General features: G+C 41.6%; 2 protein-coding genes across 3 annotated transcripts; both read right to left on the bottom strand.

Moving 5' to 3' along the window:
• Positions 1-1,858: 1,858 nt before the first annotated feature.
• CYRIB (CYFIP related Rac1 interactor B) lies at positions 1,859-78,781 on the bottom strand (the record flags this gene model as incomplete). The annotated part of the gene is given in 15 exon segments (XM_084279706.1): positions 1,859-2,613; positions 4,055-4,125; positions 4,753-4,879; positions 6,021-6,100; positions 7,187-7,303; positions 7,412-7,489; positions 8,094-8,230; positions 9,675-9,780; positions 11,439-11,560; positions 30,538-30,574; positions 42,854-42,894; positions 42,897-42,932; positions 78,470-78,569; positions 78,571-78,724; positions 78,726-78,781. Coding segments are annotated over 15 exon segments (1,326 nt in total). The 3' UTR covers positions 1,859-2,549.
• Positions 78,782-108,828: 30,047 nt separating this feature from the next.
• ASAP1 (ArfGAP with SH3 domain, ankyrin repeat and PH domain 1) lies at positions 108,829-244,433 on the bottom strand (the record flags this gene model as incomplete). 2 transcript variants are annotated; one of them, XM_084280031.1, is made up of 29 exons in its annotated part: positions 108,829-109,166; positions 111,035-111,157; positions 115,797-116,299; positions 116,810-116,868; positions 119,635-119,701; positions 122,528-122,689; positions 132,154-132,382; positions 133,719-133,826; positions 136,169-136,236; positions 138,479-138,594; positions 140,682-140,767; positions 141,750-141,936; positions 142,701-142,792; positions 143,837-143,970; positions 145,496-145,659; positions 151,231-151,279; positions 152,368-152,455; positions 154,703-154,772; positions 155,185-155,285; positions 162,140-162,226; positions 163,717-163,792; positions 164,556-164,641; positions 165,361-165,490; positions 167,776-167,825; positions 168,191-168,265; positions 174,946-175,091; positions 183,730-183,802; positions 233,735-233,864; positions 244,375-244,433. In XM_084280031.1, 29 exons carry the CDS (start codon positions 244,431-244,433, stop codon positions 109,092-109,094), a joined length of 3,393 nt encoding a protein of 1,130 aa, XP_084136157.1. In that variant the 3' UTR covers positions 108,829-109,091. The 2 variants fall into 2 exon arrangements, with proteins under 2 accessions (XP_084136157.1, XP_084136158.1); XM_084280032.1 differs by lacking the exon at positions 122,528-122,689.
• Between the last annotated feature and the right edge of the window lie 43,925 nt (positions 244,434-288,358).

Genomic DNA, 288,358 nt, shown 5'->3' with positions numbered 1-288,358 from the left:
ATTTTCTTCCCTTGGGAAGCTCATGAGCAAGGAAACTAGTGGAGTTGTGGGCCAGCCAACCCGAAGGCACGCCAGCCCTCGTCTCCTTTCCTGATGTGTCCACAGAGAAACTGTGGAACAGAAATGCCAGACAGAAGGAAAAATAAATAATAATGAAATCTCCAATTAGTCTCAGACCATAAGAACAATGTTTACAAGCAGAAAGGAAGAGCTGTCTGCAACAGCCAACTGAAGAAACTGTTGTTTCAGTCAGCACCCACAGAGGCAAAGAAAACCAGCTATACGGCTCCTTCTTCCAAAACCCCACCCAGGCTGGATTTACCGTTTCAACTGTTTTCTAATGAAGCTCAGAAACAAAACCTGTCAAATACCCAAGTCATGCTTAAAGCCTGTTCTCTGTCAATCAGGTTTCCTCTAGAAAGCTTTGCTTCCAAAACATAACCCTGGACAGGAGTCCGATTTGCCCCTCCTGTGATTACTGTTTGATGCCTGTGTTCACAGTAGCAAAGCTGAGGTGAAATGGATTTTTAACTTGGGGAGGGGTGAGGGGAGGATAAGGAAATCGTGAGTGTCACCCTGTCACACACATGTGGAATGGCTGGTTGGGTACAGTTCCTAACACTCCTACAACTCTGTGAAAGATTTAAAAAAACAAAACCAAAACCAAACCCCAAATCACATTTTGTCCTTTCTCAGCAGGATTCAACTGTGATGCTGCCAAAAGGCCTAGAGAGCGGTGTCGTGTCAAGATAAGAATACTTCATTCCTACAGACAGCACAGCACATGGTTTCCCTTCTCTGCAGCAAGACCCTCTGCTAAGCATTCCAAACGGTAGTTATCCTGCCTAACCGAGAAGGATGTACAGGTACCAGCAACACCAGTGCCTCTGTCAAACTCTGCCTCAAGTGTCACAATTTAAAATTCTCCAGATCTTTTTTCCAACAATAGAGCATCTTTCCTGATGGTGCAGAAGAGGGGTGTCCTCAAGAAATGCAGCACGGTCCCAGCAGGATGTTGTATTTGGAGACAGCGCCCTATGCAAAGTTACAAAGTGTTATTTGCCCAGCAAGGGAAGCTGAGGGTGTCCACTCTCACCTGCACATTTCAAATCTCCTTTCTGGAATGCTGGCAACTCATTTTAGGCATAATCACAACAGCACCATACACGAGGTGTGCTAATGTTAGCCCACTGATGCAAGACGTGCCATTTCTCAGAGCTGTTCTTTCTAGTAATTCTCAATTCTTCTCCTTTTCAACTCTTTTCCTCCCAAAATATCTTCCTCAACCACCTATAGAAGTGTAACACTCGCTCTGGTAAAACACTAGCCAGACAGCAAACATTTAGTATGCCATGGCTGCTTGGATTTTACACAGTTACAGAGATACAGACACACAAGAGCACACGCTGACACAGAGCGGGGAGAGCCTGTCCCCCCACCTTCCTCATGGAAGGAACCAAGCTTGGCAGCCTGATCTGGAGGGTCATTTCTGATGAATCTGCTGAGATTTCAACGTGGATAGTCACAATGCAGGTTCTTCAGCAGCGTCCACCAAGATCTACTTATGCCAAGCAAAATTCTTCCTCCAAATCCCATGTAAATAATATTTCTGGTGACAGGAAAGCAGCAGAGAGTGGAGAGCAGGAACCCTGAGAGACACCAGGCTTAAATCAGTGGATTAGACTAGTGGTTACTGGCAAAGAAACAGCAGAATTTTCACTATATAAAATTTATAAATTTATTATTTTTTCTTTTTTGTAAAAATCCAAAGAGCACGAAGACATCTCACTCAAAATACTGGTAAATCAAACCACACTTAGAAAAATGAAAGCTGATTTTTATTATCTTAACAGCCAATCATTTGACATGAACATGCATACGTAATTTGCTACGCACACACCACAGTTCAACGTTAGTTATTAAAGGTTAAACATACAACATACATCCTTACAAAAATGAGTCAAAATGCAAACGTAACTTTTAAACAAAACAGTTTTTACTCATTTAAAAAAAAAAACAACCTTTTTGTGGGGTACCATTTTGTACAAACACAGTTAATTTAAACAAATCTGGTTTTACCTTCCTCATGGTTGCACATGAAAATAAGCTGCAATAGAAAATGAAGTCATCAAGGGATTTTTAAATAGCAGAAGTAGGCAGTCTTGCCATGCAGAAGAAGCAATATTAAATATTAGTTTTTCAAAAAAAAGAAAAAACCACAAGTTTAAAAATATTTAGTTCAAGTCACAAATCTTTCCCCAGTACAGAGAAATCCAAATGCAACGCATAATTAGCTGCCACTTAGGATGGCTATTCCGAAAAGTAGAAACACTTTCCAGAACTGATAATTTTCATTGATTTGGCACAGAAAAGAAGTCTGAGCTTACTTAAGAACAGGAAAGTGATTAAAAAAAAAAAGGGTAAACAGGAAGAGAGAAAATAAAAAGCAAGAATGAACAAGATAGTAGTTGCAATCACTAAAAAAAAAATCTGTGCATCTCAGTCATTGCAGAATACTGTCTACAGCAGGTGCGAATTCCAGGTAACTGTTATTGCAACATGGATTTAATTTGCTTGGAGGTAGTCTCATCATTCAAATGCTTTGTTGTGTACCTAAACACAGAAATAGAAGTCAGGTTGAGAAAAGCACCGATGCCATTTTCCTTTGGTACAGGTAGGCTGAGCCATAAACAAAGAAATTATGTGTTTGTTAAGCCAGAGTAAAGCCTTTAGTAACTGATGAGCAGCCACTCCACGGTTTGCTTCTGTCCTCAACAGGCCATTTCATCGTAAACACACCTTACCCTCGTGGCCTGCTGATGAGTGAGAATCACTCTGAGGTCTTTGTCCACAGGCAACATCTTCAGCTCATATATAACTACAGAAACTTTTCTTCCTAACTTCCAGTGACCAAACCTTTCTAAGACCTTTCTTGATGAGAATGGATTTAATCACTTTTCAGCCTAATTGCCTAGTTAGCTGAGTAACTGTGCTGCCAAACTGAAGAGTACATGCATGTGTATTTCCCCCCTTCAAAATTCCTTAGGGCATCAGAACATTTTTTGATCCCTACAAAAACCTTGGACACCTCTAAGTACTTCTGAGGGAAAGTTCTGTATCCTCAGGCTTCTTCATGATTCCTTTCCCCAATCTTCCTGCCCTGACTAATCTAAAAGCAAGTAAAAACTTATTCTGCAATCAAAATTTAACACGTTAAATTATCATTTTGATTGTCATGAACAAGTGCAGTGATTTTTTAATGGTTTGCTTAAAGAATACATACTGACTTTCTGTTTTGGTAATTAGTATCAATACAAATTTCAGCACAGTTTGGTAACCTATCTTTTCCCCAAACGAAGCCTTCATCTGCCTGTCATGCTCTGGTACTTCTTGCCACCCCTCTGATGCTCAACACCCACATCAAGAACACCTTACTGACTACACTTACAGCTTTATGACCTGAAGTAGCAGGTTTTAGATTTCTATACAGAATTATTTTTCCTTTACCTCTGCAATTAACTTGGCAATTTCTCATCTATTCTACAGGAAAAACACTGAAACTCTTGCCTTAAGTACCTCCCTATAAATAATTTGTGAAATAGGAACAATTTCTAGTTATATAGCAAAAAACTGCCTCACATGCCTGAAGCTATCTGTGCAACACAAAAATCATGTGAACCTACTCCTGCATTGTACCACTAATATATAAAATCATTAAGCCACAGTCAAACCACACACAGCTGAGGATATGGCCAACATAAACTAGCCCAGCTGTTTCTTTGGGAAGCTGGCACATATCACAGCACACATCTTGCAGCTGCTCAGTTGCTTGTTTGGTAGTGCAGTCAGCAGGTATGATCAGTTAACTTTTAGCTTGCTTTTTGTATGCAAATCTGTCTTTTAAAGCACAGTAGCATCAGTGGAAATCAAGGCTGCAATAACCATATTCACCTTTTACCTGTAACACTGACAATAGTTTGCTACTGGAAAAAATACACCAGATGATTTTTGAAAATTCACATAAGAAATATTTCAGATAAAAGAATAAAAGTACCTGAGAGCATTTAGAAGGCCTTCTACACTGTTAGGAGGCTGGTCTTTAAGAACTTTGATGCATCCTTTCATCTAGGAATTAAAAAAAAATATATACTTTTTTAAGCTAAGTTTACATAGGTGTTTTATATTCAGTTGGTCAGAAGAAAAAAACATTTTAAAATTGCAGCAGTGTAAAGCTATTTTCTTGATATAAGAAAGGAATTAAGCTTTCAGTATTACATACTCCTGTAACAGAATGGCTTAACTTGCTATCCTTAGTCAATCTAACTTGATGTCAAGCTCTGCTTTACCAGCCTTAAAACAACCAAACTGGAAACAAAAATCTTGCTCGTCATCAATCCATTATGGATTATTACATCCAGCCAGTGAAATAATGACAAATCATAGCTAATACAAAGAGGTAGAAACTATCAGGAAACTATCAGGATGCAGCATACATCCCATCTGGCTCGTTCAACACAACCCCTGCTCACAAATGTATCAAGGCACTACCTAAATTCCACCAAACTGGTTTTTCATGACCTAACAGTTACCACTGATGTGTCTGAAGACCTACTTTGTGTTTCTCACTACAGCTACTGCAGTCCATTTAGCATCAATACAGATCACACACCTGTTACTTAAATGTGGAGAACAGAAATGGAGCCAACACACAATTTAAGCACTCAAAAGATTATTTAATACCAATAAACTTACATCAATTTTTGAAGTTTTGGCAAAAGCGCCCACTGGATGCACGTGGTCATAGAGTATGATGACACCCACCATTACCCTCAGACAGAATGATACTGTTTCCTCATTTGTAAACCTGCTTCTATATTCACTGTAATTCAAAAACACAGATTATTATTTATCAAACATAAGAGTACATACCAGTGATGCCCAAAGTAAGATTGCATAGAAAAATCCCACTACAAATCCTCAGAGCGGCAGAAACCAATCCTACCAACCCCACAAGATTTTGACAGTTTTCTGTCTTCCTTTCAGTAACCCACCTACAAGTCAGACCAGTACTTACAATGAGTTATATTGAGAATAACAGATTCTCAAACCTAAAATAGCACCCTGCTGATAGACAGCACACCATTCCAGGGGGAGCATGTGTGTGTGTATATTTGTTTTTTTGGGGGGGGGGGGGGGGGAAGAGATGAAACCGATACATACTACCTTTGCTTTCAGTGTTTCCTATAGTTTTCCCCTCCACCCTCTAGTATACACCCAACTCAAACTTCCAACTCATGGAGAAGAAAGCAAGCAAAAAGAAGCAAGCTTAATGACCAACACTTAACTACTTTCTTGAATGGGACAAACCGAATAGAAATGCTTGAAGCTCTTCATGTGCTCCAAAACAAACGTACTGCTGGATTTGGGCAGGAACTTACTTAAATACGACACACCTCATGCCTGAGTAATTTTATCAATGGGAAAATACTTAGATCCCAGCAGAAAGAGATAAGCCCCCCCAAAGTTTAACATGACTTTGTTCACACTCCCGGTGCCTCTCAAAAGTACAACGGATGTGCCTAAACATCATCCTGTAACTGCCCAGGCAGGGGTGCTGTAAATTTGTGAGTCATCAGCCAAGCCAGCTTGTGAGGAAGGACCATCCAAGGCATTGCCCACAGCCCCTCTTTCAGGAGGCCCTAGGCAGTCATGCTCAAATTGTCTATTTCCCTGAATTATACATGAGAAGACCATTTATGAAGAGTGCCACGAGGTTGCCTAGCTTCCATAGCCAGTCTATTTTTAATTATTAATGTGTTCAGGAAAGTAGACCACGTGATTTGCATGCCCAGCAAAATGAGACAAGTTACCTCCACGTCGAGGTAAACAACTAAGTTGGCAAAAGAAAACACCATCGATCCTAATTACCCCAAGCACATCTGGTTCACCTTAACACATCACAAGCCATGTCTTACACACAGAGACGATTCGCACACAGTACAAGCGGTGTTTATACTCACGGGGTTTCCAGCATGACCCTGCACACACTAGCCATGGTGCTTAAGCAATCTGTAGTATTCTCTATCGGTAAGTTTTTATTCTGCAGGAGATATAAACAAATTCCAATTCGATTAGTGTGAAATATTACACTCCAAAGCCTAAATCAAATCAGGGATTTGCTGACACGGCCATGTGGATAAATTAAAAACATCAACACAACTATGGTAAGTCAGGCAGCCTTGCACTGGTCTTTAAAAATGTTAAGAGTATGGATTAGTGACAGAAAGAGCAGAGTTCACCTTGTGGGTTTTGCTGGCTTGTTTGTAGTTAAAGAAATAACACCATTGACACTACTGACTTTTGGGAAATTTTAAAGGAATTGTCTACCACACTCTTTAAAGACAAGAATTTCTACAGCCAAACACCTACACCTCCTGCAATAGGAAGACTTTGAAATTGTTGCAGACAAACCTCTCAAAGAAATATAAAATAGAAGGCCTTTTTTCTCAGAGCATGCCAATTGTAAAGCAGAACACAAGAAAAATGTTCTATTCTCTCATTGTGTAACGTACAATTATTTTTCATGCATTTTTTGCATGTAAAACTGAAACCATCACAGTTATCAGAAGTCAAACACAATACTTGCAGTAATTGGATTTGATCTCTAGTATTTATTTAGGTAGCCACGAATAAATAGGGACGTGTCAAACTATCAGAACACTTTTCCAGTTCAGGTTCCTCTCCTCACCTGTAATCCTGTAAGGGTATCTGACTTCACATGGCAAAACAAAAGCATCATGGGAAGGAAAAAAGGAAGCTACACTCTTCTCTTCCCTGTCTGAAGCACAGAGAATCAAGCTGTTTCCCTCTCAATTTTCTGAAGCTTTCATTCTAAACCACCACCAAAACACCAGCAACAATACTTACTGTTCCCACCTCCCTCCTTGAGGAAAGCTATCACTACCAATGTTGCAGGGCTCTCCAACTTTTTGTGAGGCATCCACAAGGTGGCTAGCTGAACTTGCTCTACCTCTTATGGCATCTGAGAAAGATACTTTGTCTTCTAAGCCTCCAAGAAACAAGTATGCCAGATTATGCCTGGTAGAAGAGTTTTGTCTTATAAAACGATGTCTGGCCATGTAGTACTTCGAAGTACAGTATCCAAGCTGTAAATTTATATTCTTACCTCTGACACAAACTTCGTTGTAGCATCACTTAAGGTTTTCAACATTGGCGTTGCTTCAGCATAAAATAAAGACATTCGGTTTGCCAACTCATTATTTACTTCATTTTCCCCCTCTGCCTATATAACAGAAGGAAAAAAGAATTTAGTTGTTCTATACATGAAAATAGATAAGTGATAGCATAAGATTACATTTAATTTCATTAATTACATCTAAGGGTTACCTACTGGGACATTGTTAATCCTCATACGGCTCAGAGTTCTTCTATAGTAGCTGAAGTCATTCTGTATAGCAGGATTTGTCATCTGTACAGACAAGGAAGCAAAAAAGTTGACAAACTCCTCAAGAAAAATATAGGAACAAGTTTCCATGAAGTGTAATTTGAGAATAAGAAAATATTCAGCCTTCTGAAGTAGAAAGGCCTGTGATACATTGAAGTGATCCACAGAACATAAAAGAACATAAGGCTTTCTGGTTAAATTTTCAGATTTTTCAGAACAAGATCTAAACAACCAGACAAGGAGAAGTACAGGTATGAGATCAGGTTGCAAGAACACGGCTTTGCTAGTTTGACTCCAATGATTGTTCATACCAGCAAGTTAATATAATTTCATCTTAGTCCTTTGACCATTAACAAGAAAATAGCTCGACTATGGATGCACACAGACTAAAATCAGCAACAGCATTATCTCATGAGATATGCCAAATTTAACTGAAGAAACATGATTAATACAAACTGAAATATAGCAAGTGCCTACAGCTAATGTGGTATTTCATCTGCTTTAATAGGTATCTGAGAATCCACTTCGTGCTCTATTCTATTGAAGGATACAACCCAGATTGCTTCAGTAAATGAGAGTTCTCTTTTTTTCTGGACTTGATGCTTACAGAAATGTAAGTAGTTCTTACCTTGAGCTCATCAAAACGGAGTGTAAAGTGAAGAATTTCTGCAAACTGCTTAGCAAGAGCCTGCTCTCGCTCCAGGTGTTGCGTTGGTGAATATGGAGTGCTTGTCAGGGCTCCCAACAGACCTCGCAATCCTGCCTCTTAAATGAGGAGAGTATTTATTAATGTAACTGCACCTGCCTCTTGCATCTCCACTGACTGATGCTCTATGCTAGACTTAAAATATACACATGCCAAAATACATAGTTATAAAAAAAGGGGCTTGATTAATTACTTCTGTGAGCTGCTGCTGTCATTTACTCATGAACTGCCATAAACACTAGCTCTAATCAGCACTTACAGCCACGAAAAACTTCTTGAGAAGTGTTACTCAAGCTTTGTGCACTTTTGAGTAAAACAAATGACCTGTTAGCAGACTGCTGCCTTGAAGGCAACGCAGAATTCAAGAGGTATAGAACTATGAGCAGAAGTCATGCTGTATTTGTTAAGATAAACTTATAACCCAACTTCCTGCTCACCATCTTGAGAAACACACCTCACCTCTGTAGCAAAGCATAACTTGCCTGCAAAAAGCTTCCACTTTTTGGACAACAAACTTTTCTTTGTGAGTTGTGCTAGTGTCCTGGTTTTGGCTAGGGTAGAGTTAATTCTCTTTCTAGCAGCCAATGGAACACCACGTTTGTGAGTCAGGATCAGAGCAATGCTGATAAACAAACTGATGCTTTCAGCTTTTGCCAAGCAGTCAAGGAATTTTCAGTTGTTCATATTGCCCTGCTGTAATGAGAAAGAGGGGACCACACAAGGGGCTGGGAGAGGACACAGCCAGGACAGGTGAAACTGGCCAAAGAGGTTATTCCATGCCAATTACATTGTGCTCAGCATAAAGAGGGGCTGGTGAAGCGAGGAGTGCACAGCTCCAGGACATGCAGTTTTGGGGATGGTCAGGTTCCGGGACAGCTCTGAGCTGTACGGTCTGATCTGTGCGGTTCAGTGAGAAGCTGCATCATGTGTCATCAATTCTGTATATTTTGCTATGAAGTCCTGTTACTGTTACCTCACTCTCTCTGCTGTCTCAGTAAACTGTCCTTATCCCAACTCACAAGGTTAGTTTTTTGGTTTACTTTTCCCTCCCTTCCCCACCCCCCTTTATTAAAAGTGGCTGCGTGGTGGTGCTCAGCACTCAGCTTGGGCAAAACCATGACAGTGAGTAACTGTCTAAAAGTGAGGTCACAACAAAGAGTTTGTGAAAAAACAAATCAAGTCTAATAGCTTTATCAGCTTAGAACCAGTATCAGTCAAGTTGCTTAAGAGGCATGTAATTTCCATAATTACTAAGGGGGTAAAGATGGTAAGTATGCTCTGTCCTCTCCCTTCTCAGGTATCAACCACAGCAAGTTTGCTTTCACATGAAAGGAGGCAGCAGGCAGATATAAATGAGATCCAATCCAGTGTATGGAAGGAATCTATGCAATATGAACTTATCATATACTAACGCAGGCTTGACTTAGATGTCATCATATCTGATTATGTCAAATGTACTAACTAATAAAGACAACCCCCCCAAGTTAATAGTATTCCACTTACCTAGTCTTTGAGAAAATTCATAGAATTTCTTTAGTTTGCCTACTAGTGGAACAACTGCACCCCATGCCTTTTCTTGCAGCTTCTCGTCATTGGGATGCTGTATTGCCTTAAATTAGAAAGAGGAAAAAAAGCATCCTTAGATTAAGAGTAACTCATGCACTACCAGGGGTAAAAAAACCAAACCCAAATTAATCTGTGCAGGGCAATTTAATGAGGAACTAATAATTAAAAATTCTACGTACTGACAGGTTTCCATTTGGGAGATAAGCCTGTACTAACCCATGTCTGTTCCAAAAATAGGTCTAAATACTTGTGCTGAAAATAAGTATCCTGAATAAGAAAACAACTTGGAGTATAAAGAAATTGTTAAAAATAAATATAGTAAAATAAGAAAATTTACATAATTTTAATTAACTAGATCTGGTTAACAACTTTATTGGGTTATCTCCAACCAAAAAGGTTTAGTGATCAAAGCCCCATCCTAATGCCATTACCCATTTCTGAAGAAAAAAATCCCATCAAACCAATTCAGGCTAAATAGTACAGTAGAAACATTTAAGCATAATCAACAACAAGCACCACCAAGACATGGTGTGCACCAGAGCTTTGAGGTATATAAGCACAGGCCTTGTCTTTGCAGTAAGCTTCCCAGACAGATAAAGCTTTAAGCTCACTGTCTCCAGGTGTTCAAGACAGAAACTAGACTACTTAGCAACTGAAAATTACTAAGAAAACAGAAATAAAAATGCTCATAACTATTCTGCTGCATCTTCAGAGTCAGCTCCTTGAATCCAAAATCCATTTCAGTCAGCCTGGGTCTGCGAGCTGCAGCACACTGCTCTCTGGTCCCCAGGAAGTTTTCTTCCTGTCATGCCTACCTCCTCTCAGGAGCATGTCTCTTCCGTCTTCCTGGGAGCTGCAGGCTTCATTGCTGGGACACATACTCCTGCCAGACCCTACAGCCTCCCTGCAAATATGCTCCTTTCTTGGAGGACAAATAAGCTATCTCCGCTCCTAAGGGGTCTAGGTGAGACAGTTACCCTCCTTAAACCTACCTTGTGAATTCAACTGAGACCAGAGAAAAACTCATGGTACTTTAAAGCCGAACAGCTGCGAAGAACTCAAATTCATCTAGAGCGATCAGAGACTCCCTCTTACACACCAGCATTTCTTAAGAGTTTGTTATACAAACTCCTCACTCCAGGAGCAAAGGGAGGATGTAGGGAAAGGGATTGAGAGTCTTTATTCCACACTTTCTTAAAGGTAAAGCAAAAACGGAGTAACTTCTCTTCTGTACCAAACATCTACTTGAGTAAATAAAAGCCAATTAAAAGGGATTAAAAATGAGACTACTTTTGTGTTTGGATTACCACACATCAGAATTCTCCAATTAATGTAGAAAAAGATGTTGACACAACTCAATATTGCCCTGTAGTCACACCACGCTCTTTCCAAATTCACCACTAACTCAAGAAGAGCTTATGTGGGAATATAAAGAAAAAAAATCAATACCAACAATTCCATAAAAAGTTTGAGCAGCATCATTTGCTGATACATATGTGCATTAATATTATTGAAACGAGTGACATCTGTTTCGCTGTTAAAAAGGAACATTCCAGAACAGAAATTCAAGACAGCAGTTTTAATAGACAACATGCTCTGCCAAAACAGCTCCTGCAAGCAAAGTTAAAATCCAGCAGTATTTGGTTAGGATCAGACAATGAACAACCACAGGTTGTGCACAATCATAATGCTCTAGCTCACCTCTCGTATTTCATGGCCAGCTCCTCTATATGACTGCAAGTCTTCCAGTATTCCTTCTGCATCCTTTAACACTACATTCACCTGATTATAAATTTCCTTTTCAGATTCTGTAGGTTGGGCATCTAAACAGTAGAACATATTAAATATATATATATTTTTAACAACAGTATGGAATTCAGTAGGCACACCACCACCTATGGGACAAATTCTTCATGCAGTAACTCATCAAGAATTTTCATTCTCTGAAGAGCTACTACAGCATATGATGAACTCAAAAAAAGTAACCCAATTCATTTTAGTAGCCTTTTAGCTTCATTTAACATCCCAAAAATTCACCTGGAATCAGTTCATCCTGACTTATTTATAACTGAGTCAGGAGAAGCAGCCATGACAATTCATCTTAATGACTATTCTACCAATCTCACCTGCCGAGTGCAGTACAAGCTCAATGAAGATGATTTAGGTAAGCACTCAAAAGACACCCTCCCCATAGGCACTACAGGGGATGGCTCACGCCCACTGCTATCCAGAATCACTACATCAGATTATTTTCCATCTTCCCTGCCTCCCATTTTCCTGGTTGAGAAAGGAAATGTATCTTTTCCTTTTAAATATAGCTAATTCTCAAAACATATTCTTTATTACACTACTTGCAAAAATCAGAGTTGAGAACAAAAGGACTTAGTGTTAACTTGTTCTCTTTCTTCTTTCCCTTCACCCCTCTTTTAAGGATATATACCATCTCCCAGATTTTCTGCCAACGAAGACTTTCAAGAGTGTATTTAATCATAATTTCAAAAGCAAGCTACACATATCTCTTTCAAATGATGTCATTCGGTAAGAAGTATGTTTTGAGAAGAACTGAAAAGGCTTTAACCTTTAAAAGTAACCACCTAGTATCTCAGACCTGGTTTACTTGATATCAGATTAATTCTTACTTGAAATTTCTGGTGGAAGCTAAACTATGAGTTTAGTTCCTTCTAGACTGATTAAAAAACAGTAACTGAGCTGCTGCTGAAGGTTTTACAAAAAAAGCCCACACATTTCTCTGTTTACACGGGCAAAAAACATTGTGAAATAATCAGGATATTTTAATCCAGGATTTCCAATGCCAAAAGTCAGGGTTATAACAATAAATTTGTTTTTATAGACAAACAAAAGCTATCTACGGATGGTATGTTGTCCAGATGGTTGTGCAGTTTAAAGGGTCTGGAAGGTCTTATTAAAAGTGCTTTTTCCATGATCCAGACGTATAACTTCCACTAATGATGGAAGTTAGATACACACTATTAAAAAGAAAAAACCCCTAAGAATCACAATATGCTAGTGTTACACGCTAGAAAAAACAAACACACGCTAAAAAACAGCTTGTATGAGGAGAAAATAAGTTGCACCATGCATTGCCTGTCTGGATTTTGCTGTAAGTTTTTCATAATATTTCTTATTTTTATGGTTTGACACAGAGAGAGTGGGCGTTATTAGCAAATATGCCTGTATGTAGACCTTGCAACAGTTTAACTGTGATAATTTGAGAATCATCAAAAATTAGCATAGGTAAAGAAAGCTGGTCACTCCTTCTTTATTAAGAAAAAATGTTTAAGAGCACCACATTGATTAGGCATCGAGTAAAAGCGGCCAGTGCTTTTCAGATCACCACAAAGGTCACATTTATAATTTTGAAAGCTGCTGAAGACTGCTGTAAGAAATGAAGACAAAAAAAATGAGGGAAAAGAGCAGACAGATAAGCACCAGTCGACTGGCAGCACTTCATGCACAAACATGAAATGCTATAGTGAAATACAGACTGAAACGTGAAGCTCTGTAGCATTCCAGATTGTGTTGTTAAATAATGCAATCAAGACTTGCCACTTGGATCGTCTCGCACAAGGCACATCTCTTGCCTGTTTAATTTTTCATGGCATTATTTCTTTACCTTCTAGTAAGGAGAGTTCATTTTTCAACAGAGGGCTGGGGAAGGGATGGCACAGCAGAAGGGCCCCCAACAACTCCTCCTCCTCCTCATCTCAAACCCCTCTGACAAGCAGAACAGATGTAGTACTGTGACCTTCTGAGTTTAGAAATGAAAATCATCTTCCAGATACGAATTAAGTGGACTTCACTGAACAGCTGCCTATGTACATCAACACCTTCAACACCTCTGTTAGTGTGATCACTTAGGGTGTGATCAGCCAACTACTGTATTTCATCTCCCCAAGATGTTCCAGGAAACCTCAAACAACTGTTTATACTTAACCCATTGGGGGGTGGTGGATTTTTTTGTTGTTGTTTTCTTATTTGTTTTGATTCTAACAAACTTAGAAATAGACACATTTTAAAATCCAGTAGGCACTGGATTATTTCTTTTGGTATGTATTTCGTTTTGGTGCACCTAGTCCTCCTCAGTAGAAGAAAGCTGTAAACCTGATTTGTCCAAATTAAATTCCTCTCCCAGCTGTAATTCTTCAGCATCTATAAAAGAGCTCAAATTTTAAAAAGTAAATCTTAAGTTCTGTTATATTCACTTCACTATATATTTAAGATGTATTAGGGTAGATTTTAAAGAAGCCTAGTACCAACTTGGTCAGAGAAATTGATTTATTTGCTTCTCAGGGCAGGCTAGAGCATTGTATTCTGGAAGATGGGGATGAAGGGAAAAGTTCCTCTTCCTAAGCATCACTGCAATGTTCAATAGACAGGAGGCAGCATTGCCACACTGCAGCATGTACCTGGGATAATATGGGACTTTCACTGGAGAATCACTAATTGTGGAACTCATCATCCTCAATGTGGAGTGCACAGAGCAGGACAAGGAGTCTACTTCTGGAGTTAAGTCTTGACAACCAAGAAAAAGCAACGCCAGGCATCCAAACAGCAGAGTGAAGGAGGGACAATGTCAGGGATTTCCCCTTTCCCTGGATGCAAGTTCTTGCTACAACTTTACGGCAAGGCTTTGCTGCTAACAGGCAGTGTTTTCCACAGAAAGAACAAGAACAGTAAGCACAGCCCACTGAAATGTTCTGGGGTTTCAGGCCAGCTTTCCCACGTTTAAATCCAATAGTAAGAAAAGCAAAGACTGAGGTCCCTCAGGTAAATGGGGAATTAATCTTTAAATTAATTTTAAATTTAATCAGAACATTAGTGCACTAGATACAAGATACATTTAGAGTTCAGAAAGTTCACAAGATAACGTGTTGAAGACAAAAGAGTAGACTTGAAACAGTATACAAACGCTGTTAGGTGAACTAAACGCTGTGGAAGTAGGACAACAAACTGCATGCGGGGAAACACACACATTTAGGGACTGTTTAAAAATATTTGTCTAGCTTACAGAACTGGTAAGGAAGAAATTTGGGGTTAAAAGTTTATAGCGCACAGCAAACTATTTAAACAGAGATTTTTCCCAGGGAAGAACTCATCAAGTAATCTGAAACTGGCTGGGACAAAACTCACAAGCAAGGGAGAGAAAAATCCCAGACTGCTAGAGATGAAATAATTTATTTATCTCTATCATCATCACTATGGAGAATGCTATCTTTGTGGCTCCTCTGAAACCTAGCCAAGTTCCTTGGAGGTAATGCAGAATACTTCCAGCCCTAGCTGGAGATCCCCATCTGCAACCAAAAGTACTCTGCATTTTAGCTACTATTCAAATCAGTAAATTTGGAAAGCATTTGCACCATGACAGCAATGACACCAACATAAAAGTTGAGCTGTGAGTTTCCCACGTTGTAGGTGGCTGGTTTATGTTACAATATTGTCCTTACAAAGCTGTGCATTTTCCTCTGCTAATGTTAATGTAGCACTGCAGACTTCAGCAGAATGCTTCTGTCAGCTATTTGTTTAATATACATCAGGTGAATGACAAAAGAAACGTAAGCTTAACTGTGTTATGGCAAGGAAAAGCCAAAATCACGTTATGTCATTTATTGGAACAGTTTTTTGCATGTACTCTGGTAGTCAATCACTGGAATCACCAAGATACATCTCTTGGAAAAAAAAAATAATTGTAGAAACCAGTCTAAAACCTTTCTAAATTGGGAGTTTGTATCTCTATAAAGCTTTATGGACATGGAATTTTTAGCTCTCTATGGCATTGTGCAAGAAACTTAACTTTGGACTGAGCAAGCTAGTTATGTAGGGATTTAGCAACAAAAGACTTCAAACTGTGTATTACTGGGCCAGGCGTAACATAGAATTGGCAAATTTGTTTTTAATACAGAGCTTACTTGCTCTTCCACATAAAACCACACCGTTAAGTATCACAAGATTAAGTGCCAAGTCTTGAAGAAAGATCTTGACTATGTCAGAGCCAAGATCCTGTCAAGGCAAGCTATCTGAAACAAGAGTACAAAGAAGCACAGATACACAGTATAGCAGCAGAAACAAACGCAGGACAGGGTCCAAAATGAATAAAGAACAGTCTAACAATTCAGCCATAATGTAAGTCACTTAATTTGACTGCGTATGTAAACATTTCATGTCAGCAACCTGCTTACTCTCATGCCAAATCTTGTTCATGCTCAAAACATGCACTTTAAACCAAAAGTGATAGCGAAACAATCACTATTTTTAAAAATAGCAGCAATTTTTATTGCAATTGATTTTACAATTGAGCCTCTGGTATCCAGTTAACCTGAAGTTAATTTAGTCCAATTAAATGGTCAGCATTTGCACATTAAGCTGGAGCTTCGTAACTCCAATATTGTCCCACATCAGTTCTCCCTGCTTCCCTAGGCTGAACCTCTTCCAATGATATGAGATCTGAAGTGTTTTTAAATATGTTTTGCTTTCTGACTTTTGAATGCAGCCCTTGATTGTCTTCTATTTATGACTAATTTGTGTGGCTATCATCTTATCCAGTAACAACAGAATCAGAAGAGACAACTGATAAAAATCAACAGCACAGTTGGATTTACACTTTAAATGTCACTAAAGCAAAAACATTCCTCCAAGCATTTGCTTTCACGTAAGAACTAATAATAACCAATTGCTAGTTTCATGAAAACACGACTGAGAGATAATTTGGGGGGGGGGGAAGATACAGTGAGTCTCAGATTATCTATATCACAATACTGCATTAATTTGTTATGCTATTCCACTGTATTTTATTACATGGTCAAAATGTACTTGAACATTAGTTTTCTTATTTTACGCTCAGTGATGTGCAGCTGAGTAAAGCAATAGCGTATCCCAAAAGAAAGTAATTAAACATGCATAGCAGCAGCCAACACTTACCTGCCATTCTTAGGCTGTATTATATCATGCAACAAAAACTAAAAGCAAGAAATACTAAGAATATGTGAACCTTCCAGAATGCTTGGCATTGATCAGACGAGCTATCTGTGTCTCCTTAGCAAAAGCAATTTCACCTCTATACCCTCTGAGCCCCCTTTTTAAGGAAGGATGAGGTTAACTGTCAAATTTCAATGCCAAATCAAATAAGGTTCACATATACACCTTGAACGTGGTGATGCTGGAGAGCTATGAATAGCTGTTGTGAGACAATCAGTATATGCAGCATTATTCAGCACACAGTGGCACACTGGAAGAAAAGCGTGTCAGGTTTCAAATTCAGCCCTTCCTTTCAGGTGTGTGGATCTCCTTGCAGTTTATTCTTCAAATAATTAAAACTCTTTAAGCAGGTTTGACTAAAAACTGACAAGAGTTTTAAATGAAAACAAGAGCTATATCAGATTTCAATGGCAAAATATAATTTGAAAGTCCTCTCTGAAGATTTTAGAAATGGAGGGTATTTTAAAGCAATTATTGCTTTTTACAAAAGTCTGCTAAACAATTATCCATAGCTCAGGCATGCAAAGCTGTTTAGAAGGATGGCAAAGTGAAAACATACATTTAATACATGACAAATGCAGTCTACTGCAGGCAAAGAGTAATAGATATATAAAATCATCTTCTCACTTTCAAAATCAAGGAAAAAATTTGGCCCCTGCTCAAGGTCTGTGCATGTCAAAACTTTTAGAAGGTTCCCCATGTTAAGGTACCTGCCAAGACAAGAATGAGAGAAAAGAAAATTTTCTTTTTATAGGAAGGAACAGCCCAAATATAGTTGATTGAAGCAGTGGGGAAAGAAGACCAGAGAGTTCCATCAGGCACGAACCCGTCCTTCAGGCTGCCGCCCCGAGGGGTGGAGGGAGACCCCCACCTCGAGGCCGTACAGCTGATGATCTCAGAGATGCAATGCAGCGTTCCTGTAAGAAGTGACTGTGTCACCAACATCTTCACAGCCTCTCCTTTGAGAAAGAGCAGAAGTCCGACTGAAGGCATCGCCAGTGACTAATTCTGTCCTGGTACACCCTAGCACCAGTGTCCTGAGCAGGAGTACCACCACATTGAGGGCTAAGTATTGTGTTTGCAACACGAACAGGGTAGACATGCTACAGATTTTTACCTGATGGGACACAAAGAAGGGAAAAGCTTTAATTTTGTCAGCCCATGTAATTTTGTCAGAAAGCCATCGTAGAAAATCACATCAAGATACATCATTCCAGTGTGCAGAAAATGCTAACACAGGTGTGCCACAGATCTTTCACACATGTTGCCCAAAACATTTGTGAAGCTCACACAATTCCACTTGGGACATCTGGATGTACAAAATGCACATTGACTGCACCATGAATGACCAAACCAGGATCAGGAATGATTTAGTACTCCCTGTGTAAGATAGGATTACAGCGAACAACTGCTCAGCACAGATTACTAAGGCATCCTGACAGAATTTTTTGTTTCATGATTACTTGATTTGCAGGCAGATGGATGGACATCACTGACCACAGAGACCCAAAATGACTAAGCACAAGGAAAGAAAATTTACACAGCAGCATGATGGTGGCTGGGCTACTACTGGAGGGGAGGGAAAAAAAATAAAGGAACAGGAAAAAAACTGCATGCAACTCTTTTGCAACTTGCAGATTTGCAACTGAGTCCCCTAGCCTTCACTGCAGCAGGTGTAAGCAACCCTACTTCTACCATGTCAAACACACCAGCTGTGAAGGGCCAAAAGACTTACTTTCAAAATCCAAGAAAAAATGTGCTGCATTGTGGTCTATGTCCCTGGTTAGCACCTTAATGAGATTACCCATGCCAGCAAACCTAAAAATAAAAATGGCAAAATAATTTAGTTCCAGCAACCATTTCCTGTTTTAAGTACACGCCTGGGGCTCACCAGAGCAGGGCTCCCGTCGGGTTCTGCACATTGGATTCATCACCTTCTGGTGGGAGGTAGAAAAAGTGCACTGTACAGCACATTTCCACTCCCCTTCTCCTCAAGAAGTGATTATTGAAAAAAACAAACACCTAAATGGTTACAGCTTTGACAAAAATGAAGATCTGAAATACTGGGTCTCTTTCACCTTTGTCTTAATTCATTTAAAGAATTATGTTACCTCTAAGCCTGAGGAATTGTTAAAGCCACTGTTACATAGGACAGAAGCAACCCAAAATGAAACGGATTTTTACTCTCCATAATTCAAACCAAATTTCATCAAGCCTCTTAGTAGTAGTCATCTGTGGCCAATGAACAGCTTTCCCCTTCAGATCACACAAAGTGATGAGTTAAACACAAGTTACACTTTTCCAAAACCAGGAGATAACCAAGTTGCAACAGTTCTTACTTTTGCTGTTACATCCCAGCTAAAAGAAATGGTAAGTGAAAGAAAACTGAATAGTTATTAGATTACTTGAGGTCAGATAAATTAATGGAACAGTTTCAAGCATTACCATAAATTTCAGAAATCAGTACCTCCAGCAGGACTATGAAAGCTGCTCTGCAGAACAAGGCAGCCTTTTCAAGGACCCTCCCATGTTTTACAGAGGCTGAAAACACACTTAAGAACTAGAATTCCTGGTATTTCAGGGCATATCGGAGCTGCTGCAAGGCAAAACAGAAGGCACTACTTGAAAAAATCCAATTTGAAATTAATGAAGTCATCAGTGGTTGGACATCCGCATTCCAACCTAAGATCTAAAAATCAAGTTTTGAATTTGAGCAACTCACCAACCTACCAGCGCACACCCTTCCTCCCTAACCCACCCCTATTTCTACCGTTACTGAAGACTGGTATTTACTCGGAAGGAGACAGCATGACAGTAAGAATCATTAATTTATTAGGAATCAAGGAAACTAAAGCAGTACAGAGGCAAAACAAATTGTCTAGAAAAACACATTTTCAGAACCTGTATTGCCAGATTTCTCCAGTTACTTAAGAGAAATGCAACAGGTGTGCAAGGGAAAAGCAAGCTAGAGAACAGCACAAAATTTATTTTTTATGATCTGCAAAATTCAGCAATAGCTCACAGAATCCACAGCAGCTAGAGAAAGAAGAGGGAATTAATCCCAGATTGTTGAAAACTACTCAGTCTTTCCTCCAGCAGCTAATTAAATTAAGCTTCACTTTTCTGTCCTAAGGAACCCGCTTTGACAAAGGGGTTGGACTTGCTCTCTTGAGACACCTTCCAAGCCCTACAATTCGTAGAATCATAGAATTGTAGGGGTTGGAAGGGACCTCGAGAGATCGAGTCCAACCCCCCTGCCAAAGCAGCTCCCTAGGACATATCACTCAGATAGGTGTCCAGACGGGTCTTGAATATCTCCAGAGAAGGAGACTCCACCACCTCCCTGGGCAGCCTGTCCCAGGGCTCTGTCACCCTCACTGTGGGTTGCAAGTATGTTTGGAAACAGGACCAAAAAAGCCTCTTAAATCCACTCCCCAACAACAAGGACATTCATAACCTGGAAAAAGCTGAAGTACAGAGGCATTCTTCAACAGGTATTTTCAAGAAGGGCGATAAAGAGCCAGAAATGCAAGCTGCCTAATGCTGATTGAGTCTGGACATTCAGATTTGAAAGCCAAACCTCCATCTCGTAAGTGTGGCCTTTGCAATTCCGATGTTAGCAAATGGCAAATGTGTAGCAGTGAATGGTGTTAACCACCTAAAGAGACCTCTAACTTACCTACAACTCTTGCTATGCTTCAACTCTAGCTCCACCATCCCCTCCTCCACTGAAACAGTTTCAATACCTCAAGTAAAGTTTTGCCTTTGATTTGGTATTAACCAGTCTCCTATAAGTTTACAGGGTCATGCCTGTGGTTTAAAAATTGGATGATGTCACTTCTAAAGGTCAGAGTAAGGTCAAACTTATACAGCTGAAATATTTTGAAGGTAAGTTCACAGAAGAACATCTAGCCCCTGCAGAACATGGTTCATTGAATCCCTACCACTTGCTAAAACAAGAAAGGGGTGGGGACTCAATTTTGCAACCCAAATACCTGAAATTCAGGCCTTCAACCCTCAGAGAAGTTTGCCATTAAGATAAAATTACTCCCAGAAAACAAACTGTAAGAAAGAGAGAAGCACAGTTAAAGGTTTGGCAGTACAATGAAACAGTAGATCTGGAACAAATTCAAGCAGAAGATGCCAGTGACCTAATAGTAACAGTTCAGTGAACAGCCTCTCAGAAAAGGAGAGAAACTGAAGATGATTGGAATGGATAAATTGAACTACGACAGCAACAAGATGACAACATGTGATATAGGAATACATTTCAACTCGCATCAACACAAAGCTGCATGAGCACTTGTTCATAAAGTTTGTAACAGACCCATTCCCTCGTGCATTTGGCACACTGAAAAAGTCTGGATAAACTGGAGTCATGTCACAGTTTTGTGTACAAGATAAGAGATCTCATTTGCTTTCTCAGCAGCAAGCATGTACTCAGTTTATATGGAGTGAACATAAATCGAGCAGAAGCTGGTCAAACAAAAGATTTTTGAAACTTCCAGCAAGATGAATTTTAACGGTTACTCCAGGATTTCAAGGATTCCAGAAGGTCTGCCATGTTTTAAGAACTGTGAGAATGACCATTCCTCTGAGTTGTAATCCAAAACGACTTTGAAGAAGAGGAGCTTGAAAACTCAATTTCAACAAAAGTTGAGAAGATACAATTGATCTAGCATTTCTTGGGAGGAAACTTTCTCTCTCTTTAGCATTCAAGGTGAAGAACGCAAGACCCAACAGATAGGAAGGAATTTTCTCTTCTGGTGAGGCTGAACACCTGCTTCTCGAGCTCTGAAATGGCCTTCTAGAAATGAGGCCATGGGGTCGCAGTGAGGAACTCAAGATGCATGGAAGCAGCTGCAGGACAACATGCCATGGCTCAACTTGGATGCCTTTACACTTCTGTATGTTATTTTGCTTTAAAAGGTATAGCTAAACAGCAAGAAGAGCTGACCTGTTGCCCTCAGAGGGAACCCTATAGAGGGGAAAATGAAAAGCCTCTTGGAAAGGTCAGCAACCTATGTATTCTGCTGATACAAAATCTAGAGTAAAGCAACATAGCTCAGAGATGCCTCTGGCTCCTGAGAGACCCAGATTTAGTAGAGGTCCTTGTTTTGGTCAAGATGGGTCATCGTTTATACTTCTCAGCCAAAATCACATTAAAATAGGTCCACTATTGGCTGTAACATTAAACAGGACGACAATCTTCACGTAAAAAAACAAAGAAAAAAACAGTCTACAAAGCCCAGCCTTTCGTTATCTTCAGGGACACCATCTGCTATTTGATGCCCTTTAATAGCATCACCAGCACAGAAGATTTTGGTGGTTGGTGACTAACCACCACAGTGGCATGCTCAGTCAGTACTGACTTGCCAAGCACCCTTTCAATTTCCTTGAAAGTCCACAATTTCAGCTGAAATAAGTAGAATTAATGTTTTAGAAAGTCAAATGTGGCTCCAACTAGCCCTGATGCTGAGCTATCATTATAATAGAATTAAGGTTGGAAAAGACCTCTTAAGATCAAGTCCAACTGCCAACCCAACACCACCATGTCTACTAAACCGTATCCCAAAGTGCCACGTCCAACATTTTTTGAACCCCTTCAGGGATGGTGACTCTACCACCTCTCCAGGCAGCCTGTTCCAATGCCTGACCATTCTTTCAGCTTAGAGATTTGCTGTCTAGTCAAGGATGTCTTCCAGCACTGACAGAATCCTTGAGCATGCTGCCATACCTGTCAGCTCCAACGCAAACAAGATTTGAGCCTGTCTAAGACCAAAGCTAATAGTCAGAACTTCTAATGACTGAGCTTTACACACTATAGTTGGGCTTTGTCCCAGAGCAAAAAAAAGCCAACTCGCAACATTGACTGGAGGTGACTTTTGTGGGTGGTAACACAGCTTCTGACCCACAATTGTTTTAGTGTCACTGGAACAACATCCACACTGAAGCTGTAAACCTTATCAGGAAGAATTATGCATATTGAAATCATCATCAAAATATTAACATCCCCAGGCTTAGGTGTAGTTTAGGTCACTACCTATTTGATCTTAAGAGGCTTCAAACTGTAAACCTCTGCCCAAATTTATCTGTCATTCTCACTCAGAATATAGTACACTTCCAAGCTTGCAAATTGCTTTTTTTCTCCCAGGGGTCTTAGTGATTTAAAGATTTTATTGTGCAGTGTCCAAAGGCAACTCATAAGGCAGACTGGCAGCATAACATTCAGTAAAAGCAACTTCAGAATCACTGAAATTTTCTCTTGCTATGAATCCAACATCATAAAATCATAATAGGAAAACAGACACCAGCCTCTGTCCAAAAACTGACTAGCCCTGTGAAGCTGCCCAGAATCCCTCCTGGCATGCTCTGCACTCCAGCACAATACTCGAGCCACGTGGAGCAGGTTATGGGAAATCAGAGTGCGAGCCAAGAACATGGTTTAAACTTGACCTACTTGCAGGGGAAGACATACGGAATGCCACATCTGATTACCATGATTTGGCCCATTACAGCCTTATGGGGTTGTATGATGTTGCGTGTGGTGTCATGATCAGACAAGCGGAAAGCAAAGGCATATTTTCAAAACAAGTCTTGCACGCATGCCCTTCATGCTGAAAACATCCCTGACACGTTTCAATTCCCCTCCACCCCCCAAGCTAAGCCCAAGGGAAATTTAATAGAAATATATGGTGCAGCTAAATTCAGTCCAGCACCAAAGGACCCTCTCACACCTGAAAGAGGAACTGTACATCAACAAGGATTTTGCTTGTAACTGGTGAACAGCTGGAAAGCTCATTCTTGTTAAAGTAGCAAAAAGACATTGGTGATTTGCTTTGTTCTATTGGAAGAATAGTAGGCTTTCAAACTCATTTAAACAAATAAATAGATGAAAAAAAAACATGCTTGTGACCACTGAAGAACAACTGCTTCAAGAAAATAACAGCTCACCTTTCGAAAAACCTAATCCCAAGAGTGCTTCTGTCGAAGCTCAGGACTGAACAGGATTATCCAGAGTATGAAAACAGCACTCCACAAAACCTCACATCCTTGCTCTGGAGTCTGGAGGAGAAAGTTAAGCCCAACACTGTATGGAAAGCACATCTAATGAAAGAGCTAACTTTCTCTTCCAGCGATAGAGTTCTGAATTTTCAATTGGTCCCATACATGTGGCATAAGCCTCCGATTCAGAGGTATTTTGGTAAAACAGTAAGTGAAAAACACTTACAGCATTTAAAGGCTAACATAGCACAATACTACAGTGCTGTAAAACAGAGTACTACTATGTAAACAAAAACCTAGTTGAATGTCTCCCTACACTGTTTCTTTAGAACCATAATCCTTTCAGTCTGGCAATCATTTCCAGGCTTACTGAACATTTTCTGCCTACAGTATCCAGCCAGCACCGGGAAGAAAGAAGAGCAAAACACAAACAAACAAACAAAAAGACAGTCAATAGGTGGCTCCCCACATCAGCCAAATCCAAGGACATCCTTAGCAACAGCTTTTTATGGAGCAGACAGCCTGTTGGATTCAGATTTAGTGTGGTTTGCTCTCCCAATCCAGCAGTATAGAATATATCTATCTAGAGGAAAAGAATATTGCTGCCCTCAACCTTAAAAGCTACAGAGTGCTGCAGAGACAGAAGCAGGCTCATAAGCGACACAAGAGTGTCTTAACGTTTTCCTTGGATATAAACATGTTTTCTGAGTCTAATGTACATTTGATGTATAATGTCTTCCTATAGCAGTGGAAAAGCATAGATACCCTCTCACACATTCTATTCCTACCACTGATATTACTGGTTTTTAAATTACTAAAAATATGCCAGTAAACAAAATCCCAATGTAATAAAATGCATTGTCCAGACAAGACATAGTTACAGGCAATAGTAAAAAAATAGGGGGGAAAAAATCGTTTTCAGCTTTATAATTAGGAATGAGAAGCTTAGTACCATTAACTTAAAACAAGTTAGACTGAGTAATCTGGTTTCATTTTCGGGACTCTCCATAGCTGAAGTAGCACTATGAATACAAAAGGTATCAGTTCAGATACCGACATCCAACTGCTGAACCAAAGCAAGAGAGGAAGTGGCACACCAGCCACCAGTTGTGCTTGAACCATGTGATTCCATTCATTGTTGAGCCTTTTGTTCCAGCAAAGATAAGCTTCCATCAGTTCATATGACACACTTTTAGGAAGGCCGGTGCACTGCTTTCCACTCCTGACATCTAGCGGCTACTCTTCCGCCCATCAGCTCATGAAGGATGAAAGATATGCAAGAAAATATCTATGTAGCTCAACTCCAGAGGCTTCACTCATCGATATTGTGTCTAAAAAGTGGGAAAAAACAGTTTATGGTGCCAGATAGAAAAAGGTTTTGTACTGGAAAGCAAGTATTCAGGCTTCTTAAAAGCCGTTTGAAGCTGATGTCAGTCCTTTTAGATAAACTGACTCTGACACAACAAACTGTTTCAGTTGAAATTGTACTGCCTTTGGGGTTTTTTTGAGATCACACACCATCAATAAAGTCTCCTTTCTGAACAAAACTGAATTCAAAACTTGTCATATCAGGAAAATGGAGGCATGCCAGGGAAAACAGTCTAGTGAAAAAAAGGCTCACATTCTTCAAAACCAGAATTGTAAAGCACGGTCAGGTCAGTGTTTATTCAGTCCATTTTTCCACTTAGAGGAAATCAAGGGAAAGGCACTGAAGAATCCAGTTCCTTTAGAAGAGGCAGTCTTAAAGCCTTGTTAATTTGGGAATATTTTAGTAGCACAGCTGACACTGAATAACTCATTTGACAGGAGCTACAATAAAATAACTAAGCATGCCCACACAAGTCTGGAATAAAACCCAATTTGTCTGGAAGGATTAGGCTTATTTTGAAAACAGAACTTGTATTGAGAAGGGGAGAGACTGTGCTCCAAAACCCTGCTCTGATTTATCCTTCAACAAGTAAGTGCATAGTTCCTCCAAGAGTGAATCTGAGGCTAAAGAATATATTAGATTGCATTCACCTTTTCTAAGTGACACAAGCTTATCATGCCTTCTAACTAAATTCTGCATAATGCTCTTTTTAATTCAATTACATTCCAACCATCAGAAAATAAAAAACAAACCCAAAACTTCTTTTAGTTCTGGGACATTTACATTTGAATTCTATCTGCACTTTGCTTTCTGCTCCAGTTTGAAGCCTTAAAAGGCTCTTGCAGTGCTTCAGCTCCTCCAATAGAGGTCAACACCCTCCACTCTGATCTCCCACAGAAAGGGAAGCTTGGAACCGGGCTGTTCAAGCTACCTTTGAGCTCTGGGAGCCAGCAGTTCCCTTCCAGCCCAAATAATGCATTTAGACGTGGACACTGTCAGGTAAACGGTAGTTGATCTTCAAGTCTGTCTTTTTTCAAAGCTAGCTGACAACGATCTATTCTTATCAGGTAAAGTAAGATGCAAAAAAGCATTTAACAGGAGATGAAGTAGATTTATAGACTGCTGCTTTATTATTTTACAGAAAGAGTTTTTTTACTCTACAAAAGATGGCATGCCTGTTTAAACTGTACTACCATGTTACTAAGAAAGCGTCTTATTCCAAGGATGTCAGCCTGTAATTTAACAGCTGCCAAGCTCCCATTTCCAAAAAAAGTCCCTAACAACAACAATAATTTGTGTAAGTCCTCCTCCTGCCAGGTTGAGTTTTCATATCAGTGTAAAGGAAAAAACAACCAACCATCCAACCCCCAAAAACAGAACAAAACCCCTCAAACCTTCAAGTGTTATCTAACTGCTAGGAGGAAAAACAATATCTCAGCCCCAAACTTCACTACAGTGTCCAGTTCAATTGATCTGCCACATTTTTAATTGGTATGTCATTTCTCTTCAAGTTTGTTTTATTTGCAAACGTGATTTTGTTTAAAATAGCTGAGTTCCCATCTCTAAGATCAGACTGCTGTATGTTTCAGTACCCAAGCTGGGCGAAGCTTGACTGCGGCTGTGACAAACAGCCAGGGTAATACTGCCATCTAATGTACTGGGATAAGGAGTACAATCCTCTGCACCACTCTTCAATACTCAAATTAAATGCTTTCTTTTAGTTTGACTCAAAACTGTTGCACCCCTTTAGTGTCTTGCCCTGAAAACCCCACATTGTCAATATTATGACAAATTATACAGTCATCAAGAAGCTGATGGATATAAATACTCATTGACATATTCTACCTCAAGGGATCTTTCTGACATGTCATAGCACTAAACCACAACCCCTGTGTGTATGAACCTGATGGACTGTCCATCTGTGAGTTCAGTTCTGTGACACAACAGCTCTGAACTACCAAGGAGGAAGGGAAGTCCCATGGCCTTCCAAATCTCATAGCTGGAAGGGAAGTTTTCCTTATTTCAGGACAGATTTCTGATTATTCTGCAGAGTTTCCTTTTTCCAAGGCACTGGTCAGACAGACCCAGACTACGGTTGCAGAACACGGAAGAGTAATGAAACACATCCAGTTACTGATGGTACAACTGAACCACACTCCTTCCCAATTCATCCACTTTCAGAAACAGTAACAAGAGAAGCATTAGGCAGGAGCATAACATTGGTCTCTACATGGTTGCTTGCTTCTTTAAAACTTTCACAGGAGTTTTCTTGAGAGACCAAGGTTCTACAGCTGTCTGTTATTTCCAGTTTCTTCTTCACACAGCCTCATGAAGCACACGAACAACTATTTTTATCACATCTGCATAGTTTTTCTTGTTAGAAAGCAAGAATAAAACCAAAGAGAACCCCCTCAGACCACACTTGTCTAGACTCCTTTAGCTGTGTTAAATCTGATTATCTTCATTTCATCTTCCATCCCTCCCCATGTATCTCAAGTTTGGGGTTTTTTTTTAGTCTAGTTTTAAAGTGTCCTGTAAGATCTAAACCTATCTATTTTTATCCACCTACTGGAAGTATGGAGGAACATTTGCTAATCTCCAGTGATATTATACAATCTAGAATTTGTAAAGATTAGTATTTCCAGCACAGTTATGATTCCCTGCACTAGTCCATCTGTGAATTCTACAAGTCCCTCTCCTCTTGTCTCACAAGGAGTTTACAGCAGTTCTTGGGGGAAAACAGGTACATACGTGGAGTAGGAAATAATTAAAGAATAGTGAATGTTTAAAAAAAGAAAAAAAAAATCACATCTGTCTCAGAAAAACCTGACCTGAAAATAGTTACAAGAGTAGAACCATGAAATATGCTCTCTCTGTTCCTGCTCTTCCCTTAGTATCTGCTCACATTTGAAGGTTCAGGTTACACTGGACTTTAGAGCTTTTTTTTCCCCAGGTTTTAACCTTATTCAGAAAGCAATAGCTAGTTCAGTTTGGCCCATTCTGTGAAGCTTAACTAAAGTTTCTGATAGCCTCCAGATCTTTACCATTTTAGCTTACTGGTGCTTCCCCACTGGAAGTGCTGCCTGGGCAGGGCTGCTGCCAGCCCCTCCAAGCTCTTCACACTGGCAATGCCCAGCTGGCTTAAGACGCTGCAAAGGATTTGGCAGCTACTTTGTCTCAGCACAGATGGAAACAGTGAAAGCATCTGCACCTAAACTTTAGTGGATACCATCACCTTGGTTTATCAACATTTTCCCCCCGGTACCTGAACACTGCTGATTTGACGCTTTCATCATCAGCTGTAGCTGTTGACTGGGCAGCCTTCGTCCTTCTGCAGGCACCACCATTCCCAGCAACGCCCCTTGAGCTTTGCTGGGTGACTCACCTTCCTGAGCAGAAGCAGCACTGTTTTTAGTAGAGTAGTAAGAGGGGGGCGTGGGGTGTGTGTATGTGAAAGGATGAGTAAAACCAACTGCACGCACGCAGAGGGAAGACAGTGATTCCTAGAGACTGTACTTGGTGAGTGTCCAGGTTTCGGTCAGGATGGAGTTAACTTCTTTTGTAGCAGTGGATGGAATGCTGTGTTTGAGAGTTAAAATGAAAGCAGTGCTGATAACACCCTGATGTTTTTAGTTGTGGTCAAGCAGCCAAGGACTTCTTCAGCTCTTCATATTTCTCCATTAATGAGAAAGGAGGGGCGAATCCAGGACAGGTGACCCAAACTGGCCAAAGAGAGTATTCCATGCCAATTACGTCATGCTCAGTATAAAGGGGGGCTGATGGGAGGAGGAGCAGGAGGCTCCAGGAGGCGTGGATTTTGGGGGACGGTCAGGTTCCGGGACGGCTCTGGGTGGCACAGCCTGAGCTGTGGGTTTGGTGAGAAACTGCATTGTGTATCAACAGCTTCATATATTTTTTGCTCTAAAGTCCTGTTAGCATTGTTAGATTTTATCTTTCTGCTATTTTAGTAAACTATCCTTACCCCAACCCACGGGCTTTTGGTTTCTTGGCTTTGAGGGTGTTATTTGCCCCTTCCTTTTCCCTTCCCTTGCCTCACACACACACACACACACACACCCTTCTCCCCCTCCTCTTTAAAGAGCAGGCAGCTGTGTGTATCTCGGCTCTCAGCTGGGGTGAAACCACGACAGTGAGGCAGCCCCATGGTCTGACTCCGGTTAGTCTGACACTGTACCCTTTGCAAACGCACACAAGGGCATCAATAAAAGTGCACTAGTCACATACACTTGCCCATTACTTTGGAAGCAAAGGCTAGCACTAAATGAAAAAAGTACCACCACTGATGGCACAGGATGTTTTTCTATTGTTGTAGCTTTGGAAAATATTGCTGTATGCTCACCCAGTTCCTTGACTCATTCCATAACACTCGAGAGGCAAGGCAGTAGGCTAAAAGGACTGTTGGTCTGGCCCAGCATTGCCATAACCTCTCCTAAGAATGACAAAAATGCAGTATGATTCTCATCAAAACCAGTGATTCTCTGAAAGAAGTTTTTTTAATACATCAATCATGCACTAAAATACAGGTCAATTATTTTAGTAACACATTTACAAGGTCATATATTCTCAATTCCTGAATGGAGCATTCAAATAGCTTTGGACACCACACTTGGAAATGTTTTCCACTACTGTCAACAAAACTGATGACCAACCAATTTAATCAGCTCCTTGGAATTCAAAGGGCTTTTTGATAACTAATCAGAAATAGAAGAAAAAAAAATCCTACCTCACATCAAGTGGCCTTACCCGCCCAGTCTGATGGCAGAGAGTTAGCTATGCTGGTGCAGCACAGTAAACATGAAGTATAGCACACCCACGCTAGGCTGTAGCTTAGGTGACAAGTAGCAGGTTATAGAACTAAAAGCTAAAAACCTTCACTTGAGCACATGCTACCTCTTCAGTCTTACAAGCTGGTCCAAAACACTGGTTTCTGGTGTAAGGCATCTAGCTGAGAAAAGAACTGAAATTACACAGTAACTTTAGTAAAGAGACTAAGAAAATAAGACTATCAGAACATTCTCTCCCCATTCAAATCTTCCAAGAAGTTTAAGCGCAACCTTCCAGGATAAATTCTTAAATCTGGCCAAAGTACTGTAACTCCATGCATGCTAAAGATGCCTTTATGGAAACAACAGGACTTCATGTTGCTACAGTGAAGCTTCCAAAATCATTACCATACTCACAACCTGGTTAGTTAAAGCATCTTTAACAACAGAACAGCATAAATTAGGTTATAAATCAGGACTTACTAGTGAATACTAGACTTTTCAGAAGTTGTAGAAGCAAATGGGGGAAAAGGAGTTCTTGAGAAAACTGTGTATTCAACACAGTCCCATCCTCTGCCCTTTAATATACTAGAATTTTGTCTCTTGTATGTCAAGGGAGTTTGCAAGCAGGTTAAGTTTCAGTTCTTACCTACAGCCAGTGCTGCACTCTGTTCCTGGCCTCCAGTCTGTTTTAAAAGAAAAAGAGATTATGAAAATTCATTCTTTTGCACCAAAAGTTTCAAACATAACATTACGTGACCTTGCAAAAGCAAACACACATCTATCTGTTCCACACATGGTACTATTTTTGTGGATCTACTTCATAAACACAGTTCTGGATCTACATGCCACTGGGGCTTTTAAAAGTGTGTTAAAACACAGAATATGGAAAACTGTGTTTTATCTATAGGTGTATAAATAGAGAACACAATTCTTTGGCAAGAAATGTGTTTCTAGGGAAAAAGGCTGCTGGTGTTAGATAATCCAAGAACACACATCCTGTAAGACACCTAATTACTAAAGATTCAAAGCTGCAGTAAAATACCAGTGGCAAATTTTTCCACTTGCTTTTCCATTTGCAGACACAAACCTGAAAGAGTAACACAAGATTCTTAATTCAGTGACAGATACTAGCTCCTCAAAAATGTCATGGCTTGCATGCTGACCTTCACAGAAGGCGCTGTTAAATCACCACTGAAAACCATTTGCTTCACAAAGGCGACGAGCCCTTGGCCAGCCTGCCGTTCACATTATTAACCACCATCTTAAGGCTGGTGAAATAATTACGTTGATAGCACAGTTTAAAGGAGCAGATAGGATGCACTGCAGTATCTCATAAAGCTTCACAGGAAATAATAGCCTAACATCAGTTCTAAGATCTACAGCACCACAGGCAAAGCAGCAGAGGGGAGACCCGAGTGAGGATGACTCTTCCCAGCCCGCAGAACGGAGTGTAAGCAAAAGATGACTGCCAGACACTGTTACAACTGCAGAAATTTCTATCTCCATTCTTCCCAGCATACACATCTCCCTCAAAGAGGCTTCCTCCTTGGTTAGGATTTGAGTAGCACCTACTTTTTCTCTGCCAGTTCACTTCAGCTCCCCTTGACTCTCTCAGCAGTAAGCAACAGTTAGTAAGTACTTCAGGACAACTGCATCTCCACAAGTCAAAAAGATGGTTAACAGCACTATCTTTGTAAGAGCTCTTGCAACTTCCCTAAAACTCACCCACTCTCACTAGGCATATTTTAAATACTTTAATTTTCTCCCCCTCCTCGTGACTACTGACTGCTTAATTGGTGCTTTGAGATAAAGCCACAAAAAATCAAATGCTGCCTGGAAAATGCTGGTTACCTGCAACCAACGGTCAGGGATGAATGTAACTGACATTGCAAATAGAGAAACTGAAACTAAAGACAGACCCAACATCACTTTAAAAAGCTAGTCCTGAAAAAAGTGAAGCAAAAAAAAATCAAGTAGGAAAAAACATTTAAAATTTCTAAGAAATTCTACCTAAAACCACACATTTTGGGAGGGTGGGTGGAGGGGGTGGGGTAGTCAAGAGATCTGGTTAAGATGATTTCGGGTGAGAGTATCACTAGGCTTAAAAAAAAAAAAAAAAAGAGAAGTTCAAATTCATTAGAATAACGAAACTGTAGAAATAAATATAGAAGTAACAGGGAAAAAGACCAAACCCAAACAACAACAACACCAACCGTGTATAGCAGCAAAGCTAAGAGCTTGCTAAAAAAAGTTTCCTATCTAACAGAACTAGTTCATTACTCAACAGAAATATCTACATTTCCAACCAATAAAATAATTAGGAAAAAAAAAAACCAAAACCTTGAATTGCTCAACTCTTTACATCTTTCTGGACAGAACGCTCAGCTTCTTACATCTTTCCAGACAGGGTACTATGCCCATAACCACAAGCACTTACCACCTGCAAGAACAGCATGCTGACACAAAAGGCTTCGATGAATGACTGAATGGCCTCCTAGAGCCACTGAGCAACCAGGAAAGCTGAGAACTACAGGTCATTTGGGCTGTCATTGCTAACAGGCCAAGAGATGTCTGCACAGGAATCCATTGACTGGATTCCCATGGTTCAGCACTGATGAACACGCCTTCATGCAAAATGGATCAATCAGAACATTTGATGCTATCGACTTGGTCTACACTGACAAGCTGACAGGTATTTGATGTTTGCAGTGTGCCTCCACATCACAAGGTAGTTTAAAATTTAGAAGTTAGCACTATGTGATACAATAAAGCATTGTCTAAATAAATAAAAACTGAGTTGCTGATCTCTAGTACTTGGTGGGAAATATCAGTGAGCATCCATTAGAAATGGCCAGACATGAAATTAATGGCATGATGGGTTTCTTTACACACTTCACTTTTGCACTTCCAGATACACTTAATTCAGAAACAAGAGTATCTGAATGAGTAATTGGCTGTTGTCAGGTTCAAGTGCATTACTTGGGTTCTCCTGGTTAGTACAGAAGATCTGCAAAACATCTGAGCTTCCTTCTGACTGATTCTCAAGGTTCAGATCTGCAGATTAGAACAGAAAGAATACCTACAGGCACAAGACAAGACATGTATACTATATAATCTAGTAAGATGTGAACATGGGATAATAGAGCCAAGCGTTTTTTCAATTGCTTCTGATTCCGAGGCAGCCAAGTATTGAAGAAGATCACAGAGAATGGCAGCTCTGGGCAGGAAAATTACTTTTTATTCAATGGATTAACAGCTCACAGACTGTGTTCAGCCCTTTTATTTTTTGTAATATACTATTTTATGAGTCAAACAGCAGAAAGATCAATGAAACCCATTCTAGGACTAACTATTGTAGTCTGGATGCCTATCTGTGAGATCTGTCCTAAGGAACCTGCTTCGGCAGGGGGATTGGACTAGATCTCTTGAGGTCCCTTCCAACCCCTATAATTCTGTGATTCTGATTATATACAACCCCTCTCCTTGACCTGCAGCCCAACTTCACAGCAGAGAAAGGTCAAAGCACAAACTAACATCTCAGGCCAACGACAACAGAAATCCAAAGAATTGTCACAACAGTTGAGAACAAACATGGAAGAACATCTACAGCCATCAGAGAGGGACAGTGGATCATCTAAACTGCAGCTATTCACTTTCAGAAGAAAACAAACCCAAGCATCACTCAGTATGTTGGAGGAAAAGCCTGTAGCTGACACAAGCCAAATGGTACACAAATATAAAAACTACACTAGGAGACTTGAAAAAAATCAGTAACTGGGTAACCACTAAGCCCTGTGTTTTGGGCATCCATCCACCTCATACTGAGTCAATGCTGCTAAACTCGGCCATACATGAAAGCAGATTTCAGAAAAAAAATGCTAACCATTAACTTCCACTATGAAACCAATGTCTTCTGCCCAACCCTGAGTGAACTAATTAAAAAAGCTTCTATGCACAAGCACACACTTGTCAGCAACTGTCAGTCAAGACCTGTTACAAGAATGGAAAGCCTCAAAAATCACCAACATTCAGGGTTTTTTCTGCCTACTAAGAACTGAAAACACTGAGTAGTAAGAAAAAACTGACAGCTACTTTGGATTAAGATGCTACATTACATGCTGTGTACTCAACTGGTACCTCAGCTCACCAGGGGACTTCAGAAAGAATTACTTCCTAAAGGTTACAACAGTTCTTAAAGAAAGCTTGTGCAGGATGAATGCACTCCATGTGCACTCCGAATGCCTTCACAGTGGTCTTCAAAACACAATCCCTTCTGCTGCGTTCACCAAGCAAGTGTTTACATTACTTGTTTGAAGCTTGCACTCAGGTAAGCATCACCAATCTGAAATCCATGCAAGCCAGAGGTGGACTATGGTGCAGATGTTCTCTACTGCCCTTTGCACATTGCTGGAGGGAACAGGACCTGGCTCAAGGACTGCACTGCTCTGGCCATTTCTTAGACAGTCCTGTTCTCTGCTTCAGTTACAGACCTGAAGTGCAAGGAAACCACTCTGATAACTGGTCACTCTTAGAAGCACACATTACAACATAAAATTCAAGCCCAGTCCAAAGCAGATCCACAAGTCAAATATATCCCACGTCTCATGGGTAATAAAAAAAGAATGTGAAGAAACATTTAGTAATAATGTTTGATTTTTACTTCAGTAAGAGACAGGTAAGCTATTAAAGAATCGTGTTTCAAGGGAAGTTTCAGGGCACCTACAGATGAAACCATGGTTCAAATGCTAAACAGATGAGGACTCCAATGTTAACATCAGTGATTCAACAAGTAAATCAGTGTATATCTGTATGGCAATCAAACATTAGATTAAGTCTACGCAAACGTAGTCTCTCACTACTGCAAAATGACCTTTATAAGAAAGCAAACCTACTTATCACTTGTTATTAAACCATCTTTTTGACTTCTGGCTGTAGAAAGCTCCAGCTCAAATCTTTCTTCTCTATTCATTTTTTTCTATCCTTCTGAAGCTAAATTGTACCTTAGAAGTCCACACATTACACTGAGCCTTTCCCTGTCCTCTAGGGTTGCTCAGTGATGTCTTACCATGTCTCGTATTACTTGCTACACACAAGCACATTTGTAATTTAGATAGAAATGGTGATCTGACACGAAAGCTTTCTTCACAGTTCTCAACCTCAGACACATGCCAAAAGCGCATGTTATGCTTTCCTTTATTGAGAGATAATAATGCATTTATGCCAATATAACTCATTCTATGCAGGTATAATGGCATGCAAGTCTTCATACAGAATCACAAGGCTGGAAAAGGCCTCTGAGATCATCAAGTCCAACCATTCCCATCCTATGCTAAACCATATCCCTAAGTACCTCATCTACCCTTTTATCAAACACATCCAGGGATGGTGTCTCAACCCCCTCCCTGGGCAACCTGTTCCAGGCCCTGACAACTCCTCCCATGAATTTTTTTTTTCCTAACACCTAATCTGAACCTGCCCTGGGACAGCTTTGTGCCATTCCCCCTTGTCCTATCTCCTGTCACCTGAAGAGACCATCACCCACCGCTCTACAACCTCCCTTCAGGTAATTCTATGCGGTGATCAGATCTCCCCTCAGCCTCCTTTTCTCAAGGTTAAACATCCCCAGCTCCCTCAGCCGCTCCTCATAAGATTTGCCCTCCAGGCCCTTCAGCAGCCTGGTTGCCCTTCTCTGGACTTGTTTGAGGACCTCAGTGTCCTTTTCATGGTGAGGAGCCCAGAACTGGACACAGTACTCGAGGTGTGGCGTCACCAATGCTGAGTACAGGGGCACAATCACCTCCCTAAACCTACTGGCCACACTATTTTTGTTACAAGCCAGGATGCCATTGGCCTTGCTGGCCACCTGGGTACACTGCTGGCTCACATTCAGCCTGCTGTCAACCAACACCCCAAGGTCCTTCTCTTCCTGACAGCTCTCCAGCCAGTCTCCCCCAGGCACTGCATGGGGTTGTTGTGTCCCACGTGCAGCACACTGCACTTGGTGTCATTAAACCTCATCCCATCGGCCCAATCTGTTCAGGTCTCTCGCATACCACGCACACAAACATCTGATGGCACTCTCAGCTCTGTGTGGTAAGTTAGGAACGCAGCTAATTGCTGGGCAAACTTCAAGTGAGGTCCACAAAGTGCTTTCTGCTTCTTTAAAGCTTAGCCTTAAGATCTGTCAAAAAGCCATCAAGTTTGCTTTGAAGAAAATACTTCAAGGAAGTTTAGGTGCTTCACTACAGATTAACAAGAGGAGGGCAAGATTATGTACATATAACCCTTTAGCATTAAAGCAAAAAGGGAAAACACACAGAGAACTGAGAAGCTTGTATGGCATAAGAGGATATTCACATGGATCCAAGTCTCATATTCAGCATTAAGAGTCACATTTCACCCACTTACAGGTATGTTTTCCACAACGAATCATTATTTTGCCTTAGCAGAACAGTGAAATGAACTATCACAGTCCTCAGTTTTCACTTCATCAAAGCTTTACATAGAAAAAAAAAAAGCTTCAAGTTGAAAACAAAGTACAAGGAAATTTTTAAACCAAATCAGAAAATTTAAATATTTTCAGATACATTTTTTTACTTTTCAAAGCAAGTGAGAATAGTAAATGTTGGGTGAGCAGAAGAGAAACAACGTCTTTTAAGATAACAGAGGTGGGACCTTCTTGGGTTGTTTTATTTGGGGTTGGCTGGATGGGGTTTTTTTGTCTGTGGTGGTTGTTCTTTGGCAGTGGGGTGGAGAGTAGAACTGTGGTATTTTAGTCCAAGCTACACAACTTCCTGTTTTACTGGAAGAAAAAAAAATAATTAAGAAAGCCTACAAGAATTATTGACGCATGTTGGTTGTTTAACAGTCAATTAATGAACCAAACTTGCTGTTTCTGGTAGCATATTATCTCCTGTATTTCTTTTGAACCTCCAGAAACCAAAATCCTGAGTGATTTAGTACCAGCTATGTAACATGAGCAGAACTTTGAAGCACTCTAGCGTTCACGCTTTCACTCCTCAAAAACGTATTTACGTATTTCTAAGCTAGGAAGAGATATTGGATTCCTCTACAGTATTAAATGATACTGCCATTTGCTATTTATGGCATGTTTAATTTCCCTATGACTACTCTGCTTTGCCATTTTTCTGCAGTTGATGCTCCCTTTGATGTTACGTTGTTAACACCCAGTTGTGAAGTGTTTCTGAATACCAAACAAGTGATTCAACAGCTTTTCTTACTTCAGTTGTACAAATGATCTAGTTTTAGGAATTTAAGAGTTTAAGTCAAGGTTCTGACTCAGTATCAGCATAGCAGAAATGAAACCAGACCCTGTCCCAGGAAGTTTTGAGCAATACTCATCGACTTGCGTAATAAAAACAGTTAGACAAGAAAAGGTCAAAAGGGCTTTCCCATTCAACATTATTAGCAGTGTATTATCAGCTCTGAACAACCCAAGACCTGTTGCCTTAGTAACACTTAAACAGATGAGTCCTTATTTCTTATAACCCAATTTCTATGCTCAAAGCAAACCAGTTTCCTCAGGTCCACAGTAGGTGATGTGAACAGAACTATCATTTATAGCCACAAAGATGATCAAGGGACTGGATCACCTCTATGAAGACAGGTTGTGAGAGCTGGGCCTGTCCAGTCTGGAGAGGAGAAGGCTCTGGGGAGATCTAATTGCAGCCTACCAATACTCAAAGGGACCCTACAGGAAAGTGTGAGAGGGTCTGTTCACTGAAGAGTGTAGTGATAGGACAAGGGGCAATGGCTTCAAGCTGAAAGAGAGCAGATTTGGGCTAGACATTAGGAAGAAGTTTACTATGAGGGTGGTGAGGCCCTGGCACAGGTTGCCCAGAGATGCTGTGGATGCCCCATCCCTGAGGGTGTTTAAGACCAAGTTAGATGGGACTTTGGGCAAGCTGGGCTACCAAGGGTGTCCCTCCCCATGGCAGAGGGTTGGAACTAGATGATCTCTGAGGTCCATTCCAACTCAAAGCATTCTATGACTATGATCATGAAAAGAAAACCAACCAGAGAGTAACTTCACAACTATACCACCATTTTACTAGTTTTAGTGAGTTTTAACTATAAACAACTGGTTCCTCAACAGTACCAGATATTGAGAGCTGAAGTCAGAGTTAATGCCTGACAGCTGAAACTGCAACATGAATCTAGAGCTAGGCTGATTAGGCTACAGCTACACTGCTCAGGGGCAGTGGATTTTTTTATTCCAAATTTCAAACAACACAGACTACCTTCTAAACATCCTAAAAATCCCCTCCTATGGAAACCAGTAAGCTCTGCCACATGCTCTCACAGACTGGGGGGCTGAGAGGTTAGAGGGGATACCTAAGCAGTGTGTTTTAAAGCTCCTTCTCCCAAAGGTCCCTAGTACTGTCACACTACACAAATCTTATCAGAGGCAGCTCCTCTGTAGTTATAACTCATGCAGAAGCCAGCAAGCAACGCTGTGCAAGAGCAACCTCATGACAGAGCCTTGAATGAGCAGTAATTTCTGCTGAGAAAGCCAGGAAAGTTCTGTTCTGGCCAGAGTAACTTGTCAAATAGTGCCGAGACTCTTCAAAATGCCCCCAGCTTGACCAGGAGTACATTGAGCATCAGCTACACAGCTACATAGAAAAGTCTGTAATAATTGTTTCAAGTAAAATTTAAGAAGGGAATCTTTTCAGATCAGTTGGGCACTAACAGTCCAGTGACAGAAGTTCAAGATAATTATAATACAAAACCCCCATGGGTGATTACATCCCAGTACAAATTACAAACAAGAACACTCCAGACAATCATATCAATCACTAGCTCTCCAGAAAGGAAGAATCTAACCATGTTATTTTAACCTGTGGCCTCAAATGTTTATTAGGCAGCATTTAAGATGTAAGCATGCATAAAAGTTAGGAGTACCAAACATTGAAAGACAATGTGGGAACACCTGGGCCAGCTCCTAGGGACCACTGTGTGTATTCAGCAGCTTTGTCTAACAGTCAGGAAAAAAAAAAAAACAGGAACCATAAAACAAGGTCTGAATTCCTGCATTGTAATTTAGTGACACCGAGTCTCAACAGCATCACAGTATTTCTGCTCAATAATTTCCAAAATAAATTCCACAATGAGCTAAGAGGAGGGGCAAGCTGCATCGGGAGGAAGGTCCTAGTTCAGACTGGACATTAGGAAAAGCTTTTTCAGTGAGAGGGTGGTTGGTCCCTGGAACAGCCTCCCAGGGAAGCAGTTACAGCACCGAGCTTGCCAGAGTTCATGGAGCATCTGGATGATGCTCTGAGTTGTACAGTTGAGTGTTAGGTAGCCCTGCAGGGAGCTGGACTCAATGATCCTGTTGGGTTCCTTCCAACTTAAGCTATTCTATGCTTCTAAATAATAAAATTGTAGTTATGTGGTCAAGCAGTAAGCTGAGCATGAACCAGGTCTTGAAAGACTACACATTAATAGCTCAAGTCCCTACAGAGATTTTTTTTTTTAAAAGCCAGAAAAATCCTCTCATAAAACCTAGGAACATCCTTCAACAAGCATTTAAGAGTCCTTCTGTCAGGAAGTGAAAGAAGCAACATCTTACATTAACCTTAAAGAACCAACCACATAAAGCTTAATACTTAAGGCCAGTCACCTGTCTGAACAAGCACAGCTTTCCAAGTCAAATGTCTTTCTGATGAGAAAAGTTTACATATTTTGCTGGTCTGTTTAAAAGTGACTTTTCAAAAACTCAAAACAACCCTTAAATTAATGTCTTTGGTTTGAAGGCTCATTGGACAAACAGAATTAAACAGTTCATGTTGTCCTGAGCAATTATTTACAGGTGAAGAAAAATAGCAGCTTTACCTCCATAAACAAATCAGCATGGCCGAAGTCTCAAGCAGAACAGAGTTTATTAAGTGAGACATTAAACAAGATTCATCACTCCTTTTCTTAAACTTACTCGACCAACTGCAACAGTAGGACTACTACATATAAAGGGAAGTGTTTTGGAAGAGCTCTAAGACCAAATCCTGTTTGGTTAGACTGAAAAAACGAACCAGTCCCTGATAATTTGTAGATGACCACCTTCATTTAAGGTCTTAACTTTTATGTCTACTGCAGGAGAAAAGGTACCACATTACATTGCATCAGCACAGGCAGATTATTTACACTCATTGTTGATATGTAGATTTAAAACACAAAAACACAAAAAAACACCCCCAAAAAACCCCAAAAGATTGCACAAAAGCTTTTAGCCCCTTGATCTAATCTCATGCTACTGTGGCCAGCCACATTAAACAAAGCCCAAGATAAAATACAGCTAATTCCTCTTTCTTGCCAGCACTAACACTAGCACCAGTACCACTTTCTTGCCAGCACTAACACTAGCACCAGTACCACTTTCTTGCCAGCACTAACACAGAACAAACACGTGCTGGTAGAACATCAGTAACACGATCAGAATTTCCACCAGAATATTTTATAGCGAGTGTCAAAGCACACAAGAGTACTTAACCTCCCCATGCTAAGAACCATTTCAACAAACCCCCTTTCACAGGGACGACAAATCAATTCCAGCAGCTCTGCTGAACTGCGAACAGGATTTACAGGCAAAGCTAGAGCAATGTATTCAACTGCCAAAGGAGATTGTTTCTAATGTGTGGCATGGGCACAAATGGGAAGTCAAAGTGGTTTCAGTTGTCAGAAAGACACTCACTTTTCTTCATGTACTTACAGTAGAAAGCCTCACAGTGATGGATTGTTCTTTAACCCCAACGGTTCCCACATTGCCCTACTGGTGTTATCTGGTAGGTTCTGTGGTGAAAGCTCCACAAGTTGCTGAGGAGCATTCGTAACTTCACCACTGTCTACAATGGTTACACAGGTTTCCCCAAATGAAAAAAAAAAAAACAATCCTTGTGAAAGCACACAATAACACTGTGTATTTTTAACATCTATTTCCTCCTTGAACAGAAGAAACATTTAGCACTGAGCAAACAAAACAGAACTTTGCTTTCTATTTCTTGCAGCGTGTCTGACTTTATATAAACTTCCCAGACAACCAAAGCCGTACAGAAGTCCGTAACACAGGCAATATTGCCTTCACACAGTGTCTCTTCTGAACCAGGTCCTTCAGTTGGGGGCATGCAGCTATGGGGACAGCTAGAAACAGACTTTTCTACTCATTTTAAGTTTAGCACATTTTAAAGGACTTGCACTGAAAGACTGAAATCGATGCTGAAGTGGTTTTAAAAATTCTCCTCAGAAGGAAGCAGAGCATTTAAAAAATGTGTCAGCCAGAAACATGCTGACCTTATAAGAGCTATAAAAGCCACAACAAAGCAGTCTCAAAATTAAGAGGAAAGTGACAGGTATGCATTTGCTTCCGGTTTGCAAACGTAATGCTGAAGGTGTTTTCATATCCATTAAAATTAGCACAAAATGCAAAACCTGTTAATCTACAAACACTGCACTATCAGTGCTAGAACAGGGACTCCACAGCATGTTAATCAGTTTGCTCGGAGCATCTACCCATCATCATTACAGAGGAACAATTCTAAATGGCATGAAAAGATTTTTTAAATCTTCAAGCATGCAGACAAGTTCAAGCTGCATATGAGAGATAAAGCTATAAATAAGAATGAATAAGATATTTACACAAAAGCAGGAGATAGGTATCAAGATCTTTTCTGAATGACTGATACTCTGGAAAAATAATTCCATACAAGCAAGTTAACCTAATAAAAAGAAAAGCTAACACAAGAAAAATAGAATAAACGCTAAAATATATCCTCCAGAGTCCGTACTAATGGACACCTGAAACACCATAACCAACCCCCCCACCCCTGGATAAGTTAGGCACACATCCTACACAACCACCAGGGCAAGCCTGCACCACACCAATGTCCATCTGGCTTAAAATTTCTCTCTTGGCATCAGTCACAGAAGACTCAGACACACTCTGTCCTGAGGGATGTGGTTACATGGTGCATTCTCTTTCAGCGACTGAGCTGAGACCTGGGTTGACTCTAAAATATGGTAAAGCTCAGTAGGGTCTCGACTGATGTCTTCCCAGACCAAAGTTATTGCTGGAAACAATGAAATCAAATTTGTGCAGTGCTACCCTCAAGCTAAGAACCACTTCTTGGTCCTAAAGGAAATGTTGAATTAAGAAAAAGAGCTACTTTCTAGCATCACCCAGTTTCATCCATCATGGCTATCCTGTTAAACTCTGAGAGAAGATGTGGGGATGATGGGGTGGGAAGGGAAGATGAAGACAGATGAAGACAGGGAAGATGAGACAGAGGACGTCTCTCTGAGTAATGAGCTTTTCATTTTTCATTATGGGGCAAACTATGCACTCAAATTGAGTGACAGACATAGATTATTTATGCATATCACATATGATCAGAATAATCCAAAATTAACCTAAAATTGCTATCAGATAATTACAATATGGTTCAAAGCCTGTGCTGGTAATACAGTGCTTTGGCACCTCAAATTGTGACATAACACACACCAGTGGTCCTTTCTCCTGCACATGCATTTTCAAATGGTATTTGGGAAGTTCAACTTCTAAATTAGATTTGTTATAGTTTCCTTTCTTGTCTGTAGCTAGGTTGTGAAGCATAAGATTTGAACTTGCAGTGTTTGTGCCACCAAACTTCATATAGTCTTCATGTAAGTGGTGCAGGCATGTTGCATTAGTCTCAGTGGAAAAGGTGAACAGGCAACGTTTAACATCCCACTACAGAAAACTTAATCACTTCGTATTCCAATATAAATACCCACATGTTATTCAGTGATATTAAGCCTTTTGTCTGTACACTACAGATAATTACAAACACATAAAAAATGCATTAACCACCTCTTGCTTTCAATAGATAAAAATACTTTGTACCCCGTGGCCTAAAACGTTGTGGAAAGCAATGAAACATTCTATAAGCAAAGACACCTAAGGAAACGTTTACCAGTTGGTAGTATCTTCTTGCAGTCTTAGCAGAGAACTCCCTTCCTCAGATTGCTGGTGAAGCAGCTCGTCTTCAGAACCTGAACAAACAGAAGAATCTCATTAAACGCAACAATACACAGTATTCCAATTAAATAAACCAATGGGGCTAAATCAAAGTTAATCCTGCAGTGCCGAGGAACCGACATAATTCTTTAAGAATGCAAATAGAACATGCTCGTTTCCAAAACACTTGAAATTTTATGCAAGTGACATTAGAAGCAAATGGAGAGGCAACCTAACAAACTCCTCTATGAGTCAGTAAGGCAATTAGCTATCCACGATCACAAGCATCAGAAATAGAACATTGCATCTCTGCATTACTGAGCTAAGTTACAGAGTTACAGTAAGAGGACGCCAAAAAAAACCCCACCATGTTTCAGTTCAAGTTTTATTTACAGAGCAATGCCCATCATCAATACAGGCTAGGAGGTGATGTGATAGAGAGCAGCCTTGCAGAGAAAGACTTGGGGGTGCTGGTGGATAAAAAGTTCGACATGAGCCAACAATATGTGCTCACAGCCCAGGTGGTCAACTGTATCCTGGGCTGTATCAGAAGTAGGGTGACCAGCAGGTTGAGGGAAGTTGATTCTGCCCCTCTCTACTCTGCTCTTGTGAGAGCCCATCTGGAACACTACTACATCCAAGACAAGACAGACATGTAACTGTTGGAATGGGTCCAGAGGAGGCCATAAAGATGATAAGAGGGCTGGATCACCTCTCCTATGAGGACAGACTGAAAGAGTTGTGCTTGTTCAGCCTGAAGAAGAGAAGGCTCCAGGGATGCCTTATAGCATCCTTCCAGTACCTGAAGGGTCTTACAGGAAAGCTGGGAAGGAACTGCTACAAAGGCATGGAGCGATAGAACAAGGGGGAATGGTTTTAAATTGGAAGGGGGTAAATTTAGATTGTGTATTAGGAAGAAATTCTTCACTATAAAGGTGGTGAGACACTGGCACAGGTCGCCCAGGGAGGTGGTGGCTGTTCCCTCCCTGGAGGTGTTCAAGGCCAGGTTGGATGGGGTCTTGAGCAGCCTGGGCTAGTGAGAGGTGTCCCTGCCCATGGGTTGATCTTTAAGGTCCCTTCCAAGCCAAACCATTCAGTGATTCTGATTTTATATTGTGCATAGGGAAAAAATGCCTCATTGCTACAGGTTTCATGAATTAAAGGCAAATTTAGCCAACGACAATTTTTACCTCTGTGAGCTCACAGTAGGATTACTTAAGATTTCTTGAGTCAAGAATAAGTTTCTGATGTAGAAAAGCAGTATTTCTCTAGCCAGACGGAAATGTGGCACTGAGATCTAGTGAAAGCATTCTAAGAGTCTTTAAGTTCATTTGGAGTAGGTTTATGCTGCAGACAGTCAAATTTTTTTAGCACAGTAACTGGATGATGAACTAGCCAAACCCAGCAACCTTTCTGTTGTGGTGAGAGGCTCCTAACACTTCTCCATTTGGGGTTTTGTAGGCTGCATCTGTTTCAGGGGTAGAAATACTTGAGTGCCATCAATTAACCTGTCTCCAGTAAAGCTACTGTTTCTCCTACTTCAGGTATTGTTTCTGGTAACAGAATCCACCCTGTCACGATGTCACATCTCAAGGTTCTCTGTAGACCCATCTTCCCATTTCATACTACAATTCTCTTTCTGCTTCTACAGCAAAGTCAACCACATTCTGCAAAGCAGAAACTTGCTTTAGAAATACAAAATCCCTGTCATGCCATTGCAAATCCAGCTGGAGAGGCATGAAATATTCAGCATTAATTTGTATTTAATCAGCTATCAGCAGCTTCTCTTACATAAGATAATCCTGATTAACAAGCATTTAACAAAAAATATGCTGCTCTGCAGTGAAATTTATAATCACAAATGCTGTAGTATTACAAATTTATCCCAGCTTGAGAAGCATGGAGGGAAGAGGAAGAGCTATGCAATACTGAGACTGAGAGATGATTTTAAAGTGAAAACTACAATGGAAAGATACCATCCATTCCCTTCTCCCTTCCCTGCCACAGACAACCTTGTCATCTGCACAGCACAGCTAGAAGAGGAGTAGGCAAGCTCTCCCCCTTCCAAGTGCTGATTAACGAAGCACTATTCCTCTCTCCTGCAGAGAGGCCAAACTAAAACACATCCAAGACACCTTATGCACTTTGTTAAAGCACAAGCTTTGTTTTAACAACTGCTCCCCTACCCTTTTCCACTCCCTTTCCTTCAGGGTCCTGTTGCCAAGCAGCTGTATAAAGCTGAGGACTTGGTGCAAGACTTGCAAATGGCAGCAGCAAGGTCCCTCACACTAACACCCTGCCTGGTAGGTCTCTGGGCAGGGCAGCACAGTCACTGTCTACAGCCCAGTAACGGGATTGTTTCCTTCAACACACTCCGCAAAAACAGTCCTTCTACCCTGCCACACTACAGTATGCAAAGCTCCCTGTCCAGTACCAGAGAATTGGGTTTTTCCAAGCATGACCAACCATTTCAAATGGAAAAGCTAGGATTACACTTCAACTGGACCAACTCACACATCTCTGCATTGCCAAATGCAAGTGTTCAAACTTCCTAATGACCACCTGAAGCAGCACACAGGGGTTTGTTTTACTGAAGGCAATTACCTAAGCCTGCTGGATACTCTTTGACCCCTCCACAACAACCTTCCCCCTGACTGGTCTTCAGGTGAGAAAAGGAAGCAAGTGCCAGCAGCTCCAGCAGCACAGCAATTCTGGGTGGGAAAGGATAATGTGGAGGAACAACAGTAGGTACAGTGGACTGGAGGGATCACAGAAACATCTGCATGCAGAGGAACTATGTAATCTGTCTGTGCTGAGCAAAGAATAAGGTCTGGTGTGGTAGGGGAGGTGAAAGGCAAGAGGCATGCTGGCCAGGAGAAGCTGGGCAGCATGGTATGCCAAAAGGAGAGGGTGCTCAAGTGGGGACATGCACTGAAAGTTGCAGACATGCAGTTGGTCCCTTTGGAAGTCCTTCCCAGATTTCAAGGAAACCGAATCCTTACATGTGATCTAGATTAATTTGGTTCCATTGATTACAGGAAAAACTTTCAACAGGTTGTTGGTTTTTCTTCTTTTTAAATAATGATCCCCAAACTGCAACCTGTGGTATAAATAGCACAAACGAGAAAAACTAAGCTGCCATGTTAGCTTTCAGTCAATATTTGGTAAAAAATTATTTTTCTTTACTTCAGTAGACCTTTGTGGAGTAAGTTAACACTGTTTCTTTGACAGAGTAATGAGAATGGCAGCTGAAAAACAAAACAAGAAGCTCGTTCTCAGAGGACAACCTTGCTTGCCCTCCACACACTGTGCTGGCAGGGCTTTGTAGGATGATGAGTTCAAAAGGAGGAAGAAAACTATCAACCCACTTGTTCCTGGTAAATTAGGGATACTTCACTTATCCAAGCCACCATCCCTTCATTAGTTTTGTCACTTATGGGGAAGGTGGAATTAAACTTGGAAGCACAACACCTGATTTAATCTTGTTCACACAAATTTTATGCCCAACAGAACTATAGAGCATAAAGATGCAAAGTCTGTGAAAATTGCTCTGTGTTCATCCTCTGCCACACACCTTTCAATGGACAGGATCACAGCCACTGCTTCCCAAGCCTCAACATTTTGCACTCACTGGGGCTACAAGGAAGAACACCTCTGAGATGTTTTTTAGTGGCCACATTCTCAGGAGAAATGGTAAGGCCACCAGCACTGGGGTTAAAAGTTTTACTGAAAGATGCAGAGTACTCTATGCAAGATGGTTTGCTGAAACACCAGCTAAACATAAACAGATCCTTACTGCCAGGTCCCATGCTGGAGCTGGCTGTAAGTCTTCACAAGCAGGTAACAGTGATGACTCTGGGCTGAGATGCAGAGGGAAGCAGAGGTCAAAGCATTACCTTAAATTCTGCACAAACCCTTGATTGCTGACCCAATAACCTGAGCTCCAGTTCTCTGCCTTGCTCAAGTCAAATACTCACCTCCCTGGGATACTACCAAAATGACCATCTGGGGTGGTCTGAGATGCCATATCATTCCCCCTGTGACGTGGCATCCTCAGAAGTCCAGACAAACACAGATTTCACAACTTAATATGCACGTTATTTCAAGGAAAAAGCTTTGTCTAAAGTAGATTTTGGAATAACTCCCCCTAGCATTAGCCTGTATACCCAACATAAACCACATTTAAAAGTCATGTTACACACATGCCAATGCTTGACTTTGCTTAACTCAAAACACAGAAAGCACAGAGACAGCAACAGGGGTTTGAGATGATGCATCCTCACCAGCACAGATCTCAAGACTGCTAGTGACAACAGCTCATCAACAGATTAAGACATATCTGAAGAGCAGAGTATACAAAATGAATTTTAAAAAAATCAGAAAGATCCATAAAGATAGCTAAGTGTCAGAAGGCTGATGGCTCCTTATAAAGAATTCTGTTGCCAGACATAAAACAGCATGCAAATTGAGCAGTCAAAATAATCCCCGCAGAGCTTTTGACAGATTATTCCTCACAGTAAGACAGCTATGAGAAAAGAGGCAGAAAGCAAAGCATAGTGTCCTACAGAAATAGGAAAACCTATAAATATTAGTATTCACAAAATTGTTGGACATTTTATCCCTCACTAGAATAATATGGACTACTTTTTTTTCCTCCTCACCAACATCTGTTGCCAAAACTTTAATTTTCAGTTCAAAGAGGTAATTCTCCTGTGATTTGACAAATCAGTGGTTAAAGAACTATGAAAAAATACCAGTAGTTTACTTCTAAGACAGCTGAAAGTTCTCATGCCTTTATTTTCAGGACAGCAATGAAACAGTGTGTTTAAGATCAAAATAATGATACTAAAACTCAATAGCTTGAGCTTCAACTGTACATCATAAAGGTAATAACAATTATGCCACAACACATTATAAACTTAAGACTATTTGCTTCCAGATGCTTGCCAGCTCTACTTCTGTGTTACACCACAGTACTCGAGAGACACCCTGACCATTTTCAACACCAAGTTACTGCCTGCCTTCATTTAACAGAGTAACATCAGGCACAGGATTTTCAAATTACTTTCCCTGCAGGTTTGAGCTGGAAAACATCAAAACATTCACACATTGTAAGTTAATTCTGTGCATAAATGGAGACTGTCCACTTAATTCAGGGGTTGCAAAATACAGGTTTTCAGAACAATTCTAAGTATTACAGTGGGAATGAATCTTACAACGACTACCCCTGTAAGCTTTTTTAAGTCATTTATTGATTGGGAATAGTGTATGCTCCAGATCCAGGGGAGTCTGCTCATGCTTTGGAAGTTCTGACTACTATCAGACTATGTCTTACCTTCAAGCCCTCATTCACTCAGCCTGTCGGAGCTCAGGAACCTAGACCTATATTTACAGTAAATGTGGCAGTAGGAAGAACGTCTCTCACCTAAAAGAGAAAACCCAAACTGCTAGATACCTATTCCGTTAAACCATACGATGACCATATTCCTCTGCTCAAAGACCAACGTGGAAATGCAAGTGCAACTGTACTGATCATTATCATTTCAATACTCTAAAGTACGATAAACTTGTTTGACTAAGGGCAGCCAAGAATCTATGAGGCAGGACTTGAAAAACAAACGTAACCAATATTTTCTTCATTTCCCCTTCAAAACAGAGCTACTCCTTAAACAGCAACTCAAGTCTCAGAGTGACTCAAATCAGAGATGAAGAGGCAGTACACAGATTATGTCCTCCAGATTAGTATGGCACAGGTTTCCAGAGCAGGGTGAAAAGGGCAGGTACACACAGTCACATGCAGACTGACATAGGAGTAATCTTTTCCTGCGACTGGTGTGGGTATGTTCTTGATAAAATACAAAGGAGGAAGACAATTAAGTTTAGACTGCGTAACAGAAAAAGTTGGTCAGAAATGCACAATCCGTGCAAAAGCTCTGGTAATTCTGCCAATCAGGTGAGGAGCAAGTTAGTGCTAGGTAAGCTTTAAATGGTAAACTTTTAGACACATAGAGAAAAAGACACAACAGATTTCTTCCTTCTGAAGTATAAAAGCCATGCATCTTCTGACCCTAGATCTCAGTTAACATATGCTTGCTCCTTGGATACACCACACCTGACCAAGGGATTGCATTACATTGTAGAAAGCAGAAATGAACCTAAGGAATAAACCCCACAGCAGCTCTAATGTTTCTACTCTCTAAAGAAGCACACTACAGAAGAATGACACTCTGACCAGAACCAGCAGACCCGTAGGACTGCTTTCAAAGAGTCTACTTGATGTAGATTGCTCGTACCTTTAACCATTAAACTCTTTCAAACATTAAGGCCTGTATCAAGGATAGAAGCTGCATATCCCCCAGCTCCAAGAACAGGCTTCCACTGATCTAAGATGTACTGTAAGCAAAGACTGCACCCATGGACTTTCTCATCCCATAAAAAAATTCCTTCCCACCAGGTTCTGCTGTGCTTAGTCTTTCCTGGATACACCCCTTAAATCCCTATTCATAGTGTCCCAGCTTCAGCTGAGTGAGGTTGGCTCACGAGCAGACACAGAAATCAAGACTCCTCAAATAGAGGTTAGTTAGGTTTCCCTTGTGCTACAATCAGTAGGTTATTATGCAAAAGAGTCTGCCATTCAGAAGCTCTGAAGGGGGGGTGGGAGGAGAGATGCTACAAAGCCGTAGATCAAGATGGTTGGTCTATATATCCTTTTCTTCCTGTCGCCTGATCAGCTGGATTTAGACAAGCTTGTTATCTAGTCTAGATAGAGGCAGGTATTCCTTCCAGCTCTGAGCCATGTTTACAACACCTTTCTCTATCTGATGTGTAAATAGTTTAAGCTCTGAGCTTAAACACTCGGAATGATCTTTTTAGGATCAGATATTTACTTTAAAAAAAAAAAAATTACTAAAGAGCTCATGTCTGAGACCTGAGTAGGAAGTCTCACCCTCTGAAGGTTGTCTGCAGACTATCGCAGCTTTTACATCCGCTTCTCACTAGTGACATTAAAGGCAACTGGACTCCTATTTCTGAACAGGAAATCTGACGAACTTTAAGCTGTTCTTACACTCCCACATCCTCCCATTTAGGTCTGCACAAGATCTTTGTTCAAAGTGTACTTGCAGATGCCATCATCTCCAGAGGCATTTTTCCTACTGTTAATGTGCGTGTTACAACCTCAATCAAATCAGGAGAGCAACAATTTTTCTAGGTTACCCTGTGTTTGGAGTAACAAAGGAAGCATTTAAGAACAAGTCGTCTATTTTTCAGCTGAACTGAAATAACAAACGCGAACATTCAACGAGTCACAAACATGTTCTAAAGACTGCAACAAGAGTCAGTTCATCCTTTTCAAATAAAACTTTACCCTGGAACAGCATATAAGTAAAAAAAAAAACAACAACCAAAACCCAACCACCACCATCACCACCCCAAAAAACCCAAAAACAAATAAACAAAGAAACCCACAACAAAACAAAGCCTCCCCCCAAAACCAAACCTACTTTTATTTAGAGACTGGTCACACTGTTAAAGATATTTTGCTATTATGAATCCAAAAAGACTTAACTTGAAGATAAACAGATTCTGAGGTACAGTTTTTCATGAAGAAATACAGCCAGAGAACTGAGGTGAAACAAACATAACATAAAATATACATTTGTAGAGTTATGCCCAGCAGAATTCCAGTAGAGTTGCTGCACCTAAGTACAACTCCAACAAGAGAGATGCACACAGGCAGAGTTGCTGCACCTAAGTACAACTCCAACAAGAGAGATGCACACATCGCAGTTTCCCCTCAGCCACTTACCATGAAGTTTGCGAGCGAATGCAGGCACATAGGACAGTATCACCAGTACAAGCACTGCACACAGGTGCAGGCATTGAGACAAAGTCCTGGGACCACGCATTTCAAGAGTAACAGACTAACAGATAAGTGGTACTAATAAGTATAACTACACATGAAATTAAGATGCCTGGCTGCTACGATCTCTAAATTTAGATCGGCGACTCCATCTGCAAAGTGCTGTCAAACCACGTGAGGAGAGAGAGCTGCTCTACAGGTGGAACGTGCTTTAGGCTGCTCCTTCACGAGAAACCCACAGGGCCCTTACTTACCACATGGTGCAACCTGAGCATAGGCAGTGCCACATGGGGGGTTTCTGTTCAACAAAGCAAGAATCCGAGACTCCTGAGCTCTCCAGAAACACAGCATCCAGAAAAAAGCTACTTGACTCCTGTAACAGGAGCCCAGAAGCAAGCTCCAGCTTGGCAAGAGGTATAAATGAAAGTGCACACACACACCCCCTGTAGATGCGTGCCTTTAAGGAAGAAGCTGGATCTATCACGTGGTGCTGTAGTACTCATCTGTTCAAGGACTTATGATTCAGCGCCTAGAGAGCTGTACAGGGACTATGATTCAGTGCCTACAGGGCTCGTTGGATGCAATACAGATGCACAGATGAGCTGTACACCACATAGATGTCTGGATGTCGACAGGGAAAGGCTAAGCACATGCAATTAAATGCACTTGGAGAAGTCAAATCACCTGCTGTAACAGGATTGATTAAAACCTTCTTGGCCTTCAGATTCACTCAGTGCAACTACAGCAATCTTCTGTAGTAAGTATTCTCAGAATAAGTTAGTTAATTTTCACGATAGACAGGGTTTAGTTTGAGACTCGTCATGCCTGGTGTGGGGTAGAACAAACATTACCTACTATAGAAATATTTGCATTGCCATTCATGAAGTTACACAATTTATCAGGGCCATCTCAAGCAGCAAAGACACTGCCAAAGAACTGGATGATTTATGGGTGTTCTTATACCAGCACGTCCTATAGCAGGAACTTTCCAACACGGCAGATGTTTGCCAGCAATCTCTGAATATTGGAATATGACAAAAACAAGACAGAGGAAGTGGGAAGATTTACATGACTGTAAGTCTTACTAATAAAGATACCCGCACCACTGTAGTTAAGCTATAAAATTGCCTTATGGTACTGTCACAGCAAGCACACTAAAAGAGAAAGCCAATTTCATGAAGAACAATGCAAAACCCCTTGGGCTATCAAGCACCTCTCAGTAGCTTTTTTTTTTTTTTCCTTCAGCCTTTCAATAAAAGTTAATCTGGTTTTCAAAGGTTTAATAACAAAATTAGTATTAACTTACTGGATGTTTTATCTGAATTTAGAAATGGGTGGCAAACTTCTAGGCCTCCTCCTCCCCCCACACTTTTTCTGAAATTCAGTTATTTGCTTAGAAATACAAATATCAACAAAAATAGTATAAAAAGACACCTGTGACTGAGATCTACCAGATCTGAAAGAATGAAAGGGTTTCACTCGGATATACTTTCAGTCTCTGTATGCAAAGAAACTCAGGGAGTTTCAGAGGGCATTACTAACCTTGCTCCTATCTCATAAACACGTTTTATTAGAAGATACTCAGATACAGAGACTCAGTCTCATGCTGTAAGTACAGAAACATGCATTTGATCCCAGGAGTTAAGCACAGACTTCGTATTTGCTTTCAGGTAATTAACACTGCTGTTACCTCAGTTCCTTATCTGTTAAGAGGCAAAACATACAATACTAAGCATAGCAGGACTTTAACCAGGTGTGTAGTCTTTGAATTCTGCCACAGCAAGAGTTGATAAGGGCAGCACTGGATGAATCTTGAAGGGGACAGACACAGAAGAGGCTGTTTAGTGAGCCTTAAGGCAGTCAGTGATGATACAATGGCTAAAGCACACAGGTGGAATACCTCTGAAACCTCTGCTCTACTTCACATTGCAAACAGAAATTGCTGAAGCAGTGCAGACTCAAAAAATCAGATACAACACTCATATCTAGCAAATACATTCATGTCAAACCCATGCATCATCCTGAAAAATAGCGGAAGTTACTGGGTTATCACTGAAAACTTAAGCTTCTTAACCTCTTGCTGTCTGTAAGGTCTAACTATATGAGACATAATCCTGGACGTTACAAACAATAACTTCAATTTTATATGCCCATAAAATCAGTGAATCACAGAATGTTAGGGGTTGGAAGGGACCTTGAAAGATCATCTAGTCCACCCCCCACCCACCAGAGCAGGATCACCTGTATTAGGTCATACAAGAACATGTCTAGGAAAAAAAAAACATCACGCAGGTGTCTCGAATTGCTGATCAAGCTATCCTTTCACAGCAATTACAAATAAACATAATAAATTTTGCATAAATATGCATAAACACAACAAGCTTGAGGAAAGAAGTTTCATCCAGTCAATTGCAATACTGCTTATTACTGGATTATTACAGAGAAGTGTCATAGGATGCAATGTACTTAGAATGTACTTATTATATAGTAAGACTGAACTTAGATTAGGACAACTTTCTAAGATAAAAAAATGAGTGTAAGAGAGCACATTTATTTCTACTAGATGTACTTAAATACAATTCATAGAAAAAACTGCTCCCACAGGGAAGCCTTAGATTTCAAAGATAAATTTGTGGTCTTGATGACAGACAATGCAGATCTAGAGTCAAACCACAAGCTGGATCCACAAATTTTATATACTAAGAGTCTGAAGAATAAACCATCCTGGAAAAGTACCACCACCTTTTTGATCTGTCAGTCCGTGTATGCTCCAAGATCACAAACACCACAGTTAAAACAGAGAACACATACAATAACAGAAGTTACTGAGCAGTACAAGGAAACATGGAAAAAATTCTTTTCTCAAGAATCCGGATAGGGAAACAAGGCTTGTTCAGAATGATGATATCTAACTCTGGGTTCCATGTCATTCCCAACAGACAGCGGAGACCGTTAGCAGCTGCACTTTCTCTGACAACTATGAAACCCGAAAATGAAACTTTGACACTCTGACAAAAAGTGGCTTCAAAAGCAGGAAGTTCAGGCATGCAGAACTTTCCATAGATGTTATCACATCCTACCAATACTGGAAAACAGCAAACATGAAGGACATTTACAAAAGCTAAAGCACTAGCTGGGAGAAACCCCAAACTTGTAAGGCAGTTTCTCAAAACTCACTGCCTGCCTTTGCACACATACACAGCACTACAGAAGGAAGGCACAGTGGGAAAGTAAATTATGAGGAAGCAACTTTTCACTACCATAAGCCCCTGTATACACAAGGCTATCAAAGTTTTGATTATCGTAAGGAATTATCAAACTATTTTACAGACATTTAGTTTCTGCCATGAGCACTCTGTAATGGGGAAGAGCTGCTTCAGCACTCCCTTACGTCAAGGATCACTGTTCCAAAAAGGTACATTGGGGTGGTGTGAGGCCAGGCATATTTATGTCAGAAAACACAATTATAGCCTTTCTACTAGTCAATAGAAGCTAGTACCTAAAGGTAGTGACTCAACTTCCTCCCAACTGCAGCTTTCTACTTTCTGTTATAAACTCCGTAAGGCCAGAGGCAGAATATTTATTTCACTTCCTTTGAGATCAGGTAAAGAGCAGAAGGGACCATCCCCCAGCACCCAAACTCAAGCAGAACTAAGGCACGCTTATGAAAAATGACATGGACATTCAAAAAAACCACACAAGGCGAAAAGAAGAATTGTACCTAAACCCAGAGCAGAACAAAAACCCCAAACCACGAGTCCCTCATGGACATACCTGTTCTATTCTATGCTACTGACTTCTTCTGTCAATGAAAAGGTATTTCAATCTCCAGTCAGTGCACTCTAGAGTCCCCTGAGCTCCCACAAAGCTGCTGTCTCACACACACACACAAGATGAGCTATAAAATTTAAATTGGTTAAACTGAACTAATACTTCATGCTACACATTTTATGTGTAGCAAAGTTCAGTTTGTGGCCTAGCAAGCAAATATAATATTAAAGTATGTGACGTGGATTTCACATCTTACACCACTTAAGATACTTCCAATGGGGGAAAAACGGTGAAGCAAAGAACCCTGAAAAACTCACACTCTTCTAAATTTCACTCAGTCACATCAATACCCTTCACAAGCTGAGTCAGAAACGTGTTCTACAAGACAACAATGTTTAGCATTAAGAAGAATTTATCAATACATATTATCAGAAATCCAAGGTCCCCCAAGGTTTTAACAATAAAATGTTTAAAAAAAACTTAAGAATTACCTGATTTTAGTAAGTTATATTGTGTCACTGTTCATGATTTTTAATGCCAACAGTGAATTTCATCTGCCATCCAGCTGCATGCCTACTCCCCCTCAGCAGGCGTCTCTGATGTGCAAGCATTGTTATCAGAAAGATTCAAATCAGGAAAGGGGTTGCGACACAGTTCAAAGTCGCTACTACAAATACCGACCCCACCATGCAAATTTGTAGCTTTCAGCTTTCTCCCTAGCCTGCAGCCCTGTGCTGAAGAATAAAACCTCATTTCAGGCCTGTTTACACTTTAAAACTGACTCACTGGGTATTTTAAGGAAAAAATGAGCACTTCTGAGGTGACTGACATTTCAGTCTTGGTTAGAATTTTTGAAGTCAGAAACAAAGTCTACTTTTCCTCTAATTGCAAAATAGATACTCAGAGGCTAAAAGGGACACTGTTCTAAGTTAGAAAAACCAAAACCTGTCCACATGCATAGTTCTTTTCCCCCACTTCTGAAGGCAGAGAGCAAGCAGTTCCAGATGCTCAGCTTAGTTTGGAGAGACAGAAAAGGACAAGTCCTACAATTATTTGAGGAAAAGAGACCAGGCCAGAAAACTACAGTTCTGGGAGAAATCTCTGCACATGGAAACAAATTCTTGTCCGAAGTTTCACAGGAAAATTATTCAAATACGAGGTCAACTTTGAAGTAACCTGAGGCACTAGAGAGAATGAAGTATCTGCAGCTACCAGCCTTGTTCTTACAGATCTCAACTCAGAACTCTTAAAACCTTTAATTTATATGGCTGTATTGTATTAAAGTTAAGTGCAGACAGACTTTCAGCCTACCATTGCTACTTGACAAAAAGGGGAAGTTAAACAAGACCTAATATCTGCTCCATCAGCCTAGAACAATATGCTTCTGATTTTAAAGCACTTTAATTTACACTGTCCCTACACAGCTATACTCCAAGAAATGCAGAACAGCATTCTTTACTGGCAGAAAAGTCTTGGCAGCTTGGTCCTTGCTGTGGCAGAAAGGAGATAAAAATCAAGGAACATCAATCCTGGTTGCTTGCAATGTTAAGATAGCATCCCAACTGTAAAAGCAATCTTGTACATATAAGAACTGCAAAGGAAAACAGTGAGTTAAGTATCTCCTCACAGGTAAGAGGAGTTCCCATTATATCCTAATACATCCACAAACTTAAACTGGCCCAAATGCTCAGAATTTGAAGGCAGGCATGGAGGCAATGAATCCCACATTACTTCTGAATTCAGACAGTGGAGATTGCTTGTGACACAGACCACAGGATTAAGTTATCTCCAAACTTTTATTTAAAGCATTTACCTTCACAACTTCGATAGGAGGACATCCTTCAAAAGGGATTCACAAGACACTAAGTGGTTCCTAGCTTAAAGACCTGTTCTGTTATCAGACCTGAAAATGGCTGTTTTCCCTCCCCACAAAAGATCAGATGGCCTGAATTACCAACTCTTTTCCCTTAGAAGCCATCTAAAAGCAGGAAGGATGCTGGAATTTCATAAGACAGTTAGAGACATGACCCCTCCAGGCCCCATAGTATCTTGTCAGTGACACCAGTTTATCGAAGTTGGATTGGGAAGAATTACTGCTGCTTCTTTAGAAGCCTGATACCATCAGAAGAAAAGCCATGAGATACACAGAGTTAACCTCAAACTGAAAATGAACATAATGACCTATGAATGTTGACAAGATTTGCTACAAGTTTATTTAAGCTTAGGAGCTACTAGACAGAGGTAGCAGTAGGAGGTGCTGATAACTACTTTATCACCTGTCCCCATTATCTCCCAGGGCAGACAGGAAGACAGCTCTTTTCTTGCTATAGAACACAGAAAGGTTAGCTGTGAGAAAGAGCAGGAAATTAAAAAAAAAGTTAACTGGGAGGAGGGGGAAGTGGTGTCCTGCCAGGAAGAGCCATGCTATAAATGAGAATTATAACTGGTTCCAATAAAGGAGCTGTTAAGTTATGGTTTGGTAGCACCCTGTCTTTTTACTGGAGTCAAACTTTCATCAACTCCTATGCTACAACAGGGGAGTTCTGCCTGTCAGGCACACTTCCAGAAGTTAGTATCTGTATACACCTACAGCTTCCCTCCATTAAAAACAATCCCAACTTTCTCATCCACTATTAGAATAAAAACTGTGACTCTCATCAGCCTTCTTTTATTGCAAATGCTTTAACATTTTCACAGATAACCATGCTTCAGAGTAACTCCAATTCCAAGAACACAAAGCTCTCAACTCAAAATGTGTGAGTCAGCCAAAACATTGCTGTTACGTACTCTAACAAGTTGCAGTTCTACTCTGCATGTTTACTCAATAGAATTCCACCCAATAATAAACCAGGATTTCTCTCCCCTTTTCCTTCCTCTTTAAAGACTGGACAAGAAGAAAAGTTTCTTTAAGTATGTCATTGATAAGAGGACAACGAGGGAAAACATGGGTCCCTTTTGGAATGAAACAGGAGACCTGGTTACCCAGGATATGAAGACAGGTGAGGGACTCACTGAACTTTCTTACTTCAGTCTTTCCCTGCATGGGCTCTAGTCACACTGCCCAGGACACAGGAGGCAAAGGAAGGGACTGGATGAATGAAGAACCCCCCACTGTAGGAGAAGATCAGTTCTGAGAACATCTTAGGATGTTCAAGGTACACAAACCCACAGGACCCAACAAGACGCATCTTCAGGTCTGGAGGTAACTGGCAGATGAAGCACCTAAGCCACTCTCCATCATATTTGAGACATCGTGGCAGTCCAGTGAGGTTCCACTGACTGGAAGAAGGGAAACACAACCCCCATTTTTCAACAGGGAAAAAGGAAGACCTGGGGACTACAGGCTGGTCAGTCTCACCTCTCTGCCTGTAAAGATCCTGGAGCAGATCCTCCTAGAAATTATGCTCAGGTACATGGAAAATAAGGACATGTTTGGTGACAGCCAACATGGCTTCAGTAAAGGGCAAATTGCAAATGACAAAGAATGGAGACAGGTGTCATCTACGTGGACTTGCAAAAAACATGTGACACTGTGCCACCTATTATCCTTGCCTCTAAATTGGGAGGCATGGATCTGACAGATGGACCACTTGGTGGATAACGAATTGATGGGACAGTCATACTCAGAGTTGCAATCAATGGCTCGATGTCCAAGCAAAGACAAGTGGCATTCCTAAGGGCTCAGTACTGGGACCAGCACTGCTTAACATCTTTGTGGGAGACACGGACAGTGGGGTCAAGTGCAGCCTCAGCAAGTTTAACAATGACACCAAGATGTGAGGTGACACACTGGAGGGATGACACCCTGCAAACTGAATGAAGTTCAGCAAGGTCAAGTGCAGGTCCTGCACACAGGTTGGTGCAATCCCAAGCACAACTGCAGGCTGGGCAGAGAATGGATTGAGTGCAGCCCTGAAGAGAAGGACTTGGGGGATGTTAGTTGAGGAATAGCTCAACATGAACCAGCAATGCAGGCTCAGTTCAGAAAGCCAACCATATCCTGGGCTGCATCAAAAGCAGCCTAACCAGCAGGTCACAGGAAGGGATTGTGCCCCTTCGCTCTGCCCTGGTGAGACCCCCTCCTGCAGTATTGTCTGGGCTCCTCCGTACAAAAGAGACAGAGCTGTTAGAGAGTCCAGAGAAGGCCACAAAGGTGGTCAGAGGGCTGGTGCAGCCCTGATATGGAGACAGGCAGAGAGTTGGGCTTGTTCAGCCTGGAGAAGGCTCCATGGAGACCTTATCGCAGCCTTCCAGTACCTAAAGAGGCTATGGGGAACCTAGAGAGGGACTGTCTGCAAGGGCACGGAACAACAGGGCAAGGGGTAATGGCCTTAATCTAAAGGAGGGGAGATTTAGATTAGACATTAGGAAAAAATTTCTCCCCTGTGAGGGAGGTGAGGCCCTGGCACAGGTTTCACAGAGAACCTGTGGCTGCCCCCTCCATGGCAGTGTTCAAGGGCAGGTTGGATGGGGCTTTGGATGTCCCTGCCCATGGCAGGAGAGTTGGAATTAGACAAGCTTAGAGATCCCTTCCAACACAAACCACTCTGTGATTCTATGACTGCAACAGCACAGAGGCTGTTAATCACCCAGATGTTCCCAAGAAAGCTCCATTCTACCACCATGAATTTTAAGTTTATGAAGCACAACCATATTATCATCTGAGTTTATTAGCAGTGAGTTTTGGGTTGGCTTCTCGTTGTTGTTTTAACCGTCCACCCTTTCATACAGCTAAGCTTGGCACTTCTACTTTACACAGCTTACTTTACAGCTATATAACGGGAAGAAAATAAATACCATTCACTCTCATGAGATTGTTTTAGATGCAGCCATCTAAAGTTGCATCTAATCAAAAAGTGCTTAAGGAATACAGAGATTTAAGAGACACTGTCAGTGGAACAGAGGTAACAGCAATAAGAATTTGCTGGAATACAAAAAACTTTTTGCATTTCCCCAGACACTGTTTATAGCACTATGCCAGTTATTTTAACAGCAGCCAGCACAACGCTTCGCCGTACAGTTGGAACGGCATCACTTCCGGCTCATCTTTACACACACACACACACAAATTGCTGCTGCAACCAAACCCTTTTTAGTTGTAAAGAAGTCATTAACAAGTACTTCCTTTGCCAAACTACCATTTCAGTTACATACACAATTTCTTTCAGTTTTATACTAGGATATTAGCCTTTAGTTTGGGTTCTTTACATAGGAAGCCACTACAAAGATTTGTCTTCCAATTATCTTTAAATAAGACAGTATTTCAGAACCATCTGGGGAGGCTGGTGCTTATCTGAAGCTTGCTTTGAGACAACAGGTTAGTAAAACAAGCTCTTAAATAATGGCCACCATGCAGAAACAAGTCACATTTGGAAGAGATTTCTGAAAGCATCAGGATGGCCATGTGAGTTTGAAACAAACAGAACATCCTTTCAGGTTCAGATTTAACTTCCTGGCAGGGCTCACATCTAACTTAAATCTAAGTCAGCAAAATTTTGGAGCTTTAAGACAGCCTTGTGATGACCTTCAGATTAGGACAGACTGTTAGTAGATTTTGCTAGAAAAAAAGTTAAATTCATTTCAACTTTGCAGTTTAGGCAGGTTGAACTATGTGGTTGTGAAACTGCTCCTTTACTGATGCTGAAGGACACCAAAAGTTGTGTGATTAAAATACAAGTCCAAAAATTGACCTGTCACGAGTTATCGTTCTGACTCTGATAAACTCCTCATCCTTAACAGAACAAAAGCAATGCAATTAAGACCAGGAATGCATAATGCAAAATCAATGCAAATCACAGGATCAGAAAAGCATCTGAAAACAGGTCTTCCCAACACATCACCTATTGCTCAGAATCACGGAACGGTTTGGACTGGAAGGAATCTTAAAGGTGATCTAGTCCCAACCCCGCTGCCATGGGCTGGGACACCCTCCACTAGACCTGCTTGCCCAAAGCCCCATCCAACCTGGCCGTGACTGTTTCCAGGGCCAGAACATCTAACAGCTCTCTAGTCAATGTGTCCCAGTGCCTCATCACCCTCAGAGTAAAAAAAATCACCATCTTTATACCTAGTCTGAAGCTACACCATTTTAGTATAAGCCCACTACCCTTTGTCCTATTGCTACAGGCCCTTCTAAAAAGTCAATCCCTGTCTTTCTTAGAAGGCCCCTTTCAGTATTGAAAGGCTGCAATAAGGTCTCCCTGAAACCTTCTCTTCTCCAGGCTTAACATGCCCAATTCTATCAGCCTGTCTTCACAGAAGAGATGCTCCAGCTGTCTGACCATCTTCGTGGCCTCCTCTGGACTTTGTTTCAACAGCTCAGTATCTTTCCTGTACTAGGGGCCCCTGAGCTGGACACTGTACTCCAGGTAGGTATCAACTAACATCCCCAAGTCCTGCTCAGGGTTGCTCCCAATCCATTCATCTCCTCCCAGACTGTATACCAGGGATTGCCCTGACTCACGTGCAGGACCCAGCACTTGGTCTTGTTGAACCCCAGGAGGTTCATATGGGCCCAGTCTAAAGCTTGTCCAGGTCCCTCTGAATGACATCCCATCCCTCACGTGTATCAAATGTACCCACTCAGGTTGGTGTCATCTCCAAATCTGCTGAGGGTGCAGATTACAGTCACTGAATATAATAAACAGTACTGGTCCTGATACAGACCCCTGTGGGTCAGCACTCACTGATCTCCATTCAGACATTGAGACATAACAGTCTCTCAAGACATACAGTGTGACACCTCCACCTTGCCTGCCCTGCCTATCCCTCCTGAACAGCCTGTAGCCCTCCATCCCAGCACTCTGGCCCTGGGACTCATTCCACCAAGCCTTACTGGTACCAATGGTTTCAGAGCTCTGGGAGAAGAGACCCACACCCAGCTTGCCACAACCTCCTCTCAGCTGAAGAGAGCCACTTTTGAGATGTCTCCCCTTGGCCTCCTTTTCTCCAGCCTAAACAATGCCAGTTCCCCCAGCTGCTCCTCTTAACACTTGTGGTCTAGACCCTTCACCAGCTTTGTTGCTCCTCACTGGATAGAGTACAACATCTCAGTGTCCTTCTTGTAGTGAAGGGCCCAAAACTCAACACAGCACTCAAGCCGTGGCCTCACCAATGCCAAATACAAGGGGACAATCACTTCCCTGGTCCTGCTGGCCACATTGTTTCTGATACTTGGGGACATCTCTCCTATTTCACCCTGTAAGTCTCCTCTCCAGTTTTGCAACCTGTCCCTACAGCACAGCAGCTCACCCGGTGGCTCTGACAACCACAGCAGCTGTTAATCAGCAAGTGCATCCTTCCTTCCCTTCTCTCTCCACACCCACCCCTCCCATACACACCTTTTAGCACCAGTAGTAGCTTCATACTAACAAAAGGAGAACTTGCTTCTTTTCCATTCAGTATGTTAACCTGTTTCCTTTGCTGTACACAATAGTAAAAAAGACTCTAACTGAAGCTTAACTCAGGTACTGAATTTGGGTTTGCAGAGCAAGAGATACCTGCATCAGTCTGCTAGTTAGCATGCAAACTATGGGGGGTGGAGATCTATTAAGGGCACCACATCAGCAGCTTTACAAAGTCACCTTCCACACAGAATAGTGATACATGAATAATCATTCAGCATGTTTAATAACAGAGACCACCACAGGAAGGACACTGGATCCTGATTTAGGACTTCAGAAGCAAGTCTCAAGGTGCAGCATGTCATATCTAGTAGCCTTGATCAAGAGACGGTATCACAACCAGCACTACCACAAACTTTAAATACACTGATTTTCAGCACTGACACAAAAACAGGCACACATGTTCCTACTTCTACAGAACTTATGAACTCAACTGTTACTAAAAACTCATCATCCTCTTTGCAACATTTTGTAACAGAAACCTTTTTTCTTTGCCTTTATACTTGCTAAAATCCAAGGACAAGCAAAACCCCCTTAATCTTCTCCTTAAAGGATCTTGATGCGAACTGCAGGCCATCATCCACTACACAGGTTTACTGAATCCAGATGGGTGTTTTCTGGCAAGGAACAAAGAGCCAAATGATTCACCCAAATGCTCCCTCAGTCCAGTAGCAGGTATTTAGGGAAATATTCTCAGGACCACTTCAAAGGGAGGGCAGAGACTGCCCAGGCTGGAAGTCACACCCGCACATTTGACAGCTATGCACATCTTCAGCCTCGTCACCAACGCTGACAGCAAGTGCCACCATCCAATTAGGTATGGTGTAGGGAAAAACAAAAGCCTGGTTTTGTTTATTTTAGTACCACTTGCTGCCTTGTCATCAACTTCAGGGGCCATGAAAAAAAAAAAAAAGTTCCTCATTCCCTGTTAGCCTGTGCTTTATCATTTATTTCATGTACTTTTATCACACTGCCTGCCAACTTCCTTAAAAACCAAGGCCTAAGATACTCAGGTTAGTAGCCTATCTTAATATTCCAAGATTTTCAATCACACAGTTTGGTCTATGACCAGATTTTACAGGAAGCAGGCATGAGTATCAAGAACTAGGTCAACTGTTTCCTGGAATCCAGGCAGATTCAATCACAGAATATTAGGAGCTGAAAGGGACCTTGAAAGATCACCAAGTCCAACCCCCCTGCCAGAGCAGGATCACCTAGACTAAATCACACAGGAATGCATCAAGGCAGGGTTTGAATGTGTCCAGGGAAGGAGACTCCACAACCTCTCTGGGCAGCCCATCCCAGTGCTAAGAGCTTCCTTGCCAAGTAGCAGAAAAAGATAATGATGGGATGGTGAGCAGTTTTTAACACTTCAGCCTTTATGACAGCAAGACTGCTGTCAAGAAGCTTCTTGATTTTTCTTTAATCTCTTGCCAATGTTTAGCGCTCTGGCTGCCTGTAATCTGACAGTGGCACCTGAACAGATCATTACCCCACTATCAAGCCAACAGGGCTGGACCTTTAAGAAAGTCCATCTTTTGACACTTGTTCTCCTTTCATCTCTTCTCAAAGGTCTCCCTCTCTTCACTTACTATATTATTCAAACCATAGATGTATCAGGGAGCACAACAATCAACAGTAAGCATGTACAGCAGAAGTCTTGGATCTAGTCATCAATCATGTCTCGATCACATCACAGTGTTTTGGTCCTACTGCCAAGTACTGGGAACCTCCAACCTTCTTCGCTGCAATGAATGCCAAGAGAACTGTTGGTATGATTGTCCAACTGTGCATTGTGGGGTGCGTGTCAGTTTTGGGGGGTTGTTTGGATTTTTGTTGTTGTTGTTGGGTTTATTTATTATAAAACATACTTTAGTACACTGTCCATGATTGAGCCTGGGGGAAAAAAATACCCTTACAATATTATGAAGAAGATATCATTGCATGAATATAGAAAGCCCATTCAGCACTAACTGTATTATAAATGGAATGAAGGACAAAAACGTTTGTGTCCTGCATCTTCTCTTCCTTAGCCAGCACAGTATTTTTAGACTAAAATGTCTACCATAAAACAAGAAATATAATGTTGATGCTCACCACTTCGGCTTCTAAACTTCTAGTGAGCACAAACGCAATCTGGATCAACAGATGAAAGGAATCATCATATTCAGACTTAAAATTGACAAAATGATTCAAGCATCTACAAAAACTGACAACTGGCAGAATTACTGTCCTCCTGTCCACACTTCACTTGTTTGTACACCAGTTTGTAGGTAAGCCTGAATCCACCATCTCAAACTCATCTTGTACCAACAAGGGGGAACGAAATCCTATGCAAAGGGGGAAGGGAAGAACAGGGCTTCACAGTCCTTTGGACTGTGAATATTTAAATTAGGGGATAGGTTGCTTTTTGTTTTACTTAAATGCAAGATGTCATTAACCACAATGTCTTTTTCATAAAGCCAAGAGCACTCACACATAACTACACTTTCCCTATTTTCTACATTTACTTAGCAACAATACTAAGCCCTCTGCAAAGGTCTGCTGTAGGTTCAGAACACAACAGCCTATGTTTCACGTTTCCTTCCTTGTGCAAGGTTGAGTCACATCCTTAGGTCTCCCCTTTTAGAAGCCAACAACCCAAAAGAAAATCTTGAACGGAGAATCCTAGATTGCAAGATAGCATACTGCACTGACACTGGCCACAGTTCAATTCTTTGGCTCATTTGCTGCAGTGACACAGACAAGAAAACTACACGTGTTTTTTCCTGCTAGAAGCAAAATCTGGTGCTCTTCGCAGCCTGGCAACTTCATCGAAGGATTAGAGAGATAAATGAAAGGCTTTAACACTTAAGAGAAAGAGTGCAAAAACATTACTTGAAATCACTGTATTAAAAAGCCCAAACAAACCAATAACCCCCACATACGGGAGAAAGCAGAAAGAGCAACTACACTGAAAGACAACAGAACGTTTTCCCAAAGAGCAAGTTCAGTATGAAGTTAGGATCTGGGTTTGTTCCCTTCAGCCTCTTTGACACTTCAAATCAAATAAAGCTTTTATTCTATTGTATTGTAAGTCATGACTAGGCTACCAGCAGAGAAATGGTTCTTACCTTATTTCTTCCATTGTACCAACACACAGGGGTAAGTTCCCCAGTTAAAATCAGTGTAACCTGACAAGTTTTTGGTTTGAAGTCTGGACCCATTTCCCACATCTGTTTAGCACAGCCCAACCAGTACGCGGGGAAGCAACGCTGCTAGCTCAAAACAGGTCAAATCAAGCTTAAAATAACTATTTCTGTTTATGCAGTGTAATACTACAGTTCATCACACTGAAATGGAAGGATCTTCTCAAACCACCTACCTCACACACTTGCGTGATCAGAACAATTAGGCAATTGGGATTAGAGCACCTCAGCCAGAGGTAATGAAGTAACACCCCAGATCTGCTGGCATGATTGTTTCTGTCAGAACAACTTTCAACTGCATATTCTACCAGATTCAAAAACAAAGTTACAGATGTCATGTTATTTAATATTGTGTGTTTATATATATTTATATTGATATACTTTAAATAGCTTGGTTATATATATATATTACACATTAGATTATGCATTACTCTCCACTCCCTCCAGCGAGTCAGAACCTGGGCAATGAGACACATCTATTTCTTATGTCATTTTCTTACAATTGTGATAAACTGACAGAACTGTCCCCTCTTAGGAGACACACAGGCACCATGTTTCCATCCCTTCTGCTCTGGACAGGCTAAAGACCCTGATACAGTCTTTCAGTCCCGATGTCTACTGTAGTTTTCTATAAACTCAGGTTTAGATAAACCTAATGCGTGCAAGCCAACTGTAAAAGGTTCAAGCCACATGAAGCATAGCACAATTCTGGGGCAGTAGCTTTTAGAAATATTTTCCTAACTAATTTCTTTGAAGTCTCTCTAGCTGTTATACCAAACATGTAGCATATTTAAAAACCATGACCACGCTATTTCTATTTAAAGGTTGTATCAGCTCCGTTTTGCAAGGTACACAGAGACAACTATTTGGAGCAGGTGCTACAGCAAAGGAGGAACTAATCGCTGTTTCTGGGCTGAGTACATGCCTGCTGTGTCAGCAACAAACTTCCCCAAAAGCTCTTCTTTTTCATAATTAACCTACCAAATGGAAGGAGGCAGAGGGGGGTGATGACAGGATGGGCAGACATCATCACAATCAACCTGAGTTTGGGTAGGAAGAGACCTCAAAACTTATCTAGTTCCAACCCCCTGCCATGGGCAGTGACACCCTCCACTAGCCCAGGTTGCCCAAAGCCCCATCCAACCCAGCTGTGCACACTGCCAGGGAGGGGGCTGCCACAGCTTCCTCTCCAAAACTTGTTCCAGGGCCTCACCTCCCTCACAGGGAAAAATTTCGTCCTAACCTCTGATCGAAATCTGTCCTTTAGCTTAAGGCCATTACCCCTTGTCCTGTCAACCAATTCCCTTGTAAACAGTCCCTCTACAGCTTTCCTGTAGGAAAGGTACTGGAAGGCTGCAATAAGGTCTCCCCAGAGCCTTCTTTTCTCTAGGCTGAACAAGCCCAACTCTCTCAACATGTCTTCATAGGAGAGGTGATTCAGCCCTGTGATCAGCTTTGTGGGTCCCCTCTGGACTTGCTCCAATAGCTCCATGTCCTCCTTATGTTGGGTGCCCCAGAGCTGTTGAAGAACTGATCACCTTTTCCAAGTTTGCTGAAGACAAACTACAAAAGCCTACTGGTTTTTCAGAATCACTCCCATATAAGTACAAAATTTATGCCCTTGTAAATTCTCAGGCAATAGCAGACACTGACAAACGATTGCATCTTTCAACAGGTAGTATCTACAGCCTGTAATAAATGCTATTTAGTCTAGATAATGAAAAATAGAAGATCGTGAATTTATGATTGCTGGAAAAGCTTTTAGTATTGACTCTAAAGATCAGTTTTATCCAAGAGTGAGAATTTTACCCTTTTTTTTTTTCCTGGAATCACTGTTTTGGAAAGGGTAAAAGCAGTGCTCATGGCTCTTCACAAAGAATAAAGATTTGCTTCTGCACTAAACTTTACTCAGACCCAAAAGGACTGTTTGTCAGAAAACCACACTACTACGAGCACAGTCTGCCCCAATTACAAGTACTGAGACACCTCGAGAACCAGAGTGTTAAGAATAAAAAAAGAAAGCCATGTCCTGTTCCCACCAGCTGTCCCCAGTTCCGAAGCACAGTTAAAACGAAACTAGTGCGGACTTCTGGCCTGACTGCCCTGCATTAAGAGCTAAAAACCACCCCCTGAAGAGCATAGTTCCAGGTTCCCTGAACCTGCTCAGTCAGAAGGAGGGGGAAAAGGAAGGGTGGGGCAGGGGATAAGTTCAAACAATTTCCTTTACAAGCAGTAAAGGCTGTATTAATATTTAATATTTACATTAATAAGTATTAATGATAGTAAATGAAAGAAACACTAAGCTCAGAACCAGAGTTAACATACTATTGAATTAGACAGTACCAATAGCAGGTACTCTAAACATTTTGTTTTTACCAGTATTCAGGGGAGAACAAAGCAGAAAACAACATGCTTGGTCAAAGCAGAACAAAACACAAAGAATGTTACCTATGTCAGATATTTCCTCAAGTATGAGCAAGAGCTTAGTATACAAATGCCAACTAAAACAGGATTAGAAAGGACAGAGGAGTAAGAGTGAAACTATCTAATCAGATGCAAGGCAAGAGCACGAACCCTACCCTCCAGTTACTTCTACCAGTGTTCCCAGGCAGGACAGAGCCCCACTTCGTGTTTCCGTTCCAGGCCTATCCTCTAACAGCAGTCTCAGCAATTTATGAAGCACAGCACAGCTGACAGTAGTAAGGAAGAGATGATGTTACACACATTAACTGGTTGATAAGAGGGAAAAAAAAATGCTTTTATGAGATGCCCTCCTTCAGCGAAGGGCACCAGATGAAGTGTAGAAATCCATACTCTGGGACCTTCTTTCTTCCCCTTGCCTTAGGGGAATACCTTAACTAAAGCAGCTTTAAATCAAACAAATAAAAAAGCCTACACAAGAGCATCAAAATGCGCTTTAAAGAATTAGAGTGTTTATGAAATAAGATGACTATTCAGACATAGCTAACAGTGCTTTCACTCACTGCCTTTTTTTCTTTCTTTCTCTGAACTCCCAAAGGTGAGTTGTAACACCAGCTCTAATTAACATTGAAAACTGTCCTTGAAAAAGAGACACTCAAGTGCCAACATAAAATAGCTTACTTTTCTTATGATTATGCTATTAAGAAATACCTTGAACCTTTAAATCAAATCTGTGCTCGTGTAGAACACGACAAAAATGGAACACCCGATCCTTTTGCCAAGAACAGAATTTTACCAGGGCTAAAGTAAATACATGCAGTTGTTTTTTTGAAGGCTCTGACTCAGAACCAGGAGACAGATCAATTCTAAGCACAACAATTGTGATTTTCATTTTAAAGAAAGCATTTAGCTTTCAATTATTTTTTTTAAACATGCAAAAACACTAAGACCAAAAACAACATCTTCTCTGAGGAAGTTAAAGCCACACAGTTGTGGAAGCTAAATGCAAACTGCTTGAAGAAGTGACTTTTAGTTCTTTTTCTGAAGCTACTGCGTATATACATCAACACCACAAAATTAAGCAGCGCTGAATTATCCTGGCAGTGCTGTTCAGCCAACACATTGTGAGAACTCAACTATCCTGTATCCGGTATTTTTTATTTCCTGACAACTGTCAGCAGCGCTCAGCACACCCCGATGAGCGGGCGCACGCAGGCTCGTCTCCTGGCAGCGGGATCTGTCCCCAACAGATGGGCCAAGAGCACAGGCAAAGCCCCTATCACTGGTGTACCAAAATAAAGGCTTGAAAATCACTTCAGTGTTTTGTCCAGCAATTAAAATACTGGTTTCCTAAATACATACATGGGCTCCACATCAGCTTGTGATACAAACTGCCTTACCCGAGTAACGATACCAAACAGCGTGTGGACACACACATACAAGAAACATCTATACACACAGAGTAGCTTTAAGATACAAACTATAACTTATTGTGCTCCTATCCTCTGGAGACAGATGGTTGTTGGTTTGCTGGTTTGTTTTTGTATTTTTTTTCCCTTTTAAACAGTTTTACCATGACTGTACTTCCTTTTCTTTTTTAGTGCTGCTACTCCAGCCCTCTCCTGATTCACCCACACAATAGCTATGCTTCAGCATGTTGCACTTCATGTTCTTTTATAAAGTGTCACTACAATTCTTATTTGAACTGAAGATATTTTAAATGCAGAAATCCACCCACAGAGGTAAAGGTGGGCAGAGCTGACAGATCACGTTAACTAAACACACAAAAAGCCTACATAAGGGCAGAAAATGGCACCCGAGGTTCTCAGTTTAAAATCTTTATTTATGTGTCCTTTCCCACACAGAAGTATCTCAAGTTTGAAAAGTAATATTTGTCACACACCCAGTATCACATCAGCAGCCAGATGTGCTTCTAAGAAACCCAGAGTAGACTGAGTTTTCAGATCAGAAATACTCCTGTCATCAATTCCCTCCCTAACAGAGGGGAAAAATCTCTACCTTTAGACCTGAAAAGGGATTTGCTACCAGGGAATGCAAAGCTTTAAAGAGAAATCAAGTTTGCACCGAATTTAATCTACAGCAAAAGTGTTCCTAGTCCTGCTAGCTGCAAAGCTGATCAGCCAAATATTAACTGAACATGAGCCAACACAGTAGGCCTGGCAAGAAAAGGCAGAAAACCACAGCTCCATCAGCAGAGGCTGCTGTTCTTTTCTTTACCCAGGAGTAAACACACTTTTCTTTTTAAATAGCACTGAGTTTCCTAACCACCACCAGCCTCATTTGTAGTATTTCACTTAAACAGAAGCTCCCAAAAAAACCTGAGTGATGAGCCTGTAAGGAGATCATAACAAAAAAAGCACCCAAAACCCAACAGAGTGGAAACTGCAGATTTATACTTTTTATACTTCTTGCATTGTTTGATACGGCTTCTCTTCTAAAAAGAAACTTGAGAACCCACAGGGCTCCACAAAACAGAAAGAGATTATAGTTCCTCCCTTCCAGTGATTAGAGTAGGACAGAACTGTCCATCAAATTAAACAGCTAAGCAGAGCCATGTGGACATTTGAGAGTCCCAGTTGAAAAATAAAAACCAGCTCATTCCTCCTTATTTTCATCATCAAGGAGAGAAAAAAATTCATTGTCCACAATTCTGATAAGCTGCACTACTGTTTTGACTTCTGTGTAACTTTTAAACACTAGAGATAGGTGTCTTCTTGCAGCATCGGCAGTTACACCCTTTGAGTTGGTCCCTAAAGCTGTGTGAATGCAGCACAGCTAAAGAATGTACCAATCTGCATCAATACCAGAAGTTTGTGGGAGTCACGTACACCAGAGCATGAGTTCTTGAGAGTCACACAATGCCAGAATTAATCCTGCCTCCTATCTCTGACCAAGCAACGTATTCGCACTGGAAGAAACTAGGAATAACTTGTGCCTTTTTGACAGGAACGAAGCAGCCATGTTCTGCTGCTGCGATAAACAGAGAGACCTCAAGTGCTGCCGTGTTCCCCAATTCGGCTGTGTCAGCTACGCGGCCAAAGAGGCTGCAGAGCAACGCAAGAAACAACTGGCAGGTTAGAATACAGGTCTGAAGTGCAATCACAGTAAGCAAGAAGTGGGGAGCTTGACAGGGATGTGGCTGCAATATGTAAACTACTCTATAAAGACTCAGGTTCCAGTCATTTCTAGCCATGTAAAAGTAGCTGAACTTCTCCTCTTCGTGCCTTTGCTCCTCCTGTAAAAGAGGAAGCAAACCACTTCCTCATCTCACCAGACCATTCGGATAATATGTAACTGTTCAGAAAGCAGCACCAGAATATCCAAGAGGAAATTAATTCCATCTCTGGAGCAATCTAGCAAGAGCATGGTAAGGTATTAAGCAATGAACACAATAGTATTGAGCACCCGTTCACTAAACTAGCACCAGCCACTTCAACCTGGGGATAAAGCAAGGGTCCTAGCAGAAAAAAACAGCATACAGCTATGTATTCAAGGTTGCTTACTTTCCTTTTCAGCACTGTTTTGTGATACAACAGAAAAGACAAAGTATAAATTCTTAACTAGGAGACAAACACTGAAACTTCATCCTGAATGGATGAATACGTGGCACGTCACCTGAATTGGAACCATACGCTCACAACACAGATTTCTACCACTTATATCTTTTAAGTGACGACTACTAGTGGCAAAGGACAAAACTCTGTGTTTGCTTTCATGTAGTTCCTTCTTCACAGGTTTTGACTCTACTTTTTCCCTCCCAATTTCCTTGTCCAACAGGTCTATTTACCTTCTTTACAAAATTCCATCTTCGACTCTTCTCCTTTCCAGCTTTCTATCAGTCAACTCTCTCTTCTGTATCTTCATTGTCCAGCAAGTCCCCATTTCCCTTGAAGTCCCAAGATGCAGGGTGCTGGCAGCATCACACCTCTCCACACAGTCAATACACTCCCAACCCAACCTCTGCCAGTTTTTCTAACTTGTCCCCAAACTCAGTCCCCTGCTTCCATCTCAAAGTAAGCTCCTCCTCCTTAACTGGCATCACTCCTCACCCTCAGCTGTCCTCTCCATCCCAACCCATTTTTCTCCCATGCTGCCCAGCTGGATACATGTTTATTAGAGCATGAGTTTTCACAGGACTGTAATGGGATCAAACTGAGGCCAGTTCTGGGCTAGGGACAGGGAGAGAAGCAAAGCAAGAGGCATAAGCCCTGCAAAAACACTACACTGTAAAGCCGAGATACACCACAGCTATTTGAAGAGCTGTCAAAAAACGTTAAGACTACAGTTACAACATCTGTTCCCAAGCCACAGTTTTGGCAGCTACTGAAGTAGTTTGACTGAAATTCCTTTGAAAACCTGACACAATATTAACATCAATATTATATGATATGATTTGCTCCAATTATTAGGTCTTAATCAATAGTTTCTTAAATTGCTTTACAGCTAGTCCCACCTACATTAAGTTCCCTACCTCATGCTTATTAGGAACCCATTGCTACAAAACCACAGACAGTTTTTCCATACCAGGTTTGAACATTGCTAAAACCAGGAATTTCAGAAAATACAAGAACATGGGTTTTGTTATGCTAGTTGAAAGCTCCTACAAGATCATCCTCCAAACTTTAAGCTAGGAGAGATCAGCTAGGTCTTGTTATTCTGCTACTACTGCTAAGATATTAATTCACCTCTGAACTCTGAGAGGTAAAGATAAGAACAGTTACAGCATTTAAAGCATTATTTTAGCTCTAAAGAAAATATCACTTTAGCCTGTCACACATGGGAACAAGCAGCAAGTAAACTTCTACAAGAAGTACCGAGAATTTCAAAACTCTCATTACAATTCAATTTCCTGTTCAGCTGACGAATCCACATCCCCCCCACATAAGACTTCCACACACAAGCAGAAACTCTAAACTCTAAATCAATTAACTGTTATCCATAAGCAGTCCTTACATAGCGCTCTGCCTTGTCCGTATGATCTTCATTCATATAAAAGGTCAGCAATTTTATCTCTGAGATGAAGCCCCATGAAGTCTGGTGGTTACATATTTCACTTCCACATTAAGAAGGAACAGTTTCAAATAACCGTATGTCTCAGCACATCAAAGGTGCAAATGCAACAAAAAGAAACGAACTGGCTTTTGTGCCCGGAATTCACTTTGCCTGAGAAGTTTCACTTTCAGGGACACTGAACAGGAAGGTTTTGCATTTAGAAAAGCAAGAGCAACTTACTTTTTCAAAACTAGCAGTGCTAGAATTCAGAAAAAAAGCCACGCTGCTTTCCCCCCTCCCCTCGGGTACAAACGTCAAACTGATTTGTGCATCAGAACCCGAAACAAACACCTTCACTGTCCAACACAAAAAGACAAGAAATCCCTTCCCCTGTGAAGATGTCACCCTCAGGACTGCTGTAGTAAAAAGGAGAACCAGCCATCATCCAGTGCCACGCCTGACTGGAAGCATATGCAATTAGATGTAACTTTTGAAGTTATACAACTGCTAGAGCCACTAGTCACAGAAACAGGGCTTTCCTGTCAGCTAATTTACAACTCAGGCTCCTAGGAACTCATCTACTACCTTGTACGGTACACCAGAAAAAGTTACTCACGCTAATGCTCCATTTAATTTAATCATCTGGTACTGAAGGAGAACCAGAATTGCCTCATGGCTGAATTCGAGTCTTTTGAACTATGCCAGTTACACAGAATTCACTTGCTGAACAGCCTGCTGCTATGGGGGAAGGGTTTAAGCCCTGTAGTTTGAAGTTAAAAGTGCTTTTTAAGATGTATCTAGGACAGTGTTCTGCTGCACTTTCTTACACATAAAGTGATTACTGATACAAACCTTTTTTTTTTTTGCCCAGTGGTCATCAATTCAGGTGAAGTGCCTGCTGATGGGAATCAGCCTCCCAGACAAACGTATTAACTGCCTACAGGATCAAGCCCTGGTTTTTGGTGTGGGTGGCAGGCAGAAGCCCTGTTTTGCAAGGCAGGCTATTTTTGTAGCTACAGCCACACCAGCCCAAACGCACTTAATCTCACAAGCTAAGCTATCCCAGACCCAATTATATTATTTGCACGAGGACCACCTGGGAATCCCAAATGCTGTAGAGGTAAGCCAGAGAATCAGCCAAACACTCAGTACAAGAGACCACAAATCATACAGCATTTCCACTCCACAGGAATAAGAGAAATACGTCCATACAAACATTATTAGAGGAAACTAGTTTTACAGACTTGAAGATTGTTTCAAAGATATTTAGTCTCCAATTTTTCCTACAGTCCCACAACTACTTCTAGTAGTAAAAAAAACAAACCCCTGGGTTTGGCCAGTCATACATCACTCTCCAAATGTAACACCTAAACTTTAGCCTAGTGCAAATAAGGCAAATAAACTGTCCTGATACACACCAATTGGCCAATACTTGTGTAGGTACTAGAAACATAAAAATGCTTTTTCTAGGTGCAGAAGAGAGTAGTGTTAAAGAACACACAAAAAAATGCATTAACCAGTATTAACGTTTCCAGAGGGAAGCAGAAAAACATTACTAAACCTTTCACCAAGACCACCTGATTCAGCAGCCACAGTTAACGAGGATGGCAGCATTACCAGATGACAAAGGTCATAACAAAAGTTACGAGTTCATAAACCACATACAGACACATGGAGCAGGACACTGTCTGTCTGCTACAACTACCTTACAACTACCCTGAAATCAAATTATGATGAGTGAAAGGCAAAGGGACGCAGCACCGTTTCACTTGCACCTTTCCAGCTTCACAATCTCCACAGTAGGAGGTATCCTCTGGGCATGAGGCCTTCTCATGACAGAGAAGATGAAGTACCATTTCTAAAAAGGAGATGGAGAACATGGGAGAACGTACTGCAACTAAAAATACTTTCAGCTTCACCTAGTCAATTCTAAAATTGCCCAATGTTTATTGTTGGTTTCTGCTAAGCTCTTCTATTTACCTAATTTTGGTATGTGTGCCTCCAGGAAGCAGTGGAAGGCAAATGTAAAACAGCACCCATACGAGAGCTGTTCCTCTTAGTAAATTTTAGACTGTTTGATACACCCTGCCAGCTGCAGCAGCCAACTTGGGGCACTAGAGAGAACCCTCCTCAATCACAGAAGGGAGGAAACTGAAGTGAATTTATAAGAGATCATTAAATTAAAGGCAATCAAGCAAACCCTCATGTTCATACACCTGAAGAGAAAAGGAGAGTTCTCCACACTGGGTAGTTAGAGGTGTTACATTTTCCACCATGACAAATAAAAAAAAAAACTACTAATAATAAAAATGCTAATAATAAACTAGTAAAGTTTATCTGTCCATAGAGCAATATTAAAGGAAGACTTACGAGATATGCAAGAGAACCATCTGTTTATTTGGAAATGATATGCAAATAAATGGGAATAGAAGAGATACCAAAAGGTACATACAACTGGCTCTCATTTACAGCTGGAAAATTATTTGAAATAAATCTTACCCTGCCCAATTGATGCACATATTTCAGGTGCCACAGCTAGTAAGCACTGCCAATGCTTCACATTCCCCAGCACTTCACTCTTTCCAATCACAGCTTCCTAAATAGCCCCAGTCCCCTCGTTCTCACCACCGCTGAGAGCCACGCGGATAGGCTTGAAGGATTCCCCCGGAGCAAACCACAGCCAGGATGGACTCTCTGTGCCCCGGCACTAAGCGCAGAAGCGTGGCACTGACATTCAAACCTTGTGTGGATTCAGCACATTTATTCACTCGGGCTGCATACCTCGCCTGTAGCACATTTGCTTGACAGCTGATGCGTCCGTGAGATGCAATTTGACAACGCTCAAAATATTTCAGCTTTGAAGACGCATTTTCAAACATCTTTACGATGAGTAAGTCTCATAAAATTGATTTGTAATATACTTCAGGGTAGTTAACATTACCTTAACAGACAGGAGTCATCCTTCTCGACTTCAGCCCATCTACATCAATGACTAAAACTCTCGGAGCAATTAGAACAAGCTTTTACGAAGGCCAGGCAAAGGTTGATTTACACTAGGGCCTTTATTTCTTAATAAAAACCCAAACCCCAAGCAAACCCAAACCCAACCAAAAAGTCACAAAAACACCCCACATAAACCTGACTGCTTTAAAATACAAATCCGACATCATGCACACAAGCTTTAATTTTGCCTCTCTCTACTACAGCGTGTGCATTATTTCCACCTATGACACCAGCTGCCAGGCAATAAAAAAAAAAAAAGGAACTTCAGGCTGTTTGTTTATCTGTTATCTCCTAGGTAATAAAGAAGGGGAAAAAAACCCACATTTACCATGCCTAAGCAGCCACAGAAATCCAAAGTGGCCCCTAAATATGCTTTTTAAAATGTCAGAGCCAATTTCTGGTACTATAGTATTCAATAATTCAGTAGTAGGTAGCAACACAAACACTCCCCACCCTTCTGTCTCCTTACAGTAGTAATTCCTAGGAAGCACAGTTAGAAGTCTGGTGACGGACACCTTGAACTAAGGTCCCCAGATAACTGTCCCTAAATAATTTTAGCTATTACATTCTATTGTTGTCAAAATTGGTTAACTCTGCTGAGATTTATAACTATTGAAAGACACGATAAAACTGTTTTCCTTCTCCTCTTTATCCAGGCATTAAGAACCCCAGCAAGTCTCAGATAAGGTGAGAAGACATTTATGCAGGCAAGAACAGAAACAGGTAGCATCACGTTTCTACAGTCAGCAAGGTTCCCCACAAGAGAGGTTTCATATGAAGAGGCAGAACATTTCAGAAGACAGTCTCTTCAATAATCCGTCACCTCAGGTGGCCCCAGCTAAACTGCAAACAATAAAGAAAATCTAGAGCACCTGATGACAAATGGAAGTTGTGCAATAGATCAAATTCCTTCCTTACTTTCAGAAAACCATGGTACTTCTTCACAAGGATATTTTAAAACAGACTCGGGGATCACTTCTTTCTACAGCTCTTACTCTGACAGCCAATATAGACAGTAAGAAACCTGACCATTGGACTTTGCTAAAAAGCTACCTACTCTTCTACTGAAACTTTCTGTTTCAACAATGGAACACTCTCTGTATGCCAGACCAAAACCATTCCTACGTCATAGAACAGAGGCATCTTCTTCATGTAGTTTAGGACTTTGCTGTAAACTTGTCACACAGAACTGAAGGCAAATTTTGCAGAACACCACACCTTGCTAAACAAAGCTGTCTGTCAGGTGGAACCCTCCAAGTCAGGATTCATGTTCCAAACCCAAAACCAGTAACTTCAGGCTAATTGCTGCATGTATGCTTGTCCAGTACCCCTTCTGTCACAACCTACTACAGGAAGCGCTCTTTAACTTAAAGGTTATTTAAAGTCTGAGCACAAGGAAAGAAAATGGTTTGTATCGGGGGGGGGTGTGTGTGTGGAAGTTTAAGCAAAACAGACTTTGCAATTTAACAACAGAAACTGAAATAAGGACACAGATTATTTGATCAATCTAGAAAATGATCTAGTGCCTTAAGGATTAACATACATGCTAATCAACACTTGCATTTCCATAGTACCTTATCAGGAATTCAGAAGGACAGATTTGAAATGTTAATAAGACTCCACTATCACATCAGAAAGACAGCTGTCATACCGTCGCTGACATTTGGATCCAGGATGCCAATGCAATGGAACAGAACAAGAAAAAGGAAACCTTTCAAGTACCTTCGTAACACCCAGTCTCTTGATCTCTCTGGTATCTGAAATGTTTCTGTGAAGAAACTTCTTGTAGTTTATTACCACGAAAGGCATGATATCAGATTAAGGATTAACACACTAGAACTGAGTTGCACGTGCCTTTATTCTTGAATCACACAGGAAAGAATTAAAATCCAATTAAATTTTGATTTTATCAGCTATGTAATGAATACACCAGAAACTACACCCTCCTGCAACAGCTTCTTAAAACGCCGTAACCCCACCTGGAATTCCAGCCTCAGCATCACAACTCCTGCACGCAGAACTGCAGAACAGGCTCCAACTAGGGCAAATTCTCAACAATTTCCGTACCCTGCTTAACTCGCCGCTCGTTTCAGCTACAGCTCGAAAGACCGCAGATGGCCCTAGAAGAGGTCCCCTCCTCCTGGTTAACCATTAACACTGTCACTCCACTGCCCCGCATCCCGCAGCGCTGCCTGCATCCCGCCGGGGCTGGGCGCGGGGCTGCACCGCGCCAGGCAGGCTGAAGGCCGCCGGGGAGGACGCGCTCCTCAGGCGACCGCCACAAGCCGGCCGAGCCGCGGTGGCCCGCGGAGCTGCCCGCACTTGCACCGCGGAGAAAACCGGGTCCTCTGCCTCCGACCCGGCGCGGCTTTAAAGGGAGGGAGCCCCGCCGGAGCGCAGGGGAAACCCAGAGGAGGGTTACTGAGCACAGGACAGGTCCCCGGCAATTAGCGTGGTTTCCCCAGGCGAGGGAGGTAGCGGCCGCCGCTTCTCTCCTCGCCCCGAGGCGGGAGGCCCCGGCGGGCGGGCGGGCAGCCCCCTCCTCGCCCTGCCGGGAGCCCCCGGGCAGAGAGGGGACGACGCCGAGGGGGCGAAAGGGCGGCGGAACGTGGAGGGGAGAGACGCGGGGAAGTTGCGGAGGGTTGAGGGGAGACGGGCTGGGTCCGGGGAGGGGGGAGAGCAACAGATGGGAGCCGGGGCAGCGGGCGGGGAAAGGGGGGGTGGGGGGGGGGGCGAGTCGCGTCCCCTCAGGGGCAGGCCGGGGGCCGGCGGGAACGCAGGGGGGAACGAAGGTGGGGGGTGGGGAGAGCGCTCGCCGCCGGGACCGAGGGGAACGCGGGGGACGAAGCGAGGCGCCCCGCCCGGCCCCCCGCCTTGCACGCCGCTGACACTCACCGAGCCGCCCCGCGGACGGCGACGCGGACGGGAGCGGGAGCCGGAGCCGCCGCCTCCCCCCGCTGGGCCGGAGGCAGCGACAGCAGCAGCGTGGCCGGAGCCCCGCGCAGGGGAGGGCGCGGATGGCGACAGCGCCGGAGCCGCCCGCGCTGGGGGGAGGGGGGAAGGAGGGGGAGGGGGAGCGAGCTGCACAGCACCGCGGGGGACCGGCCGTGCGGGCGGGCGTGTGGTGACCCGGATGTACCGGCGGGGAAGTGGGGAAGCGGGGGGGGGGGCAGCGACCAGCAGGTGACTGCGCAAGCGCGCCAGGCTGCCAGCGCACTGCGCATGCACCTGCTTCGACTCCGAGTGTCTTGGGCAGGGGCGGGGGAACGAAAGAGAGGCGGGCGGGCAGGAGAGGCTGCGAGCGGGTCAACCTCCTTAAAGGGGCCGCCGCGCAGCCTGGCGCCCGGGGCGGCTTGGGGAGGGGCAGCCATCTTCCCGCCGCCCTCCGGCTGCGGGGCCGGGACTCCTCGCCGCGTGCTTCGCCTCCACCGGCGGCTTATTAAAGCCGCTAACGTAACGTAACGTTATGTAGCATTGCCTGAGCCAGCTGAGTGACTTCGGTGATGCTTTAAGGCCCGAGTCAGGGGTTTGACATGTTTGCGGTTGGCAAAGACGTGATGGGAGAGAAAATAAGGCTCCTTCTTTGCGAAAGGCAGGGTTCTGGCAGCGAATCGTGCATAGGTATCTTCCCAGGTGGATCATGTGGTCAGATCTAAGCAAAAACGAAGTGGGAAGTTAATCCCTTGGTGAGGTCTGGGCTGCCACAACATCCTGCTGCGCCGCGGCCGGTGCCGAACCGCTCTCCGTCTCCCCTTAAATGTCAAATATACGCAAAATGTGTTAAAAGCCACAAAAATATATCTTAAGGACATTTCATGGGATGTATTGTGCACACACCTCCTCCTGACGGTTCCTTGCCTGTTAGCCTAACTGGCAGGTTTTTGGTGTGGTCACACTGGCATGTCACACCCCCCCCAACTGCTTCTGGTACGGGTTCATTTGCCAAAGCAGAGGGGCAGCACAAATACCCTGTGATGGGTCTTAACTTCTTTAGTAAAATTATACATACACACAAAGAAAACGCTCTACTTGCTTGGGTTTTTTGTTTTTTTTTTTTCTTTTTAAAGTAACGATTTTCAACATGTTGCCCTGAAGTCTCATTTGGCTTCGCGTTGAGAGGATCTTCTGAAGCCAAGGAGCAGCTCCCACCCCTTTGGTGGGGCTGCACTAGGAGTGGGACCAGCAGGGCAGGAGCATACGGAACATGGCCAAGACAAAACTCTTTGCAGCCTCAAACATTAGACCATCGTCACTGGCAAAGGCGACTATTCAATCTGAAAGAGGCAAACAAACCACCTGAAAGTTGCTGCGTTCTCTTCAGAAGCAGAATACCAGTTTGATAATTGCCCAATATTAGTGAATGCCAAGTTCCTCCAAAACCACTTTGAGAAAGAATGAAAATGGAGAGGACCTCAGAGGTTTATAAATTACATTTATCTTTTTATTTTTATGTTTGACTGAAACAGATAAACTTAGTTTCCCTTTTAACTTGGTAGGATTGAAAATCTATGGATTCCCTACACTAATAACCTCAAAGTATTCTAGATAAAAGAGTATCTTGGGATATCAAGGAAGCCACTGTTGAGCATAGTTCTGCTCCAGAACCTGCTGATAAACGCAAAAGAAATCACTGTACTGGAAACTTTATCCTTGGGTACTACTTGGACAACCCAGGGCTGGTGACCACACACGCGACTGTCCACTGCCTTCACTGAAGCAGGGAAGGGGAGTGCTCAGGCAAGCCTTAGAGGCTCTTGGAGGTTAGTGTAGATGTGAGCAAACTGGGGAGATACCCGGGGAGATACCCAGGAAGATAAGAAATGAGATTTTAACAGAAGCAACTTATGGGCAGAATTGGCAAAAGAAGGGAAGTCCCATTTCTCCTTGTGCTTGATCTATGTAAGTGGGTAAGCTGAATTAAGTGATTTACATCACTTTTCACTTCTGCTACAGGAAGGACTTTTTGCAACAAGCAGATACAAGTCTTGAACTGTGGATGGATGCACCCTCCCTCTGAGATGGTGGTAGGTCACTGCCACATCTCCTCCTTCTCTGAAGGTGCAGACCTTTGAAAGCTGGTGTGCCAGGCAGGATGCGATCCCAGTCCCACTGAATTCAAGGGAAGCAGAATCCCACTCAGGGTTCATGCTGGACTCATTGTCATATGGGCTTAACATAAACCCAGGGGAGGGTCTCACCTCTCATACTACAGAACTTTGTTCTGTTGCACAGAGCTACAACCAGCTGTGGGGATGAATGATTTTTTGATGTTTAAGTTAAAAAATGTTGGGGGGGGGGGAAATCCTAGTGGAACCATGAACAGGTTTATAATAATATTTACTCTCTAGAGTCCTCCAAAATTTTAAACTACCTTGGATTTAGACCTCTCATCTTCCAGAATTAAAGAATGCCCTGAGCATCACGAATACTTCAACAGCAGCTGCGTACTGAGACAACCACATCCCACGTAATAACTGAAGCATAAAAAATTATTGAACACTCTGGGAAATGTTGCATGACTAAAGAAAAAAACCCACCAAATTTCTATTAGCACTGCCCTCGCTTTTAATTTCTTAATTGCTTCTTCAGAATAGAAAATTATGTTACCAGGTTATGACTGCAATAAATATAAAACCAAAATTAGTGATTGTAGTTGCCAGACAGTATTGTAAAATAAAGGAGTGGTAACAGACCCTAACTGCTGTTACGCTGCAAAATGCCTGTGGATTGTTTTGCTAGTAGGAGTACTGCTGCCAGGTAGGTGTAACTGACACACAGGAAAGAAAACGGGTCAGAGCAATTTTATAGAGCAAAGATTATTAAGCTCCAAATATACTGTGAGATCTGTATGTACTGGATACATGCACATATGTACCAGTGATAAAAGATTATTTTACATATAGATGGCCAGGCAGGTAAATAAAACTACAGAAGCAAAAACCTGCCCTTAGGTGCCACACACAGTGAAAATACTTTGGCTATTTTTAAGCTTAACAGTAGCCTAGGGGAGTCATCCTCATCCTCATCCTGTCCCATTTGTATTCAGCAGGAGCAAGAGAGCACACTGACAGCAGCCTGGTTTGTCTTGGGACAAAGGGGAAGGACACCAGTAACTTCCAGTACATGGATGAAAACAGAAAGTAAGGGTCTGATAAGCAAAGCTTTATGATTTTCATTTTTAAAGAGAGGAGCAAAATTTCAAGCAGGGAGAAAAGAGGCAGCTTTGCAGAGCTCCCTTGTTATGCTGTTGTGGTTCAGAGCACCTTTCAGTTTGGATAACACTAACATCAGGTTTGCCCTCCCCCTTCCAGATCTCTCCACCTCCTCAAGCCCACGGCTAGCAGATGAGGGACTGCAGAAGCAGTCACATTCACACTACGCTGTCCTTTAGGCCTTTCATTCTGGATAGTACAAATCCTCTGATATAAATGTAGCTCTTCAGAAACATAAACAGTGGCAGCAAAATATGAGTGATCTACATAAATTCTGAAAAGCGCAGACAAAACAAAAAGCCAAGGTCAAATCACTGGATGCTTGCAAGGACGCCTGAAGTGCTTCCAGATACTGTAAAGCCAAACAATTGCAATGTTTTATGGGCACAGTCACAATGCCTTCCCCCCTAAAAAAAAACCCCAAACCCGTCATTTTGATATTTAGGTGGCAAGTGGGGAAACTGAGGTGCTTCAGGAGGTCATTTATTTTTACTTTGAGAAACCTGGTGATAAATGTCTCCTTGTGCTGTGCCCCAGTCACTTCACGTGACTAATTACATTAGTCATCTCCTCTTCTGCCACTACAAAGTCTGAGATTATTTTCAAGTTCGCTCATCTGTTGATGCAATTGCTGCCTGCAGTCAGCACGGCCGCTTTGTACGGGGAGCGTCAGCTAACAGATACGGAACACTCTCCAGTAATGAACACTTCTTTGAGTCAAATGACGTAGGAGGGTTCGGCATTGGACCGGGATCAAAGATAATGGTGATTTTATGATACAAAGCTCTTTTGTTTTCATGTTTTGCTTCCTTTCCTCAACAGTCACAGAATCACAGAATCACAGAATCGTAGGGGTTGGAATGGACCTTGAGAGATCATCGAGTCCAACCCCCCCTGCCAAAGCAGCTCCCCAGCTCATATTGCACAGATAGGCGTCCAGACGGGTCTTGAATATCTCCAGAGATGGAGACTCCACCACCTCCCTGGGCAGCCTGTCCCAGGGCTCTGGCACCCTCACTGTGAAAAAGTTCTTCCGCATGTTGGTGCGGAACTTCCTGTGCTCCAACTTGCAGCCATTGCCCCTTGTCCTGTCTCCACAGGCCACTGAAAAGGGGCTGGCCAATCCCCCCTGCATCCCATACTTAAGATATTTATAAACATTAATAAGATTCCCCCCTTAGTCTTCTTTCCTCTAGACTGAACAGTCCCAGCTCACTCAGCCTTTCCTCATAGGGGAGATGTTCCAGGCCCTTAATCATCTTTGTAGCCCTTCTCTGGACTCTCTCAAGGAGATCCCTGTCCTTTTTATACCAAGGAGCCCAGAACTGGACACAATACTCCAGGTGGGGCCTGACCAGGGCAGAGTAGAGGGGGGAGGATCACCTCCTTAGACCTGCTGGCCACATTCTTCCTGTGCTCACCTATAAGAGACAGGGAAGCAAAACAAGGAATACAGAGAAAGCGGCAGGTGTTAAACCTGCGTTAGAAAGAATATTGTAGACCAGTAAAGCATTAGGGAAGGTGGAAGGTGGAACTGCAGCAATTTTAATCACATTTTATCTCTACTGGAAAACAGATCAATTAGGGTAGTCGACATACAACATGGTATTAAGACACCGAGATCTTTAAGCCACTTATTGAAGTCTGTGAAATACAGAATGTCTCCAGTGACCACTGCACAGACACCTTTTCACTGCAGAGTTCTTGGAGCAACTGCAGCAGCGATACCCATGTTGCTAGCAAACAGGTGAGCTGGCCAACAAGAGAAGAGGCCTACAAAGCAATCCAGGTAATCCAGCATTACCAAGTTCATGAGGTCATGGCCCCAGGCTGAATTTATGGCAGTCGGGTGAGGAGAAACCAGAGATAGACCTGCTCTTGGGCAGAGGTTTGCTTGGTGTAGTAGAAAATCTACCATCACTTCAACAGGTCAGCACCTCTGATCGTACAAAGGGCATCTTTCTTCAGCAAAGCACCTAAATGTCACTGGATTTATTCACTCTGGGTAGTAGCTAGTGCCTTTAAGTGCTTCACTAAGTCAGGGGAGGCTGCTGAATGGAGGCGATGTAGGGTGGCAGGCCTTCCACTTGACCTCCTGGTAGCTCTCGGTCAAGCCAGTTTATAAAACAAAGGAAGCCACCAGGACCACGGTAGGAAACAAACTGTATATCTGAACTGGAACTTTCTCACAATCCTCTTCCCCCCACAATGTTTCAGATCAATCAGCAGTGAAATAGTATTCCAGTTAATGGACAGAATCAATGTTTCAGAGACCAGGAAAGGCAGTATTTAAGAGGGCTAGACTGTTTTATTACTCTCTGGAAGAGAGCACATTTTTTTTGTTTGTTTTTGTTTTGGTTTTTTTGAGTAAACACAATTGTGCTGCCCTGACAGAAACAAATATTCATCGATTTCATTGAGAATTCTGCCTACCTCAGGAGCATGAGACTGGTATTTTACTTTGATCGCATCCTTTGTAGTGATGTAATCACTGGAAGGTTTGTGGGGTTTTTTTATTGCTTATTTTTTCCTTTTCCCCACAGTGCTTAATTCATTTCTTATTAGAAACCCTCAGAATAGCATTTGGCTCCTAAGTGGGTTTTGGGCTGTGTCTAGGTGTTGCCAAGGGACACTGTCAAGAGACCATTTCACTTTGTCTCAGCTGTTTCCTTTGCTACAGCAGTACTTAGTTTCCTCTCTGGATCACAGGGGATGTTGCAATCTTTTGGTGGGGAAATAGGTAAGTTAATTAAAGCACCTCAGGGACAGGCTCTGGAGAGTGTCAGTGTCAGGGGACAATTTCAAAATTCAGTGAACAAACAACTTCACAGAACAACACTGTTAAATATTGCAGGGCAAGACATGAGCAAGGACACACTGAGACTTCAGGCTGCATCCCATAGGATGTGTTCCTCAATCTCCAGTGGCACAACCAAATGCTGAGGGTGCTCAGCACCCCATGGGGCTGCTGTGTCACTGCCACTGTTCTGTCCTTCTGCCACTAGTTCGGTTTGAAAGAACCTGGCTGTTTAGTTCCATCTGAAAAGAATTCAATTCAGCTGATCAAAACCTGGACTGGTTTTGCAGCATTCACTTGAACTAGTATAAACCAAATTCATCTTGGCTTATGATCTAAGTGATGTCAAGTATAAGGCTACCAAATAATGAGAAAAAAATACTCTGATTTAGTTATTGGCTCACCAGCTGTATCTACCTCTTTTAAATAACACGGTCATCTGCTGCATCCCATTATACTGTTACCTTCATGCCATCCCATCAATATGCTCCAAAGAGCAGTAGACATTAAAATAATTTTAGTGCACCCCCTTGCTGCATGTAAACAGCTCTGAAGAAACCCTTTCCCCATCAGTACACACGTCATTGCAGACCAGTGACCCCATATGAAGCTGGCAGATAGCACTCTTTTTCTGTGGAATAAGAAATTCCCAGTCACCCAGATGGTTTTCAAAATAGAGCCTGGGTAGCTCCAAGGACAGAAACAGAGTCCTTACTGCTCACACAAGCGGAATTCCTTCTAACTGCAGCGTATGCTAGCAGAGGAAATGGGAAGCCAGGGCTTTCCCCTGTACATTAATCTGTGAGGGGCAGGCTGGGTGCGGATGAAGGCTGCCATAGAACCAGCATTTAGGCATGCACAGAAACACTTCCTTTGCTGAGCAACTGAACAACTGCACGCAGGCATCTTTCTCTTCCTTCTTCCTGAGCCAGAGGATGGCACCTCGGGTTAAATCTAGCACCAGATGCAGCTGTTTAATATTCAGTTAGCAAGAAACAGGAGTGAAGCTGATAGTGCACATTGCAATTACTTAAACCTACTCTGATCTTACCCAACTGATGGAAAGATAGTATTTATGTCCAGCTGATAAACCCCACACACAAGCTGGGAAACATTCTGTGCTTGTTTATACCAACCTGGATGCAGTCCCATTTGAGACATCTGGGATCCTGAAGCCACAGCTTACGTGCATCATACTATGTTAATGATTGGACTAGAACAAGCAGCGTCCCAGCGTGACCACGCTGCCTGTACAGGAATGCATCACAAACCAGTGGGTTGGTTTTAAAACACATGGTCATATACCTCTGATTCTAAATGATTCCTCTCTCAGGCAAGGAACAAGCTAAAAAGTGGAAAGCAGCAAAATAGTCTCGTCAGATACTAGGCTGCAATGACTCAGAGAAGCTCAGGCCATGTTTTTGTCCTTGGACTTCTTGTATGATGTTAAGCAAGAAGACTAGGTAGCCTGTCAGTGGTACTTCCCAGTCTGTTAATTCTTGGGTGCCTACAGTGATAATGCTAAACTTCAGTAACTTCTTAGGTAAAAAAATAAGTTGGAAAGATTTGTGTGGTGGTTTCCAGAAACACTGGTGCAATTCCTGCTCCAAGCAGCTCACAGCCTGACAAAGACAGAGGAAAACACCAGTACTAGTTGTACCCAGTGGGTTTCTACTGCTGTAGCAAGGTGCCTCCACGTGGCAAAATCCAATGTCCTGCAGCAATCACCAAGCTAGTCCTAAGCCAACTAACCTGAGCACAAAAGACAGAGCAGTACTGCATCTCTACTACATGCTTCCCAGCGAGGGTCATCATTCAGAGCTGGCTCTAGCTTGCTGGTGAGCCCTTGGCCTGTGCCAGGTAGCAATAGTCTCTGTCCCAGGCTACAGGGCCCGCTTTCCCCTGGAAACCTGGTTTATGATGCTGGACACTAAACCACACGTGTATACTGCCCAGTCAACCTGTGCATGCCATCTGTCCTCCGGTTGAGGGGGTAACTGCAGGGGAGGCACTGTGAACGTGATGGAGGAGAGCTGGGGACAGGGATGAGCCCAGAGGTTTTGCAGCGAGAAAACTCCAGTGGAAAATGCAGGGCATACAGATCCCAAAACACAAGAGAATTATTTATAGAGAGCCCCGTGAGCAGTGTTTTCCAGTTATATCTTACGCTTTTCTAAGAAAAGGCACATGGCTCTGGTTTATGCTTCCATTATTATTTTAATCCTAAACATTTTGCTATTGAATTTTACTTCCAAAGGATGATAGGGCCTGATGTAGAGAATATACCGTTTCTATGGCTTGCTCAAAGAAGACCAGCTTCAGTATGGATGTGAAAGGGCCTCAAGGACCACGTGGGAGCAGAAACATAAGGGCGACGAGGCAATCCTAAGTATGCATGCTCCTGAATGGCTTTAATGGGGTCAACGTCTGTCCTAAGGCGGAACGCAGCGCTGTTTGGATGGCAGCCTCCCTCCCTGAGCCCGTGAAAGGCTTTGCAGATGAGCGTGACAAGCCTGGGGTTTGCACAGAGGGGACTGCGCTCAGAGGACCTGCAGGCAGCCAGATGGCAAAGAGAGGACATGAGTCCCCACCGCAAGACCGACCATCTTCCATGAGATAAGGCAGAGGGCAGGAGGCTGCAGCACAGGGACAGACCTCGTGTCCGACTGAGACTCGGGAGAAGGTTTTGGAGCAAATGGATGGGTTTGGAAAGATTGCAAAGGGATGAAATCACACCATAATGGGTGTCAGTGAGAACAAATACCTGCAGGTTTATTCTGCAATGAACCTTTAATTTGCTCAATGCAAAACATCTTAAAACCTTCCCCATCCTCCAGAAGTACAGCTGTCCCACCCAATGATTCTGTCTTCTCTTTTCAATGTTACAGGCTTCTGTTCTAGCAGAGAAAATGAAAATATTCTTTGCAATCAGGAAACTGCAGTTGGGTAGATTGTGAACAACACAGGGCCATTCAACCACATAGCAGTTTGGAACTGTCCTTGTTTAGAGCCTTTATAAGAAAGGTACCTGTCCAAGCCTGTTCTCTATGTGCTACCGCCCTCCAGGCCACAAGAAATCACAGGCAGCCCCAAGAGGATTTTGTTAGAATTAATCACTGATTGAATTCTTGTAGAGGCTTTATTTAATTCAGAAAGGTGCTAAGAGAAATGCACAAACATACATCCATCCAGAGCTTTAGGATAAAAGAATTAAAAGTATGGTCATCATGAGCTTCTCTCTCCAGAGGAAGAATACTATAGACATTTACTAGTCAATAAAGAGGTTTGGGGTGTTTGGTGGTGTGTTTTGTCTGTTTCCTTGTTTTAATCCTTAAAAATGCTTAATACATTGCTTGGGAGCTGCATGTTTCACTTTAATGCAGAGTTAACCATTGCAATTCATTAATTGACTTTTATGTTGCCATTAAATGTTGCAATCAATCCAGTCTCAATATTCTACACTTTTATCTCTGCTATAAAAAAAGCTTTATTAGCTTTGCTTGGCTAAAAAACAACACAGTGAACTACCCTTAATTATTAATAATCTGTTTCCCCTTCAACAAAGCTTTTTGGACCTTTACTACAGTCTGATGATCTATTTGGTGTGTAGGGTTCAGAGCAATACAGTGCACTCTCTCTGGGAAACAGCCCAAAAATAACTATCGACTTGATATCAACCCAAGGGATTTCCTAAGGCAACGAGAGTATCATTTCAGGGCAGGTCATCAGTGGTTTAGGGAAATTAGACAAATCTGCGTCTGGGGAACAGATGCCTCAGGGTTTGTAAATGTGTGAGAGAACCTTTACCCTCACGGTCACCAGCTCAGGTTCATCCAGCACAGCAGTTACTGGAAGCTGTTAAACATCTAATGAACTTCTGGGGCCTCCTGAAACAAAGGGTGGCACTCCTAACAGACACATCTTTACAAGTGAGAGCCGCTCCTACTCAAACTGCAGTCTCAGGAGTAATACATAGACTGGGAATAAGCACAGTAGAGCGAAGATCATATTAACTCCTAAATGCAGGAAGTAGGCTGCTTCTGGCCTGGCAGCCCAGCTTTAGATTTACTACTGGCCCTTTCTTGTTCTTTAGAAGAAACTAACATACTACAAAGCACTTTGTTATATAGCCATTCCTCACAAACTCCAGCAAAAGGGCCCAGAAGACTTGCAAGCCCACACTTGCAGCGTCTCAGACCTTGGGGACAATAAAGGAGTAAAGAAGGTTTTGATTTCATGCTTGGAGGCCATTTCTAGGAGCCCTGGGACTCCCAAACTGCTACAAGCTGCACATCTAGCTTTGATGCAGGTCTGCTAGGAGGCAGCAAATGCCGACCATTGCATCCACAAACCACAGCTGTCAATGGGAATTGGCAAGAGACCAGGGAATGCCGGGAAACATCAATGGCCTGCAGCAGAAGGTAGGGCTGAGCAGGGCTCTCTGACACTTGAGCTTTTTTTTCAGCTCCTGGTGCTTTTCTACCCTGGCATCCGGTTTCTGTGATAGCACGAGGGAAGGTCGGTATGGTGCAGTTTTATGGCATGTTCTCCTAGGTCATGCTGGCACTTCCTCAGGTAAACATTCCTTAGCACGGGCTTGGGTTCCCCATGCCCCTGTGCTCAAATTATTTGCAGCTATACCGTCTGCTTTTAGCTTGCTGATCCAGTTTTTCACCTATTTTATTTGAGGAAGAAGGGGTAGAGGCTCGCTATAGCTCAGGACTGAGCCATGCTGAGGAGCAGAGACAACCTGTGGCAAAGCCCTGCCTGTCGACATAGCTGCAACCAGAGGAGCCTGTCATGGGGCTCACAGCTCTGTGGTCCAGCGCAGGACCCAGTGATGCTGGAGTCAGGCTTTGCAACTGCTCCTCAGCCACCAGACCTTGGATTTACCCTGCTGTTCCCATTTCTTCATGCTTTATCTGCTTCTATAGTACGTGATTAAACTTTGTCCAAATTCAGGCAGGGGCTTCTGAATAGTACAGTAATATAAACTGCAACGAGCATGCAAGTTTTGATGGCAGAAAAAGGAGGGGGGGGGAAGAAAAAATAGGAAAGGCTTTCTGTAATAGGATCTGCTGCCCACCCGCTTTTGTCACCAGCATGTGCAAATCTAGCTATTCCAGTCCATTATATTCAACAATCTCACACTCGGTGGCAGGTGAAATGTCATACCTCAGGGTAAATTTTCACTGCAGTAGGCAGAGAATTTGTCCTTTAAACACCCTTAGTATTAATGGGAAATTGATCCAGCAATTTAAAGTCCAAGAGATACAAATGTCTCATGTGGGACCATTTTCAAATGTGTTGACATTTTGATTCACAAAATGAGACACTTTTAGAAACAAATGGAAATTCATTTCATTCAGGATTTGAGGTCAGCTGGATACTGGAAGAGAAATGTGCAATGAATGTTTAGTATGCTCATCAAGTATCTTTTAATCTCTGCACACTCAAGAGTCTAAAGTGACAGCGGAAATCTGAAGTCTCTACATTAACTAGTACATCCCCTCATGGGGCTGGAACCTAAATTCACCGATTACACTTGCAACAACAGTGTCTAGGGCAAAAGGAGGCTTTGGGATAAGGGACCTCTGAAAACATCTTTCACACTAACATCGGATATGTTTTCATCTCCAAAGAGCCTGATCCTGCTGAACTCCACCTGAGGGAGTTGGGTTTTTACTGATGTCAATGACATTCACGCCAGGACTGGAGCCCGACAAAACAGGGCAGGAAATAAAGCAAAACACACCAGGATGAGGTAGATTGCCTGGATCCCAGGCAGAGCCTCTGGCTACTCTTCCAGCTCAGAAATTATTCAGCACACTGGGAGAAAAACAGTCTAAACAAATGTTTAGAACACTTCCACGACTGTCTCACATAATGAGGTCAAACCTTAACGAAACCATACGAGAGAGATCGGGGCATGCCGAACACATGGGTGGTGATGTGGAGGGGGAATGTTAGTATTACACAGGGGGATTTCACAGGAAGCCTGTAGCACCTCTTGAGTGGACATGAGCATCTCTCACTGCAGAAACACCAGCTGGTCAATGTTGCATGGCAGGGGCAGCACGAGGACTCTGATCATCGGCATGAGGAACCGGGGAGGAGAACAAACACAGAGGAAGTTCCTCGCAGAGGTCCCCTGGCAGAGCAGTCTCTGCCCTTCCCCAGCAGGGCTGCCAGAGCGGGGGTTGCATTTCTGGGAGCCACTGCCCAGGGGAAGTTACACAAATTTGGGCACCGACTTGAGAACGTTACTTCCCTCACAGACGCACACACAACGGTGCCCAGCAGAGTTAAGAGGAAGAGGAAAAGCCCCGAACGCTGTGCAATATGCAAACGACCAAGTTCAGCTCTATGAAAACAGCTGCCCAGGAACAGCTCCAAACCTGCACAGCACTGGGCTGAGAAGCCACAGTCTTTTCAGTGGCCTTGTGTCAGCTGGTTCTCTCCAAGGGCTCTGGATAAGTGCTCCAGCCTGCCAGCAGCATCAGTGTTATCAGGATCAGTCTTTTCCTACAGCTCACTCAAACGTAGCATTTTCCTTCCAGGCTCCCACTCTCTTGCTCCCTGAGACTGATGTGCTGCAGGAGTCGGGGGGGAAAGGTTGGGAGGAAGGAGAATATACTGGCCCTGTACCAGCTACATGATCTCTCAGGAGCGCCATGCAAAAGCATGCAAGGGTTCACTATCTCCACCCCGAATGTTCTGAATACATCCACCATCAAGTCATTTATTGTTCAGGAAAAGATGACCAACCAACAGAACTTTAATAAGCTTAAAAGGGTTTGGGTTTGGTTTTTTTTTTTGTTTTTTTTTTCCTTATGAACAGCAGCTATACAGCTCCTAGGAGTAATCATACCTCAAATAGGTAAATGCATTTTAGAGATGAGATTTGTGTTATGTCCAGGGATACAGCTGGGTAGCAGCAGATCTAGAACACATGGATCTGAAGCAATTCTAACTCATAAAGGCAGTTATAATAATGCCAGTAATCAGGATGGCTGATTAGCTATGGATATGGACCCTGAGCACAAGAAGTCCTGGTAGAAGTTTTGCCATTCCTAAAACAAACAATCTCCTTCCAAAGCAGTAATCCTGGGAAAGAAACTTGGTCTCAACCCTTAAATAGAGATGTGAGTGGCTTCCTCCTTCACAGGGAATCCTACCAGTGCTCTCATTTGACATATTATTGTAGGCCATTGCGATACCCAGAGTACACAAGCATGAGAGCACTGCTGCATACAGTAAATATTTTTTAAGGCCTCATCATAAGCAGGATGCCAGACAGACCTACTAATGCACAGAAGATCATATTTGGTCATGCAGTGAGTCCTTCAGAGAGAGACAGGATTCACTGGCAGAAGCATCCACCCTCCTCAGTTCTGGGACTGGCAGAATAGTGTTGGGAATGGGGGTCCTATTTTTTCCCTTAAAGTTTTGTTGAACAGTGCAGACCCATCACCAAGAAAACCCTAATCGTCCCTGGAGCTTGCAGGCTGCAGACATACTCCCCATCACAGTATCTCCGTGTCTCTGGCAAGATGGGGAATTGGGGGGAGACATAAATAATCCATCACGTAACTCTACCCCAATGGCAGCAGCTGTTCACAGTCAGGAACACGCTGCTGGATGATGCCTACAGAGACAAGCTCCAGTTGTCCCTCCATGGGGCAGCTCAAAGAAGGCACGGCCCTGGGAAACAAGCCAACTCCAGGTTCTCTGCCGGCTGCTGCGGTCCTCCAGAGAATAAGCCTGTTCCTCTTTTGAGTTGGTGCCTCTGTGCTGCTCCTTGCCTGCAGCAGCCCAGGCACCTCACACGCTTCCTTCCAGCAGGATCCCTGCCGGAAGCTGCTGGGCAGCAAGATGCCCAACCCAGTGCAGCCCTCCCAAGGTGTCTGACCCAGCGCAGCCCTCCCAAGGTATCTGACCCAGCGCAGCCCTCCCTGCCTTTGCACCCTGGGAGCTCAAGGTGAGAGGGGCAGGAATCCAGCCCCACCACCTAAGATGAAGCTCTGCAGTCACCGCCAGCTGCTGACAGCCAAACCAGAGCCCTCTCTCTTAGAGCAGTTACAGCAGGGGGGTCATCAGTTTAACCACACTGGAGCAACGCCAGCCCTTTGAGTAAACTTTTCAAAGCTGTGCTGAGGCATTGTTTAATTTTGACTTCCAAGTGAGATCCAACTCCTCTGGATATGCGAGGGGAGGAGGAACACTCAGTCCCAGGAGTTTATCTCCAGCGGTGGGCACAGGGCCCAGTACAGCAGTTGCTAGGGGAGGGGGAAGAGAGGCAACGGCTCTTACTGTTCTGCCCCCAGTCAAGCACATCATCCCCCCCAGAGATGAGCAGTTGGATGTCACCTCTGCCAGCAGCACCAAACAACCCAACCACCCCTCCCACAACTCCTTTCCCTAGCATATAAAGATCCTTTTCTCACATGATTTGCCCTCTCACCAGCAAGTTTCCACCGCTTCCAACCAGTCCACTGCCTGCTTTAACTTGTGCAAATAAACTTGCTTGCATGGGTCATGCTGCAAAGGAAAATGATGCTGGGGTGTAAAATGAAAAATGGACCTGCAAGAGAACCAAACCGACCGAGAGTTATTCTTTGATGTGAATTACTTCACTGCCTGGTTTATAGTTAGAGCTCCATTAGCAGCAACACAATTACAGCAGAGGAAAGCAAACCACAGCTGGGGAGAGGAAACAACAGGTTTCTTGGGGGCATCCAGCTTGCGGAGGAAACAGTGAGTGGACCTGGGCCCACAGTGTGGGACGTGGTCCACATCCAGGGCTCCGACAGTGAGTGACCTTAGCATGATGGATCCAAAGCTGCACGCAGAGCTGCTGAGCAGAGGAATCAAAGGAGAGCAGGACAAACACTCCAGCTATTGTTAACATTTCACAGTGGTGAAGGTAGCATTGGTACTGGCACAAGGTGAGCAGCATCTGTACAGCTCTGCCAACTAGTGACTGGGCCCTACAGGGAAGAGAAACTGCAAGGATAGGAGTGGGACAAGGCCAGTATAGGAGTATAGGAAGTTCCACCTAAACAAGAGGAGGCACTTTTTCACTGAGGGTGGCAGAGCCCTCAGACAAACTGCCCAGAGAGGTTGTGGAGTCTCCTCTGAAGACATTCAAAACCCACCTGGATGCGTTCCTGTGTGATTTAGTCTAGGTGATCCTGCTCTGGCAGGGGGGTTGGACTAGATGATCTCCAGAGGTCCCTGCCAATTCCCAACGAATTTGTGGATCTGTGATTCCGTGAAGGCAATGGAAGCTGCAAACCTCTGCTTGCCTTGGTCAGCATCAGGTGAGTATTAATTCTGTGCTGGTTTGCACAGCCCCAGATAGGCCCATTCTTACTAATTTTAGCCTATGACCAATTTAAAACAACAGACGTGCTGTTTGCATGGTGATTTTTGTCCTCTTTTTAACACGTTGTAAGCTGCCAGATGCACCCTGTGTGGTTCAAGAACTGCTGCTGTCCAAGAGGGAGACAGGAGACCTTTGTTAGAAATAAGCAGCAGATACAAAACCCACTGCACATCAAAACATGCTATTAAGCTCCAGGAACAAGTCCTGCAGGCAGACCAGCCTGCCGGTGCGGGCCAAGGGAGGGAGGCAGGGAGCCTCTAGCCCGGCCACATCCAGGTCAGGAGCACACACCTTCCTCTAACCCTGCACATGCGCAGCCCTTCGCGCCCTGCTGCCTCCCTGCTGTGCACACACAGGCATCTCACTGCACCCCATCCTTCAGCACACATATAACCACCCACCCTTCTTCTACCTTCGCTCTCTCTGCCCTTTCTTTCAAGCCTTTGCTCCTCTTCCTCAAAATACACCCACGCCCAGACCCGTCTGCCTGTGGCTGCACCTCTTCCCCTACACACACATCCAAGCACCTTGTCCTGCCTCCACTTCCCCTCTCCCACACCGATCTGTCGCCCATCTCCCTCAGAGGGGAACGGCAGACGAAGCGCTCCGGCTGCCCGCAAAGGGCGGTCACCCTGCCCATGAAACGCGTGTGAAAAGCAGCGAAGTGAGGAAATGTTTGTGAGAGGAAGTGAGTGGGTGGAGGGAAAAGCCTGTAGCGAACAAAAAAACCCAAAATCAACAAATAGCACATTGAGAACTTGAGTGTTGAGCGCCCAGCATGGGTAAGAAGACATCAAGTTTGCAAAGCACCACACAAATGCGTGTGTTTTTCATCCAGCATACACCTAATGTATGCTAGGGAACAGGAGGCAGACAAGAACTGAGAATACAGAGGAGGCTCAAAGTAAAAAGTGTGTGAGCTAATGCCTTAACAGCAGCACAGGTAGCTCCTGTGAGGGTCAGCAGGGAAGGCATCAGACCAGAGATTATGACCTCAGTTTGAACATGCAGCTTACTGGGACCCAAAAACCCAGCTAGGCACCCGGAGGCTTTCAAACCCCAAGCAGAGAGACGGGATCTCACCAAGACATAGACTGCAGCAGTTACTAGTAGGCTGCGAGCTCCTGCACATTTTAATTTAGTACTTTCAAGTAAAGCACGTTAAAGATAATGCTGTTTGAAAAAAAGGAAGTGCTGTTTCTAAAACAATCAAACCGGAAGCCCAGCTCTGCTATCCGTTTCTTACAGCGCCATAGTTCCTCAGTTACAACTTCTCCCAGTCAGATGCAGCACTGCAGGGACCCAGGCATATGACACCCAGTGTTCCAGCCAATTATTTGTGCATTCCTGACCTGTAAAACCTTCCTTCCTTCTCCAGCCTTGCAGAGCAAGATGGGCAGCACTATGGGTTGTTTCAGTAACACAACATGAAAGATCTCGGGTTTGGGTTTTTTTCCCCTTAAAGGACAACAAACCTGTCTCAAAGGGGCCATAGCAACGTTGCCCTCTGTGAATTAGCCCATGAAACCTCAGCACACACCGATGCCAAGCGACTTAAGACAAGTCACTCCTTTAACCACTCACCCAGCGAGCTGGTTGTGTCCAAGCTGCTGCCACAGACCAGGTGAGTGAGCAATTAACAGGTAAACAGCTATCTAAATGCTGAGAAAATCGCCCAGTTTCAGTTGCATCTCATTTTCCTTCCCACACGTTTCGACCCAGCCTGTTCCGCAGGGATCGCCCGCAGAGGAGGCTCACTTCCACGCGTGGTAAGGCTGCCCCGGCCACTTTCATTTTAAAAGAATGACAAAAGTGATGAGAGAGTTGTCTGCGTATTATTCCCCAAATTTGGCAGCAGTGGAGCCCAAACGTACACACTCGAGGTGACACCGCTCCCTCCGAGGCTACGACAAGCGAGCGCTCTTGGAAAGCAGGCAGCGCATCCCTGCCACGGGTTACAGTGATTGCTACTGACAGGTTCTTCATGGTATCACAACAAATTAGGTCACAGATTAGATTTTCATAGCACAGATTACAACTTGCATCTATATATTTTTTCTTGAATAGAGAAGGTTGAGGCCAGGAGGTTTGAGCTCAAGACTGGGAGCAAGGCGGATGCTGAGGGGGGATGATATTCCTAATTCTGGCTGAGAAAAAGACTGTTTGAGAGACTGAGATAAAATTCCTAGTTTTCTGTTACAGTGAGATTTGATGTTTTTCCATTTCTATCCAGCAAGTCTTTGAGAAATAGAGAGTTGCCCCACTAGATACCCTGAAGCAGATCTTACAGCATTTCTGCAAAGCAGATTCCAAACTCAGCATTTTTTAAAAACTGTGTTTTTGAGGACAGAAAAGCATCTTGCACCATGTCAAAAACTGCTGGGAATGGACACCAAAGGTAGACTTATTAGCCTTATCCCACGTAATACCACAAGGTCACACATACACAACACCTCTGGCATAGAAAGATTGTAAGGCAATAAATTAACGTATGCAGTATTCAAAAACCAACCCAGAACACTGCATGGGGGGGAATTTAAAATATACCAAGCAAGGGCAGAAGGAGAACTCAGGCAAAGAAAGAAAATCCAAGTTACATCAAGCTCCACGTAGAGCAGCGCAGAACAAAGGTTTCCAACAGCTCAGCAACTGCAGATGCCACGCAAAGTGCTTTCCACCCATGGCGAGGTACAGCCTGGCTGCCGATCTGAAACCCTGGGGTTCCAGCAGACTGCCAGCCCTGCGCTCAGCCCCCGGAGCCGTGCTGACACAGGGAAAAGCCAGCGCCTTGGGAGCCCCATGGAGCCCTGGGTGGCACTGTGCCTGTCTGCATGAGGGTAGTGATTCAGCAGCTAAGCAAGGTCCCAGGCACAGCAAGCACTAAAGGAAAACCTAAACTGGAGGATAAGGAAGATAGGTCCTGGACCGAGTTCACCTCAGAAACAAGCCTTTCTAAGTCAAGGTTGAGAGAGCACTGCTGGAACGACCTTCAGCTTACAGCAGTAAGTGATAGCAGTCCTAATATCTGCAGTGGGATCGCAGCCCTGCATCTGCTTTGCTTGGGTGGCCAAGACGCCCACGCTGGCTCTCAGCTGAGCCTCTGAAGCACGCATTTAGTCAGTCAGGGCCGGACAGTTTATTTATACCTCCCAACACACCAATCTGTGGTCCCTAATCAAGCTCTGGAGGCTGCATGCAGGCAGAGAACACCGTCTCTCTTCCTGTTCCCTGCAAAGCAAGAAGAGCCCATGGTGCTGTGCCTGCTCCCCAGGGCAGGTTGGGTGCCCTCTGCTCTACCTTGGACCAGCTTGGCCAGCCCCATCCAGGGGCCAGCCCGAACCACCACAGCTGTGACTCCAGCTCTGAAACAGTCTCACCCTTCACTTCAGCAAAAGTTTCGCAGGAAATAAGCTTTTACTTTCAAAATACTTTTGGCCTTGTTCTTCTCCAACAAGCACAGGAAGGATCTCAGTCAAACACCAGCCTTTATTCTCGTGAGCTACTATTTATCCTCTGACACCTCCGAATAAAAAGAAATAGCAGTTGAGAGTGGCCGTGCCCTCCCACCCTCTACAAGCAGCACTAAGCTTTTAACCACCCTCAGTGCATCAGTTGCTTCCACTGCTCTTAGTGAGCACACTCACATTTAGAGGCACAGAATGACGCCTAATTATTTTTTCCTCAAACCCGAGCTGTGCTGTGCAGATTATTGAAAATCCATCGCACACGCTCCTTGCTGAGCAGTCTGAACTATTGATCCCAGTTACAGACACAGAGGCTCTAGACTTCACTGGAAATATTTTTTTAAAAGAAGCCCCGTTGGCATGACTTGCTCCTGCTGGATCTAAGCACTTCCTTGTCTCCGTGCAAAGCATCAGACCTGCTCAGAAACTCCAGCGTGACGGGGTGCTTCTCCTGCTGAGCCATGGAGGAAACCAAGGCACCGACCTCTGCTGCGCCCTAGGTCAGCAAGTGGTGACAACTGTCGGAAAAACGCGCTAATGAGGCCTCTCGGTTTGACCGCTGCTCGGAGCGAGCAAGACCAAAGCCGCAGGTAGGAACTGTCACCTGCACCGGCAGCCTGAGAGCATCCTGCTGCCCAGACAGTGTCCCAGTCTCGGCTGAGAGGGGAACGCAGCAGCAGCCACGTAGCACCAGGCTGCCTCTCACTAAGGCAAGATGCCCCCGAGCAGCTCTGCCATGCAGGGTTGAGCACCAAAATGACCCAGGGTATCTGTGTGCAACCAGGAGTGCTCCTCAGAGCTCATGTAGGTGCCCCAAATGCTTCTGCACTCCCAGTAGCACTGGCATCCTCAGCATTAAACAGGCAGCCGCAGAACTGCCACCAGGTTTGGTTTCAGTCAACCACTGCAACAAAGACAACGCTGCACTTCCAACCAAATCCACATCTCTTCCAAACACTTCTTGGCTCCCGGTGAAGACGTAGGGTTCACACTGTTTGAAAAAAAGACCCTCTCTACTGTTTTAATCACACACCTAAGAACAGGCTCAAGGAACAGCAGCATACCCTTCATGGCTTTCTGGGTCATGCCTATTAAAGAACGATTATTAGGAGTAAGAGTTCATCTTTACATGGCAAAAGGGTAGTATTGCTCTAAACCATGCAGACAGTTCATCTTCATGGTTTGGGGGTTGCTGTGTGCTATTTCCTCTCTGTTGCACCACTAATCCTTTTGAAACGTTAACAAGAGGGGTAGCTTTCACACAGTCACGATCACAACCACACCGCTGTCCCTGCCCAGACGAGGAAGTACCGGATCCCCCAAAGCAGAAGTGCTCGCCCCTTCGCCGGCCCATCCGGTGCATTTCTGGCTGCCGGGCTGAACTTTTTACATGTTTAGTCAGTAGCAGGTGCAAGATTTGCATGAACAATGACTGGGAAGTCTCCAGGCTACCACCTGCCCTGCCCTAGCAGCAGGGGACAGTCAAACACATCGCACCCAGCTCAGTGCAAGAAGCTGCGGGACAACATTGTCACCCAGGTCGCAGTACCCATCGTGCACAGGACGCGGTAACAAACTCTGGCTTCCTCCTGAAGCCGAGCACCCCACAGCTCGCTGCTGGTTTCAGCCCGGCGGTTGCTGGGGGTCCGTGTTCGCTGGCGCAAGGGCGGTGACACCACTCGCCGCATCGGTCACCTGCCCTGCCCGGTCTCAGGGCATCCCCCGTCCCAGCCCCTCACCCCGTCCCCGGCAGCCGCTGGCTGGGGCAGCCTCGCAGCCCCGCGCACTGAGGGAAACTGAGGCGGCGGCTCCGGCCTTCGGGCCGACACGGGGCTGGGCTGCCACCGGCTGCCCTTGATGCTGGCTCTGCCCGCGGCCTGACGGCGCCCGGCGCTGCGGGTGGGACACCGGGAAGGGGCAGCGCTGCCCCGGTGGGCTGCGATCGCCCACCGCCGGCCCCGCGGGGCTGCGCCTTCCCGCCCAGGGTGGGGCGCGGGGCGGGGGCGAGCCTCTCCCGGCCCCGCAAACCGCCGGCTCCCCCTCGACTTCTCCTCGGCTTCCCTCCGGTCCCCCCCAACCCTCCTGCTCGGCTCTTCCCGGCTCCCGCCGCAGGCGCCCATCCCTCGGCTGCCCTCGGACGATCCCACGCTCCCCACAGGTGCCCGCCCCCGGCTCCCGTCAGGCGATTGCTCGCTGCCCTCAGGCCATAACCCCCAGCTCCCCTCAGGCGACGCCCCCGCCCCGCTCCCCTCGGCTGCCGAGGCGGGAGGGCGCCCGCCAGCAGCCGCCCCGCTCCCACCGAGCCGCGCCCCTCCCCTCCCCGCTCCGCCCGCGGCGGGGGGCGCGGGCAGCCTACCTGGGCGGCGGGGCAGCCCGGGGCGCAGCCTGGCCTTCCGGGTTGCCGGGCGGCGCGTCACGGCCGCAGGTTGGCTGCCGGCGGCGGGCGGCGGGCGCGGTGCCGCATCGCTATAAAAGGAAGCGGCGCGGGGGGAGGGAGAGGCGGCCCCGGCACCTTCGTCGCGCCCGGCCCCGATCTCCGCCGCACACCCACCCACCCACCCACCCACCCAGCCTCCCGCCGCGGGCAGCCGCGGCTTGCCCCGGGCATGCCCAGCGGGGCGGGTGTCGCTCGGGTGGGGTGTCCCAGCCCGATTCTCCGCAGCCGCGGAGGAACGCCCGTCTGGCCGTGGTGGGACCGAGAGCAGGCCGGCGCCCTCCGCCTCACACCCTACCCCCCAGGCCGGGGGTCTGCGGCCACGTCCCAGGGGCGAGCAGGGACTCTCCGGGAGGAACCAGCCGTGTCCTGCGGCCAGGGGACCCTCCCTCGGGAGCGCCGCCCTGGGCAAGCGGCACGGAGGAGACGGGCGAGGCTTGGCGGAAGGTGTGCGGGACCGCCTGGCCGGCTCTGGGGGCCGCGCACGCCAAGCCGTCTCGCCAGCCTGCGGGCTGGGGCTGGCGGCAGGAAGGGCATCCCAGGGGCCAGGCCTGGGCACGGGGCCGTTGGCAACCCCAGATGCAGGAGGTGGTCCCTGCCATGGCCGCAGCCTGGGTATCCGACCTGGCAGCCCAAGCAGGTCAGTGACACATTGACTTGATAACTGACCCAGACAAACTAAAGAAAAGACTCGACATTCCCTTCAAACCCCAGCAGTCCCTTCAGTCTCTGGGGCCATGCTTTGAGAGGGCCGCAGGTGTGACACCCCTGAGGCACCTTCATAGAATCATAGGCTCATAGAATGGTCTGGGTTGGAAGGGACCCCAAGGATCATAGAGCCCCAACCCCCCTGCCACAGGCAGCGACACCAGTCTCCAGGCCTGGATCTACACAAGGCTGCCCAGGGCCCATCCAACCTGGCCTTGAACACCTCCAGGGATGGGGCATCCACCTTCTCTGAGCAGCCTGTTCCAGCATCTTACCACTCTCTCTGAGCCTCCCTTTCTCAATGTCTCTCTGAGGCACCTTGTCTCCTCCATCTCATGCCACTGACCGACAGCATCTCGGTCGCAGGAGGTGTGAGGGCATCCACCTCCCCATCTGCCCAGCAGGAAGGTCTCCCCCCAGCAACTGGTGCTTTTGTTCCCCTGCACCATCGATCCCTTTGAGGGATGGACAGGAATTAGTCAGCATTGTAAGGTAACTTCTTTAAATGGTGTTTTTGTGCCTGGCTTTACTATTGGTTGCTGGCAGAGACCTGTGATGCTTCAGCTCACTCTGCAGCTCCAGAGGCCCCGTGCCACCACACGTGTCTTGCTGCGATGGCCACAGCGGCTGCAGGTCTGGTCTTTGGCCCAAAGTGACTGGAGATGCAGGCAGGGGTGAGGTTTGGGCTCTGAGAAGCCACGTGGGTAATGGGACCCCTACGCAGAGGTACTACACTCAGTGCAACCTTTTATATTCCATCAGGCAAGCAGCTAAAGTTCTACATCGTGGGCAGAGCAGGCTTTTGCTATACAGAGAGGGGAACAATGACACCAAGGCAGACCCTGGTCTAAGCAAACACTACGAGGGGTGGAATGGGTGGAAATGATTTAAGCAGAACAGTGCCATGGGCAAGTGAGGGGAAAAACGTCCTGGTCTCAAGGGTTTCAAAGTGGAAAGTATTTTTCCAAGCTCAGATTAAATATTTTCTCCATCTAGACTCTCTGCACCCCAGGATATTTTCTCCATCTAGACTCTCTGCACCCCAGGAAGGAAGGGGCAGGAGAAGGAGCTTTTCTGCGGCACTTGGCAGCACCTCACTCAGACAGACCTGGTAGGAACACAGGTTCTCAGATAAACACTGATGCTAAGCAAAATCCATCCCTAAGCAAGGTGATCGATCTGCCTCTAAGGAGGCAGTGAAGGTAGCAGAACCACGTCTGAGGTGGACCTGGGCCCTGCCTGGGGCTGCTGCCAGGAGCTGGTCTGGTGACAGCAGAACCTTCTTGATTACAGAAATGCTCCTGTTCACTGGATCTTGGGCACAGACACTGCCTGCACATCTGGTGCCTTCTGCGTCTTCACAGGGCCCAACTGCTATGGCAGCGCTGACCAGATGGCATGACTGTCCCGCTGCCCTCCCTCCTCTATTCATGTGCTAAGATCTTGTTTCTTCTGGACAAGGGACCTTCCCTTCTTCATATCACTTAAATCTCTGCAGTACGGTGAGCTTTGAGGTGAGTATACAGCCCACCAAAGTCAGGCATTAATGCCCAGATGCCTGCATGGATGAACAAGGAACTCTTGAGCAAAGTCAAACAGAAAAGGAAGCCTGCAGAGGGTAAAAGGAAGGGCAGGAAGCCTGGGAGGAATGTAGAGAAACCGTCCAAGCAGCCAAGGATGTTAGGAAAGCTAAAGCTCTGATAACATTAAATCTGTCCAGGGATATCAAGGGCAACAAGAGAAGTTTCTGTATGTTAGTGATAAAAGGACGATGAAGGAAAATGTGGCCCCCCTCCAGAACAAAACAGGAGACCTGGTTACCCAGGATGACAGCTGAGGTACTCAATGACTTTTTTGCCTCAGTCTTCCCCAGTAAGGGCTCTAGTCACACTGCTCAGGACACAGAAGACAAAGGAAGGGACTGGGAGAATGAAGAACCTGCCACTGTAGGAAAAAGATCAGGTTTGAGAATATCTAAGGATGTTCAAGGTACACAAGGCCATGGGACCCAACAAGATGCATCCACAGGTTCTGAAGGAACTGGCAGATGAAGCACCTAAGCCACTCTCCATCGTATTAGAGACATCGTAGCAGTCCAGTGAAGTTCCACTGACTGGAAGAAGGGAAACACAACCCCCATTTTTAGACAGGGAAAAAGTAAGACCTGGGAAACTACAGGCCGGTCAGTCTGGAGCAGATCCTTCTCGAAACTATGGACATGTTTGGTGACAGCCAACATGGCTTCAGTAAAGGGCAAATCACGAATTACAAATTTGGTGGCCTTCTATGACAAGCTTAAGCACTGGTGGGCAAGGGAGGAAAGACAGGTGTCATCTACCTGGACTTGCAAAAAGCACGTGACACTGTCCCACATATTATCCTTGTCTCTAAATTGGAGGCATGGATCTGACAGATGGACCACTCGGTGGATAACAAATTGGCTGGACAGTCATACTCAAAGAGTTGCAATTGATGGCTCAATGTCCAAGCAAAGACAACTGACAAATGGCTACTTAAGAGTTGTCAGGGCCTGGAACAGGCTGCCCAGGGAGGTGGTTGAGTCACCATCTCTGGATGTGTTTTAAAAAAGGGTAGATGAAGCACTTAGGGATATGGTTTAGCTTAGGATGGAAACGTTTGGACTTGATGATCTTAAAGGTCTTTTCCAATCTGTGATTCTGTGACACTGGCATCCCCAGGTCACTAAGGAAAGCTGCAAACTTCCAACAGAAAACCACCGCACAAGCCCCGCTTAACAAACTGCTGCTGACCTCTGCTGCCCACGTTCAGCTAAGAGGTGGCTTGTCCTTCTTCAGGCTGCAGTCCAGGAGTGCCTTTCAATCCTGTTTGTAAGGTTTTGATTTTTATTTAACCTCCAGCTCAGGGCATGTTGCCACCTTGTACCGTAGCAGGGACATGGGAGCAGGGAGATGAAAAACATGACTTTACAAAGCCAGGTCAGAGAGCTGCTTCAGACTTAAGCTGTTGCATGCTGCTTCTTACTCCTGTGAGTCTGCAGGCAGCTGTGGAAGTTCTTCCTGCAGTATTCCCTGTGGAAGAGACTGGGGCAATTCATTTAGTCACCAAAACCCCCCAAGCCTGATGCTATCACTTTGAACTGAGCCAGGGTAAACGCAATGAAGCACAAGAAATATCTTCAAGCCTTGGAGAAAAAACAAATGCCACGGGGAAAAGGGACCTCGTCTGACATCACCTTTCAGTGAAAAGCAGAGTGGATGTTTCTGCTCAGGCACTACAAGAACTGAGACCAACCTGGGAGGAACTACAGGCTGGCATTAACTCTGGGTTTAAACTTCCAGGTAAGCTTAAAGCTGTTTGAAACATTCTTCAGGTGGTACATACAGCAAGCGACCGATGAGCTTCTCCTCTGCTCTGATGTGGTTAGCAGATGCGACAGCTGTCACAGACTGCTTGTCCCCTGCCCCTGCTATTATAAGAAGCAACTGGAGCAGACATCCGCCTCGCTGCAGACGGGAGGATCTGTTCTGAAATTTACAGAGGAACAAGGCAAAGCCTGTACTGGACACACTGTCATTCTTAGTGTCACTCCAACAGCAGCTGGTGAGCACGAGCCAAGGCGCGCAGGTCCCGGGCGCACCGCAGCACGGGGTAAGCTCCAGCCCAAGCTAACCAACAGCACTTGGTTTATCTCACAAGGAAACTCGAGCGCTCTTCCAGCAGGTGATTGAGCTGTAAATCATGTTATGTGTAGCCCTACAAGTATCTTTAGGACAACTTGAAATAGTTTGCTTTAGATAAGAACATTTTTGGCTGGTAGCTAATGGAGATGAAAACCACTCGCAGTCCTGTGTGCAGTCTGTGTCCATCTGAAAAGCCTCCAGACGTGGGTTAGAAGGGCTAAACTGTCTCATAAAAACCGCCTTAACCGCCTTAAACTCAAGACTAAGTTGACTCGTGTGTAAGCATTTAAGGTCTGAAGCTGAACTTCATTTACTCGGCTTCATTTGCTCCTCTGCCCTGTCTGGTTTCTTGGCATAGGAGGGTCTCTGGCATAGGGCATGACTGGCGTCAAATGATGTCACAGGGTTGTGAGTGGGGACAGTAACTTTTTTTCTTGATGCTCAGGTGAACTGTCACACAAATACCAAGTTTGGGGACAGGGGAAGCATCAGTTAAATCACATCAGGGTGTCTGGGGTATTGTTGGCCAGGGGGGAGCTCTTTTTGAGTTTCACTGATCAGTGTGGAAGATCTGCACCTTTTTCACTGGTTTTGATGACCAGTCTTCAACCACAGGCTCTAAGTTTGCCAGGAAAGAGGTAAGCAGGCTGAAACTTGAACAAGGGAGTTCTCTGGGCAGTTATTTATCTCAGGGTCTTCTGCCCCAAACAGCATGAGATATCCACCTTGCTGTTCACTTGCAGAAGGAAACCAAGACTTGTTGCTGTAGACCTCACCTGGAATACTGCGTCCAGCTTTGAAGCCCTCAGCTCAAGGGCATGGGCCTCTTGGACAGGGTCCAGAGGAGGCCATGAGGATGATCAGAGTGCTGGAGCACCTCTCCTATGAAAACAGGCTAAGAGAGTTGGCCTTGTTCAGCCTGGAGAAGGCTTGAGGGGGACCTTACGGGGGCCTTCCAGTACCTGAAGGGCATACAAGAAAGCTGGGGAGGGACTGTTTGTCAGGGCATGTAGCGATAGGAGGAGGGGTAATAGTTTTAAACTGGAGCAGGGTAGGTTTAGATTAGACATTAGGAAGAAGTTTTTCACTCAGGTTGGTGGATCACTGGCACTGGTTGCCCAGAGAGGTGTTGGAGGCCCCACCCCTGAAGACATTCAAGGTCAGGCTTGATGAAGCTCTGAGCAACCTGATCTAATTAAAGGTGTCCCTGCTTACTCAGGTGGGGTGGACTAATGACCATTAGAGGTCCTGTCCAGCCTAATGCATTCTGTGATTCTATGATTCCAAATGCACACAATACAAGCAGGGCTGAGAAACGAGGATACGGGAACCAGCAGGTCTGAGTGCTGTTATCCAAAACGGTGGGGCAAGGTGGAAACTGAGTGAGAGCAGAATATTTAACCAGACTGCTTCCCCTGCCCCGTGACCATATGTCACACACCCCTCACCCCATACTGAACTTAAAAAGCCCAAGATGAACTCAGCAGAGTATTCTGCAACAACCCCAGGCACAGGTCAGCATTGAAGCAGTGACCTTCCCACAGGAGTGGCCTTTCCACAGGAGTCTCCAGAGCCCTGTGCCGTTGCCATTACTATTTTGGATACAAACCACACCTGGTAACTCCACACTCCAACTTTTTTTCTGCCTAAAGGATGTTGCCATTGCATTCCAGCAACTTCAAGTGACTTGTTCTTTCTGGAGAAGTTTTCAGTGGTGAAGATCTTAAATGAAAAACTTCTAAGAACTGAGGCAGGGAGGGTAATAAATAACCTCCGGGAGCTGGGTCGGAGCTGGAATTCTAAGTAGCAACGTCACTCCACCCAGGCAAGGTTTGAGAGCTGCTGTTGGGTTTGGTAATACTGCCCAGGGGCAGAGGAAGGTGTCATACAGGACACAGGGCTGTGCTGAGAGGTTTTCAACCCGGAGGGCTGGCTGCAGAACACAGGGCACTGGGCTGGCTGCAGAACACAAGGCACAGGGCTGGCTTTCTGTAGAGCCTACTGAAGGCACAAAGAAAACAATCGAAACTCGGGGACAAAGTCAGTGTTTTGATGCTAACTTTAGTAAGTAAAGTTTTCCAGATAAAGGCAATTGCATCCATATTTAACAGCTGTTAGAGATACACATTGAATTGCATTATATAAGGGGTGCTTTATATTCAAGAGGAAACATTTCAAGTGGTTTAGTTCTACCTGTTTGGAATCCAGACTTTCTCCCTAGAAGATATTCCAGTTGACAAAAGGGCCTTGTTCAGATATCTGGGATCAACTGAATACATTTATTTAAAAGCAATTTTAAATATCAAAAAAGTAGAAATTAACGCATACAGTACTCAAAAACTGTCACATTAAATACGTGAATAGACACGTGTACTGATGGTTTTTTACCTTAACATTCAATGAGAAGTCAAGATTTCAGCTAGTGGCATGACCAGATCTGATTTCTGTACACGCTGATGTACTATGTAATAAAAAAATAAATAGCAATCGTTGTTCAACAGTAAATAAGACATCATCTGCAGAGCATAACCTCCCCCTCTGGGGGCACCTTCCCCTGCCCCTCCCCCCAACCCCTTATCAGCTAATTTTCCATAAAGATTTAGACTTTCCAAATACTATGTCATGTACAAAATTGCAGACAGTGGCTCATTGAGTTCAAATATAATACTGTACTTAAACTCAATCAATATCATACATTTTCAGATTTCTTATGACCCACAATAAGCCAGAATAAACAGAACTATTGTTCCCGATGGAACTCATTTAATTTTATAAAATGCATATGTATACTATTTTAAAGAGCGTAGAAAAGAATAGACATTTGACTCTACATAATTTTACATGCCTAGGTTTTCTTTATATGATTCGCTTTTATCAGTTTATTTCAAGATCACTTAAAAATACAATTGACCACAAAAGTGAATAGGTTTTGTTCTTTAATGCAACTTAAAACATCGTAGTAATGGATAAAATGGAATGCTAAATAAATGCTAATCCTGACTTCCTTTCCATAAAAAAAACAGAATAAAGCCTGAAATACTGGAGCTGGTAATACTGAAGGATTAGATGCCAGCAGGCTCGCTCACTCACTGCGTAATTAATTCATTTAAATCATTTTTTGTTATAAATGAGAAAATCATTAACAGGTGATAGATGTTTTGCATTTTTTTTTCCATGTGGGGTTTAGACTGATATTTGTTTCTATATTAACCACAAACAGAATTAAATATTCACTGACTACAGTCTCGTAAAACTGAATTAAAAAATGAAAGCCCTCAGAAAGCCTGAGATGTGTTTGTATGGGATGAAAAACCCTTTCCATGCAGCCAAGACAATCTGCTTGGAGATCGCAGCGCTAGGTACCGAAGCCAAAATAACAGTGAAAGCAAGTGATACAAAGCTACGTGTGAAAGGCATGGAACCTGCTACGGACAAACCACAACTGCATGGTGTCTCAAAGCTGAAAAAACGGTGTTGAGAGTGATATAGGAAACGAAAGTTCTCAGGAATACACTTAAGTGTTTTCTGGCGATGCAGCTTTATACCATCTTTCGAGAAACCTCAGGTCCAATGCAGCCTTTCAAAGACTTGCTTAGAAATTAGCTTTATAGCAGTATGTCTGTTACTGGGTGCTTTGAGACTCTCACAGTTCCAGTTTGGTGAACTCTACAAAACCAGCCTGACACTTGTGATCTGAGCGCTATCATTAACAGCCTGACCACACGCATGAGAGGTCATCTAAACTCCCACTTTTTCAGAGCAATTACAAACAATTTAAATTTATCCTTATATCACCGCATTAAGAAATTTTATTTTAGGTAAATAACTTTTTAGCAAGGTTGAAGACAGAGGAAAAAAACCCCACAAAATCATTTTTCAAAGAGCCAATTTAGCTACAAACAAATACTGTTGCAAGCTCACGTTAACCTGAATAGCGATTAAGTTAAAATGTTCTCTTCTTCAAATGTAGCTATATGACTACAGTGCTACTTTTGTACAAAGGCGGGTTTCAAGTAAGCATCTAAATGCATGCATAATGTCAACAGTTAAACATTTTCTAGAAGTCCTCGGTTACTAAGAATTCAGTGAAAGAAACCAGCAAATTTCACACATACCTACTAAAGAACAATAGGACTAATTTTCATTAAAGTAAGTTTTCCAATGAAATAAATTTGTTGTAACTTTTTCTAGTGAGGTAATGTCACAGGGGAACTGCAATCACAGTTTGGCATAGGTCCATAGAATATAAACATGAAATGCCGTATGCACACCATAAAACATTACTGTTACCTGTAAAGTCAGTGAATATTTGTCTTCATAATTACACTTAACTGAGCACTATATTAAATAAATACCGAAGTGGGTTTCATAGCTGTAAACTGCATACACTTATAAACTGCAGACTGATTTTGAAATTGTCCAAAACCATTCACTCGTTCTAACTTTCTGCTAATTGTATATTGAGAACAGCGAGTTATGAGGAACAGTCATTTCTGTACAGTGACGTGGTTGACGGAGACCACCTACGCTGGGAAAGCTGGCAGTTCATACCTATGTTGAACAGCATAGACAGGGGTGTAAGTGCTAGATGCCGAGGATGGCTTCAACGAACCCAATAAGGCGTGCCAGGTTCCAAGGCTACCATAATACTGGCAAAGGCAGAATAACATGGTATATTTACAAGACATAGAATTCAACCTCATGAGGTGAAACTTAAATGAATTCTTAATTTGTAACAGCAGCTATATATACAATTGTGCACAGGATTACAGGGAGGCAGCAGCGTTCGCTTTTGCTAAAAAGCCCGTCTTGCGTGAAGAATGTGCAATGCTCAAGTTTAGGATTTGTTTGTTTGTTTGTTTGTTTCTACTAGTCCGACAGAATGTGCACAAAGGACACCGGAAAGACCCCTTTCCTCTCTGGCTGTCCTTCGATGTGGCCGATCTGCAACACAGGAGAAAAACACACACATGTATCTGTACTGGTAGACACATCGACACGCGGGTGGGGTAGGAAGCAGCGGGACTGCATGGATCCCACGGAGCCGTTGCAAGTTCTGGAGCAGCTCAAAGCAAACCTGAGTTAACACCTGAATTTGTGAAACACAGGAAAACCGAGGGAAACGAAGCCACCTAAATCCAAAGAGAACAAAACAACTACAACTGAATATGGAAACCTAGAAGGGCTACAAAGACCAGCGAGTTTCTGGAGTCTCACCAAAACAGAAGCCTTGCTTTCATTTGTCTGACCTATCTCGTTACTGCAAGTTCGTCTGTGTCTTTCAAACCCACTCATCTCAGTTACTGAATAACTCCTAAACATTGCACTTGAGGGAAATGATAAGGAAGTGATTTTCTTTATTGAATAGAAATATATATTTATAGAAATAGCCCAGCTATTTTCTCATTGAATTAGTATGATTCCTAATGATTTAAGTGCATACTAGCATTTACACCAGTTCAGTACTGCCTTATTAAGTATTCTTCACGTACAACTTCTTAACATGTTTGGCATAATCATCAGTTATAATGAAACAGCCAAGCAACTTCTTAAAAAAAGGCATTTTCTAGATGAACTTTACATCTTTAAAATTCGTAATCATAAGGAGCTATCAAACTGATAGCACCGGAGGAGCAGCCTTGACTGACCACATAACCCTCCTGCTCCAGTGCTGCTCACTACTTTCAGAAGAATAATGTACCTCCTTCCTCTTCCACAGGCTCACAAAATGGGAAGGGGAAACATGCAGGGCTGGCCATTTCCTCTTGCAGAGCCAAATTTTTGAAGCATATGAGTCAAGAGCCCTCATTTCCCTTCTCAGAAACACTGAGACTGGAGCACTTCATGGAACTTGTCAGGCATGTTCCCCAGGATCTTAAAAAGCCACTTCACAAGACTGATTCAGCAACTAATGCACCCATAATCAGGGACTGGATAGTATGGGTAACCCACCAGCTTTCCACTGGGCATTGTGCCCTCAGTACCATCTTTTCAGTTGAAAATCTTCCACGCTTAAATGCTCAGAGAGAGGAAAATGTGTAGCTAGAACCTAACCAGCAAGGGGTGTGCTGCTCTTGCAGCATTAGGAAATCATAGACAGCACTGCAATAAGAATTTGGTTTAAAGCAAAATCTGTCTCATTTTCCCCAGTGATAATTCTTAGGCAGGGAAGTATGATGTATGATGTAGCAGGGTTTTGGGGGCTGGAAATGGGGTTGAAAAAAACCTGATGTTCACACTCAAGAACCAAAAAACAACATGCAGTGCCTAGTATGACACAAACCGATGGCATGGGAGGGAGGAAAGGAAAGCAAATGTTAACCACCTCACATTTAAGGAGAAAACCCATCAGCTTACAGCAGTTACCAGTAGTCTTTCAGAGTTCCAGAAACCTTGTAGGTGTAACTTCACATCCCCAGTGAACTGAAGATAATTTGCTATTTAATTTTTCATGAAGAGTGTAAGCATGGAGTAAAACTCACTACCTCTTCTTTTAATGAAAGGCCAGCGTGCATTACAGAGTGGAACATGTAAACACGTGTTGTTATGAGCCAGCAATAAACCAAACCTAGTCAGGACAGTTTGAGCAGACTCTCAGGAAGAGACAGAAGGTAGGAGAGAAGCAGGGGCTTCTCTAATAGGAGTTTAAAGGCTGCTTGTTAGTTGAGGAAAGAAACCTCCCCAAAATCAACAAAATAAAACTACCACCTACAACGCAAAACAAGAAGAAATACCCCAGATCTGGAAAAAGAGGCTTTCCTTTAAAAGTCATAAGGAAGCTAAGTGGAACTATAAAGGAAGAAGATACATACCCACCACTCTTGGTCCTCTTCACCAGTTACAATAATTACTTCTCCTTCAACAAATGTGAGCTCATCATCGTTATCTGCCTGACAGTCATAAATGGTCTTCACTCGCCTAACTTTGTTTTTCCCCTAAAAACAGAGGATGTTACAGGATGAAGGACATGAGGAACAGCAAAAACATATATATAACACGAATTTTGACTTCTAGTTATGTTTTATTTTAAAAGAAGGTGAAAACTACCGAATTGCTTTCCCTTCAATTGGGGACATTAAAAAAAAATAAGTATCAAGAAACCCCTGCTTCAAGAAGACTATTAAAACCAAAATCATATCAAAATTACCTACACAATTGGAGGTTTTCTTTTCTTACGACTCAGAACTCCCAAGAGACTTCAATGAGTAGTGCACAGCTTAAGTAACATATGCTTCCTCCAGCAAACACAAGTTTAAATAACATCTTTACATTGTTCCAGTCCACAAACACCTTCTCTCTCTAATAACACTTCATTGAAAAACCCACCAGGGACAGAAAATGAAATCCAATCTCCACTGAATGTTACAGGGGAGGTAAGGGCTGAGGAAAACACTGCACTGAAATCCAGGTATTCCTTACAGTTTGGGTTTGGATCTGGTGCAAAAAATACACCATTCTTTGATTTCAGAGCTGCTTATAGGACTGAAGGTTATTTTGAGGTATTTTTCTCACCCAGAAGGTTAGCAATTTCTTACTAAAAGATTCTTAATTTCAGGTGGCAATACTATTCTGTGCTGCTAACTCACCACACATACCCTCTCCGCTCTACCATTCTGAGTGCAAGCATTTTTCTAGGTCATACTTTGCTGCATACTGCTAGCTGGTGAAAAAGCCTGGGCCACGGGCTCCTCCCCAAACATATGCCTCTCCCGGCAGGGAAAGCGCTTTAAATAGAGCGTCAATAAAGCAAGGAAGCAATATTCACAGCAAACCACTCCTGCTACTTTGTATTCCTGCATTTTCACACCCACACGTATTCAAAACCTACGGGTCCTTCCTTGAACAGAAGAACACAAAATCCCCAGAAGAGCACAAGATGAGAGCAGAAGGGCTACGAAGGAAAAGTCAGCAGGTTTAGAGGAATTTGAGCCAAAAGTAACTTCACAGAGGAAATTCCCTAGGAAGCCATCTCTTTGCTATTACCTACCCACTTGAAATACCTTTTGTTTTGGCAAAGAAAAGTTTCCTTGCAGATAAACAGCAGAACAGACGCACAAGAGCATCCACACTAAACTCCACGTCCAGAAAAATGACAATTATAGAGGGATCTAAAGGACAAAGCTGTTAACACAGCAAAATACGAGTAAAAAAAAACCCTCATGGCCAGGACAAATGGAAATACCTGAAGTGAAGCTCATATGAGATCAAAGGGGTTTTTTTACACCAAGGGTTTGCTGCAGCAAGAAGGTACTTCAAAGGATGCTTTATCTTTTTTTTTAAACAAATTAATGTAATTTGAACAAACCCCTGAACTATCACAAGGGACTGGAACTTAGTATTAATGTGGATTTGGGGCCATTCCAGCTTTCAACTCCAGAGAACATTTACAAACTAAGAACACTTCCAATCAACCCTCCGATGATAAAGGGAAGCAACAACTTCTGCCAGGTAAAAACTGTCTCATTCCATAAAGCAACCAGAGGAAGTTAAATTCCTCTAAACTGGCAGAACTGTACACAACTCAGCTTGTCAGGAGCTGAAAAATGATAGCAATTGCTGCTGGTTCCTCCTGATCCCAGAGCAACATGTCAATGTTCTATGGTTCCACTTAGGGGAGCGGTGAAAAGCAGCATTCGAGCCTGAGGTGTATTTAATCTTGGGAAGGTTTAAAAAAAGCTGGATCTCTGGAGAGAGTATGTATTTTCCAAAGCACAGTTTGGGGCACTGGTGTATAAAGAAATAGAAGCAATTCCAGGACATGCAATTTCCAATGAAACAAATACCACCCACCCCAAACTCCTTGTATCCAGTAGAACTTAAGAAGCGACTTTTATACTTAAGACTGAGTAATAACCAGTCATTAATAATCCCTCCACCCTTACATTCAACTTTTTATTTTTTTTAGTTTAAAAAAGTGTTTTGTTTCCTTTATAGAAAACACACACACACAAAAGAGCACTGAGGTGCTCAGTGGGATTTTAGAAGCACTCGGAGCAAGTTTCACTTCTTTAAAAAGATCCTTTCAAGCCCTTACATATTAACAGCACTGATGTCCTTTACCTAATAATCCTAAACAACTGTTTTTTCTAGAAGTTCCAATTAAAAAAAGTCTGTGCTCATCTAATTGGAGGCTAAATAGTCAGAGCCAAGAGTGAAGTACCCACAAGTGCTGGTGGCTGCTGTCACAGGTCTTAGGCATAGCACGTCAGCAGTTTGTGTGCAGGGGATACAGCTAGATGTGAGAATGGGGCAAGATACATTTAAGAGGAATTCTTGCACATTATTTATTATTTGAGAAAAAAACCCAAACCACCTGCAGTGAACAAGATATACTTGTGCATGCAATGAGTGTAAACTGGAACACTAGGGCAATTCTCCTCATCAGTACAGGCTGGGAGATGATATGATAGAGAGCAGCCCTGCAGAGAAGGGCTTAAAGGTGCTGGTGGATGAGAAGCTCAGTATGAGCCAAGAATATGCGCTCGCAGCCCAGAGGCCAACCGCATCCTGGGCTGCATCAAAAGAAACATGACCAGCAGGTCAAGGGAGGGATTCTGCCCCTCTACTCTGCTCTTGTGAGACCCCACCTGCAGTACTGTGTCCAGCTCTGAAGTCCCCAACACAAGAAGGACACAGAACTGCTGGAAGGGGTCCAGGGGAGGCCACAAAGATGATCAGAGGGCTGGAGCATCTATCCTGTGAAGACAGGCTTGTTCAGCCTGGAGCAGAGAAGGCTCTGGGGACACCTTATAGCACCTTCCAGTCCCTGAAGAGGCTATAGGAAAGCTGGGGAGGGACTTTTTAGAAGGGCATGCAGTGATAGGACAAGAGGGAATGGTTTTAAATTGGAAGGGGGTAGATTTAGATTGGATATTATGAAGAAATTCTTCACCATGAGGGTGGTGAGGCACTGGCACAGGTTGTGCAGGGAAGTGGTGACTACCCCTCCCCGGCAGTGTTCAAGGCCAGGTCAGATGGGGCCTTAAGCAGCCTGGTCTAGTGAGAGGTGTCTCTGCCCATGGAAGGGGGGTTGGGACTTGATGATCTTTAAGGTCCCTTCCAACCCAAACCATTCTGTGATTCTGTGATTATCAGAGGTCAGAACTTTGATCACAGCAACACAGTGGAACTATTTAATTTACTGCACAGGTGAAAACGTCCCAATTTGGACACCACCACATTTCTTCTCAGAGACTTCTGTATAAAGTAGGGTAAGAGTTTAAAAAAGCCTCCAAATTATTACTCCCCTGTTTGCTTTCTCTCTTTTTTTAATCAAGTGGCAAATAGCTGAGAACATCCAGCATCATTTGCCTGCTTTTGAATATAAGTAGGTATGTAAACAAATCCTAGCCCCAGACACTTTTGGATCAGTTCCCTATACTATTTCATTTAACCTCCAGAAGGATCAGGAAGCCCAGTGACAACCCTGTTGTTCTCAGTTCCGACAGGAGCTTACACACAAGCCCATGAGAGAAGCCAAGCAGAGCGATGGCTCCAGGAAGAGTGAGTGTTCTTCCTCAGACAAGCACAAGAAGGGAGAAACTCACCCTCTGCTTTCACTACGAGAACAGAAGTCTTATTTCCTTTTACATAAGTGCTTTGCATAGCCAATTTGACAAGCAAAACCATCTCCTTTTTGATGTATTCTTAATGATGAAAGTCTAAAGAGAAGCTCTGGAGTTTCACATAGTGCTTTCAATATGCATATGCATGAAGAATCCTCTGTTGGCCAGAAATTGCACCAGTTAGCAAGATCAGCAGCGAGATGAATTGGGAGTTGAAGGAGGAGGCTTGGAACTGAGTTACAGTTTCAACTCTGCTACTGCACAGCATCCAGCAATGTCAGTTCTGCCACTTCAGCAATGTGCCTCAAATGCTGTTAACCACTTACACACACCGACCTGAACTGCTCATACAGGAACATTTACTAGTTTGTCACAGCTGACTTGTACTTCATGGTTTTTATCTGCTGACAGTAGGTGCTTAACATTCTTTCCTTAAAGCTTGCAAACCCCAAGTATGTAAATATTCTAGTCTTTAAGGCATACAAAGCAGTGAGAAAAGCCACGAATCCCATGGATCAGTTCTAGATTGGAACAGGCTGCTCAGGGAAGTGGTAGTGGCACCATCTCTGGAGGTATATGAGACACGTAGATGTGGTGCTCAGGGACAGGGTTTAGCAGCTGGACATGGCAGTGCTAGGTTAATGGTTGGACTCGGTGATCTCAAAGGTCTTTTCCAACCAAAGTGATTCTGTGAATAAAGAGGTATGACTGGCACAGCTAAAAAAGCCCAAGTTCCCTAATAAATCTAAATACGCTGCCAAGCTCCCAGAACTATTGTGTTATGTTACTAGTTTTGGTTTCAGTATGCAAAAGGCCTAGAAAACCTCCATCATTTGCTAAAGCTGCTTGGGAGCACAAAAAGCAGACCTTGTTCCCTACCCTACCCATAATGTTACATTGCTTTGTGTGCATAGCTTAAGGGTGGGTTCATGGGGTTTTATTTTGGAACAGACGGTCCTACAATAAATTCAAAGCCTTCCATGGACACTTTAATTAGAATAATACCTACCAAATTTATTTTCCTGGGAAGTGGCACAGGGGTTTCTGGCAGGGTGTGAGTTATGTCATTAGACTCTTCAGATGCTTGCCTTTGGACGGTGTCTCTAGATTGAACGTTCGGAGAAAGATCTAAGGAGTGAGATTTCTGATTTGCCTCTGAGGGCTGAGGCTTCGGTGATGCTTCTCCACCTTGAGATTTAGCCAACAGCTCTCCCAGCTGAGGTTTTGGAGGAAGGTCCTTCATTTGTGGCTTTGGAGGTAAGTCTCCAAGTTGTGGTTTTGGTGGCAAGTCTCCTAGCTGAGGCTTGGGGGGTAGTTCTCCAGGCTTCGGGGGTAAATCTCCTACTTGAGGTTTCTGAGTTAATTCCAGAGGCAGAGGCTTTGGGGGCAAGTCTCCAGGTTGTGGTTTCTGTGGTATATCGATGGACAGTGAGGGCTTCTGAAACATTTCCATGTGCTGATGGGATTTATCTATTGAAAGGTGATGACTGGTTTCTATTTTTCTTAGTGCCACTAAAACAGAAAAGCATAACAGTATTTTTTTTCAGTCTCATTTTAATATTGAATCACCTAGACACATAGCAAAACTGTAGTTGTGTAAATCACCACATGGTTAGATATTAGGAAGAAATTCTTCCCTCTGAGGGAGGTGAGGCCCTGGCACAGGCTGCTCAGAGAAGCTGTGGCTGCCCCCTCCCTGGCAGTGTTCAAGGCCAGGTTGGATGGGGCTGTGGGCAACCTGGTCAAGTGGAGGGTGTCCCTCATCATCTTTAAGGCCCCTTCCAAACCATTCTCTGATTCCATGTTCACTAAGCCCTGATAATGCCTGTATGTTCTCCTAGTATGTTCCAAAGCTCTAACTTTTTTTTAGTTTAATAAAAACCTTCTCAATCTTCCAAAATCTTTTCAGTTTTACTGAAGTCTCATGGTTTGAGAGAAGATCCATATATTTAAAACAAGTATCTAATTTCACACATTTTAAAAAGATATATTTTTGAGAATACCCACAAAGAGAACTCTTACCTTTTTGAGGTAGTTTGGGAAGAACTCTAGGGCCAAGTGCAGTCTTTGCAGTCCCAGTGCTAAATCAACAGATATGAATTTTTAGTGCTTAGGATTGCTACAAAATACACCTTTTCTTTCCCTTTTCCCCCCTCTAAACATCCATAATGAAACAAAAAAGAAAAAAAAAAAACCTCAGAAACCCCCTAAACAACACACCCATTTATTTTGCTTCTTTTGTATAACCATTTTATCTGTGGATCAATCCTGAAACTCAAAGCACTGTTCAGAATGAAATGCTTAATTCAGAGAAAGAGACATACAAACCCCACACAGCTTTAAGTCTGCAGGGCAGATTTATTCTACAAACTAAAGTATGTGCAAAAACGTACTCTGAAAATAGGTGAGGCTGAAAGACCAGGTCAGGGGGCAGATCTTGAACTTTAAGGAAAATTTGGTCTTTAAAATAATTATACTGAAGAACTCAAAACACAGTCAGTCTTTGATATCAATGATTTGGCTTTCCAGGACTGAGCCTATAACTTTGAGCCCACTGTGTGAGGATAATATTGTACTGCACACAAACTGAGCCACAAATCTCTGCTACTCCAAGGAAATACTGATGACAGTGGGAAAACACCACACTTTACTCTGTTGACCTGTGTTACAGCTGAGTTAGCTACCCCTAGTGGCAGGCAACAATGCAAGCAGGACGGATGCAATTTAATTACAGCATAAAAATCTGAGATAGTTGTGTATTGCTACAACTTTCTGTTTCCTGTTGTAGACAGTATTTTTCAGAAATAACCCCAGGGTGGCTCAAAATTGCAGATATGACATGTGAGGGCAAAACATGCTACAAGTTCCAACAAAACACCATCAACTTTCTTCCACCAAAGCCACATCTGATTCCCTTTAATAGGAAAGGACTGTGGAAGAAAAGAAGAAAGCCAATTGATTTAAGATATATTAAAAAAAATAAAATCCCATTATAATCTCAAAATAATTAGACAAAAAACAAGGAAAAAGAAAAATGAGTGAGGAAGTTGCTAGAGTATGTTCAACAGTGCAGAGTCCAGCTTCCTTGATTCTGGTATTTGCCTCTGAAGTCAACATTTCAAAATGAGCATGATGATGCACTTTTCACTTCCTAGTTTTTTAAATAGTCAAAATATATCACAACACAAAACTGAAAGAACGGCTAAGCTCAATCTTGGTACAATAAACATTTTCCTCAGCCTTTACCTAATGCCATCAACCAGGAGTACCATGCTTCTACCCTTGTCTGACAAGTATCAAGAATGGCACTGGCTCTTTGTGCTTCCCTGAATACCCAGCGCTGCCTGGATGGATTCAGCAAACACAGCACGTCAGCTGTGCTACCAACAATGCATCCACCAGCTCTCCTCAGTTCTGGACACAGACTGAGGGGTGTCCAGAAACTCTATCTACACATCTACAGTGATCTGTTTGATATGACACATCCATCTGATCCTCTATTAGAAGAGGGGTGGCCAGCAGGGACAGGGAGGTGATTGTCCCTCTCTGCTCTGCCCTTGTGAGACCCCATCTGGAGTCCTGTGTCCAGATCTAGGAGTCCCAATACGAGAAAGATGTAGAACTGTTGGAGAGGGATCAGAGGAGGCCACAAAAATGATTAGAGGGCTGGAGCACCTCCCCTACAAAGAGTGGCTGAGGGACCTGGGCTTGTTCAGCCCAGAGAAGAGAAGTCTGCAGGGGGACCTCATTGCAGCCTTCCAGTCCCTGAAAGGAGCATATAAACAGGAAGGAAATCAACTTTTTGAAAGGATAGACAATGGCAGGACAAGGGGGAATGGACTAAAGCTAAAGGAGGGAAGGGTTAGATTAGATATTAGGGGGAAGTTTTTTACAAAGAGACTGGTAAGGTGCCAGAACAGGCTGCCCAGAGAGATGGTAGATGCCCCATCTCTGAAGGTGTTCAAGGCCAGGTTGGATGTGGCCCTCGGCAACCTTGTATAGATCCAGGCCTGAAGGTTGGTGTCCCTGCCTGTGGCAGGGGGGTTGGAGCTCTATGATCCTTGGGGTCCCTTCCAACCCAGACCATTCTATGATTCTATGATCTCCAGGCCATGGCCTGATCACATACACTTGTGGTTATCCAGGGTCTTCACTGTGTTGCCTGAGGCACTTGTTTATTAGAACTCCCACACTCTGAACCTCAGGGCCTTGGAATCACAACACAGATAAAGGAGCAACAAACACTAAGTGACAGGGATGTATGACTATCCTTACTACTCCAGGTATTGGGAAAGACACTTGTGACGTACAGACCTGATGAACTAGGAGCTAAAAGCAGTTTGGTGTTACTACAGACTGTGTGTCAGCCCGTAAGCTCAACAGACCGGAAAACAGTTAAGCTGGAAGATGGAGATGAATCCTTTTACAGAGCTGTCTTCAAGGCCAGCCTGTAGCCAGAGTGACACCTCTGCAGCTACAGGCATGAGACCTCACACTGAAGCAGACAAAATGTCAGGAGACATGAAAATAAAACTTTTGTCCTGCCAGAGTGCAGTCAGAGGCAGCGTTCCCCAGCTCAGAGCGCGTTCTGTATGAGCACTAGAGAGATTCTGGTACGAGTCGTTCTGCCCATCCTGCTCAAAGGCTGGATTGTGTTCGGACAGCTATGAACAAAGCGTAGGAGGCTCAATGAAGCCAAAGTATTTCTATGGTCCTAAGGCATGCAGAAAGCTTATGAAGAAGCATAACTAGGATTTTACTTCATAGGAAGGCAATTATTTTTCTAGTTTACAAATTAGCGATAGTTGGTCATTTTCCACCTTTGCCTTCACACACACAGATTTTACCTTGACTGCTGAGACATCCCCTCAAACTTGTTTGCAGCCTTAGTTGAAGGTGGGCCCAAATCATTACCTGAGGTACAAAAAACACAATTAAAAAATCCAGGTCATTAGGATAACCCAAATATAATCAGCAGAGGGTGAAACTTAAAGCAAAGTACACATTTTCCCAAGTATCCTCTACACAGCATGTCTAAAGCTTTTAAAGATCATTCATTATTAATAATTTTGTAAGTGAAAAAGTGGCACAATAATCCAACTTGACCTTTCATAAAACACATTTTAAAGCAACTCACTGGTATTTCACATCTGCTGGCAAGGAGAGATTGAATGACACCGCTGAGTTACTGCTGCAGGGCATGTGTTTTGAATATACTGTTTCAGTTTTCTCTGAGTAGAAGGAGATACCGCAGGCCAGGATCAAATAAATTTATCACAGATGTTTACATTTTGCATTATGAGACACATCTTTTGAAAACCACCCTGAATTTGATTTTATTCACAGAATCATCAGATTTCCAAGGTTTGGCATTTTACCCCACATGAAGAACAGCCTTTGCTGATTTAATGACGTACGTCAGTATCTTACCATAACCCGGGCGTTAAGTGTTGGTAAAGATCCTGGGTATACCTAATTCTCTCAAAAGGCAGCAAAATCCAAACCCACATCCTTCTGAACTCCTTCATTAGAAGGCTTCTCCTTCATTAACCAATGCCATTCACAAGATACAGCTATACTACTTTGTCTTAGTGCCTTTATTACCCTCTTCCCCATCTCTATTACAGCATAAATAATCTTAGAGCCAACATGAACAACCTTTAGCAAATTTTGTCACTGGAACAGCTGGAAAGTGACATTTAATGATACAAGACAAAAATCCTTCCCTTGCAAAAAAATGACATTCTTTTGCAAGATACCCTATAAACCATTCTTAGTGTGTTGAAGTCTAAATTAAACAGCAGAAAAGGCTCGTGCTGAGCCTTGCTAAAATTATTTCTATATTTAAAAGTAAGAAGAAAAAAGGAAAACAAAGGTAAGACAAGCAGCAAACCCTTCGCATGTAGATCCTATGGGTAAAGTAAGGACAAACCTCTCATGGTTGCTATGAAAATCCAAAATAACCTAAATGACACTTTTAGAACATCACTAAATAGTAACTAAATTTGCTTAGACATAAACTAAGGATTGCTCTGCTTGAAAACTTCTCTTAGTGCACAGATTAGAAAACAAATGCTGAAACTCAACGTAACAAGAAACACAAAACAGAAAACGCTTCTGAAAAGTAAAGCAGTGAACATCCAACAATAATACTCTTAAACCAAAACCACAGAGGCAGATACAAGAAACTCTCTCTCTTATAAACACAAAACTTATACTTGCTTAAAATCCAAATGGATTTGAAACAAGTTTTTGGACAGATCTCAGCTAAGACAAAGGGGAGAAGAGGCCCCTCTTCCACCTACTGCACCATAGAGCAGAAAAGCGACAGAATAAGCCATGTCCTTCTCTGTTCCTGCTTTGTAAAATATATTCTACTGCTGGAAAGTTCTCCATCCTCAATTCCATACCTGCACCTTTCCCGTCATTTCCTTTTCCTTCATCCATTGTCTAGTGTTTCTAAAGAAAAGCTGGTGCTAGCTCAGCAGCTGTTCCTACCACACTTTAAATCCTACTGGTGTTACATTACTTTTACATGCTGGTTTGGACTTAAAGATATACATTTTTTTAAAATTTTGAAGTCCAAGCTCTTCAAAATGTCTTTACTACATTTTTTCTGTATCCCAGACATCTGGAAATTAAGAGAATGAAAAATGATTGCTATTTTTTGTAATCCTTGATAAAAAGACTTGTTCTACAAGTTCTGTTCTTGTCTTCATATTAAATCATATTCTTCACGAGTACTCTGTGATTTACCACAGTTAACTCATTTAATTTACTGAAAAATACATATTAAATTTCCTCAAAAAAGCTGTACTTTTAAGCTTGTGGGTTTTTATTTTTTTCACTTTTAGGTTACTAATTTTGTGTTTATGTTAGGACAGAGAGAAGATACTCCTAAGATACAAGGTGTATATGGATGCCCACCCTGTATAAGCATTCAATCTCAGCTCAACAGTTTACAGGTGTATGGAAATACTGCCACCAAGACCACAATTCTAGAAAATTACATGGGCCTAAGGTTTGTAGCTGCAGGGAGAAGCTGACTGCATAGAGCAATGTTTATTGAAAAGAAGAACAATTTGAGTAGTTGGAAAAATAGCTTCTGTCAGAAAGATATCCTGCTTAAAAAAAACCAACAAAGCAGTGCTGTTTCTGTGTAACTTCTATGGGTAGAAGGATGCAAACCTGTCAGTCTTTGCATACGTACAGACAACGGCACAGAACCCGGAAATGTATTGAGACAACACATCCCCACCGGTTTGGTATGAGCACTTTAAGGGAGAGAACTGGCACAGAGCCCAAGGAAAGAAGCTCTTCTGGCACTCAGGAGAACTGCATAGATTCTCCAAGGTGCGTCTGCCCCAAATCAAGATCCATCTAGATTACCGAGCTGGTCAGAGCAGCAGCAGGGGTGAGGAAGCAGATGCAGAGCAGATGCAGCAGATGGGGCTGGGGTGAGGCAGCCTGGGCAGCAAGGGCAGAGAGAGGGAGGCAGCAGAGGAGACTGAATTGGGCCCCGGGGAGTGTGGAATATTTTCAGTTTTCTCAAGTGAGATTCAGATACAGAAGCCTGGAAGCTAGAGTGACAGAAGATAGAACTGTTGATTTATCTGAGCTGACGTTACATCAAGCTGCAATCATTGGAAAGTAAGCACCAGGTAAAAAGAAACCAAAGATCATATATTATCCATCATAAAGGTTTTCCCCTGCCCTTTTGTTTTGCATTTCAAAACTCACCCCAAGGAATTGGGCCCTTATTCTGGGGTCCATGAGGTAGTGGGCTTGGTGGGTCAGAGAGGGTTCTTTTGTGTCCTGGGGGTGGGGGAGGTGGTCTCTTCTTGGAAAGAGTGGAGCTGCCACTAGAGGTTTGAGTGCTTAGAGGGAGGGTTGAAGGTGGGCCTGCAAAATAACAAACAACCTTCTTACAAATACATGGGCATCAACGTCAAAGCAGCACTGAAAAATTCACAGTCAGACCCACAGCGAAGTGCAGCGAGAGACTAAAATAAAAAGACAAGCCATGCCAAAACACTGTTCAGAGTCAGACACGTTCATCACACCTTTAACCATCTCAGCTGTGGGAATAGCAGCAACTTGACAATAGAATGACACGTGTAATTATGTTTAAAAAATATAGGATTAATCACTCCAGGATTTCTAATTTTAGGCACTGTTTAAAGAGAAAAGCATGAAATCCTATAATTAAGTAATATTTAGCATTTGGTATTAAAATTACTAGTAATTTATACAAGAATGAAATAGCTTTCTAGATGTTCTATTGCATAGGGATTTATTTTTGCCCTCCAGGACATCCCATACAAATTTTGTTAATAAACTTAGGGGGAGGAATATAAAATCTATCTACACATTTTCTTTGCATTTTGACAACAGGATTTTTTCTGCAGTCACTTTCCTGTTTTTTCTTTGGCTTAAATACATCAGAATATGCATTTTCAGAGCAAAGTAAATCATTGTATGCAGTGTGTATAAAGTAAACATCAGGAAAACCCTGAGACTGAGGTCAGCTATTTAATGGCAGCATTGCCTGGAAGAGCTCACAGAGCCACCCCTACCCTTAAACCCTTTACTCACGCCCTGCATCAAATGTTGGCACAAGCAGCATTCAAGACAATGCACGCTTTACAGGATATGGGAACAGTTACAGATTAAAAGACAAAATAACCCAGAGGGCAGACAAAAGTTCTTCCTAACCAGCTCCACTATTCACCTCCAAAAATGTTTTTAATAAGAAGCTCAGGGAAGCCCTCAGCACAGGGCACAAACATGCAGAGAGGGGACAACCGCTCACGCCAGCTGCCATTACCGCCAACAGAAATCGCTTGTTACACCTTGCTAAATTAGTGCCATATTAGGTTGGAATAGCTCAAAGGGTTTTGTCATCGGGGCCGGTGGTTTGGGTTTTGTTGGGTTTTTTTGTTGGGGGGAGGTGTTTTTTTTCTTTTTTTAAAATCTAACCAAGAAATAGCACTTCTCTGCAGTCATGATCGTGCAACACGTCTGCACGTAAGAGAGCTCCACCAGCACGGACTCTGGAGAAATGCAGAGAATTCATGTGAAGTTTTAAAAGACAATAATCTATTTATATCAGAAATTTCAGTTCTGTATTTTTGTAGCACTGTAGAACCCATCCGGCGGTTTATGAAAACCTAATTTCTTTGAAGGATATTTAAGACAAATATCTTCATTTTGTTAATCAACATATACCATAACCTGCACACAGAACTACAGCTGCCTCTCTAAAAATGCAGATTGCCGGTCTCAATAGGTAGACTAAAGATGACCAAAGTCCACATTCCTTCCCAAATTACTATGTATCATAAAAGTATTAAAATCAGTGATGAACAACCTTTGCTAAAATTCCTTTGATGAAGCATTAAACATTGAAAAAATTAAATTATCCTATAAGCATGTGTATGTAGGTGGGTAACCTACCTCTTTCTTTTTAAGCCCAAAGGGAAGTTTAATAAAACTGCCTGTAACAAGTTAGTGATTCAATCCATTCTCATCCACATTCAAGCCTGGGAAAGCCTTTTGCTCCTCAGGAGAATCTCTCAACCACAAGCCCAGCAGGTATTTTGGGCCTGGCTTGCCATTAATCACTTACACTTTAAATCAAATGATGTATTTTGCAATTGTTCCTCTCAATTTACTTCGAAGTTCACAAAACCATTAATTGACAAGCAGTCAAATGTAAGTGCAAATTAGTAAGATTGTTCCTCATTTTGTGTCCTTTCTCACCTCAAGTTCTTCCTCCAAGCTGAAAGAAGTGAGATACTTTAAACCATGCATTGAAACGTTTCTGCCAGCAAAACACTTTTCTCATGCTAAGTCCTGACTGACAAGCCCCTGGACTTCTGCAAGTTATAAATCCTTTAGTTCACCTAAATATGAATCAAAGGTTGTTCTGTAACCTGTAAGTAACTCAGGGTATATGCATGAGCAGCAAGGGGGAAAGGAGAACTCGCAGGCTTAACAGTAACATTATTTTTAAAGCATGTAGAAAGCAGACAGTTTGTCAGCACAGCGTTTTTCTCTCATCCTGACATCTCAGAAAGGATCTAGACACTTCCAGAATGTCCGCAAAGCAGAACAGCCACCCGGCAGAGGTTCTGTCCCCCTCTTCAGGCTGCACTACAGGCTTGCCACTCAATGCCAACACTGCCTCCAGCCCCACCACAAAGGGCAAACAGTTCAGACTTGGCTTAAAGGACAAGAAGTGGAGGAAATACATTGAAATTGTATTGTGTACTTATTGCAAAAATAAGATTTCAGGCATGAAGTAAAATTTGGACTTTTATTGCCAATAAAATGAACAAACCTCCTCAAGAAAGCTAAAATTTAGTAGGATTGAAAACTCTTGAAGTGTGGTTATATGCATACATTGCCTGTATTTCAGATCAGTGGTGTATCTCCAGATATCACAGAAGACTTGAAAAACATTATCACTTCATAACTGCCAAAAGTTCACACGGCAAACAACAGTTAGAGGGAAAAGGTGTTAAGGTATTAAAATCAGCACAAATTTTCAGCCTCCTAGCGCTTGTTCCTCTATTAATTTCATGGAAGGAATAAATATGAATTTAGAAGGCATATACTAATGGTTGGATGGTTGAAATAGAAAATAGCTCACTGTCAAATAAACAGAAAATAAAGGAAAACTTCAAAACACCATTTCAGAAAGAGCTATAAAGTCACATCATGCTTTGAATAAAGCAAACGTGGGAAGCAGTCTGGAATTTAAATCAGTTTGTGGAAACAACTAGAGGAGTAATAAAAAGATCTGATGGTGTACAAAGTGTCAGTAGATTTATTATAATATACTTTGTATTACATATATATACACACACACACACTAATTGCAAAATAATTCTTATATGGTATTTTTAACTATGCAAACCTAACCAGGTATTTTAAGAAAATTAATCAGAGGAATTCTTTTTCTAGATGAAAGTTATTTTGTGAATCTAAATAGGCAGCAAGTCCACCAACCATCTCTTCCCCATAGCCACCTTAAGGATGACTTCTCAGATAGCTGCAAACTTCAGATTTGCTCTAAATCATTCTCCTCGACAAGCAAAAAAACCTAAAAAAAATCTTTACCTCGATATTTCTCTTTTAATTTTGCCTCCATTAGGCTCTCTTGTCTTCAGTTACCTGGGGAACAGTTGCTTTCAGTAAAGCTGTTATCATCTTTCTCACTTTTTATTACAAGGATCACACTTTCATGTGCAAACAGACCAAATCTCAAATGTCTTGTACTAAGATAAACAACTGAAAAGCTCTGCGATTAATGGTGCGCTGCCCTTCAGCTTTTGTGCTGTTAGTCTAGTTTGTGTTCATTTGTTTGCTTGAGAAACCATGCAAAGCTGTTGCCATCCACTCAAAAAACGTTGGGCTTAGTGTGCAAAACCTCACAACTGTGTTTATTTTTTTACCGCTCAATGAGAGAGATGGAAGAACCAGTATTCTACTTAATGGCAGAACGGGTACTGCAAAGGAAAGTAAGGTTATATTAAAAATACTATCATTAGCGTGGTGTTGTTTTATTTTAAAAGTTATCCTGAGTGATATTTTGCAAAGATATTACTAAAAGGCTCCTTCAGTTTGTCTTGCCTGGGATCATGTATTTTCAGTACTGAAAATAAGAACAACATTAAAGCAAAAATGATCACGATCGCTCTGAATAAGAAAGCTGAAAATACACATTGATTCAAAATTAGCACTTGAAGTAAATTCTATAATTAATGCAAAAAGAGTCCTGAAAAAAAAAGCAGAAAAATTTATATTAAAGAATGTTATATTTTGTGTTGATGCATAAATATAAGAAAGCATGAAACCCACTGCTGTCAGTTAGCCTCACCTTCCTATTGCAATACTAAAACCTACAAAGTTTGAGTGGGATAGCTAGTATTGCTTAACCAAAATGTACAACACATAAGAATATTTTAAATAATTAAATCTAAATATATGAGACAGAATAATAAAATCTTGAAAGCATTCAGAAGAGACAGAAGAAAGTGGATGACCTCAAAGTCTGAGGTAGTGAAATGAGATTAAATATAACTGTATTATGGTGAATGTTAAATTCCTACAGTAAGGAAGCATTTGTGCTATACATTGAGTTGAAAATGGTAGTAGAGATTGTGTAATGTCTGATAGACCACGGAATTATGCAATCATGAAAAAACCCAAGTAGAACAGAAAGATGTTTTGATGTAGCATTTCCAGCAGAAACAGCAAGGTTTCAATGCTGCCCCCACACTTCGAGTCACCTGCATTAACGAAAGGTGCCTTAAAGAGTCAAGGTACAGAGAAGGATGATGAAAGGGCAACTGAAATGATAAGAGAATGAAAATACCATTCTATCAGAAAAGGTGAAACATGCTTGGTGCTTGGTTTGTTTGGTCTAACCAAACAGAAACAGAGACCTGTAGGATTGCTCTCTGGGTAGCGCCTTGATACAGACACCAATGACAGAAAAATCACAGAAACTGAATGGTTAACTTAGTGAATTTGAGAAGATTTCGAATCCTGTGAGCAATACACGCAGACAACTTCCAGAAGTTACTAGAAAATGCAAATAATTTGGTTAGAAATTGAGTCTGACCAGGTGAAGAAGCAGATTATATGACATGGTGTCTGCAGTGGACTGGAACCAGGAAGGAAGTGCCTGTGGGTTTATGTACCTAACATTAGAGCTGTGAAAGAGAGCGTAAGATATGCAAATTTGTAAGTACCGAAGATCCAAACTTAACTTCTTGACATACAATAGATCCCTGACCTTGGTGTTGATCTCATATGAGAGAAAACCAATTAGCTTTCTGCTAAAATTAAGGAAACCTGGCTTAGATTGCTTAACACTTCTACAAAACTACTTAGCAACATTGCCCTCACACTGGATTTGCAATTAAGGTTGTGCAAAGGTTTATTTAGCTACCGTGCCAGGTACCCAACTACTGAAATGTTGATTTTTAGGGTTTGTTTTACAAAATTTTTTTTAAAAGAGGGCCTGCTGGACGTCTGGAGCCATAACACAGGGATAAGGTGGAAAGACTGATGGCAAAGAGGATTTTCACACCTTTACAGACCAAAGACTGACACCATAAGTAAGCTGAACCTGACTAATGTTAGATACACTCCTGGAAACGGCATGCAGCGGCTGGCTTGCACAGCTAGTGTACCCTGTAAAAGTTCTCTGGACTTCTCATTCTATTTGGATAACCTAAAGCTGTAGCAGAGATGGCACAGAGCAAGATAAACCCACAAATGAGCTGGGTTAGAGTGGAGTAACAGTGTCTCAGCCAATATTTATTGCCAGCTCAGGCTCACTCATCAGCCTTTGCACACCTACACATCTTCTATGCTGCTGTTAAAGGAACCTTCAACTTCAGACCTGACAGTAAATAAAAAGTAGTAGTAACTTAAAAAGCATTACAGCTATCTGCTTTGTGAAGATAAAAAAGCTGGAGCAAAATTTCTCTTTGGGTTTATCTAAGTGCTCTGGTGAGACCTCACTTGGAATACTGTGTCCAGCTTTGGAGCCCTCAACACAAGAAGGACATTGACCTGTTGGGAGTGTATCTAGAGGAGGGCCCAAAAAATGATCAAAGGGCTGGAACACCACTCCTATGAAGACAGGTTGAGAGAGTTGGGCTTCTTCAGCCTGGAGAAGAGAAGGCTGTAGGGGAAACTTAGAGCAGCCTTCCAATACCTGAAAGGTGCCTGTAAGAAAGCTGGGGAAGAACTGTTCATGATGGCATGTAGCAATAGGACAAGGGGTGAGGGTTTTAAACTAGAAAAGGGGAGATTTAGGTTGGATATTAGGGAAAAATTCTTCACTATGAGGGTGGTAGATCACTGGAACAGCTTGCCTAGAGAGGTAGTGGAACCCCCATCCCTGGAGATATTCAAGGTCAGGCTTGATGGGGCTCCTGATCTAGTGAAGATGTCCCTGTTTGCTGCAGGGAAGTTGGACTAGATGACCTTTAAAGGTCCCTTCTAACCTAACACATTCTATGATTCTATAGACATATACTCAAATAATTGCACAAATACAATTTTCATGATTAATCAAATGGATTTTTAAACACCACATTGGCAAAAGTGATGTGCATTATGTAAATTGCTCTAAACTCACCTTCCTTCCCCATCACAAAGTTCAGACTTGATGGCTTCCAGACCTGTGACATCTCAGCAAACACCATGGAACCTTGTTGCCAAGGAACTTCACTGGCGAATGAAGCCAGCTTATAGAGAGCTAAGAGGAGGTGGTTTTGTTTATATATGCAACATGACTCAGAAAAGGGTTTTATCTGTATGTCTCAAAGGATGTAAAACATTATTAAACTTTAAAAACCTCTGCTGCCTCCTAGCATATGGATCCCACCAGCTATCCACTCCTTGTTCTAGCAGGGTCCCATGGTATCTACTGGGACCTCTCAGCAGAGCAGGGACAAAGATCGGATGACGTCTGGGGACAGAAGGTAAGCTTCAGTTTAGTTCCTGGTTCAGTGCTGCTCTTACACTTGCTATTAAGCAGACAGCACAAAACACACTAGTATGTTTCTGAATAACCTTACAGCAAATAGGTAGCTACTAAAATGAAATTTGTTAACAAAAAAAAGGATTTGATGAGAGTGTATGTTAAACTGTGATGTGATACACTCTATTACTACTGTTCTCAAAAGAACAGATGAATTCTAAAGGATACTTTTTCCTACAGAAACAAACCTATCTCGGACTGTTTCAATATAAGACGTGTCTTATGGAAGCAGGGAGTGTCTGCTTCGTTTGCTTTTAAACAATCTGTTTGGGAGCTGGACATGGGGAACAGAACAAGTCTAGCACTGCTTATAATGAAGTGTAAGTGCACTGCAATGATGCTTCTGGAGTAACTTTTCCATACCGATGAGTGTTTATGCATTGATCACTTCATTCCCCCTGTTTTTGGGTCTGTTAAATTGTTCCTGTAACACAGGCATGCATTTAATGGAAACTTCCAAAACTGATAAATACTTTACAGTATTATTGACCGGGAATCTACCCAAACCCAGCATCACTTACAGACCATAAAATTTCGGTATGTTTGAAGCAGAGAAGCCTAGTGACTAATGTGACAGTAGTTCTGCTCAACCTCTCATGCAGACATACACTGGTACTTCTGCTCTGAAGAAGTACTTAATGTTACTATTACCACTGGAAGGCAATAGTTCTCTGTAATTTGTGATAATATCATATTATTCTGTTGTATTATAAATCAAGATTTCTTTTGCATCATCCTTGACATGAAAACACACAAGAGATCAACGTTTCATTTCTCTTCAAGGATCTTTGGTGTTGCATTGATTCTCATCTGGGAGTTTGGAGGAATACCTAGGAAAAGATCTAACATTTCTGAAACCTGAATACATAGTTATAATTAAATATGCAGGTGGATATTCCCCTGTCTGGAGAAAAAGACAGTTTTCTGAATAAGTCAATATGAGAGCTACACTATATAATGACAAAGAAATACTGATCATTATGATGCACTGAAAGTTGACAATATGCTAAGCAGTGTACAGATAGACACAAGACAGAAGCTCCTTGACTGTCTGCAGGAAATAGGATTCATGATTAGTTTCCAAGCCTTGCAAACTTTATAACGAAGAAGTTATCTTGGGTCAGTGTGAAGGAATACTTAGGACAGTACTCTGTCTGCCAATGGACAAGCAAGAGCAGAATATTAAAGCATGTAAAATAGAGGAGGTAGAGGAAGGAAAAAGTTAGAAACTTGTAATGCCAACAGGAAGGTGAACAAAGTTACAAGGAATACAAGTGAGTCCTCAGTGAAACATATAAAGAAACTCAGATTATGAAATCTCAGATGAAAGGTGCATATCCTGGTAAAATCGCTTTGCCCCTTAATGGAAAACAAACCTGTCTGTTTTCAGGTTCAAAGATACAAGGGATTCATTTGAAAGTTGCCAGTACATGACAAAGACTGATGGTGGAACAGTAGCTCTTACATAGGAACCATGTAAAAGCAGACGTCTGATGCCAACACACTGTTCTGTTCCTTTTACTCTCTCACACTTTAATGAGACTAATTCTTGTTGGGTTTTTTTGTTTTGTTTTGGTAGTTAGTTTTGGTGTGCTGTTTGGGTTTTTTTTGAAAACAGAGTTAACTACCACTTTAGGAAATGAAATACGAAGTTCTGTCAGTGCTCACAGAAGGGAGCATCAGCAAAACTGTGGAAGCTTTAAACTACACTGTAACCTTCATCGTAACTGAAGTTTTCTCTAATGAGTCTACCACATAAGCACAATTTGGCTATTTCTAAATCAATTCCATAAAAAAGTAGGAAAAGATGAAAATTTGGTTGTTGGGGTTTTTCGTTCTAAAAAATAAATTTTCAAAAATTATAGTAAAGTAACAAGGTCTGTTTCACAAATACACCTTCTAAACTGGATGTTTATCACTCTCTAAGTCAACGAACCACCATCCACTACAGCTGCAAGAGGAAGTCTCATGTGGGAATCGGTTCTCCACTTTTTCAAGCATCACCAAGATTGTCACTACTATGATTAAGAAGAAAGAAAGCATCTTGTTCATTTCAACTAATCATAGAGTGCAAAACTGATTGAACTGCAGCACAAACCTTCCTTATGGATAATTCTACAGGAGCTAAACGTTTGTTTCACTCAGGGGAAAATGAGTGATGTTTAGTTTAATTCTTCAGTGGGTGAGTTGTTAACTACCTGGCAACAGGCTTGGTACTCTCCCTGCCTCTTTTACACCCCTCTATCACTCATCAAAATGGAAGAGGTGAGTGCTGATGCACAGAGAGGGAAAGAAATTTAATACCAACCTGCTTAGCATCTCTCAGGTCATTTCAGTATTCTTTCTCCACACTGACTGTAAGGAGAGGGAGTCTTTTTGCACCTCCCAAGCTTTGTTTCTTCACCCTCTCTGGCAGACACTACACAGCACATCATTGTACAGCACTATGCACCATCAGCCTTTTTCTAAAACACTTGTATTTCTATGACTAGAAATACTTACAAATGCTTCTCCAAAATGTGAACAAAATTTCTACATAAAATGAACCAACTCTTATTTAGCAGAGTATTACTGTATTTTTTCACCCATTCACATACACTGTTACGAAAGAGTCAGTTACAAAGCACCACGTGTGTGTCCGTTGGGCTTTCTAAATTTTGAACATGCATCATACCATATTACTAAATTGATATAGTAAGAAAAACACACTACATCTTGAAACACTGCACTGCATCTGGGTAAAGAAAAGGGATCTGTGGAAAAAATACTGCTTGCAAGCAAAATTTGAAGTCAGGCTTACCTTTGCCAGCATTTCTAGGAGGAAGAGGAGGAGCATCTGCAGTTGGAGAGGTGGGTGAATCTGTGCTTGTAGAAGCAAAAATCTGATTGGTAAAAGCTCCATAGGAGAGTCTTTGCTTGTCTCTAGGAGTGCTAAATGCAGGGTGAGTCAATTTGTCTTGGGGAGAAATGCTTGAAGAGTGACAAAAACTTTGGGGTCTTGGAGATCTTTCTTTTTTTATAGGACTAGGCTGGGAATAGAAAAACAAACACATTATATATCTGTCTAAATACAAAATGCAGTCAATATGTTTGGGGAAAAATATAGCAGGCCATATTCTAGTAAACAAGAGCATAATTTTTTTCTTCCTTGGACAAATAAGCCCACATTCTTCTCTTTTTCAGAGATTTAACCTGAAAAATCCTCTCCTTTGTAACTGGAAAATAAAGATTGTAGCACCAACAAATCATCATGACAAAGTTAGATTCCTTCTTAAAGCGGTAGATATAGGATAATACATTAATAAAAGCTGATTAAATTTTTAGTATAGGAGTAATTTTACTCAAACCAGAATTATCCTCAAAGATCAAGTATATTATCCCACTAACGCATAATAAAAATAAAATAACCACTTCTGACACTCCAGATTTATTTGTTGACTGAACCAGCAATATATTCAGTGGTACACCTCTTCTTTTAAAAGTATATAATTGCTCTCTGAAGAAATTTTACACAGCAATTTTTGACCGCTGTATATTAATAGCTGCATATGGAGCAGGGTCTGTTTCACTGCCGCTCTGGTTCAGGCAGGCTATTATCTCCAATACACCATTAGTCACCCTCCTGAGGCTCCTCACAGAGATAATCATTTTGTTCTCTCTCCTGTCCTTGAGGATATGTAAATTATTTGGGTTCCTGAATTTTTCAGTCCCAAGTGTCACAGAAAATGAAAGGTTGGCCACATTTCTTCCTACATCACCCATGTAAAATAGGAGAGGTATATTCCCATTTATTACAGAAACAGAGCACAGAGTAATTAACTGACTTGCTAAAGTAGGACACAGAATCTAAGTTTTCACATGTTCTAGGATGGCAATTATCCTATGCCCTCAAGTTTTGTCTCTCCATTATGTCTTTTTTTTAAAAAAAATAATATCAGGAATAAAGTGCAAATCACAGTTTTTGAAAAATAGAGTTAATTGATTCAACAACTAGGTTTTTAATTAATTTATGGGGAAAAAAAGTATGTAAGCTTTGGATTTCCTCCAGCTAAAAATGAAAATGAACAGCCTAGAATGCAGAGGAGGGTAAAATGACAAAGTAATCTACATTCACCAATTTATATTCTATGTCTTATCAAAGCAACACTTCTAAAATTCAATTCCATAATATTTAGGTTGATAAAGGGTATTCAAAGAGCACTTTGACAGTCTTTAATACAGGCCTCAAAACTAGGATTTCTACACCCCCTAAAAATATCTGTAAGATATAAACAAAGGTTAAAGTGAGTCACTAATTTCCTTTCATTTCCACACAACAGAAATTTTGATGGGGTTTTGTGCAAAGCCAAGCCAGTAATTCCTTACCTTATCATCCAAGTCATCATCACTTTCATCAATTTCTTCCTGACGAAGATTCCATTCATACTCCACATGGACGTGTGGGTTTAGCTTTCCTGCCTTGGCTTGAGAAAGCTGAAAGAAAGAACAATTCTTGTTAAAATACTTTCTGTTCCTCTGTTGTCAACAAAGTTAGTTTTGGAGCAGCAAGCAATCAAGCAATACTAAAATACTTACAGCTTTCCAGACATTAAAAGAAACAATTTCAGGGTGAACATTTATTTGAGGTATAGAAAATACCAGTTAAATGCAAAAAGGGGAAGATTTTCTCAAAATGTGCAGAAGTTGCCATGTTTGACAAGCATTTGAAAAGAAGACATGAAGAGAAGGGATATGCACAAAATCAGAATGAATCTGGACCTCTCCTTTCTAAAACAGAAAAGCAAAACCTATTTATAAATTCTGGAACCCCTCCTCTGTTACCTCTCCAAAACTGCAATCCTTACGTTGGAATCAAAGTAAGAAGTACTGTTCTTTATTAAAGGATTTCTCTCTATCGCATTGGATGAGACACATGTGTCTTGTGCACTATGTTCCTCTGCTTTGCAAGCCCAAATGATGTATTCACATCCTTTAAAAATCTACTACTACAATGATGAGCAAAAAAAAGGGAATTGCAGTTCATGGTTATTCTGAGGAGATACATTCTCCTTTTCAGTGCTCAGACTACCCACCGTTATTTATTCCTTCACATCCTTTGAAATGTAGCCTACTTGGCACCAGTTGATTCAGAAGAGCCTTTAACCATCTTCCAAAAATAAAATTTGGAAGAAAGAATTTTCAATCTGTTATGAAAGTATTAATGAACCCACTTGAGTGGAAATAGAAGTCAATTACAGTTAAGATTCCAGCTATGCAATAGAAATTAGCTTAGTTCATGTACTATATTGCATCTAAACATCGAGATATTTCTTTTGTAGCTGTTTCCTGCCAATGGTAAATAATATGCTCACTCATATTTCTCTTTTATTCTTAACCTTACCTCACTGTTACTGTTTAGAAAAATGTAGAAATAATTTTCCTCTCCAATAATGAAAAAAGAGAAAAGACATAAATGCTCTATTATAGTTAACTGGAATAATCAGTGAGGTACCCATGGAATTTTTATTACAATAATCAAAATTATTGACTGCTAGATAAGCTCACTGATAACATCCACCAGTTTTCATTTGTTCTACAACACAATCAGTTGGTCTACATTAATGAGAGATGATACCTTATTGAATAGGTGCTACAAAGAAAAAAGCAATCCACACCAAGTGTGCATTGTACAGCTTATCTGTTTTTCAGCTGACAAAACACTGGAAGCAGTACTTACACAGCAGGCATGGGAGTAACTGGGAAGACAGGGAGATTACCACCCTATCAACCATAGCTAAATGTTGTCTTGCGTCCCCAGAAATATGGAAATTTATTCTGACTTGTGAAGGACAAGCTCTCTTGATTATGCAGTAATTACTACATGACAATAACTTTCAATTGTCAAAGGAAAAGTATTAAAATTACCAGGATAAATATTATCCTCCTTGGTTCATTAAAATGAGGTAAAAAAGTCCTCAGCTATAGAATTAAGCAGCCAGTGACAACTGTTTTGTAAATTCTCCTGTTTTTGTCTTGAATGTGAAGCTGCCACAGATCTTCAGGCTTTTTAAACCCTCAATAGCACTTGAATTCACTTGCCTACTAAATTCATGCTGGTGAGTGGCACCTTAAAGGGCCAAGAACACATGAGCCTGCTGATGCCCTTATTCCTGGCTGTTTCAGAGGAGTACCTGGGAAAATCCTTTAACACTTATTTCCTGAACTCAAATAATTTTCTTAAGTGCCACCTGTTAACATCACTCATACACACTCAAAATTCCAGAAAGCTTTTGCTCTGATCATGTTGTATAGAGGGACAAAGTCCCACAGAAGCTGGTGTTTTACATTTTTGATACCCTAACCTCCAGACATTACACTTTTGCTTCTCTTTTGACAAGGTTTAATGTCATCTGGAAAAAGTCAAAGCAGTAAAGGTCACACAAAGATCCAGACCTAAAAGGTCTTGACAGGTTTAATATTTCAGGGTTTTTTTTTGTACTCCTGACAGAAATATCTCTAAGAATAACTTTTGAGGTCCAGATGTCCTAGAATGGTGCATTAATTGACATTCAACTATCTCATACTCCAGTATTTTAAGGTATTTAAATACAGTGGTTAAAATAACTAAGTACTTCCAACAGAAATAAGATCTCACTGTTACAAAGAAAATTACTGTTGTGTTTTAAGTTAGAAAAAACTCATCTCTGGTAGGGCCTTCAGATTAGCATACAGCCAGCTGGCAGCGATACCAGGTTTGAGGTACAGTGGTAATGGTATCTTAAGTAGACCACACCTTTAAAGAAGTAAATGCCCCCCTCCCTGCTCCCAGTTCTTACCAGTTCCTCACACTGGACAGCTTTCACTCTTTTTGCTGTGTCCAGAGCTGTCTCTCCAGCTTGGTTTACTACAAGATTAACAAAAACAACAAAAAAAAGAGTCATTCTTTGAGATGTGTACAGAATCAATTCATGAAGTTTCACTATTTTTAGCAGAGTAACTTCTAAAAGTGATCAAAAACGTCTATTTACTCTATAGCAGCTGCAGCTCTTTAAGATTCCCCTCTAAGTGCTCATGCAATTCATGTATCATCAGGTTCTTTCTGAACAGCAGCATCTGCTGGGACAGTTCCCAAATCCCTCCTAACCATCCTAGCAGAGAATATAAAGAAATTGAGTCATTTCCATCTCCACTCAACTCCTTTGCCAGTAAAACTCTTACATGAATAAGCAGGAAAAGAAAGCAGACAAGGTAATATAAATTTTAAAAGAAAATAGTTCTAAGATTTTTATTTTTTTTAAAAGCACATTTTACTTTGATGAATAGGTGGTGGTTTGAAGCCTGAAGACAGAAGCCCTATTCTAAGATGACACTGGAAGATCAACAATTTTGAAATGCTCTAGATAAAGAAAATTCTTTATCAATAAATGTTCTTTATAAAGGCTATAAAATGGTTTACATTTTAGAATAATGCCCAATCAGAAAGAAGGTCATGTCTGAGCACTTGAGAAGGCCCTTTGTTACATCTAATGGGATCCTTCCTAGATGCTGAGTAGCAAGTCTCAGGAAACAAAACCAACCCTCGCAGCCCAACCGTATGTTCAGAAACCTGATGTAAAATTCATCATTACAGTACAGCAGTAAATGCCACGGAGCTGAAACAGAGCATATTCTACATTGTGTGCAGGCCATAAAGCATTTCTGTGATCGGGCACTGAAAACAGACAAACTGAGGCCTCATAAGGAAATATGTCTGTGTGTAATACTACCTACAGAGTGCCAGTTGTGAATTCTAGAAAACACAGAGCAATTCTCTAGAAAGGCCTATGAATTTGAAAGAATTAGTAACTTAGGAGGACTTTCCTTTTGGAAAGATCTGAGATGGTTCATGTGTTCTGATATGAAAAGGACTGACAACACAGTGTATCTGAACTGAAGTTAATAGACATATAGCTTAAGAGACTACATAAAACTCCAAACTTTCAACCTGTAGGTATAAACATGATGTTTCAAGGCCTAAAGAAGATAGGCACTTCCTATGTGAGAGCATTAAAAAAAAGGTTAAAAACACCATTCTGCAATCTACCTATGGAAGGAGCAATAAGCACACTTAATTAGGGACATATCTGCTAAAAAAAAAGGTCTCATCAATTTCTTGGATGTATGATAATATAACATATTCTTAGGTCACATAAAAAGGCCAAGAAAAGTAATGACTTCTGCCACTGAGTTATGAACTTAGATTTATGCAGCATTTTACTGAGCAGAGGAGAAAAATAATAGTGGTGAGGTAAAAAGGGAGAGATAAAAAGTTCATACTACTCAGTTTGCACCAACTGTTCAGAAAGCTTTCTTCCTATGCTAAGAAGAAAGCAATGTTTTATAAACACACTGATGACACTCCTGAGCCTGACAAGCTGGATTCATGGAACACCTTCCTAACTCAAAATATGGCAGGGAAAGGAGAAGATCTATTAAATGAGAGACTGTCTGGAGACAGGATAGTCTTCCAGATATTTCATTTTCATAAAAATATCTGGAAGATATTTTTAATTAAACTTTTGCTAAGCCATGATGAAAAATGGACTGCTTTAGGTACAGCAACTGCTATACCTAACTCACTCATGTAGAAGGGAAACAGAAGAAGAAAAGCAGCTGAGAAAGATAATCCCTTCCCTAATCAGCAGCAGTTGTGGCCAGGGCATGCTAGGTGAAGCCACAGTGCCAACTGGCATTAATATTAAAAGAATTAACTGTTGTGTACACAAACCCCACCTACATCTACAGTGGAATTAATACGAGCAGCCATTTGAAGCACAATAAACTTAGAAATACTAGATAAACTTTACAATATAAACAACAAACCAAAATTCCAGGACAATTACAATGTGTCAGAAATCAAACTGCAGAAAAAGTAGGGTTTACTATTAGTTTAGAAATTTTTTGTCACTATTATCTGCTAAAAATGTAAGGATTTCTTAACTTCATGCTTCCTTCAAGATGCTTGATCATAAAGTCTTCATCTAATACAGTTTTATTTTTCCTTTTAAAAGTAAACTTAACACAGTGGGGTATAAAAATAAGTGGTCAAAACAATGAAAAGAAATTTTAGGATATCTTTATTTCCAAGTTTTAAATAATGAACTTACCTACATCAATAGTTGGCTTCCCCCTCAAAAGCAATTTCAAACACTCAGGCTTATTATACATACTGCAGTAGTGTAGAACTGTATTACCCAGTGCTGTTTGCTTATCCAGGTTTCCACTGAGCACAAAAGAAAAAACAGTCAAGGAAAGTATACTATGCTGTGCTATTCATTTCAGATCTAGCATCCCTATAAATAATAAATGCATCAATACATTACTGGGCAAATATTAAGTAGAAGGAGAAATGGATTTAAATCCAACATCATTTTTAAAGACTATTAAGAATAGTTCTAAGCAGCCTGGAAATTGATGAGCTGTGGTTGAAAAGGATGGAGTATCTATGCTAGAAAAAAACAAAAAGTGAAACTCAGAGATTCAAACCTAATCTTCTATAAGGTCATGACAGTTGTTCTCCACCTGCTGCTTTAAGGGTATTTTTTCCAAAAGCGCTACATTAGCCCAATTAAAAGTGTCTGTAAAATCATTTTGATATAGTTAGTAAGTCCCATTCATTCAATGAACTATGAAGAGAGTGGCTGTGATGATGCACAAGAGACTCATAGAATCACAAACTTGTTTGGGTTGGAAGGGATCTCAAAGCTCATCCAGTCCCACCCCCTGCCATGGTCAGGGACACCCTCCACTAGACCAGCTTGCCCAAAGCCCCATCCAACCTGGCCTTGAACACTGCCAGGGAGGGAGCATCTGCAATCCAGTCATAAGGAGGAATATGAGGATACACACTGAGTTAGGGAAAGACAAGCTGTGCAAAGGGGCTCACAGAGTACTCTAAAACTGTTTGTCCTTCAGTTTTCAATGTCTAAACCAAGGTTTCTCGAAACAAGTTACTGACATATTGGGATCAATATAATGCATTTATAAGAATGAGAAGAAAAGCTCAGAACTTGATAGCTTTTCCTCCACTCAGTATTACCCATATTGAACAGTACATGCAGAGCCCATATGACTGTAAAGATGGTCTTAAATTTGAGACTGAGACAAAAATACAGAGAGATGACAAAACATGTAAAAAGATGATAATTGTCTGAAGAAACTATAACAGCATAACAACTAAACAAAATAATTTTAAATAATAATACAAAGCAACAAATCCTTAATAATATTCAAAATAATAATTTCGGCTTCTAGATTATTTTTCAAATTATGATCTCAAACAGCTTGCAAATATTAGCAGCTTATAGTTTATGTTTTACTAACACTCCTACAATAGTCAGCACTCCACTTAACATGAGGGACTAGTGGTAGAACCAAGTTTAAGTGAAGGTTACACAGCTAGTCCACACAGCCCAAGAGGTGGTGTCAGCAACGTGGATCCCAAGTCTGTGCTGTTACAGGAAGACAAAATTCTTCTCTTAACACTCCCTATATACAACACTATATAAACTGTAAGAGAGGTAAAGGAAAATAAACAGCATTTACATAGCAGATATGACTTGCTACGCTGAGGGAAAAGCAAAAATTAAAAAAACCTTACAGGCTTGACTCTCCCACAGCTTAAGCAAGTTGTGAGGAGTCTTCTGTGTTTCCCAACCCTCTTCTCTCATTGTTCTGCCACCTGACACAGCAAGTGAACACCGCTTCTTTCACTTAATAGCATACTACAAATCTGGACTGGAATTGATCTCATGTATATGAAAAATAAAGTAGTACTACTACACCATTTCTTTTTTAAAAACGTTTCCATTAAGGTTTTTCACTTTTACGAATACATCTCTTGACAACAAAGAACAGCTGAGCCAATAACCTAGACACTGAAAATTATTAGTTAAGAAGATTATGTTCTCAATATCTTTAATAGAATTTATTAACTATTAGAACACCTTTTTAAAAGTCAATCTAACCTGTATTCATAATTTCCTGACCTCCTTGTTTCCTACTCTTACAATTTCTTTGCATGTGTCCTGTACTTAGAACATTTACTTGACAGCCCTCCTTTACCTGAGCTACTTGTTTATATTGTTTCATACCATCATGTGTTCTAAATCAATCATCTCTTCTGTACAGGGTTTTTCCTTTCATCCTATTTTTATATAGCTACTTTGCAGGTTCTTGATCCACACACTTGCTAGAAGTACAAAGGTCAAAGCAAAGGTATTCAATTATACTCTTTTGAAACTTCTCTAAAGAGAATTTGAACATCTATGTTTTTCATACACAACTTAATGAAAAGTGAGCAATCCATACCAGTTTTGTACAAGGAAGTCAACCAGATGGAGAGAGGTTTGGTCAGCAGTCCGGACTGCTAAATGAAGTGCTGTTTCACCTGGCTCCTAAACACATGTAAATAGAAGTTAGGTAATTGTGTCTTATTTCTGCAAAGCTTTTATCATAAACTTACTGAGATATATGTCACTCAGTCTTTTACAAGTCTTTTAAAAGAAAAATATTATTAGGAAATGATGATGAAAACAGTTATTGCCTTTCTGATCTCTAAAAGATCAGAAAGCACCACGTGCTTCAAAGGAAATGGCATCACACTTCCCGAGCATAGCTTTCTTGAAACTAGTCTTCCCTTTTTCCCAGCTGGATGGAGCAATTCTGAGGAGCCTTTAAGCATCTCTCCAAGTTGGGTGCAAAAGTAACAGGAGAAAACAGTGCTGACCAAGTACACAGCAGCAATTAGCTATAAAAACAGGCTACACTGCTTTGAAGAACATTTCAACACGAGGACAACCTGGACTGATTTTTCTGAAAAACTGTAACTTACTTCAGCAGGAAGATCAAGTATACAGAATTTTAAAAATTTTTAAAAAATAAAGAAAAAAAATCTCTTTGTGGTTGAAAGAAATGTTATTTCTGTAAATGTTTCACCAGAAGCTGTGACAGCATCAGATTTACTCCTTCCTTGTAGAGAGTAAACAGCCACATGTAGGCAGTCATTCATGTGTTCCTTCAGCAACTACTTTAAAAGCAAGTATCACATCGTCTGTGGTATCAGGTGACCCTGGGTTATCAAGCCAGGCTCTCTCCCTGGGCTGTTCCCTAAAGGAAACACACTGCAGCACTACTGGTGTGCTGAGAACAGTGTGTGAGATTACTACTGCATTTCACACTCCGTTAGAGCAATCGATGACAACCAACAGAGTCTTCTTTTCCCTCCCCACAAAAATGCCACATTAAGGAAAGGAAGAAAAAAACCCCACCAAATTTGTTATTTCTCTTTTAGCATGTAAGGTAGCAGCCCCACGTCCCAGATATTTTACAAACAGACATTATTTAAAACAGTCTGCTTTGTTTACCTGAAAAGCTTACCTGTCCAGGCTCTAACAGTGGCTCCATTAGCTCTACCCCCTCTGCATAGACTTGAATTAGTGCAAGTAAATCCCTGGATTTGACAGCCTCAAGTAATTCATTCAGTTTAGCTGCTGCAGATGCACAAGTCTTCCTGGAGAACTTATGATCTACATATTTAGCAGTGATAAATTCTTTACGTGCAGTCCTGTGGGGTGTGAAAATAGAGCTTGGTTTAGAAATTTTTTAGGAAAATGGGTCAATGATTTAAATTTAAAATCACCTTGTCTAACCCAGGAGCTGAGAAGGGAAGAGGAAAACTATCTGATAAAACTGTACTTATTATTATTATTATAATACACACCCCATAATAAGGTACATATTCAATTTTATTTGGCCTTCTTGTTACATACAAAGATTATTCTAAGACCAAAGAAAGATCCTGAAACGTGATTTCTCATGGAATCGTTATGTACATGTTAAGAACTGGCTAATTAAGAAACACACACTAAAATGAGGTTAAAAGACATAATACTGAATCAGGTAGAGAACAACATAATAGATTAAAAGGTCTTCTATGGGAAAACCGTCTCTGTTACACTCTTTGTGCAACTCCTACACCAGGGAAAGGAAGATAAAGCTCATCACCATCTCAAGACAGTAACTCAAGCTAGATTCATTGAGTCCAACTGTGTTTATTACCTGAGGGCATACTACAAAACTCAAACCCATTCACAATTCAAAATAATGACTCTTGAAACACAAACCTAATGTTTTCTACATTGAGAAGCTGAAATGTGACTACATGACAAGAGACTGAACTTCTAAGAAACTCCACAAATGGTGTAAAAACCCCAGTCTTCTGCCATCCTAACCCTTCTCTGGCTTGGATAATGTTTAAGATATTTTATATCCCATACATATTCCACAGAAAACTTTAATATTAAAAGAATTTAGACATTCAAAACTTACATATCACTTGATGGACTGGGTTTAGGAGAAGGACTAGGTAAATTCCCTTCCATAATATCATTAAAACTAGTATTTCCTACATTCTTGGCCAGCTGCAATGAGAAAAAGATATAAATATGAGAGTGGTGGTGTTTGGGTCTAACAGGAACCCAAAACGACTATTAATGTGCATTTTTCACACTACTAATAAACAAGGGAGTATACAGGTTTGCAAAATTAAAGCACATCTACATTAAATATAAAGGACTTTAAAAATATTTCTTAGAATTTGTACATCAAGCTTCACAGTCACAGCTAATTATTTGTATATCAAGACAATCTGCCTCTCATATAAAAACAGAACAAGGAACTCACAGCATGACCATTCAAACAGTGCTAGTACACTCATTGGGAAGCTACTTTTGGAAAGCAGTTCAGATTTATTGGAAAATCATGCTTAGTAAAATTTGATTTAAATGAACAGTAACTTTGCAAAGAAATCAAGATTTCGAGAGGACTGCTGCTCATGTTAAACCTCTACACAAACTCAGAACTGCCTTTTCTCTTTTCTCAATGTTCCCCTCCAAATTTTCTGAGTCTTCTCACAAGCCAGACATGGTTGGAAAGAGAAACCTGCTGTAGGTGGGTCTTTTTTTTTTTAGGTTTGCCCACACCCCAGTTTTTTTAGTAGTCTCACATCAAATTCCTTTCATAACTTTAATGTTACAGGGTTTATTCCATCAAACTAAAAGATTCATCCAATATTTTTCTATCAAAATTAGCGACAGTTTTCTCACTTGTCAAGTTAAATTAGCTTAAGTTTTCTTCAATCTCATTAAATTTTAGACTGCCCTGATTTAGGGTGAAGATCAACTAATAAGAGGCAAAGTTCTGATGGCACTAATCACAATGGATGTCAATATTCTTTCTGCAAATCTCTGGAAATTAACAGGAGAAGTGACAATTGGTCAAAAGCATCAATAATGCATAATAGCAAAAACCCTCCAGTAAGATACATAAAGAAATACAGAAAAGGCATTCTGCAAAACTCACCTCTGGAAAATAAAACTTAACCATAAATTAGACACCTGAGCATTTCCTATACATGGGTCAACATTTGACTTAAGTAAATAAATACATTAATAATCCAAACTTACCAAGAGTTCAGAAGTTCCTAATTTATCTAATTCCAAAGACTGGATTCGAGAGATATGGACACCCATTTCTCTGTGTATTCCAGAACACTCAATGCAGGTTAAAATGCCCAAATTAGTTGATAGCCATGTTGGATCTGTAGAATTGTAAAACAAAATACTTAATCAAAGTCCAAGAAAAGGTTTCCAACGGTGGTAAGGAGCCCCAGTGTATTCTGAAATGACTCCTCATTTAGTGTTTTCACAAATGGAAATAAATTAAGAATAGTCCATACTTTTCTCCGAACTGCAGTGCAATTTTAAACAGAAATTTAAACCAATGGAATTAAGTTTTTCAGATTTAGGGACAACTCCAAAGAAACTGAATTTAGACTTACAAATCCATACAAAATGACCATACTTAATACATTTAGGAATTGTTTCTTTTAGACAGAAGATATAGCTTTTATTTCCTTTTTTAAAAGATCTCCTAAATTCCATTCACTGTTGGCAAACTCTTAAATTTTAATTCTTACTTCTTAAACATTAAATAGTCTTTCTGCATAAAATATTAATATCAGGATTTTCCAATATGCAAAACAGTGGTATTTTGTAGAAAATTTAAGTCCAACAAAAAAGTTGTTGTCATGGAGATCTGCATGTAATACTCAGAGATCTTCTACTACTACTAACATAGCAAGACCAGTTTTAAATGAAAATAAAACACTCTAGGCATATTTCGTTTACATACGTGTCTTCAGAAGATTCTCTTCCTTGATCTTAAATAGTAACTGATAAAGCATTAAGTTTTACAGCAGCAAGCTGGGGTGCAGGAGTGAAGCTTAAAACTTCACTATAAATTAAAAGATGAATGAGAACTGTAATCCAAAGTTTCTGTTGCTTTCCATCACAAAAGAATTGAATTAATCAATTCCAGGATTTGACATAATTATATCCCACTTTGTATTCTTATCTATGTATTTCTTATTTGGATCAGTTCTGTGTCAGTAAAGCTCTTCAAGCCACATACTATCTACTCAGTTCCAAATGAACATCACCTTTTGAAGTGTCTTTTTAGATGTGAAAGCTGTATCAGCTGCCAACTACTCTATCAATTCAATAGTTCTATGACAAGTTGACTCTTCTCAAGCTCTTAGTGATGTATAACTGACCTGTAACTCTGTATTTGAAGACATAGTGATAGGATTCCAACTCAGGATCTCATTCTTTGCACAAGACTACTTATTCTGCCTCTGAATATCTTTGATACTGCAAATCCAGTAGTCTCAAGCCAAGATAAAACCTCAGAGTAAGATCCTGGCCAGGTCAATTCTTCCATAATCATTGTCTAAGCATTACTCACTTCTACTTAGTAGCATGCACAGGATCAGTGATGCCAAGCAACTTCCATTCAAGTGCAACAAGCATCTAAAGACAATGCAACAAGAACAGTTCAAACTCCAGAGGGGCTTGAACTGCTGGAAGTAAGCACAGACAACACACAGAAATATTTTAGTGAATTTAATGGAACTAACGTATGAAAGTCATAGTTGTTCTTTTAGAAACAGGTTGAAGACCAATCAATAAATCACTCAGAAAATTAGTTTGCACTCTATGAACACTTCTTTAAAGAAAGAACGTTACCCCCAACAAGAAGTTGATGACATTAACAAATTGAGATACCTGGTGAGCCACAATCACAACAGACTTCATTTCCGGGTAATCTCTGTATGTCATCAATAATGGCTTTTGTCAGATCCTCTAAACTGTTTTCCCCTGTGCTCTGCTCTCCACGGAATGCCATATTTAATGCTTCTTCTTTGCTGTTAGTCAATACTGATATCCATCTAGCACAAGATAAAGACCTTAATGAAGATTTGCATTTGCAAACACAAGTTAATCTATAAACTGTAGAAAGCTTGCCAAGAACAAAATATTAGTGGGAATATAGGGAAAGACTGCTTTGTGGGAGAGACAGAACAGGGAAAAAGTGAGAGGGAAGGGAAAGGATTGAGAAGAGGTCAGTAAGAATGAGAAAAGGCAAAGAGACAAAGTCTTAATTCTAATGTCGCTTTGGTGAACAATTTTAAAGTCAAAATAGTGCAGTTCTCAGGTTTCTCAAGTAAGCAGAAGCTGTGGAAGAGAAAGGGTGAATTAAACTCCGGTTAATTGAGCTGCTTTCAAAGTAGGTGCCCAAGGTCTTCCTGAAGTCTATGCCACCATTAGAGGAGGAAAATAAACCCACTACTTTCTCCAGTGTGCATCTCTCTTCATAGAGGAGACAGCAAACACATTTTTGAATGTGTTGATGTCTAGTTGGCTTTCAAAGTGCAGGTCCCAGTGTGCTATCACAGTCTGACTGTAACACTCAAATTAATGAAAACTGCCATGGCAACAAATGGGGTGAGGAAAAGAAGATGACAGGAGAGTAACGATTTTGATAGCCAACATGAAATTTTAAGAGCAACTGTTGAGTGCCAGAAATCAAGACTCTTTAATGATATTTTAGGCACTAGCCTTACCCTCCCCCCCCCCCCAAACACTCCACAAGTTTTTCTTTATACAGTAATGTTTTAATTAAACACAAACAAAACTCCTCTCAGTGGCTGCTGCCCTACAGGTGGAAGCAAAGAGGGGAAAGCCTCATACTAAGGCCAAACACACTGCAGATGCAGCATTGCCTAATTTAGAAACACAGCAAATAAAAAAATATATCCTCCAGGCACAGTGATTTTAGATTTACTGCAAGTACACACTTTTTTTACACAGTAATATCTTAAATTGGCAGCATCCTCAGTCCATTTCCTGTATATAGTATCACAAATATCTGCAGCCATCGATCTCCTGACACGTGCTAAAATGACTACAGTCATCAAATCAAAGAACTTCAGATAGAAATTAGTAATTTCTTGCTGAAATAATAATGCATAGATAAAATCTAAAGGTGAATTCATGTATATTATCTTGCAATACAGATTCAGAGCCTAAACCGGTATAGACCACTGCATATCACGTAACTTCTACACATCTGTTTTTCTCATTTTTTATGGGCTGAGAATAATCTGGAAACTTGTACATAAAATGTTTTAAAAAGTTGAAATAATCAAATCGAAAAATAAGAAATATGTGAAAACAAATCTGCTCCGTCATATACATGCTGAAAACAATGTATTTACATGAATATTGCTCGCTGTATATTACAATATAGAAACTCCCACTAGATGGCATTCTCCTGCAATTTTTCTGATTAAATTCAATGTTATTAAACAAGTACAGAGGCAGCAGTGCCTTGCTTTGCAATATTGTAGTGATGTTGTGTTAAACACAGCGTATAATAATCATTAAACTCAGACAGACAACATTTATTCTGACATTTGTTGACTATTTCATTCAGGGCTACACTTGGATTAGTTTGTTAAAAAGGCAGAATTCAAATAAAACTCAACTATGCAGTAACAATTAAAAAATTATTAGATGCAATTAAAATAAACACGAGATGGCTGAGACAGCTGTTAGTTTGATATAGATTTCCACATGAAGAGCTTCTAAACTGTAGGAGCAGTAAGTTGTTTTGGTTGTTTCCTGAGCTAGAAGGAAGCCACTGTCCAAAGCTGCAGGTTTTTGGTGTCATCTCTGAGACAGAGCAAGAAGCACCCCAGTGTCAGCTCTTCCCAGGCGGCAGCAGCAAGGCCCGTTTAACTCAAGCACAACAACAAACACATTCTTAATGTCTAACGCCATTTATAAATGAGGCCTCCAGTTTGTCACCGGGCCTTGCGTGCAGGCCGCATGCTCAAAAGTAAACAAGTCAGATCAGTAAGCATGCTGTATCAGCTCAGAGTCAACAAAAAAATGACTACTGTTCATGACATGCGACTGCAGTTCTTCCCTTTGTTTTTTTTAATATTAATCTGCACTAGTCTGGTTTTTTCTTGGGTTTTTTTCCTTTAAAGATACTTGCTTTATTTCACTAGTGTCAAGCTGACAATCAAAAAGCTCCTAGTAATAATTTGTAGTGTTCTTTTAAATAACTGAAAAATTACTCAAGTCTCACAGACTTGCTCTCTCTGTCTTCTATCTAATGCAATAAGACAGGTTGTTTGATGTTTTACTGCACTTCTTTTTCTGGGCCTCATCAGTTTCTGGCGGTCCTTTAAAGCATTTTGTTTGCTGGAGATTCCCAGCTTTGAAGAAACTCATGAGGCTGAAAAAAAACCCAGCATCATGAGTGACTTCTGGAATCAGTGGAGGAAATGGAAATATTCATTAACCTCAGGTGGACTGGCTCTCAAATTCCTCTTATTTTGATTCAGTCTTGCAGAATAAACAGATTAAGAGTTTTTTGGTTTGCAATAAAAATTTATCTCTCTTTTGAGTAGGAACGAGTGTAGAAAAGAACTAAAAGGTCATGCCCAGAGTATGTCTGGCTTTATCCAGAACTATCAAAAAATAGAAAGAGTCTATTATTGTATTTGTTTAAAAAATAAATCTGGTTATTTTCAAGATCTGAAATTGCATTTTTTATAATAGACACATACTTCCCTCACACTCCCTCCCCACAGGCTACTTTATCTGGTAGAGAAACTAATAATCCACCCAGAATTTTGAAAGACAATCAAGCAGTACAGGTCAACAGACAGCTGCCTGGGTAAGAATCAAGACATGCATTGGACTAAGGGAAATGATGGAAGGGAAGCAGTAATAGACCTATATCAGAATATAGGCTTCAGTGATTTGTGTTTAAAAATAATAATAATGATAAAATAGAAGACAGTTTAAGTAGTTTGAGAAACTATTTACAGAATGATCACTAAGGCAGTGTATGCAAGGTCAGTCAAACTAGAGTATAAAGGAATGCATCTTGGGTTTTTTCTCTGTTTAAGATGTGAGGCTGGAAGGCAAGTGACTTGAAAAATCTATGTATGCATTTATTCCTCAATGGGTGCATAAAGGAAAAAAGAGACAGAACAGAGGCAGCACTAAGACTGGGAGGACAAAACACCAAGATGGAGAAGAAAGGAATGAAAGGGCATCACACATACAAGTCAAGTGGAAATTGGAACAAGAGGGTGACAACTCTAATCAAGGAGCTAAATCACACAGTTGGTGCAGAAAGCTCCTAAGTCTGCAGGACTGGAAGTCAAAGGGTGGTGTTTGGATGGCACCTTAGATAAGAAAGCTGTTTATGACCCAACTAATGGCTGCACAAGAAAAGCAGAACACTTGGTTATATTGTAGCATTTCATCAACACTTAACAGTCAGCCTGGTTCCTAAACTTCCAATTCACTAAAAATAATGCACAATTTTCCTGAAGAAAAAAGAAAAGATTAGGGCCACAAAAATGATTAGAGGGCTGGAGGACCTCCCTCCCCAGTTGAGGGTGCTGGGCTTGTTCAGCCTGGAGAAGGCTGCGGGGGGACCTCACTGCACCCTTCCAGTACCTGAAGGGAGCAGAGAAACAGGAGGGGAATCAACTTTTTAAAAGGGCAGACAATGGCAGGACAAGGGGGAATGGACTAAAGCTAAAGGAGGGAAGGTTTAGATTAGATATTAGAGGGAAGTTATCTACAGAGAGAGTGATAAGGTGCTGGAACAGGCTGCCCAGAGAGGTGGTGGATGCCCCATCCCTGGAGGTGTTCAAGGCCAGGTTGGATGGGGTCCTGGGCAACCTTGTGTAGATCCAGGCCTGGAGGTTGGTGGCCCTGCTTGTGGCAGGGGGGTTGGAACTGTATGATCCTTGGGGTCCCTTCCAACCCAGACCATTCTGTGATTCCATGATTCTATGATTCCATGTGCATCTCAAAGAACACAGCATTACTTCGGTCACTTAAGTAATCTTCTGAAACAGAACACTTGTGTGAGTAGCATCACAGCACCCTTTTGTCAGTGAAATATTGTGCCAATGCAGGCAAAATACAGCCTATCAGTTTGTCTACATGGATTCCAACATTTGGATGCTTCTAACATCTCTTTAGTTAAATGAAACTTTTTAAGCTTGCAGGAACATTAAAATATTCCAAGTAATTTTTTCAGCCACTGGACTCTGAAGTGATAAATTCAGGTTTACTGGTAAACAAAATGGAACAATAGTTTTAATGGGAAACAAAACCAGCCTAGAATTCCAAAGCAATTCAACAGTCAGCCAACTAAACTAAATTTATTGACCTGCCAATCAGAAGGATTAACTTACTAATGTATTCTTTCCATATCTTGCTCATGCATTAAATAAAAAATAAAACCCAAAACTTCACCTTTTAAACCAACAAATAGATTAAAAAATAAAAATGGCAGAGACACAAAACCTTCTGACTCATTAAGTGCATTACTGATCAGACGTAACAATTTCAATTTCTTCATGACTAAGCACCTTACTGAAATAATTAAGTTCCAGAATGAAAGCTGTAGGCTTGACTAGCAGGTCAGCTTTCCGCTCCAAGAGCCAGCATAAAGCTGTTTAAGACACTGGAAGGCAAGAGCTGCAAGACGAAGAACTCTCCAGCCTTCCCATCACACTCATGCCTCCTGACGCTGATTTGTCAATGGCATTGCCTCCCAAGACTACCAAACAATGAAATTCCTGACAAACACTCCCTGTACCTTTACACATGGATCAACACTGTGTTCCATTAAAATACAACAAAAAAAGCATGAAAGTCCTGAAGAATGAGGCAGACTGGAAGGCTTGGGCTTGTTGCCCTCTTTATTAGTAACTTTATTCCTAGAATCATCAGGTGGTGAGCATTAGAGAGTAGTGCTCTGCACCGCACACTTGGGATGACACCAAAAATAACAGGAGGAAAAAAAGTGATACATGGTCCTCAGGACAAGAAGTTGTTCCAATGGAGCAGGAAAAAATACTGTTTTAAAGGAAATAACCTAATTGGAAACAACATTAATGAAGCCAGTGACTGAATTCTAAAGCATACAAATCTCAGAGATACATGCTTTGCTCTTTATTTCTATCTCTGCAGTAGAAAAGATGCATTACTGGTAAATATTTTCTGTGTGTAACATGGAGATCTTTTAACTAGTTATTATTTCTAATTTAAAGGAAAAGGTAGGATCAGAAGGAAAAGTATTAACTGCAAAAGAGGGCTGACACAGAAGATTAAAGAAAAAATTAAAAATATTTAATTTGAGCTATAATAACATGATCTACTACACCATGCCAACCAACTGCACACAAACTATATGCTGGCAGGGTACACTATCTCAGCAGGTTGTTTTTAATGGTACAAGGTTTTCAAGGAACTCTGTAGCATGACACAAACCAGATTATATTTAGAGATCCACAACAGCAGAAAGGACAGTAGGCACTACACTTCAGCATTAACTGAGAAAACTATTCCCACTGTTAGATGAGATTATGTACACCTCTACTGGCAACAAAAACTTGAAAAAATGTAAACATTCTTACGCTACGTATTCCTGTTCATCTTCTGCTTGAAAGTGGTATGTTCTATTATCTGAAAAAAATAAATACATATTTTCATTTGGCACATAACAGATCTTAAAATATCAGTATATTTGTTACTTAAACCTATTTGCCAACTAAAGCTTTTTAAGAGCAATTGCTCTTAACCAACAACATGAATACTTTGTTCCTATGTATGGAAAGCAATTCTAAAAAACAAAACAACAGAGAAAGATGAAATCATGATTTTTTTATTTACACCAAGTGGATGTATTTCAAAAGCCTTATGTTTAAAAATAATAAAGAAAAATAAGCACAAGAATCAAATGTTGCCTTTCTGAAGTCAAATCTAAAACATAAGTAGCAGAAAAGGGCAATATTAATTTACTCCTATTATTTACTTCTCCCTCTGTATGGGCTAAGAAACTTTTTCCTAACCCAAGGACGAGATATAAAGTGGGAATCATTCCTCATATTCAAAGCTTTCATAGACTGTCCTTGTAAATACAGAAGATTGAAACTGATTGTTGTTTAATGCTGTGTATGTGAAGACTGAAAACAGTAAGTTGACTCATCAACTTCGAAAGAGGTTTTAAAAGGCAGACTGGGTACAAATACCTGCTGCACAAGATGGAAATGAGAAATCACAGAAGCTTTAAAGCTAAGAAGACAAGTCACTGTCAATTTCAGACAAACAGAAGCATACTTTAAAGGGATAAGAGAACAAGAGAGATTAGGTTCTCCTTGCCTTCCCCAGCTTCCCTAACAGCATTCAAAAAGCAGAACTTCAATGAAGGAAAACCAAGAGAAGGTCAAAGGTGTTTTTCATTTCCTGCTGGTTATGCCGTATACATGTCCCACTAAGCTGTGAAACATCTCTCTGAGCTGAGCAGAGCAGCACACATGGCTTGTCACACCTAAACAGTATTAATGTCACACTCATGCAAAAAACATTCTTTATTCATTTATGCATTCAACCCCTCTTCAAAATTCGCAGGATCCGGACACTTGTGAGACACTGTATGTATCTGGACATAGATCTGAACTTCGAATTATACCCTCACCCTTACTCAAAGTATCTTGTAATGACATTTTTAGAAATCCTACATAGTGCAAAATAGTACTGAAGTCACTACATACGTGATATTAGATCAAATGACTTCTTATCTTCAGCATTTGGCTTCACCTGGCAGGTCAATAAATTCAGTTTAGCTGGTTGCCTGTTGGACTAAAAAGAAAATTTATTTTACTTTTAAAATGTCTTGATTTAGGATTATTTTTCCTTTCTGGGGAGTGGGCATGTGTGATATTACAGTGTAGGCATGCATATATGTACTCCCCTAACATACTCGAGACCAGCATGACTTCGACTGGGTCTGTCTGAAAGGACAGGTTAGTAAATCCAAACAAAATTGAAATCTTCATAGCAATCCTTCCTCGCTATTTGAAAAGATTAAAGGAATAAGCCTTAATTTAGAATACACTAATACTGATGGGTTTTATTGCATTTCATAAACAATGGTAAAACTATTACGCAGTTTTCCATTACAGTACACCCATATTCCAATTTTCCTCACATTTCAAATAAATCAAAGATATAATCCTAAAAAATTAAAAGGGAAGTGGGAAGCTGGAGATCTGGAGTTTCAGAACTTGGAATAGCCACAGCTAATAATAAGCTGTACTGTAATCAGAAGGCATTGATAACTGACTATGTCTAAAAGTGTTTTGAAGTTATAAAGGTTTACCTGAAACCACAGAGAAACTGAATTCGAGTTTCTGTAGGTGGCAGATATAAACCCAACTTGAGATGTCAGTTATCAGGAAATACTTCTGAACTGAGTTTTGGAAGTTGTTCAGGTAGAGGTTGTAAATCAAGTATAAAAGGAATGCAACACAAACAAACATAAAATATAGGAGTGCACTTCCCACACTGCCACATGTTAGTCAGAAACAGCTCATCAACACAGTATCTCCAGAGAAGGAGACTCCACCACCTCCCTGGGCAGCCTGTCCCAGGGCTCTGTCACCCTCACTGTGAAAAAGTTTTTCCGCATGTTGGTGCGGAACTTCCTATGTTCCAGCAATTGGAATCTCAGCTTTCACAGTTTAGTCTTGAACAGACCATCATGATCTGAAGTTTTCATCATTAAACCAAGTAAATTACTTTCCTTCTGACACTGCAACAAGAACAGAGAAAATGGATCGCTTTTACACAGCTACTTACAAGAAATGGTGAACCCCAATCAACAGTGCGATCCAGAGAGTTGTGAACTGGCAAGTCTTGAGCATGGCAACACATGACTGGTGCTAACTGAACCACTACTAACCTAGGTATTACTAAATAATCATACATAATTTGACTAAATGATACCTCAAAGGAGGACCATATTTATGACTGTCTCAACCGTGATACTGTTGTTGCTTCCTCATGATTTAGCATCCCTATGAAGATACCTCAGATATATATCCCATTCCAGAATTTGCTAAGACCAAACCTTCAAAATTTCTGGCTGTTAGTTTAAAGCACTCCAAATATTAACAATATTAACATATCCATTCACCTGTGAGACTATCAAAAATATCTAATATCTAACGCTTCCCAAGTTTCCAAATTATGTGCTCCACAGATAGATCATGTGTTTATGAGCAAAACCAGTTAAAGTATTAATTGAAAAGTCTGTTCAATATATTTGTCATTTTCTTCTCAAACTATTGGTAAATACATTTAAGTATTAAATCAGCTGTCATAAGCTATAGCAGAGGGAAAAAAAATGAATAAAAATGCCAGAAGGTTACAGAAGAGTTCACTTCATACAGTCCTCAGGAAGTTTTGAAATTAATTTTAAACCAGCCTTTGTTCTCACTGTCTCGCTCTGATAAGTTGAACAATTTTAATTTTTTTTTTTTGCAAAATGAGAGTGTAGGCATTAAAATCTTTTAATTAGTTAACATCCTAAGTAGGAACACAACATCTGCAATACAGCCATCTATGTATGAGCTAGTTATAAGTCTTCCAGTACTGTCAACAGCCAGAACTGAATTGATAACAAGACATCTGACCAAATCTACTCAGACTCCTTTGCCTACATTGACCAGCTCTCCAGTGGCTGAGAGAAGTGTCTACAGGACCTTCTTCTGATGCAGACAGCTACACTGTAGACACATCATTTTACTGAGATCAATCATATCCCATATCTCAAAGGTTATAGTAAGAACAGCTTGTTTTGTTCAGTTTATCCTCAAGCACTGCTCACACCAGCGGTCAGCAGCAGGCAACTAGGAAAAATTTTAACAGCGCAAGTAAAGCAATACTGCTGTAAATCAGTCTCCAACTCCTGATAATCCAGAGAACTACAACAGTCAGAAGCAGAAGTGGCATCTTTTATGTAACAGCAGATTAATACTAACAGATTCACCAGGAAAGGATAATGTTAATTTATTACGTTAATAAGAGGGTATAAAAATAACTTACCGTTGCATGTGATATGGTAAGAATTCCATTTTTAACAGTGCACTTTCTTCTTTGCCATACTTTCCTTAACCTACATAAGAATACCAACAGATTCACTAACTAGATATGGTTTCAGTACACGTTAATCCCATTAACATTTTAAGATTAGCCTTGAGAAACAAACAGATGCAGCCAAAATTTTACTAAATGCCTCATGGGAACTAACGTGGAGATTTATGACAGGTCTTAATCACCTTTTAAAGACCCATAAAGACAACAGCTTTCTTTTTAGTATGATTTTTATTTTATGACTGCTTGTCGTTCTTTTTATATTTACATATATTAAATTCAGAACTATGTACAGTTTTTAACTATAAAATTCTTGAGTACGTGTGGCACATGCATTAGTAGAATGTGCCTTAAGCACCCACAGTACAAAACAATGAAAATCAGCATGTGAGCACAGTAATTGTTCTCACTATATATGAGCTCCCAGTACATACCCATCACTCTTCTTTAAAAGATAACCTTTCTTCTCACTGCCATATTCCTTATTCCCCTGAAGCTGATGCATACTATATCCTCCTTGCCTGCTCTGTGAATCCTAAAACAGAGGAAAATATCATTAATGTTTCCTGACATGCACAGTTAGGTTTTAATAACCTTTAAGCTTATTTTACTTTATTTCTTCTCTGCCACAACTTCAGAAATTAATAAGGATTCAAGAAAGAGAACTCCTAATGCATGTTTTACATCCATAGGAGATCTCGCTTTTACATCATGTGATCTTGAACTAACTATGTGTTCAAGGCTCAGTTACTTCATTAGGCATCTGAGGTAGAGTATGGATGCAAATACACATCTCAAAATAGTGACTTCTTACAATACAGAAATTTAATAATGCATTATCTTATAATAAAAGAATTAAAAGCTAAGATAAAAATTTCAAAAAGTAAGCAACAGAATATAGCATGCATATAGACAGAAACATATATAGAAACAAAACCAAATACTAGCAATCACTTCTTAAAAATCCAATTTAAAATATTTATACAAGTCACAAGTTTTAGTGAATGAATTCAACTGAAATAACTTTTGGCCTGATCTAGTGAAATGCATTAACTTGTTATAAGCACATCAGAAAAAAAAAAAATCCCCAAAAGTTCATTAAAACATTGACTTACTCTCCTAGACTTCGATCACGAAAGGCAAAAGCAATAGAGGAAAGAGAAAGCAAATAATTTAAAACAAGTATTATTATTTTATTAAAAAAACATGTTCCTTGAACATAAATTTCATAGCCCCCACATCTAGTAAAACAATTTTTCCCTTTCCAACACCACTACCAGAAAAAAGGCACAAATTACTTTGTTAGGCTCACTGGTGTTTTTTATCAGCAAGTAAGAAAACCTTGTAATAAAATTCTGTGCAGCCTTGCATACATGACATTGCCTTCATGAAAACAACTAAGATGACTACAGGATCAAATATTACTAAGGCAAAATTAATCAGGTCTTCCAGTCCTTATTACATTTAAATTGTCTAAAATGAGCGCTGTATTTTATTTTCCACCAAACGAGTTATTTCTAATTTCTACTGAAAAAGATCAGGCCCAAAGTTACCTTTGAAATTTTGCAAATCTCTATAAAACAATATAATTAAGGATACATTGATATGGTTTTAAATGTAGCTGTGAGACAATTATCTGCAAACCATCTGACAAAATCCCACCCCAAAAAAACATATATTACAAAAAGATGAGAAGTTCAGTTACTCCCTTGGCAATAACCTTTTCTATTCCAGAGGAGAGTTTCTTACAATTACCACATGCAATACATGTTGAATCACAGAATGGCTTAGGCTGTGAGAGACCTTAAGGATCCTCTTGTCCCAACCCCCCTTCCATTGGCAGAGACACATCTCTACTAGACCTGGCCTTGAACACTACCAGGGAGGCGACAGCCACCACCTCCCTGCACAACCTGTGCCAGGGCCTCATGACCCTCATAGTGAAGAATTTCTTCCTAATATAAAATCTAAATCTACCCCCTTCCAATTTGAAACCATTCCCTCTCATCCTATCGCTAGAAACCCTTCTAACAAGTCCCTCCCTAGCTTTCATGTAGGCCCCAAAAAATTACTCCCTGATATTTTATTCGGGGTCCTTACAACTGTTTTCATTTTATATCAAATTTATCATAGGATTTGAGAGAGAAGAGCTTTGGTAGAACTCGCAGTTGTGGTTGGGAGCGGCACAAAGGCTGCTATGCACAGCATGCTGCCAGCAGCAAGTCTTTACACCATCGCAGCAAGCACCTGCTTTGTTGTAAGTACATGCTGAACACCCGCTGGAATTAGGGTCCATTTTGTATTGGCATAGGAAAGAACAAAATGGGATCTATCTCCTGTTCTGAAGACACTGTCTGACAGAGATTTGGGGAAAGAAGCCAAAATGTAAAGAAACAGTTAATAAAACTGACACAAAATGTGATTCTAGAAACCAGCTATATTCAATGTAAAGCAAGCTATATTTGTACCAACCGTTAATATACAAAAACAGGGAACAAGAATCTGTATTAAAGGCCAGGTTTCCTTTAAAATTTCAAGCTTCTTAACATATAAGCATTTTTCAGCATATAAAATAAATACTTCACACAGTTAAAATCATGCAAGCATCCCTTAAAATATTTTTCCCCAAAGCTTTAAACCACAGTCATTTCACAAGATCAGATAGTTCTGGAAAACAGAAGACAAACTGTGGTTAAGTCGATACTGAGACAGTATAGAGTGGCAACAGGAGCCATTACACTAACAAACAGAGCCACAGTGAATTGTGCTTCCCATAGGGAACCTACAGCACTGGCACTCCCTGCGCAACCCCAGATTCAAAGATTATTGGGATGTGCTCCTCTAAGAACAAAGATTACAGCAATAGTTATTCCGCTGATCAAAGAACAGATGTGCCAGAAATACGTGGAAGAGTATTACAGATGTCCATAATGCTCAATAAACACCCTGAGTGCATGCAACAGCAAAGCAGGAGCTGCGATACGAGACCATGAAAGTGCAGGGAACAATTCTAACTCATTTAGTAAATTAGGGGGGGTTCTACTGAATTAAAGTATGGGTGCTGAAGGGTAATTTTTCCATACACACTGTTTTAAAATCAAAAAGATCCAAAATGTTTAAATAGATGTAACAGCCATGCAGGAATCTCTTGTCATGTGCGACAGCAAGTCAGTCTGAAATGGGTAGGAAGTCTCACTTAGCTAATGGCAACTCCAAAGAGGTTAATGGTGGCAGAATTTATTATTTGGACAGGAACCACTAGATTCAACTTCCTTCTCTTAAACAAATGGTCAAAGAAAGTTAAAACTATGCAAAGCCAGGGATTCAATTTTTATTACTGCAAACTGTTTCCCTGCCAAAGGAACTTTTGGTAAAAGTTCTTCTCAATTTTTAAAAATGGGCCAGAGAAAATCCCATTCATTTCATGTTCAGTATTTCCATTAATCCATACATTTTCCAACAGTGAGATTATAATGCACCACTATAATAATACAAGGGAGCAAATGCATTATTAATCACAACCAACCAGGCCATCTGTCACAGTAATAAAGCTTGGCTTTACATACTTGAAGTATGTACACACAGTGATGGACAGCTGACTGGCAAAGCTCAGGCCATGGCTTTGAAGTTTCATTGTTGCTTAACTAATAAGTAAAGTATGCTGGTGTGCTATTTCAATATTAAAACACTGAATACCTAAATAACAGAGGCGTTGTTTTATCAAGCTCCTCAATATCTGCCAGCATCATTATGCTCTGATTCATGTAAGTCAGCAGAATCACATGAGTGTAAGTCCTCACGTTGATTTTGAAAAAGCCACTTGAACATCCATGTGATCAAATAGTTATTTTATCCAAAATTGTGGATTCTTTCAATACAGAACTCTCCCCAGATTTGCCTGAATATCTCAGAATCACAGTTTTGCTTTTTTTCTTTTAAGACACAAATTAAATTATTTTCAAGACAAACATTTTATATTTATCATATAAATTTTAATATAGGTATCATATATATACACACAGGGTTTTTTAAGTCTTAGGACTTGTTTATACTGTAAAGTCAGAAAAGTTGCATACTTTATCTTGCTAATGCCTGTGAAGCCACTCAATTAAAACTTGTATCAAAATTTCAGAATTTCATGTAGTGTTTATGTTTTAAATGAGGTTGCTTTCCACTAAAGCAGAAAAAAATTTACTACACATCCAGAAAACAGGTAACAAAGACAAACACCATATTTCATTTCGTCATTCTGTGTTGCAATACTCTGTGAGTAACTTTTGAAACATGACTTGTACTTCATGCAGGTATCTATAACCAAGACACAGCACCGAAGAAGTACAACCACTTTGTCCTACTGTATTTTCCAGACCTGGCTGATTACCAAGTAGCTTCTACTTAATAACACATGCAGGAGCCAGGACAGAAACAGGTATTTTTCTTTGCTTCCCAGATAATGAGCTTGTGGAAGAAAAGGGACCCGAGAGTGAGTCTTGTTCCTCTGTGTGCTGGGAATTAATCCATAAAACACTTCAGAATGTAGTTATTTCCAGTCAGCTCTTGAGATCTAATGTTCTCTGGCCAAGTTTTGGGGCAAGGATGGTGCACAAGCATGAGTTACCTTCAGAGCAAATAAGGTATGAGGGAGATTGCAGATGTAGACAAGTCTGGGAAGCTCTGTGTTACAAAACAGATACAGTAGGTCCATGTGCACATTGGAAATGGATGGGAAAAAATTACCAGAGCATGAGATAAGGGATAAGCGAGTACTAGAAAGAGCTGGCAGGTGTTATTGCTGGCAGGTGTTATTATAAACTGGGTTCTATTCGAAGTTGCTCTGTAGTACTCCTGTCAGCATCTGTGACATCAAAGAAATTCTAAACACTGTGTACAACATGTTGCAAAGTTGTATTGTCCCTCTAAATGATGGGATTAAAGATGCAAGGAGAGGAACACCTTTCTTGCCAAGGCTTATCTGCTACATAATATTTATCTGTATTACAAAAGCACACATAGGTAAGTATTCAAAAGAAAAACAGCCACCACCACACTATATGGAGTTATTCATCAATCATTGTTAATTTACTGTGATCCCACCTGAAATAATTTACCAACTTCAAGCCATTTATCTGCATGAAGTAGCCATAATTACACTGTGCTGCCTACAAAGTTACACAAAAGCCCGTAAAAATACTTGCCCCAGTTACTGAAGTCCTATTTTTGATGAAGTTCCCAAAGAATTCCCCCCCAAAAAAAAGCTCCAGGTCATGTAAGATGAATGAGAACTACTTTTAATAGTACACTTATTATTATACATAATATAAAACCACTGCAGCTTTGTACAAAAAAAAATTAAAATCTCAAAATCTTGTCTCAAAAATCTCCTCAAGTTCTCTGAAGGAATCAGTGTGGATACCCATGAGAAATCTGACTGACACAGCCTACCTAGAGTTTCAATGGGCACTTAGTGTTGCCTCTGGAAGGTAAAGAATTACATTGCTACAGGGCAAGATGCAAAGTCATGAGATGAGCTAACAAGATAAAATCTGGAACAGGGTAAACAGTAAATGTCAAAGTTTGCTAGATGGTATGAAATTATTCAGCATGCTTAAGAAAGGCTGACAAGAATTTCTCAATGATACCTCATGACAGTGAGTAACTTGACAATAAGTGACAGGTGAAAATCAGAATAAGCAAATGCAAATTGATGCTGAGGGGAAAATAAGATTCTGTGGGTTGACTATTAACACTCAGAAACAAGACAATATGGTTATAAACTTTACAGCTGATTAAACTTTACACACGTCCTTCCCTGAACTAAGCACTGGACAAAAAGAAAGTCAATGGTACGACTTATATAAAAAAACAAAACTGAAACAAACCCAAAGAACCCACAAACAAAAAGGCACCCAAAAAAGCCCCACATTATCTATCATAAATTCACAAGCACTCCCATCTTCAGCAGGATATGTAGATCTAAAAACTGAAAAGAAATAAAAGGAAAGATTTTTCCACATGTGTAGAGATTGTGAGAAAGACTCAGCTCTAACAGAAACTCATGGTTTATACTTCTTCAAAGAGCAACTGCACAAATTCAAACAAGAAATCCATAGGGTGGTGGAGAGACTGCAATGACAGTCAGACTACTAATGGTAGAATATTCCAGGTAAGTACCAGTGTTTATTGTCCTGCATTTTACATTTTACTCTAAATATTCATGACTGATCCCTGTTGGAAACTTAGCTGACTCAGTACATCTGGTTGTAAATTATATTCTTGTGTATATTTGGTAATAGCAGTACTGCCCCATCATATATGTGGATGCTCATATATATGCAGCAGGATGGCATCTGTCACAGAATCACAGAACCTGTCTGATGTTTGAATATAATATTTCATATTAAAGAATAAATATTAAAAGAGTAGACAAGTAGCAAATACTAATGTCTTATTTACCCAAGAGAAAATCAGACAGATAGGATAAGTGATCTTTTCCCAGAAGAAAGCCACCCTCTCCCCTCCACCCTCATGCCCTCTGCAGCTTCGCCGTGGGACATTCAGCATTTCTGACTCGCTGGCACTATGACTTGGAAAAAGTCACAGTATCATCTCAGGTAAAAAGCTGTGATATCTATTCTATCTTAACTCCTTGTTCAAAGAGCATTCCAGAACATCTGCAACAGCCATTGCACATCCCTCCTTCACTTGTGACCTCTGTGCAACTGATGAGGTATTGTTCTTTTTAACCACTCTGTCTCAGCCACTGCTGCCTGCTTAAGGTGCTTTTTGTTTTCCTTACAATGCAGCATTAGCAAAAGGGGTTTGGGAAGCAGAACAACATCACAAAAACCATCCCAGTCAGCAGATGAGTAATAACACGGAAACCATACGTAAAGGAAAGACTCCAGTTCTTGTTCTGGCCTCCTCAGGATCACCTAGGTCAGGAAAACCCTGACCACAATCTCTGTAGGATGGCAGGAGATAAGTGTACATCCCATGCATTTACATTTTTTCCTGAACTCTCATCCTTTATCAAGGACAAGATATGATAATTATAATGATAAAGGATGAGAGTTATCGTATCTTGTCAAGGACAAGAAAATGGCCCAGGTGAAGCATTGATCTGATCTATTAACATGAAAGATATAAAATTACACAAAAAAAAGGGAATATTTATATTCATACATAAAACGAAAACAGAAAATGAAGATAAAACTATGGTTTGTTGATATGTAGATGAACATTCTAAATATTAGTTTTGTCATAATATTCAAAGTCCAACTCTTCTGAAGCAGTAACTACACAAATTGAAAAATCAATTAAAACAGATTTCTGAATAGAGAATTCACAAATTGTCACTATCTCTGAAAATTACATGTCCAAATTATTTACCTCCTTTTGATCAAGCTGCAGAGAAGATTTTATCAAATCACGAAGAGCAGTAAGTTGTTTCTTTTCTTCATCTTGTGTCTGCTTTATCTACAGAAAGAGATGCTCATTACACACCTTTTGATGCAAATTTAATTTTTTTATGCATGCAGATATACCATTTTAAATGTCCTGAAAAACCAGCTCAGCTATTTTGTGTTTCTGTATTATTTATTTTCACAGACCAGTCTATACTTACATATTCAGCTTCTATGCATGTACTACTTGAAAAGCAAGGTAAAACAAATGTGCAGCTCTGTGTGCTCTGTTCTGTTACTCTTTAATGGTTCACTATATCTAATGCAACTAAATTAGACTCTGAAATATTAATCAAATAACTTCAATAACCTTGACAGATGACTTCAGGAATGAAAATACAATTTATTTTAGCCACAAACTAGAATAGCAAATGGGATTATTGTAATTCTTATTATAGAATACAAAAGCACTTGGGGCATGAGTGAGCTTTCATTTTACATTAATACTTGACTTCAATGAACATCACAAAAACTGATGTACCACAGAAAAACAGCAATCACCAAACAGTTTGGTTTTGAGACACGAAAGTGGTAGCTAAAATTGGTGCTGTTAATGCAATACGATTCTAAGATTCTAGGTTTAAACTAGGTTTTTCTTCTAATGCAACACTGAATTAGTAGTAGAATGAAGGCTACTTTTTCTAGAAATAGTAACAAACAGAATACAGAGTTTAAGATGGAAAGATCACAGAATCACAGAACCACAGAATCGTAGAGGTTGGAAGGAACCTCCAGAGATCTAGTCCAACCCCCCTGCCAAACCAGGTTCCCTAGGACAGGTCACACAGGTAGGCGTCCAAATGGGTCTTGAGTATCTCCAGAGAAGGAGACTCCACAACCCCCCAGGCAGCCTGTCCCAGGGCTTTGTCACCCTCACTGTGAAAAAGTTGTCCCACGTATTGGTGCAGCATTTCCTATGCTCAAACTTGCAGCCATTGCCCCTTGTCCTGTCTCCACAGACCACTGAAAGAGGCTGGCCATTTCCCCTCTGTCCCGCACTTCAGATACTTTTGAACATTAATAAGATCCCCTCTCAGTCTTCTTTTGTTCAAGGCTGAACAGCCCCAGGTCATTCCATCTCATAGGGGAGATGCTCCAGGCCCTTAATCATCTCGTAGCCCTCCACTGGACTCTTTCCAGGACATCCTTGTCTTTTTTATAGCAGGCAGCCCAGGAATGGACACAATATTCCATATGGGGCCTGACCGGGGCAGGGTAGAGGGGGAGGATCACCTCCTTTGTCCTGCTGGCCACTGTACTTTTAATGCACTCCAGGATCCCACTGGCCTTGGCCACCGAGGCACACTGCTGGCTCATGGCCAACACAATCAAGACAGTCAAGATGTTTTCTCCTCAGTCTATCTATATTAAAGTTTCAAAGAACATACTTTTCATTTAGGAGACAGAAATTAAATATGTATGGTTACAGTCATATACAAAAAGCATTCCTATCAAAAAAGTATTTCCATTTTCAGACATTAAACCACTTAAAAGTAAACTTACGTTATATAAATCAGCAGCCAACTTTTCAATATATTGTTTAAGTTTATCAGCTGTTTTCAAGCCATCTTGGAAGAAACTAAAATGAAAAGTCCTTGTGATTTATCAGGAATACACGTAATTCATGACACAAAGTAGACTGTCTTGTGGGGAAAAAATAGCAAAACCAGTAAAACACATCCAGCTCCTCCCATCTTCAGAAACAAACAAGAAAAAACCCCACACAAGAACCTAAATACCACCCTCTCCCCACCCCTTCCTAGTAGTTTTAAAGTATGGTATCTTCAGCACTGGAGATACACTGTTGTGACTTTAAAAGATATAAAATTAGAGAGAATATAGCTTAGCTTATTTTTTTTATCACTGTTTTCTGACATGTTTCCCTGTAGTTATGTCTATAAATCTTTTCCCTGTATTTAACTTAAGTGCCTGTATGTCTACCTCTTTCATTCTACTGGTGAAAAGGTCACATCTTACCAGTTTCACCTCAAGGAATTTCAGAGAAATTACTGGTCTTCACAGCGGTTTTAAAGCTGACATTAAAAATTTGTGCCTATTAAATCGCATAAACAAGCTATTCCTAAAATTACATTCTAGATCTACACCTCGGGAACCAAACTTCACTTCGTATGCAACATGCAGGGTTCCCTTGGCTTCTTTCACTTCACTGCCACACTCAGTTACTTTCATATTCCACTGAAAGCTCACGGCCTAATAGGATGAAGTTTCAGGTGACAATCATGATAAAGAAATCCTGATGCAACCAAAATAAATTCCAAACAAAGGGAATCAAACGCTTGTATAAAAAAAGAAAATTGTAACTACAAAGGTGTTGCACTTACTTGCACTGTGCATGGTAATACTTAATAAGGTTCTGCAGAAGGTCCACACCCTTTTTTGTCTTGATTTCATTAACCTTAATGAGATACTGTATAGACAGTGAAAAACATGTTGATAATGATGTCTTGCAACCTTCAACAGTTTTCAATCAATAAAACATCACTTGTTCAATGAATTCATTATCTCTGACTCATAAACCACCAGTCCACCACAGGTAAGTAAACTATAAAACAGGTTAAGAGTTTATTGGTCCATTTCTAAAAAATTCAAACACCCCAAAACAGAAAACTAATTCAGGAAAACTTTTCATGCTGTAATTGTCTGAAGATGTCCCTACTTCAATGCTACTACAGTTACTGGAATAGTCTAAAAATAGAACTACTATGCAATTTAAGGTAAGCACATCTAAAATTTATTAAAGAGAAATATCAATATAAAAAGCTGTTTTGTGAACAAACGTATCACTATTATTTATTGTTTTATTAGAAATTTTTGGCCTCAGAAAGCACGCTGAAAGAAAAATATCAAAAATACTTTCTGAATGGCTCAACCATGAGCCTGAAAAAAAATATCTTTCCAAATCAGCCTGAGAACCTTTGCATATCTATCTACTTAAAAAAAAGGAATAAAACAAAAGGAAGCCAACCTTTGCACAAGTCTTTATATTGCCGTACTAGATGACACTGAAATCGTTTCCTCCCTCCAACCCCATAAAATGATAAAGTAGAGTTAACCACTGTTAAGTAAGGCCCACAATGTACATTTATGTAATTGTGTCATCATTAAAAGCTGAAACTTGTTTCTTACTTCACACATCTGCAGCTGAAATAGCCGCCTTTCCTTCTCCATCTCCTCTGCTATCTCTGCTCCAGTTATTTCAGTTCTTATCATCCCATGCTGTTTCGCATGTTCTCTTTTTTCCTTTTCAATTTTTGTACTGAAATATAAATTAGAAAGCATTTTAGAAAATTTCTTTTACTATCATGTGATCTAGTACGATTTAGGAAAAATGGAAATGAAAAACTATGAAGTCATTCTGCAGATGAATTCCTCTATGATACCAAAACCTATAGGTATTTTTTTAAGTGTCCAGAAGTAATGAAGCCATGAAGCTGCCCTTCCTCCCTTTCATCCTTGAACTCTTCTCTAGTCCATGCACTGCTTGGAGGGAGAATAAAAATCTCATTCTTTCTATACAATGTGCTCTATAGGCTTCATCTCTATAGACTGCAGTGTAAAGCAGACACATCAGAAACTACTAAGTTGGCAAGAAAATGGCAGAATAACTTCATGAAATATGTTTCATGCTCATAAAGCAGGTATTAAGAAAAACAGTAAGGCAGCACACAGTTTCCACCTACACTACACAACTTCCAGTCATTACATTGTCACAGAAATTCAATACTGTAATTCTAAAAGAGTGAAAGGCAAATATGGCACTTAAAAGCCATCCTGAGACTTTAATTAGAGCTTTACGGCATGGCTGTCCTCACGTATGTACTCTGCAGACTAACTGGATACTCGATTTGTAAGCAAGCTTCAATTTCTAACACAGAGGAGGAAATTCTAAACAATTTTCTGCTCTCTTTTTCAAAAAAGGTATCTTTCTGCCCTAGCTGCCTTTTTGTGAAAAGCCCCACTTCTGTAAGCCAGATGACAAAGTAACTGTGTGCTTATTGGATGGGTGCTTCTTGCTAGGGGGAAAAATAATCTTAAAAAGAATTAATTTGTTTTGCTTTGAACTCTGCTTTCTGCCAACTAGCTCAGGCATAATGTTTCAGCACTTTACGTGACGTCTGGTCTTAAACAAATTCTGGGAAATGGGTTTCTCTGAGAAGGGAGAAAAGGACGTCTCCCCTTGGTCTTAATAAGCCCAAGGGAAATTTGCTCAGAAGAAAATAAAATAAAATAAAAAAAAGAAGAGTAGCAAGACCATAGATATCATTCTGTAAAAGTTTCCAAATTCAGAACAGACTCATATACATGATTCCGTATATTGATCCCGTATGAGATAGAGAATCACAGAATTGTAGGGGTTGGAAGGGGCCTCCAGAGATCATTGAGTCCAACCCCCCTGCCAAAGCAGGTTCCCCAGGACAGGTCGCACAGGGAGGCGTCCTGTGTCCTAAGTTCTGTTTAATAGCATTTCTTATAAAAAGGCTGGGAAATACATCCCTGTATTTACCTATAGCACTATAGTCTTTTTTAAAAACCAATTTGGTGTCTCTAGCTTGCTATTCGGTAATTTTGCAAAATACATGATACCTGTAAGAACTAAGTAACTAAAAAGAAACAAAAAGAATTCTGCATGTAAATCTGAATGCTCAATGGAATACAATGTTCTGAGTTTGAGGGGAGAATCTCCCTCTTGCCTCATATTAGTAATAACCTCATGCCCAGTTCACTTGTTCACAAAGTATTGACACTGTCATGAATTTTGAAGGCAAAGATTAGTATATGTAGGTAAGAATATTATGCTGATAAATATTTCAGCAGTCCTTAGCAGCCTTTTTCTTTAATTGGCTTTTTTCCCCCTCCTGGTTAGACATAAATGAAACAAAACTAATAAAAGGGGAATAACTGAAAGGATAAAAAAATAACAAAAAACCCTCAATTAAAAACTCCTGAGAGCTCCTGAATTCTGATAAAGTAACTGCCCATCACTTCCCTGAGAGTACTCTGACTCATTCCCCTAATATTTCCACAACAATGATACTACTTGCTTCCAACCTTCTGTTTCTATAAATAATTGTTCACCCACAGAAGACCAGTATTTTAGGAAGAAAACATTTTAAAGCTCATTGACTTTTCAGAGATCACATCAACTGCACCATAGTACAGCTCTTGCCACTCAAAAACATACATTTCTGTTACAAAAGACATCATAAAATCTCATAATATTTACTATCAGCAAATTTTATGTATTTGCTTAAAAGAATGGGTAAGTACCATCTGAAATCTCCACAAATCATTTTACAATGTTCAGTGTCTAAGCATTAAGCATCTTCCTTACACTAAAGAATCACTGGGCAGTCATTTCAGTACCTCACAGAGACCATTAAGATATTTTATTTCTGTCAGTGCAGAAGAGACACCCACATAATAGACACCTTACTGTCTCATAATTCATATTTACATCCCAAAATACAGTACTTAGGTTGGGACAGGGAGAAGAAAAAAAAAATAAAGATAAATGGAAAAAAAGAGAAAGGAAATACTTACAATTTGGTTTCATAATCCTTCCAGGCTTTGTCAAAAGGCTTTTTAAGGTCCTTAGGAAAGAGAAAATTTACTTAAAAGACTTTTTAAACTTTGCCTTTATAGTCAAGATATAAAATCATAAATAGCAACACAAATACTGTTTCTTTTTAAAACTTTTCAGACAGCAGTTGGGAAAAAATACTGGTTTTGAGTGTTGTAAAATATTGTTTTCCTGTGCACCTTACGACCGGAATTTACAATGATGCTCTAAAGGAGCATCACAGCCATACCACATTTTAATTTGTTCTTTGGACTACTGGCAGAATATTGATGGATGCCAGCATAAGAAATAATCTCATGGGTGAACGGAAAACAGTCACAAGATAGCTGAACCTGAAAACATTTCCTTAGTAAGAAGCTAGTTTTCAACACTTACCCCTTTAACACCTTTCAAGTCTCCTTTTAAGAGAGAATCCAAAGTGAAAATAACATTGTGGCTTAAACCCTGGAGCTAAAAAGAAAAACATGACATTGTCATCATTCAAAAATATTTACTATGATCTTATCAAACTACTGCCAACAAGTCTTTGAACTTCACTAATGAAGCTGCAATCACCTCCAAACCTCTAAACTAATAATAAATTCAAGTCTGGAAAGAGCTAATAAACATTCACTTGCATCACACATAAGTATTACAATGAATCTTTACTTATGGAGGGTGATATAAACCCAGAATTATTAAAAAAGCATATAAACACAGTCCTGAAAGCACCACAAGGTAATCTGCAGTCTCTTGAAGCAAACATTTGAATACTGCTTAATTATTTAAGAAGCAAATTAGGTTTTGGAACAAATGTTTCTTATAGCCTCCTGCATAAGAAGCAAGGACCTGCTGTGCTACAAAGGCACATGTTAATTGAACCACAAACAAAAGGGAACAAAGAGAGTCATCAGCTCTCTGATAATACCCAACCATTTGGGATGACCATTCCTTTCCTTGTCCAGTGTGAAAAACTGCCATCTACTTAAACCCTTGAGAGTTTGAATTTCACCCCTTTAAGTCCATGACTGTTGGATTATGTGTCTGTGGAAATGATGGGTTTCTCTTTCTCAGTCTGAGGGTAGAAAAATCTATTGCTGAGATCCCATCTGAGGTGCTGGAGAGGTTGTAGAGAAGGGCAACTAGGCTGATTAGGGGTGTTATGAGGTGAGGCTGAGGGAGCTGGGAATGTTCAGCCTACAGAAAAGGAGGCTGAGCGGCAACCTTCTCGCTCTCTATAGCTACCTGAAAGGAGGTTGAAACCAGGCAGATGTTGGCCTCTTCTCCCTAATAACTAAAGACAGGACAAGAGAGAATGGTTTCAAGTTGAATCAGGGGAGGTTTAGATTGGATACTAGGAAAAATTTCTTCGCTAAAAGAGCATTGGAACAGGCTGCCCAGGGAGGTAGTAGAAGCATCATCCCTGGAGCTGTTCAAAATACAGGCAGATGTGGCGCTTCAGGAGATGGTTTAGTGGTTACAGTGGTTGTAGTGCTGGCAGTTGGACTTGATCTTGAAGGTGTTTTCCAACTATGATAATTCTATGATTCTATGATATGGTGTGTATGGTTTCTGAAGAGTCACAATCACAGGAAAGAGGCATATTGGTATTATTCCAGTGTAGTGAAATGTTTGTTGCCTTTCCTACTTTATCGCTCCCTGTTTCTCCCTCAAAATGCTCCATGAATTCCTTAGCTTCTTGCTAAGAAAGGACAGGGCAAGCAATGGAACGGCTGCAAGACACCCCATCCTCTGCTTGTACACAAAAGGAATAGGGAAGTGTTATGCTAATGGCTTTAATCTGCCATGCATATAGCCCAGCTCTCCTCTCCTATAAGGTCTTCTGAGCATATTTTTGTCCATGAAACTAATATTTAAGATATATTTGTGACATAATCCATACAGATGAGAAGATCAAAATGATCACTCAAGCTGGTTCTCCAGTTCTAATGCTCCATTCACTCCTTATATATTCAGAAGACGCACGAAAAACTAAATACTCCATTTTTTCAAAAGTGACGTTGTGCAATATTAAATACATGCACATAAAAACAAATATCAAAGAAATATCACCCTTATATCATGGTTTATGCCTTGTTTCACCCCTTTATTTTACTCTCATGAATGAAATGACTCATGTGCATTCCCTGCTGCTCTCAAAAAGCCAGGGCCTCTTACAATTTACAAGAAACTTCTTGTACCATGGCGTTACAGAAGTAAATGCACTACATATAAAATACATATATTCCTTTGTTAGATTCATTATTAGTCTAACAAAAAAACCCCAAACAACCCAACCCAACAAACAGACTTGCTTCATCCTCCAAATATCCTGGGTAAAAAGCATTTTGGTAAGGTCCCCTAGAGATTGCTGTCAAACCAGGCTGCCAGAGCCGGAGCACAGTTGAGATGCCCGTGGTTCTGAGGAAGACACAAAGCAATTCTACAAAGCACAGTTTTTCAGCTTGATGTGCATTATCCTCTGGAAAGGACTGGGGGCTCAGCATGGCAGAGGGGAAGGTGGATCTTTTGGACGCTGATTATTAAACAGCTTACTGATTGTCACCTGATAGCTTGTCAGCCACCCCTCAAGGTTTTTTAGACAGCCTGCAGATATCATAATAGAGAATCATTCTCAGCATGAGATGGATTAAAATTCAGAAAACATATGACACACACTTGTATCTTCATGTCCAAGGCATCTAGACAAGTGTTTCAGGTGTCAATATTTTATCTTTTTTAAAGTTGCAAAATCCCCTCTCCAGAATGTATTGAAAGCGGGATGAATAACAGCCACTGAACACCCTGAGCTGCAGCCTCAAACAATAACATGAACACAGAGCAAAGGGTCTTTATGGCTTAAAAGATCATGATCTGAGACAGGATTTTATCCTTAATTATGATGACATACTTAGTGCTCTAATATTAATTTTATATGAAGCAAAGAAGCAACCTCATCGCTTTCAGTGACTAAAACCCAAAAAGACATTTTCTGTACCTAGCCTTGCTAAAGGAGTTTATAGCAGAGAGTCTAAGCTTTGATTCGATTTAAAGAGATAGAGATTCTATTTAAAGGTTCTGTTTGGGTTTAAAAAAACCAAACACTTGCGCATGCCCCTCCCCCTCAATATTATTTCATAACAGAAATTAAAGGAGCCAGGGAATTTGCAGAGGATTATGCCTTTTCCCAATTTGTCTTCTGTTGGCTTTTTATCTCAATACATCACAACCAAGAACTCCCTGGCAAAGATTATTTGTTGGAGAAGAAAAAGAATTACGAATATTAAACCAGAAGTGATTAAGATAATACCGACTTTACCAACACGCAGATTAAATGAAAGGCATAACCGATTTCCTTCTCAACCACTTCAATCAGTTTTCATTCAACAATCCTAACTGAAGTTCCCATCTCCAATGTGAATTTTTGGGGAAAATATTCACAATATTTTACTCCCAGCCTAGTCCATAAACACCCATATAACACATATCTTGGTGTATGAGTGGGTATTACAGAATCATGGAATGCATTGGGTTGGAAGGGACCCTTAGAGGTCATATAGTCCAACCCCTCTGCAGTGAGCAGGGACATCTTCACTAGATCAGGTTGCTCAGAGCCCTGTCAAGCCTGACCCTGACTATCTCCAGGGATAGGGCCTCCACTACCTCTCTGGGAAACCTGTTCCAGTCATCTACCACCATCATAATGAAGAATTTTTTTCCTAATATCCAACCTAAATCTCCCCTTTTCAAGTTTAAAATGGTTACCCCTCATCCTAGCGCTACACGCCATAGTGAACAGTTCTTTCCCAGCATTCTTACAGGCACCTTTCAGGTATTGGAAGGCCACTTTAAGGTTCCCCCAGAACCTTCTCTTCTCCAGACTGACACCTTCTCCTGTCTTCAGAGGACAGGTGCTCCAGCCCTTTGATTGTTTTTGTGTCCCTTCTCTGGACGTGCTCTAACAGGTCCATGTCTTTCTTGTCTTGAGGACTCCATAGCTGGACACAGTATTCCAGGTGAGGTCTCAGCAGAGCAGAGGGGCAGAATCATCTTTCTGAATCTGCTGGCCACACTTCTTTTGATGCAGCCCAGGATGCAGTTGGCCTTCTGGGCTGCAGATGCACTCTGGTGGCTCATGTCCAGATGCTCCCAAGTCCTTTTCCTCAGGGCTGCATTCCAGCACACCATCTCCTAATCTATATGGATAACGGGGATTGTCCTGACCCAGGGCAAAATCAAGTAGTTATCAGGGCAGGCATGAAGCACAGTACAGTACTGTAGCTTTTTTTGTTGTTGTTCATTTTTCCAAGTGTATCCCTTAAGGATAACCAATTTAAGCCATTAACACTTGTACTTGAATACAGTAGCAAGCTAGTATGTCAGCAAGAAAAAAAGCCAACCCCTAAATAGCAGCTTATCAGTCCAATACAGTGAGATTTTGGAATCATTTATGGCATTGTTGAAGATTGATAAAACAGTGGCCCCATGAATTAGAACAACATCTGATGAAGCAAAGCTGTCTGAACAGTTTTGACAACAGCCAATTGCAATGTCATTACCTTTACAAAATGTTACAGAAGTGGTCACTGCGTGTAATTCTTTCACTATAATCATTAAAAAACCTCAACAAACTCAGAAATATAATATGATATTTTTAAGTTTCAGATTTTTTATTTAGGGATAACATCAATATAGTAAAATTTAATTAGCAACTTAGTTGGTTTTGTTAAAATGAGTAACGGGAAAGCTTTTTCTTCTTGACCTCGTGCTGAGCAATAGTTTCAAAACGATGGTTTCAGAGAGTTGTATACGTAATACAAGTTATTGGCTTTACTTCATAGTAAGTGATGATAGCAACTAAATTAAGACCACCCTCAGAGTGATGCCTCTCTCACTCCTTCACACAGAAGACAATACATTATTTTGTACACCTTTCTCATGGAATATGTGGCCTATCACAATTCATAGGAAAATATTTAATGAATTATAAATAAATTTCAAATGACTTAATAAAAATGGATCCAAATCTTTGAAGTATTTTTTTGTTGCCTACTGTGTAGTTTGATTCCTTATTCGTCTTCCTGTCTTTAAAGGACATTCATTCTTTCATTGCTCATATATGTAATAAGGCAGCAACAATCTCCTCTGTGTAAAACAAAAAGCCCATTAGCTTGCCATTCATCCTAATACCTACTGCCATTTTTTTTTTCAATTAATTTTATTAGCAAGCTGCAGCACGTACTGGGAGGCTAGATCAGTGTTTTTAAAATGCTGAGATATTTGTAAAAGAAGCTCATTATCCTTTTGAGACCACAGAATGGAGTAACTCAGGGAAGAGCCTAGGTTAAATCCTGTCAAGAAGAATTTCGACAGATACTGCTTCACAGTTCAGCTGAAATAGTATAATGTTGTTCTCAATGAGTGTGACTTCTTAAAATAAAAAAGGTTTTTTCTCTCCATCAGCACTACTTCAAATCAACAAGTAAATAATCCCCCTCTTCTTGTTTGCCAGTTGAAAGAAGTTAAAAATTTCTGTGGCAGCCCTGCAAGGAAAGATGAGATCCAAGCAGCTCCAGCAAACTTGAGTTCTAGTACCAAACTGTCCTCTAACTGCACTTTAACACAATTTTTAAGATATTTATTTTAAATTGCATGCTAAATTAAGATTGAAGTAGTCCAAAATAACCCAAAATGACAGAAGTCTTTAGAGAGGAAAGCAGGTCTCTCAGATATCTACTGAATTTTAAAAATTGCCACCACAACATATAAACAAAGGATGATCCAGATAATAGGCTGGAGCAAAGCTCTCAGGGAAAGCAAGCTTCATTAGAGTGATCATCCTTAGACATGTAAGTAGGTGCTGAAGAGACAATCCAGTCTCAGAAGGCAGAAGTAAGCACAAGCATGAGAGGCCAGAAGTGACACCCGATTTTGAGCATTGTTTGGGCCTGTGCAGTCTGAGGTGTTTATAAGTGAATCGCAGAAGAGGGCAGAGTCAGAGGTCAATGGCTGCTGATACTGAGCTGTTTGGGTTGTAAAGCAAAAGGCAGGTATGATGAGTTGTGTAAGAACACTGCAACAATTAGTGCTGAAAGAATGAAATTAAAGATTGAAGTCTATGATGAAAAATGTGAAGTAATGTGTAAGAAGAGAAAACCACACACAGCATCATGCTTATGAAATAGTAATCAAGAAAAATGTCTTGAGGAAAAAATACCTTGAAGCTACAACACAGAATCCCGTGCAAACATCAAGCAAGCTCAATGCTCAGCAATCATAAAGCAATCAGCCTTCAGGAAAGGGCACATTCGTCTTTCAGAAAAAGATACAAGAGCACTAAAACAAGATACAGAAAGCCCCAACAAGCACAATCCAAGTTATGGAATAACAAACACACAGCTAGTTAAGTAGCAGAGGCAGGGAAAGGAAGAATGATACTTCTCCAGCCTGTCTAGGTCTCTCTGGATGGCATCCCATCCCTCTGGCACATTAACTTCACCACTCAGCTTGGTGTCATCAGCAAATTTGCTGAGGGTGCACTCAGGCCCACTGTCAAGACCATTAATAAAGATATTAAACAGCACCAGTCCCAACACGGACCCCTGAGGAACACCACCTCTCAGTCTTCCATCTGAACTTGGAGTAAATACTAATGCAGTAACTACTAATGGAGTAATTGCATCAGTAGGCAAGGGGAGAGTTATTAACACCACTGAAGCACACTCCCCAAACCAGTTTTTCTTCCAAAATGTAAAAGTTTCTCCTTTTGAGGTAAGACAAAACAGCCATAACTGATGGCATTAGATTTTTAACTGGAAAAACTTCAAGTCAGGGAATGACTTGAAGTAAAGAGAATGATGTCGCGAGTGATTTTTTTAGCATTTCCAGTTTTCTTCTTTAATGCCAATTAGCAACCAAACACAGGGAAGTGTGTATTAACAGCCTTTAAAAATAATCTCTGCAGGAATTCTAGTTTTAAGGACAGTAGAAAAACAAAACACAAAAAACCCACAAACCAAAAAAACCCCAGTGAAACCAACAACACAACCAAAATGAACTGAAAGCATCTCTATACAATTACCACCAGGATCAGGAAGTTTTTTGTATCTTGCTCTATTTTGGAAAAACTAAGAAAGTTTGAAACTCCTCACCAGGTTCTTCAGCAGCGTTGATAATTCCTTAGTAAGCGTGGAAAATTTAACAAAAGCTGTGCCAAGATCTGGATTATCTCGACTTAAAAAATTACTTCCAAATTTATCTAGTACTTGTGCATAATTTTCTTCATTTTGAACATGATCTGTAAGAAGAAAATACAATTAAAAGTCAGAAAGTTTTTCTTGTAGCCAGTCAATTATTATGTTAAACTTATGTAACGCAATATAGTGACAAGCCAACTGAAAAAGCCACAAGTTAATTCATTTACTGAAAAGTACAATGATTTTAATATTAAAGAACTATTTCAGAAACAGACACTTGTATGCTTCTTTTAAATGAGTGGCTGGAAATTGCCATACACCAATGAAAAAGCTGTGTAGTTATTAATAAAGTAGTAAGATCAATAACAGATCAAATGTGTTCATTTTGTAAACAAAAGAATTTATAACACTGTAATGCAAACCTTTTTGAATTGTACTGCAGGACACTTGTACAGAACAAAGTCAACAGTATCAGATGAAGAACTAAAGAGAACAACTCTGAATCTGATTGCAAGTTTAAGTATGTGTTTCAGCCAAAGTTTGTCTTTTTGCCAGCTTGGTCTAACCGAGTTACCCCACCGAGGGATTGCACACTGCTAGAGAGCCAAAGACTTGTTTCTATATATTTAATACAAAATTGGACATACGGAGACATCAGAACCAACATGAAGAAATTGAATCCAATGAAAGTGACCAAAATTCATAACTCAAGGATGAAGGAAATTCTGAATTATGGGCTATTGTGCCTGAAATGTTTTTTCTGCTTCTATTACTTCCCCTTCTGGCATCTGTTCCTTTTCTCTTTTGCTTTCCTTTCCTTTGGGGGTGGTGGTGGTGGTTTGGTTTTTTGTTCCTTCTATTTCAGCATCTTTAAATAGAAAATTCGCCACTGCAGCCCTTTGGGACCTGCATTATCACCTCCATATCTCTTAGAGGAATATTATTGGTACTAATTAAATCAACATTTCACTTTAATGAGTTTCCTAACCTTACTATGTTTTTTTTTCTCTAAGCCACAAACACAAAACCACAGAGCTATTCCAACTAGAACAAATTCTGTGCAATGAAAGGGCAGGGAGGGGAAGAGAGAATTAGTTGCCAGTGGGTACCATGTTTCCCTCCCCCAAAGACCTGCAAGTTATATTTTCTTCAGGTTGTCATAGAGTGTGTCTGTGTGTCTGAACAAGGAAAAAATGAACAAAGACCTAAGTTTCAAACAAAGCTTGTGGATAATGCCCCACAATGCACAAATCTAAATTCACTTTTAGAGTTGATGAAGAGTTAACACTTACAGTGTGTTATGGATACACAAAACAACAGTGCACCAAAGCATCAACAAAACAAAGTGAAAAGATGTTAAAGACAACCCCACATGTACCCAACAGAAAACATTTACAATGCTGCTTTACCAAAACCAAACCTCACCATCAGACAAGTTACATTCTAAATCCAGACATTAACACTGAGGTTTTCAGAATCCCAAATATTTAATCACGATAATAGAGAATCGTAACTCAAACAGTATGCTTTTAATGAAATTTTTCCAAAAACATATGGGTTTAATCAAATAGTTTAGTATTAAAATCAAGGAAACCATTATATAACAACAAAATATGCATTTTATTTTGATGTAAGAGCAGTTGCATAAGTGCATACAGAAAACTTTATCTAAGAAGGAGCTTTGGCTTATGCAGTCCTGAGCTAAATAAAGATCCAATGTACCCTCCTGTTCTGAAGAAAAAGGAAGGATAATGAAACAAGGTCAGAAAGAAATCTGCTACATCACAGAGCCCCCATCCTTGCCAGTCACGCTCTTTCCAAATCAAAATACTAAGGAATACAGTAGGGTTAAGTACAGCGTGGTTTCATAAAGCAGTTTCAAAAATAAATCTGTGAAGACTGAAAAAGAGCCACAGACTGTTTCTGTTATCTGAGGAAAGGCAAAAGAAATTCCCCAGCAGAAAGAGGAAGCAGGAAGCAAGATCATTGTCCCAGAACAATATATAGGAAATTCTCAAGAATCCCAGATTGCAAATCACCTAACTTGAGACATAAGGCTTTAATTATGATGTAAAAGGAATACTTCTGCAATCGCCACACCGAGACACACAAAATTCATGTACTGAGGAAGAACAGCAATTTTTTTAATTTTTACATTAATCATCAATTTAAGGCTTGTAAAGGGAGAAGAAACATTTCCTGTTGAAGAGGTAAGGTGGTTCCCCTTGTGTCCTTAAAGGCATACAGAGGAAAAATTAAATCTGCAACGTAGCCTATGCTAAAACCCAACATATGAAAATCAGCATGGTCAGAGCAATGAACATGCTTTAACCTCCCTGTAGGTGCCCCCTGCAAACATAGAAATTACTTCCCTGTGTCCTCATAGAATTTCTTCTGCATAAAGGCAGCTATAACGTGCGTGACTTGACGTTTACTTCCTTCGATACAAGTACTGCAGGAAGGCCTTTTTTAACCCTAGCCAGAGACAGGAACACTGGCAGCAGTACATACAAAGGATAACGTCTGCCTTCTAGAGCTGGCTCGTGTCTTCTCAACATGGTAAACAAAGCTCAGTGCTGTGATGAAAATAGATCAGCTTCCCTAGGCAGACAGAGAGCCTCCTCCTTTAGCCACAGGACAGGCCAGCAGCATTTGAGGACGGGCTCTGCATCCACTGACGAAGGGACCTGCCCTCAAAGGGGCTATGATTATCCCCTCTCCAGTGGGATCTGGCAAGGCACCCAGGACTTGAGGCCATGATGAGGGCCTCACTACAGAATGGCTACAGAAGTGATTATTTTCTGAGCTGAAAGATGCATCCTTTCTCCTCCATGATTCACACCATCAGCTGGAGGCAGTAAGGCCAGATGATTGTAGTAGGTGCCTTCCAATAGAAATACTCTGACCTATTCTAACTCTGAGAAAGAGCACAGAATTTACCTTTTCTTTTTTTCACAAAACCTTGGTAGTTCTCACTAAGCAGCCCTGTTGTGGCAAGCCTGCCTTCTGTGCTATAGTGCACAAGTTGAGGATTACGTGTTTTGAGGAGGGAATAATACAAATGAAGCAGAAGACAAAGATCCAAGGGACTGAGGAAGGAAGGACAGCCACAGCGGCTTACAGCAGCCTTTTGCTACTCTGGAGTAGAATCACAGAATCTTTAAAGTTGGAAAAGACCTCTAATATCATCCAGTCCAACCGTCGTCCCAACATCACCATGTCTACAAGGTTTATGAACACCTCCAGGGATGGTGACTCCACCACCTCTCATACAGCCTGTTCCAATGCCTGACCAGTACTCACCAGAAGCAGGGAGCCCTCTTGCCCTGAGCCCCCAGCACTGTGTAGGCTCAGACTTAAGGACTCCCAGGGCTGAATTCCACCTTGCTCTGCTGCCCCAAGCAGTCACCTGAAGTTATCGATGCCTAAAGCCACCTGGTGAGAAACCTTGCTCAGGACAATGACAGATGACTTAAATCAGGTTGGCAAGGCATGCAAAGAATTTGTGCTCTTTCAGTGAAACCCACAAATTTTGTTAGGTACTATGTTTATTTCCCATTCAAAAGTTACCAGAATTTTGGCATATGCTTCTGAACCCAGTGAAAGTCATGGCTATTTGTGGAAACTGGAGAACAAATATTGAAGAGAGGTTAAAAAACAGCCGTTAGATACTGGAGCTAGAAAGCACATCACCACAACTAAAGTCTTTAATTTTTCTCTAAAGTGGTTTTGCTCAGATATATTACCCTGCAAACACTGGAGAACAACAAGAAGTCAGTTTAAAGAATAAAAATGCACAAACAGAACTCTTCCCTGTCACTGTTTATACTTAAATTACACCCAAAGAAACATGAAGAACATCTATGTTACTGGGAATTACTTCTGCATATCTGGCTATGTCCAAAAAATTAAATAATTTCACGATTCAAAATCCTGATCAACTATTTTTATGTTCCACGGGTAGCCAGAGGAAAAATAACCAAGGTCAGAGCCAAACTGCATTTATGAATGGAAAAATACACACATAAAAAAAAAATCTTCAGAACAACCAAAAAAGCTGGCAAGGATAAAAAGGATGGCAAAAAGGAGCTATTTGAAACAAGAAGGCATCCTTTCTTATTTCATCCTTCACAAAGCTAAAATAAGAGTGCAAAAATAATAAAGAAGAAATAAATATTTGACTACCATGCTCTTATCTTGACTTGACAATAATAACGCCTTCTTGACTGAGAGTGCTGAAGGGAAAAGTAATAAAAACCTCTTTCAAAAATTTCCAGACCAAGGTTCATCTCAGCAAGTCTGCAAGGTTCTCTAGATCATCACAATGTAAGAGCATTGAGACATAAGCCAGCCCAGAAAGGTAAATGACTTCTTCCTGCATCTGTGTTCATTGTTGATGTACTTCAAGATCTCATAGAAGAATTTTATTTCAACTCTGCTTCAGAGGATTTATACCAAATCTAAGTGCTAACAGTAGAATTCAGAAAAGCTGACAAAACAAGCAACGACAGGTCACTTAGACCCAGGTACAGAAGAATAAAACAGGCAAACTGTATAGCTGTAAAGTAAAGCCTTTTATTTACAATAGCCTCAATACTAAAAGAATTAGAAGCAAATATAGCAGTTATTTTTACTAAGAGCTCCAGAGAGAAATAAGAATTCAAGTACGTGCCAACAGAGCAGTAATGCTGACATATTCCTCAGGCAAATTTCTAGAAACTACAGTGCAGGACAGAATTGGTGGACCTGTGGATAAAAGAAGCAGCACATTAATGTGCATGCTAGGAAGAGGAAATCCACATTAAATTACCTCTTTGGATTTTTCAAAAGGTCTATGCCTCACCAAAGCACTAAAAAGATCTAAGCAAACAAAGGGTAACAGGAATAAGCCTCACACAGAGAGAAAACAGGTCAGAAAGATGATGTGGGGGGAATGGACCAATAAGGAGTTAATTTTCTCAACAGATGAAGGTCACCAGGAAGTCCTGGGTCAACAGAAACAAAATGTGACTCCACAAGTGAGATTAATCTGTCCAAACACAGACTTCTGCAACAAAGATATCCATATTGGACCTTAGGGTCTACCTTGTCCCTGACCTCCAGCAGAGTAAAAGTTACAGTCCAGCTCCACCTAACGCAAATGCAGAGGAAATCAGATTATCTCACCTAGAAGTCTCTACATACATTCATTAACTGAGCACAGAGTCTATGCAACAGACTCACATCTGGGCAGCTCCCAAGGTAGATAAGGAATCCCATGTTAAATGGCCAAGGCATGAAAGTATGCATTAGGCAGCAGAACACGACTAACAGTAAGAAATTGTGTAACCGATCCTTAGATTGGATATTAAGCAAAATTTCTTCACTGAAAGAGTGGTCAGGCCTTGGAACAGGCTGCCTCGAGAAGTTCAAAAAACATGTAGATGTGGCACTCTAGGACATGTTTTAGTTGGCGTGGTGGTATTGGACAGATGGATGGACTTTATGATCTATGATTCTAACTAGATATTATACAGAAAGGTTCTGGAGTTATATCACCTCGACACTCCGCACCAAACAAAACAAATGCTGAACACCAGGAATTTTAAAGAAGGAATCAGAACATGCAGTAGGGCAACACAAAAACATTGCCATAGCATGCTCAAACCCTTCATACCGAGTGCAGTTCCTGTCACTGTTACCCAAAATTCATTCCTCTTTTTTTAAAAAAGAAAGTCTGTGCTATAATTTAGGAGAAAGAGAGTAAGGATGATGAAATGTACGTGAGTTTCTGTAAAAACAAACAAACAAAAGAACTCCCTAAGTTCAGAAGAGGGATACTGTGAGTGACTGCAGAAACAACACAATCCAAAAACCTATTTCAACAGGTAGAACATACACCAAGGAATTAAGTTTGGATTCATCCACAGAAATGTCCTCCAACACTACTCTAGCAAGCTTTGGGACTTCAAAGCCCCCTACAAATTCTCATGCCCCAGATCATGCAAAAGTCCCTCAACTTGACATCGAATGAGATATTCTGGTTGGCTTGAGGCCAATGCCTTGAAACATGGACAGGTCTAGTCAGTTCCTTGGACTTGAGGCCTGAAGAGCACATGTGGAAAACATCACAAAGATGCAAAATTATGAGTGATAGAGATATAGATGAACATAAATTCTTTAGACAAAAGTAATGGTAGAAGTGTATTAAGAAGTATCAAGCATCATGATACCAGTCCTGGCTCAGGTAATTTCTGGCCTTCATATCATTGTGAGTCGAGAACGTGGTTAAAAAAAAATGCATTCCATCTTTGCTCCATTTTTGTGCTTCCTCAAACAACTGCGGTTGAACACTGTGGGAGACCAAGCACACTGCTCATCTGCCTCAGTACCTTTGGTCTGGCATGGATTTTATGTTTTTATTTCTCCATTGTGTAAATTCCTTTGAATATATATCCAAATATACCAGGGAGCTAATGGAAAAGAGCTATTGAAAAATGTACAACAGAACTAATTGTGCCATGTACTGCTACTGCAATTCAATCCAAATGTTATAGGAAAACCAGTCCAAACAGATTCTCCATTAAGTTCAAGCACCATTCACATCAGATGGGTTCCTAGTTACAGATGCAACCTATCAAGCTACACATAAACAGCCAGACAGATAAAGAGGAAGTGGTGAGAAAGAGGTACCAATCTGTATGTCTCACTTGGTTTCATAAGCAGTACTTGAGCTTGGGAAAAAGGGATGGGACATTTCTAAGGGATTTCCACATCTGTGCTGGCATGTTTTCACTTCCACAGCAGTAGAGCTAACTCTAAGTATGATAAATGGGTGAGGGATGTGCACATACAGCAAAAAGTATTTGGGTGACATTAAAACTCTCTTCCCAACAGAAGAGAGTCCCTTGTGGTTCTTAATTCAGAACAAACCAATACACCAGAAGTCTGGGGCTTTCTGAAGAATTGTGCATGAGACATTGCATTGTGTGGCTGGCTCTGTTCAAATGTTTCTTCAGGCAAAAGAAAACCCAACCCAGAACAAAAAACCCAACCCAATATAACCCAAAATATCCTAGCTATGCCTCCTGGTAAAGTATGAATTGAATTACTGAAGAAAGAAGAATTTCTGTTGCCCCCAAATAACCATTTCTTACCAGTCCAGTTAAGAGTTCTCAAAGGAGATTATGAAGCAAGGGAACTTTAAAACACTTTTCCTATTCTAGTAGTGTAAATATGGTCTCATGTTATGGCAAACAATTAAGGCTGTAAATCAAAGTTCCATATCTGAGTTTTGAGTAGTTTGAAGCTTTCTTATGGAATACAAAAATAGTCACCTCTCACTTGAACTGATAAATGTCAATGCCTTTCACACAGCTGGTTTTAGTATGTTTTATGGGAAGCTAAGCATCAAAATAATTGACTTTGATCACTGAAGAAAATAGCTGTCATAGCAATTCTCTTTGTACAAGCAGGCAATATGATTTTGAGTTTTAATTCAGTCACTGAAGAGGGAGCTAGAGTATTATATGCAGCGCTTGCTTTATCAAAAAAAAATCATAAAAACTTGCACCCTTGAAGCAAAGACTTTAAATAAAAGAATAAAAAAGATAAAACCAGCTATCTAACTATCTCTGCTCCTTTTTAAATGCAGAGGCAGCCAAGTAAAACCGTTAACCAACCTTCAATTGCTTTTACTCAATGAGGCTAGTTCATTGTTCATGGTTTACTTACAGGCATTGAAAACAACATTACTTTTATTATATGACTCAAGTGTTAGCTAAAATCTCTAGTATCGTTTATATATTTCAAAACCAGCAGAACACTTTGCATGCACTCTACAATTTTCATCACTTTGGAAATACACTAAGTAGTTACTTTCAAAGGGAAAAGCTGCTTGGAGCATATGAATACTTTTAAAAGCACCAAAATCAATACAAGGTACCAAAACGTTTGCCATTTTGTAGCAGGCTTTGCTGTTTATCCAGAAAATACTCATCACCAACTGAAGTTACAGAAAACTAACTAAAATCCAGTATTGACAGCCATAAGTGTATGGCTCTGCTACCCTATCTGCCTTTGGCACAGTGTTTAGACCGTAAGAGAAACAGAAGTGAAACCATGTAGACTTTATAACGTTTTCCATATTGATGTGTGTTTGATCGTCATTCCTTACTGAACTCAAACTGATTGTCAATTCATATTCCAGTCACCCTTTCAAAGTTATTACTACAGCTCAAACGACACATCAACCATGTCTTTAAACAAGCAAAAATAACGACACATCTCCACTACTGTGGCTAAGGGGGAAAATACACTGTTTTTTTAATATGTTATGAGGAGAGAGCAAGTATTGAAGGAACATACAAATCTACCTATAGATACCTTTTCCAGTGTATTTACCTTTAATTTTCTCATTCTTATTTCACTTAGAAGTGCACTCTATAAATTAAATCTAGGACACTGCACTGTCACTGTTCTAGCTGAAGGTAACTGCTTCAAATGTGCTGACAACAGGAAAATTTACCCATGGGAATTCTCTTAGAGGCCTCTGAGAAGGAATATGAGGGTGAACGAATCTGAGAACACATTAATCTGATGTATAATCAGAAGCAAAGAAAGAACATTTTGAAATCCAAACATTCCTGAATAGATAGGCATCTCTTAGGGTATATACTTCAACAGGATGAATTGCAAGGTATTCTCAAACGTGAAACCAAATGCTTAGGTTCTCAAGTAAAGCTGAAAACAATGTCCTACCTTGCCCCGAATTATATATTGCTTTCACAGATTTTTTCACCTTCTGTAGTGCAGTCCTGTCTTGATCCAATGCCTACAACAAAAAGAAATAAACAAACTATTTACTGCATCGATCAACAGAATACATTGTAATTTTTTTTCTTAAAAATATTCTTTTTGAGAAAAAAAAAAGTTGTTTCACAGATTGGAAAAAAACCTGCAGATAAGAGATATTCAGGCCTGCAGGAAAGTCTGACGTCACTCAATCCCTTCAAGATGAATTAAAGAACCGGACTGAAAATGCTCTGAAGGCAGAGCAGAGTGGCAGTGACAGTGCTAAGAGAAAAACACTTTTAGTTTTGCAAAGGACAAAGCATTTATTCAAACTGTAACAAAGTTTGGAAAAAAAACCAAACCCAAGAAATAGTAGATGCTTCTACTGTAGCTCTGTAGTTTCTACTACAACTAAACTGCTTGTTAACTTCTATGGTTTTCCCACAATAACAATCTTCCAACTATGGACACAGATCATCACACTAAACTCTTGCACCAAACTCCACAACAGAATTTTATGAATATAACAGAATTTGATAAAATGGAAAGTAGCAAATCTAAAGAAAATGACAACGATCTGATTTTGTGCAACATAATGTGACTGAAAAGAAGTATGTATAATGGTAACACTCAAATATGCTTCTTCAGGATTCCATCATTCTGGATTTAAATTTTTCTGTGATCATTTCAAGAAAGTTGTGATTAGATTTCTAGGTACTCTTAATTTTGAGCAGAACAACTCCTTGTTACCCACTCTCAATCTGATGTAAGAAAGCAAATTCAGATGAGAAATATCTATTAAGAAAAAGCAAAAAATTACATCAGAATAAATTTTAGTCTTGTCTTGTGGATTAAGAATCCTAAGAGACACGTAGTGGTGCTGTGTGCAGTGATCTAGTTTGATTTGTGAGATTTGGATACTCCGCATTTCCTGTATTTTTGTGCCATTTACATCATAAGCAATTTCCCATCCCAGAAGTAAAGCTAGATCAGTATCTCAAGTGTACATGTTACATACATGTTCAATTCACTGAAGGTTGGAGAACTGATACCCAGAAGGGTAGCAGTCCAACTGAGCCTGCTAACTGCTGCAGACCACAAAGTTCATGTTGCAGAGACCCTTGGGTTGCTACATTACTCCTGTGTATTCCTGTGGGCCTGGTGAACAGTACTTACTCCTACGGCAGAGTGCACCTCGCCAGGGAGGTGATGCCTCACCGGCATCACTGAGTGAAGACTAAACCAACACGAAGAGTTTTCACTGCCAAAGTGGAGATGATTAAGCTATATTGCACAGGGCATTAAGAAGCTAAAAAAAACCAAACAAAACACCACGATCACAGCAGTAGCTCCAGATCAACTAGAGTTAGGCACTGGAGATGGTCATATCTAAGAGTAGTACCTTCATGCAAGTGCAAAACACTGAGTGATATATATATATATACACACATATATATAAAATAATAGTTCTATTTTGGAATGGCCCAATTTTAACTAAGCAAAATATTACAGTTGAACAATGTATGTAAGACTGCTGGAGCACCACTCCTATGAAGACAGGCTGAGAGTTGGGCTTCGTCAGCCTGGAGAAGAGAAAGACATGGGGAAATCTTACAGAGGCCTTCCAGTACCTGAAGGGGTCTACAGGAAAACTGAGGAGGGACTGTTTACAAGGGAATGGAGTGACAGGATGAGGGTTAATGGCTATGAACTCAAGAAGGTAGATTTAGATTAGACATTAGAAAGAAATTCTTCCCTGTGAGGGAGGTGAGGCTCTGGCACAGGCTGCCCAGAGAAGCTGTGGCTGCCCCATCCCTGGCAGCATGCAAGGCCAGGTTGGATGGGGCTTTGGGCAACCTGGGCTAGTGGAGGGTGTTCCTGCCCATGGCAGGGGGTTGGGACTACATGAGCTTTGAAGTTCCTTCCAAACCCAAACCATTCTGTGATTCTAAAAGTGCTTCTGTTCTTTAACAGAATAACCATCTTCTCAAATCACAGGTACTTCCATGGTAGCTAAAACTATAAAGTTTGGAACCACAGAATTTAAGTTCTTTCTAAAACTGTTTATCTCCAGTTTTTCATTCGCAGCAGAACACTCAGAACTGCAAATATCATTATTTCTTTTGCTCTCAAGCAGAACAGTGGATTTTACTTGACTTTCACCTTGGTAGAAAAAGGTAAATTTTTTAAATTTACTAAAATGTTAAGAACTTGGTGCTCCTTTTTGATCCAGTGCACAGCAGGTGCATTTCCTTTGCAAATGCTGCCAAAAGCTTTTGCTTCTTGTGCCTCTATGCTATGCAAGGCAGCTGTTACCATATATTTCTACTGAAGTTCTCTCCATCTTCACCGACCAGAAACAACAAAAAAGATTCACTTGTCTATCTTTGAACACAGGATAGGAGAAGAACTTGAAACCAGTACTTTGGAAAAAAGACAATGGTTAATATAGATGAGATTCAGCAACAAAACTTTGTATTCAGTTCTAGTACCGGGGCAAACTGGACACTCAGGAGGAGGAAACAAATACAGAAGCTCACAGAAAGAGAGATGAAGTACAATAACTAGAAGACTAGGACAAATAGGCTAGAAAAATCTTTCCATTTTGACTTGATATAGAATTAAATTTAACCACTAATGTGGGAGCAGGACGGAAGGGAACATTCATTATTTTAAGAGAGCAATCACTGACTAAAGCAGTACACAGAGATGACATCCACTGCCTGAAGGAGCCAGTGATCTAAGTCAGAATGACATCACAGGTCAATTTTGTATCTTTATATTTGCAAGCAAGATCTTTATGCAAACTAGCTCCTCCTAATCCAAAAACTGATTAAAACAAATCCGCTCCCACTCACAAACACACACCAGGGCAGAGTGTAAAATGCTTACCACAGTGGGAACGCAAACCTATGTAGGGTTCTAGGTGTACAAAACTAGTATCAGGGGTCGTTGGCTTAGGGTTTTTCGTTGGGATTTTTTTGTTTGTTTTACATAACTGTACGGAGGGTTTTTTTTCCCAAATATATTACATGCCTCCGGAATGTCTTTCACTAATAATTTCTAGCTGCACTCTGCTGCAAAGGAAGATGTTGCACTCAGTGCTCAATTCTATTATTATTCCAGAATAATGTTGTAACCACGCTAAACTACAAAGGGATGGCTTTGCTTTCCCCAAGCAGGTGAAAGCATGCTTTTACAGTATCTGTTAATTCAATTTTCCAATATTTAGAATAGTAAATATTTTTACTCCCCATGTAAGAAAACATAAAATCTGTTCTTCCAGTAAAATTGACTTATGTTATTGAAAACTACGATACCTTAGAGAACTAAGGAGTCTCTGTGACAACCTAGATATTAAGATGTGCTCCTTCCTACATACTAAACTTCTTCACCACCACCCACGGTGCTTTTCTCCATTTATGTGATACCACCTCCCAGGAGGCCTTTTTAACTTCTCTGGGAGAAAGTTTTCTTACCTTCTTATATATTCTGAAAAAACAGATGATTTACTAGAGGTACCTGCAACACAGATTTTCTGCCTCCTCAGACGGACAAAGTTTTACTCTTGAAAAAGGTCATCTTGGAGACAATATTCAAAATAATGTTAATTTAGTATTCACAAATCCCCCTGAGACATATTAATGAAGAAATTAAGAAAGAAACACATATGAAATCTGGGAAGCACGTATTTCAATAAGGGAAGCTCCTTGCTTCTCACAATCAGCAGATTTGCTATGCACAATCTGACATGAGGCCTGTCAAGGCTTCATCTTCATGTATCCCTCATATCCAAGCTTATGCTCAAGAAGAAAACCTCCTGACTGTGCAACATCAGCTCTTCTAACTAATTAGTTAGCAATTTCCCCAGACAGTGACCCCAGATTTAATCTCTCCTTTCTGCTACGATTTAGCTATGTTGAATCTACCTTGCAAATTCAACCCCCCGACCTAGGTCAAATCTGAAGAAAGCAGTGTCTCTCCTGCCTCACGACAGGGCATCCAGCTGAGGAGCTGCTGTGGTGACCCTCAGCTCCACACGAACTTGGGACTCCTTTGACCACCACGGATTTAGCTCATCTTCCATTAGTGCACACCACATTGACAGGAAGGTGTACTTAGAGCTCTCATTTCACATTCAAAGGCAAGACTTGTCACAGCACCTTCCCTACGATGTCATTTACCGGTACCTATTCATACCAATTTACAAACTGGAAAACCTGTCCACCTGAGGAAACAAAATCAAATTAATTTTGGGGTGGAAGGAGTGAGAATTCTCCCAATGGATCATTTCAGTGAGTAGCTGCATGGGTGCTTTTACCAGCAAGACACAGCACACAGGTCAGCACCAGCTCAGAAAAGGTATGTGTTGTCATCCCATTAGCACACCACAGTCCTCTCTGCTAGACAAGGCGGAGCTGCAAACAGACGTTCGCCTCTCTTCAACCATCTAGAATCTGTTCCTTTCCCAATAAAGGGTATTTCTATTTTTGGGCCATGCTCTATTTTAATAGCTATTAAATTTTAAACAAGAAATTACAGTACTGTGCTTTGAGCATAATGCTAGATTCTGGATCACTACCTTCAATGTACTAAATATTGCCAAACTCACATTTCAATAGACTACTAATTGTTTCTTTAGAAGCTTGGGTCTTTTTATTCCATATACATATATATATATATACATGTATAAGTCAGTTTGCATGTGTGTCTGTGTATATGCATTTTTTGTATATAACTGTGCATGCAAAAGCCTATATACTGAAGTCTGTACACAAGAAGATTTGAGGTACTTATTCCTGATAAACATGAAAAATATGGTTGGAGCAACACAAAAATCTTCCTTCTCTTGATTGATGTAAAACTAGTATTGCAGAAAATTATCTCCAAAGTGTTTTGCATATCTATCAACTTAGCTCTTCTAGAAATCAGCATCATTCTAGACACACACATTGGCACAGAGGATGCTGCGGCCCCTTCACTCTACTATACCAAACAGGTTTTGTGTACCTTGCAAACCTTTACAATTTGAAAAGTAAAAAATAAACAAACCCACAATCAAAAACCAAACCCAACCCACACTAATTTCTGTTTCAGTCTTACAATAATAAAAAGAGCGGCTCAAGACACTGACAATCACATGAATATGTCAGCATACTTTATTAACTTCTTCAAATAGATTATTATCCAGAGGAGATGCATTTTCCAACTGGAACAAAATTGTCATCCTCAGATCAGGAGGTTTAGAGTATCACTCCACTTTTAGGAAGTTTGCCCTAAAAAATTCCACATGCTGCCACTACCAGAACCCATCCACAAAAATAATATACCAAGACAGGAGTGTTTTAAACAGTTTCAATATTTTGCACAAGCTGTCAGAAGCTTGAAGGCTACCAGAGCACGCACAATCTATGTACTCCTGACAAAATCCCCTCCATGCATTTTAAGAAACTATTTTCATATATTTAAAAACAAAACCAAAAAAAAACCAACCCAAAGCCCTCAAAAAATTAATGTGAAGTATAAAATATTTGAGGTTATACACACAAATGGGTATAATGAATGGTTGGAGGTCACATGCATGTATTGTTAGGCACAAGATTAATTATCTCACAGGAAACAAATGGGTGATACATTGACTTCAAGGGAGCAAAGAAGCTTCCTTATCAATTAACACAGTAATCTGACCCTGGCACAGAGGTGACAGACATTTACTGTTGTCTTTATCAGAAAATATGCTTGCTGTCTGTTCATGTCCCAGTTACAGTATCCATGTAACAGAGCAGAACAATGGCACCTTACAAAGTTACAGCTCTTCAGCACCAGCATTCGTTTTCTTTACAATAAAACCCAAACTTTATCCAATGGATAAATGCACATTAGACAGGTAAGTTACTACATGCCACTGAAATTGCAGCAGGACAAACACTATTAATTTCTCCAGTGAAATATAACCAAAATAAAAGAGTCAACAGTAGGTCTCTTGTAGCTTACCCACTCAGAAATGAGCAGACTACGAAATTCACTTAATTAGAGAAGGCTCTGGGAAGACCTTATAACAGCCTTCAGGTACCTGAAAGGGCCTACAGGAAAGCTGGGGAAGGACTGTTTGTAAGGGTGTGTAGCGATAGGAGGAGGGGCAATGGTTTTAAACTAGAACAAGGTAGGTTTAGATTAGACATTAGGAAGTTTTTCACTCTGAGGGTGGTGGATCACTGGCACAGGTTGCACAGAGAGGTGGTGGAGGCCCCAACCCTGAAAGCATTTAAGGTCAGGCTTGATGAAGCTCTCAGCAACCTGATCTAGTGAAGGTGTCCCTGCTTACTGAGTGGGGGTGGACTAGATGACCTTTAAAGGGCGGGTCCAACCTAATGCATTCTGTGATTCTATGCTTCCGTAAATGGAGAAGTGATTCAAACCACCCTTCCTGACCTTCCCTCCTCACTCAGTCTGCGTGAGCCCTGCCAGTCAACAGTGTGAAGTCTGTTTCCAATCGTTGGAATCAGTACATACCTGCATGACAATAAAAGGGGAGTGGTTAAGACTCTTCTAGAGACTTAAACCCTTCATGAAAAAGATGGATACAGGCAGGCAGTTTGAACTTGTCCTGAATTACTTAAAAACCCAAAGGCTCCAAGTGAGAGAAAGCAAACCAAAAAACTCCTATCAACAAGCAGTTATCACTGTAATAACTGCTGCCAACATAATTTAGTACACTGTCATTTACCAGCTTCTCCCAAAATAAGACGAACTAAGGGATAATATTCTTTTTTAAAAATAACTAAGTTCCCAGTTGTGGAGTCACCATCCCTGGAGGCATATAGATGGAACTCCTTAAGGACATGATCTAGAGGTGGACAAGTCAGGGTAAGGCTATGGTTGGACTTGATAATCGAAAGGGTGTCCTCCAACCCAGGCGATTCTATGATTCTACTGAAAAGAGCATCAATAATCAAATTTAGGAAGCACACTTTTTTCCAGAAAATGTTTTTTCCAGGTAATGCCAAAGCTTAACTGAGACTCCATCAGCTGAACTCCCCTCACATCTCCTGCTGTTAGCAGCATGGCCTGATGCCACTCAACAGCTACTCTCCAAACAGGCAGACGTGAGAAAACTCACCAGCCTTCAGTACTGTAAAGGTCACGAGATGAGCAAGCTCATTTGTGTGGTCTCTAAAAAGAGTTGCAAAAATAATAGTCACTGAATTATCCTCTAAGTATTACTCAAACTGCAGCACAGTAGATATTGCTTGTAAAATCTCTCACTAAAAAGTTCAGTGTTGCTAAATTGTAATCTGTTCTGACAACTGATCTTTGGATCCCTCTTAGCAACCACACTCCTACCCAGAAGCCTTTTTGGCAAGAGCATGAACGCAGATCCTAATTGCTATCTATGTATGATTACTCCTGGATAAAGTTAACATCACACTTTTCCTAATAAGCATGGAGCAGATATCTGATCTTGTGCACACTCTGTCATATTTGGAAATATTTAACAATATTTGGGGCGGTTACATTAAGCTCTCAGCTGAGTTAAATCGCTACTTCAGAGTTTAGATCATGTTGTGCACAAGGTACATTAAGAGACAACTGAAAAATAAAACTATGGTATTTGTTTGCAGATATGATGATGACACAGATCAGATTAATTTTCTAACTTCTGTTGTGTAGGAGATGCTGAAAAGCCCACAACTAGTGACAACACTTGAAAACAACCAGTGACAAATATAGAATTTTCCCCACAGTCTTTAAACCAGCTTCAGCTGGGTAGAAACTGATCTTGGTGATAAATGTCACAGAACCACGGAGCGCTTTGGGTTGAAAATGACCTTAAGTATCATCTAGTCCAACCCCTTGCCCTGGGTAGGGTCATCTTTCCCTAGATAGATCAGTTTGTTCAGAGCCTCATTCAACCTGACCTTAAACTCCACAATGATCCACAACTTCTCTGGGCATGATGGGGCATCCACAATTACTTAGCACCAATAGTCTCACCTTTACCCTGGCCACAACATGCCTTGAACTAGTGATGGCTGGTTGAACAGCTATCGTTCACTATATCAAACTCACTTCATTATAGTACTCAGATTTACTACTGCCAATTAGAAACGTAAGACAGCAAAAACAGTGACCAGTTTTCATGTGATTGCAGTGCAACTTTACCTATTTCTTACCCCAGCAGCAGAAAAACACACTAACATGATTAAAGGAGTAAAATGTGGTCAAAGAGCAGAAGCCAGCAAACCCACAGCCAGCCCCACAGCTCCTGAAGATACCGTTGTACAAGACTAACAAGCTGCAAACACAACTGCTTGCATTAAAGCTGCATGGCATCAGCAAAGGGTTGCACAGAACACAAATAGAAGAGTCTTCCTATGTTACAAATGCTTCTGGTTTAAAATTAAGAAGTGTTGTTGCACTTAACTTTTCAGCAAGTCATAATAGCATACTGTCAATCATTTTTCTGGAGTTGACCCTCTTGTCCACACTAGCAATGTGCTAAGTACTGCTTTACAGAACAAAAGGAATGATCTTAATTTAAGAAACAAAAGCCTATTTTGCACCTGTGCTCTCCCAAACCCCTCCTCATGCTTTATTCAAAGACCAGTGGAAATACATTGCTTCCAGTGTATCAGCTACCAAATACTGCCCTATCAAAGCTTTTTTTTTCCCAGCATACAAATATACAGTTCCATAGAAATAGTATGTAAACAAAACTGACACTGAAGGTGAGGTTGAATGTACCCTCAGCAAGTTTGGAAATAACACCCAGCTAAGGGTGCAGTTGACACGCCAGAAGAGAGGTGTCATCCAGAGGGACCTAGACAGGCTGGAGAAGGGGGCCCAGCTGAAATTCATGAGGTTCAGCAAGGCCAAGTGCAGGGTCCTGCACCTGGGTCAGGGCAATCCTTGTCACTAATACAGTCTGGCAGATGATGCAATAGAGAGCAGCCCTGCAGAGAAAGACTTGGGGGTGCTGGTGGATGGGAAGCTTGACATCAGCTGACAATGAACACTCACAGCCCAGAAGGCCAGTCTTGGGCTCTAACAAAAGCATCATGACCAGCAGGTCAAGGGAGGGAATTATGCCTCTCTACTCCACTCTTGTGAGAGCCCACCTGGAGTACTGTATCCAGTACTGGTCCCCAGTACAAGGTAGACATGGAACTGTTAAAACATGTCCAGAAGAAGGCCATGAAGATGATTAGAAGGCTGCAGTACCTCCCCTATGAAGACAGGCTGAGCATTGGGGTTGTTCAGCCTGGAGAAGAGAAGGCTCCAGGGAAATCTTATTGTGGCCTTCCAGTACTTGAAGAGTCCTACAGGAAAGCTGGGAAGTGACTGTTTGCAAAGGCATGGAGTGATAGGATGAGGGGGAATGGTTTTAAATTGGAAGGGGATAGATTTAGATTGGATATTAGGAAAAAAATTCTTCGTTATGAGGGTGGTGAAGCACTGGCACAGGTTGTGTAAGGAAGTGGTGGCTGCCCCCTCCCTGGCAGTGTTCAAGGCCAGGTTGGATGGGGCCTTGAACAGACTGGTCTAGTGAGAGGTGTCCCTGTCCACAGCAAGGTAGTTGGGACTTGATGATCTTTAAGGTCCCTTACAGCCTAAACCATTGACTTGACAATCCCAAAACACAAATTCTAAACTAAAATGCTTATATGCAAAAGGCTTAACTAAATACAATTCAAAACCCAAAATAGAACATAATTATTTATTTTCTAGACCAGTAAAAAAAATCAATACATCAGAAGACAGCAAACAGTTGAGGCAAGGTTTTGCAAAAGGAAGAAAATTTAAGAGAAGATGGCATGCAAACAGCATAAGCAGAAATGCACTAGATAGAAGTGCCAGCAGATAGATTTATTAGAAAAATGCGATTCTCAGCAACGTGAATTAGAACAAAGCAGAAAAGTCTCTAGAGAATTGCTTCCACCTGCTATATCTGGCTGTAAATTTCATTAAAAGGAGAGTTCATCAGTTACCCCACCAGAGTTAAATACCACAAAATATTTTCCTCCTGTGTTAACCCTTCCCTTTCTTCCTCTTCTGAAACCACAGGATATTCTGGAGCATGCTCTGTATTCAATCTGTTCTGCCAGGACCACACAGGTATTCTCCAGTCAGGAAGGGACAATGCGTTAGATCGACTCGTGACTTAGGATTGTTACCACATTTCAGGCAGCAAAATTCACAGATTCAGTGACTGTTACTGAAGCTCAAAATAAAGTACTGAGCCATTACCAGCCTTGTGGTGGTGGTGTAATCCCACAGTACACCTACACCTCCAACTCTATAAATTTCAGTTGGTACCATCATTTGTCAATATCTGGCATCAGAGGTATGGAGGACATCAGAAACACATGCATGGTAGAGCGGAGCATTTCAGAACATTACTGTTACTATTATGAACCCCTTTTTCTTTAAAAAAATGGCATCACTGGGAAGGGAGGGGCATGATCCCTTGAGAACAGAAACAACCCATGCTCCTTTACCTCCTAAACCCTGAAGAAATAGTTAAATCCATGACTGTGATATTCCTTTTCATAGTTACTCTGTTCAGAGGGAAAATGCAGGTATATTAATGCATTAAAACTGTTTTATATAAAAAAACCCTAAAAAATTTAATTGTGTCTATGTGTTCCAAGCTGCACAAAACCAAAAAAGAAACAAACAAACCCCCCAAAAAAGGAAAAGAAAAAAAGGGGGAGGGGTATATTTTCATTACAATACAGACCTTGAAGCATCTGGGAATACTGCTTACAGTTCAGTTTGATTTTGTTATCAGAGAGTGCTATGATGACAGACTCAATAAGACTTCACCTTACGTCCCGTTAAACCTGTCACCGCCACCACTTACTATGAAAATTGGATGACCAGCTAGGAGAGTCTACTACCATTTAATCCTTCTTATAGTGTGTGATGTAAACTGACACTACAGGATAACAACAAGAGGGATAACAAAAAAATATTAATCTAGAAACACTCTAGAAATAAGCACATATTCCATTTATTTTGTTTTTAAGGTAGAAGTTAAAATGGAAGTGAGAAACTGTACAATATCCAACAGGAGTTGTGTTCTTGATCATTATGATTAGACTTTGGCAAGAAATTACTTACAAAATACACAAAAGAGGTTTTGAGTCTCCCCTTTCAAAAGAAAGAAAATAAAATCACAAGAGCATAATTCAGTTTGAGGCATTAGACTTAATGCTGAATTTCAAAGCCATGGTCTTTGATACAAACATTCTCTGAACCTATTTAGCTTTACAGAGGAAATTACAGAAAATGAAACATAACTGGGAAAGTAAATCCTAAAATTTTAATAATAGCCTCATCTAAAGCCCTCTATTTTCTCCTACAATGTCTTTCATTTCTTTTGACCAATGTGCAAAACTAGCATAAATGTACATCATAAAACTAGGATGTGCTGCTTATCTTTATTGTGGTACAGAAAGCCAACAGATTCCTGAAATACAGTCCAAAAAACTAAACCATAAATGTGTGCAATAAATATTATGTAATGATATAAAAGCTTTAATTAACAGAATAATTCTATATAAAATTCAAGGCCAGAGTGAGATCTGCTTTCTCAATATACAAGTTAAATAAGAGAAGGGATATCCAACCTAAAGCAAAGACTGATAATTTAGTTAGATTCTCCTGAGTTTATTTTGAAGATGCTGGCACACAATGTGACCACTGGCAAGCTGGTTAAGTTTAGAAAGGGCTTTCTGACTTCCATACAAATGCATAAGCTATAGCAGTCTATCAAGGGTGAAAGGAAAGGACATAGTGACAACATTGAAAGGCTGCAGTGTAAACGTAACTTCATCGTTTGCCCCAACTGGGTACATGACCCGATGAAGTGATGCTGGCAGCACAGAAGCTACCACTTCATCTCCCATAGGAAGGACACTTTTAATACAATGTTGGTTTTAAAGGCACTGTTTTAAAACTACAATGAAACTTAAATGAATTTAGCAGTATCTCCAGTATGTTAGGAAACTACTTACTTCACAGCATTGTTTAACATAGTATCGTGGTTGGTAAAAATAGTCCTATGCCATTCCTCTTTTCAGGCTGTATTAGAGAACAGATGCCCTTAGAGAATATTCTATAATTTTTCTTAACAACATAAAGCCTCAGACATAATTTACAGCCAAGATCCTAAGCAGAACTAAATTACACTAGAAACAACTTCCTTTAAAATACTGTCAGATATAAAAAGAGCCGCACTGTATTCCATTTAAAAAATGTAACTGATTCATAGGCTTAACTGAATATTGTTAATATGAGTACTGCCATATTTATAGCACAAGTGCACAGTTGTGTTACCAGCTGAACAAATTACAGTTTTGTTAAGGAGTACTTAACTGCTAATGTGGAAAAAAAAAAATCACAATTTTATGACACTTTTCAATTACATTGTTTAATCATTTTAGGAGACACTGCATAGCTCGTGCATATCAGCAAATAGAAGAATTTTCAGGAAGGGAAAAGCCTTAGGAATAAGCTAGGAGAGTACTGACTGTTTGAGGACCTGGGTTTTCTAAAGAATGCAAATGCCCCGGATTCAAAAGCAAGAATTAATCAAAGATTACAACTTCCCCATCTATGCAGCACTTAAGTAGAAAGTTCAAGTTCAGTGGAGGTAGAGGAGATGCGCAGTCAACCTCCTCTTCCTTCCTAGGGCTTAAAACTCTTGCTGACACATCTGCTAGACTCCCAGGCATACACCCTGCTGAGTATCAAATAATTCTGCGACAAACTCTGCTCTATAAAATCTTAATTCAGTGACTTTTTGTCCAATAAACCATGGGGTTTGTACCTAAGTCCTATATAGTAATTCATAGACATAATGAACCTGAAACACAGCAGTAAGTATTAACTTCTTGGAAATCAATAGTCTTGCTCTACTAATGGCAACAGCAGTTTATTTGTTAAGAGCCATAATCGAGCAGTAGCTATTGACTTGGAGTTAACCCAAAAATAAAAGCAATAACAAACCTTCAAAATGCTCTCTTTAGCATTTCTTTGTGATATTAGGCATCGTACGGAAAGTAGGTTTTCAGTCTGTCTACTCTTGTCCCCTCCTTTGGAAGGGGCATTCCTACATCCGTTCAGATAAAACCCCGTAAGTAGTAGCTGTAACATGGATCCCTGGGCCTTGTCCTCTGCAAGGAGCAGCAAGGAAGGTAAAAGCAGATTCAGCTTCAGTAAATAACCAAATATCATTTCTCACAATATTAGCTAGAATATAAATTAAAACCAGTTGGGGCACGACAAAGTTTGGAAATAACACACCTGCAAACAGTAAGAATCAGAAAACACCAGTGAGAAGAAAACACTGTCGTGGTTTGGGTTTGTTCATTGTTTTGCCCAGGTGGCCACAAAGGTCAGTGGCATCTTGGCTTGTATCAGAAACAGCGTGGCCAGCAGGTCCAGGGAAGAGATTGTGCCCCTGTACTCTGCATTGGTGCAGCCGCACCTCAAATACTGTGTTCAGTTTTGGGCCCCTCACTACAAGGACATCGAGGTCCTGGATTGTGTCCAGAAAAGGGCAACCAGGCAGGTGAAGGGGCTGGAGAGCAAACCTTACAAGGAGCAGCTGAGGGAACTGGGGATTTTTAGCCTGGAAGAGGCTGAGGTAAGACCTTATCACTGCCTACAGTTACCTGAAAGGAGGTTGTAGAGAAGTGGGTGTTGGTCTCTTGATCCAAGAGACAGGTGATAGGATGATGGGGAATGGTACAAAGCTGCACCAGGGCAGGTTCATGATTAAAAACTAGGAAAAAATTATTCACCGAAAAGGTTGTTGGGCATTGGAACAGGCTGCCCAGGGAGGGAGTTGAGTCACCAACCCTGGATGTATTTGAAAGCTGGGCAGATGAGGTGCTCAAGGATATGGTTTAGTAGAGGTCAGGTAATGTTGGATTTGTTTTCAAAGGTTTTTTCCAACCTTGTGATTCTGTGATTTTGTGGTGTTTTTTTTGTTTAGTTTTGTGTGTGTTGTGTTGTTTTTGTTGGGGTTTTTTTTGCGGGGATGGGGTGTTTGGTTTGGTTTCTTTGTGTTTTGATTGTTTTGTGGTTTGGGGTTTTTTTTGGTTTTTTTTTAAACAGCAGTTTTACAGCTGAAGAGGATATATATCACAGTACAGGCTGGCAACATTCTTCTCTAAAATGAGGAATATAATTTATGATTCAGGCCTAAGAAAGGCATTTAGGAAAGCTAATGAAAACCAAGACTGCTACCACAGGGTAACAAGAGTGCATGGACATAGCTGATCATTACCATGTAGCTTTTCATTCTTCTATAATATGTAACTAGAAAATATAGGTTGCACTTAAACATAGGACAAAGCAATGGCATAGTTTAAAACCCACCCTAAAGATAGGTAATTGTATAATAAAGTATATTTAAATGGAAACCAAGTTATTCCTATTTTAGTCAAATATTTTTCTTTTACCTACACAATCCCTGCCCACAGCACAAAATTAAGACTAATACCAAGATCATAAATTTATCTGAACTTTGTTTCTGTTCTCAAAGATAATGTATTCATTCGAACTCACTCTGAAAGTCGTGTAAGCTAATCCTAAAGGGGATGCAGTTAGTGCTTCAGTAACATTAACATATCAACATCATTCTAAAGATACTCAAGAAGCTCACACAACTGATGAATGATTTTACATAAAAACTAGACACACTGTGGTACTAGAACAGCAGCAGATTAATAGGCTGCAGTAGTTTAAATAACAGCACAGTAGTCCTCACAAAGTTGCAAAAAAGAAGCTATGAATAGAACAAACTAACATAGTTCCATTTTGTGAATACTTTCACTTAGCCAGAAAGATACTCTCTTAATTAAAAAGAAAAAAAATCTGCAGCTTCTTCATTATATTTTTTAATAAAAAATTAAAACCTCCAAATGCAATTTAATTCTTTGGAGGCATGCAAATGAAGATAGATTTTTCTCCTTTTCCCGAGGAAATAGCAGCCATTTCCCTGTTTCAAATGTCTATAAAATACAACAGATGTCTTATAAGCTAAATGTATGTCTATGGTTAAAAGATTCTCTTCACAACACAGAATGAATGTATAGAATGTATAGTGAGGCACAGCATGAAAACTTGCACAGGAAAAATGAAATGGTTAAAATCAGTAACATTCCACATTCCAGTTGTTATGACCAGAAGCAGCAGGTATATCCCTGCAGGTTTTTGTGGAAAGTCCGTGTGCTCAGTGCTCCACAGAACCTGAAAAGGCAGTTTCCCTCTTTCCCCTTGCTAACCATGCAGTGTCTCTACCTCCTCTGTACCAGCACACCAGTGTTCAGAAAACTACAACGTGAAGATATTAGGTAAGATGAAAGCTGCCCTTTTCCCTGAGTTATGGCCACCACAAAGGAGGATGGCTACTACATTCCCTTTCAAGAGATGCACAAATTTATACCAGATTAAAACTGCCATGTGACCGTAACAGAAGACAGATGATATTTAGCATTGCAGCTACATAGAGATCTGTTCAGTCCCAGCTGCATCCCTGCAATCCACCTACTTTTGATGGATGAAGATACACTTTGAGACTGTAAAACTTGGATCCTTAGAAACCAACTCTGAAAAAGCAGCAATATTCATGCATGTAGGAGTTAAATTCCGTTTTCTCCTCTGCCAGCAGACGTGACTCAGGCTACAGTTTTCCTTTTTTAATCTCACATTCTCTCCTTGATTTTCAAAGTTATATCCTTCAGAGCCTCAGTCAACTATTTAAACTACAGTAACTAACTGGAGTTCTTATGCCTTTTCTCATTAGCTTCACAAGTGTGTAAAACATCGTTGAAGTACGGACAACTTCATTTTGCATTTGACAATACTAAACAAGCAAAATCTGAAGAGCACTTTATGCAACTTTCAGGGCGCTGTATTATTAACTCTCTAGTTTAAATACCTCTTGCAACTTTTAGAAGACGACCATTTATCTACACCTCATATTACTCCAAGCAAGCAGCACTTTCTCTCAGCATGCTTCTCACTTAGGCAGAAGGCATTTAATAGAGGTGAATGTAGCTCTAACATCCAAGAGCTGGCCTGCACAGAGAACTAAACATAAAGAAACACGTAGCGGTGCAACAGAAGTTGTAGGAATTGACAACAGCTTTTCCAGACTACTTTAACAGGTGATTAGGCCCAGTCAGCACAGGTTCAGAAAGGGCAGGTCCAATCTCCTATGATCAGGTGACCCGGCTAGGTGAGGGACAGGCTGTGGACATCATCTACTTGGACCTCAGTGAGGCCTTTGACACTGTTTCACGCAGCGTTCTCCTAGAGAAGCTGGCAGCCTATGCGCATGGCTTGGATGGACATATGCTTCACCGAGTGCAACACTGGCTCGACAATCAGGCATAAGGGGTTGTGGAAAGTGGAGTTAAATCCAGGTGGAGGTCGATTACCAGTGGTATTTCCCAGGGCTCAGTCCTGGGGCCAGTTCTGTTTAATGTCTGTCAATGACATGGATGAGGGATTTGAGCGTGCCCACAGTAAATTTGCAGATGATAACAAGATTGGTGGGAGTGTTGATCTGCCAGAGGGTAGGCAGGATCTACAGAGAGACCTGGACAGGCTGGATCAATGGGCTGAGGCCAACTGCATTAGGTTCAACACAGCCAAGGGCTGTGTCCTGCATTTGGGTCACGACAACCACATGCAAAATTAGAGGCTTGGAGAGGAGCAGCTCGAGAGCTGTCTGGAGGAGAGAGACCTAGCTGGCTGAATGTGAGCCAGCAGTGTGCCCAGGTGGCCAAGAAGGCCAATGGCATACTGGCCTGCATCAGGAACAGTGTGGCCAGCGGGAGTAGGGAAGTGATCCTTCCCCTGTACTCAGCACTACTGGGGCTGCACCTGGAGTACTGTGTTCAGTTTTGGGCCCCTCACTACAAGGACATCGAGATGCTTAAGCATGTCCAGAGACGGGCTACAAAGCTGGTGAAGGGTTTAGAAGACAAATCTTATGAGAAGTGGCTGAGGGAGCTGGGATTGTTTAGTCTGAAGAAAAGGAAACTTAGGGGAGACCTCACTTAAAAGGTGGTTGTAGAGAGGTGGGGTTGTTCTCCCTGGTAGCTAGTGACAGGGCAAGGGGAAGTTTAGGTTAGATATTAGGAAAAATTTCCTTACTGAAAGGGTTCTTAGATATTGGAACAGGCTACCCAGGGAGGTGGTTGAGTCATCATCCCTGGAGGTGTTTAAAAGAGTATCATAGAATCATAGAATTGTAGGGGTTGGAAGGGACCTCAAGAGATCATCGGGTCCAACCCCCCTGCCAAAGAAGCTCCCTAGGACGTATCACCCAGATAGGCATCCAGACAGGTCTTGTATATCTCCACAGAAGGAGACTCTACCACCTCCCTGGGCAGCCTGTCCCAGGGCTCTGTCACCCTCACTGTGAAAAAGTTCTGCATGTTGGTGCGGAACTTCCTGTGCTCCAACTTGCAGCCATTGCCCCTTGTCCTGTCCCCACAGACCACTGAAAAGGGTCTGGCTAATTCACCCTGCATCCCCTGCTTAAAATAATTATAGACTTTAATTAGGTCCCCCCCTTAGTCTTCTCAAGATTGAACAGTCCCAACTTACTCAGCCTTTCCTCATACAGGAGATTCTCCAGGCCCTTAATCATCTTTGTAGCCCTTGATTGGACTCTCTCCAGGAGATCCCTGTCCTTTTTATACCAAGGAGCCCAGAACTGGACACAATACTCCAGGTGGAGCCTGACCAGGGCAGAGTAGAGGGGGAGGATCACCTCCTTTGACCTGCTGGCTACACTCCTTCGGATGCACCCCAGGATCCCATTGGCTCTCTTAGCCACCAGGGCACACTGATGGTCAACCTGCCATCTACCAGGACCCCCAGGTCCTTCTCCACTGAGCTCTTCTCCAGCAGGTCATCCCCCAGCCTGTACTGATGCAAATGGTTGTTCCTTCCCAGGTGCAAGACCTTACACTTACTTTTGTTGAACTTCATCTGGTTTCTAACTGCCCAGCTCTCCAGCCTGTCCAGGTCTCTCTGGATGGCAGCACAGTGTTCCTGCGTATCAGCCACTCCTCCCAGCTTTGTATCATCGGTGTACTTGCTGAGGGTGGATGCTATTCCCTCATCAAGGTCGTCAATGAGTAGATGTTGCACTTCGTGACGTGGTCTAATGTTGGACCTTGTAGGGCTAGATAGACAGTTGGACTCAATGATCTTGAAGGTCTTTTCCAACCAAAACCATTCTATGATTCTATGACTTCCCTTTCACAGTGCAGTCGTTTCAAAAGTCCTAACTGTTCCTCCTCATTACCTGAGACAGTGGGCACAACCCTTCAGATCTCTGTAGAGCAGATACAGCAGGCACCAGCTGCATCCCTGGAGAAGAGCACATGGAAAGACAGAGGCCAAGCACCCTGCCTGACTCATAGGCCTATAAAAATCCCTAACGGCAAAGAGAGGGGGATGTTCAATGGCTGAAGACAGTCTGTTCCAACACAAAGGGTAGAGAACTTTAAAGAAACCAGCAGGGAGGAGACTCAAAATAAAAAATACAAAGTGGAAAGGCACAATGCTTTGCACCACCTATGACAAGCTGCAGAAGTCCTTGCAGATCTGAGAATTGTAAGTACTCAATAAAAAGTGATATAGTCAAAGAAAAGCAATTCACATCGCTAGGAAATATAAATTTACCACCTTTTTTCTGTCACAGCCTGAGCTGCAAGTTACTGGAGGTAAAGAAACTGTACTGGAGAAGGTATCCCTACATCTCTGCCCTTTTCCTATGCTGTTGCCTTGTCATATGCTGTTGGTGATGTCAGAGAAGATCCTAGTAGAGCTGTTCTTCCACTCACTACTGGTATTTCTGTTATGTAAGCTGCAACAAGAAGGAATTCATCAGTAGATAGATAACCATATATGCACAATACCAAGCGACAGACAAACCTCAGTAAAACACTGGAAAAAAACCTCTGAAAGCTCTGAAGCAAACTAGGACAATTTTTCCTCTTCCCTCACTGAGCTTTTGTTTTCTTCAGATCTGAGTATCAGCTGTCATCACAAAACCCAAAAAAGCTATTTACATAGAGAAGGGGAAGACTTTCTGAAAGGTTTAGCAACAATTAAGTAGTAAAATATTAACAAGTACCTTCACCAATGAAACATTTCACACATTTTGGTTTTTAAATGTATATAGCCCTTAGATATTAGTCCACGTTTCATAAATTGTATTAATTCACTCGAGCAAAATCAAATGATTGATCTTTAAAATGAAACAATTTGTTCAACTTTCTGTTGTATATTTTACAGTATGTCTTAAACTCAGAAGAGAAAAAGAGCTGATCTTGTTTCCTGTATAGATTGAGGAATGGTTGTTTTTACAGCCACAGAAAAAGAAAAGCTGTGATTTATTGCCAGCCTTAACAAGGACAGCCCTAAACCTACCGAGACTGAAAATCATTTAACTTCTTTAGATTATTCCAGAACACCCAGTCTTTATGCAGTGAATGGAAACTTACTGAACTAAGGCACCTAATTGAAACACTAAAAGTATAAAGCCTTTTCAAAAAGCCATTTTGTTTTGACAAAATCCATAATCCTTTACAGAAAAATGAAGTGACTGTTATTAAGCTAGCCCCCGGCATTTAAAAAATAACATTTTCAGTATAGATTTTCTTTATACATACACACTGTTTTGGAAAGAATCTTGGTCCATCAGGTACTGAAAAAACACCACCATGCTGAGTTCAGGCCTTTACCAATCTCCTTACCAATGATGCTATCAAGATATGCTGCATTTGACAAGTATCTACCTTGAAACAGTGTTTTGACAAAAAAACCCAACCAAAACTAACCAGGTAAACCACAACAAAATTCAGTTTACATCAGAGGTTTGGATTAAATTGAGGGTAAGTAAAAGAGATATAGTAGTGATGCTACCTTTAAGTCAAAATCTCTTGATTGAATTGTAACAGCTTTTATGGAACTCCAGCTCAAAACATCCCTGTTCACAAACCGGTGGAGCAGCATACCAAGCCAAATATCCCTGGGTACTGTTCCTGCACTCCTTCCATAAGCATCCATTCCTCACCTTGGTTTGAGACAGCTACAGGCTGAGCAAGCAAAACTATTCACATTCCCATGACCATAAATCTTTCATTGTGAATTCACAAGAGAATATTGTAGGATTCTATTTTTGTCCAGGCTTATTACAAGTTACCAGTAGGCAGCTAGAAAGGAGTAAATCCTACACCTGGCCACTGCAGCCTTTCAGAGCTTTCATGAACATCGCATTGTGGGGCTCTCTGGAAGCTAGAGCTGCACAGAATGCTAAGGGCTGCATTTGAGCAGGGCTGAAGGCAGGACACAAATAGAATGGGGCAGCAGCAAAGGAAGCTGTGTGCAATGATGCAAAAAAAATCCGATTGCTGATTTGTATTCTGCCTGAATAGGAGAAAGAAAGTAAGAAAACCTCCAGCTCATTCACATGGGGAATATAAATAGAAGATTCAGTAAAGAACTGCTTTTCTAAGCGTTGGCATTTGGAACATACTCAAATTCTAGTTACATACTGAATAATCATAAAAGGCAACACTTGTTAATCACAAAATTGGAGAGTTCCAAAATTTGGCAATAGACTGATTTAATGCCAATGTTACATACAGTTTGTGTAATATACACAAATAGAACTCAGCATTAAAGACACATAATACAGTAGGTGATGGCAATTGCGGGTAACTATCTTCCATGCTGGATGTGATTGTATGGTACATTTCACAATTGTTATAAAAAGATGAAATACAGAGCTTGAGGACCATAAACAAGGGATTATTTTACAAACATTTAACTGACAGTCATAGGCACTGAGGAAAAAATTGGTGTTAAGGAAATAATACAAACAGTGAAGCAAAATAAACAGCACAGTAGAAAAACATTTAAAACATACACCACAAAAGGAAAAGATGAAGCTGATTTGCAATCCAGACTTCTTATTTTATATTTATTACTTGCAGCTCCCTCTTCAGGGGGGGTGCACAAAAACAAAGCCACCATAGAGAACGTGGGAAGGGAACTCCTCCCTAGGTGAAACGTTGCTCTTGTTCAAAGGAGGAAAAGCACACAACCAAGCAACCCACACCACACATGTTTGTGTGGCTCCACAAAACAGAGGTGGTATCTATAGCCACAGGCAAAGCACAAATTAGGATAACAACAATAAAGCAAACCACATAAAGTACATTTCAGACAGGTTTACCCCAGACCAGATTTAAACTCCTCTATGCGTCAAATGCTCAGCAGCAGTTGGGAGCGCATCTTCCAGTTTATTTTCATCCAAAGCGTTATAGCAGACAAAATTGTCTTCAACTGCTCCGTAACATGAGACATCATATTGTAAGAGGGATAATTAGGAAATTCACTTCATAAAAACATTCATCCTCCAAACTAGATGTGGTGGTTGGACCCTGGCTGGAGGCCAGACGCCCACCAAAGTTGCTCTTTCACTCCCCTTTTCAGCTGGACAGGGGAGAAAATAGCTACTGAGAGGGTCAGGAGTGGAGATAAGGACAGGGAGAGATCATTCCATGATCAGTGTCATGGGCTAGACAGACTCAACACAGAATAAAGCAAAGAAAACTCTCTAATTCATTACACTGCACTGCACACCCAGTGACACCAGTCGGGTAAAGAGAAGTGTGACCAGACCTTAAAGAACCTCCCCCCACCCCTCCCTTCTTAGCAGACTTCACTTCAGTCAGGATTTCGCTCCCTTCTTCCTCCGCATCATGACACAGGGAGGGGGAGGGACTGGGGGTTTCAGTCAATTCCTCACAAGTTGTTTTCCGTCTTAGCCAGGGGGGTTGGGGGGGGGGGGCATTCCTCACACACTCTTCCCCTGCTGCACCGTGGGGTCCCACCCACAGGAGACAGTTCTCCATGAACCTCTCCAACCTGAGTCCTACCCCACGGAGCTTCAGCTCTTCACCAGCTGCCCCAGCATGTGTCACTTCTGCTCTGGTGTGGATCTCTCTCATCTCTGTGTCTCTGTCTCTCTCCATTAGCTGCAAGTGCTGGCAGGGGCTTGCTCCAATACAGTCACAGCATCCCCTGTATGTCTCCACCTGCTCCAGTGTGGGGCCTCTTCGTGGGCCTCAGCCTTTTCCATGGGCTGCGGGATGACACCCACTCCACCATGGGTGGAGCATCTTTCTCTCCAGCACCTGGGGCACCTCCTCCCCCCCACCTTCACTGACCTTGGTGTCTGCACAGCTCCTTACATCTTCTCACTCCCTTCTCTGGTGGCAAAAAACAGCTGCTTGAGGTTCTTCTTAAATGTGATTCACAAAGGTACTATGACCATCACTGGTGGTCAGCAACGACTTTGGCCTTGAGTCAGCTGGTGTTTGCCCTGTGAGGGCTGCAGGGAGCTTCTGGCTGCTTCTTGCAGGAGCCACCCCTGCAGTACCCCCTTCTCCACCAGAACACAGCAAACAGTGTTGAAAATTAAGACCATTATCAAAGACTTCTTGGTGTCAGGTGAGCCCGATTTTCAGAAGGCAGTAGAGTTAGACTACCATATAGACTACTCATCCTCCTGTTCTTTCCATTTTGTGCTCATTTCTGTACAAAATTTTATCCATTCATTGTTCCTTGAAAGTAAGAACTGTGGGTTATAGCTGATACTTGCTATACCTCAATAAAGACTTGCTATCTTTAGACACAGATTTTGTTAAATAAACCAATTTTGAATTGGAATTGGTAAAAAGCACCATTGCCAAGTTGGATATATCCTAAGATACTTTATACTATTTTAGGCTGAGGAAGTTCAGGGCAGTTCAGCTTGGAGAAGAGAAGGCTCTGGGTGGACCTTATAGCGGCCTTCCAATCCCTGAAATGTGCCTATAGGAAAGCGGGGGAAGGACTGTTCATGGGGGCATGGAGCAGTAGGACAAGGGGTAATGGTTTTTAACTCGAAAGGAGAGATTTAGGTTGGATATTCGGGAAAAGTTCTTCACTTTGAGGGTGGTGGATCACTGCCCAAAGAGGTAGTGGAGGCCCTGGTGATATTCAAGGTCAGGCTTGATGGGGCTCTGAGCAATCTGATTTAGTAAAGATGTCCCTGCTTACTGCGGGGACTAGATGACCTTTAAAGGTCCCTTCCAACCTAACACATTCTATGAGGATTCTATAATTTTAGCCACATCCAAAAGAAAACAGAGGGAAAAGACAATCATACACACAAACTCCATCCAAATGCACCATGAGGTGCTGATTCCAGCAGCTTGATAAAAAGTAAGTTCAAATACAATGGAGAGTGGCTTAGCTGCTTCATCTGCTAGTTCCCTCAGGACCTGTAGACCCATCTCATCAGGTCCCATAGATTTGTGCACCTTGTACATTCTTAATGTTCTCAAACCTGACCTTCTCCTACATGGGGGGTTCTTCATTCTTCCAGCCCCTCCATTTGTCTTCTGTGACCTGGGCAGTGTGACTAGAGCCCTTGCTGAGGAAGACTGAGGTTAAAAAGTCATTGAATACTTCAGCCATCTCCATATCCTGGGTAACCAGGTCTCCTGTTTAATTCTGGAGAAGGTCCACTATATATGAATACACTTTCTTACACAAAGGAGTGTAAGAATCAATTAATTTCTCAAGGGTTAGATTAAAAAGACCAACAACCTACATAAAACTTCACAAAAGCAGAGCATGCCAGTCTGAGTTCAGACCGTGGCAAAATCCCCAAAGCACCAAGATGATGTACTTCATGCACCTCTGAATGTCCTGTGATTTCTTAAGGTCTGCCTTGCTGCACCCCATTAAAAATCTACCATCTTTGGTAATATTTAACTACCGACCTGAAAGATCTACAGCCCACTCACACAGCACTTTATGTCCTTTTCTCTGACTGCTGTTAAGGTTCTCTGGGCTCCTCCCTTCCAAAGAGCTAACAGACAAGTAACACAGCACCACACTTTCAAATGAGCTGCCAAACACGTGACATACAGACTCACTGAACAGCTCAGTGGATTCACAGATTAACTGACCACAAGTTTACAACAAATGAATATGATAAAATGCAAACCTAAAAGACATGCAATAAGAAAATTCACCATTCCCATGGTGCAGCAATAGCTTAAAGGAAGAAATGCAGAACTTCAATTTTTCAAATTTTATTCAAGAAATTATTTCCCAGTTAGACAACCCAAATCCATCCTGCTGCTGTGGCTCCAAAAGGTACACCCGCACACAGCACGGGGCTGGAAGGCAGGCAGGACTGCACCACTCACTCCACAAAATACCCAGGTTTATGAAGAGAAAGCACCTTCAGCTGGCCACCAAGCCCGACCCTGCAAGAGCAGATGCTACAAGGTTTTGTCTAAGAAACTCTGAAAAGTAATGATGTATTGTTTGGCCTGTACTTATGAGTTCCACATGTAATTAGTGCAAGCTTACATATTTCATGCAGCTAAAAACATACATTCACCTGCTGCAACTACTGTACACATGCTCTTACATACATCAAGTGCGAAATAATAATAAAAAAACAAACCACAAAAAATCAGGCAGCAACATCACTAATTTCACAACAATTAATAGCAAACTGCTCCTCAACTGTCCTGTGAGGTTAAGAACTAAAGCTTCCTGGGCAATTTGTGGTAGTATATACATTTATTTTTGCAAGGATATTTAATTTATAGAGGATGCTTAATTTATTTATTCCTATGATGCAGTGTCACCAGCTTCAGCTCAGCACATGTACATCAGAGATTCCTTGGTCATACAAAGCCTTGCTATGATACAGCAGTATCTTCCAATACCCCCATGTATCATTTAAAGTGAAGCAAGCTATCACAGGCTCCTGGAGTTACGTTAAACATTAATTTAATGCAATACATATGGTAAATAATAGTGGGGTTTGTGGTGTGAGGCTCGTTAACTACTGCTGTTGTGGCAGGTGCTCAGGTCCTCTTGGTTCTGGGCTCCTGCCATAGGTTGACTCTGGCTAGAAGGCCAGATGCCCCCCACAGCCCATCTATCACTCCTCAGCTGGAAAGGGGAGGAAATATATAATGAGCGGCTTATGGGTCAAAATAAGGACAAGGAGAGATCATTCAGCAATTATCATAGGCAAAACAGACTGACTGCAGAATAAGATTTATCTAATTTATTATTAATTTCGTAGGATAATGAAAAATAACCCCCAATCTGAAACACTTCCTTCCACCACTCCCTTCTTTCCTGGCTCAACTTTAATTATGATTTCTCTCCTTCCCCCAGCCCAGCAGCACAGGGAGACAGGGAATGGGCGTTGGGGTCAGTTTATCATGAGTTGCCTGTGCTGTTCCTTCCTCTGCAGGGGAGGACTCCTCACACTCTTCTCCTGCTTCAGCATGGGGTCCCTGTCAGTCCTCCATGAACTGCAACACAAGTCCTTCCCACAAGGGCTTCGGTTCTTCACAAACTGCCCCAATGTGTCTTCCATGGGGTGCAGACCTTCCCGCCCAGCCTGCTCCAGCATGGCCTCTCAGGGTGTCACAAGCTCTCCCAGCAAAGCAGCTCCAGTGTGGGCCTCTGTCTCCACAGGCTGAAAGTCCTGCCAGGAGCTTGCTGCAGCATGGGCTTCCCATCAGGTCACAGCTTCCTTCAGGTTCACCCACCTGCTCCACCATAGGGTCCTTCCATGGTCTGAAGGTCGAATCTACTCTTTATCATCTTCCACAGGCTGCAGGGGGACAGCCTGCTTCACCATGGTCTTCTCCACAGGCTGCAGGGAAATGTCTTCACAGGCACCTGGAGCACCTCCTGCCCCTCCTTCCCGGTGTCTTCAAGTTTCTTACATCACCTCACTTCTTGCTCTAGTGGCAAAAAGCAGCAGCTTGTAGTTTGTTTATTTTTCCTTCTTAAATATGTTATCACAGAGGGGCTACCACCATCACTGCTCGGCTTGGCCTTGGTCAGCAACAGGTCCATCCCTGAGCTGGGTGGTATTGGCTCTGTCAGACCTGGGGAAAGAAGCTTCTAGCTGCTTCTTGCAGAAGCCACCCCTGCAGCCGTCCCCCCACCCCCCACCCCAAAAGCTAGAGGGGGTAAGTGACGGAGCAGCTTTTGTGGGCATCTGGCCTCCAACCATGGTCAACCCCACCACAAACAGTTAATCCAACCCCCCAAAAGTAAAGATTCCCCCCACAGCTCTTATAAGGTAAAACTCTGTGCTGGTTCTATCACTGCAACGTAGATCTGTGCTTGTAAGAGAACAGCTGATATAAAATTGGCACTCTAAATTAAAACAGACTGTTACTGACTCTTATTAAAACACTTTGCATTTGAGAAAGACTGCAGTGGAAGAGACAGTCACATGGCATCCTGCCTTTCCAACTATTCAAAAGCAAGGCTGTCAGAAAACACCACTATTTGGGATACAGAAACAACACTATTTGAAATCAACTTCTCCCCTTCATGTCTTATAGGACACAGATGTCTTGGCAAGGTTGGCACTGAAAAAACCCCCCAAGCTATTCAAGCAGCTGCTTTGATTTTGTTATGCCTGAACAGTCACATGCTCGGTTGAGATGTGTATTCTGTTTACGCCTTGAGTCAATATAAAGCTTTTGGTTGTTTATTAGCATAAGCAGCAGTTTTTAACTGATTTCCTGTGATACAAAGAAACAAAACCAACTCCTGTATAAATAATTCACCCAAATAAAATAAAAATAAAAGCACATCTCAAAAAAATCAGTAAATTTATTAATAATATATGAATGTCCACAGACCATATGATATAAGATGGGTTCTTTTTTTCCACACCTTAGATATAGAACCAACATACAGCATCTTAACAAATAAAATGAAACTGAACAGTTAATAACTACCTCTGTGCATGCTCCTAGACTGGAGCAAACACAGAGTAGCTTAGCCCACATTCTTCCAGGTACAGTACAATCACTGCATCTACCTAACTCACAGGCCTTAATTGCATCTACCACCTTTACAAGGCAGTAGTATGACCAGAAACTAAGCTTTCTACACCACCTAGCAGTTTCCAAGCAACTCACTGTTAGAAAAGTACTGAGACACTAAAACACATACTTTAAAGATACCTTTTAGGCACTCCAAAGATGAAACAATTGTCAGCTTGAAACCCAATAGATCCCAACTGCTGGTAGAAGGGGATGAAAAACTAGCTGTCCACTATTTTTGCTTTGCCTGTAAATACCTTCGTCTGAGCCATCTTTAAGTCTTCTCATGAAGAACACCTCATCTGTGTGGTCCTGACACCAGGTAAGCCATCACTTGGCAGTTACTGTACTGCTGAACTAAAAGCATTTTTTTTCCCACATTACACTGGCATCAGTAAATATGAAGGTGTAATTTTTTACCAGGTTGTGCTACAACTCACTGATCATAAATCACATAAAATAGGGAATATTTGTAACAGAATGTTGTTTCATATACAATTTAAGTATTTCATCTGAGTTGTATATATTAGTATATCAGAGATTTCTTGAATGAGTTGTGCTTTTCCAAGATGATATTTTTATCATAGCTGTGTTCAAAAGAATTGAATACACCTGATCCTGAGAGAAGAAAAGCCATTACAGGTAAAAGCAACAGGAATTTTGGTTTTGTTTTGCTTAAATACACATTCCACAGCTCCCTTCATGCTTGATAAGCAGGTATAGGTTACTGCCTGGTGTTGTCATAAGGTTAGGAAAAGCGTTAGAGGTCAGTTACCCCAAAACCTAGACCTTATAGTGGGTAGATTTAATTCAGTGCCTGTAATGATACATATTTATCCCCTGAAGTATCCTGTACAAAACATGATTGTTGATGTACAGACTGGCAAAGTCCAAAAATAGGTAAATCAGAACAACTTTGTAGTGTAACATATTTAGCAAGTCACAAAGAGAGGCAAATATTTGCTAATAGGCCTCTCAAATACAACAGGCTAATTTGCACAATACCTTGATCCATATTCACATCTTCAAGAAACAAACAAAAAAAAAATGGAGAAAGTTTAAAAGTCTAAAGCCCTCCCTCTTTTCCACCCACAAGTTGAAGGACAAGCTTATTTCTACACACAAACACTGCATCAAGACTAGCTGTGCTTTCTACTAGGAGGTACAATGAAAGAAGGAATCCAGGACAGGCACCTCTCCAGCTGACTTGTGTGCTGATGCTAGAGAGAGGAAAAGCTCTATGTGAAGTCAGGTGAAATTTGATTCAACTATTAATTCCCCATTTTTCTTTCCTATGTCATTTAGAAACATTTACAGTTCTGTTGTCCATTCTCAGAGTCATGACAAATGTTTTAAATTTGCACTGTATTTTTGAGTTGAATGAGATTTTAAGCTAAAGAAATTGTAACAACTTTTTTATTCCAGCATATAGTAAGTTACCAAAGAGAGTCATGCTACCAAACTGTCTATTAAACCCTTTGAATAATTGAAAGGATAATCAAAAGCACAAAAAACTGAATGGTCTACTCAAGCAAGGTGGTATGACAGGCTAAGAAACTCCGGAATCGTGCCCACGGGAACTGAGGATTTTCCTCAGGTGTCTGGATTTTCAGAGGTTTTGTGACCCAACAGAAGCACCAGCTCACAACACGTGCAGCAGAACTTCCTACTAGGCCTGTATAGGCTCAGGAATCCAGATACCAGCACCCATCAGCACCCACTCATTATACCCAATCTGCACTAATCTGCAAGGCATGCACAGTCACTCCTAGGAGCACCGTGTTTGTTATACACTTCAAAACTAACTCTACTGAAAGCCTCATTCACCCAAAATTGTTGAACTTGCAATAATCCTGGCAAAGTGATTTGAATGTCCTTTAAGGACACTTACCGGTCAAACAAATGCTTCTAGGCAATTTCATCTCAGAGAGTCTTACAAAAATCCCTGCGCTATCAAAATGCGTCCTGCTGACAGGCACGTTTTGATTGGTCTTTCATTACTCTTTTCTGAAAGCCACAGTCACATTTGACAGTTGTTACCACCGTTCAGCTAAGAACATATTCAAATTCAACCTCAAAAAGAACCTTTCTGCTCAGGCTGTCCTGCTGGGTGTTCAGGGTTTATGTGGCAGGAGGGAGGGCTGCAGGGGGACTCATGTGAGAAGCCATTAGAAGCTCCCTTCATGTCAAGAGTCAGTTCCAATTCTAGAAAGGACCCGATACACTTGGCAAGATTATGTTTATTTTTGAGTGTTTAGTTTGTCTTTGACCTCAGGAGTAATTTAAAAAAAATTATTTAATGATTTAATTTATCATTCATTCAACTTTATCATTAAAACTATCACTTTCATGAACTGGGTAAAGTTCTTGAGGTATGTTCCTTACAATCCCCTTAATGGAAGCCCCATAACAGCAGTTAAGTGCTATTCATTAAGAAACAGAAAAAACTGCACACTTGAAAGCCTAGTGACAATCTGTAGAAGATACGACTTTAGACATCCTGCAGTGCCTCTGTGGTATCACTGCTTGAAAACAACCATTCTCAGCTGCCTCAGTGGTACTCTCTGACCTGTTAATGCCAGCCTGGGCCATAACACGATTACAGAGATAGGAATCTAGTTTATTTATCAACCTTCAAACAGAAATCCTCCCATCAGTCAAAGTAACCTTGGTACAGGTGCCAACTGCTTCTGGCCTCAACCTAAAACCCGGTAACTTTCTATACATACTAAGCAGACATTTCATTAATATTCTCACAATACTTCAAGCTTCTGTGCAAGTTCCTTTCCCTATTTCAGTTTCTTTTCATCTGTTTACTAAGCATGGGTGACACCCAGCAGTATTTGATACGGAAGTTTACAATGTGAGCACTTGAGAAGTTTAAATACATTGAGACTGCAAACACCAATTACCAGACAAATCTTTGCAAGCTAAAAATAGAACAACACTTTACATTTGCTATGAATGATGGCTTGCAGCAAATAATTACTCTTTTTCTTCCTAAACATTATTTTAGTATAAATGTGGCACCAAATGTAAAGTTCTGCTGATTTTATGAAGAATTCTTTATTACAACTGTGACATGATTCCATCACATATAAACAACAAACATTTATTTAAAATTATCTGAAAGCCAAACACTGAAATACTCAGAATATAAACAGAAAAATGCAGTTATCTTACAATGTACTGTCTTATCATAAGAAAAATAAAAAGGCAAGCACAGAGCATGACATCAAGACTCTAATATTTTAAGTATTGGCTTTGGGGATAACCTGTCCATTCACATGCATCTTTAATGCTAACATGCTGTTAAAAAAAAACTACAGTCCTTTGTATAAAACAAAAAGAGCACTAATTAAAAAAATGCACTATATTTAATACCGCAAAAATCAGCCAAGTTTGTTTTAAGCCAAGAAGCTTGTCTGAGAAAGTAAAGCTAAATAAGAAACATTAACAGTTCCAGGAGAAAGTAAGCAACCCTAAGACTGCAGTCTGCAAAGGAAACAAAAAAGCAACTAGCTCAGGCAAACGCTGCCTGGTAGAGCAACAGATCTGCTCCTAAATGAACACCAAAGGTCCCAAAAAACCTCAATACCTGCAGGACTCAAATTCCTAATTTAATCTAATGATACATATTGCCATCTAAAACAAGATGACAAGAGCCACATGCTGAAGATAACATGGAAGCATATTCCCCATCACACATGAAGATCTTGATCTCCCCTTTCACGCCTTCTCCCTTTTGCTTCTCCCAGAACTGCATTGTTTTGCATTTCCAACACAATGCCACTTGTGGGGCAGCTGCTTATTCAGTGTTTCTGTCACACTTAAAAACTGGACACCAAAACATCCAGCTCAGGATACAGATATTCTAGTAGAAAAAACAACCTAAAACCATCCTGTCAACAGGAATAAAAGCAAGGAGCCCTTGCTATGGTACAGTGCAGTGCTGCCCACTCCCTGTTCCAGGCACATGAGCAAGTCAAGAAAAGCAGGCTGGGGAAAAATGGCAGTAGCAAAGGCCACAGCTACCACTGGCTAAGGGGGTGCTGCGTAACACCAGCATAGTGTAGTGGTTCACCTATTCTTTGATATAAGGATGTCTATTGAAACAAAGAACAAAAACTGCTTGGTTAACAAGTTAAGCTTGGAGGACGACTCCCTCTACTTCTTCCGTGTCTACAACACAAGTGATTAAAAAAAAAGAAAAAAAAAGAGATGAGAAAACCAACCCTAAAGGCAGCATGAAAAACCAAAGTTCCCCTGTTTTTTGACTGGCAGTCTAACAAACAGACGGATATGTGTTTTTAAATCCTGAACTGATCATCTCCACTCAAATTTGATGATCTTTCTCCCTGAGCGGGGTTGGTCAGGGCGAAAGATCATCTGTTCAGGAGGGTAGCAGTGAAGATACGGTCTTCCTGTTAAGAGGCAGAACTTCACACCAGCAATGCCACCTACACAGCCAGTGTCACAACTTCCCTTGCAGTACATGCGAGAAAGTTTCCGTTTCCTGTGCAGGCACTCGCGTGGTTAATGCAAGCTCCAGACTTTGCCCAGCAGCCACGTACAGAGGTAAGTAGAGGAGAAAAATACTGAGAATATTTTAGCTGCTAAAGATACAAAGATGACATTGTAAAAAAAAAAAAATAGAGGGCTTTGGTTAACTTTTAATTTAACTCATCCAAGCAGGTAAGACAGAACGCAGTGACTCTGTGAACCTTACCCCTCGTTTTACTCCATGGGTTGCCCAGAGTTTTTTTAAGTAAGAATCTGTCCAGTTCTCAGATGACTTAAGAAAGCACTTGAGATCATTTTCTTTGTAGTAGGATATTCTAGTGTTAGCTTCCCCATAGAAGTGCTGTTGCATCTTTCACTGGGAAAGAGGGAAGTTTCCTAACATTCAGAATATCAGCTCAATGTACAGGGACAACGCACAGAAAACATGTTCACCAACCCCATTTGCTAGTAGGATTCACTTCAAATAAATAAAGGGATGTTTGGCTACTAATGTCTTGGGCATGCTGCTTAGCTAAAATTCTTCCATAAGCTTTCCAGTCTCACACATACTTTCATCAGAGGTCAGCTGGCTAAAAATGTGTTGAAAAATGTACTAGCATGGGCATTATTAACCCAACTGCAACAGTTTATTTGGAAACACACAAAGTTTTTGCAAGTATATTGAAGTTAAGTTTAATGTGAGATGGATTGCCAAAACACTATAAATATTTAGTTGTTGCACATTAGTACTCACATATAATTTTCAATATTACAGTGTTTCAGTAAGATATGTTAAAGGAGATCTCCCATTCTCCTTGATACACAACGTCAAATCTTTGACTATAATATTTTTGGTGATTGTACCCAAGTAAATGAATGGCTGTCATTTTAGAAACGTATCTTTTCATAAGACCACAATGACAAAAGTGCTAGTAAAGGAGATTACTAAAAGAATAAATACATCCTTCAACAAGTAGTAGTCATGGGCAAATGAGGAAGTCATACAAGTAGCCTACAAATTAAATGTAAAAAGAGTCACAAACCAGGAGATTACATTTTTTCTAAATGCATAAACACTAGTCTATTTTTTAAAGACACTGAAAACAAAGTTCATTGCACTGCACAGCTCCGCTCTCATTCACACACCTCAAACTGAAAAACCATGGGGAGAAAGGGGAACAAACACAACCCATACCATGAGTTTTGTAAAGAGATCTCTCAAGACCCAAGATATTTAATATACTATGTCCACTTTCTGGTGAACATGAAGGTTTGTTGGCAACTTAACACAGTCTATCTGAAATTCTGGAAGGATGTAACAGTGTTCAACATCAAAGGTTCTTGAAAAAAACTGATATGAGATGAGGGGAAATCATTCTTTTAGAGCAACAACTGTTTTAAAAGAAAGGAAACAGGAATAAACTATCAGTTTTGTGATTCTAGAGAAGTCATCAGGAAGCAGTTCTAGCATATCTGCAGCTCAATGTATTTTTATGTTATCTAGAAAAGGATGTGAACAGTGAAGTGAAAGTTTGCTGATGATATAAGCTGTTCAAGTAAAAGAAAAAGTGAAAACTAGATGTGGAGAAAACAGATAACTTCACAAATATTAACTGACCAACTAGTGATGAAAAAAAATATATACATACATAAACATAAAGCATTGCACAAAGGAAAAACCACTTTTGTAAGTCCAAGTATAAAGCATGCGTCTCAGAATCCTCCATTACCAGGGTGGGCAAAAAGATGCTGCAGCTTTAAGTGAATTTTTCCTGTACTATGTGTGTTGAATATCCAAAAGATACCAGGATATCAAACCATAACACTTCAAGTCATTGGGGATGGCGTAAGAGCAGCACAGAGGGCATCATTATACTAAGATTCAAGTTCATACATAGTACATCTGTATTTTGCTCTCTGTATCTCAAAGGGATAAAGAAAGGCAAGTAGGATGGCCTCAACTAGGCAAACATTTCCAAAGAGAAGTGGGGTTAAACATACTTATGCTAAGATTCTCCAACTTCAAGAAGTGACGGATATAGAACAAGAGACGTCTACAATCAGTAAAGATCAGAAGAAATAAAGACTGAATGATTACTTATTATCTCATAATATTAAAACTACAGACATCAAATTAAGCCATCAGGATGCAGGCTTCATTTAAAAGTCTTGGGTTTTTATCCCAAGCACTGCCTAGGTAAGCTGAGAAATCGAGGTTTCCATGGATACTAACAAATTCTTTCTGAACTCATGTAATTAATGAGAGGGATATCCAAGACATCTGTATGTTCAATAGTTCATCACCTTCAGCTCCAAAATTTTCTGAGCTGCAAATTGCTGGAGTAGTATCACAGCAAATTTCCCTGTTGATGTTCTCCCCATGGCAGCTGCTATTGATCGCTGACTGTTTACAGGCAGGATACGGGGTTAGGTGAACTTGCAGTTTGACTCAATGTGGTGACAACCTAGAAAACCTTTGAGAATATTTTGTTCAAATAAACTTTTTACTATTTCAACCATAGCACACAGTTCAACTGTTTCTCAACCCACACAGTGTCTTTCATTTCCTATCAATTTCACCTTTCTTGTTTCTTAATACAGATGGTCATATTCACAGAGGCAAGGGAGTTTGAGAAACTTGAAGTTAGAGCAGCTAAATAAAAAAAAGATAACAGAATAAAAGTTATAAGTAGTACAATTTAGAAGGGCATGTATTGTCCTTCAGAACAAACTACCCAGCAAAACAGAATCTACCCAGTTGTAACAAATTTATCTCTGCAAAATAAAAGCACTTTTGTAGAAAGGGTTATTAGGCAAGTCTATCGGAGATCTCGCTACAAGCACTGAAGCATTTAAAAGCTTTTCACACAGATTTGATACCAGTCAACATCAGGACCCTCAGGAAGTATGGAAAACCATGCAGAAAGCATGAAAAACAATGTAAGACTAAGACAACAAACTAAGGTTTTTCTCCCCCTATAAGAATTTAACTCTGTAGCAAACATAGTTAAGTCTTAAAGAGAATCAAGTAAGCCAGCCATCTATCTGCAAGTAAACTGTTTACTATGAGCTATCAATTATACCATCCAGTGTTCTACTCAAAGCCAGAGCAGAAACACATATTACTTTGCTATAAGGTACTGCTCAAGCTTGATACTGCTGAAGTTTTTAAACCTCATTTCTGCTTTCCTCAGTTGAAATGAAAAAGTTTGCTGCCTTCAGTGCTCTGGCACAGGAGCATGATGCTTCAGCTCATTAAGTACTAAGTTATACCTGGTCTCCACCAGTTTCTGGAACACAATCATAATCTTTTATCATCTACATTTTGCTTTATACTTCTTCATACCGCTTGTGCAATTTTGCAGAAAGCACTGTCCAAGACAGACAACGCTTTACATCAATAGCTAATACACACTTCAGGAGCACATGAGTTTGTCTGCATTTGACCTGTCATTTTCCTGCCTGCATTTTTGTTTTTCTACACAAACTATCTTTTCAGCCAACATATTCTTCTATTCAATTCTGTCAACTCTATTATCCAAGTTAAGAAAAAAAGACTGCAAATGCAATGGGACAGAACAGTAGATGCAAACCAGGCTGTAGAAACCACCTACAATACAGAGGCATTTGACCACAGCTGCTTGTAACAACAAAGTATTAAGTAAGGCTTCTTCAAACTGAAGTGAAAGCTTCCTACAGGCTCAAAATGGATCTGAACATTAATTCACAAAAATCAAAGCCAAACACAAACCATCAATTGCTGGGAGGCCTCTCAGTCTGACAGACTATCCTAAACTGATCAACTGTCTTTAAGTTTCAGGAGAGAAATTACATGCTTGGGCAACTTACTCATTATGCATCAGCTTGATTCAAATGAAACACCTATATTACAACAGCCTGAGAAGAGAAACATCATCACTTCTTATTGCAGTTTTCTGGAACTCTACTATAATCTAAGAACTTTACAACATGAATGAGTTTGCCTGGACCCTGACAAAGAAAGTAAGATGACCACTTAGGGGTAAAATCTTCCATTAATGTTAAGTGCCCAGATTTATAAAATTTTATATGTTTAATGAATACATTCAGTTGTCTTCATGTGGCAACCTCAGTATCCTCTTAATTCAAATACACTACTCAACTTCAAGGCAAACTCTCAGAAGTTATGAAATCACCAGGAAAACATGTTCCCTACATGCTTTGCTAATATCTCAGGCAAATTCATTAAGTGGACAGAGACAAAACCAATTATCAAGCATTCAGGTCTTAATTATTTTTTCCTGGAATTGCTCACTTCACATAAAGATTGAGGCCAAACATGAATCATATAACAGTCTGGGTTGGAAAGGACCCAAAGGATCACAGATTTCCAACCCCCTGCCACAGGCAGGGCCACCAACCTCCAGGCCTGGATCTACACAAGGCTGCCCAGGGCCCCATCCAACCTGGCCTTGAACACCTCCAGGGATGGGGCATCTATCACCTCTCTGGGCAGCCTGTTCCAGCACCTTATCACTCTCTCTGTAAAGAACTTCCCCCTAATACCTAATCTAAGCCTTCCCTCGTTTAGCTTTAGTCCATTCCCTCTTGTACTGCCATTATCTACCCTTCCAAAATGTTGATTCCCCTCCTGTTTCTCTGCTCCCTTCAGGCACTGGAAGGCTGCAGTGAGGTCCCCCCACAGCCTTCTCTAGTCTGAACAAGCCCAGCTCCCTCAGCATCTTTCTGTAGGGGAGGTGTTCCAGCCCTCTGATCATCTTTGTGGCCTCCTCTGAACCCTCTCCAACAGTTCCACATCTTTCTTGTACTGGAGTCCCCAGATCCAGACACTGTACTCCAGAGGGGGCCTTAAGAGGGAAATTCAAATTACACTAAAAATCCTAGAGCTTGTAGAAACAATAGTTTTAAAAAATAACCACACTATCAAAACCTAGTGTTTTACATGTTTAGTTCATTTTAGAGTTGTTTAAAGAGCAAACTAATCTTTCTTTTAAAATTGTTAGTTGTGGTCAAGCTGTAAGTTCCTCTGTAAGCTCTTCCAACTGAAGCACCAGAAACTCTCCACGTGGTGGAGTTATTAAGCAGGTTGGTAGCACAGTGCATGTCCATGCTGACTAGGAAAGTCTTCAAGCACCACACTTTACTCTCTGATGCTTTAGAGTCACAGGTGATGTGTGTCTTGCACCTAATACACTCTCTACAGATGCACCTACTTATTTTCAGAACACCATGCAAAGCTCCAACTCTACTTCACACTGCTTTGTGACAAAGTTAGGAGTTGCTACCCTAGATTATAGGATTGTTTCAGAATTAGACTCATATAGCAGACTTGGTGGAAGATATTCCAAAATGCCTTGATAAGTCATAAATCAGAACCTTGTGGTTTACCTTTTGGCAAACAGAGGTCCAGCCTGCATGTTTACAATGGGCAAAACCATTGTATCAAAGAAGAGGCACCCAACCAAATGTAGCTGTACACATTGTACATGTGCTTTTAACACACTACAGTTACCCACAATATCATTGCTCCATCCAGTAGCTCAGCCTTACGGTTTAATTCATGAATCAATGATTTCATACTAATCCCCAAGTCAGTCACTGGTTCCCAAGTTCACAGAATGAACAATGCTCTGCACCTAGCTCCACAGCCTGGATTTACTCTCCTCATTTCTCTTTGCCTTTCCTCAAGGCAAACACACACACAGAATGTCTGAAAGAAATAGCTGTATTGCTGTAAAAATAATCACACTGTGCAATGCTCACTGCAAAACAAATGAGAGTTTTAATAAACACTTGTACATGTCAGTTTTATTGTGTAATTATCTTTGTATAGCAGTACATGCATCTGGACCCAATGAAGTAGCACCATTACTTGTAGGAACAAGTTTGTTTTTTCCCCATCATCCCTATTGCTTCTCATCACTCTACACTGCACTGGTACAGCATCACCTCGAGCACTGGTTGCAATTTTGGGCAGCACAGTACAAGGGCGACAAAACTATTAGACAATGTCCAGAGAAGGTCAACAAGAATGGTTAAGGGTCTGGAGGGAAAGTTTGACAAGGAGAGGCTGAAGTCCCTTGGCTTGTTCAGCCTGGAGAAGAGGAAACTGAGGGGAGACCTCATCATGATCTGTGGCTTCCTGACAAGGGGGAGCAAAGGGGCAGGCGCTGATCTCCTCTCTTTAGTGACCAGTGATAGAACCTGAGGGAATGGGATGAAGCTGCCACAGGGGAGGTTTAGGTTGGATGACAGGAAGAGGTTCCTTACTGACAGGGTAGTTGGGCACTGAACCAGGCTCCCCATGTCACAGCACTGAGCTTGACTGAGTTCAAGAAGCGTCTGGATGATGCTCTCAGTCCCATGCTCTGACCTGGCTGGTCCTGTGTGGAGTCAGAGGTTGGACTTGATGATCCTTAAGGGTCCCTTCCAACTCCAGATATTCTATGATTCTGTGTCAAAGTAGGACAGCTCTTGATTGTTACCATCATATGACAGCAAGAGAGAGCAAAACCATAAAAATTAATGAAGCTGAACAGGACTGCACAGAAAGGCAGGCAATTGCTTTATTTGCAACCAGGTTTGTCCTTCCATACAAACCTTAAAACTATAGAAAAGTGTCCAAGAATTCTGTAAGATTCATAGAAACATTGGCTGCTTTTATACTTCGAGCATGCACAGAATTCACCAATTCAATTTCATGGAAGCTGCTTTGCTGTAACTTGTTGACCAATTAAACGAGAGAAAACAGGAAGCTCTGCTAAACTGCAAACAAGTTCAGCAGATAGACTAGGCTTGGCTGAAGTAAAGGAACACTGTTACAGACATTTTTACCAGGGAAGTGCAATACCCACGGACAAAAATATTTTTGAAGAACCTATCCCAGACATGGTGGAACAAAGCAAGCAAGGAAGCATTCAGAGCACTTCAAGTGAAATGGAGACACAAGGGTGGGCAGGCAGGGAATCTGAGATGTTCAGAAGCATCTATAACAAAGAGCTTTATTAACCTGCAAAGTCTCAGCAAAGAAAAAAATGTCACATTTCTTCTCATATATTCTCTGCCAGTTTAAACAAGATCTCCTTCCAAGCACTTCCTGTGAAAGCAACACTAGCTTGGCAAAAAAGCTGCCACCTGAGGACTATAAACATTTTTACAAGGGAGATTTTAGAGAGGACTAACATCTCTTTCCCTAAAACTGTAGTTGTGAGTGGACAATATTTTGGTCACTGGAGCTTCTGCAGGTGACCCCACCCCAAAAGATGTAACTTCTCTTGTATGCTTAAATTACATAAGCTACATAACACAACCAGTTTTTCCAAATCTGGGTACAGAGAACCCTGCTATCACACCACTAAAATCTAGTTCCAGTAGGTCTTCACATCAAAGAGCCTCTGCAGGCTTCCTGTCATCCCTCTCAGAAGAGGCTACAAGGTGAGGGAAAACAAACAAAACCAAACCCCCAAAAAATCCAAACCCCAAAATACCCCCCCAAAGAGTGACATCAGTGCAGGTGCTACAGAATGGCAATATACTAAAAATTATAATATATACCCCCCACACCTTATAAATATCAAAATTATTTTGCCCAAGTAATTTTCCCAAATCAAATCATAAGCAGCTTAATTTTAGCAACGCCTCATAGGAAGAACAATTTGCAAAAGAGATCAAAACCATCATTTATAAGATAAGGAAAGAGTAGTACACAAGACAAGTCTTACAGTAAAAACTAGTCTGTTAAAACATCCATGGCAACTTCATCCAACTTCCTCTTTAAAGTTAGTTATACTCATTGTCTGACTTCCATCTCAGTAACTGATGCAGACAGTACGAACAGTCTCTAGGGTAAGAGGTTGGGTTAGACAATAGATACAGTTAGGATATCTCACTTGCACTGTCATAGCATCACTGTTAGATTTACAATTTTCCCCATAACTCTGACACACAGTAAAGGAAGAAAAATACAAAACAAAACCCAGCATAATGTCAGCATATCTTACATTTAAGCTGCCCCTTTAAAAATCCTTAAAGTCGCCCATTCCTGCTGATTTCAAAACCACTCACCATCACCACTACCCATTACATCATGAAGAACACAAGAACAAGAATGGACCATTATGGTCCTGCATGTTTACAACAGAGTTTGCACATTCTGTTGTAATTCACAGATCACTTTCCCCAAGTTCCCTGACTCAAGAGCCCTTGCAGAGAGATCTGGAAAGACTAGAGAGCTGGGCAATCACCAACCATATAAAATTTAACAAGGAAAGTGCTGGATTCTCCATCTGGTGCAGGGTAATCCTGGCAATACATACAAATTGGATGATGGAAGACTGGAGAACAGCCACACGAAAAGTGATCTGGAGGTTTGGGGTGATGGCAATTTGAGTCACCAGTGTGCCCTGGCAACCGAAAGGGCCAACCACGACCTGGGATGAATAAAGCACTGCGCAGCCAGACAGTTGGGGAAGTGAATGCCTCACTCTATACTGCACTGCTACAGCCCCACTTTGAAACCTCTGTGCAGCTTTGGGTGCCTCCACGTAAGGAGGACATCAAAATACTAGAGAGTGTCCAGGGGAGAGTGATCAAGATAGTGAAAGGCCTTGAAGGCAAGACTTATGAGGAGCAGCTGAGGTCACCTGACTTGTTCAGCCTGGGGAAGAGAAGACTGGGGGTGACCTCATTGCACTCTACAACTTCCTCAAGGGCAGCAGTGGTGGGGGAGGTTCTTATCTCCTCTCCCTAGTGATCAGACACAGAACATGATGAAATGGAAAGAAGCTGTACCAGAAGAAGTTGAGGCTGGGCATTAGGAAAAGGCTCTTCAGTGAATGGGTAGCTGGTCCCTCCCTCCAGGCTCCCCAGGAAGTGGTCACAGCACCAAGCCTGTCAGAGCTCAAGGAGCATCAGGACAAAGCTCTTCGTCACATGGTTTATTTTTAGGTAGTCCTGCAGGGAATTGGACTTGATGACCCTTATGGTTCACTTCCATCTTGAGATATCCTATGTTCTATGAAATAAAGGCTTAAGAATCTAACAAAAATATGCTATGTAAATCCTAGTGGGTTCATGACAAGACACAACTTTCCTGACAAACAGAACCAGCTACATTTTATTCCTTCGCAGACCCTCACCCCTAAGAAGTCTTACTGAAGTGCTATGGAACACATTTCCTCAAGTATACTTCCCTCTTCAATCCCTAATTCTTGATTTGTGAATCCAAAAATCAGGAGATATCTGATCAGAAAAGTAAACTATAATAAAAGAGGAAATTAGTTTGCTAAATTCAAGGTGGCAGCTCTAGAATTCAAAATTCAGATCATCTTCCTCACAGAAGCAAAGTCAATCCAACAGAGACGTATTTAAGCTGTAACAGTCATCACTCTTCAGAAAAAATGAGCTGACTCTCTAGTGGTGCAGGCTGATCATTTAAAAAGAATTATATCTTTGTCAAACACTGAGTAACTATTTAAACTATTACTAAACAATCATACAACCCCCCAAGTTTGATAAGCCTTCTTAAATACAGATTTGTAAATGTGATTAACATGCTATTCCCTCCATTAAAGAAGTCTTTCACTGAATGGAAAAAAAAGTTATCAACTTTGGTTACATCAGTTTTATTAGGTTTAAACATGCTGTTTTTTCAAGAACAAGCTCAGTGTAAACCTTTACCAGAAAACACAAATAACACATTCATGAAACTAAATAACCACTTTTTTCAGCCTGCATATCTTGCAGAAGATTAAATTATGCAATCCAAACAATTTTAAGAAGGATTGCCTTCTACCATCAAGTAGAGTTTTGAATGTCTTTGTGGACAGAGCTTCCACAGTGTCTCTGGGCATCTGTTCAGACTCATGGTTCAAAATAAACAAAACAAAACCAACAACACATACCCTCCCTATACCCCAAACCTGCCTTCTCAGGTTTCTTCCTTTGCTTTCTTCAATGTACTACATATATGTAATATGACCTTCCCTAAAGTTGAAGGAATCCAGTTTCTTGAGTGATTTGCTCTAGGCTCCTAATCATCTTGGTGATCTTCACCCAGACTTGTGGCAGGACGTCATTTCTCTCACATCTTGTTGAACCCCAAACGCAACACGTCAGACAGGGCCTCACAACTGCTGAGGAACAGAAGAACCACATTTTCTGACTGCTGGTTGCCCTCTTGCCAGCACAGCCCAGTATGCGGTTGGCCTTTGTCACTGCCAAACCACATGTAACTTGTCATCCACCTGAGTGCAAGGTTCTTTCCTGGAAAGCTGCCTTCTAGCCAGACTGTGCTACTTCACAGGGCTGCTCCACCCTGGTGCAGGTTTTCTTTCACATTTCTCTTCACTGAACCACACACCACTCCCCCTGACAGACTACTTCTCCAGGTCCCACAATGGTGACTGCCTTCTACCACATCTAGCAACTTCCCATCATCCAAATATGCTTGAGATGATACTTTAGCCCAGCATCCAGACACTTAAAAGACACCATATAGTACTGGCCCAAAAACTGATCTGGAGGGATGGCATTTGCAATATGCTACCATGCAGACTTTGGCTAGGTTACCAAGCCCAGAGGGTGGTGACCAATGAAACAATGTCCCACACAGCCTACAGGTCACTTAATCTCTCATCAATCTGGATAGAAGTCTGCCAGCACAGACCATGTCAAAGGCCTTGCAGTCCTGTAGACTTTTATTCTGCAGAAAGTTATCTCCAGCATCATACTACATTTTGAGTTCTTAGGCAAGGCAAAAAACCCCAAAAAGAGACAACGGAATCAGTATCATAATTACCTATTTCTGCAGCAGAAAGACATCTGAATTTCTCCTGATAACAAACGTAACAAGGAGGATAAAACAAGTGAGGTCAAGATAGAGGTGGCTATTAAAAAGAAAGAAAAAGTATACATCCTCTAGCTTAACCACAGCAGCAACACAGCTTGGCCTTTCACCAGTGAGCAAAAGCGATGAGGCAGCCATGTGTGTGCTCATGCACACGTCTATGTGTATAAAGGGGCAAACAGGACCCCACGAGGGTTTCATCGTTCTTTCACAGGAGCACTGAAGAAAGTTCCCCACAATCACAACCAAACCCACTGTCCTCAAAAGTCTTACTTGTCACAATGCTTACACAAAACCTCAGCATAATCCCACTGGTATTTAAAACCCAACATATATAACAGAGATCAATACTGTCTCTTTAGAAATATTAAAACAACTGTTTGCTGCACTTTTCAGCAGGGACCTTACTTCCAGCTGTATGCCTTCAGGAAAGGAATCTCATGCTGTTATCTCAGGAGTTTTCCTTCACACTCACCAATAAACTTTAGGCCCTTAGCCAGCATTAATCAAACCTTACAGAATGGCCTCTAAGAAGTACCGTGGCACATGCTATTAACAGGATTCTGTTAATAATTTAAGTTTCACATTAAATATAAAAATATTAGTTCAGGGCATTAATTTTTTTTTTTAGAACATGCTTATATTGCCTCTCTCTACATTTGAAACAATACTACAAAATTAGCATTCATGGTTTGATTCTGCCTAATGCTTTTATTGCAAGGTACTATTCCATTCGAAGTTTGAGGCTATATTCTTTCTTACAGTTTTCCTCTGTAAGTTAAACATCTATTCAAAAAAATATTAACATACATATTAATTCACACCATTACAAACAACAGTTATGAAAATTGAGTTTTCCTCTTCAGAGAGAGAAATATACTAGAAATTAGATCAACCAACCTCATTCCATTCCGAATCGTTAATCTGCAGTCATGCTGGATAACAAATAATGGGCTTGTGGGTTGCCCACCCTTTTTTTCCTCAAACAACTTTTTCCCTTTTATTGTGTTTTAATGACAGAAGGTATTTCCACAGGACTCCAATCTAAACACTAAACCCAAGTCATGTCACTTTAAGCATGTCTCTCTTCTCCATCAAGGCCCAAGTTCCCATGACTACACGGCACACACTCTCAGGATTTATCTGACCGGCATACTGAACAGAGTGCACCAAAGAGCACTTTCACAGCTTCCTAACTGATGAGCAAACATGAACATGCCTGTTAGGAGTTCAAAGCAAGCAGCTGTACTTTAAAAAACACGAGCTACCAAAAAGCAGTAAGTACTCTCAAAAAACGTGCCTAAAATGAACATGAATTCTCAGAAGGCAAAGCTAATTAATCTGAAATGTTGAGTTACCACTGAATTTTTTTGTTCTCTCACATCAGTCACATTTAGGTAAAAGGAGACTGCCTGCTTATTACAGCCAAATGTTTCGACTAGTATCAAATGAAGGGTAAAACCGATTACATACTAGGTGAGTAAGTACTATAGCATGGAAATACAAAAGCATCCTCAACTGCATTTATGTGAAACACAGTGCTGTAAATACACAACACTGCTGTCAAGTCTCCATCACATTTTCAGTACCAGGATCAGGAGTCACCCATGAGCTGTCACTGCGACCTCTGCATTTCAGAAAGCTCGCGTACCCATTTTTATGTCTTTGATGTAATTTGTCAATCAGTGCAAAAGCAGTAATAATTATCCTAAGTTTTATTTACTAGACAAAGAAACTTTTCTTGCCTGGTTCTGCTACCAGATGAGTATTTCCTTGAAAACAGAAGATTGCTTGTGGTCTGTTACATAAGAATCAGTTCTTAAGTACAAAGCTCTCTATGATGCAAGACTGTTTCTGACTGCCATAAGTAACAGATTATAAGGTTAGGAAAAGTTGGTTTTAAGTCTACTGCTGGACTCTCCTGGATTTCATCCTCCTCAAGTTAAAAATTTGTTTTAATTAAAAAAATAAAGAAGGATAAATGCAAAGTTATGATTTTCCTGTGGTAGTTACATAAGGGTGATACTTCAGTGGAAACAAGGTGATAGGAATGATAGAAAAGTTTCTTCAAAATACACACACAAAATAGATCTTACAGTTCTTAGTTCAGGATAAATTAATTGCTGAATTCATTCCATTTATTTAGAATGGAAGGGCTCCTGTTTTCCTGCATGGTTCACCTGCCCCATCCCCCAACAGAACATGTGTCTCTCAGAGGATCTCGTGGTAGAAACACGTATGAAATCACTGTTCATGAACTGACTATACAGCAGTTTCAGTGCTACACACGTTTCTTGAAAATCTTGAGGAAAACCCGTCCCCTTACCCTCTTCCCAAAAGCCCTTCTGCAAGTAGAATAAAAAAACTCCTCAAACTGAAGCACAGAGAGTTACACATAGCAAATTATGAAAATTATTCATATATAACATAGTTTCAAAGAAAAAAAATTTTAAAAAGGGTAAAACAAAGAATCCATCATACTTTCCCTTTTGCCATCTCTAATCTTGGATAAGTGTCCATGACACAATGAAAAACATTGAGAAATCTTTCTCCATCAGGTTATGTTAGATAACACCAGGTTTGCACTAAGAACAACAAAATTTATGTTCAGCTGAGCAAGAGCCAGTCAATCATCCTTTCACTGATGTAGCATGCACGCATCTGTTACAGGACCAGGCTAGACCAACAGATAGATCTCTGAGCTCAAGCAGATCAGCAGAGCAAGAAACAAAATGAGCAACAGTCATTACAGAAATGGTGGTCTAAGGGGTTTTTTTACATTTTTTAAAAAGCCCAAACACGTCTGCAGCCGTATTTCAGTTAATCTTTCATTAGAAAATTATGTATATGTCATCTAATTGTCAGAAAGCGTATTTTGAGTTTTCAATTTCTCACTAAAGAGCAAAAGAAAAAAAACAAACATTTATTCATTAAATTTTATCAAGTATTACAAAAGAATAACAGTAAAACGAACATCAGAAACAACTGCAGCTATTCTTAATGGCATCATCACCTTCTAACTGTCCCTTCTTATCTACCAGCCTGCCTAATGTGAATTTAAACGTTTAAGCCTAACCTCTGTATCTTGAGACAGTCACGCAAAACATCTGCTGCTTTAGGAGAAAGACTCAGAACTGCCTGGTCATGAAAACCCAAGTTATCCCTGGGGTGCAAAGATGTCCTTTCAGCTGAAGCTGGGACACAGCAGAATTATAATCAAGCCAGTCTTGTGGCAATACCACATGTGCACTACTTATTCTCAGAACAGATGTCATCATTCCCCAAAAATTCTGAGCAGCTCACATAGTAATATCATCTCAAGGAATAAAATAAACTCTTCAAAAATCAATTTGAGTAACACAAACCATAGCGCATGTCAGGTAAGAACAAGGCAGAGGCTCTATTTTAAGACATGGTATCAGTAATCTGTCTCTATGATTTTATGATTTCAACTTTAAAAAAGTAATTAATCACCCATTTGCATACACAGTAAAGCATCTCTTCACAGCAATATTATTAGAAGTGTCTCCCTGTTTCATGAAGAAACAGGAAGTAAAGAAGTAAAGAACGTCTTCCTTGCACGAATGTAAAGTTAGGCTGAAGAAATCAACATGGAAAGCAACACATACTGCAAATTCTGTTAAACTAGACGTAGACTACAATATAATGGTTTTATTCCCTCCCCTCAGATTTTTCTTGGGAAACAAATTAAGAATTGTTACTTTAACAATAGAATGAAACTTTAAATTGTGTACCAATAGCCATCAGACAACCCTCAGCTTTTAAAAACAAAACAAAGTGCTTGCAGTTCTTTGGTAACTACTGTATCAGATGCCTACGCTTGGCTACAAAGATGACAAGGTCTTTTTATGGTCTAGGTGCAACTGGATGATGAAAAAAAACCAAAGCTTGCAAATTTTCAGAACTTGCTCAACATGAGCCAGCAATGAACACTCGCAGCCCAGAAAGCCAACGGTATCCTGGGTTGCATCAAAAGCAGCGTGACCAGCAAGCCGAGGGAGGTGATTCTACTCCTCTACTCTACTCTGGTGAGACCCCACCTACAGTACTGCACACAGCTCTGAGGTCCCCAGTACAGGAAAGACACGGAGCTGTTGGAGAGAGTCAAGAGGAGGGCACAAAGATGGTCAGAGGGCTGGAGCAGCTCTGTTATAGAGACAGGATGAGAAAGTTGGGCTTACGCAGCCTGGAGGAGAGAAAACTCCAGGGCCTTACAGCAGCCTTCCAGTACCTGAAGGGGCCAACAGGAAAGGTGGGGAGGGGCTGTTTACAAGGGCACGGAGCAACAGGACAAAGGGTAATGTCCTTAAACCCTTAGATTCAGATCAAACATTATGAAGAAATTTTTCACTACGAGGGTGGTGAGGCCCTGGCACAGGCTGCCCAGAGCTGTGGCTGCCCCCTCCCTGGCAGTGTTCAAGGCCAGGTTGGATGGGGCTTTGGGCAACCTGGGCTAGTGACGGTGTCTCTACCCATGGCAGGGGGTTGGAACTAGATGAGCTTTGAGGTCCCTTCTATGAGAAGTTTCAGTAGTTTCAATGTGTCATGAAACATTCCTACTAAAAAAAACCCAAACCACTTGTGACATAGCAGCATGAACATACTATTTTCCATTTTGATATTACAGGGGACGTAAACAAAGATTAGTTGGCTTCTTTTAGGGGGGGTTGGGCGTTGGTTTTGCCTTTTTGCTGTTGTTGTTTAAATAAGTCACCAACAGACACAGAAAAGTCATTTGAAGACTCCTTCCTAGGGTTCTGGTTTTTGAGGTACGCCTTCATATTTTATTCAGCTTTCCTCTAAAAACTTACCAAAAGCAAAGTCATCAGAATCAGTAAAAAAACCTGCTCTGATTTTTCATCTGAAACTTGTCCATAAACCACACCTAACTGGATCCAAAGTCTCCTCCAAAAATAGTCTTACTCTAACAAGAAGAGTCCCAACTAGGAGAGAACATATATTAATCCACCTGGTTGAACTAACTGGGCCTCCAGAAGAGGACAACCAAGTGAAAAAAACTAGCAAATGAGTCCATCATCCATGTTATTTCAGAAAACTTGTCATGATTAAGGAATAGTAAATTTAACAATTCTTTAATGCCTTCATGGAACTAGATAAAGACCCTGACACACAAATAAATCAGTCCCTTTTTTCTCACATTCTTTGTGAAACAGTGGTTCTGATCTAACCACTGATCTGAGCTATGGCAGGAATTACACCAGACAGAGGCTTTGGAATGGATCTAACATTCATTAAATTTAACGTCCTCATCATTTCTGTTCAGAGAAGAGTTTTAGCTCACAATCTTGTTTAGAATAACATAAATAACTAGTTTACCCACAAAGCAGCTTATAGTCAGTGAGGCAGGTGCAGGTTGTGTTGAATTAAGTTAGCTTTAAAATAATGACCTATGATACTTCAGGCTGCGGTGCTGAAACAGCACAGAGCTTGACACTGCCCAGTGAGGTCTCCAACCCAAATCAAGTTAAAAAAAATCAGACAGCTGCAAGGATAGGATCATCCCCTCTGCATTAATATAGCGGGTTCAAAATTGGAAGTTCAGGAGCTGCTAGAAGAGCTCTCCAGTCATTCATGATGCATGGGCAATAGCAGCGGTAATAAGAGCTACATAACAGCCACTTCAACCATTCAATTTCAATCCCCTGCTTCATATGAATCACAGCCTTAGGTAAGCAGAGGTGCAGAAACCAACCTAGATTTAAAGCAGCAGCAGCACCAGAACTCCATATGCAAGCTACAAGGATAGACACACAGTCAAAGGCTCTAATTGAGCACTTCACCTGCCACATTCTCATCACCTGCATTTCTTCACGCAAATTAACAGCAGCGATTTGGGAGAGTTGCAGATTTTTTGCATACATGTAATAGTAAAGCATATTTATATCGTGTTTCCCATCAAATAAAACATTTTTTATTATTTGCAGATAATAAACAATACAAAACAAGTCCAGAATCAATTTAAACCACAAAGTTTAAATAGGGCACATGAAACCGTTACACAGACAAAAGAAATTCAAGAAATAGCAATGCAAGCACTAGAAGCACCTACTGTTCTCTATTCCTCTGACTTATTGCTCTCAAATCAGACATGAAAACTTTGAAAACATACACAATCCACATAAACGGTGCAGAACACTGTGTATTTGTCTTCTGTACTTTGGTTTTCTTTGGACAGATGTTACCACACTCAGGCTGTACTGATGTACCTCCCAAACCAAGAAAGACTATTCCTACCCTAGAAGTCACAGTGATGGCAGACCATTTTTCCAATTTCTGGCAAATTTTTAAGCAACCATGGCTTAGTTACACAAGGAAAAAAATGCAGTTACAGTTATGGAAAAGTTACAGAAGTTGTTCTAGGTTACGTAATAAAAAATAGGTAATTTTAAATACAATCCTACCATCACTCTATTACTTGGTCAGTTATTGTAAACAATAGCACTGTTAAAAGTCTTGAACATAGCCAGTATTTTTCCTACATTAACTAATTTCAATCCTATGAATTAGATTTTCCATACCCAAGACTACAAGGAGAATGCCATGATTAATACTCCTTCCTTGCGTGCTTTCCTCATGCCAACACATTCAGCAAAACTAAAAAGAATCTATTAAACCCATCTCCTAGATACATGCTGGCTCCGGAAGAACCGACAAATACTTAATGAACTAAGAAGTGTATAATCCAAAATAACTGCAATCTATCAGCAAAATCTTGTCTTCTTTGACTGTCATTACTTTTGTACCTTTAACCAAGCGCAGGGCAAGAGAAGAGCTACATTCTTGTTCTAAAGTCATTTGGAAGACATTTCCTCATTACTGCTGACCTAGTCCAAAGGAAATCACACTGAAACCTCAAATAGGAAGCAGTAGACTCGCGTCCCATAGAAACCAGCTTTGGAAGTTCACCCATTTTCACACTCATATTTCTTCTCAGTGAAGCAGGATGAACATTTAAATGATGCTCATAATAAGCATTAAAAAAAACCCAACCCAATGCTGAGGCTTCAAGGTTGAGATGCTGCGACTATATAACCACTTCTGCTGCATTATTTTTGCCCTCATTCCACTACCTACTTTGTTTTCATGTTATTTTCCTCAATCCACGTTCATCCTTACCTCATTGCTTAAGCGAAGTATCCCTTGGCAGGTTTCTGCAGCCAGAGTTCTGCGCTGACTTGATCTAACGAGTGGCTGGGGAAAACCTCTGCTAACGCTCCCAAACAAAACTCAACCTTCATCTTCCTTCTAAAAAATCCCAACACTCACGCTTTTTTTTCTCTACTGCAACAGCCGCCAATACCAAAAGAAAACAAGAAGCAAACCAGTAATATTTAAGTTCAGGCATGTGCTTGCTTTGCACGCTAATCTTTAAGGCACCAGGGCAGTAAAGCTTTTCGTAGCTAACTCAACACAAGAGCAAAGTCCCACAATTAAAAGACCAGATTACATGCATACCACTGCCTCTAGCTCCCGCGGATTTGGGCGGGTGGTACTGCCCATTCCCTGATGCTCTGCCTCAAAGGAAGAAAGAAAACCGAAGCCCAGCCGAAGGAAAAAGAACCCGAAGGCGGTGTGTGTGGTGGTTGGGGGGATGATTTACCTCTTCCAGCAGCGTGACCGTATTTCTGCAGTTCTGCAACCGGGTGGTGAAGCTGGACGTGGTCGGGGAGTTGTAATCCTCTGTGGTCTCGGCGATGAACTCCGAAACGGTGATCTGGTCCGGCATGATCCTACCCCACCGGTAAAGCCCAGGAGGAGCCGAGCACACAGATCCGGGGGAAGGGGAAGCCAAGTTTTTGGAGAAAGGTATGGGGGGGGGGGAAATAAACAAGCAAAAAAAAAAAAAAAAAAAGAGGAGAGGGAAGATGTTAACAGCCAGCAGAGACCCGCAGCATCAAAGCAGCGGAGCCGCAGAGACAGGCTGAGGCTTCGCCCTCCACATCCAGCCTCCCCCGTCCGCCCCCTCCTCCTCCCGGGCAGGAGGTGAGGGGGAGAGGCCCCCACACACACGGCGCCCCTCACACGGCACCCTGCGCCGCTCGGCTCCCTCGGCTGGCTGCGGCCCCCCGACGGCTGCGGGGACGGGGCCGCCTCTGAGGAGCCCGGCCCCGCCGCCGGCGCTGAGGGGAGGGAGAGCGGGAGGGGAGAGGAGCGGCGCCCGCCAGCCCCCACCCCGCCGCCGGGCTCAGCCCCTTTCCCCACCCGCCGCCGACCCCCCTCACGCCCCTCGCCTTAACCGCCGCTCCCGCCCGCCGCCAAGTTGAGCACTAACTTGTGCGGGCTCCGGCTGCGCCCCCCGGCCGGGGTGAGAGAGGGGAAGGGCCGGGGGAGGCGGCGGGGGCGGCGGCTAGCCGGGGCTGGCGGGAGCTCCCGCCGCCGCTGACAGTCACCCGGTGACTGACACACGCTGCCCAGCGCCCGCCTGCAGCCGTTACGTGGGGGCCAACGAGGAAGTGCTCTGCGCAGGCGCCGGCCGCCCGCTTCCACCCTTCCCCCTCCCCCGGCGGCGGCCCCGCCCCCTCTCCCGGCCTCGCGCACCCCGCTCCGCGCGCGCGGGGGGTGCGTGGAGGGGGAGGGGCTGTGCCTCTGGCTTTAGCTGTCTTTCACCCTAAAACAGCGCTTTTTCTTGGGACGCGCAAGGCCGGGCCGGAGGATAGGGTGGGGGGTGCTGGGTTCCAGCTCTGTCCCCGGCCGGCGCACCGAGCTCGCTGGTACCCGCAGCCGGGGGGCAGCAGCGAGCCCGGGGCGGGCGGGTGGGCCTCAGCCCGAGTGGAGGCCGAGGGCGAGTCTCGCCGCATCCCTCCTTTCAGCCCCTCTCCGCCGGTCGCGGCCCCTCCGCTGTGTTCGCGCCTTCATGAGCTTTCTGTGACGTAAATTAAGGCACCGCGTTGCGTACCGCCAGGGCTGACATCACGTGTAAGCACTCTACGGAGATTCCCACCCTCCTCCGGTAATTTTTAAGAAGGCCCGCTGCGTCCCAGTGACACCCGTGAAGCCGCAGCATCTCTCCCCTGGCCCGTTCCCCATGGGAACGGAGGAGAGACAGATGCGTCCAAGGGGCTGCAGCCCAGCTCACCGCTGAGCACTGGAGAGTGGCACTGGCCTGACACCCTCCCTGCATCCCCTGTTCCTGCCCGCCCGTTGTGGTGCTTCCCAGGCCCACATCCTCTCCAAGCAGAAGTCCTGAATAAGTCTCCTGTGAGGGCAGGACAAGGGTCAGTGGCCTCAAGTTGGAGCATGGGAAGTTCCGCACCAACATGCGGAAGAACGTTTTCACAGTGAGGGTGACAGAGCCCTGGGACAGGCTGCCCAGGGGGGTTGGAAGTCTCCTCTGGAGATATTCAAGACCTGTCTGGATGCCTATTGGTGCGACCTGTCCTAGGGAACCTGCTTTGACAGGGGGTGTTGGACTTGGTGATCTCTGGAGGTCCCTTCCAACCTCTACAATTCTATGAATCTGTGAAAATACCCTTTATCTGGTGTAACCAAGACTTGACAGACAGCACTAATGAGTTTGAGGGGTTTTTTTCCTGGCTTTTTTTTTTTTTTTTTTTAAAGCTTAGATTTTGGGGCCCATATGTGCCATTCTAAAGAAGGTTAGGTCCCAGGAGACTTGAGTAATTATGGTCATCTGCTGTTTCAGGCTGATTTATTTAGTCACACCATGTTTTCCTGCCCTTTGTGTTGGGATTGTCTCCACAGATGCTGGGAAATTGAGGGATGGTAAATATTCTCAAATCCGAACTATTGAGAATGAACAATATTATATGGATATATCAGTTTAAAAGGATTTAATGCCCTGTATTACAAATTAGGCTTCAGCATACTGTTTGTATGTAGTTCTTAGAAAATGCCTGTACAACTCAAAAATAGTTGAAAATACCAGCAAAAGGCTGCGATGCCCGAGTAAAAAACAAGATACGTGGTTTGTGTATACCCATAACAAATTATTTGCATGCAGTTCTGCCAGCAAAAATATGATCAATACTCCTGAGAAATGGTCCTGCCCAAACACGTTTCTTTGATTTCATTGCCTTAGCAGAAGCCTTCCGTACGGCCATGTGATTGCTGCTGCTGCTGCTGCTTCATGTGATCCGGCTTTCCGGCAGAAAGCTGCGGGATCGTACAGATGATTGTTAAACGTCATGAGTCTCTGAAAGGTAGAGTAGGCAAGAGGAGGAGGAGGAAGCCAAGAAAAGAACCGCGTGGGAGTTGCACTGAAAAATGGATTTGGGAAAGTGGAAAAAAAAATAAAAAAAGCAGCGCTGAAGAAGAGACTGGAGGGGTAGGAAGAAAATCAATTGAGGATTGTGTTCGTAAGAGCAGTGGAGGAGGACAAGAGATCAAGAAGATAAAAATGGCTTGTGGCATCACAAGCAGTTTGGAAAGGAGAGTGAAGGTGTGTCTGGGGGTTTGAGCCAGGGAAGAGCTGTTAGAAGCACCAAAAGGGGCTGTTTCAATGTGCCTGCATGGAAACTGGAGGGGTGAGGGTCTGGAGTACAGCCTGAGGGCCAAACAGGACCTCAGTGGTTGTCCCCTGTAATTTCCTGCAGATCATCAATCACGGGCTGTCCCACGGCTCTTCCTGAGCCAGACCTACAGTCTGCAGTCAGCTGCCATACTCATGTTAGAAGAAGACCTGATGCCTCTCTAGCAGATTTCAAGTGAGGATAAATCCATTGCATTGATGGGTAAACCAGTTTAATTGATTGAGTGTGCACACTGTTATAGTTGAATTGTTCCTCTTCAGACTGTAGTTACTGAGCTTGTGAACAAGTCTTTACATTGTAAATTAACTTCGTTAGCTATCCTAAACTGATCCTACCCTAAAGAGTATGGACATATTGATGCAGAGATATTTTTTTTTTAAATACTACTTAGGGAAAATTTAAATCACAGAATTAGAAAGCATGTTCAACAAAGAAAGGGAGGAGATGGGCCAGGGAAATTGGAGCAGTGAAGAGTAACAGTAGCTGAGATTCTGTTCATCCTCATCAGGGGAAAAAAAGGTCCTTTACATTAAAATATTGGATGTATAAAAAAATAGAATAAATAAAGGAGAATACTGGGAAACAGACACAACTGTGTCAGGCCTAAAGATTAAAAAGATCAGTAGCTACCAATCATAGTTACCTATTGGTCTGGGGTTTTTTGACAGTTCTTAAATTGTTAACTTTAATAAAGATAATGTGATGCTGCATTTTGCAGCTTTGAAGCAGCATTTCCTCTTCCCCTATACAAATACTAGTAGATAAAAGAACCCTGTGGGCATGACCTCTTTAGGCTTGGATTATCTTCACCTGAACTCACTGGAAAGAAGATTAGTTAATTAATATGATATTAATAAAATAAATGATAAAACTTGCCAGTAAAAATGTGCTTACATTTTAACTAGTCTAATTATGTAACTGTTTCAGATTGCTTTTAATGGATTTCAGATTTAACCATGTTTCCTGTTTTGAATTGCGATCAGTATCTGAGGTTCACTTCTAAATCTGTAAGATGCACCTCTCTACAAATTGTCACTAACTGAAGTCACTGTTTCACTTCACAAATGTCAAAGAATAGTCAGCAGAGTGTGAAAGTTACATTTCACAGCGTCTGCTGTAACGCTATCTTAGTCTGTGCTAGATCCTGGGGGTGGCTGTGCCGCAGCCTTTCTCTCATGTACAACTTGCCAGTAGAAGCCAAGCTTATCTCACTCCTCTTGGTATTCTGATGTGAAATGCGTCTCTGTGTCCTACCAGGGACAAGCTGGGTGCAAAGAGTCCAAGCAGCCCTGGAAAGCACACTCCTTACTGATGCTATCACGGAAGTCATGATTTATTGCTATCCCACCCAGTGATTCAGCCTACTAATCCATTTGATTCCACATCCTTTTTTTATCACGATTGCCAACAGGAGAGTTAATTACAGCAAGCTGATAATATTTCTGTGATATTGGTGATAGTCACCATGCTTGGGGAGAGGCTAAGGAACATAGCAACGACAGTGCAAAATACTGACACAGGTATTGTGCAATAAGGTGAAGAGCAAGCCTGGTGTTTTTCATTGTAGAGCACTCTAGTCATCTTGTATTTAGATTGAGATCATCAGTTCATTCACAAGCACCAAGCAGTAGTCATCAGGTGATGATGACTCTTGTCATCATTGCAAACTTTCAAACACAGATGTGTGCCAGAGGTGAAGAGCTACATTGCACTTGCATTGCTCTTTGTGACATCAATTAACTGTTTAAACCATGCAGGAGTGAGGTAGAGAATAGCAAGATTATCTTTCCACTATAGATACAGAGACCATATACAGGAGGCTGTGGCCCTGCTGTCCAGAAGCAGGGCTGTATTTTTGGCTCGAGATATGCAAAGTCAGCTCTTGAGGGTATCAACACCTCAGCTCTGCTGAAGATCTCCCCTGGGATATGATTACGCTGCCCTAAAGAGAGCAGCCCCAGGACCACCCCAGGCCACGCTTGCCTGCTGCACAGACAGAGAGCTCACAAATGCAAACTCAGGTGTGGTTGCTGCTTGGTTTTTGGAAACAAGCTTAACCCAGGTCCCTGGCACTGCACCAAATGCGCTGTCAAGCATGCTCAGACAAGCTGCCTCCGGGGCCATTTGCAACCTGTCAGTGTGGCGGCAAGTGAGTTGTTAGCTGAAGAAGGAAATCACTGTGCACATGGCTACTGTGCAGATGATTCTTCTTGATTAGCGTAGACGTAGTCATGCCAGGATCTCACGTGTCAAATTTGTGGGGTTTTTTCTTCCCAAATATGGAAGAGATGCTGCCACTTTGCAAATAAGGGTTTACACCTACTCTCGTTTCTTTACTTTCAAGGTTCCCATCTTGGCTATTACTGCTCATAAAAATGGTGTAGATCAGGCGTTAGTGTTTAATTAAAACATCAAATCATTGAAATGCACATGCTATTGTTAGTAAACTATATAGTTGTTCTTTTTATGCTCCTTAGAATCTTCCCAAACATGGGGAGTATCACCAGCTCAGCAGCAAATAGCAACAGAACTAGTGGCATGCTAAAACTCATCAGGAAAATATCCTTAGGCTATGTTGCTCTACTATACTGCTATTCTGAATAAATTTGTGGTTTGGTGTTACATTCATCCATCTCAGCTAAACACAGCAGTCAGCATTCCTTTCCACCCTCCTTCCTATCCTAACCCACTGTACGGGAGTGCTGTGTGGCATAAGGCAGCCATGGCATTTGATCCCTTATAAAGTTGGTCTGAGATTGCTTGAAAAAGCATACATATGGTAAATTGCTGTTTCTACATTTTTAGAATTTAATTTTCAGACAACTTCTGACAAAATTAATGGGGAATACTTATTTAAATTTATGGCCATAAGTAGTAGAATGTCCACAAATATATCTGAACATCAGTTCTTCTCATATGAGTTGGCTTAGAGGATACTAGGAGCTTCAAAACAAGACTCTCAGCAGGGTGATTTTGGCTTTTGGTTTTTGGAATATCTCATGAGCTAAAACTCGGTAAAATATATACATATTTTTCAATGGAACTCACATAGTTTTGTTTTGAATAACAAAACCACCCCATTTATGTAAGGACACATAATGTCATCACTTTCTACTTCAGCAAGTGAAGGTTTGGTCAGAAGGAATTTCAGAAGTGTCCTCTTCAGAGGACAGTCCCATCAGCTGACTGAGCCTTGTACGAGATGTAACAGCTATGTATTTTAACCTGCAGCATGTTTACACTGTTAATATCACATAAGTGCATGATGTACTCACAGGAAAAGGCAAAGTTTATTTTAATCATTGGAGCCTACATCACACATTGTGACTGGTGCTAATTTGCTTCAAGGGAACTTACATGGTAAACTGCAAAGTGTTGCTGTTTGCAAAAGGAGGTTTGACATTTGCAAAAACACGTCTATGAAGTGACCCTGTTATGGGGACAGAATAACCAGGTAACTTTCCACCCCCCAAAAAAAGATGTTCTTATCTACATCATATCACTGTACATGCAGAAAACCAAAACCTAAGTCCAGCAAACATGCTGATTGCAATGTTGTATTTTTAAGCTAAGTAACTGCCAGTCTGGCTTATGGACTGACTACTTGAGCTGCATCAACAATTTCTGTTGCTGCTGTGACTGTTTGCAATACAAGAATCAGCTGATTTCAATTTTAATACTGGCATCACTGAGCATTTGTCTTCATTTGGTATTTAAAATTAGATAAGAAAACATAAGGAACTGTCTCAGAAACTACAGTGTTAGCTTAAAAGCCTTTTAGCACTAGGAATAGTGCCTTAAACAAAAGGGTCTTTTTGCATTCTTTCAATATTAATATGATAGCAAAAAGAGGGCCCATTGTGCTCTCATAAATGACATTTTGGTAGCATTAAGATTGTGCATTTTTAACACTATGTGTACCAAACGAAAAAGATTTCAGCCAAAACATCGGAAACACCCTGCTGAATGATACATTTTGCATCTTACATACTTGAATGTCCTGTACAAGGAGCTTGACTGAATGATAGGTAAGATCAAATGGCCACCTCAAAGGACAGCTGAAAATAACAGTGCTGGAAATGAAGTGCAGCATTGAGTTACACAAGATTAAGCTGACTAATCTGCTGATTCAAGTTTGCCTTTGTTTTTTTGGTTTTGTCATGCAAGATCAAGAGTCAGGCAGGCAAACACAGGAATAGCATTCCAGGCTCACAGCAACAACAACCAACGGGCTGTTCCCCTGCAACCTCTGCATCCGCCAAGGAGAGAAACAGCCACACTAACTGGAGCAGGAGGCAGCAGGCTAAGGATAGGGCAGGCATGCCCTTTTTTTTGCTGCAGGTGTGCTGAATTTGGTATTCTTATTGCCCCAGAGATGTTTTTGTTAGAGATGCTCATTCAAGGAACCTTACTCTAGTTTATAGGAAATGTGATACTGTGTGTTGGGAGAGATCAAGTTCAAATAGAGTCCTTAAAACAGCTACAGAATAGAAAAACCTAGCAGTGTGTTCTTCTCTAAGGGCTGTATTTAGGAGAGCCTGAAGATATCAAACTTTTATGAATGCTGATGAATAAGAAAACTGTCAGAGGAGCCTCGGCAAATTTAACCCTTGCCTATGGTGCAAATGTGAGCCTGCTCACATTCCTCACTGAGACAGGGGTGCAAAGCCTGCTCACCCCATGGGAGCTGCTCTCCCACCAACGCCGAGTCGGTGAGGGTGAGGACCAGCATCAGGAAAACCTGTGTGTGGTTATCCCTGTATTCCTGACCCTGAGCAAATCCTTGGAGGATTGTTGGGGAGGGCACGGCAGACACATTAGCATGAGAGCAGATCATGCCAGAGGGATTGCAAAGCACAAGACAAAGCCAATACATCATGGCAGGGTACTCTGATTGAAACAAGAGAAAGAAGAGTCCTTTTGAAGCAGGAATCAGCAGTAGCTGAATACATTTGGTTGGGTTTTTTTGAGTATGAGAAATGGCAATGACTAAAATCAGAGAGTGATACTGCAGAAATGAACATGTTGCAGGGCAGCTGGCATAGCAGGCTCTCCAAAATAAAAAGAGAATGAAATAAAGCCTCAGTGCGCACTGCAAACATTTCAATATTTTCACTTTCCCTCAGCAAACGATATGGCTGTGTCATTATCCAGGCACATCTCTGGTTCTACCTAAGCTGCTAAATGTATGCTGACGGCAGCATGAGTCTTGCCTGCAATGAAACTGAGGCCAAAATGAACCTGGGAAGCTGTTTGAGAACAAAGTCAAGGCCCTGTAGGCTGGGATGATGCCCTTGAGCTGCCACTCACGGCTGTGGCATGGCATTTGATATCTGTGGGTATCGTTTCTCTATCTGCGCAATGCAGACTATTTTATTTATTGGGCTTTTCCAGCTGTAGCAGAACTAAATGTTTTCATACTACATTTTATTTTAAGATTTTAAAAAAATATTTGAAGAATTAGGAGGGCTCTCAGGCCAAACAATTTTATCAACATTTTATTGGATAAACAAAAAGGATTGACAGGTAAATGAACAGGTAGCTTTCTACTAGTTGTTCATGATGTAAAAATATGAAGCAGAAAGATCTGGTTTAATGAGGGCTTTTTTTCTCCTCTCTGTTACAAATTTATTAACGTTAGAGCAGCATTTAGTAGAAGAAGAGGGACTGAGACCCCATCATGCTGAACAGGTACATGGAATTTTTTTGAGGCTTTACGCAAGCTTTTCTAAGACACAGTTTGCAGATATACATGTGTGTGGGCCTAGTGAGTTGAAGTTCAAAAGCTGGCTTATAGTGTTGACTGAGCATACTTATTTTTTTCTTAATTTCCTAAACAGCATCTCATTAAGTGCTGGAAATAAATCTGCTGATGTTGGATGGATGTTATATTTAAGGCCCTTGCAACCACTGTACTTACTAGCACATCTGCATTTCCTTTATATAAACTGTAGGACATTAAGTAATTTGATGTGTATCTGCTTTAGACCTCAAAGGCTTGTCATCAAGCAAAAATTACTCAAATTTAAAATTAGAGCCTTAAGGTTTTATTGAAATAGACATTTGAATGTTGTGGTTGTGAGGTTCCTTTAAAAACCAGGACAGCAACCATCTGGAAGCTTTCGGAAACTGGTCTTGCTGCATGGACCTAATCCCCAATGGGTCAGTGTTCACATGGTGCTAAATGAAATAAAGAGGTTTGGAATTTCAGTCTAGAAGTCCATCACAGCAGCCTCTCTCTCTGACTAGTTATTTGCTTCTACTTTTAACCACTGAAATTGAGCTTGCTGACTCCTAAGTTAACTGGCTCTCTACTGACTACATTAGAGGGCCATTGCCTGCTCACCTGTCCTGCCTCTGACGATTTTTTAATGCATTACTGATCCCAGCAAATTTGAGAGGGAGGCAGGAAAGGTGTCAAAATTCTTCAGTTCCTATAAGTTTTGTGGGGGAAAAAATGAGCAGAGGAAAAAGATGTTTATTGCCCCTATGGGCCAAAAAACTTCATCCTCATCTTGCTCTTTATTGAGAGAAATAGTGTAGGAGAAAGATCCTGTAAGGGTCCAGTCATGGTAAAAGTTTACTGATATTTTGCTGCAGTCAAGACCCAAATCCATAGGAAATACGATTTTCATAATTTTAATCTCACCACAACTTAATTGCTTGTTGATGATTATGTTTTATTTTATCCTCCAAGAAAATCTACGAGCAATAGGACATAAAAGCCTAAGTTCTGTTTCAAAATTAAATAGAAATATCCAGCTTAATAGCTTCATACTTTTCAAAAGATGATTGTTTGACTTCTGAACTCTTGCTTATTTAAGGCATCGTGGACTTAAAAAGGAAAAATATGCGTAGCCATGTGACAAAGCAAATGCACCAAAGGAAGATTTATTTGGGTTTCAGATCAGCAGCAGTGATTCACCCCTTTTGGCTGGGCTGGAGTGCAGTATGGTCAACCAGTTCCCCCAGGAGGAAGAAAAGATTAAAAAGTCCCACACTGGCAGGGAGCAGCAACCTGTGCCAGCATAGCTCCAGCCAGTGCACCAGGTACAAAGAAAACTTCAGCCTTAACCGTCAGTGTTGTTGTTGTAAGGGATTCAAGTCAGGCAATCCAAATGTAGCTTTTAGTGGTTCAATGGAACAAAGTAAAAACTTTAAAACAAGAGCACTTGCCATCCAGAGACTGAATAAACAAAAGCATATTTAGACAACTGTGTGCTATTCAGCACTTTGCATCACGAGAAGAAGAGTCTCTCCTCCTTTAAGCCCCCGCAAAAATCTGGCCATATATTTTTCAGGCTGATCTCAGAGATTTGTTTTTTTCAAAGTTAAAACAACATTAGTTACCAGATCTAGATGAATTGAAGAAAGTTACAACTGTCCTTTTTATATCCTGCCCCCCCCATCCAGATTTAAAATCTATGAAAGCAAAGCAAAATTCATAATAAACATTAGTGTTTGTTACAGTACTTGCTCAGGCAGTCAATGCTTTGTAAAGATTTACTGATTTATTTGGGATATGATCCTTGGAAGCATCTATAGGTTAGAATTTCTCTGAAAAACACCCACTGTATTAAAGTCCAAAGCAGCATCACAGAGAGAAAAAACCCAACCCAACAAAAAAACTACTGGCAAGTATTGCAATTGATAAAACCACTTTCCTTCGGTACAATTTTTTCAAGGATTCTGGTCTGCTTTCTTGCACTTTAAACCAGTTATTTATATTTATGTCTTTATTCTTTCTTACCGATTCCATAGCGAATCTCTTGAAGAAAAACTTGAAAGCCTGGAAGCTGAAGATCTCATGTCTCATCTGTCACAACCAGAAACCTACCTAGATGAGGAGAAAAGATAAAGTAAGTAAAACTGACCAAAGCTATGGGACTGACAAGATCACTTATTCAGTCAAATTGGAACAATGTCCATTAATTCTACAGTGAGGGCAATTTATCATACATTATTTGATTACTGCATTTGATGTTGTGAATTTCATTATGGTAAACAGATCCATTAGAAATCCCCTGAAAATAGCACTTAGTTAAAAATGACTACATTGAGAGTTACATTTAGCTGACTCAAAAACTCATTGTCTAACTAAATGTGGCAACTACTCACTAAGCTGCACCGAGTGCCGAGCTGGTAACATCACTTGTCTAAGTTGTCTGACACTTCAGAAGACCCTGTTTTCAGATATAACTTCAGTCTAACCATTCAGGCTGAAAATTTCCATGTCAGGTGTATGCACCAGACTGATCTTTTTTGGAAGATGGATATACAATTTGAAGGATAAAGAGACTGGGAGAAAGAAGTGGCCTGACAGGGAAGAATCATGCGTGTAGAAGAGGAGGGTGTGGGGAGACGGTCAAACCAGGACATGGATGAGTGGTTTCACAGTTTTTCATGACTTCTCCGCCATTACCTTGCATGCTATTTCCAGTTTATGACTTGCATTACTGCAGAGAAGGGAAGGTGATAGAGATGATGCAGGGCCTCCGGAGGATGTGGAAAGAACTGGGGCATACCTTTGACTTTGAGTCCTGTTGGGCTGATGTCCATGATAGGCCCAAAGGGACAAGGTGGAAAAAGGATTGACCAGGACTTGAAGCCAGATGTTGGCGCTGGGAAGGAGAAGGCTACCCAGAAGATATTGCCTTTAAAGATGATGTGGTAAACCAAAGAGAACGGGACAAGCAACATGAGGCAGAGATGTGGACCAGGTAGGCAGGCAGAATGGAAGATGTGAAAAGGACCCATAAGGATGAGACTGGGATCAAACAGAGGGCCAAGGCAGAAGGGGAGCATGAGGGAGGCCACTTCCAGATCACACCTTTTGCTTGTCCAGTCTGCCTGTTTTCATTTGAGCATGCCACTCAATTCCATAAGGAAAAACCCCTCCTCTATGAGGGGTTTTTTTTAACCTTCGCTCCAAGAGAAGTCTTGTTACTTCTGGTGACCTATTTCCCCAGATACTGCTGTAGTTTGTTTATGGCTTTTATCCTGTTTCTTTTATGCTTCCAAATATGTCGTGTTGGTCTGGAGGTTTGCCAACCCTTAGCAGTAAATATAACAGAATAGTCCCTCTCTCCAAGACACTTGGGATTCAATTACAAATTGTGACGTGGAAGTTTTTGAATGGGATGTTAATATATCTCTTCTCCTTTAGCCCTTAGGATACTTTCAGGTCACATTGTCAGGGGCTCTTTTACCCATTAGGAAGGCTAGACATCTCTGTAACCAGCAGAATTAAGATTTTTATGTCCTGGCTGGAAAGGATCTGAAATGGTATGGCATCAGCTTGGCAGTATGGGAGAAGAAATGATTACAGACTCTGTCCATGAGGTGTGTCCTTTGATATGAAGGCAAGGGTGTAAGAGATGTATCTATCTTAAATCAAGAATATTATGCTTGAATATCATGTTACATGAAGCAAAAAGCTGTTAGAAGACCTGAGTGCTGCACTGGTTTTCATGGGCTGGAAAAGGCTTCCACCAGCAGACAACCAAGTACCACAGTTTTACAACAAAGCCACAGCCATGGGCAACCCCAATTTGGCTCAAGCTACAATGATATGGCTGCTTGTTGTTTACCTTTGCAGCACATCTGTTCCTCTTAATGATATTTTCCATCTCCTTTAGGTCACCTTCATGATTATAGGTTTCTGCTATTCAAATCAAAGCAAAAATAAAGCAATACATAATGTCTCATTGCATCCTAAATTGAATGCTGACCTAAGTTCACAAGTAACTACGATTTACATTAGATTATGTTTGAATTAAAGGTACTTTATTTTCCATAAGTCCAAAACATTACAGAATCTCCTTACATCTTCAATAATGAGCTGCTGAATGCTATTTACCCATTTGCTATAGACATCAATGCCAGCACTTATGGGTACATCTGAGTGGTTCAGGATGAATCTATTTCCTTCCTAGTTGTCCTACTCATTTCTGGGCCTCTCAGTACTACAGGAACCAGCAAATAAAATTGAATATGAAAGAAATCCAGAAAAAAAAATATCAAGTAGTTTGAAGTTATCAGGACTGATTGATGAGAAACAACACTGAGAAGGAAACTTGTGGCACTCCTAGAGAGAAGAAAGATGGCCCAGTGAATAAGGCGCTTATGTGGGTTCAACACCTTGACTTGGTGACCTTGGTCTAGTTATTAGAGCATCATTCAGATGGCAAATTTCTTGGGCCTTACATCCCTGTGAGTATTTTGTCAGGGTAAAGAGTCTTTTGAGGCCAAATACAGCTTTTATGAAACTTTTGACCCAAGGACAGTAGTAGAATTTGGGCTGTGTCAAAATGGTATCTTCCTTCTCTTTCTCATGCCCTCAAAAAAAAGAACGGTGTTTCCCATCATCCTTCCCCATGTGATGGTAACACTATCGGATTCATCTGAAGTTTTTATATATGAGAGTATGTGAGTGGGAATAGGAAATATAAACCCCCAGAACAGATAGACATCCACAAAAAGCAGGGAAGCGTGATTGCTTTTTACCTAGGGATATCTACACCTGAAAAGAGAAGGACTAGTTGGGATGTAAGTACGAAAGAGGCCTAACTGGGAACAGGGTGACATTGGTGACAGCTGGGTAATGACTCAATACAATATAATAATACAATAGAAAATTCTCCCAGCCCTCAGATGAGGAAAGCATTTGTTCTTGTGCGTGATTACAAACACTTACAATCATACTGAATTAATTGGTGCAATCTAAGTGCTTGACTAACCCTAGATCTTAACTGATAAGGATAATGAGTTGAATCCCCATCTTTTTAGGCTTTTAGAACTTGTTAAATAGCGTGGAAAGTCAACGGATTGTCAGGAATCGAATATAAAAATCACCACTATTGGATAATAGTCAAGAAGAAAATATTTTGCTGGGATTTTGCAGAGCAGAGAAAAAGATTTTTGCACTCTTAATTTTCCTGAACTTGATAGTGCTTAAGCTCTGTGTGATTTCATGCATAAATTATTTAATGACCTATTTTGGTTTGCTTTTTGGGTTTTTTGTATTTCATAGTAGAATACACAACCTAGCAGCAATAATATAAATATATATTTTGCATGTCTAATGAATATTTTAGGAAAAATATTAAGCAGCCAATTTTCATGTATGCTTGAACTGGATTTAACCTAACCAGAAAAACTCAAACAAGCAAAAGTTAATATTGTTTCTACAGTCACTGATGTAACAATAATAGTAGTTGTACACCACCATGCTGAAAATCAACTCCCTTTATGTCCAAACAATAGCGTGAATCACAGAATTCTGACCTTGATATACAAATGTGATCATGTAGTAATTATAGCTCTTGTGCTTTCTGTATAAACAGACTGCTTCATCTGGAAATGCTGTAGGAAAGGCTTCATTCTGCAATTTACAGCTAATGACTGAGCAGAAAGCTTTTAAATCCCAAGAAGTTTTAAAATAAAGCAGGTAGAAAAAGCCTTATTTCCTCCAAATGAAAAAATTAAACTGGTTATTTGAACTACAGGGAATCAAGTCATTGCTCTATGTATATTCAGCTGGAAAACATATCTTAGGAAGATTGCCCTCAAAATAACGTTTTGCAAAGGCTACTGAAGCTGTTTTCGTGGGATAACTGACATGTTCTCAAACAGCTGTGAGATTGAAGAAAATCTTTTTCATTTCATACCAAAATCTGCTGTAGGTTTGTTCTGGTTGTTTCTATGTTGGTATCACCCAAACAGGTTGTAACAAACGTGTTCTTTCTCTTTAATCAATGATTTGGAAATCACTAATAGGACGTGGTCTCACAAACTTCAGTGAAGCAAATCTGTGGTCATTTGTCTGCGGACAAGTCACCTCACACTTGGTTTTAGTACATCCCAAGCGATAAAAGCTCCATCCTGACCTCACAGATTAGCTGTATGTGTTTTTTGTGCCTCCATAAAAATAGACCATCAAAATACTAGCATGCTTATAGGCATATGCTAAATCCTGGAAGAAGTAATAATGAAGTCATTGCTGAATTGCACTAACCGAAGCAGTGTGTGCATGGATTTGTTAAACAGTCTGCCTTACCCTGAATGTCCATGCATAGCTGTCATTGCAAGAGGACTTGAACAGGTTCTTAGGAGTTGCTGTCATTGACCTTTGGGAACCAAAGGGCAAAGTACACTAATGCATTGCATGGTCACTGCCTGGGCTGAGCACTCAAGGCAGGGAAAGGCAGCAGTACTCACCGAAAGCCAGAGACTGGTGACCCACAGGACTGGATTTCTTGTCACAACACCTATGACTTGTCTTTCTGTTTCACCTCACCTTGTGCACTGGTGCCTACCTTACTGCATGGTCACATCGCTGCATACTGACTGCTGGCTTGGCTCAGGGTTTACAAATGCCCCAGTCCTTTTCTGCTCATTTTACTGCCCATAATTCTGTTTCCCTTCCAAGTTGCTGATTACGATGTCAAACTGAGCAAAGAGCCCAGGAGTGACCCTGAAGAGCTGACTGACAGCCTCTTGTTAGTGAGCCCTTATTTGTAATGGTTCCTGAGAAATGTCAATTGCTCAGGTTTTAATCTATTAAATAATTACAGTGATTACTTTAGGTGACTCTAATTTCTTAATCAAAGTGTTGATTTGGGCCAGAAATTTCACCAAAGTTCATAAGTATTACATCAATAGTATTGATTTTTTTTTTCAGGAATACATCAACAAATATCAAAATAGCTTTCTTGAAATAGAATGTATCTTCCTTAATTCTATCCCAATGGGCACAAATCACACTACTTTTCTCTGATTCTTTCTGTGCAGTACCTGGGATTAGCCATTCCAGGGTTTTACATTGGATTCATGTCAGGCTGAGAAGGTTATTAATCCTCAGGTCATTCCACTGAACTTTAAAATATATCAGCAAAGTATGAGCTTCCTTCCATTAATCTTGAAATATCCATGTGTGGAAAATCAGTTTAAAGATTCAGATAGTTTCTTGGACAGTATTCTCAGAAATAACTGATTAAAAATAATCTAGTTTCAGGAGATGGCATTACTGTTAGAATCGAAATTAGGTCACCACCCTCATCTGATGATATGATCATTATATGATTGTGAAGTCATCATGATAGGATATTTGGGCTGTGCAAGTGGTATAGAAGAATTTCACCAGGCAGCTTAAATCTGGTTTAGGAATTCATGCTGCAAAACATGCTAATTCTAAGACTCAACAGTTTTGTAATTTATTGACACTGTTGGTATACGATGTTACAGGACAATTGTATTGAGGGCCAGAGGGCCTGAGCATACTTGTTAGGTAATTTCCCCAGTCTCATTTGAAGGTGAATTTTCTTTAAGACTCAGATATATGACAAAAAGATTTGTCTAAGTATTTGGACTGAAGGACTCTCTAGTCTTTGAAGCCTGTCTTTTGTTATTTGTCTAAGGGCTTCAGGGTGATGGTATTGTGACTTAAATCTCATTGTATCCACTTAAGAGTGACCTTTTTATCACTCCTGACTGCATCCATCGGCTGATTCTTGGGCTCAGGGAAGAATTTTCTTTTTGTGGAGGCAGCAGCTAATCAGTGTCTGCTGCCTGGCTTCAGACCTCTGCAGAGCTTTCACTGAGCTCGTCAAGGGCATTTTTTTATATTTGATAACGAGGTTGCCATTCACGGTCCAAGATTTGGAGTTACTGAAAATCTATTTCTAAAAACTATGAGAGGCTAATTATGCGTAGAAGTTTTTCCCACCTTCTTGATAAGCTTAATCATTGCTTAATTATTTACTCAATATGTATTCCCTAGCAAAACATCTTCTCAACGGTATATGCATAATAGATTAGCAATATAATCTGCATACAACATCAAGTCCTCTTGTCAATGACCCCACTTATTCTCAATAGCCACTGATTGCATGCTGAATTTAGTATCAACAGTGTGCAGCATGTATTTTAAAGAAAAAGTCGTAAAAAGTAGAAACTAAACCTGGTGGAGCCATGTTGACAATCAGCTTGTCTCTGCATGAAAAGTCTGGTGCATATAAACTTTCCATGTCCTTCCTACAGCAGCTTTTCTACTCTGCTGGCAGCTCAAAAGCAAAGCAAGTGGCACACCTCCTGCTTCCAGCCCTCATTGATAAGCCAGACACTAATAAGGTCTTGCATTGTCCTTGAGTCTGAACATCCTCAGAGAAGTCAGTAAACACATCTCATATATATATTTGTAGGATGACTATATATCCTTTTGATCGAAGCCTGGCCTCTGCCACAAACCACAACTCAATGTGCTCATCTTCAGTCTGGGGGTCTCCAAGTACAGAGACAGTCTTTGATCACAAGGATGACTCCATGGGGCCAACCCTTCTTGTCTTGGTACCACTCTGCCCTTCAGAGTGTTGTGGTTTCCATGCCTTCAGTGCGTGCCAAGCAGAACCACTCCACTTAGGAGCCTTGAGAATATGTCACGTATTTTAGCTGCTGTAATACTCCTATCCATCCTGTCCTTCAGAACTATCAAAGCATCTCTACAGAATATCCCCTAATACAAGGCACACAAAGATGTTCCTAAGTGTTCCCTCTTTTGTTCTTCATGTCTGTATCTACCCCTACAGTGAGTCATGCCCAGACCCATGAGCATGCTCTTTGAAAGCATATGGCCTACCTATATAGAAAACTGAGATCTACGCAAAGTAAGTGACAGAAAGGAGCCTTTAAAACAACCCAGATCAATTCATGTAAATGGGATTCTTTACATCCACTTTAGTGAGCTCTGACTCAACTTTTAGACTGTGGAAGTGAGATGTATCTGACAAAGTGTCTTTGCTTGGGCCCAGGCTCCCTTTATCATTACTGATGATACAGTCAATACGGGCAACTGAAACTAGGTTGCAGCTCACCTCATCCTACAAGAGTAGATGTTTAAAGGAGAGATACTAAAGTAGATGTCTACAAAGATGAGATGAATCCGAGCCTGAACTGTCTTGTTCATTCTACTGATTAAAAGAGAGAGAGTAGGATTCCAAGTCCAGAGGTAGAGACACCTACCCCAAAGATGCTTCATGCACTGCGACAGGATTTATGCAAGACCCTACTTCTAATTGTACATTCAAGAAAAGGAACCAGAAGGAAGAAAAGAAAATGAGAAAAATGAAACCTGTGATGGAAACCCCCAGAAAATTCCACCATGCACTAGCAGAGCACCATCTGTGGTGCACTACCATGGATGCTGACATACATTTCACTGACAATCTAATGGGAAGTTGCAATGATCTTTAGATTCATTGAATAGAAGTAGTTACACAAATAAAATACAATAAAATGCAATATGGTTTATATTTATACCAAGAGAAGAATGATGCAGCTGAAATATAACCTTTTTTTTTCAGTTTCATTTGTATCAATTTCCTGATGAAGCTCATGTGATGGTACTTGAACTGCCTTTCTTGGTGACAGCATGACTTTATGCTGAGGCAGAAGCAATCAGATCATATGGTTTTTAGGAGTGGGGGGACAACACTGAGACTTTCTCCAGGTCCTGATGGCAGTTAAAAATACTGAAGATCTCACACATTACACTCTCTAAACATGTCCTATTATTTAATGAATTTCAAATAAATTAATTTTTACTGATTTATTAATTAGTTAAACTGGCTAATAAGTTGCTAATATCTCAGCAAGTGACAGTGAGATGACTCTTTTGGATGCACTCAGATGTGGTTATCTCACATTACAGAAAGTGCATGATGGGAGAGATGTGCATGGTGGGAATCTTGAGGTTTCTTCTGTCGTTCTGCAGCTGTGGAGCTGAGCTAACTGCTCAGTGAATACTTGCCAAGTGCCAGTGTTAAAAAAAGAGAAGAAAAAAAAAAAGAAGAAAGACAACTATTTCAAGAGGCAATTATCTAAATGAGCTGGAGAAACCTGGGATGACTAAGCCCCCAATCTCTGGAGAATTTGTTCTGAGCACTTTGATGAATTTTAAAATGGTGCTGCATTCTGGGTTTTAATAATGTACCCTTGTTCTTCTTCTTCTTCTGGCTCTAGGCTGCTGTTGTTAAGTCCATTATTTACAAAAGCCTACGGAAACTGAGTTAATAAGGGAAAGTCACCAAACCCATGGCTGTGAAGTTGCCAGGTGCCTGAAAGCAGGCAAGAAAGTAGGTGTTTGTGCTACTTTCAGCATCGCACCTACCAAAGCAAACCTTTTTATCTCCCATGTTAGGGATCTGTTTCACTTCAGCAGATAAAATTAATTAAAAGGGGCACAAGTTTTGGTGCGTTCAGTAGTAATTTATGCAAGTTTGGTTTCCTTCCTCTGATATATTAATGAACTGATAAAGAGGCATCTCTGATTAAAAAAAACACCAACGCCAATGGGAAACATCAGTTGGAGTCGCAAGCAAATCTGGCACTGAAATACCAAGCCAAGTATAGGTTTTGGATGACTTAGTCCCTTTGGAAATTCAAAACCCTGAGTCAGCAGCCCGTATGCTTCTTTAGCCAACATCTGGAAGGCACTGGACACTTAAAAGTAGGTTCACAGGAGATGACGTGGTAAGAAGGAGGCACTTAAACCACCTAAAAACGAACTTGAGAGGTGCAACTGGGCTTTGATCTTGAAAAAATAGAGAATTCAAGGATATCTATCTGTAGCAGACCTGTAATCATGGATCACCCCTGGAAGTGGAAATTAAAGTTAGCCCTTCATATCCTGTAAAAATATGGTGCTCCTTGTAACACTTGAGCAGTTGGTGGCATTGTGTGCTGGGGAGGCTCCATGATCAATTCTCTCCAGGATTTCTAGCCACCACCCATCCACTCATGCAGATTCCCAAGACCACTTCTGCAAGGCCTAGAAATGGTTAGTAATTACAAAACAATGAAGTTAAATCTTTCTTTGTGAAAACAAAACCAAAACCATAGAGCATTGTGAATTTAACACTGATTTTTTTTTTTTCCGGGGAACATCTGATCCAATTTAATTCAGTAAGTCCCATTCCAGTCATTAATCTCCAGCCAAATTTTTTTTTGTTTGGTTTGTTTTGTTTTTTGTTTTGTTTGGTTTGGGTTTTTTTTGTTTTGTTTTGTTTTGTTTTATTGCACACTATGATTTACTGCACAGCTCTCTGTTCATTATTACTTAGAGAAGCATTTGCTCAGATCCTCTTTCTCTTGATCTCCTCCTGATCAGGAAAATACTGTGCAGATGTGAACAGAAGTAAGACTATCACTCCTTTGAGACAACTCTTCCCCAATTAAAAATAGTGTCTGTGAGGGAAATTATGATCTTGCAGATAGCTTCTGCTTCTAAGGAGGACTACATTAACAGCACAAATGAGGCCAGGTTTACTTTACTTCAGGTCTGCTCTTTGCTGGAAATCCAGTGCAGTAGCTGACACAGTTAATATTGCACGAATATCCTGGGAGGGCTTAAAAATGTTGAAATCCCACATATGTATCCTTCAGGACTTAGAAGAACCTGATCTGCCCTGTGCATTCCAGAATGAACCTATTTCCTTTTTGGGAAACAAATATCTTGTTTGTTTTTGTCATGCACAGGAAAGGACAAAGCAGAAACATATTTTCTCGTGATAACTACTGCTGAAACCAGAGGGTGTTGCCAGCGTTCATGCAGATGCTACGTGGTCACTGTGGTCCTCCCTCCTCCCTTGGGTTGTGCCTGTGGGAACCAGAGCGAAGCCCGCTCGGTCTGCAGCTGGAGTAGGAGCTGGATGAGACTGTTCATTTCTGGTGTTCGTGACCACCACTCATCTCCTGTTACACCTGGTAAGCTAATAGATGTTGCAGATGGCTGGAGGTGCTAAGGAGCGAAAGCTCTGAGCGGTACTTTCTGGGGATCTGAGTTTCTTTCCCGTTTAAGTTCCTATTCTGGAGGGAGACCAGTGCCTCTCGCCAAGATGCAAATTGACTTGTCTTCAACAGTCTGAGCCAGCTGATGATTTCTATTTAGAAAGGGCCTTGAATTATAAAAACAAATGTTCCACAGCTCAGGATTGAGATTCATTGTCCTGCACTGGGAAACTTCAGAGGATGTGCCGAACTCCTGTCTGCTGAAACCCTAATTAAGGGACAGAAATAAATGACCTCACTTTCAAAAGGTCATTGAAATCATTTATCCAGGACTTTGGTATGTGCTAAGACTCTGAATTTTAGACAACCTGCTTTTGAAAATTACAGAATCACAGAATCATAGGGGTTGGAAGGGCCCTCACCTAGTCCAAGCCTCCTGCCAGAGCAGGATCATCTAGAGCAGGCTGCTCAGGACAACATCCAGGCAGGTTTTGAATATCTCCAGAGAAGGAGACTCCACAACCTCTCTGGGCAGCCTGTCCCACAGTAAAGAACTTCCTCCTGATGTTTAGGTGGAACTTCCTATATTCCAGTTTATGTCCATTGCCTTTGGTCCTGTCACTGGGCGCCACTGAAAAAAGACTGACCCCATCCTCCCGACATCCACCCCTCAAATACTTTATAAGCATTGATGATCTCCACTCAGTCTTCTCTAGGCTAAAAAGTCCCAAGTCCCTCAGCCTCTCTTTGTGAGAGAGACGTTCTAGCCCCCTAATCATCTTTGTAGCCCTATCTTGTATCCTCTCCAGTAGCTGCCTGTCCTTCTTGAACCGGGGACCTCAGAACTGCACAACATATTCCAGATGAGGCCTCACCAGAGCAGAGTAGATGTGGAGGAGAACCTCCCTTGACCTACTGGCCACAGTTTTCGTGATACAGAAGATTTAAGCTTTTGTTTAAACAAAGAAAATTAAAAAAACCTGATTTGAGCTCTTATTTACAATGGCCAGCTTTAGCAATCAGGGTCCTCTCCTGGTATTGCTTGTCTAAGCAAAACGTTGTGACTCTGCCAGCAGCCAGCACTAGTATTCAAGCAATACTGATTTCAGGATATTATTATCCTCAGGAAATGCTTTTCAGATTAACATGGGGGTTTAATGACCTGTGGTATTGCAAGAAGGTATTTCTCCCAAGAAGAGAGCATTTAAGTACTGGGGTAAGTCACAACAGGTGCCTTTCACATAAGTGTCACTGCTCCTAGAGCCATGCTGTCACATGCAGGTTTGCATGGTGCCAGAAGGACTTGGGAGGACTGAAGCCCCACACAGGAAGGGAAAGTGCCTGTGGAAATTCTTTCCCCAGGCTGTGGTGAGCACAGTGCTGCACTCCCGTGGAAATGCTCTTTTCTTCTCACAGTAGTAGTGGCTTTTCCCATGAGGAGAAAGTACTCAGAGGTTACAAGGCATGTTTGTTTTCTTCTGGCCATTTGTCTGTTTTTACAAAATATGTAGGAACACTTGAGACCTCTATTCCTCCATCTTGGGGGAAGGAGGTGTCACACATGTCTTGGGGGACACATATGCACACACAATGCAGTTACCTCAGCCTCATTCCTAGAGACCAGGCTATGAATATTTCAGAGTTCTCACTAACACATTCCTGAAATTCCATTTAAATGATCTAAATTTCCATAATATAAATTTTGGGGTTTTTTTCCCAGGTAGTAAATCGCAACACAAATAACATTCCTTTAAATGATAAGGTGTCCTCCAGCATAATGAAAAAGTGTTGTCTAAGGCTCTTTCCTTTCCTTAGGGTCAGTCTAAACCCGGTCTCACTGGATGGGGTCATGTTCCCTCTTGTGCCTGATCTGTCTAATGGAGCAACTCCATTGTAGGAGTTTACTTGTGAGTCTCTCCTGCTTCATTTGTAGTGACTGGGGACTTTGCTTAGGGAACTGCTAATATGACTCACCGGACACGGACCTATTGCAGATCCCAGCCCTGAGAAGCAGATGCTTACAGTCTTCAGGCTGTTTGGGAAGTGAAACAGTCTTAAAAAGGCAGAATTAGTTTTAGAAATGATCCATGGGGCAAGGAGGCTTCTGGCTGAAGAGGAACCTTACAGCCAGGCTGGTCCCTGTGTTTGAAGGAATGGAAGGGATGAAGCATGGGAGTTTATGATATACTATGTGTATACATGTATAAACCACTCTATTGGGGGGGTGGGGTGCAGGGTCATGAGACTGCCTGACCTCTAGAGAGAAAAATGTAAATCTCAGTAGTCAAGCAATTTCTTTAATTCAGACTGGGTGTCAGGTAGGCTGTTGTATGGCTCCAGCATAGAGGAACAAAATGTAACTTACAGTCACCTTTTCTCCTTCTACTGATGCCCTTTAATGAAACAAAGGGCATCAGTAGAATGCTGGAAACATTTCCTTCAATGGTAAGGAAATTTGTTTCAGCTGAGCCAAATCCCATTTGTATGTCTAGGTGGTGAGAACAAATACCAGCTGCAGATCAGCTTGGGTCAGAAGTAGATTTCTAAACCCATTCTGGTCAACATGTGAACGTGATAGCTCCTTCTCAACCACAACTTCATAAGCACAGAAAATAAAAATTATAAAGTTTAAATGACCCACAAGATCCGGGATTTTGGCTAAGACTGTTTTACCACTGATTAAATCTGGAGTCAGATGACACATTAATTTAAGACAAGTGTAACATCAAAATTATACACTGCTGGTTGAGAATAATTTTAAAGTTCTACGTTTAATGTAGAATTATGGTACCCATTAGTTTTAATAAAATATATTCAGGAATTATTCTACCAAGATAGAGTTCCTCTTTGTTCATTAATATAGATAACCACTGAATTGTAGAAATTTCTGATCCCGACAAGCTTTACTAAGTACTCAGCTACTAATTATGAACAGAAATAAAAGGATACCTGCTGAAATAATTAGTAAGTGATGTGCAACTACAACCTGCCTCTGATCAGGTGGATGGATCACGTGTCTTACATCATCAGAAAATACTGTCTTACCCATTTTCTGAGAAATAGTGTTAGGTAAATGATTACATCAGTAAGCATATGAATTTAGGTCACTAATGAACCACATGGATTTGAGCGCAGAAGGGAAGTAGCAATGCAGTTCAACACTAAATTAGATAAAAAGAACAGATGAGTTCCATGGTGCTGGCATAGATTTTATTTACCCACAAATAAATCTGGAATATTTCCACTGAATTCAGCTTGTAACACTATTATAAATCAGGTAGGAGACTAATCAGTAGTGATTTAATAGCTCTAAATTCAGGACAAAGTTCCTTCCATTAATTTGTCTATCCATTTTTGTCTACCAATTTGTTGTACCCATGTAAGTTTCCTATTTTTGTTTTTAATGGATGCTTAACATTTCTATCAATTTCAGTAGAAAAAAGCCTCTAAATCCTTGTTGCAAGTATCTGCAAGACAAATACATCCTGAGTATGAGGTCTGACATGGTGAGATCCTGGAAAGCTGCTATTGTAATCTGGGAAAATCCAGCTACACATCCTCCCTGTTCAGCTCTTCCATCCTACACGTCAGTTGCTGCTGGAGAGAGAAGCCTGAAGTGCTGGCTGACGTGGTTTTACATTTTACAGCACCATAGTATCATGGTAAGGCTTTGGTGTCATTCTGAGTCTAGATAATGCTTGTCTTGGTGCCTGAAACATCTTGCTGCCTCGTGGCTGGCAGTTCTGGACAGAACAAAATTGCTTTCTCTGCATTTGGCCGAGTGTTACAAAAAGGGAATGCAGCTACACCAGCCTTGGCAGCAGATACCTCCCTCTTCTTGCCCCAGTGGTTTTGAGGAGCACATCAACCACGTGCTCTGCATTTACCACTTACATGCTCTCAAATCCAGGAACAAGAAGAAAAAGGGAGCCAGCCATGCTTCTCCTGCTGCTGATCTGGGTATTGCCATGCAGTGACTTATCTGTAGTCACATCATAATTCAATGCTGGAAGGTGGATATGCTGGGGAGGTATTCAGGGATTAACTAGAAACTGATTTCTTTTCTCCACAGACTGGAGAACAGATGTGGAGCAATGCATGAAGTTGCAGATCCTCCCAGGACCTGAGGCAGGGCTCTGTTTCTAGCTGCAGCCCAAGTCCATCCCCATGCCAGAAGGCCACAGCTCCAGGTGTGTAACTAAGAGAAGACTTGACAAGGCTTTATTTGCCCTTTCTCCAAAGCAGGTTGAATTTTGAACCTTAAGGCCACACTCTGGAAGTCGTTTACTTTCCTGGATCAGGGGCCATTCTGGTGATCGTACAGATAGGGTATTTTCATAGAATCATAGATTGGTTTGGATTGGAAGGGAATACAACTTCTCTGGGCAACCTGTTCCAGTGCCTTTCCACCCTCAAAGTAAAGATTTTTTCCTTATATCTAATCTAAATCTGCCTGCTTTTAGTTAAAAGCCATCACCCCTTTTCCTATCACTCCATGCCCTTGCAAAAAGTTCCTCTCCATAGTTTCAACAGGCACCTTCAGGTACCAGAAGGCTGCTATAAGGTCTCCCCGGACCCTTCCCTTCTCCAGGTTGAACAAATCCACCTCTCTCAGCCTGTCTTTATAGGAGTGGTGCTCCAGTCCTTAGGTAATCTTTGTGGCCTCCTCTGAACTCAGTCCAACAGCCCCATGTCTTTCTTGTACTGGGGACCCCAGAGCTGGACACAGTACTCCAGGTACAGAGTAGAAGGGCAGAATCACCTTGACCTGCTGATCACACTGCTCTTGATGTATCCCAGGATACAGTTGGCTTTCTGGACTGCACGTGCACATTACCAGGTCGTATTGAGCTTTTCACCCACCAACAGCTACAGGTCCTTCTCCTCAGGGGTGGTTTCAAACCATTCTCCACCCAGCCTGTAATTGTGCTTGGGATCACCGTGACCCATGTGTGGGACCTTGCACTTGGCCTTGTTGAACTTCATGTGGTCCACATGGGCCCACCTCTCTAAGCCTGTCAAGGTCCCTCTGGGTATCATCCCTTCCCTCCAGTGTGTTGACTGCACTGCACTGGTGGTGTCATCAGCATACTTCCTGAAGCTGCACTTGACCCCACTGTCCATGTCTCAGAGAAAGGTATGAAACAGTGCTGGTCCCAGTACCAACCCCTGAGGAACACCACTTATTGCTGGTCTCTACTTCGACATCGAGAAATTGATTGCAACTCTTGGAGTGTTACTCAACGCCAATTCATTATTTACCAAGTGGTCCATCTGTCAAATTAAGGTCTCTCCAATTTAGAGACAAGGATAATCTGCAGGACAATGTCAAATGCCTTGCACATATCCAGACAGATGACATCAGTTGCCCTTCCCTTATCCAACAGCGCTGTAACTTCATTGTAGAACGCCACCAAATCTGTCCAGCACAGTTTGCCCTTAGTGAAGCCATGTTGGCTGTCACCAAATATGTCCTTATTTTCCATTAGCCTAAGCATAGTTTCCAGAAGGATCTGTTCAGGATCTTGACAGGCACAGAGGTTAAGACTGACCAGCCTGTAGTTCCCCTGGTCTTCCCTTTTCCCCTGTTTAAAAATGGGAGCTGTGTCTCCCCTTTCCCAGTCAGTGGGAACTTCACCAGACTGCCACAGTGTGTCAAATATGATGGAGAGTGGCTTAGCCACTTAATCTGCCAGTTCCTTCAGGACCTGTGGATGCATCTTGTCAGGTCCCATGGGCTTGTGCACATTCAGGTTCCTTGGATGGTCTCTAACCTGATCTTTTCCTGACCAGATTTTCACCCAATAAACTACAAATGAGGTTTGCAGCTGGGTGAAGAAGCTTAATTGCAGTATTTTATTTGTGCAACGAAGACTTAGGAGCTTGCCTGTTAGTAGCCAAGGAGAGGCTCTCCTAATCACAGACTGAGGATGTACTGGAAATTGATGGGAATGAAAAGCCTGTGACCTTTGGGAGTCACAAACCCCTTGAAGAATGTTTCAGAGGAATCTCCTCCCATGGGGAAATGTTGCAATATTCAGTTTTATCAGTTTCTTCAAGCTTCAAATTCTTTAAAATGGATGTTACTAGAGCCCCATGGCTGTGTGATGATGAGCACTGTGGCACCATGCAGGTGCTGCGATCTTTATACCCACAAGCACAACTGTTCACCTCTCATTTGCACACATCACCCCCTCCAGCCTTTCCCCCCTACCTGACAAATTCAGGTTTTGAGGGTTGGAAGAACTCTCCTGGGACATCTTACCACCCTGAGCCAGGGTTTCCCCTTGCCACCCTCCTCCATCCTGGCTCTGCAGCCCGGTGCTGCTCACCTTTCACTGCTTCCCCTGGGGATCTCCCGACAGTCTCAGGCACGATCAGCTTTGTGGCAAAGCTTCTCTAATTTGTTTGTTATTTCTCCTCTAGCTTTATTTATGAAAGCTGCATGCCGAAACGCCCTCCCCCTCATTACCACCCCTTTTCTTTCTGTTTTATTTCCTGATGGGTGTTTCACCCTGACACACCAAATAAAGACATAAACCAGGAGGTGGGGAACATCTGGCCCTGGCTGAAAGAGCATCGTGAAGAAGAGAAGCTCCTAGAGATAAAATAATGTTTTCTCCCTTTCTCAGGACCTTGCTGTGGGATGTTCAGGGCTTCCTGCCCCAGCTCCCGGGGCAGCCAGCAGCCCCTGGCTGAGGCTCCACTCTTCCTAGTGCAACTACAGTCTGCAAATGTTTAAAAGTAGTTTCTTTAGAGTTAGCCACATGCTTCAAATTGTTATGTGGTTAACCACTGAGAACAAACCCCCACACAAATACCTACGGATCAACTTGCTCGAGCCAGGGTGGTAGCAGTGGGGACGGAAAGGGAGGGGGGAAGCTTCCTCATTTTGCTTTTGATGAGAAGAAAAGGGTTTTCGCTTGACTTTTCCGAACTGCTAGCAGCCGCTGCGTCGCGGTGCATGCTGGTTGTTGCCGTTTGCACATTTGTTTGCATTTACCGATGATGAAAGGAGGTTTGTTCGACAGCCCTGGTCGTGTACACCGTGGGCCAAGTCCTCCCCTGGTGTAAATCAGCTTGTCTGGTGAATGGGAGCTGAAAATGTGACCTCCGCTCCATTCGTGCTGTGCAAATGCCAAGCTGGGGGAAGACTTCTGAGCTTTGACATTGCCCTATCCCATGTCCCTTAACTCTTATAAAAGCTGAATGCTTTTCTGCTGACTCACAGAGGCAGATGGATTTCGTTAGCTCCAGCCGAGATAGAGGAGGATACATGAAAAGCATCGCTGCCTCCCAGGGAGGGGTTAAACCCAGCTTTGGGGTTTGAGGTGGGGGGACCAAGCAAGGAGCTTCACTTCACGCCTGTTCAGCATGGATGGAGCTTGGCTCCTGGGTACTGCATGGGAAGAGAGCAATGCGTGGTCCAGGCTGAGCCCTGCTGCTAATCAGCATCTGAAATAATGAACCGTACAGTTTTTCCCTCTGCCACCTCATGCCCTCTCTTAGAAGTGCTGCAGCTCCCCAAAGCCCAAGTGCAACAACAACCTAGAGCAACAACAACCTAAACACTCCAAAATAAGCCCAGATCTTGAAAACCCTCAGTAATTCCATTGACTCTACTTAAATTCTCTTAAATTACAGAGTTTTTTAGTGAAGTAAATTAACTTCCATTTACTTGCATTTCCATTTGAGGACTTTGAAGCCACTGAAGAGAAAATCGTCTTACAAACCCAATCCTACATGGGGACAGTTTCTAAATATGATCAGCATAGCTGTTCTTGTAGCGCTCGTGAGAGTGGACCCAAGTGGAGATACAGGTAATTATTTGATCATGGGCCGACTTTAAGCTCCAACTTAAATTTATTTTCATTTATACAATGGTGGATTAAAGAGTCTACAAGGTGGCTAGAAGAGTCTTGAGGGAGCAGCTGCATACCAAGTGTGATGTACTTTGCCCAGGTATGAAACAAAATTGCCCCTGTTGCAGAAAATAGCATGCAAAGGAGGGGTTAAAAGCTTTGGATGTGGGGAAGAGCTTCAGTGAAAGTGGTTCAGTTCCTCTGGTCCATTTATCATCTGAGAAGAGAAACATCGCTGTGCGTATGAAGTTAGCTCTGCAGGACTCTATGCCTGTCAAAACTGTTTATCTGCACTTGCCAACAACAGCAAGAAAGGCAGGAGGACTGGCAGCCGTGATGGTGAATGAGTTCGACACATGGAGCAAGGGCGCATGAGTTGAACCTCCTCACTGGTGCAGAAACGGAAAAGGAGGGAGGGAAAGAACATTAAAGCCCAATGTGTCTAATCTTGGAGAGTTTAATGGTGCAGTTGGCTACGGAAAGAAAAGATCTTTTGCAGAATTTCTTCATGGGCAACTGAGTACAAATGTCTTAGTGGCCAGTTAGTCCTTGTGCTGCTCAAGGTACTGGAGGAAGTGCCAGCAGAAACAACTACTGAGGGATACCAGTGCATTAACGTTACTGGCAGTGGGTAGCTGAGTTGGGAACATTGCACTTAGGTAACTCTAAACTAACGTGGTAATCACTTCTTAAGGAACTATTTAGTACTCGGTACAGTTATATGAAGGGGTATAAGAATTTTTCACCTTCCAAATCAGATGGAACTTTACATTATGGGAGGGCTATCAGGGTTTAAACAAAAAAAAAAAAAAAAAAAAAAAAAAGGGTAGGGAAGAGAATTCAGGTTTATAAAAAGAAACATGTACACAATGAGTTGAAGGTTGTGCTCCTGCACTTCCCGGTCTGGGTGTGAGCAGAAGAGGAAATACCAAAATACAACCAGAAAAACTATTCCCACAGCATTTCCAACAACCAGGCTGAGACCAGAAATTTCTCAGAGTCGTGCAAAAAAGGGGGAAAAAAACCCTGAACTGGTCCAGTCCCAAGCACACTGCTCACTAGGAAGCCAACAAAATTGCTGAAGCTCGGAGATTTGGGTACACCTAGACATGTCTTTGTATTTCCTCTGAGTTCTCATCTGTACTCAGTATTTTCTGTGGTCCACTGATCCCTCGGGACATTTTCAGCTCTTCTGCCAGCTTTGAGAGGAGTGCCTTTCTGCTACAGCCAGTTTAATGGCAGCTCTGGTTGCAGACCACCAAACTGTATGTTAACTTCAAGGCAAGGCACCATGGTCCAGGCTAATTTAGATGAGGGGTTCCTTGTCCTTCCTTTCATTTTTGGGGGGTCAGTCCCATACAATGAAAATACAAACCTATCAAGACAGCAAATAATCACAGCATCACAGAATGGTTTAGGTTGGAAGGGACCTTAAAGATATCTAGTTCCAACCCCCTGCCATGGGCAAGGACACATCCCACCAGGCATCCCAAAGCACCATCCAGCTCAGCCTTGAATGCTTTCAGGGAGTAATACATCCTCAACTTCCCTGGGCAACCTGTTCCAGTGTCTCACCACCCACACAGTGAAAAATTGCTTCCTTATATCTAGTCTAAATCCAACATTTCAGTGCATAAAATGCCATCACTTTCAGCATTGCCCCATGTTAGTCATTAAAACTGAATCCCTGAAAGCTTGCAGGCAGAAAAGACATGAGTTTGATCTGGCTGGTCTCACATCAACCTTCCACTGATACCACAGAAAACCTTGAAGAAGAGCAGCAGGATCACATTCAAAGGGTTGTAAGGGAAGCTGGCAGACCAGGCAATTAGTTAAAAACTTCAGATTTGGCAGCTCTGAAAAGATTTTGGAAAAGGTCTCTTTCCCTTTGCCAGTCTAAAAAAGGAAAGTATTCTCTCCAGCAAAACCCCAAGACTCTAAATGTTAAAGTCTGTTGACTGACATGCAGTACTATATACTGGGATTCAGGACATTTTTAATAGTCTAATGAAAATCAGGGCTAAAGTAAAATTACTATAGAAAACTCTTTTCCCCAGTGATGTTTCCTAACATCTAAGCAATTTCTGAATCAAGCTTTTTTTTTCTGCTCAAATTAGGGAAACCAGTCCTTGGAGCAGCTCCAAGGAGAAGCTCAGGAATGTTCAGTGCAATCAGAGCCTCCAGCTATGGGACAGAACAAAAGTTGCAACAGTAGTGATGCTTCATCTTCCACATCTTATTCCAACACCACTTCCATGGGTGCCAGCACTGAAATATACTTCAAAGAGATCTGAAAAAACATATTTTTTTTTATTTTCAAGCGCCGAGTCACTGATTTTGCGACTGCTCAACTCGTTGCACTTGTGAGTGACTGCAGTTTAACTAAAAGCACTTAAGGGTAGCAATGCCATCATGGACTCTGACGTCTAAACATGAAGCTAAGACCTCAGTTAAGCTTCATGTCTGACTGCAGCTTTCCCGTTCATTCAGAGCAGCGTAGCACTCAGCATTTTCCCTCCAACAACAGAAAGCCCCTTTCTGGCCTCCCGGAACTTTGCTGCATGAAATAAGTTTTTCACTCCTACTGCAAACTTTATTTAAGAGACAATAGGAGAAATAGTTGCCACATGGATTCGTCTTAAAATTATAAGTCTAGATCAACAGTAAAACATAAAAGGCCAACGAAATGCAACACTCAGAAAAAGCTTGGGTTTTTTCTTTGAAGATTAGTTTTTGCTGAGATTGAGACATTGCGATTTACTCAATGTGGGCCCCATTCTGCAAGTCTGCTCTTAAGTGAGCTTTTTCTTAAAGTCAGTGAGGTTGTTTGTGCGAGCAGAAGTTCCTTACACGACTAAAGGCTTGCAGGACCTGGCCTTATACATTTTCCTACAGCAAACTTTACCTAGACATTACCTGGGCTGGAGAGCAGTGTGTAATTTTTTTTTAGGAATTAAAAACGGACCTCAGTTGCTTTTTTTTTCTTTGGAAAAGAAGTTCTACCTTCAGCTTCACCCATCTACTTATTACAGTTTGCTCAGCAGCCACAGTGAATAAACGTGCTCAGCCTTTGTCCCCGTCTCAGAGCTGATCAGTACCAACCGTGCTCAGCCCCAGCGCGCTGTAACTCACCAGGATGCGTGCGGTCTGAATTCCCATTCCAGATTTGGTCCTCAAACCTAAGGCCATTATTCCATCTCAGACTAAAATCATGTTCTCCCATGGGCAGCTGAAAAAAAGCATGTTTCTTCAGGTTTTCTTGTCCCCCAAAAATAAAAGAAAGTGAAATAAAATAAAATAATAATAATAAAAATAATAATAATGATAATAATGAAAATCCAATGGACAGCAATCCCCAAAGTTCTGGAGCCTAAGATTGTTGATCTGCATCCATAAATGTCCTGACCGGTGAGGAGACACAGGCACCACAACTGGAAAAAGAGCAGGAAGGAAAACCTACCATGTGAGCAAAGTTAAAAAAAAAAGGGGGGGTGGGGGGAGGTTGGAAAGAGAGGGAGAGAAAAAGGTCTGCTCAGTGGACAGCACTTGGGCTGATAGCAAGGGATTTCAGGAAATCCAAACACTCAGACAGGAAATCTGAACACTGGATAAACATGCCATAATCTCCACAGATACAGTTAACGTGCTGCGCCTCCCGTTAACCCTTAGCCTGCCCGTGGCTGAGGCTGAAATCAGATACGCAACGCCTGGAAATAAAAGCTTCCCGGGGGGAAGCTCCAAAGTCTGAGCGCTCCAAAGTCTGAGCAACAGCCCTGCATTCAACAGCCCTGCATTCAACCCTGCCCTCTCCTTCCCCACGCTCTTCTGGCCAGGATATTTTCCTCACTTTATCTCTGCATAGTGATGCTTTAGTTAAAAAGTATACGATTTTCTTCCTCTGGGAAGCAAACGCTGCTGCGTCGTGAGCAGGGTAACGTGCCTGCATGCCAGCGTGTCACCAAGTCGTTTTCCTTGGGCTTTTTCCCCTCTCTTTTGCGTAGCACAAGATTTATAAGGCTGGCTGTGGGAGACTCACAGGGTACCAGTGATGATACACTCCAGGGCTAGTGCAGCAGGGTTGGGAGGGGGTGCTCACCTTAGAAAGAGAGCATTCTTAAAGGAACAGGGGAGTTTGAAAACTGACTGTATTCCATTTTGTCAAAGAATCAAGGATCAAAGTCCCCAGTCCTTACTAAAATTAAGTTGAAACCTATTTGGTTGCTCGTCTTTGGACTTTGCTCTTTGTGTCTTGTGGTTTACTCCCCATCATTAACAGCATCACTTCTTTTTCTTTTCTTTTCTTTGAAGTTTCCTAATTGATTTATTTTATAAGATCTACCGTAGTTAAAATACAAACGTAAAACTCTTAGCTACAACAGCAATAAAGAACACTAACATTTCATAGAGCTGACCCCTTTCCCCCCATGAGATCTGTCCAATTGAAATCCACAGAACTACGAGCATGCACACACACACACACACACACACACTCACTCACTCACTCAATTAAGCCCCCCATATGTTTGGAGGATGGGGACTTCACTGGGTTTTCTGTAGGAGGACAATTGCAGATTTCACTGTTGTCAGAGTTACAGGCTCCTAAGGCAAGGGCCCACTTCCAAATATGCTTCCATCTCTTAAAATTCTTTTTTATTTTAGAACAGTCCTGCCTAAAGCATCTTGGAAAGAAAATGCCGTGTCTTCAGATTTTCTGGTTCTCCTAGGACTTCATAGCAATAAAAAAAAGATAAAAATTAGTTCCTTGAATTTCACTTTGCCATTTTCTGGCAGAAGGAACTAGACACAGAGGTAATATCCACCAACTGGTGCCCTTGCTTAAGGCATTGGCAATTAGTGGATCAGATATAGCCTTTATGCAAGTCCCACATGCAATATTAACCTGTATTATTACATTAAGGTACCCACCATGAGCAAAACATGAACACTAGAGGAAAAGTCTTCCTTCAGCACTGTCTACTACTTACAGCATGTTTCTTCTTTCTGAGACAGAAGCTCTGGCAAACCAGCACCCTTTACAGTATTCCTTGGAAGTGGCCAAGCTTGGAAATTCTGCCTGGTCTACTAAGGTAGCTCATACTGGCCAAGTGATGCTGCCTGGCAGCAGAGCTGGGGTGGAAAATGGGGCTTTTGGAACATCCCTGCCTCAGGAAATCTCCTCTGGTCCTCAGCCCAGTTCCGAGCTCAGGAAAGCTCTTTCAGGTTGCATCCTCACATTCCCAGTCCTTCTCCTACTACTTTTTAGGATGCCTGAGGCCAGTGATGGAGATCAGTCTCTACAAGTGTGGCTGGAGTGCTGGCGGCAGCATCTGTACGAAGTGCTGGTAGAACAAAGGCTTTGCTTTAAAGGCATGAAGTCATTCCCCTTGCCTAGCACGTGCTACATGAAACAAGTACCAAATGGTTGCTTGATGATGTCAGGAGGAAACTGGTGGAAAAACAGGGAAAAATTAAAACATGTCATGGTTTTTTATCCTTCTTGTTCCATGTGCTTTGCCAGTGAGCTATTTCAGTTATTCACTTTTTTTTTCCGTAGAAGTTCTTCTGTTGTCATGCTTTTCTTCACCTCCCCATTCCTTGTATTTTCCCTGCAGTGGCACTCCTTCCAGCAGTGAAAGGAAAGCAAAAATAGAGGAAAAGAATGAAGTGCAGTATTCTCTTTTCGGTACAACTGGTAAAAAAGAGAAAATATTCATAAACCCTCAAAAAAGGCATTCTGAAAAAGATCCCTCTTAAAATCGGGAGACTTTTCATTTGAAAATGTTCAAGCAGCTCTAGGAAAAAAAAAAAGGAGCTGGGGGAAGTGGGATATAATTTATTACCACTAACATCTGCTGTAAATCAGTTAGAGGTAGGCAAACATTCCCTGCCAAGGCAGAGTTAGGTCAAGGTGAGAGGGGATAAAGCAATAACTAAAAAGACCAGTGTCCTCCAGCTACCTTCAATAGGCTGTGTAATAGAAGAGCAAGTGCTTGCTACAAAACTGGGTTTTGTCTAGAAAAGCTTCAAAGGAGGGGGTTGGGGGAAATCATTGGTATATTCCATGGGAAACTATCAGTTTATTCACACAGCTCCAACAATTCCCATACAGAACTGCGAAAAGTGTTATACTTCTGTTTTTCCACTTAAGAACTGGAAACAAGGTTGTCCTTATTGTGAAGTTTCATTTGATGGGAATTTTGGTTGAAAAGCAGTATGTAAAGGTGTTATTTTTCAGCCTTGGCAAAAGGGAAAGCAGGGACAGCACGGTGGGTAGAATAGCAAAGCTGAGAAAAACAAACCATACAGAAACATTTCAGCAGAAACAGGGTAGAGAGAACACTTCAAACTCAGTCCAGCAGAATTATCGAAGCTAAACAGTGGATAAAGATTCCTGAAAGGGCACAGCAGCTGCAAAAAATCTCCTATCACCTGAGGAAAAAAGCAAAAGGCCTTACTCAAGACAGATGTGAAGATGTTTGCTTTTAAATTGAAAAGAAACCCCAACCCTCCACCACATCCACCCTTAATGTGCCCACAGCAGCTGAGCTCTCTGCTCACTAGCTCCGTATCCTCTGTGATGTAACTTTCTGCAGTCCTGGAGCTGATAACAAAACTCTTACTTCTTACACAGAGAACTCTGTAGCTACTGAATTAAGACAAATCAGTCCATTAAAGATTAAAAGGGTTTAGCTACGTGAAAGATAAAGCGCACGGAATTATAATTGAGATTGTGAACAAAATGCTCGTGAAGGAGTTATCATTAACCTACGAGGCCCCAAGCTCTGTTATCTTTCATGTTTCAATGACAAGCCTTATCATTAGAAATAGTTAGGAATTTATTCTTTTTTTCCAGCATAGATTTGAAATGAAGATCAGTTCTTTAATTTTCACCGCCCTACTTATTGGATTTGGAGAAGGATTCAACCAAATAATGAAAACATTCAGAGAAAAAATAAATCGCGGGTCCCAGTGTTGTCATTCTTCACCCTTCTGTCACCCTGAGGCTTTACACCCTTGAAAAGAAAAAAAAAAGACTTAATATATTCATGTGAAACTAATTTGCTTTCCCTTTAGAACATGGCCAGGCCCGTGCACTCAGCAATCCCAGACCTCTCAGTAGCTACCAGAAACAGGATGCCAGAGGAATACTGCAACAGGCTTAAACAAAGTTCCCCATTCACACTGTGACTCTATCTGGGTTTACATCAACATGTGCTAAAACTTAGCAAACATTAGAAAAAATTAGCAGAAAACACTAACCAAAAGGATCTCATGAACGCTGACACGACCAACCATAAACTATAAACACTATTTTTCCTCACAAAACTTCAGTAATTAACTGGTTTAGAGGCTTCATGCTGCGCTGGAAAACATATCTCTTTGTGCACTGGCTTTTGGTTTTAGCATGTTTGCTTGGAGATCCCTGCCAATTTTATTACTAGTCTGGTCCTACCCAAATGAGCAGTTGAGGAGGTTTACTTTAGAGATCAGCATCCTTGCTGGCAGCGTTGCGTTAGGAAAAGCACTTCATCCAGCAGCAAACCTTGTGCTTTCACATTACCCAAGAAACATTGCCACTTTCCCCACTGTTCATTCAGTGGAATACAGCAGAAGCTGTGTTCTAACAGGTTTAACGACATGTTTGTACATTTATTAAGCAAATAGCACCTCTTGACGTTAGGAAAAGGTCCAGGCATCAGAAACTGCCTTGACAAGAAGCACTTGACCCTTGGTGGTAACTACAGGCTGTACCAATGTGCAGGAGGCTATGCACCTTGCCTTTTCAACTGTTTTTATAGTTTTAGTTCATTTTAATGAAGAAAAAAAGCCCTACCTTCTCTGCCCTGGTCAGGCTCCACCTGGAGTACTGTATCCAGTTCTGGGCTCCCTGGAGAGAGTCCAGGGGAGGGCTACAAAGACTATTAGAGGACTGGAGCTTCTCCTCTATAACAAAAGGCTGAATGAACTGGTGCTGTTCAGCCTTGAGAAAAGAAGACTGAGAGGGGATCTGATTAATGTTTATCAATATCTGAAGTGTGAGACACAGGGGGAAATGGCCAGCCTCTTTGCAGTGGTCTGTGGAGACAGGACAAGGGGCAGTGACCTCAAGTTGGAGCACAGGAACTTCCACACCAATATGCAGAAGAACTTTTTCACAGTGAGGGTGACAGAGCACTGGGACAGGCTGCCTGGGGGGTTGTGGAGTCTCCTTCTCTGGAGATATTCAAGACCTGTCTGGATGCCTCCATGTGTGACCTGTCCTAGGGAACCTGGTTTGGCAGGGGAGTTGGACTCAATCTCTTGAGGTCCCTTCCAATCCCTACAATTCTGTGATTCTTCCCTCCCCCTTCATTCATCATTCCTTGCTGCAATGGTAAAAAAAGAGGAATTTTTTCATAGACCTCTTTTTCTTCCCCATTTATTTTTTTTCCATGGTAACATGTAAAAAGAGGAAAACAAAGGCTCTACAAAGTTCAAACCATTAGAAAAAATACTCAAAATATGCTATATAAAAATAAAACCAGTAAAGGACACTAAAGAAATGAGCTGTCACCTAAAGACATCCCCATGGTGGGAGTGTAGCTGCTGGCTCCGTCCTTTGTCAGAAATACGTGGAAACTCCAGGTAACCTTGAAGAGACAACTAGAAGTTGCACTATTGACAATAAACACCAGTAGTAAGAAAATGCTTCTGTGTGGGGGAAAGGCTGACAATTTATTTTCTGAGTGTCTCTCTGCATCATCCTCCACAGGTTTTCAGGTCATCAGCTGTGTGGAAAGGCCTGGGTTAGGAGGACACCTTGGACAGTCTTGTTCTCCCTTTGCCACTAAAACCTCCTTCAGATTCCTATCTAAAAAAGGGTGATAAAGATGCCTCTGCAGCATATTGTATTTGGCTTGTTGCAGAAAATTTAAATAACAAACACAACACGTGACTTCCAGATATTACTAAACACTATGACAAATCCTGAGATGATCACCAGACTGGTTTAGCAATTATGAGTTGTTTTTTCTCTTTTAAATAAATGTGATGTTTGCATGATCCAAGTCTTTGGAAGTCATAAGAGCAGTAACTTTAATCATTTTTTACAAATTAAGACTAGATGCATACATAAAAGAAAAGAAACAAAACAGTGCTAAATTTCTTGTCAATCCCTTATCACCAAGGAGTTGAACATTTAAAAGTATGGATGGGTGCCATGTGTCATAGACATGTGAGAATCAACACTGCTATAAATGCTACAAACTTTATATACTATAAGCACTGTGTATTCATATACAGCATAGACCAGGGCTATCAGCCAAGGGAGCTCTAGTGGTGTCTGGGAAACAAAAGGCCACTGGGAAGAAAGAGGAAAAAAAAAAAAGCTATTTCTAATTCTAATTATAGGTTTTGGAAATAGGAGGTGACCATCATAGCAACATGTGTATGACAACAAAAATAAACTCAAAGCCAGATCTTTCCCCACAACTGTAATCCTTCAGGTCATTAGATTTTTATGTGTATGCCCCACCTACAATTACCTGAAAGGAGGTTGTAGACAGGTGGGTGATGGTCTCTTCAGCCAGGTGGCATGAGAGAGGATAAGGGGAAATGGCACTAAACTGTGCCAAGGCAGGGTCAGATTAGATGATAGGAAAAAAAATCACTGAAAGAGTTGTTGGGGCCTGGAACAGGCTGCCCAGGGAGGGGGTTGAGTCACCATCACTGGATGTGTTTGATAAAAGGGTAGATGAGGTACTTAAGGATATGGTTTAGCATAGGATGGGAATGGTTGGACTTGATGATCTCAGAGGCCTTTTCCAGCCTTGTGATTCTGTGATTCTGTGATTCTGTATACATGTGTGGTCCAAATCCAAACCCTCAAATGCTGCTGAGGAAACTGGGCTGAGAAACAAAGCTCCTTCAGCGCTTCTGCAGGAGGTGGTGGCTGCCTTCATCCCACTCTCACTTGCTGTGAGAATCTCCACAAGTGAAACACTCATTCTGGCTAAGTTAGGATATCTCACTTGTGCTGTGCTATCATCAGCTTCAAATGCTGCAGTGTTTTGCTGACCACATATCTGTTTTAGGGCTACAAAGCACATCTGTGGAAGAGGGTCATACGACAACAAACATGAATCAATCCTCTTTCTGAATGACTCTTCTTGAGTTAAACATCCTGCTTTCCCACCTTTTCATTGCAGCACAAGCTGCCTCACTAGCTTTGGGCTTCAGAAAGAGGCACTTGTATCTCCTGGTGCTCAGGGCAACCACTCGGTTACGTTCCTGTGGTGCTTCTCATACAAATGTGGGATCATGACTTTTCCTCATGTGAAGGTCAGATGAGGGATCTGCTATTCAGTCTTTGGTTACTCAGTGACTAAAGGCCAAGGGTTTATAACCTGTTCCTAACACCCTAACACCTTCTGACCAGCCTTTCTGGTGCCTGGGGCCCAGAGCACGCTCTGCCCTAGTGGTGCCCATGAAGTTTGCTGTGGCTTGCCCCTTCCAATCCCTTTCCAGTCCTAGGAAGCAGATTGATTTGTTAATGAAGATTCATTAAGCTGATGCATGGATAAGGCTGAGTTCAAGCTTTTACGCTGGCCTTGGTCAACTCACCCAGGCTTCATTTAAACTGGGCAACCCCAAGGGACTTCTGAACTGGTGTCTAGTATTTTGGCTTCATCCCAACCCAGGGATTTTCACTAACCTCACTCCCCTCATATGCTGCAATGAGGTGTCCCCTCACCAACCTGCTCTCCAAACTAGACAAATCCAGAGTCCTTAGCCACTCCTAGGACATTACTTCCAGCCCTTTCACCAGCTTTGTTGCCTTCCTCTGGATGCGTTCAAGTACCTTAACATCTTTCTTAAACGGTGAGACCCAGAAGTACACACAGAAAAATCAAGTGCAAGCTTGAGCCCTAAAGCAACACAGATACAAACCTCAGTTCTCGTGTACAAACAGGGATAATTGCAATTTATGACCTTACAACACATAACTCTGGTACCGTACAGGTCACAGGCTGCATAGATGCTTCAGGGATGGGATCTGTAAGAGCTAAGCATGAGTTGTGGGGATGGGATGCCATCTAACATTTCTACCGTTATGGGTCTAGTGGTCAAATTGGTTCTTCACTGTGTAGGAAACTAGAGAAAATGTCATTTTTGGGCTGGATAACATCAATTTTCCCTCTCTTGCTTCAACACTTTATGCATATTAAGTATGAAAGCTTGGTTTTGTCTCATAAAACTAACAAAGTTTGGAAGATAATAATGTTCTTGTCTGGGGAACCTCCAAACTGAATGATTTTTAAAATGGTCCTGAGATCAAGAACCACTGCTGTTTGCTGGGTGAAAAGGGAGAGGAATATTAACTTCTGTGGGAGGAGGAGCTGTACCTTAAAAAAAGGTTGCTATTGAATGCAAAGCTGGATTGGAAAGCTCAGATAATTGGAAACACATGTTCCTGGCTGCAGACGTACAGCACATAAACTGCAGAAGAAAAATAATAATAGAAAAAGAGATAGAGTGTTTGAAAATACAGGGAGAGAAGTCAACTTTTAACAACTTGTTTATAGTGACTATACCTGAAATACTATTTCGCTTCGTTATTAGCCTTAAGAACACAAATATGCACGCAGACTTCCTGGTGTGCACCAACTTCATATCAGAATAGAGATCCCAGGTATGTTGGATGATAGTATTACATAAGGAGAATATTTTAGTAAACTATCTGAACAAAGATGACTCATAGCGATACAGATGAATATTTTATTTTAAACACAAAATGTGAATTACTTAGCACCTAAAAATAACACGCCCCCCCCTTTTAACTTTCAATGAACTGTGTTGACGTTGCAGGAGTTTCTAACTTTTTCAGTATGGCAAATCATCCATCTTTTGTAGTCTGTTAACACAAATATCTCTTTTCAGGCCAAAGCTTTGAAACTAAAGCACACATAAACCCCCTCACACCCACTCTCCCTTCGCTTTGCAGCTTTTTTGTTCCGCCTCTCTCCCTTCTCGGGTAGTAAAAGCCACAGAAGGAGGGAAAGGCTGTGAAAGTCTGTGCAGAAAAATGAATATTTGGTGGATGCTGCAGAATACTCTAGACCATAGCTGTGCTGTAAGAGAGCGTGGATCAGTCACTTAAAGCTGTGTGGGCAGAGCTGTTGCCAACCCTTCTTTTCCCCATCTTTGGCCACAAAGTTTCTTCCCATCGCTGTTGGTAGAGGCGGATATGTTTTTCCCTCTCCTTAAATCATCACTGATTTTCCTTCCCTCAGTTCTCAGTGAGGGTGAGTTCTGCAGCTTTTGCATGTTTGTGCACTGGCCAGGTTGTGGTCTACGTTGGTCCTAGTCAGCTCTGGGCTGGCAAATCCTTTGTACCAAAGGTGTCTTGGGAAACTTTTGTCATCAAAACCTAGATTTGTATGTATTTATGCTGGCTTTCAAAGATGTGAAAGTCACATATCTGCCTGAAAAGCCATTTTACAGTCAAATTTTAAGTTCTAATGGAGGGAAGGAGTGAAGTTTCATGAACAAGGCCTCCACAGTGCTATAACACGGGGGCGAGGAGAGGAGGTGGAAAAGGAGCTTTCCTTGCAACTTCATAATCTTGAATGACTCAAGCTTTTAAACTTCCAGAAAGAAATAGTTATTTCAAATAGATCAGCCTGAAACAGACAGCTAAGGTAGAAAATGTGGCACAAGAAGATACAGTTTAATGAATTAATTTTCTCAGTGTTTTGTAATGGTAGAGGCCATTTTATTAATCCATGGTGCTTCCCGTAGAAGACTGTCATCCAAAGGCCACTAGAGTCACTAGAATCTACCCCTCAACATCTGTGAGGGGTCACAGAGCTGAATCATTCAGTGCTGTGGTTTTTATTACGTTTATGAGGAATACAACATATTAACTGGGCTGATTAGGGGTCTAGAGAACAGGTTTTAGGAAGAGAGGCTGAGGGACTTGGGGCTGTTCAGCCTGGAGAAGAGGAGGCTCAGGGGAGACCTTGTAGGTTTCTACAGGTACCTGAAAGGAGGTTGTGGTGCTTCAGGAGATGGTCTAGAGGTTATAGTGGTGTGGTGCTGATGGTTGGACTTGATGATCTTGAAGGTCTTTTCCAACCATGATGATTATATGATCTATATGCTGGTCCACGAAAATACGTTGATGCATCAAAAGCCAATTCTAACACTGCATCTCAGGATTAGCATAATCTTGCATTTCACACATTTAATTTCCTCACTTTGCTAATGCCACTCAGCTCTCTTCATCATGGCACACCTTAACTGTGAGGTTTAATGCTTTTTCTTCTGCTAGAAGCCAGGTAAATTATCTTGTCAGTGAAAAAATTGAAAGGATCCTTTGGAGCATGTAGAGAAAGATGTGCACTGTGGGATCTTGAAATGCAATGACCAGGGTTTATTTTATTCCAGTAAGAATAGAAACTTATTCCCATGCCCACAGGTGTTTTCCAGCTTTTCTGCAGTGAGCTCCACATCTCAATAACGAAACTGCCTCATGGGCACTTATCCTCCGAGTCATTGTGTAACATCCCTGTGGCAATTGTACATTACATGGAAAACCATACTGAAAAAGCATCTGTGCCTCTTTTTAAGAGGTTTTTAGAGGAATATGAGTATTGACCTTCCTGTAAAAGTTGATCATGGTTTCTTCTTTTGCTGTTTATCTCATCTCTTCCCCTTCCCTTGGCTCTGTTCCTCTCAACTGACCTCCAGGATGAAAGCCAGCATACTGCAGGCACAGTGAGCTCACCAATGCACTGTGGACCACAGCTAAGGAATCTCCATCCCACTCCTTTTCTACTGTGAAGTTTCGGTGTGACATGCAAAGTGCTAACAGGATCACAGATCATATTTAATACGCAAAATACACGAAAGGCAAGTCAACACCCCCAGTGATTACTTAAGAGAGAGCTTTGCAGCCAAGTATAACACCTCTCCTGCTGTATTTTTCCAGGATCGTTTGCCCTGTTCTTGCAGAAACAACAGGATGGCACTGGGACCTGAACTCTGACTCTCTGCTGTGTCTGCTGTCCTGGATGCTGATGCTGCTCTTTCACAACAGCTGAGTTGGATCCAGATGGAAATGTGAGTTATCTTTTCTTTAAAGAAGAAACATTAACAAAAACCCCTGACACTTTCCCATAGTTAAGAAGTGGCTTCTGTCATTTATTGGCATGATAGATTTTAGACTTATTAACATAGTCTAATAGCTTATGGAAGTACCAAATTGTTTCCTGTTAATGTAACAGATTCAATTCAAGCATGATTTTTGGCATTTTCATGTAAAGAATGTTTGAGAAAAGGACTTTTTTCTTGAACTTGTAGAGGTGGGCATGTTGGAAATTTCAAAATGGAATGATACATAAAGTTGACAATAACTATGAGTGCCTGGGAAAAAATGTATGCATGGAACTTGGAACTGTGCATGGCTTTTGTGAACATTGTTGTCTCCTTAAAGAAAAGACAAATCTTTTAACTTTGGTCTATTCTAAAAGGCTTCTTCAGGATCTGTCAGGTGTCTGCTCCTATCATGCCATGTAGGACAATCTGGGATAAGAAAATAATGTGACAGTGATTAAAGCTAGAAATGCATGTACTAGCAGCAGGAAATTCCTATTAGCTGATGTCTATCCCAGCTCTCTAGCTACTTAATGTCAACTTTTGTTGTCAGATTTTTAAATATTTGTTTGTGTTTTCAAGAAGAGATATTAAACCAGTCAAAACATGTATCTCCATGGTTGGTATAAAACAAAAGAGGAAAACTGAATTGCTGGAAGCAATCCAGGAAAAGCTTTTCATTTGGGCCATTCTCTTTAATTGAGAGGACTTTCATCATTTAACAATACTAATACTAACAGCATTAATGATAAACATGAAGAGGGGTCATCTCAGCATTCTTGATCTAAGAAATGTGGCAACAACTGCTTTAGAAGAAAGTTACAGAACACAGGAAAAAGGAAGGAAACAATGGGTAGACTTGACTTCAGATAACCTGTGACTTAAATGACTGACTCCTCATCTGAGCTCTTCCTTTCTAGGAGCTCCTGATGCTCATGAAGGGGTGTGCCACAAGGCATCAGGCAATGGCAGTGTTGACTCCAGAGCACTGGAGGACGTTGGCCAATGCCCAAGACTCAGAAGCCTCTCATGCATGCTGCACACTGATAACAAGATGCAGTGGATAAATTTTCCTCTCCTACTTCCATAGGCAGGAGAATACAGCATGTACATGATTCACAGACAATGCTGTACCACGTTCTCAGTTTTTCCCTTAGCTTGGTGTTAGAGCTGAAGCTTTTCAGGGGATTAAAGAGAACTGTCTGCATGTAGCAAAATCTCTAGTTGTTCCAACAACAAGGAATGCTGGGGAGACACTTTGCAGGAGTCAAGCATGCTGAGCAATATCTGAGTTTAATGCAAACTCAAGTACTGCTTAGTGCAAAGGAAGAAGGCCATGTTGTTTCTTTGTGTCATGCTCATTCTTTGAGGGATCATGGGTCATCTGCTGTGTGTGCAGACACCTTCCCTCACCATTCAGAGCTGCAGCAGCTGCTTATCGGTGTTCAGAAATGCAACCAAGAGCATGAAAGAGTAAGAGCCCATGCTAGGAGCATGAACCAGAAAGCTGAAATTACAGCAGCTGGATCTTGGCCAAAAACACCAGGGCAAGAAACCTACAGTCTCCAAAAGAGCTGCTGAGCCCTTCTGTGGTGGTCATGGGCAGGATGTTTGTTTTCCATCTCCTCCAAGGGACGGCACATCCAGCCACAGTTTCCCATCTTAAAGCCATGCTGGGACTTTTGTCCAGGACTGACTCAGAGGAAAGGGTGCTGCTTGGTGAATCACTGCATGACTTCCCCCAATTTGGGGGTTTTCCTTAGAGACCTCACAGCTCACTCTGGAGCCGTCCTGCCCTGTGGATGGGAGTCACTGGGACTGCAGCACAAAGAGCATCGCCGCAGGCAGAGCACTTTGCAAGTGCGCTTGTCGGGCCGGCCGGCTCCAGCAAACTAGTACACATATGCTTAACTCTACACTTCTGAGGCATAATCCCATTAATTTAAATGGGATTACTCATGGGTTTAAATTCCTGCAGGATCAGCTCTGAGGTCTGTTGCTGCAGCTGCCGGGGGCAGCACAATTAATGGTGTAACAGGAGTTTTGCTCGTTCTGTAACTGAAGGCTGCCTTGCTGAACATTGGCACTGTTCATACAAGGCCTGAAAAATGAGCCCTTCCTCAGTTCAGCAGTCTCCTGGACTTTAGATTTGCTTCATCTTCCTTTCCTGGGAAACCTGACTTTCTTAAACTGAACTCTGCTATGGTTTCTGCCTCTTCTTCATTGTCTGCAAGAAGATTTTTGTGTCTACCATTACTCATGGATCACCTTAACTGCCTCGATCAGCACAATCTGGTGAACCCCCTCCCCTCTGCTTATCTTCTCTAAACAAGCATATTTCCTCCTACTTAGCATCTTTCTGCTAATCTCCTCCATCCTGCTGGAGCAGGCTGCCTCTTAAAAGAAATATTATCTCCACTTGCCCTCAGGTCATTCTGGTCATTGGACCCTACTGCCAGCCCAAGAGCAAACCTGCTCTCTGCAAGGGGAAAGTTAGTCAAATGTCCTAAAAGTGCTGCCTTCCCTTCTATTTTTTACACAGAAGGGTAATTTATTGTCTATGGAGTTGCTGCTTTTCTATCTGACATTACCTGGCCACTTACATTTTAAATGAATCAATAATGTGCTGAAGTTCATGACTTTATTTTAGCAAATTGCTTTAAAAAGAAAAATAAATGAATATTTTGCTTGTAAAGACCCACGTCCAATGTGCATACATGCAAGCGTGCCTAACACATACAGGCTCAGGAGAGGGGAAGTGAGTTTCTTTTGTTTAGCTGCAGGTATTTCAACATTTTGGTTTCACAAAAAAAAAGAAAAAGTTAAAAAAATTCTCCCACTGGAGACCTTTTATGCCAAGTTTAAGCCTGGAGCAACATTTTTACGGCTCAGTTGCAGTATCCCCTTGAATATAGGGGTTTATAATGGAAACTCTGATGGACCCGTAGCTAAAGCGCTTGCAGCAGATGTTTCTGTAATGAAAGGGCTGTGTGGAGCAGGCAAGAGAGACCAAACCCTACCTTGTGTTTTGCAAAGATTACGGATGATTGTGCACGGTTTATAAGGCGAGGGTGGCTTTAACCCCAAGCCGCGACGCTCACACTAGCCTGAGCACCGTGTGTGTGCATACATTAGCATCCTAGCGTGCTGGCACTGTAACCAGCTGTTGATTGCAACTCACTGCCTCTCTTGGTATAGATTTGAAAATACAGGTCGCTTTGCTCTTCTGAGCAGCGATTTGACCATCTGGTAGTGGTGGTGGTAGTAGGTATGTTTTCGTTCAAAGTGCCCTGGAGATGGATGCAATCAGTACTCTGTTAAACAACTGGTCTGAGCAGAAACCAAATGTACTCTTCCATAAATAAGAGGAGCAAATTTGGCCCACCAGGCTGGTCTTAGCTGTTTCCCTATGCTGTGGCATCTCCAGCAAACCTAGACCGGACATCCTGGTCTCCTTCCCTGAGGGGTGGATGGGTGAAAGATGCCACATGAGCCCTGGGGACAGCGTGCATTTGAGCAGGTCAGGAGACTCTGGGGATGAAGCTGGGCAGAGACTCAGGGAGCTGTGTCCTCACAGCACATTGCTAACCTCAGAGACCCAGATGTCTTGGCCCAACGTCACTGAAATGTTGAAGTCCATCTTAAAACAGAACTATTAAGGAAAAAAAGAGCTCACTCTATAACTTCAACAGAAGAAGAGGGTTTATATCTAGAAATGTTACCAGAGAGTGTTTTGGTTTTTGTTCTAATCTCCCTGTCAGCGCTCATTAAGTGGAGATCAGAGTCACTGGACCATCATCTGAGGGTGTGCTTGATGGTGCTGCGGAGACCTTGGCAGCCGGCTGCAAGCCACAAGGCTTGAGGAGCCTTCATAGGCAGGGTGCAAATGGCATTTATATATGTCACACACACATCGATTTGTTCCAAATGCCTTCCTTTTTATGATCGTGTTTTGCCAGGCTGAATTCCTTTTGGGTGAGCAGCAGCAACAATGTGCAATTAATGTTCTCCTGGTTAACTCTCTGTTAATGTGCTGTACCCAGAGAAATGCAGTGTATTCATCGCTGCCTTGCAGGTAGTTTGCAGTGAAAACTTTGCTCTCCTCCATCAGTACAGTAAGCAGAGGCTTGTGTTAGTGCTGAATGACTGAGATGAAACTCTGCTTACAACATCCTCCAAGCAACAGTGGAGAGAAAAAAACCCTCTGGATTGACTTTATCAGTTCTGGGCTCCTCACCATAAGAAGGACGTTGAGGTCCTCGAGCAAGTCCAGAGAAGGGCAACCAGGCTGGTAAAGGGGCTGGAGGGCAAATCCTATGAGGAACGGCTGAGGGAGCTGGGGATGTTTAGCTTGGAGAAGAGGAGGCTGAGGGGAGACCTTATCACCACCTACAACTACCTGAAGGGAGGTTGTAGATAGGTGGGCGATGGTCTCTTCAGCCAGGTTACAGAAGATAGAACAAGGGGAAATGGCATGAAGCTGTGCCAGGGCAGGTTTAGATTGGACATTAGAAAAAAAATTTTACTGAAAGAGTTGTCAGGGCCTGGAACAGGCTGCCCAGGGAGGTGGTTGAGTCACCTTACCTGGATGTGTTCAAATAAAGGGTTGATGAGGTTCTTAAGGATATGGTTTATCATAGGATGGCTATGGTTGGACTTGATGATCTTCAAAGGTCTCTTCCAACCTTATGATTCTGTGATTCTGTGAATTCACTTTTGATATCACTGTCATGTTATTTTTAGGGCTTAGTTCACATGAAAGCCTGTGGGTTCAGGCATGCTTGCTGCGGTGGGTTTGTCCTTGCCTTCTCCATCAATTTCATGCTGCAGTGGATCCAAAAGGACCCCAACTACCCACTGCAATGAAGCTGCTCTACTCTTGCAGGGCAGCTCGTGACATTGGTGCATCATCCTCTAAACTGAGATGCCCATTTCAGCCAAGTTTGCCATTTTAGCTTCCTAGTTATCCACCTTTTGGGTGTGACTTGGCTGCAGCACTCTTCCCTTTTTCTGACTTTGCTTTGTGGTCATCATGGCCCTGGCACAAGGCAAAGCAGTGTCCTTCTTCACAAATGACACTTTCGATGCATCAGAGCTGAGATGGTGCTCCAGCTGCCCCAGGCTTCCTGAGGAGAGCTGTGGCCATTAATTCCCTTGGTATAAGCTCAATATTTTCACCAGCCTTCCCTTATCTTTCTGTGGTGGAGCTATCTAGAAGCAAAAGGGGTTTTTTTCTGAGTGAAAACGGTAAATTTGTCGTAACGGATTCAAATGTAGGAAAGTTATGTTTATCTTAGCTGAGGGACAAATAATACGGTTGTAACTGTAAGCACAGAGGAAAGGAAAACTGGAGGAGTGCAGCACAGGAGTGGTCTCAGGAGAATGCTCCCTCAAGCTTACTCCTCATCAGTCATTGTGGCTTAAAGGGATAAACATTTTATGCCTTCCTTCGCCTACACCACAGCCACCTTGTCTGCTGGTAAATTTGGGCCTGTTCTTTGCTGTCCTTAACAGACTTCTAATGATCCTCCTCTAGGGGACCAGATTTGACTTTTTAGAGGAATTACATTCAGAGGGAATAAGCTGTAATCGAGCGTTTGCTGCTCGGACTTAGGAACTGCTGATCTCCAATGTGCCTGCCAAAATTGACTTTGGGCAAGGCACAGACGTGCACATCTTAGCTGCCAAAAGAATAAAATCAATGGCCACTTTGGACTGAAACTTTCAGTAACTCTGTTTCCATGACCGAAAATGCAGATAGCTGAATTAAAGCTCACAAAAGTAGCATGGTCATTGAAATACACTGATACTATGTAAGTGCTATATATGCTGTTTTAATGGGAAAGACCTGGCAGTGTATTCTGCTTGTTCTTTAAGTGAATGATAGTTGCATCCATCCTGAGTGATCAATACTAGGTCACATCTGACCTGCGGCAGTGAGCAGTGAGTAGCTTCTCTCACTACTTATGAATATTATATTTATTTCACCCAGAGTAATGCTTTCCTCCGTGATCAGTATTTTAACCTCCTCTTCCACTTCTTGGCAGAAGGCTGTGCAGGTTGCCAGAGGAGTCTGAGTGAACTCATCCATCCATTTGCTGGCCATGTAAAATGCTGGATGCCTTCTGGTCTTCTCGCTAAGGCTTGTGTATGAACAATAAATTAGTTGAGAGTGCACAATGACATAATCTGAAACTTTATGTGTGCCTATTTAAGACCATCTATAAAAAGGTCTTAGGGTATTGCAGGAGTTGAGGGTGTGTTACTGCATTCGGTCTGTACGAAGAGAGTCCAAGGTACAGAGCGGTAGGGAATAAAACCCTTTTAGTGCTCAACCTTTTAGAGCATTAGCGGTAATGTTAGATTTTAATTAGCAACATCATCTCAGCTTGTGATACCATTATCTTCAACAATTTATTGTATTGATGCAGTTCATGGGAGCAAAGGGGCTATGAAAAATGAGGACAAAGGGTTAATTTCTGGCTGTCTTTAAGCTGATGGCAGAACTCCCAATGACTTCAAAGGGTGAAAATCTCACCTCAGTTTTCAGCTGGTGTAAGTTGACATATCTCCATATACTTCAATAAAATCAATGAAGCCTTGATGATTTATTGCAAGTGAGAATCCAGCCCTAAAGCTATTAAGGCCTGTAATTTATAAAGCTATAATTATGGAACCATAATTCCATCAAGGACTTCTGGTGATATCATGGGCCAGAGTTAAGTGAATTGTGCAAATAAATGTAATGGTCTTGCAGTGCAATGGAAATACCTCTCTCACTAGATAGGACTCTTAGCACGAAGATATTAAAATGTATTTCATCCACTCACAGCAATAATTGGAAAAGAAATATTAGCTGCAGACTTGAGACTCCCAGGGCACTGAATCAAAACATGCATTTTGCTGCAGCCACTCCAAAACTGTGGCCTGTCCCCTGCATCGCTGTGATAATTTGGGGCATAAAATCTCCTCTTGAATCTGATTTTTACCTTAGTTATCATTATCTGCCAGCTTGGATGGCAAGACTCAAATTTCAAAGCATCCAGATAGCACACAGGTGTTTGGGCTTGTGTAACCCAGCAATGCAAAGTAACGCCTGTATGTGCATGAAAATGGGCCTGAGTGGCAGGATTGGATGGAGCCCAGCACTGAGGAAGGGATAGCAGTGACATTTGGGATGCAGGAGCAGAGGTCATGTATGACAGAAATCATAATCCACTCTTCTGCCTCTTTTCAGTCCTCTTTCTCCATTCATTTTATAAATCTGTACCTGGTTAATTAATCTCCCAATCAAAGACATACACAATACTCAACCATCATGTTCTTGCAGATCTATAAAGCGTACGTGCACCGGTGGGTCTTCCCTCACTTCAAAATCTGCCTCCGCTGGCATCTCTGTAGGCTTTTAGGTCTCCAAGACTGCAAGGAAAACCATTTGTAATTAATCTTCATTAGGAAGACGCACCTGAATCACAACCCTGAATCTGAAACAGCCTGGGGCTTGGAGGAAACACATCCATGGATCAAGATTCAGTTTGGACCAGATTCTGAGGGTCTGTCTTGACTAGGCAAAACACTCTTTTTTGTGAGCCATCCTCTTAAAGTCAAGGCCAACAAAGGACAGAATGAGAAACCTCCACCCCTACCCCCCCCCCCCCCAAAAAAAAAAAGTGGAAAACGTTGAGTAAAATATTTTCCCCTCCTCATTTGCTCATGCAACGGGATTTTTCAAGCAACATACTCAGCGGCAGGCATGAGATATTAGTCACAGCTCCAGGTATTTGTTATGTCAAGAGATTGAAAAGTGACTTCAAATTCAAGTCTCCCCTGTGCCACAGTAAACTTTATTTTGTCTATATTTGCTCAGCCAGGACTGTAAAGAAAATAAATGACAGTGTTCCTCTGTGGAAAAGTCCTGCAGAATTTAATATTGGCGAAGCCATGAGGATCTTCAGGGATGGGAGACTGTAGAAAAAAACCTTAGCACTACGCTCTGAAATTCTGCAAATTTCCTATCTATTCTATAGAATTTTATTTGCCATTCCCTGTTAGTGTTAAAATGATTTTAAACCCCACAAATAAGATTTATCAAGGCTGAAATTTCCTATTAAGTTGTGAAGGACTTTTCTGCAGGGTCCGTGGCCGGTTAACTGCAGCAGCTGAAAGCTACGGCTCCAGTGTGCAACAGACCAAGGGGTAGGGAGATCATCCGCCCTGGAAACGCAGCAGGGATGTATCAGCATCTCTCAGTGCAACCCCTGTTCCAGTTTCTGCAAATGAAACCACTGCAGCCAGGCTCTGAATCAGCCACGCACTTGCTGCATCCTCGGAGCAGCCTCCAGAAAATCTAATTTCTGAGTCTTGTGGATGTTATGGAAAATGAGCAACATGCTTAAAGCAAATCACGTGTTTGAGCAGTGCTTTGCTGTGCCAGGCTTAGGTCTGACCCTAAAATCAAAGCACGGCTTTTCACTGCCTTCAGTGGCCTCTAAGGCAGGTGCTATGATAGCATCTCCCCCATACTCGGATGCAGAACATGCTATTCCTCCCATTGGATTTCTCCCAGGATGCAGAGAAAGCGAGTGTAGCTGAAGGCTGAGGACATATGCATTAGTGAGATAAGCATCGTATCTGGGAATCGGCAACGAGACTGCCCCAGTTTTTACAGCTGAAGATCTAATCCCTGTTATCTAATAAACCAGTTAATCTTCAAAATCTTTTCGGCAGACTATGCTAAAGGAACCCCAAACTGGCAATTAGCTCAGGTTTTTGTTTAGTTTGTTTTTTTTTTAAACATGCCTTGTTCATTTTAACTATCCGCACGTAACTCTGAGGAAATGATTCATAGCCATGCAGGCAGACCCGAGGTGAAAAACAGCTAGGAATAAATCGGACAGACGATGACATACATCAGTTCCTTTTAGGAACAGGAACCCAGGTTTTAATTGAAACCTCTGATAAGGAAGCCTCTTCTTTATATGGAAATCTCACCGGAACTGAGTGGGATTGCCTGCTTTAGTAGGGACTTGTCAAGGAGTCTGTCTTATCCCCGTATACATTGCTGCATACTGTACCACACGCTGCACGTTATTGCTTACTCCAAGATTGCTGGTTTAGTTGACTGCAACCTGTCCTCTGACTTACTGAGCTATGATGAGGCATAGGGGTGCTTAAGTGAAACATGTTTAATTTTAACAGGGCTCAAATTAGCCCAAGGAGCACGCTGCAGATTCAAATTTTCCTAGCATTTGGAATGATCTGTTCTTCAGCATAAGAAGCCACTTGCAACACTCATGGCCAGCCATGCTTTGGGTTTCCGTTCAGTCTGGTCATGGCTCTGATGTGTGGCAAGCGCCAAGGCAGTCGTGCAGGCAGAGCAAATGGGTGGTGTGGAAGGAGAGGACATGGCTGGCCCATTCGGCACATCCCCTCGCTGACGTTGCTGGCAAGCATCCGCGGCACTGCTGGCAGCATCCCAGTGGGGCTGTACTGGAAACACCTGCGGTCTCCAGCTCTGGTTCCTTCCTCACGCATAGGAAACCGGGCCGGGGCAGGGAGGTGTGAGCACAGTGGTGGGGCATGATGCACTGTGATGCTCAGCAGATGGGAGGACATGCACTGAGAACCTCACAGCTGCTGGCTGCAGCAGATGCTGAATAGACTCATGCTTAGATTAGTGATGGCTTTGGCTCAACCAGTGATTGCTTTCCCCCAAGCAACAGCCCTACAAAAGTCTCCTATGCTGCTGGCATTTCAGAGCAGCTCCTTCAACCACAGAAGTCCTGCACTCACCTCAGTATACTGAAGATGTCTAATCTCTATCTTGGCTGATGAACTAAATAGTGCTAAGGGACTTTCCCAAGCCCTGGCACTTGCCTGCACTATTGTATTGTTAGAGAGGTCCCCAGCACTGTTCAGAAATAAACACGGATCCATCACCTCTCCCAGCAGGCAACCTGGGAGAGGTTACACTCTTTTGGACAGCAAAAAAGCTTAGGAGTATAGTTGCAGACTATTCCAAAGTTTCTGGCCTCAGAAGAGCCCAGGGCATACTGAATTTACTAATATAGGTGCAGTGCCCATGTCCCTTGCAGCAGTGAGGAGCCCTGCGAGGGGCCCATTGCTTCCTGGTGGTTGGTGGGCAAGAGCAAATGAGGACTGGTCGCAGTAACCTAGCCTCAGAGGGGCTTCTCTGTCATGGTGTCCCCTTCTGCAGCCTCTGGCTCAGGGTGGGACACCCATGAGAGGGCACAGGTAAGTGCGAAGGCACAAAAGTGGCTTTGTTCAGTGCTGCCAAAAGAACCTGAGGCGGGGCAGGCACAAGGGTGGAACAAGCACATTTTTAACACACGTGCTAATGTAGGGCTCCACACTGTGCTCCAGGGTGGCAGCATGGGCACAGGGCTCTGGCAGGCCCAGCCTGCACAGAGGGAGGCTCAGCTCATCCTGGCTCCAATGGAAGGACGGGCTGTCTGGACGGGCTGTCTGCTGGTATGAACCTTGTGGGAGTGCTGGGGGATCAACCAGCCCCTACTTGGGCAAGAGCTGAAAGCTGAACAAGCCACCCAAGCCTGTTGGCAAACTCAGACTGCATCACTTATTTAGGGTTTTTTTTCTGCTTTCGGGGGATTAGCGAGAATTTGCTGTGGGGAGAGGTGCTGGTCTCTCCTGGTCTCTCCTGTGCTGTTTGGATACACACCGACTGATGCAAACTGTGTCTCTGGAGCCTTTCAGGTCATTGCACAGCCTCAGCAGATCAACACAGAGACTTTCCCTTTGCTGGGGTTAAGCCCACACCGTAACATGAGTGGAAGCCGGGGGTGATAGGCTAACTTGGGGTGTTCTGTGCTATGTGCCAGCCCTCTCCCTCTCACTCCTCTTCTCCTCCTCCCCTGCTTTCCTCATCTTCTCCCTGCAAGGCTGTACTCCCAGTGCAGTAGCTGTCTGTAAGCAAACCAACGGAAGATTTTGTTTTTAATTAGGGCTTGATACTAATTGCCTTCAATGAGGTTATTTTCACATCGCAGCTGACCAAAGCCAGAAGATGTTAAATCTGTCTCCCTAATAAATCATTCCTCCTGCTGCCTGGGGTTGGAGATGAAGAGTGAATAGGCAGTGTGCACTACATCAGCCTAATTGTCTCCTAAAATATGCAGGCAACTCCCACAGCAGTCAACAGAAAGGCACGTGTGCATCTGAGGGGGCCTTGTGTTATTACCAATGGTCTCACACCAAGGGAGCCATTGTTGGTCTCCCTGTCCCTGGCAGGAAAGCCCCCACGTCTGCCAGCCAGGAGGATGGGCTGGAAGCAAATGAAGAGGAGGGGGTACCTCTTAAAAGTCAGACAAAAGGAACCTCAGCTTTCCCTTCACGTTGCATGCCCCCTCCCCCCCCCCCCCCCCCCCAGATGTAAAACAAAGGCTATGAATAAATCCATTTCCACCGACTGGCCAGGTTTGGAGAGAGAGATGCAAGCTAGAGATTAGAGATCTCTGACACAATTAAAAAATAAAAGGATTTTGTGGATAAACTCTGGTTTGGCACCACAGCCTGACAAATCCCCCCCTAATCTGTGCAAAACCTCCCCAGCCAGGCAGCAAAATGCCCGGGGAAACTTGCCTTCCCTGAATTTGACCACCACCTGCATCATCTATAGCCTTACTCCACTGGGAGCTTCTGGTCACCCCTTCCATAGTTCCCATCCCCGGAAGCCCAACTATATCCTCAAAACCATGTCTAAACCGAGATGCACAGCCCATTGAGCCCTCTGCTCCTACAAGCCACTGCCTGGCTTTAGCTTGTATAATTCGTGCCAACAGGGAAGACGTGATCCCTTGTTAAATAACAGACATCATAGAAAAATAGGGCAGGGAGGGACTCCAAGGAGCTGTCTGGTCTCTCTCCGTCGCCTCCAGTTAACATCAGTGAGAGCTAACCTGTTCCTGGCAGATA

The sequence above is a fragment of the Gallinula chloropus genome (assembly GCF_964237585.1).
Source record: "Gallinula chloropus genome assembly, chromosome: 2".
Lineage (NCBI taxonomy): Eukaryota > Metazoa > Chordata > Aves > Gruiformes > Rallidae > Gallinula > Gallinula chloropus.
Note: the sequence above shows the minus strand (reverse complement) of the source record. Positions and strands in the feature narration are given on the sequence as shown.